The sequence below is a fragment of the Diceros bicornis genome, chromosome 10 (genome assembly GCF_020826845.1).
Source record: "Diceros bicornis minor isolate mBicDic1 chromosome 10, mDicBic1.mat.cur, whole genome shotgun sequence".
Lineage (NCBI taxonomy): Eukaryota > Metazoa > Chordata > Mammalia > Perissodactyla > Rhinocerotidae > Diceros > Diceros bicornis.
In genome coordinates this window covers 39,432,943-39,678,078 of record NC_080749.1, presented here as the reverse complement: position 1 = coordinate 39,678,078, position 245,136 = coordinate 39,432,943, and the positions used below count along the sequence as shown (strand labels likewise).

Sequence of the window (245,136 nt, the reverse complement as noted above, 5' to 3'; positions counted from 1 at the left end):
AGGATGGCAAACGAATCATGGGATAAAATGAAATATTTCTCACTGTCATTTCAATGGATCTAAGATTTACAGCTTCTTAACTTGGATAGGAAAAACTCTGTATGCATAAAAATGAATTGTAAATCAATTAATGATGGGGACGAAAAACAAAGAAAATTGATTTTAAGCAAAGGAGAGAAAAATCTAAGCAACAAATATGAAGGGAGAAGTGGCTATTTACTCGAAGACCTTTGAAGGAAGGAGGTAGTAAAGAGGGAACTGCTTGCTTAAGAGAGGGCATTAAGGTCAGGTTAAAGAAAAGTGATATGTTGATCAAGCTTATTACATACAGATTGCTTAGACAAACAGAGGAAGGTAGCTTTTAAAACAATCAGATATGCCTAAATTGGATTTTTTTAAAAAACCACAAAAAAGTTAGACCTAGTTTTATAGTATAAGGTTAAAACAAATAAAGAAATTCCGTGACTATGAAAAAGCAGCCTCCAATTCAAGATTCCCCTTAACCAAAACTATTTTTTCATAAGAACCAGGGCTAAAAGAAAAAAAAAAATTTTTACACCTCCCAACTCCTTGAGACACCACATTGAAGGAAAGCTAGCAGCAGCCAATGAAGACAGTAACCTGGGCTCTACTGGCGTTATTGTACCTGGAAAATGAGCACAAAGAAACAGTTTAAGACACAAAACAGTGGTCATGAACAGGTCAGAAGCTGGTAAAACCAGTCGTACCACATGCCATGCTCTCAAAAAAAAGGTGGGTACCATGAGACTCAATCCTCCTATCTCTTCCACTGAAACATGATAGATTACCTACGACTGTAGGATACATACCTTAACTTCCATAGATTCAAGCAACTCCAATCTGACCACAGTTAACTAACAGGGAACCGATGGTAGGGGTTGACTAAGAAATGTAATTTGATGCGATGTGTGGAGAAAGAAGATGGCCTTGATAATTTTGCTTAGATCAAAGAAATCTTATTATTCTGGATCAGGTATTTAACAAAAATGCAAAGATATTTATTGAGTTTTGCAAAGGGCCCACAACTTTCTTGGCACAGGATCTGCGGAACTATCTCTGGTGTCATCGTGGCTCACATACATCATGTTATGTGCATGGATTTCACAAGTTTGGTAGCTAATTAGAGACCTAAAATGCAAAGTAGAGGCACAAAACACTCATCAACTCCATCTCCTATACAGAAATTCTCTCATTATGAGGGTACCACATCAATTTAACATTTCTGTTGTTTCCTTCCTTCATAAGTCAAATGTCATCAGGTGAAATTTGACACCAGTGATAATGCAGTGTTGACAAAGACTGTAAAATACTGATGTTAGTATCTATTTCCCTTTTTTTGATTACCATAGATTTTATACATTTCAAAAATTGGGAGCAATGTATTTTGACAAATTTTATGTTGACAAATTTTAAAGTGCTATAAAATTTGATAAGCTAGATCAATGAACAATGTTTTGAGCTGCTATAATATTTTTTTCCAGGCACTGAACAAACAGTTCATTGTTACAAGCCTGTCTGGGAGCCATTACTTTGGGGTATCTGTACAATTTCAAAGAACCTTCAGAAGCTCACTCTTGCCTTTGAGCATGCAAAACCAGGAGAAGTGCATCTAAACCACAAATGGAGAATATGCTCCATATATGTGTGTAAATTAAAACCAATAAAATAACATGGGCATTATAAAATTTGTGTTAAAACTGATAACAGCTTTACTGATTTACTGACAATGAAAATATATAGCATTTTTTCTGTCAGAGCATTTATCAACACTTGGCAACCCTGCACTAACTTGACATGTGAGATGATCAAAATGGATTATGTAATCTTTCCCATTCATTTCTATTGATTTTAGTTATGATAAAATTCATCAGTGTGCCTGGGAACGCTGAGGCTGAAAGGCTCTGGTTGACAAAAAAAAAAGGAAAGGAAAAAAAGAATTCAACAGAGTTGTAATAGGATGGATGTGATTTTAGAATAGGATTGCACAAATACAGAAGTCATGACCTAAAGGCTCCAGCAACAAATTAATATAAATAATTCTGGCAGTCTCATAAAATTACATCTGTCTATGCAGAGATTCACTTTTGAGAGAAAATTACAAAATTTCCAAATAAAAGAATTAATGTGTAAGTGCCATTAAAAATATAGTGTGTGAAAATATTTTCAAACTTTTTGGTAAATTTCAATAGTAATCAAAGTTATTTCTGACTGCAGGTAACATCAAAATGCCAGCAAATGGACCATTTTAATCAGTTTTATTGATTCATGCTTTCAGTTCCTATTCAGTTAAAAACAAGGCACATTAAATACAAGCTCTTATTGCTCTATAAATGCATGCAGCTCATTCTGTATATCAAAAGTAATAAATAATGGCGATAAAACACCAAGACAGTTATAAAAACAACAACCCAGCCTCAAACATAGTATTTAACAGTCCAATCTAGAACAATAACCCAACACAATACATAAAAGTGCCACATATGAAAACATGCAGTGTGTATATTCCCTACAGTACTGGGCTTAAACTTGATGTTCTTTAAAAACACAATAGGGCTTTTTAACTCCCTCAAAAGGGTTGACAAGAAGCAAAACAGTGCAAATTATAGCATCATTGACTTCAATATAATCACATTCGTATGCCAAAAATCTTTACAAATACATAAAAATGAAGGAAATAAGATCAATGATCATTCATACAGTATGGTTAGTAAAAGTTAGAATAAAATTTTTGTTGTACAAAAGAGTAAGCTACATATTTTGAAAAAGACAAAACAAAGCTAGAAACGGAAGCAGAATAGGAAGCATGCATTTAATTGTAGAATCCCTAAAGTTACACTCAGGATCAGTTGATTGAAAGCAAGAATATTACAAACAGCATGATGGATATGAGGCAGATGACCTGGGCTTCACAAATAATCCAGACTCATCACTGTTGTTATGACCAGGGTAGGGACTATTTAAAGGAGCATCCTGGTCTCTACCACAGATGGGGGTTCCTTCACCCGAAACCCCTTACAGGCTCTTGAAAGAAATCACTTGACGATAAAAGACAATCACTGCACACTCCACCCCCACTCCAACAGAATCATCTAATATGATGTTTATATGAAAAGAAAAAAATTCTTTTGTGCTTGGAATAGGTTTTGAAGGGGCTTATTCCTCCATTTCTTTTCTCTTTCTCTGAGATCAGGTAAAGAAGCTGTACAAGTTTAATTAAGAAGTTACAGAAAAATGTGGGGATGCTTTATTCACAGTAAAGTCTTGGAACCAACTCATTTCCAAGACCAGTCTCTGGGATTGGTAAAGGAGCGTATGTTTTAGAATTAGCAGATTTTAAGCAAAAGCAGATATGCTCAAAAGAGGAAAAGTGCACTTTTCTTTGTCCTTAAAAGAACTTCACTCATAGCAAAGCGTGCACAAACAACGCCTATTTTACAAATACAGCTCTGCCCAGGCCAGTCAGGGTATAAGCCCGGTGCCTACTGCAAGGCATTCAGGGAGGATATAAGTCACCGTTCTCTTGCTCTAACTAGAAAAAGGGAGAGAAAGAGAGAGAGAAAGAGAGCACAAATGTACTATACTGTGATACATCATCTATGATGTTTTAAAGGACAGCTCTTCTATCTATTGTGTCACTTGGTTCTAAACAGTGAAATCTATTATCTTGATAGAAAAACATTAAATTACAAAGCCACATGCTTCCATTATTAAAAAATAAAATAAAAGCCAGTGTAAAAATTTCACACCTTGAAAGAAGAAAGTTCACAGTGATACCTGGGAGCATCATTTGCCCTGTTTTAGGTTTTCCTTTAGGAAGTGGCAAGTCTAAACTTCATTTAAAAACAACATGAATTAAGATGCTATCTGAACTGTTTGCCTCAGAGGTGAGAGTAGGGGCTTAGGGGACTGAAATTCCAGTGTTTATATTATGACACACAGGTTCACACTCCACTTGAATGAGGCATAAATACATCTTACAATGTCGACATAAATAGAAATAACGGCACAAAAGTGTTTTATGTACCGGTTTAAAATACTAAGACCCGAAGTCTGCACAATGAAAACCTGACACTAAATAAAGGGTTACATTTCCTATTACATACACAACTTGATCTTAAAAAACAAAAAAGTAGGCAGTTAATTTCACAAGAAGAAGCATAATGAATAAATATTCAGATGACTGGTTAAAATGCCACCAAAATATTGCAAAAGCATACCAAACTGGCCCTTTAAATTCAATACATCATTTGTTAAATTCAACGCAGATTGATTTCTATTTTTGTTGTGTGTCTTTATGTGTGTGTGTTGGGGTGGGGGATGTGTGTGAGTGTGTGTTGTGTGTGGTTTTCTTTTTGGTTGATTGAGAAATTTTCCATTGAGTACAGAAAGAGAAAGGCTTTAAGCAACCACAATGACCTTGAATATTGCAGCATTGTGCCTTTTTACAAATAATTATAACTAAAGTTAACTAAAGGCTATTTCTATCCTCTTTTACTATTTACCAATACTTCCAAAAAATGATGCAATAAACTAAGCAAAATAGGCTATGTTTGACAATCTCACATGCTCCAAGATTTAGGATTTGGGGATTGAAAACTGTGCTATCATATGTGGATATATAAACACAGGTTTTTAATCCTTAAATTTATTACTACTGTAAAGATTTGAGAAATTTAGTCTCATCCCATTACATACAACTTGCCACTTACACGCTGGTTTTAAAGTAAAAAAAGCAAGGATCTTCCTGGCAACTATAATAGTCAAAGAAAAACCAGCAGTGACTGGAGAAAAAAAAATGAATTGCTGAGATGAAACTATCACTGTAGCTCCCAGCAAATGTCAGTGCTATCCTTATCTTATACCTGTGATTCTGGAAGCTTTCAGAGTTTCTCTTTGAGACTCACTCCTGTAACCGGATCTAAACTTTTTCTTCCCACTCCAGTTCTTCCAGTCATGCTCTAGATATAAAATTGCACAACACTGTTTGGATGAGGAAGGAAGACAAGCTGGAGAAAGAAGGGGCTGAGAAGTCTCCAGAAACACTATCATTTCAATAGGTCACTCCCCATTCAATTTCTTTTAAGAACAAACACTATCTACAAGCTTAATGTCCAGAGCTTTGTACATGTCACAAAATTCTTCTAGCTGCTTCTTTCCATTTCTGCCAAAATATTCTGCCTCTAGAACTAATTTAGAATAAATGAAAAAATAAACAAAAAGGAAGCATGTCCAGTCTAACAGGTCACAAAATGGATGCAAAAGATTAAATCATTGTGCCTTCAAAATGAGAAAAAAAGATAAAATATGCTTTTTAGAAGCTAGATTGAATGGCAAATACAAATAAAGGGTATACATCGACATCCTAAAGCTTTGGAATGTGTCCCAGTGTTAAAAAAGGCAGCTATCCAGATCCACTATTTTGGAGTGGTGTGAGTCATCTCTGGTTGTTGTTACATGATGCTTTGCTGTTCCTATGTTTGTTGGCTGTGGATTTACTGCTCAGACTCACAATCCTCCACAACTTCGGTCCACCGGAATGGGAACTCTTCTGTCCAGGTTCTCTTCTGCAGTTTTCATTAGTATAGCAAGCCGGCTTCCAGACACCCTTCCTTTTTGAATAGCACTCATCAGCTTAAAGAGAAAATAGGCAACAGATTCAGAAGGCAGGCCAGCTCACTCTCTTCCTCATGGTATTTTCATGGTTACTTTTGGAGCAGGAAGAGGTAATTAAGTGCTCCATCAAAAACCATAGCAGGTACTACAGCTCGAACAAGAAGAGTAAAATTTTTGAATGTTTCAGAAGGTGGGGAAGGGGCTGGTATTCTACCACTGCTGCAAAAACTACTCCTATCTAGCAAATGAGCCTGCCTTTAAATGTAAATCAAATGTATCACTTTTTGCCCCTTAATGCGTGCAGGGCACAGATTTTTTTAAGCAACTCAAACATTAGATTTTTAATGCCATTTAAAATTCTTAAAAAAGAATCTCAGGGATTGAACAAAGACAAACCATGACCTATATTTAACTACTCTTTTTTAGTGTTACTGTACTTGACAACTTCAAGTCCCCTAAATCCAAATTCCTTAAAGACTTTTTAAAGTAATTTACATTTAAGTCCTTGAAAATGGACCCAGAGATCTACCTTAAGAATTAAAAGCACTCCACAGCCCAGATTTTAGCTAATTCACTTTTATCCAATGGATAAAATCAGAATTAGTTTTGAAATTACATGCAGTCAGCGGGCAAAGGCCTTTAATCTGGAAGGCACTTTGCAATTATGAGCATGGGGATTTTTTTTCCTTTTCAAGTTGATGTGGTTTTAACGATTTGCTTTTCTTGATCTCACTTCCCCAATCTTTTTTATTTATTTATTTTTAAAAGAACTGATTTAGCCATTCATCAGAAATATATATATATAAACTCTCAAAATATTTTTAGAGTTATAGTTTTTAGCCTACAGAAATACATTTCTTAAAAATGAATGAGTCAGAGGCATCTACCAAGGGGCTGGATCAGAATTTCATGACCTTATTAAAAGCTGTTTCACAAGCTATTGCTTATTAGAGATGGACTCCTACATACAGAAGTGTCATTAGAGCCCAAATCTAAAAATAAAGTCATGTAACCATGCAATATCTATAGTGATCCTTCCACGAGGATTATTGAAAAAACATATCTATATTCAAAAAGGTGTTTAATGGGATCAAGTGAGCTCTTAATCTTCAAAAAAGGAAAATATTTTATTTAAAAAAAACCTGAAAATATACTACTTTACATCTGATGAACACTGTAATGTTAAGAATGCTGACATCTAAAGACAGAACAATTGATTGTGTATTGTTTTGTCTCTGATTCCACGAAGGCCTTCAAAGTTTATCAGAGCCAACTAAACTGGTAGAGCTAGAGTTTTTTTTCTTTATCCATAAAAATTATATGATGTACTAACCTTTAAAAATTCAAAGTTTTCTTTAAACATTACTTGTATCTCGAAACCGTATTACAAGAAAAAAATAACATTTGAGTGTGAATATATGTCATAAGAAATACAATCAGCACTTTTTAGTTGAAAATTACACTGTGTATTTGTACTTAAGTAGAAGCATGAACAGTCTCTTCCATTTAGAATTGGACAAGAAATACTCAATTATTAAAAAACTACAAGAAAACCTGCAGACGGTTTAAATTAACTATTTTCTATGTTTAACTCTATTGCACTCAAAAAAATTACTTAAAACCCAAACCACATAGCATGTCTATAAAATTAGATTCTTATTGTTTCTAAAACCCCACATTTTTCAACCCTAAATGCTTATTTACAATACTCACGAAATGAAGCATGAGCTATCTCTTTGAAGAAAAGTTTTTTAAAATCTTGAAACAAACAATATAATATTCTCAAGAAAAAAATTAGATAAAAAATGTATGAAATGATTTCTAATTCCCAAGCATAAATTTTAAACTCAATTTAAAACGTGCACTTAGTTAAACAATAAGCTAAGGAACTAAACATTCTTTTTTGTAATGCTGGACACAACCTGTGAAAATTTTCTGCATTTAGATTCAACAATGCTCTTATCTGCAGCTCATCTCCAGAGAGACAATTACCATTTCCTTTGCCTTGATCTTGTTTGTTTAACTTGACACAGCGAAGAAAAGGCTGACATTGACCAAAATCCCCAGCACTAATTTATTTCATGTTCAGCATTCATCATTGCCATGGTGCAAGCAAGACCTGGCATTCATTTGAAATACCTGCCCAAGAAGCACTATAGAAAAAACCTAGCTGCTTGGAAGCCAATACATTCTTTATATGATCGGAGTCCTATGGACAGCTACAAATAATGTGTGGGTTTGTGGAATTCTTTTTTTTAAGGAACTTTTAAGGAATGATGTGTAACATCCAGTTTGAAGTTAAAGTAACAAAATTTACTTCCTTCATGGTTATGATTAAACAATTGAGCCTTGGTAAGTAGAAAATTGGAAATAGAAATGCTTGAATTATGTGGTCTTGATCCCAGAAAACAGGTTTTCTTTCTTTTGCTTTTCAGGCTCTTTATAATGTAAGAATATAATAATTACATGTCAGGTTCTCAAGTGAATATGATTCTCAAATGAATACAGCTACGACTTTTTTAAACTTTCTCCATAAAAAATTACTTTCCACATTAGGAAGATTGTGTTGCCTCTTTTGAAACAGGTAAAAAATGGTCCGGCAATGGTATTCCATGGCATACTTTTTTAAAAAGCACACTTCTTAATCAGCCTTTTGAGTCATAATTAATTTGGATTTAATCTAAATAGTCCAACATAATAGAATGTGTCTATAAAAAGAAAGAAAAAGAACATGGACCACGTAGAGCCTTATCTTTGAGGGCAGACATATCAGTCTTTGCTGGCTTCAAGCCTTCTTCTTTTTCAGAATGAAGTGACAACCATGTGGACTTAAAAACCCACTCTTGAACATCCATTGACAACCAAAAGATAAAAAGCAAATACACTTGTTTCCTTTCACCCACAACTCACCTGCAAAAATTCATTGAGTTCAACCTGTCCATTTTTGTTCAAATCTACTTCATTCAGAATTTCATGTAGTGTATTTTCATCCATTTGGACATTGATACTCTAAATAAAGGGAAAGCCAAAAAATAATGAGGTTTAATTAAATATTATGCATATCCTTTTATTAATGTCACCAACCTTTCAAAAATTAAAAGAGAAATATTACTCATAGACAGCTCTAAATGAGAAAAAGTTATGTAATATAATCTTTACATTCTTCTGCTATTAAAGATATTGAACCAAAAAAATATTACCTCTAATACACGCTGAACATCAACAATGGTAATAAAGCCCTTTTGGTCTGCATCAAACTTATGAAATCTCTTCTTATACCTGGAACACAACATTGAATAATGGAAAAATATACTTACATGGGTGAAGATAAAAAAGAGGGATACAGAAACTTATTAGAAGTACCTGTCAATGTCTGAAGGCAGTAGGCTAATTTCAGAGCGATCTGTTAACTGTTCTGATCGAGATTTATAGCCCATTTCATAATACAGAAATTTCCTGGCTGTTTCAAGTTCCTCCTAAAACACAGACACACAAGTTCAAAGATTTATGGAAAGAATTATTGATTTGTTTTTCTCCTCTTGGTTTTCTAAAAAGAAGCTCATCCTCACTTTTCTGACCAGCACAATTTTTTATTTCTTCCAGTTTTATCAAAGTAGAATTTATCTTCAATAAAATTCACCTAGTTTAGGTATACAGTTTGATGGACACTCTACCACAGCCAAGATGTAGAACATTTCTATCACCCTAATAAGCTTCCTCCTGTGCATTTGCAGTCGATCCCTTCCCCCGACTTCTAGCTCCAGGCAACCACTGATCTGCTTTTCCTCACCAGAGGTTTGCCTTTTCTAGAACTTCATATAAAAAGGTTCATGTGGTCTTTTGTGTTTGACTGCTTTCACATAGCACAGTGATTCTGAGATTCATTCATGTTGTTGCATGTTTTAATATTTTGTTTCTTTTTACTGCTGAATATTCTTCCACCGTATTGACTAGCAAAATCTACAGGACCAAATCCCTGTGGTTTGGTGACAAAAAAGAAACTAAAAGTGAAGAAGATATCTAGGACTTGAACAACGACTACAATGTGTCATGCAGTACCAAGACAGACATCACGGGATTAGCTATTCTGAAATTTTGTCACTAGAATGCTGATAGTTGGGTGGCAGTTACAGAGTCATGAGAAGAAACAAACTATCCTGAATAGTTACTTTTCCTGTTTTCCAATGTCCTCAGCCTCACTTGATACTAACTGTTGCTGAGAAACTGTCTTTCTTAGTTTTCATGTCAGTCTCCCAATTAAGAACTTCCAAAATGACTCTATTATGTTGTATATTGTTCACAAATATCACCTTCCCCCCTTTTGTGTATATATATATATATATATATATATACACGCTTCTCCCCCCATAAGTGTACTTCTCAACCCATTGATGTGAGCTTAGACATGTGATTTACTTTGGCTAATGGAACATGAATGGATATGATATACGCCATTTTTAAGTAAAAGCTTTAAAATCAACTGCACAGTTTTGCTTGGCCTCTCTTGCTCTTATGCCATGAGAAGGGTATGAATCATAGAGATTTGAAGCCAGTCTGGAATACAGAGAAGAGCCACAGCAGCTAACATGCAGCCTTCAGGTAACATGAGTGAAAAATAAGTGCTTGCTATGGTAAACCAATGAGATTTTGAAGTTATTTGTTATATAGCATAAGCTAGAAAAAGCTCACTAATACAAGTCTTAAATTCCCCAGACTTCCCATCAGAGGATCTTAGTAAGTCAATTTGTAGACCCAAATTCTGGTCTGCAGAATAGTGCCAGTGCAAAGTGAAACAAGGAAAATAAAACTTTGGTACATACACCTGCATGAAATGTGTTTATATGTCTTTGCTTATATCAGTGACAAGCCCCTTTGCTCCTTTTTTTGGGGAAGATAAACTTTTTTCCTGAAATTATTTACTTCCTACTTTCCTTTCTCTTAGGAGAAATACATATATATGATATATATTTAAATATAAATATACAAATAAAATATATATTATATTTATATTTTTTTTTAGCTGAGAGAATTTTTTAGTATTCCTAACTTTTTATTCTTCTTTAATGCTCTTACATAGCAAAATAGAAAGTTAGGAATGCTAAAAAACTCTCTCAGCTAAAAATATAGCTACATACAAAATATATAATATATATTATAAAAATATATTATATATATATATACACACACAATATGCATAAGGTATACATAAAATTCTATGTGAAGTTACCAAGGGCATTCTTCGCTGGTAGATTACTCTCTTCACACAAGAAAATCTATTAGTTATAAATAAAATTATTGTTTCTACTGCACCAATTTTGCCCAGCCATTTTCTACAAAACTAGTTCAAGATTCATTTCCTAGGAAACACCATCTCTGATGTTCCCTCCAAGAATAAGCTCTTCCTCAATTCATGCCCCTTCATTACCTGCATAATTTACCCATACTCCATCAAGCAAGGGATCACAGAATTTCAAAGCTGGAAGGGATTTTTCCCTGGAAGTCACCCAAGGTACCTCCCTAACCCCACATTTCCTTTACAACATTCCAAAAATGGAAGCATGAGGTCTTCGTCTAAAGAATTCTAGCAATGGGGAAGGAACTCAATAGTCCTGAAAGTAGCCCACGAAGAGATGGCTCCAACTGCTGAAAAGTTTTATATTGAGATTAAACCCATCTCTTTGCAATTCCTCCAATTTGTTTGGGATTAGTAAAACTTTCCATGGTAACGGTTTTTAAAGTCTAATTTTTTTTTCTGTATCACAGCACAACAAATATTTAAAGGTAGTATCATGGGCTTTCCTCCTTAGAAATTTTCTTTAAGTCTAGAACTACTCTTCTGATAAGACATTATTTCAAATCCCTACACCCTGCTGGACAATTTCTTCCAAACCACAATTGGTCTGTCATATAACACAATTACCAGAACAAAACACAATACTTCAATTTCTCAAAAATTAAAAATAGAAGTACCATGCGATCCAGCTATCCCACTACTGGGTATTTATCCAAAGAACTTGAAGTCAGCAACTTAAAGAGATTTATGTATCCTTATGTTTACCGCAACACTATTCACAATATCCAAGACATGGAAGCAACCCAAGTGCCCATCAACTGATGAATGGATAAAGAAGATGTGGTATATATACACAATGGAATACTACTCAGCCATAAAAAGACAAAATAGTGCCATTTGCAACAACGTGAATGGACCTTGAGGGTATTATGTTAAGCAAAATAAGTCAGACAGGGAAAGACAAACACCATATGATTTCACTCTACGTTAAGATAAACAAACACATGGATAAGGAGAACAGATTAATGGTTACCAGAGGGGAAGGGGGTGGGGGCAGGGTAAAAGGGGTAAAGGGGCACATATGTATGGTGATGGATAAAAACTAGACCATTGGGTGTGAGCACGATGCAGTCTATACGGAAACTGATACATGACAATGTACACCTGAAATTACACAATGTTATAAACCAATATGACCTCAATAAAATAATAAAATAAAATACAATACAATACTCCAACAGAGATCTGGCAAATACCTAGAAAAGAGGAACTATCAGCTTCATCAGTCTAGAGGTGTGATTTCTATTAAGGCTGCTTAAGATTGCAATTGCTTTTGGGGGCAGCCACTTTTAATTGTTATGCATCCACAGTTAACAAAAACCATATTTCTTTTTCACATGTGCTACTGTTAAGCCCTGTCAAATTTATCGTGAATGGATGGAGTTGTTTTTCTACTTAATGCAAGGTTTGCCATTTATCTCTATTAAATTATACCTAACGAAATTTCACCCGTTGCTTCAATTTGTCATCAAACATTCACTCTCCTTCCAGTTTCTTATTATTGGTACACCAAAAATGCATGCTATCAACATTATAATCTAAGCCCTTGAACCAACATAGGCTGGGTCAAGACCAAAGACAGAGTCCTCCTGACCTGCTACCAGAGACTTCTCCTGAGGCCAACAGTGATCATTTGACTGGTTATAAATCCACCAATTTTAAAAAGATATCGCATGGGCCTTCATAAAATGCTTTATGGAATCCAAATATATTATGTCTATAACATTTCCCTGATCTAACAATCTTGTTGCTCTTTCTGAAAAGAAAATGAGACGGATGAAACGATTTTTTCTAAATGATTCCTTACCAGTTTCCAGTGATTACTACTTCTTGCTAAATGCTGATAAAATAAACTTAAAATGCCATAATCTAGAAAACTACCCAAGATCAATGTCAAAACCACTGGTTTACAGGTTATAAACTATATTTTTCTCTTCTTTCTCTTTTTAGAATTTGGTACTACATTTTGCGCCCCTTCTGTCTTCTGCTTCTGTTCCTATTTTTTAAAGCTCAACAGTAGTTAAATAAATCCCATCTGCAAATTCTCTGAGTACCCTGAGGTATCATTTTTCTGCATTGACAGACAAACTCATTTAGAGCAGGCTCCTATTTGAATATCTGTTTCCTCTAACCAATATTTATTTTGCTCTTTTCACACTGAAAATCATTCTCCTTGACCAAAAAGAAAAGAAAGAAAAACAAATTGGTATTAAACTGTGAGTGGAAAAGTTCTCCCTTTTCTCCAGTATTCAAGAATATGGTGCCAGTCACCTTAAGCAATGATCTAGGTTAGGCCTTACTTGCATTCTTTTCAATTTTTAAGCTATTTTGGTGTTCTTGGCATTTTTTCCAACACTCAGCCCATTCCTGATACTATTTGTGTGTCTCCATGTTATTCCTGGATACCCTTTCATTGTTGAGCACTTATCTTGCATCTATTTTAAATTTGTTGTTTATCAATTTGCTTTGTTCAGAGTGGCTCCATTTCTTCACTAGCTTCCCTTTTTCCCTCTTCATTGGAACTGATTTTGAAAGAATTTCTTTTGGTGAGACTCTTTCAATCTACTTAAGCGGTCTTCTCTTTCAAGTCTCTCAATGAAATGTATGTTTTGTCTGAAGGTTATAAAATCTACCTTATCAAATACTCTGGCAACATTGCCCTAAATACATCCTAAGCAGTACTAGTCTCCCTCCTCTCCAGCCCTTCCAGAAAGTGAGAGTTGGCTCTGTCTCTGAATAAGTTCCCTTTTGGAAACTCACAATTCACATAAGCATTTTGAAGGTGCCAAATTATCTGCACAAAAAGAAAATGGTTTCATTTGTTTAACTCAGAATTTCCCAAACTCTTTTGACCATGTAGTCTTCTTTTGATGTGGCACACAATTTGGCAATGTCCCCTTCTCTAAATGTCTCCACCAACTCCTCTCAACCCCCAACTCCCCTAGACAACGCCTTCTCCCCTAATCTGTTCTTCTAAGTTGATTGGATTTGGTCTTGAGTTCTCTAAATCTTTCTCTAAATTTTGGAAAATACATATACATTTCTAAGGTATATACGAGTTGTAACCACTCAATTAGATTTCAAGATCCTTGAAACTATGAGCCATTTATTATTCCTTGAAAATATTTGGTATAATGCTCAGTATACGAGTCACTCATTAAGTATTGACTGGTAAAAACACACACAATTCATCTACAGAGAGTTATTTATCACCTTGTTCCTCTTTCACTTTTGCAAGTTAAATAATCCCAGTGCTTTTAACCTTTTCTCAGAAGTCCAGCTTTCTAACCTTTAATTCTTTTTCCCCCCTCCTTTGTTCTCTCTAGACTGTCCACAGTGCTCATTAATACTCCTATACCTCAGATACTGAGTAACAACTTTAGGTCTTTTATTTCTGTTGCTTTGTTGAGGGGGATGGAAGAATATTTCTGAGTACATAAATCTGCTCGTAAAATTTGAATGCAAGTTAAATCTAGTTTCCTCGGGAGGGCCGAACACAAGCAGTTTACAAAATTTTCTTTCTCCTTCCTACCTCCTACAGCCTGAATTCCTGGCACAAAATATCTTCCTGCATATTCAAATTATTTCAACCATAATTTTTACAGGAACACATTATCCCCAATCCTTGTATATGGTAAAAATGATTGGCAGTAGCGCAGGAGTAAGCTTCCTTCTTGGGTTGCCTCTGTATATAGCTTTAGTTGATCAAACCAAAACTCAAACCTGGAAGAGCTGTAGACCAGATATGCCAATGCAGAGCACACAGGGCAGGGTGGGGAAAGCATATGCTCTGCGATCAGAATACCTGGTTTCAATTCTAGCTGCACAATTTATTAGCTGGATGAACTCTGACTGGGACTGACTCCCTGAGCCTGTTTCCTCAACTATAAAATGGGGGTAAAGGTTATGCTTGACAGAGTTGTGCTCATGATTAAGGAACTCTTGTCAACCAGTGATATCCACCATCAGTATAGCACATACACTGCATTAAAATTACTAGAGGAGATTTTTTTTTTATATAATTTTATTTATTTTTTCCCCCAAAGCCCCAGTAGATAGTTGTATGTCATAGCTGCACATCCCTCTAGCTGCTGTATGTGGGACGCCGCCTCAGCATGGCCCGAGAAGCAGTGCGTCGGCGCGGGCCCGGGATCCGAACCCAGGTCGCCAGTAGCGGAGCACGTGCACTTAACCGCTAAGCCACGGGGCCAGCCACTAGATGAGAATTTTTTAAATGGAGGGCCATGGTTTCACCCCTGAAGACTCTGACTCTGATAGTCTAAAGTTAAGCCTTGAAATCGGACCTTTTTCTCAACATTTCCCAGGTGACTGTGATATGATATTCCCATCTTTGGGAATATACACCAGAATGAGAATGCTTTAAGGACAGGACCTATGCCCAATCCTTCCATACAGCCTCAGCATATGACATACATGCTCAATAATGTTCATTCACTCATTCAACAGACATTTATTTAGGGCCTACTATATGCCAGGCATTGAGGGAACAGAAATAAAACAGATCACGTCCTCTCCTTTGGGAAGCTTATTTCCTGGAGAAGAGACAGACAAGAAATAACAAACAACTAAATACATGGTACGTCAAATGCGAATAGATGCTAAAGAGAAAAATAAAGTAGAGAAAGGGGTAGAAAATGCCATTCGGATTGGCGGAGGGGGGAAGTTGCTCTTTTATTCAGCCCAGTTAAGGAAGGCCTCTCTAGAGTAGAGACTAGTTGGAAGTAAGGGAGTCAGCCACGAGGATACTTAAGAAAAACGTTCCAAGCAGACAGATCAGCAGGGCTTGAATAAGGAAAAGCGAGTTGATCCACGGTCTGGACGGGAGTGAATGAAAGGTAAGAAAGATGGGGGGATCACAGAAGTGGTGGCCAAACAACCGAGGGCCTTGTAAGCCACTGTAATGACTTCAGCTTTACTCTGAGTAGAAGAGAGGGTGTTTTAGCAAAGGAACTGTTAAGTACTAGTCCTCATCTTACTATACCTATCAGCAGCATTTGATGCGGTAGATTACTTTCCTCTTCTTGAAATACTTTCTTTCTAACCTTCTGAGTCACAACTCTCTCTTAAGTCTTCTCACGCCTTCTCCAATCTCACTATCTATTACTTTCTCTTTCTCATTGATTCTTCCTTATCTCCCCAACTTCTAAACTTTGGTGTGCTCCAGGCTCAGTTTCTGGACCATTTGCCATTGTCTAACTACATGAACTCCCTATATGATCTCATCCAGTCTATGGCTTAAATACCAACTCAAATTTATATATCCACTTCAGACCTCTTCTCTGAATTTCACATTGACATATTCAGTGGTGTGCCTTACTCTTAATAGAATCACTGAAATTGCTAAAGCAGGGACACCAGTTTGGGGGAGGGAAGTTATAATAATAACCCATTTAAGAGATGCTGGTAGACTGAATTAGGGTGACAGTAGTTGAATGTGTTAAGAAAGGGTTGAATTCAAGCCATTATTTGAAGATAAAGATAAGGTCTGCTGATGTATTTAGATCAACTATGATACTATGGTTTAGGTCTAAGCAACCAAAGAGTAGAATAGCTATTTATGACATGGAGAGGTTGGTAGTAGTAGTAGTTTGGGGGAGGTAAGACGAGATCCAAGAGAGATGGTGCTATGGACTGAATTGTGTCCCCCAAAATTCATATGTTGAAGCCCTAACCTCCAATGTTATAGTTTCCGGAGATGGATGCTTTGGGAGGTAACTAGGTTTAGGTGAATCTTGATGGGATTAGTGCCCTCATAGGAAAAGACCAGAGAGCTTTCTCTTTCTCTCTCTTTATCTCTCCTCCAGCAGGCAGCTGTCTGAAACCCAGGAGGAAGGCTTTCACCAGAACCCAACCATGCTGGCACCCTGGTCTCAGATTTCTAGCCTCCGGAATTGTGAAAAATAAATGTCTGTTGTTTAAGCCGCCGGGTCAGTGATATTCTGTTATAGCAGCCCGAGTAGACTAAGACAAGTGGTGTTCCAGAAAGTATTTCAAGAAGGAGGGAGGAATCAACTGTGTCAATGCTGCTACTTGATTGGGTAAAAAGAGGACTGAGAGTTGACAAGTATATTGAACAACATGGAGGTTATTGGTGAGAGCTTGACCAGAGCTACTACAGCAAAGAGGCAGCGAAAGAGCCTAAATGGAATGGGTTCAAGAAAGACTAGGGGGAAAGGAACTGAATCAATGAATACAGAAAGTATTTTTTGAATAAATACATGAAAATGCTTTTGCATATCACAATAGTTTGGTTTAATTAAAAATCATGAAGACCTTGTGTTCATTACAACAAGATGTATATGTGGGCATCTGAGCATCACTGGCTTTCTTTTTTTAATTTGGATATAAATCTAAAATTTCAAATGACACAAATCAATAAGCATTTGGTGGTCAGGCAGTAAACCACTGTTTCCTACCAAAGGCAAATTTGCAGGAGTGTGAATTTCACCGTAGAATACATTCTAAGAGTGTTTTCAATGAAAACCAGAAAAAGTTCTACCACAATCATTATCATCTTGCTTTTTCAGGAATTATGACCACGAATTTGAGAGCATTTTCCTACAAGGGATTTTCCAGAAACAACCAACACATTCTGGTACAAGAATATCTTTCCAGTTTCCTAAATGCTAGCAATATTAAAAACACACACATACAAAAATTGGCAAGAAATCTAAAGTCACTATCAAAAACTATGCCTCTACTAACTAAAACCAGCTTCTACTAACAGATCAGGACATTATATGTTTATAATGGGAACTGTGGTTTTAAAGACTTATATATACCTGTTTCTTATACTCATCCCAATTCAGTTCTCTGCCCATCAGTTCAACAATCCTGGGGAGGGCTTCCTCTGCTGCCTGGACATTCAGAAAGGCCAGGCGAGTGCGACGTGAAATCATATCCACTGCCGTGCAGGCGTACTCCTTAATTCCATATTTCACCTGAGTTTGAATTAAAGTAAAATTATGACTTTAGGTTTTTTTAAAAAAGAGGAAATAGAGTTTCACTTAAAAAAATTCATGATTAGGAAAAGTGACATTTTTCTTTACACATTCTGGTTCTTTAGCACGCATGAGACAAATAGTGACATCGCACAAGTTCCCCACCTGCCTGCAAAAGGAGGTTTGGAAGTTGTGACAAATTGGACAAGAGTTAATGCCTTCTTCCTGAGTAGAAACTGGCACAAACATGCAAATCGCATCACTTCTCATTTACCACCCAAAGTAATCACTTACCTCTTTACTTATACATAATATGGATGTTAATTTACATAGCTGAGTAGGCAAAGAACAAGTATTAAAAGGTTATGGTCTCATCTCTTTAGGCTCCCCAAAGTTTTCTGTCTCAGAGTTACCAGATGACAGAAGTCCTGCATTCAATCAACAAGCAAATGCTTACTGGACGCCCATGATTTAAGGTGAAGTGAATTATAAATAAATATAAAGCATGGCCTCTAGCCACATAAAATATGAAACCTTGTTGGGAAACAAAGCTTAAATCTTTGAGATGTTAAGTGTCAAAGCAAGATGTTATCAGGCAGCACATGAGTGGTACAAACTTGAAGAACTACAAGTTCACAAAAGGGGCAAACAACGTGAATTAACAAGACTCGGGATAGCTCCGTGGAGGAGAAAAAAATCCACATATTCTTTTATTGTTGCTACCACTATCAATATCACTTCAGAATTAAAATTAAAATTTTGTAAATGAGGGCCGGCCCTCATTAACCCACTTAGTGGTTAAGTGCGCGCGCTCGGCTACTGGAGGCCCAGGTTCAGATCCTGGGCGCGCACCGACGCACCGCTTCTCCAGCCCTGCTGAGGCCGCATCCCACATACGGCAACTAGAAGGATGTGCAACTATGACATACAACTATCTACTGGGGCTTTGGGGAGAAAAAAGGAGGAGGATTGGCAATAGATGTTAGCTCAGAGTCGGTCTTCCTCAGCAAAAAGAGGGGGATTAGCATGGATGTTAGCTCAGGACTGATCTTCCCCACAAAAAAAAAAAATAATAAAATTTTGTAAATGAAAGGATTTGTGCTGGGCAGGCATTTTTTCCCAGGTTTTAGCGGACATACTTTCACTAAAACTTAGCTATATGTAATTTTTAAAGATGGAAAATGAACAGATGAATGGAATCCCGTGGCAGACAGGAAATTCCCACGTGGCCATCCACATACCTCTGCTTCAATGTATGGAAATTCTGACACAAGACGCACTCCAACAATGGGCCACCTTTTTCCGGTCACACTTGCCATTTTGGCCACCTCAAAAGCCTTGTCACCATAGGTGGCGGCCAGATGCTGTGCCACCTAGGGATACAAAACTGTATTAGGTGGGTACTTCGAATATCAATAGTTTCTATTAAAAAGCAAAAAAGGTACTTGTTTATCTTGTCAGTTTTTTATAGCCTGTAACCAATAATTCTAGGAGAATATTAGATTTTGATTTTGTGGGAGGAACCCACTTGGGCTCCGAATGCTCAGGCAGCACCAACTCTATTCCACATGGATCCCTGCATCAGTGACTGATGAAGCTCCAACTTCATTCTGCTCCCGATATCACTTCTGAAGAACAGCCTTCTTTATGCTCGAGATAGAAATAATTTGGGAGCTCTGTCTGCTAAGAACAAACCACACAGACCCCAGATTTTAAAATGGAAACTAAAATGTACATTGCTTTTTAGGCAACTAAAGCAAAATATGATCTTTTTTTTTTTTTGGTTAGTTCACTTCCACAGTACGCAGACAGAAACAAACTGAGCAAAAGGAAACTCTAAATCAGGCAGGCCACATGGTTGCCGATTCCGTAACTGGAAACAGTGAGGTTAGGTAAAGAGCAAGATGATGTGGTAATGCACACCGACCTCACTTTCAAGTCCGTAATCCTGGACAAGCCGAATGTAGAGTGTGGGGCTCCAATCTTTGCCCCCTTGAAGGAAAAGCCCAACAGTTCTACTTGGTCCCGCTTTCAAATCATGGGTCTTGACGGCAGCATTTATGGTATCTTCTGCCATAGATCGGTAGGTTGTCCACTTTCCACCTACAAATAAATTGATAAATAATTCATTAGGTTACCATTCATTATTTTTCTTATAATTAACCATTTGTCAACTTATTAATAACAAAATTCACCTGTTGTTTATAACAAAGCAATGGTGTAAGACTTTACTCAGAATCATAAAATAAAATCCCTGTTCATTAGAGTTAAAAGAGATTCCAGTGTGACAATTTAACTCAGGCTCCTATCTAAAGTACACCCAAATAACAAGGTAACATCCCATACCTGCTATCGTGATGAGGCCGCTCTCACTGATGTCCACAACGTGATTTCGGGAGATGGACTGAGTATCTGCAGACTTGGGATCTGTCACAAGGGGACGAATACCGCTCCATGCTGCCAGGACATCCCCTCTTCTCACTATGAGGGATCAATGCCAAGGGTTAAGAGGATTACTCAAAGACATCTCAACAAAACTATGAAATAGTTACTAAGCAGGAAAGAGTTCACTAAAAAGAACACAGGAGTATGCACTTTAAAAGGGGAGAAAAGAATCCTTAAATATAAGCACTAAATGAGTAGATAAGTGCAAGAAAAACTCATGATGAATTATTTTGTGACAAAGATAATCTCCATTAAAAAAAGCAAAAAACTTGAAAATCACTGAAACCAGTACCAAAGAGGAAACAAAAGAAACAAATGTCAGCAACCTGGGACAATCTGGAATCGTTAAAAAGAACAATGACAAAGCAGAACCAAAACAAAAACAAACCAGTAGACTTATGACTTATTACATTTCCTCCTAGAATATATTTTGCTATCTCTTCTCTTATTAAACAAACAAGCTGTAACAGGATATTCTCCCTCCTCATCAACGCCAGCCTCTCAACAGCAGGCCTTGCCTTCCCAAAGCACTTGCCATACATATTTCACTTCATTTAATCTCACAAAGCCCCAGAGCATATTATTATTCTCACCATACAGATGAGATTGGAGAAGTGTAACCAACTCTTCCAAAGCAAACATCTTATAAGTGGTAGAGCAGTATCAGAACCCAGTTCTTTCTGACTTTCAAAGTCCATATTCTTACTCACTAAATTGTATTGTCTCTCAACTGTTGACAATTTCCATATTCTGTTCTTTTTCTTTTCTCATCCCATTATCTTTATGATCACCGTAAAAAAATAGGTACACAACACTTATGTTATAGAGTATGGAAGTTCTTTGAATATTCAAGATACCATGAAATTTTCCTTACTATCACTGACACAATACAATTACCCCCCATACCAAAAATTGAAGAAGTTTATAATAGAATTAGACAGCTGTTGCAGAGCACTCATTACTGACCTAAAAATGGCTAAACAGAGTAGCCTAGTTGTGGTTCCAGTGTACTATTAGCATCAAAGGCAAGACTCATGGGCAGAGCTTTCAGAATCTACTCTTTTTTCATCCAGATCAGCTTCAGGGAAGGCTTAGCTCTTTTCCTCTTCACTCTCCACATCAAGTTGCTGACCATGTGCACTAGTCCAATAGCTACCTAACGATGTAGACTGTGGGGAAGGTGAATGCTTACATAGTCTTGTTGCACTTACTTTGGTAAACCAGTTAATCCATCCATGGATAATAAAGAAGTAAGTGCAATTTGGTGTCAGCCATGACTTGGGTCATGTGTACCCCCTTTCTCCATCCTACTCCCACCATTACCCACATTGATGAAAAACTGACTGTATATAATCTTGAAAATATCAAGACAATGGGATAACTGGACATCTACACGCAAAAGAATGAAGTTAGACACTTACCTTTCACCATATACAAAAATCAACTCAAAATGGATGAAAAATCTATACATAAGACCTAAAACTATAAAACTTTTAGAAGGAAATAAAGAAGAAAAGCTTCAAGACATTGGATTTGGCAAAGATTTCTTGGCTATGACACCAAAAGCACAGGCTATAAAAGATAAAACAGACTTCTTCAAAATTAAAAACTTTTGTACATCAAAGACATTATCAACAGAATGAAAAGACAACCAATGCAATGGGAGAAAATATTTGCAAATCATATATCTGATAAGGGGTTAATATCCAGAATATATAAGAACTCCTAAAACTCAATAACTAAAAAAGACAAACAACCCGACTGAAAAATAGGCAAAGAATTTGAATAGATACTTCTCCAAAGAAGATATACAAATGGCCAATAAGCACATAAAAAGATGCTCAATATCACTGATAATTAGGGAAATGCAAATTAAAACCACAATGAGATACTTTATACCCATTGGGATGGATATTACAAAAAATTTAAAAACAGAAAATACCAATTGTTGACGAGCATGTGGAGATATTGGGATATCTTTGTGCATTGTTGATGAGAAGGTAAAATGGTGCAGCCACTGTGGATAACTATACGGCAGTTCCTCAAAAAATTACACAGAATTGTAATTCTGATCTAGTATGATCAGTAATTCCACTTCTGGGTACATACCCAAAAGAACTAAAAGCAAGGAAAATTTGTACACCCCTATGTTCACAGCATCATCATTCATAATAGCCAAAAGGTGGAAGCAACCCAAGTGTCCACCAAGAGATGAATGGATAAACAAAATGTGGTATATATATAAAACGAAATATTATTCAGTCTTAAAAAGTAAGGAAATTCTGACACACGCTACAACATGGATGAACCTTGAAGACATGTTAAGTGAAATAAGCCAGTCACAGAAGGACAAATATTGCATGATTCCATTTATATGAGATACCTAGAGTAGTCAAATTCATAGAGACAGAAAGCAGAATGGTGGTTGCCAGGGGGGTGTGGGGAGGGGGGAATGGGGAGTTAGTGTTTAACGAATACAGAGTTGGGAAAGATGAAAAAATTCTGAAGATGGTGGTGATAGTTGCACAAAAATGTGAATATATTTAATGTCACAGAACTGTATACTTAAAAATGGTAAAAATGATAAATTTTATATTATTTATAATTAAAAAAACCAAGACAAAAGGAAAAATTGACATAATTCAAGTCTCAGAAGATTAAGGAAATATTTTACATATTTTACAGAAGTATCAGGGCCTCTGCAAGCCCATATCATGCCCACACCTCAAACTAAAATACCTCATTCAGGGGAGCACAGTTTTGTGACGAGAGGGCACTCTGGATTTCAGATCTCACTCAGCCCTTGGTCGTGTGCCCTTGTACAGTGAACCTCCTATATATTTATACACAGCAGCCCCTGGAAAGTACTTAGATATACATCTAGCAGACTCTGTGTAAAGAGTCACAAAGACTTGTTGAAATGGTTGGAACAGTACCAAAGAAAAAAAAGGGCCTGACCAAGTATAGGGAAAAGACCCTGAAAGCAAGTTATATTGGATGACAGATAATCCCTCCATCTTGATCTCAAATTAAAAATAGATTTCTGGTAAGGATAAAGTCAACTAAGGTAAACCTGGCATATTTTAACATAGCTCCTTAAGGGCCACACTCTTAGCATGACTATAGTCTGAAAGAAGAGATTCCCATATACTGCTGCAGGAATGTTTAATCAAACCCATATCCAGACACTGTATCTGAAACAAAGCAGGAAGAACCATAATAAACTGGTGAGGAAAGCCTAAGGCTTATCGTCTTGTCAACCGGAGACCACAAGGGAGTCTCAATGCTGGGACTCCATTCCTAGATCTGCCCCTCTGATGTGTGCATTCTCTCAAATAGGTTTAATCCTGATGGCTTCCATGGGATGGGGGTTAATTCTTGCTTCACATAATTCCAAAAAAGTCTTGCACAACCTCAACACAAATCGTGCAATGTTTTAATCTTCACAAAAAGCCTAACTAGAAAATTACCACTATTTTCCATTAGAGTTCAAATAGCCCTCTGTGTCAAAAATAAAACTAAGCCAACCACTTAGAACGTCACTGTGGTCACCACAAAGCTGCCGAGTGTATCTGTGAAATTCCTTAGGTGGCCACGCTAATCAGGAATTTGGTTTCAACTCTTAAAGCTCTCTGACTAATTTTTTAAATTATTTGATGGAAAATTAGACTTTCTAGAGTAAATTTGAAGCATATGCAAATAATCTTTGTGGCAAATTCTTTACTTTTTCCGGTACAACAGGCAGAAAAATAAATCTGTGAAATTGTATCATCTGAAACAAAAACACCGAACTAAAACTTTCGAGTTTCTCCGTCATAAAGAACAATAAATCAAACTTTATGTATACTGATACCATTTTTAATCCTTACTCTTAAAATTGGGTACTCAAAAAGAGAAAAGAAAACACTACAAGGAAGAGTTCATAATGTGTTAGGAACTTTGTTTTGCTTGATAACTTAGCATTCAGCTTTTTAGCCTGAGAATTATCTCAGATGATTGTTGAGATTAAATTCATTTTAAAAGATACATTTAAGGATAATCAAATTTTAAATCATATTTAAAATATGAGTCAATCTTTACAGCCTGCAGGATTTTTATATTATTGGGTGGTTTGAATCAGGTTACCTATCCATTTTCTTCCAACCTTGAGATTTAATAATTTTTATGGATTATTCAAAATGCTATTTGCTGCTGAAGAATCAAGTGCCTGTACCTCTCCACCACTCAAATTAAGTAACAACCGGTGAGGGCGACAGGTAGAATCTATGTCCATAGGGCACAGCATAGCCAAATACATGAAACAAGAATTCTAACCTCTTGTATAAAAGACGGCAACTAACTGAACTAACAGGTTTGGCTCCTTAGCACCTCTTCACCCACCGTGGAAACCTTGTACACTGTTCAACAAAGCCAATTAAAGTTCTCTGAAGAGAGAGATTCAAAAGCAGTAGACAGCATAGAGAATCTGTTACTAATGCGTGGAACTGCTGCAGCCATACTGTAACCACAGGGGAAACAACGCCAGGATGAAGCATTGTTTCCCGTGTGGTTACAACTTGGAGAGTGGTAGAGCGAAGAGAAATAAGGGCCATGTGCTTTAGACATTGCTGAATCACTAAACTAACCACCTCTTGAGTCTTCCCATATCTAGAGCTCTTCTTTTACAAGAGGATACATTTCTTTATTTTATATAACAAAAAAATACAAATTCAATGACACTAATAAATTGAGTATTCCCTTCTCTAATGATATATATAAATACCCCTAGATTCTGTAGGGCAGCACTGTTCCATAAACTTTTCTGCAGTGATGGAAACGTTCTATGTCTACACTGTCCAATTCTCTGGCCACTAGCTGCATGAGGCCATTAAGCACTGGAAATATGGTTCATGTGACTGAGGAACTGAATTTCAAATTTTATTTAATTTTAACTAATTTAAATAGCCACATGATATGCACATGCATAGGCTGTGATATTGCACAAGGCAGTTCTAGAGTAAAAGCCCCCAAGTAGTAGATCTCGGATTTGTTGTGGTAGATCATCAAGCTGGGTACTTCTACCATGGCCACCTTGCCCACATCTCTAAAGGAGCCTCCTTTCTGTGAGATTTGACTGTACTTCCTCTGCTCATGAGAATACAATCTGCTCTAATAGCATACTTTCTACCACATACTTTACTGCCATAACATGTTCCATATTTATTATTTCAAAGTATCCTCCTCTCCTACTAATCTCATGAATTCAAAGAAATGAAAAATATTTTTCCTAAATTAAGAACGCTTTTCCTAAGAACACTCAAGTTCTTACCCGGAAATCATTTAGGTTGTAGCCAAGAGTAGGTAGTGAACATCACCTACTTTAACTCTCCATAGTATAATGTGTGAAGAAAATAAATCAACCCAAGGCTTTTATGCTTCAGAGCTCAAAGATTCATCTTGATCTTTCTGGTTCTCACACTGCCAGGAGAGCTAAACAAGATTTCATGACTGTTTCATCTTCCTCACCACGGTGAAAGTCTTCAATAATGTCAATTCTAATATTTCTCAACATCCCAAATACTATATCAAGTAGGGAGTCATGTATAGTGATCAATAAATATTAAGTGGCATATTAAAATATTCTCTGAACTTTTTATATCAAACATTCTTGCAGAGCTGACATTATAAAATCAAAAGCAAAAATATTTGGGCCTCTGAGCGAAAATGCTAGCCTTTATATAAGGTTTCTAATGACTATATATTTAAACAATTGGATATTCCCTTTCAAACTAAATGAACACTTTAAATAAAACAAGATGACAGGAATCACGTACTATTAAAGTTGAGAAAAATCCATCATTAAACACCACTTTTTAGAGTGGCTCACCCAGATGGCACCCAGTTGATTTTTTAAGTGTCACTTGCCCAGATGTTAAAAAACCTATGAGTACCTCCAGAGTGTATAAAAGTACTTGGAAATATTTTCAAAAGGATAGTGGAAAAATAAAATAGTCTTCCTACTATCATATTTGAGAATTATTTTCATCAGAACTCCAATAAATAATTCATTCAGGTTTTAGTATATATAATATACAAGGAGTAAAATATAAATAGTAAAGTTGAATAGAGATTTTTCACAGCTGGTTGAAAAGACTAAGTGCTATGTAATTGTTTGCAATTATAATTAATATTTTTACTCTTAAAAACTTGGCAAAACAAGTGTTTGTTATAAAAATTAATAGAAAATGAAGCCCACAGGAAGTGACAATTAAGAGCTAAAGGTGAGGTTTTGCTTCACATCAGTTATTTAGCCATATGTTTTGGGGTGTTCTTTCTCACGTTTGCCACCTTCAAAAAAATCAATAAAAAGCATGTGAAAATATCTAAATGAACACAGAGGAAACAGTGTCAGAAATCAATAGTTCTCCACCAGCATGTTTAACCTGCCGAAATGAAGTGTTAATCACAGAAATAAGATACCATATTACATTTATAAACTAATGAAACTAGAAAAGGCAAAGCGCGTGACACTATAATTAAACAGCTGGAAGACATCCAAGCCTGTGTAAGTTGATAACCCCGGTACAATTTTTGGCAGCAAAAATGCAGGTCTGCCGTGAGTTGATATGGCCAGCTCAGTTGTTAATTGAATAACAGGCAATCTATAAACACTACTAATTGCATATGTGAAAACCTGTGTACAACCAGAGACGCTGTCCAGAGAAGCACTCCAGAAAAACTACATGGAGGAAGCACTGGGCAAATCTTCTGTCTTTCTCAATTCACTTAAGTCATAGCTTAGTTTTGCCATGGCATCCTTCTGATCAACCTCTACACAGCAGACTTAATGATACACTTTTCAAAAGATCATTTTTCTTCCTAACCCAATACATGCCACCCAACTATCAATTACTCACTTCAGAAAAGAACAAACAAGTCATCTAGAAAATTCAGCCTGTGAATGGAAAGCTTTCTAAATCGTGAAAGAAGACATGGTCTTATTCCCAACAGGCAAAATGCTTTTCAGAATTGTTCTGACGCATTTTGCAGAAGTGTGGCAGCTGCTGTGAACAGCATGGAGTGTTAAGATTTGACACTTTTTTTTTTCTTAAGGATATAGCCATTTGGGGAGGCTCAGAAACTGTCGTAAGAATTTTACTTATTCATCCATTTAATAAATCCCTTTAAAATGATTATTTCAGCCCCGGTGAATGCCAAACATTTCAAAACTATTGCTCTAGGATCTAAATCAAATTTCTTATATTTAAATCTGTAGAGAAGAATGGCCCAAGGGACTAGTTAGGAAATATGAAAGATCCTCTAGTTTAACATTCAAATCCAAATAAGGCCAGTGGAGAGCAAAGGTCACTATCATTTTGAAGGTGTCTAGCAGTGTCCATGAAATGAATTGAGAGACTTAATCCTCTCCCTAGTGGATACATATAATATCACATCATGAAACCCAGAACTACCAGAGTACTGTGCAGTACTGTGAAGCACAAGTATTGGAGCCAGACTGACGTGTACTCACATAATGGCTCCAACACAGAAGAGCTATGGGCAAGAAACTTAAAGCTGCTGGGACTCAATTTCTTCATCTGTAAAGTGGGAATTACAAAATATATCTCATAAGGTTGTTATGAGGAATCAAAGAGATAATATGGGCAATATGCTTAGCAGAGTGTCTAGCATAAAAAGCGCTCAATAGCGGTAGAGTGTTTAAAAATAAATCATGTATTTACCCACTACAGACAAATGGAAATATTAAAATATGTATAGCAACACCTTGTAGTCAAATAACTGAATGGTGCCTGAAGCTGAGTTTCTCTCTCACATTTCATCAATATAGAAAAGAATACTCAGGGACAGCCCCAGTTGCCTAGTGGTTAAGTTCAGCGTGCTTCGTTTCGGCGGCCTGGGTTTGGTTCCAGGGCACGGACCTACATGTCTCTGTTAGCAGCAATGCTGTGCTGGCGTCTCACGTACTAAAAAACAGAGGAAGACTGGCACGGATATTAGCTCAGGGTGAATCTTCCCCCCAAAAAAGAAAAGAATATTGGATTTCACCAAAATTCCTTGGAAAAAATACAAATTTGAATGTCTTCACTTTAAGATATAGACACACTTCAGCTGACACTCTACCAAGACTAAGGGTAACTCCTCAAATATGAGGCCTTCAGTCAATTAGAAATAAGAATGAAAAGAAACTATAAAGAATCAACTTAATAAAGAATTAATTGTTTAAAAGGATAACTTTTTAAGTAGAAAAGATGTGATAGATGGCATGCACAGAGAAAGGAATGAAGTATATGAAAGAGCTGTCACCTCTGCTTTTACCCTGGATATTTGCTACCTGGAGAACTCTTAATCTCAAGAGTCCCTAGACCACCAAGAGAAAGGCCTAATTTACAGAATTTAGATATTAACTTCAACCAATTTTACCAAAAATCGGAATTGACAAAAATTCTTTGTTAGTTTCACCAATCCCCTGAGTACCAAAAGGTATTTTAACTGAAATGATGTTTATGGACCAATCAGGTCTCACCAGGTATTGCAAGTCTTCCATCTATTTATAGGAGAATACAAGTGAGGAGTATCCAGTCTCTGTTACAAACCAAAGCGCATTTCACTGGTAGAAATCCCCACCTCTATGGGCATGGTGGCCTTTTGGAGCCTACATCTGTTTCCCGCACATCCAGCCTCTCAGCACATATAAGTAGTTAGATTTCTCATCATTACTGCATTTGAACTTTAAGAATTTGGAAACTTCAACACAGAGCTCTCTGCTCTTGAATTAATTTTATTTCTTGCTCTAACAATCTAAATTTCCTACTCGTAGGGCCCAGATATAAACCCACTTTTAACAAATATTATACCCAGATAAATGTGAAATGAAGCAGAATTCATTAACAATAATCAATATATTAAAATACAATCATACCCAAATGAAGCCCCTCCTAGACGCAAAAATAAAAAAAAATATGGCAAGCTAAAGTTGCAATGCACTTTGAGTATTTAAATATGGATATTAAACAAGGCATGACTATTCCCCAAATCATGGTGTGTGTGTGTGCATGTGTGAGAGTATAAATATTAGCCACATAAATTTCAATTACATGTATTTAATATATTTAAACTATTATTGTAGATGTCCAAAGAGACTTTATTCAAAATGAAATTATGCCTATTACATTAAATTAGAAGAAACTAAAACTATACAATATGGATCAATCAATTAAACTAGGGGAGTTACCTAACCCATTTTTTAAGCAGTTTGTTTATTTTGTTTGTTTGTACATATGTGATCACACAATGGAAAAGAATCCTTCAGGGAAAAAGGATTCACAGATGCTAGTAAGTTGCATCAAGACGAAAATAGTGTCTCTGCACGTCCCCCACTGAAGCCAACATTATAGAAGATTTCTGATTAAATAGATGAAGACTATTTTTCAAAAATCTTAAACTTTCTACTTCAATATAGGAAGATTTTCAAATTGCTGCCAGCATCAAAATCCCTGAAGGCTCCTACAACTAATTCATTTTAATTCAAAACAATCATGAATGGCATGAGGGACGGATAACAAGCTTTGTAGCTGAATAAAGGACCCTTACCCTCAAGGAGCTCCAAGTGAGAATATATCTTAGACTATTACTTATAATATAATGTTGCAATATAATGGACCAACATTCTATGGGAGTACAAAGGATAAGTGGCTTCTGAAGTATAAATATATTTTGCCAAGATGAGAAGTTGGAGGAAGGGCATCCCAGAGCAAGGCTTCAACCTACACAAGGCATGAAGGTTAAAAAGTGCATGACCTGATTTGGAAATGATAAGTAATACAATGTGATTAGGCTACAGAAATGCATAGAGGTAGAGTAGTGGAATATAAACCTGCAAAGACAACTTGTAAAAAGCCTTATATTCCATGTGAGATTGTTTAGAATTTTACCTAAAGTCAATGAGGAGACATCCAAGGGATATCTTTGTGCAGGGAAGTGATGATCAGAATTGTGTTTTAGAAAGAGAGTTCCGACGGAAGGATCAGACTGGGTGGGGACAGAGACTTGACATATGGAAGCCAGTTAGGGGGCCAATGCAGCTGTTTCAGGGAGAAATGACACAGGTGTGAACCTTGGCAATAAAGTGGAAAGGGATTTATATGATACTTCAGAGTGAGCATAGACAGGAATTGGACTGGATATGGAAGGAGAAGAATCACAAAGATAAGCTTGCCATTTCTAGCTTAGATGACTAGATGGATGGAGAGGCTATTAACTGAAATAGGAAATACAGAAGGATAATGTCGGAAAATTTCTGAAATTAGCCTGGATAAAAATATTCACTTATATGTTCATTGGAGAAAATGCTATGATATCCAAGTTAAAAGAAAGTATGCCAGGGGCCGGCTCGGTGGCGCAAGTGGTTAAGTGCACACGCTCCGCTGCAGTGGCTCCGGGGTATGCCAGTTCGGATCCCGGGCGCGCACCGACGCACCACTTGGCAAGCCATGCTGTTGGCGGCCTTCCATGTAAAGTGGAGGAAGACGGACACGGATGTTAGCCCAGGGCCAGTCTTCCTCAGCAAAAAAAGAGGAGGATTGGCAGATGTTGGGCACAGGGCTGATCTTCCTCACAAAAAAAAAAAAAAAGAAAGAAAGTATGCCAAGGTAAGCACAGGAAAGAAGTAAACTTTGGCTTTTTCAACTAAAGCAAGCATACTTATCCTTCTTAGCTAAAGCCACTGTCATCACTCTACTTTCCACACAGTACTAGCTCACTAAGCTTCTTAGAATATATACCTCTATCCTCTCACTTCCTCTGCTTACTTATTTCCTAGGGATATCCTGCATCTGTAAATCAGATCTTCCCAAGCTCTAGAAATTAAATAACAATGCAAACAATTCACACTCTCCCCAAAGAGCGTAAGTGTTTAGAATTCACGTGTGGCACTCTAACCTTGCAATTAGAAATTATCAGAAAAGGACTGCATGAGTTTCCTGCAGATGTAGAAAGTAGAAAAAAGGTAACTTCTTCTCATTGTGTAATAATTTGGTCCTCATAAATCTAGAAGAAATGGTCAGCACATAAGGGTTAGAGCAGGCCAGGTGTGAAGATGAGTCAGATTGGAGACATGACAGTTACTCAGTGAGAGCTGGAATGGTTTGGGAGATATGAAAAAGGGAAGGCAAACTTAAAAGAATGCATACACTACCTTCAACATCACAACTCAGGTAGTTGCGCACTTCATTCAAAATGAAGTTGATGTCTTCTTCCGAAGGAATAGGATGGGGTGTAACATCAGTTGGAGTGTCAGTAGTGCCAGCTATAGTCATCTTTTGCCAGGGTAAGAAGAAAATAACTCGCCCATCACTGGTTGCTGGGTCAAGAAGTCCCATGCTCTCTGGGCTGAAGCAAAAACAAAGGCTATATATTTCTGAAATTAGCAGAAATTTAATCTTAATCTGCATTCTGAAAACTATTTTATTCACCAGTTCTCACATAAACAAACAGGAAAAACATGAGCTATTACTTTTACTGCCACTACCCTAATCTAGAAATTCCTGAAAGAAAAGAAATAATTTTGGTAACAAAAACTAATGGAGCAAGTGTGATAATAACAATATTCCACAGCAGAACGAGCCCTCCCTATCTCAACAATGCCAGGTTAATTAAGAAAGTAGACTTCAACTTCCAGTTGTTTGGGGTTTTATATTCCTTGGACCATTCATATCAGATAATATCAGTGGGCTAAACGTCTACAATTTCTTTTATGATGGTCAATTAAGAATAGCTCTTCAATCTTTTTTCAGGTCTACGAAAAAAGCATTTTCCTGGGACATTTGACATTTGATACATCTTTCAGTAGAAGATCTCAGAAGTACATGAGAAAAGTGAAGGGTCTAACTTTCTAGACACTAAAATGTAATCAAAAAGTTCTTCACTCTTTTGTGCCTAGATGAACTTGTATCATTTCACCAAATATGAGATTTCTTACTTTATTTCAATTTTACAGAAATCTCAAGAAGTGAATCCATGAGAAAAGGGCTCATTTTTCTACCAGTACCTAAACAACAATGTACTAGGATAAGGTCAAAAAGGAGAGGAACATCTTAGCAATGAAAATCTTTAAATAGACGGAAGATGCTAGTGTATTATGCTGCTAAATCAAGGTTCAAGGATGCCGCTTCTGACAGATTATATAAAATTTTCCAAAATACTAATTGATAATTTTCGCTAACACATACTTAATATTCTAAAACCAAATTATAAAATACACTTGAAAGTAGAGGCAACTGTAAATAAATATTAATAAAAGCTGCCCAATTTTGTTGTTAAAGCACGAGAAACCGTTGTTTTAATGTATTCATCAACCATTCAAAGAAATTGGGAGAAGTTGGAAGGAGTGGGAGGAATCTGAAAGTGTCATATTCAAATAGAACACTACAAATCTTCAGAGAGCTGTTTCATTTTGACCAATTCTCACAGCAAGCCAATGTTAAAAGTATTTTCTGTGAATATATTTGCAGCTTCTATTAATGAAATTTCTTAAATAGAAAACACAATTCTGTTTGGTTTAAATACATTTCAAGAAATCCCTCTTGTACCCACAAATTTTAAAGGGCATACAGTCAACTTTTTATGTTTATCATTCCCTTCAAATTTTTTTTTGAAAAACTCAGATTGATTCAAATGTGTAAGGATGAGATACTAACAACTATTTAAAAGCAAACCAAAAATAATTTTTTTATGAAAAAGAAATCTACAGTCAGCTTAGATAACGCATCTTCTTTATTTAAACCACAAGGAGTACTAGTCTTTCTCTACAAAGACCCATCAGCCCCATGAAATGCCTGCCATGTCTACATAGCCTTTGTAGAAAGAAATCACTGTCTACAGCCTACTTGCGAGACACAAGAGAGAGTGGGCCACAGTTCCTTTACTTAGCACATGCAAAAAGCACCACAGAAGTATGTCAACCATTTAAACCTTCACCTAAGATGTGATCTTCACTCAGGGTAACTTAGAGGAAATAATTTTACTTTCATTTTCATATATTGAAAATTGTAAATATTGAGTATTTTCATCTCTGTATGATTATACTTTTTTTCTTTGTATTTGTCATAAGACTCCAAAAATCTTAAAAGAAAGTAGTTAATTATGTGTTTTGTAAGCACCTAACTTGATCCTGGGTTAATATGCCCTTAGATGAGATCACTCACTTTGGAATTAGAAATTAATTCATTCAGAGTTCAAGATTTCAATTTGATAGATAGTACTATATTGAAACAAAAGGACAAATTCCATATTCTAACATTTAAGGAATATATTATATCTTGGTTTTATATATGACCATTTTATGGACCAGATATTATATGATGTGCCTAAATAACTCAATAAACCTGATAAACTTTAGCATAAAACTATAATATTCAGCAACCTACACATGAAATGCTGTTAGAAAAGCACAACTACTGAATGCTTTAAAACCTTTCAATGCAATAAAAGCAGTTTAAAGGGTGAAGGTGATGGTTACCAACACACACATAACTGGAACCTGTAGAGAATCAACTGCTTAAGTGAAGACATATGTGTCAAACATAAAATTAACAAGCACACAGGGAAGACAAAGCTATTAATGAATGGTATAAAAATTTAAGAATCCACTTGGAAATACCATTCATCAGTTCTAAATTACCTAATTCCTACTCTACCTTAGGGAAAAGTTTGTTTTCTTATGAAGGATTAATTCTGCAAGGTCACACAAAAGTTTGAAAATGGATATCAACTATAGTGATGGTATACACAATACAGTGAGGCATGTCTTTTTTCAATATGTATGATTCACTGGATCAGGAGGAAAAGCTTGCTGCTAATTTACGTGAGTGTCTAGGATTAGAGGTAATGAATGTTTTTCTCAGGCAGACCATTGCCTTCCTGAAGCACCCTTATTTAAACTGAAATCAATTTATTGTTAACTACTTAGCAATCAGTGTTAGAGCTAACTACGTACAAACATTATAGGAAAAAAATTGACCTCCTGTCAGTAGTGAAAAGCATCTAGGCTAGAAGGAGGAGATGATTATTTTCATGTATTTCAGCCATTTGGTGTATTGTTGCTGCTTTTCTAAGAGCATCTGGCCACAACTCTGATGAAAATTCCATATTTGTTCTTGATGTAAACTATAGTGTCTTTAAAAATAAATAATTTCTGTGTGTTAGTTTTCTGAAATAGAAACGATCTAAAAAAAGAAATAAAGGAAGCTGCTACCATGGCACAAGATAATTCCACATGTGAAAGGTTAGTTAGGGTCATAACAAGCTTAATAAATGCCATAAAGATACTCTGAAAATGGCCCAACAAAGTACACTGCACACATGGTTCTCGCTCTCCATTTAGCAGCCTACACTCAATAAATCAGTGGTTACTGAACTCACCACATTTCCAAACTGATCAGGTTCTAACTGAAATGTTAGGTCTTAAGTTATCATCAGCCAGTTTGTGGGGCAGCCCCAGAAATTCTGACTCATCCTCAAAGACCTAGTCGAACCCTTGAGTTATAATTGCCGAGTGTGACTGACTGATGTACCCAGAGAGCCTTTTCAGTCTGAGATCTCCTGACCCCACCCAAGAGAATTACTCAATATGGAGAGCAATACGATCCCTCGGGGATGCCAGAGCTATAGCTGCCTCAAGGCCAGTGCTAAAAGAGGGAATAAACCCTTAATCCAGGCGGCAATCCTCAAGCAAGAGGCTCAACGCAGCAGAGCATGAAGAGCAACGGGGCTGCAGACCCCTCCTTTAAGGTTTCTGACAGGATGTATGGTGGGTGTAGTTCAAGGTGCTAAAAATGGGGATATTAATTTCTCCCAAAGTAGAATGAGATCACTTAATGCATCTTAAACTGAGACAGACCCAGCTGTGACTAACACTTTCATGATTTATGGGCAGGGGATCCGAAGCTAATGCTGAATTTTTAGGATTAAGAAAGGCATTCTGTTTTGAAAATATTACATCCAGGTGACGTATATTTATATTCCTTAAAAAACACCTATCTACTCTCTTATTAGCATATTATAAAGCATAGCACAGAACAATACCTATAGCATGACCTCCTTCAGGTAAGATTTTTTAAAGGATTTGTGCAAATATACATTTGTGCAAATATAAACATAAAATTTTATGGAAGGAATCAGAAAGAAGTGTTATCGATTACCAGAGAAGAACTAAAGTGGGGGGGCATAAGGAAGAAGAGGAAGGCTTTCACTTTTCATTGTGTATCTTTCTATTTTTCTATAGTGCTTACTTTTATTTATTTGTTTTTGTCTACAGGGGTTATCTGGGCAGTAAAATAAAGAAGCCTATTTCATTTTCGTATTTTAACTTCTCTATATTTAAAAACTCCCTTATAGGGGTTATATTAAAATTTTAATTTTAAAAAAAGCAACAATCTCAAAAAAAGTTAGGAGGAGTCATACAAAAAGTATTTACTGGTCACTGTTATGTGCCAGACACTGTACTAGGAGCTGGAGATATAGCAGTCAACAAAATAGATAAAAGGTAATCAAAGAATCATTGTCAAAATGTACACAAATTAGGTACTATCATGAGATAAGGAACCAGAAGCCGAAAGAAGTAGCTTGCCAAGGTCACGGTTAGCAAGAGGTAAAGTGATGAACAAACCCAGGAAGTATACAAGGTATCATCTTAACTTATTCTCCATACTGTCTCCTTATCTATGCACCTGAAACAGGAGAATGTCTTGCCATTTTAATGATGGGCAAACTAAGGTTGACAGAATAAAATGGCTTGTCCCAATGATGTCATTATTAAGTGGCATTATAAGGAATAATAAGTGTCCTCTGACATCATGGGACAATAGTGAAGAAAATATGAAATAATACGCAAGAGAATATGTTGAATCTCGTAAGACCTAAAAAATATAAGGATTATGAGGATATATGTGTCTATAGTCTAGGTATTACATCTGTACTCTAAAAGATGTTAAAACACAAACCCCTCCAAAAAACTTACACACTAGCTGGCTTTGCATATTTTTAATCCTAAGCAAACTAAATGTAAACAATTTTGTTTGAAACTATTGTTGAAAACTTCTCTATATATACAAGAAACATTTGCAACATTTACATATATTTACTTCTTTCCTTTTCATTTGAACTAAACTTCTGGTTAGCAGTTTTTAAACCTCTATTAAGTACCACTGCATAAATTTTTATTATTATGACTGGAAGTGTCACCTCAAGAAACTCAAAAGTGGGTTTGAAAGCAATTAATTGTTTTTCCAAGTTGTTTCTTTTCCTTTTGTATGTTAAGGAGATGTAACCACCAGCCATCCTGAAACTGACCAAGCCTCACCACAAGAGCTGGGCCCATGACCTTTGCCTTATTTTTAAGGCATAGTTCTCTCCAGGAGGAGATTAGGCCTCATTATATGGAAGCATGTTCTCCAAGTGAGCCTGTGCAAGAGAATACCCACCTCTCCCTTTTGAATATTCATTCCTCAACCGAAATAAAAGATCCTGTTTTCCTTTGTTCAGTGATGCCATGACTTTGGAAATGATTCCTCATGGCTTCCTATTTGCTGCAAATAACTTTACTTTGTGAGACAACTTCCACTGGTGTAGTCTTATTTAACTCACCAGGAGCCGAGCCCACGTGGTTCCATAACAGAAGCAGCTTGGTTCCTCCAGCTCTAAGTAAAAATACTAATGACTGTCTATCAATTAAATGTAGACGTTTAGAAAATGAGAAAGAAACCTTGCAAGTTGGTGGATATCAAATTCTCTTTAATATTTTTCCTGGTAGAGGTGCAATATTTTTCTCAATAGAAGTGTATTTAGTACAAATTAGGTGTATCTTGGACTTTCTTCAGGAAGATTTTGTTACTGGAAAACTGATAATAAGGCAGCATCATCTACTACTAACAAGATAGCAATTCTAGGGGAACGTAGATATTAAACAAAATATCAGATTCCATATACCTATTTTTATCAAATATTAAAAGATTTATATGACCTTCATAAATTATTAAAATATGGAAGAGAACATTCTCATCCTCACTACATCACCTAGATATTATCACCTTTAACCCATAATCACATTACCTAGAAATAATCGCCATTAGTGTTTAACACGTTTCCTTTTAGTCTTTTTTCTATATACTTACATAATGGTTAGCTCATATTGCAGATATAATCTTGTGTCCTCCATTCTAAACTAACATTGTGGACATTAAAGTTATTTATAATTATAATTTTTAATGACTATATAATATTTCCTCATGCAGATATACCATAACTGACCTATCTATTCTCCTAAGATTAGTAACTGAAATGGTTTCTAATATTTCTCAACTACGAATAACGTCATAATGAAAACCTTGAGCATAAATCATTATTTCATACAGAATTACTAGTTTACCTACTATATTTACCACATATGAAATATAAATGGTGCATATGTTCCATAGTCTTAGCCTGGTCACATGAATTTTTCCACAGATGTCTTGAAATGTACATTAGGGGTAATCATTATTAATTTCTTAGCTAGAAATATATAAATGTTTCTTTTTTAATTTATTAAAAATGTCAAACAGATACAAAAATAGAATAGGTTAATGCATCCGTCATTCAACTTAAACGATTTTCAATAAATAGCAATTCTTATTCATCTCTATCCCTACCCATTTTTCTACTCCTGATTATCTTTGTTAATATGATAGATTAGAAATTATATCTTAATTTTCACTTGCTATAATAATTTTCAAAGCATATTTCCAAAATTATAAACATAAGAATACCTGAGTGGTCCTCATTTTCAGATTCTTCATAAGCAAATTTGAGTATTTTATAAAATTAATTTTTTAAGGTTTTAATTAAAATATCCTTTATGGAACTTTTGGCAAAACTAATTTTTAATTTTTTAATGAAAATTAAAATTCAAAATACTAAGGTTTAGTCTCTGAAGGTGAGCACACTGAAGAAAGTACAAAAATAGATCCCAAATCATTAACTCCAAGAAAGGAATGTTGCTGTAAAAGCTAAGAAATTTCCAAATCTGGTTTGTATTTTGTGTTTTGGGAGAGTTCCTTTGTTTATTTCTCCCCATTTTGATCAGCAAGCTAGACCATCTCTTATTAAGAAAGGTGCGCTAAAAGAATAAATATAGACCATTTCTTGCGGCCCTCTTTCTCTGGCGAGGATCACCGAGTTGGAATACAGTTACCTGTAATAACCCGGCATCACAATGTGGACACCAGCGCTCGGCTGGCAGATAGCTGCTGCGTTCTTATCATCCATTTTGCGCACAGTGTCTGTGAAAGGTCCCGTGGCATTGATAACACATTTGGCTCTCACATCAAATTCCTGCCCTGTGAAAGAAAGCGGCATCAATCACACACCCCATTTGTTTCTCTGCACACTGGTGCTTCAGATTACTAATTCATCTATTAACTTAACCCATGGCGAAGTATATTGTATACCACACTAAGTGATGTGAGCAGCCAGAGTTATTGAAAAGCCACACAAAAGGCCCGCATCTAAGTAAATTTACCAAAAACAAGTCCAAATTGAAGAAAGAAAAGCATGCCACTTTTTCATTTCAGCTCTCAGTCTATTTTGCAAAGTGCCCAGCATCAAAGTGCCAAACATGAAGAAAGTGGGATTAGTAAATAAGCCGCTTTCTCCTTTAAAACGCAAACGTGTAAACAGCGTTGCTGTGTGACAATACATTTCACGATGCTGGTTTTGTTCAAGGAAATGATGTCATTTTGAAACTCTGCCTGCACCGCCATGGAACCAGGACAAGAACAAAAATCCAACCAAACTTAACAGCGATTGACTTGAATGACACGTAAATGCACCGCCTATGTCACCCACATGACACTTTGAAACTTAGCACATTTATTTAACTTTATTAATAACATGTTTTTGTAAAGAAAACGGAATGCATTCATAGCTGTGGGAATTCTGTGGGCATTTATTATTATCATTATCAGTATTATTATTTAACACAAAGGGGAAAAATTGCCAAATCCCGCAAGGGAAAATTTTCATGTTAAACCAGTCATCATTGACAATAAGGAATATAATTAATATGACTCTGAAGTCTGGCTTAAATAAAAGAGAAGTGACAGAAAAATTATAATTCAGTCATTATAAAGGCAAGGCAAGATGCTAAGAAATACCGCCCTGCAGAGGCTTGGCATACCTGTGAGTACATCCTTGCACCGTGCGCCGCTCACACGCTCTTTGCCCGTTTGGGGGTCTGTCTTCTTGAGCAAGCTCACGACCTCCATGTAATTGGCCGTGGCAGCCCCATACCTGGCAGCAGTAAGAGCAATGGCAAGGTTCATCCGTGCGTCGTTGTGTTGTCCTGCAGCAGGGAAAAGCATCAGAGGAGGGACAGGAGTCACCTCGAGCCACAGACTGGTGGTAGAGAAGTGTGTCACAACAGATATGTCACATCTGTCCCTGTCACCCAGAATATACATGATGGCTGGTCAGCTCTATTGGGCATGATTTAAAAATACATGGTCATTCTCAGTCAGGCATTTACCTGCCACTTCAGCAAGTTCACTTTGTGTACTGCAAAAAAGAGCGAAAAATATCCCTTTCCTACAGACCTCACATCAATTATTTGAAAGTTAAGAAATCATTATTCTCTCAGTTTGGGAACATATGTATATGTCAGACTTTCCTAATACAGACAACCCGTATGTATGAAGGCGAAGCAATTCAAAACTTCAGAATATTTGACACCCCAACTGGTGTTGATTAACAATTTTTACAAGTATGTGCTCTATCTAATATTCAAATTCAAGAGCTCAATCTTCCATAGAGAATCTCTCCGTATTCTATAAAAGGATTTTTCTTGGTTTTAATCTTGATCAGAGCTCCTTAAAGTGTAACATTTTTCTTAATCGCACATAAAATGTAAGAAATTAAGCAGGGCAAAATTTAATTACAGAATAATTCCTACCTGTATTGTTAAAGATTTATTGCTGAAAAATCCTAGTTAAAGAAAACTAAGGGGGAGGAGTAGGGGGGAGAGATGATTAATCACTTTAAAATACTGGCATCACTAGAGACTTTTTCTATTTATTATTGCCAGTGGAGTTAACGCTGACCAGGAAGAATTACTCTACATTGCCGGGGCCAGGTTCTCTGTGCCCTGAATAATTAATTACCCACAGGCAGATGTATTGAAGCAGGGTTCAAATTCCCACACATTGGGATCAGTTCTATCAATATAATACTGATAAAGGGATGAATTTGTAATGGATATTGTTGTTGATTTATGTTGCCAGCATACCAAACACTTAGTATAAATGGTTTATGTAAAGTTTCTTCCTTGTGATTCAGTCTGTGCAGCGCCAGAAGCTCCACACAGGTAATCTGTTCCAGCTAAAAGGGCAAAGTTATAAAGAGAGAATCAATGATGGAGATTCTGCCACCCCTCCCCACAAACATCTTATTCTAAAACTGCTGAACTAATACAATCAGTCAAGAACATTTCCCTCCAAATTAAATCCTCTATCAGTGGAGAACATACAATAAACCTCAACATGCAGAATAAGGGGTTATTTTATGCAAAAAAGAATAGAATGAAAGAAGGAGAAGAAAAAAACAACAGCAGCAGCAGCAACTGAACTATAAGTGGGACATAAGAAGGATAGCATTTCTATCAATTTCAACTTGGCGTGACCCTAAAGTTGCTATTAAAATAGTCAGTAGGTATACTTAAAGCTAGGTTTAGGAAACCAACTTGTATTATTAATGTAGGGCTCATTTAAAATGGGAATATGCTCCACAAAGTTAAATGCATGCAAACAGTCCAAAGAAACTAAATAAGAATTCCATTATAGATCTTCTCTTTAAACTGAAGAGATTACACATCTTAACCAAAGAGAGTACCCATCCCACCCAATCTTTCTAGTAGATTTATGTACATAACAATGAAACCCCCTATGGGTAGTACAAGAAATCCAAGTAATGTTATTTGGTGGGGAAACTCATCAGGTGTGCCTTGATTTACACACAGGACACATCTCCAGAAAGCCATGTGTAAATCAACTATTTTAAATCTTATGTGAAGTCACTGTTCAAAGGAATCAGGCAGAAATCCCATTTATTAAATGACAGATTCCTTTGTAAAGTGGTACCTACTATACAATCATCTGGTAATAAAACTCTAAGCCTTCAAAATACAAAATCTTTCTTTTAATAACGTTTTAAACTATAAAATCTCATTGGAGCAGTATTGGTGTAGCTCATCAATCTCTGTTGCTTCTATACTAAGAAATCCCTCCCTAATTAGCTTCCAAACCCCAACATTTTTGAAGGTAAACAAGATCAACTTCAGTTAAAAGTGTGAGGTGGAAACAAGTTCCTTTGTTCCAGGCCCACCCTGACACCCAGCAGCACCTGCCTCAAGTCGAGTCAGGTATGTCACTTATTTATGGAGGCCCTTCATGGTATGATCGTTATCTGTGACAATTCTACTCCCATTATTCTTGCTATCTAGGATTGTCAAATTATTTGCAACTCCCTGAACATCCGTGTCATTTTACACCTTCTTGCCTTTGCTGACACTAATTCTTCTGGCTGGAGTACCATTCTGGAAGCTCTGGACAACACCTATTAGTTTCTTATGATCTGGTTCAAATATCTCCCCATGAAGTCTCCCCTTATCTGCATCCTTCCAAGGCAAATTTGTTCATTCCTTCTTCTAAACCAACGTTATATCTTGTATATACCTTTTTTACACAGTCTTTATGATACCATATTCATCCATGTACACATCGACTTAAAAAAATAATAAGGCTTGGTTATGAGTCAGGCACTGTGACATGTGCAGGGAATAAAATGGTGAGAAAGATATAGTGCTATCTCTGTTCTCAGGGAACTTATGTCCCATTGTAATTACTGTATTATTTCCTAGGTCTCCTCATCCCAGTCATGGGAAGGCAGGAAGACTTACTTCTTCACCACTTTTTTTCCTCATTGGTACCAAGCAAAGTACAGGTATCCAGTAAGTGTTAAGTTCAATGTGTTAAATAAACAGGTTTATTTATAGTCTTATAGATTTATATAAATTCTATATAAACTTCATAAAATTTTATAGTCTTACCTCTAACTATGGAATAGAATGCTTTGTCTCGTGCTAAAGAAATTTCAGACATCAATAAGTTGGTGGCAAGAAATTTGAGGGAAGCAAGGAAACCCCAGAAATGTGTAAAATCTGAGCTTAAACACAGGCTAGCCCTTATATTTAAGTTGAATAAGTGGAATGGAAGGAGAAATGGTTATGAACCATTCCCTCAAGACTTAACCCACAAATTACTCCTTGCTCTGCAGGGCAATGCAAACATAGTTATGATAAGCTCCTAAAAATTGAGGAGTAAGTAATTTGACTTTCCTCTAGGCCAAGAGTTCACATCTCCACCCAGAAGTCCCCTTCTTTGCAGACATTCAGCTTAATTCATTTACCTCCTTGCATCCATGGTAGACCTCCTCCCCTACCTACATTAAATTCACGCTTTACCCTGAGATACCCAGATGCTCGCAGGGTATGCTTCCTGGGATAAGTGATATATTTTCACTATTCTTAACTAAATTTCCCCCTACCCTATTTCCTGACATTTTGAAAGGTATCTATATGCCTCCTGTAATTTTATTTCTGGAGAAAAAAAGTTTTTGACAACACTGCATGTCATTGGAATGCGATACAATAATCTCGGCTCCCCCACCCAACTGATCTGCTTATTAAGCTTGGATTTTCAAATCCATTTCCTCAGAGCCAAGCAACATGATACTGTTCACTGATCAATGAGTAGCTTTACATTGGCACTTACACAAGGACCCAGACGGAGACTGTGAAAATCTGTTTCCTACTCTGTTCTCCTTTTGCACTTGAAATCTTACATATGTGCACATACTGAACTTACAACTCGTATGAGAGGAAGCACATAAGAGGTGGAACTATAACTGTTTTCCCTTGTTTAAAACAACAAAATAGAAAATCTACCCACCAAAAAGAACGAAGGTCAGTGGTGGTAGAGAAGGATATTGCCTTAATCCTCAATGGCCTTGCACACAGGATAGTGAGATATATTTTGTGAAAAATATTTTAGGATTCAGTCATCTAATAGATAGGCCTCATATATAAATATTTTGGAGACACAGCAATATTGCTCTCCTCAGAGGGTTTCAAAGTTTGGCACCTAACTAAACATGCAAAATAGCTGAAAAAAGAGAAATAATCATTGGATGTGTACACGGTGTGAAGAATGAATAAATATGAAACAACTGTAGGTAACAAATTACCTGGCATTTTCCTGGTCCTTGAGATCTAATTCTTTGATGCTCCAATTCTACATACAGTCTTCTTTTAATACAGCATACATTTACCATGGCCATTTACAGTGCACAGACCTATCTATGGACCCAGGAATCTGTATAGAAAGTCTAACTGTCAGAAAAAAATAGTTCTTAGTTAAAATAACACCTGTCCATAACTTCAGCATCAATAAAAATTGCCACTGTTGAAATGTTGAGAGTATTTCCTTCTATCTCCCTGTGCCCTGATGTGGATCTTGTGCAACAACATGACCACTTCTAGCAGGGGGAAAAAGGATGCTTGAAAGAAAGAATACCTCCCTAAAGCTTTAGTCCCATTTCTAACAAATCCACAGGGTATGCTTCCTTATTTCCGACTGACAGTGTCATAGTGACCTCTCAGGCAGCTCCTCTTTAGCAGTCTGGCAAAGATCACTCAAACGCTAACCTACCAAACTCAAGCTGACTTAATATAATCATTATATTTAAAATTTCTCTTTCTGATGGAAAGAGTGCAGGTAGAAGCAGAGTAGAAAATGTATGTGTGTGTACAAGGGGATTACTCAATTCTGGTTTAAGTACATATGACGAATAATCTTATAAAGGAAAACTCAAAATGAGGACATACTTTTCATGGTAAATTGTGACAACAATGCAACTTCCAAAAGTAAATTATTTATAAAAGTGATTATTTGTGTGGGGAGTGGCGGGAATCGTGGAGACAGATGAAGCAGTTTAGGGAGAACGCACTTTACAAGATACAGTAGAGAATGGCTCTGGGCTTAGAATGATTGAGTCACGAGTTTTGGGTACTGCTCTGGGCTTCAGTGTCCAAAAAGGAGAGGAGCTGGGTGGCAACTCTGAAATTATACAATGCAGGTAACGGCTAATCTTCAATTGTTACCTATCCCTCTCAAGATTTCACTTCCCTTTCCCTCATTTCTGGTTTCTCTGACTTTGGCCTACCATGTCTAAAGAGAATGGGCATTAATAAAGACCAAAGGACAGGTGTTTTACAAAGTAAATCAAAAAAAAGTAAAAACAGAAGTCATATTCTTCCATTAGATCTAAAATTAGAATGAAATCTTGATTTGATTAGCTTTTACAGGCTATGAAGTACACTGTAAAAATTGTCCTAATTCTTCACCCCTTCCTGTAGCCATGCCCTTTGCCATAAGTCTTCCCAGTGTCCTCTCCCACTCTGACTCTGGACTCAGCCACATGAAACTGTTTTGGTCAATGGAAGGTTAGTAAACGTGATCAAAGAAAGGAGGCTCTGCCAACGCCATGAAAAGGACACACCCAGGCTAGTCTGCTGGTACCAGGAGGAAGATGACAGGCACGTGGCAAGTTGCCCCCATGATCCCAGCCAAAGCCATCTTACAACAGCAGATAGTCAACACCTCCAAACATGAGCGCAAGCTCAGCAGAGACCAGAAGAATCCTTGAGCCAACCCCAGACAAGATAAGAAGAACTACCTAGATGATCACTCCAATGCATGGGCAATAAATCGCAACTGTTTTTATGCTACTGAGGTTTTATGGTGGTTGTTATGAGGAAGTGTGGCAATGGATAACTTACACAGACAATATAGCCTATTTTCTAATAAAGTTAGTCCCAACTTAAAAACAGGTTCTATCTTCAAAACTGCATCCTAAGGGCCGGCCCCGTGGCTTGGTGGTTGGGTGCGGGCGCTCCGCTGGTGGCGGCATGGGTTAGGATCCCGGGCGCGCACCGACGCACTGCTTCTCCGGCCATGCTGAGGCCACGACCCACATGCAGTGGCTGGAAGGATGTGCAGCTATGACACGCAGCTGCCTGCGGGGGCTTTGGGGGAAAAATAAATAAATAAATAAAATTATTAAAAAAAAAACTGCATCCTAAGATGGCTATTTAGAAGACAATTCATTTTCCTACAGAAATGCTAGACATAAATGGTGGTAAGGTAATTAGTTTGTGCCACAGGAGCGATTTAGTGCATAGGGTACCTGAATAAGGGAATTAATAATGATTCCAATAGCCTCAATGCCCACCACTCCCTCACACTGACTCTAAATCTCTAGGCTGACCCCAGTGCCATCCTCAAATAAAACTCTGCTCTTTCACACCTCTGACTTTTTGCTCATGTCGTCCCTATTCCATGGAACATCTTACCCTACCTGATAAACTATTTAACTTTCCATTTTTCCTTCATGAAACCTTCCCTGACTCCTCTCAGCCTTCTCGCCTCTATGCTTCCATGGCACTTTGTAAGTACAGTTACTATAGCATAAACTATTTTCTAAATATTTGCATTCAACACTCACTCATTTATTGAGCAAATATGTACTAAATGCTTTTCATGTGCCACAGATTGTGCTAGGAAGTGAGTTTACGACGGATACCCAAACAGACATAGTTCCAGGCTAGGGAACCATGATTCTAATAACATTTTCCTAAAAGAACAGAGTGCATCTTATTCAATTTTACTTTCTCAGTACCTACCATAGCATTTGCTACCTAGTAGATATACTAAATATTTGTTGAATGAATGAATGAGTGAATGTACGTGATTGAAGAACATAATCACAGGTCAGAGATTGCTGAAATAAGGGAAATGTGCTCAAGGCTTAGAGATTCTAGGAACAGTCCTCAACTCCTCAACCCTACCGCCACTATAGCTGTGGTCTCCACCAAACCAAGGGATAATTGTGTCTCTACCCAGCTATCCAGCAAACAATGGAAACAGGATGTCTTCCATCACAAAATCTTTGATGAAAACACAAGCAAAAGGAGCAGGCCAGTGAAAAGTTAAAGCAAGCAAGGGTTTGATGTATGATTAGGACAGCAACTGCAGATCCCTTTAACAAATATTAAGTCAGTACATATTCTGAGCCAGGCATGATGCTAGGCACTAGCCATCCACTGAGTAGGGAGAATAAGACTACTCTGGTCTCTGCTCTATGGAACCACATTCCAATGAGGAAGACAGATAAAGTCAACTAAAATAAATTAATGAGACAATTACAAATTGCAATAACAGCAATAGAGGGAAAAATAGGGGGCAGGGAGAACAACTCCCTGGGGCAGGGGCTATACTATATTTCAGACAGGATAGTTAGGGGAAGTGGTCAAGATTAGCAAGAAGTAGAGAAAATGCAGAGAAGGCAATTAAGTCCTAACAGCAAGGCCTATAAACTTTAATCACTGCTAATCTGCAATTATATCCAAAGCTTATATGAAGCATAAACTATCAGAAATATGACTATTGTATTAGCACAACTCCATTTAATTAAATAATGCCTGCAAAGTGATTTTTTTTCATTCACACTTTAAAGTATTCACCTATATTTTATATATCCTTATCAGGAATTAAACTTAAAAATCTCCCTGGGTTGGGCCGGCCCCGTGGCGTAGCGGTTAAGTACACACGATCTGCTGCTGGTGGCCCAGATTCGGATCCCAGGTGCACACTGATGCACCGCTTGTCAGGCCATGCTGTGGCGGCGTCCCATATAAAGTGGAGGAAGAAGGGCACAGATGTTAGCCCAGGGCCAGTCTTCCTCAGCAAAAAGAGGAGGATTGGCAGATGTTAGCTCAGGACTGATCCTCCTCACAGAAAAAAAAAAAATCTTCCTGGGTTGATATAGATTTTTGGAGGAAACGTCTTTTAATATAGACTGGTGAAATTCAAAACAAAAGTACAACATTCAAAGTTTATGAATTGGAGTAATTTGCTGTCACTTATCCATACTACAGTTCTCAGCAAGGGATACCTGTTGGCACTGAGCATGTAATCATTTTTATTATTAAATACAAAGGTACAATTAAATACAGGCACAGGATGTGACCTGCATCATAATTCTGCCCAGCCTTTCTCTTCACAATATCCTTTTCATTATCGTGGGCCTTTTGTTCCTTCATGTTTCTTTTGTCTTGCTCTAAGTTCTCGAATAAGCTATTTACAATCTGAATAATTAGCAATCAGCATGGATCTGTGGTCTTTGGCCCCACGTAAACGAAACATTGTGAAATGCCTTAATATGACATATTTAAGTACTTAAAGTTTCTATACCCTCAGGACTTTTCCTTTCTTGAAAAAGTTTTAAATGAATCTAATGAAGAGTAAGTTTTCTACTTTTCAGATACTTAGGAATCTATCTAGAGTTGAACAAAAATAAAACCACATTTAAACTGCAAACAACAGAATGCTTTGGGTATTCATCAGCCTTATCTATGCAAAAATGTTCTATACATCAATTTACAATGAAGAGCCCTCCCTTCCCATGCCCACCCGGGACAATTAATTCTCTCTCTAGCACAAACCAAAAATAGGTTTCTATACTTTCAGGGAAGAAAAAGAGAAAAGGAGCAATGTGACAAAAATTAATTGAAATGAAGTTGAAAAGTCAGGAAGCAAGACATACTATAGAGACTCTTTTGCAAACCATACAATTAAGTGGCCTAGAGCCACAGGTGATCTTCCTTGGTTGTTGGTGAAATGCACTAAAGTCACCGATAAGCCATCTTAGAATGTCTAGCTTTGAGAGTCAGAGTCTTTGTTTACTGAGAGCTGCAGTCTGGGATGCATGGCATTTTAACCCAAGATAACTGTCCTGAGGATGCTTGAGATTTATTTCTTTTACAAATATTTATTAAATACCTACTATGTGCCAGGCAAGAAGCTAAGTACCACTGTGGGGAGCAGAAACTGAAACCGATTGGCCCAGCTGCCCCAGGACTCTGAGATGACAAGAGCAAGTTTACAGTCTAACTTGGAAAATTCACAAGTTCCAAAAGTTCTCAAGTTCTCTCCATTTCTTCACACATTTCCTTTCTCTTTCCTCTGCAGTTTTCCTAAAATATCACCAAACACAGTGCTCCAGACATATCTTCTTTTCTCTCGTGTTACAGCAAGCTTTGTAAGGCTCCTTTCATAGGAGTGTGTGCTCAAATTCAAGCCCCATCTCTACTGCCTGTGAAACCTCACACGAGGTGCTTCATCGAAGGTTTTTTTCAGTCATCTTTACAGGGGGAATGATAATGGATTGACAGAGGGTTACCGTGAGGAATTAGGGAGACAGGTAACGTATGTTATGACATGATAGTTCTCAATAAATATTAACTATTACTATTAAAAGTTAAAAATAAATTTACTGGAAAGTCAAGACCACTTTATACCTTAATTAAAAGATACAGCTACTGCTTAAAACACTTTAAAAATAAAAACAAAAAAGTCTTGTATATTTTTCCGTTCTAAATGGTTTATTGCTCATCCATCTGGCAAATTTTTCCTGAAATGTGTAACAACTAATCTCTAATCTCTCAACTTCATGAATATGATTTACTCCTTTTGTTTCTCTGTCCTCTCTCTCCTCACTTCTTACCTCTGACAAGCAAGGCATTCTTTTCTGTGTGTCACAAAGGATAGGAAGACAGGAGACTGGTTTTCAAACCAGAGGAAAACAGCATTGACGGGATAACAGTGTTTCAAAATATGACAATCACCAAATCTTAATCCAGAGGACTTCATTTTTTCTTAAAAACAGGGAGCCTCTGAAAGTTTTTACAAAGGAAATCAACACAAGCTATAAATTGGTAAAAGTCAAAAGATTCAAGTTCTAATTCCTCAGCCACTGACTGGGTGTGTCTCTGTAATAGATAACTGTCTGGGTTTTGTATGTTTGTTTTTACTTCCCAGTATCTAACGCCACCACCACCCCGCTCCGCCCACCACCTCCTCCCCATCATATAAGCCTTGAAGAGAGGCAGAGTCTACCCCCTCTCACAAGAGAGAAAGAAGGCCTACTGGGAGATAGGTCTCTAACCTGGCTCCACTAATCAGATGCTCTCGACATAGATGTCAATCTAGAGCTAACAACCCAGAAAACTAGACATGGAGAATCTAACCTGAGGGTCGAGGCCAATGGCAGCAGCGCCATCACTTTCTATGGGCAGCAGTGACAGAGATGTCAGCAGTGCCAGAGCAAGACGGGATTGCAGTATTCAGCCTTAAAGTCTTCAGCGCACTGGTTCTGAGATAGGATTTCATCTGTGGCTCTGGTTGCTGCAAATCATTTTCAGTCCCTTATTTTTCAAGCCATGTCTTCAGCTTTCCCAGCATTTCTGCCTGTTGCCCAATGTCCTCTCAAAAAGTTCTTTTTTCCTTAAGTCAGCCAGATTTATTTTTCTTTTGCCTGAGACTAAAAACCTGGGCAAGTCCTAACCCCTGTGCCTCAGTTTCGTCATTGCTAGAGCCACAGATTGGGACTTCATGATCTCTCAGGTTCCTTCCAGCTCTACCAATTTTATAAGTTGCAATCACAAAACTTCAAATAAACTAACTGAAAACTTAAGAATCTAATTCTATAACAAAGTAAAAGACTCATAAAAGGACTGGCAAAAGTGAGTAAGTGAATCCTTTCACTTACACAGAACAGTCTTTCAGTGCCTCCTCCTCACTTGCGTGTGAGTACATGCACACAACTTTTTACAAACCCGCTGGAATGGCTCAAGCTGCCCCAGGGGCGATTCCGAGAGTGAGCTACATAGTAAATACACCAAGCCATGTGCTAAGGACCAGCTGGGGAATTCTAACTGGAAGCAGCCTTTTGAGAACCTTATCTGTTGCATGACAAGCCCTTATCTTATCAGATTTCTCTCTCTCACCACATGAAGATTCCACACCTTGTCAAATTGTTATCAAATCCGTCTGACCAGAGCCCAATGTCCTGATTGTCTGAAAGGAATGTGTACTATCACATGAACGTGGAAAGCAGGCTAACTCTTGGCTGCCCAGGGAGAGCGCTGGGCCTGAAGACTCAGAACACCTGAGTTCAGAACACAGGGCACCACAGACTGACAGAATTCTGGGCACATCCCTTTACCCATGAGTCTGGTTCTTCCTCTGCAAAGTAGAGTTAACACCAACTTCTTTGCCGATCTTCTAGAGCCACTGAAATGATCAGGTTAGAGCATATGTGGAAGCATTTGTAAACCAGGAAGCATTATAAAAATGAAGTGATTATTGTTAACAAAAATTTCCTTCCACTAAATTTACCTTCCCTCTCTTTTTGTTATCCAAATCATAAACATTGTTCAGTTATCAGAATAATATCTCTTAGCAACCCAGATTCAATGTTTATTGAGAAACTTTATTTGGGGCTTGAAACTCAAAAAGAGGAAAAAAGTAAGAATTTAATTCTCTTTTAACTACAAAAACAAAACCTTCAGACTCGCTGACAAATATATCTTTAAGAGATACTGTTTCAAAGTATAGTAAAAACAACCAATTGTTTCTGCTTGAACTTGATAGTTACTAAGCAAAATCTTGATCTTAATTTGGTTATTCATATAGGTTTGCCCTACTGGGGATTTTTTTTTTTTTTTTTTTAACAACAATCACGAGTCTTCTGATCCGCATGGATGTTTTGTTTTTCACAGAAATTAATAAATTAAGGGCAGGTACTTATTTCTATTCACCCCAGTCCTCACCACGACTGATTTATCTCCGGCAAAGACAATAGTGCCTGGCATGTAGGAAGGGGTTAAACCATTTGGTGTCTAAAGTAATCAATTTATAATTCAGTAGTCTATGAGTTTGGCTAGTGCCCATCAATTTAGCACAGCCCTATCATCCTAAGAGAAATGAAAACACAGATATTCTGAACCTTTACAGCCAAGATCATGTGCTGAGGCAGAGGTCTAAGGTACAAATACTGTGAGAATCAGTTTAACAGGGCCCTTCCTTTAATGTCACTACCTCCGTCCTAACAGCTACTAGATATCTGATATCTCCCAGAAAAGAAGACACGAACAGGAAGTTTATACACAACGTATTTATCAACGAAATTTGTCAATATTGCAAGCACATACATCAAATACTACGCCAGATGTTCTAGCCATATTTTTAAAGACAACAGATTTGTTCTTTTGGAAAGATGAACACAAAGGAGAAAAACAGACTAGCCATAGTAAGAAAAAAGATCTTCTACTTGGAGAAAGTCGCTTGAGTTGTAAGTTGCTGATAACTCAGACTGACTCTCCATACTTTTCAAAAGGCTAGAAAAAAAAATTAGGTAACTGCATTCTATTATCTAATTTGAAAATGCACATTTCTAAATTAAAAAAAAAATCCATTTCCTGATACACACACGAAAAGTTTTGTTTCATTAATCTAACCTTCAATGATACTTCAACTTCTAGCTGGCCAAACTACATCTGATATAAAATTTGAACATGGACAAAGTACTAGATGACATTAAAAACTGTCTATAATTTAGTTGGATGTAATAATGGCATGGTAGTTATATATTGTTTTGAAAAAAATAGTCCTGGGGCTGGCCTGGTGGTGTAGTGGTTAAGTTTGCACGCTCCACTACAGCAGCCTGGGGTTGGCAGGTTCGGATCCTGGGTGCAGACCTACTCACCACTCATTAAGCCATGCTGTGGCAGCATCCCATTACAAAATAGAGGAAGATGGGCACAGATGTTAGCTCAGGGCTAATCTTCCTCAGCAAAAAAGAGGAAGATTGGTAAGGGATGTTAGCTCGGGGCTGATCTTCCTCACTAAAAAAAAAAAAAAAAAATAGTCCTTATCAGTTAGATATTCTTTAAAATGTTCTAAGTGTGGGGATGGCACACTTTTTCTGTTAAGGCCATACGATCTCCACTGACCTATTCAACTCTGCTGTTGACAATACCTAAATGAATGAGCATGGCTGTGTCCCAATGAAACTTTACTTATGGACACTGAAATTTAAATTTTATATAATTTTGTGCCATGAAATACTCCAAGGCTGTGTTCCAATAAAACTCTATTTATGGCCACTGAAGTTTAAATTTTATATAATTTTGTGCCACAAAATTTAACCATTTAAAAATGTAAAAACCGGGGCCGGCCCGGTGGCGCAAGCGGTTAAGTGCGCGCGCTCCGCTGCGGCGGCCCGGGGTTTGCTGGTTCGGATCCCGGGCACGCACCGAAGTACTGCTTGGTAGGCCATGCTGTGGCGGCATCCCATATAAAGTGGAGGAAGATGGGCACCGATGTTAGCCCAGGGCCGTCTTCCTCAGCAAAAAAAGAGGAGGATTGGCGGATGTTAGCTCAGGGCTGATCTCCTCACAAAAAAAAAAAAAAAAAAAAATGTAAAAACCATTCTCAGCATACAAAATAAGAGGCAGGTAGAGATTTGACCTCTGCTCTAGGAGGAAAAAAAATGTGAGAGGAAGAGGGGGAAAGGGAGGGAATAAAATAAATAAGATTACCCATGAGTTGATAATTGTTATAGCTGGAGATGGTACACGGAGATTCAAAATCCTATTCTACTTTTGTATATGTTTGCATATTTTGATAATAAAACGTTAAAATTTTATAACTCGATGAGGGGAATCCTTTCACAATATACACACATATCAAATCATCATGATGTACACTTTAGATATCTTACAATTTTATTTGCCAATTATATCTCAATAAAGCTGGAATAAAAAAGTTAAAATTTTAAAAATAGAAAGAGGAAGGAAGATTATTTTTGCTGTCACCACCACCATTATGCTGCTGGGGGCTCCCAACGACAAAGCTAAACGTAGTTAATTTGGTTCAGGTGAACTTTCGTCCTCTACCGTGATATGTGTTTTCAATGTTTCCACACATATGTAAAACATGATTGTTCAGAACTTCCCCTTTGGGGGGAAAAGAACTGACTACAGATCTAATCAATGCCCCCTGTACGTGAGAATGACATTTCTAATATTCTAGATAGTTTGATTCAAATCTGCACTCAGTAAATATGCAACAGCTTAAAAATGAAATGATTCAATAAATAGGCTATAGACTCATTTCTGACAAACTATTACATAAATTAAAATTACATAGTATCATTAAAGCAGCTTTTTCACCAAAAAGATTTCAAAGAATGTCAAAAAAATTTTCCCTTTGTCTCTGAAATGCTGGAGCAAAGTAATGCAGCAAGACTCAAATGTAAAAAACCAACAAAACCAACAAAATCTAACCACACTCTCACGGTTCTAATCATTTCCTATAACATACAAAAAAGAATAAAAAATTCAGATATTACACAATGCCACACAAAATTGAAAATATATTTAGTAGTTTTACTTTCAATTTTTAAATACAAGCCTGGGACATATCGTGACTATTACTAATGTTTTCACTTTTGTTTTATAATGAAAAGTAAAGAGAATCAAATACCACATTTCAGTGAGTTGGATTTCTTGCCCATATTCCCATCAATTCTCAAAGTCTTCCTGGAAACGCTAGTCAGTGGTTATTGTCAAAGAAAGATTCTATTAGTTTCTATCTGAGACAGTCAAGGTGCCCTCAACCAGTTGTAATTATAGACAACCTTCAACTTGCAGGCTCAGCCCTAAGCAGTCCCTGAGTCAATTCTGAGTCAATCCTGATTGTACTTAGCACATATAAGGAGTCTCATCCCTCTGGAACAGGGAACCCCCAGACAAGGGAATTCCTGGTGTTTCCAGGCTGCAGTCTCTCCCACCATATACACCAAACAGAAGAGTTCCTGATCAATATCCGGTTTGCACTTTACGTTCCTACTTGAACTAGGACTCTGCTCTCATCTCAGCTTGCCTGGCCAGAGCTCTGACATTCTGCCTAGCTCTTCCCTCAAGGACTGGCCTCTACCTCTCTATTTCAAGGAGATGCCTAGTGTCCTCCATAGACACCCCCTTCCCAAAGAATCCCCAAGATGCTATCATGAGCTTGACTCCATGGATCCTCAACTTCACTGAGAAAACTGTTTCCCTGCTCAGACCCACTATCAGATGTCCCCACACTGATGAGGACTGAAAGGAGGAGTACTGAGATTGCCATGTCAGCTGAGACAGGTGCTCTAGACTGCTAGCCCTTGGAAGACTGCTCATCTCCAGGCTAGACCTTGAGCCTGCCTGTTGTTGGTTCACCTCTCTTCTTCTACCCAACCTGCCTTGCGAGAGCCCTGCCCTCTAAAGTTATTAAAGGGTGTCCATATTTTAAGGACAAGAAACATTTTAGCAGACATAGCCAGTTTTAGTGCTGTCACATATAGAGCTATCTATAAAAAGTAGATATTGTGACTTTCTTACTGCCTACAGAGAATAAGAAAAAGAGTCCTTCATCTACCCTTTATCAATATCATAGTTCAGGATACAAATTCGAGGTCAATTTTACCTTCTGAGTTTTTAATTCATCTGGTCACAAATAAAAAATTTATATGCCAAAAATGTTGAATTCTGGGGCCGGCCCAGTGGTGTAGTGGTTAAGTTCGCATGCCCCGCTTCGGCACCCAGGGTTCTCGGGTTCAGATCCCAGGCGTGGACCTACATACCGCTCATCAAGCCATGCTGTGGCGGCGTCCCACATATAAAATAGAGGAAGGCTGGCACAGCTGTTAGCTCAGGTACAATTTTCCTCAAGCAAAAAGAGGAAGATTGGCAATGGATGTCAGCTCAGGGCCAATCTTCCTCACCAAAAAACACAAAAAATGTTGAATTCTAATTAAAAACCTAAGCCTAAGAATCAAAGATCTAAACAAACTATAACAGTCTATTCACCTTAAGGAGAGGGAAAATTATAATATATTACTCCATTAAAATATAACTTTAATTATAGCACATTAGTCTTCAACTTAACACATGCCTCAAAGTTCTGAGGAGCACTGCACAAAGACGCTTTTGTAAAACAACCTCACAGTACTTTGATGTGACCGTATGTTCATTAAAAGGAAGTATTACTACTTGCATACATAAGGTATATAATTAATTCAGTATGTGTCTAGAGTTGGCTAATGCCATTAAAGCACATGCCAAAAGCACAGACTATAAATCAAAACGCAGTTTGTCAGAGTAAGATCTTAATAGGATACAGGTTAGAAATAAATAAGTAAACCCCTAACATTTTGATATGGGATTAGTGAGGAGAGCTAAGCCCACACCGAGACCAGGTTGCAGTTGACATGCCTTTGTTCTGTCAATAGCTTTGGCTACTCCTCTCTCTCTTCCACCTGGATAAGTACAAAATTAGCATGGCACCAGGCATTCTTCACTCCCCCAAGGGTTTATATCTCTAACGCCACTTTCAAGATTGATATTCTTTCCAAAATGTTGACATAAACCAGTTGGGCAATGATAGATTTTTTTTTAGGCCCATATTACTGAAGTTTTAAAAGATCTAGATGATTCTTAAAAAGGATTTGGAAAACACTTGACATTAGGTTGTTAATTCACTGCCAAACTGAGGAAGATTTAAGAAAAGACAAGAAATGGCAGGCATAGAAATAAAAAGGCCAAGCCACAAAGACAACTATCAAAAAATAAGAGAGTCTAGTTAGTGGATACTAGAGCTGTCCAGCAAATGTGAACAAAGAGATGGATACTGCTCTGTGCGTTATGTCTTCACCTCTCTCTCAGTCTGGGTTCCTTCAAATCAGCATAAAATCTCACCCAAGACTCTCCCATTAATCAGCCAAATAGATTCCCTAGATCTTGAATTTGCTGCATCAAATGCTGTTTTCATTCACTGGATGCCCATTGCCTACAGAATTCAAAATAAACTCCTCAGCATGGCATTCCTGACCCTCCATGATCCAGGCCCTGTTTACACTCTATGCCTCTACTCCCCCTATGCTCACACTCCATGTAACTGCTTCCTGCATTCCACGTGTCCTTGTGCCTTTGGCCACAATGTTCCCTTTCACATCCTCCCCACTGACTTTACCTGGCTAAATTACTCATTCTTCACCTTCAGCAAAGTATAACTTACATAAGGAAGCTGTTCTAGATCCTCCCACACCCACCTTAGGGATATGTCTCTCCCAGAACTTCTCAAACAGGACTGCAAATCATTGGTTTGTTTGTCTGAATCCTGCAAGAGTCAAAGAGCTTTCTGAGCAAAGGAAACATTTTGTGTTATTCTATGTATCTCCAGTACCTATCACATTACCTACATACTTGGTGCTAATATATGGTTACTGAATAGACAAATAAATAAAATTGCTAGTCATATTAAAAAAAATTGGTGTAGTGGTTAAGTTCAGCAAGCTCCACTGCGGCAGCCTGGGTTCACAGGTTTGGATCCTGGGAGCGGACCTACACCACTTGTCAGCCATGCTGTGGCAGCGATCCACATACAAAATAGAGGAAGATTGGCACAGATGGGAGCTCAGGGCTAATCTTCCTCAAGCAAAAAAAGAGGAGGATTGGTAACAGATGTTAGCTCAGGGCAAGTCTTCCTCAACAAAAAGACAACAAAAAAACAAAAAACTAAGAACACTATCCTATCTAGAAATATACGAATCTATACATTATTTCAACTTGTTAAGCAAAGTATTGCTTCCTTTATATTCGTGCCAAACATCCCAAGACTAATATGTTAAGGCCAATCTTGAAGAAGAATAGAGTATAGAATTAAAGGAAAGAAAACCTTAGAAAATATTGACATTCATTTTTAGAGTCTACACAGACATGGCAATAATATAATGTAAGCCTAGACTTATAGCAGGCACACCTCAATTCAGAAGTAACACATGTCAACACCCAGTCAGCTTCTTCCCAAGAACCATACATCAGGAAGTTCAGCAATGTTTACATGGAAACTGTTTTTTCACATCTTGGGACTTTTCACCAACTTCTGGAAGGCAGATTTATCAAAACCAACTAGGAGTGATAAAGGCCAAACCGGAAGCCCTGCTGACAGAATCAGATTCCTTAATGGGCTAAAAGGCTGTATGGTGAAAGCAGCCTGGTCAAGAAGCCCTGCAGTTTTGGGAGCAGCAAATTCAGCAGCAGAAACATGAGGCTAAAATTCAAATACTGCTTTTAAGCCATTCTCCAACACTTCTTCAGAAGATCTCAAAAAGAAAAAAAAAAAAGATCCCCCCATGAGCTGATGGGGGAAAATAAGGCTCCTCAGCTTTTCATTATTTCCCTATAATAGATTAATCAAATGTACACACAGAGCCACCAGGGTAGATCCAAGTGCCCCTCCGTGCTACATGGTACAGAATTTTCTGGAGGACTTCTGTTTTATTCTGGACAGAAGGGAAACCAAAAGCAATGAGAGTGGTCACAACCTACTGAACAGGAGAGAAGCACTCGGTGCTTCAGTGGCTGCTGCTCCCTTCAGCCCATGGAAACTTCCCTCCCTGTGGAGATGGAGGACCGATTTGAAGGTTGAGGTAACTTCATCCGCCAGAGGCCGACTTGAGGCCTCAAAGGCTGGCAGTGCTCGTCTAGCGCACACAGACTCCTACCCGATACAAAGCATGAGTTAAGAAGACCTTTATGGCAACTTATTTTAATATGTGACTCTGTCCAGTACTGGAAAATGCATGATTTCTACATCAAATACAGGTGGGAGAGGTGGAAATTAGGGAATTTTTTCCCCCAAGCTCTCGACTACTCAATAGCTTTCTAAGTTCCTGTCACTTTGTTGGTTATACTCGGAATTTCTGTGACGTGGTTTCATCTGGTTTCTGCACAGCATTGCTCTCCTGTAACTGCTATTGCAGCCAACAGAATAATTTCAATAAAAGAGCTGATAGGATCAGGCCATTCTGGTGTCTGTAAAATTTCGAGTTTAGTATCTGAGAAAAATAGTCCTTTCTTAATTTGTAAGCTCAAATTTGTAGCTCAAAAAGTACACATAATGAGGGAAGAAAACCCACTCAAACTCTGATGATGGGGGAGCACTGGGGGAGGGATGGGGGAAGTTCAGTTATAGACAGCCACCCAATACACAGAAGGCCTCAATAACACCCAGGGGCAGTCAAAGGCTTGTTGACCGAAGAAACTTGATAACAAAAAGGGGAGAAGGTAAGTTTTAGACAAGTGTCGTCTAAATTAAAATATATGCGGTGAATTAATTCTACTCACATTTGAGGCGGGGTAGGGAGAGAAGGACCAAGGTTACATTAAGCAGCAAATTCAAATAATTAAACTTTAGTGAATGAGATATTTAATTGCATCAAGATATTTATATACTTTAAATATTACTCTAAATTGCATGTTTCATTATGTTTGTGTTAATAATGTTTATGCTTAGTTTCTTCTAAATAAGGTCCTTTGCTACTTAAAAAAACAGACATAACTGAGTAGGGATATATGTTTTTCTCTCTTTATTCATACATCAGGATCATGAAGACATGAGTTTCACCCAAAAGTGATGAGAAAAACATATACACAAGTAGAAGATAGAAGGAAAAGATAAAAACAATTTTGCTTTACACAATACATATTTCTTATAACTAGCATGTACTATTATTTATTTTTTTAAATGCTTTTTGAAGAGGCAACTATTAGAAAAGATAATTTGGGTTTACTTTGTTCCCTTAAGGGGGTGGGAGTATTGAATTTACCCAATTTGTAAATCCTGACTGTATTCAGATTACTTTTTTAACTATAATGTGTTTACATACCTTCTTTTTTCAAAACCGATTTGAGGTAACTCCTGAGGTACAGTGCTTTGTACACAGAAAACAGTCGCGAGAGAACTCTCTGGAGCCTATTTTCAGCTGTCTCAGTCAGACTTTGTCCTCTTGAGGGAAAGTAAAACTGCATAAATAACCAAGCCTGTTCATGAGTGCATTTCTCAGGTTAAAAATTAGAAGAATTTAAAACTCCTAGGAAATCTGAAGTTTCTGGTTTACTGAGAGGCTTCAGAGTTGCCTATCCCAAGTTAATTCAGTTACATATTTATCATCTTTGACATAAAGACACAAAGTACAAGTTATCTGATTTGTTCTTAATGTGAAAGTTGCTCATCTAATTATTGTGTTCTTTTCTCATTTTTTTCTCTAAGATTTATTCTTCTGAATAGACAGCAAATTACAAATTAGAAATACTTTTCCAGTGAATGCAAGAATACCTCTTTGGTTTCGGATAGTAAAGGAGCAGTAGTTATGTAAGTTGCGTGGGAAGTCAGTTAAGCGTGCGTGTGTTTAATGTACAGAGCTGAGTTTTAAAAAAAGGAAGTGTTGTGTGGTTCATATTTTCTGTGGGCAGATATAATGATCTAAGGAGTGTTTTACTAATATAAAGTGTGATATGAGTAACTATTAATAGTCATAATGAAACCAGTTTGAAATTCACATTCTAAAATAGTATTCTATTTGGCTCCAGAGAATATAATCTACCAAGGTGTTAGTTTCATTTATAAGAACTATGCACCAATGACTCTTTTCACAGTTTTTCTGTATTACATTACCAGGGCTTGGTCGTAGAATTGGCAGTTGAAACTCAAGTGAGGGGCTTTTTTATTGAAGAGATGTTTTTATTACTGTTATTTCTTGTGAAGCTAGATACCGGCCTGGCTTTCCATTACACTAAGAAAGCTGCTGTGTGTCACGTGCAGAACAATTTCAAAATGGATTTGACTACTGTTTTTGCCCTCTTTATTCCTTTTTCTAAACATTTATCTGGGCCAAGACTCTTGATCTCCTTGAAAGAATTCTAGGGGACATGTAAGAGTAGACAGTGGGCACCTAGGGACTCTGCCAACAGACATGTGAGGCATTATATTGTCACACAATAAAGGAGGAAAAAAATCAATTCCTGAAGACCAATCATTATAGCTTTTTATTTTCTATTTATTTCTTCATATTCCAATGGCAATTATTTCCTTCTCCCCTGCTTTCCAAATGTGACCTATAGGATTGTATTTCTGAAAGAGAATTACTTTGAGACAAACGCATCGGGTAGTTACTTTAAGCTTTAAGATGCAGCACATTTAAACATGGCTTATATTTCTCTGGTATGTATTTTCCCAACGTCTCTAAAACAAAAGCAGAAAATCCCTCAAACTTTTAAATCTTAACCATAAGCTACAATTAATTAGTTTCACATCTAAATTTTTTAATGCATCATTAATATAAAGAGTATAAAAATAAAATTTTACTAAGAAGTATATAATTTGATGTATTAGTATAAAACAGACCCATCGATTTAAAAGACTATAATTAACATGAGCATTTAGTCTGACAAAGCAGATTGGCATTCAATACAAGCAGATGATATGAACTAGGTTTTAGCAAATTTAAACAAATCAGAGCATATTTTACATAATGATAATAATAGCATTTGAGACTCACAGCCTAATTTTAAGCTCTCTACACAGATAAAATTAGTGAATGTGCCATTGTTTTGTGGTGTTCAAAGAAAGGAAATAAGATTTCATTTTTACTTATAGAAAGAAAAATAACTTGAAAATGCAGTTTATTGATAGCTAAGGCTGTACCAATGGATATATTTTGATCTAAGCAGCTAACATGGCTATAAAATTTAATTTCATGAAATTTGGTTCTAGATCCTTTTTAAATTCATCTTCTCAAAACTTGGTCATTCCTTATACTACTACGGAATGAAATACCTACTCTATTAGGTAAAAAAAGCAAGGTACTACTATTATCTAAAAAATGGTAGGGGGAGTAAATATAAGCATAATATACACACGTGCATACACATGCACACACACAATGAAAGGATATACCAAAATTCTAAAAAAAAAAAAAAAAAAAATGTTATCATTAAGGAGAAGGAGGGAACAGGGAAAGAAACTAGCCTTATTTGAAGTCTTTTTTTTATTCTGATTTTGAAACCCTGTATTTTACATAATTATTAAGCAAAAGCACAGCTTTAAAAAAAATAAATCCCTAATGATCTAAAGCCAAATTACATTGATTTGTTATACTGAGTTGGTGGCATAACCACACTGATAGGAACTATGTCAAGTAGCTTTAAAAGACAGTGATTTGTCTATATACCCCCATTGGCATATACTTGAAGAATAACAAAATCAAAACTGCAACAACAAAAAAATAATATTTTGGAGCTATAATTGATGAGTTAAACAAAAGCCATGTACTCGTGAATTTAAAGCATAACTATGTCTAAGAATTCATCATGTTTTTATTCTTTAAACAAAAAATTTTTCTTAACTCTTTCTACTGAAAGGCCTAAAATAATGACCAATCAGTAGCAATGAATATCCATAGCAAATAGATTATGGTCTCTAATTACCATTTCCCACAGGAAGGACTCAAGGCTTACTGGAGAAATGGCTGCTTCAAGTCTAGGGCAGGAAAGTTTCCAGATGAGCCTGGAATATCTTGTCATAGCAGACAGCACAGAAGTCATCATAGACCATTGACAGCATATCAAAAGGGCTCAGGAGCCAACATGAGGAGGTGCCCATGGGCCAGAGATAGGGCTGTTTGAATGCCAATAACTCTAATGGATTGACTCACATCAAATATATTTAAAGTCATTAGTTTAGTTGATAACCCAGAAGAAAATCTCATCACATTTGGAGAATGCTAGAAAATCGACTCACTACTTTTGAAAACTACTATACAAATGGAAAAAATCAAGTATTTCTCCAGACATTTTATACAAAATGTCTACCTTGAGGTAGGCAAAGAGTTGATACATGGAAATTCTAAGTAATCCAACTAATAAATGAAGTTGGAAAAACAGGGTTAGAAAATTACCATTTTTAACCCCTTAACCTCTAATGAAATGCTGTAATTGATCTGGGCAATGATTATAATAAATGAATTAAAGGAAAAAAAAGAGGCAAAAAGACTTGTGAGGGAAATTCACACCCACTATCTATAAAGTATTTTTGACAAAATAATTTGATCCAGCCTCCTTGTAGCTAGTCACCAAAGATGTCCCACCTCTCTCCAGTAAACCATGCTTCCTGTTTTTCTTACTTTTGTAACATCCTATCCCTTAAATCTGAGCTGCCCCTGTGATTCGCTTTAATTAACAGAATGTGGTAGAAGTGACACTGTGTATCAGGCTAGGTCAGCAGAAGTCTTGTACTTAAGAATTGGTCTCTTGGTATGCTCACAGGGGTAAGCCAGCCACCACGTAAGAAGTCTGACTATATACAAGTCCAACCCAGCCATGTGGAAAAGCCACAATGAGAGAGAGATGCAGGGCCAGCCCCCAGCTGTTCCAGCCTTCTCAGCCCAGGAGCCATGTCAGACAAGTAAGTAAGAAAGCTTTCAGAAAACCCTGGCCTCAGCTGCAAACTCATTGCAGCCGTATGAGGGATCCCAAGAGAGAAACACCCAGCTGAGCCCATCCATCCTCAGAACTGGGAAAGAGAGTCCACTGGTGTGTGAAGCCACTACGTTTGGGTATTGTTCCTTTTGCAGCAACAGATTAATGGAACAAGCCTAACTACTACTGAAAAGAAAATACAGGGAACTGTTAAACAAAACCATAACGAAACAAAGGAAAAGATGGGAAACCTATTAATTAAGAAGAATGAATTGGCATATATATGAACTTACTAGGATTTTGTTTGTTTTATGGGTTGATTTTTTTAATCAGGAGCCGATTAAGTTTATGAGACTACAGAGGACATGTGACCATGACTGGATATTTGATATTAAGAAATTATTGTTAAACATTTTAAGTGTGGTTGCATTTGAAAGATACAGACTAAAATATTCATGGATGAAATATTTGATATCTGGGGGGCAAGGGAGGAGTAGAAAGGAGTATAAATGAAATTAAGCCATGAGTTTATAAATGTTGAAACTGGAAGCTCATTTTATTATTCTTATTACTTTTGCATATGTCTGAAGTTTCCCTTAATAAAAATGTGTATACTTTGTTGAAATATTTGGCACTTCTTTTTAAAAGTGTGTGACAGACTTAAAACTTACTGGTAGCTAAAAGAAGCCATGGTGTTATAATCTATATTTTGTAAAGTTTATGTTTCTTTTAGCCAAGAAAAAAAGTTACTTTCACTTCCCCACATGTCCAAAATATTGATCCAGATATTTAGCTTTGATTTCCGTTCTCCTGTAAAATAGGGATCATAATATCCTATTCCATGATACACACTGAGCCAGGTCGACTAAGATAATTTATGAGAAAAGAATGTTTTGAAAACCATACACAAATGTAAAGCATCGTTGGTAGTAGGGACCATGTGCTTGGCACAATATGTGGCATATATGCAGTGAACTCTCTCAAAATCTGAAAGCTCAGAAGTCTATCCTTAATACATTTGGTCCTAATACCAGACCCTTTTTAAAAAGAGTCAACTGAGCAACAGAATGTGAGACCTAGACAACTTACTGTAAACCAACCAGAACTATTTGCTTAATGTATATACATACATATCCTACTATTGGTGAATTTTAGCACTTTCTTTAAGCTTTCATATACAGAGTACAATATGGATGACTACCATCTCAGTATACTACCCCTATCGAATCTACTTTTGTGTGCTTTTGATTTTCTTAAAAAAAAACTAATTATAAGAGAATGAAAGCCTGGTATTTAAAAATACCAGCATTAAAAAAATGCTGGTCAAGTGAGCAATAAACAATTGCAAAATTTCCTAGGGGCTATTTTGCTCCGTCTCATCATCACGAACCTAAAGCATATGTTGGATGTTAGCCTGGGTGGACACAAATGTGTCCTATTTATTCAAGGTTTCCTTTGAAGCCACAATTTATAAGTTTTGTATCTTAGGGGTACATGTCAAACTTCATTTAGCGTTAGTTGGTATCCAGACACACTGAATAGCAAAAAGGCAGCATTCGGGGGCAAAATATATGCCTGCTACATGAGCAATAATGTCAGTTTCACTTATGTAACTCACAGAAAACAAGAGGAGAAAGACAATGGAAAAGCTGACAGTAGGAAATCAAGATAAAAATTATTCATTTAATTTATAAGCGTAAAACCGCATATGGACAAGTAGAAATACTAAAACAAATATGTTTTAAGTCAATGTCTATAATTTTAGAGTAAGTTCTTTAAAATGCTGTAGTTTAACCCTTAAATTTCAAAGATTATATACTTAGGTGGAGCATGTTTGTACACACAATATTTTCCTTTTTCTTAAGAATGTTTTGCAAATTTTATGAACAATCTGCAAATTTTAAATACATAAGGGGACATTGGTGGAACTGATGCTTCAGTTTGGAACATTTTCACGAAAAGTAGAAATTTGGTGGACCATAGAATACTCATAAAATTGATCCAAATAAAACAATTAAAATTGAAACATTTTATACTTAAAAAGTTATTTTGCATTTATTAGTTCTTTTAAATCTCAAAACACCCAGCGAGTTAGGTATTATAAGCCCAAATTCATAGACGTGTAGTGCAGGGCTCAAAACTCAACACAAACCTAAGTCGTCTACTTCTCTATTGTTGATTGTTTTCAACTACACTGCAATACTTTGGAAAGCAGTTTTCAACTAGGATTTTGATGCTTGCAATTGTGAGACAAGTTATCATGCCATTTTCAACATTATTTTTCTAAGACTCATCCGTGTTGTTCAGTTTAGCTTAGTTCACTCACTTTCAATGCTGTTTTACTCCATTATGTGAATACACTATAGGTTATTTATTCATTTGTCTCTTGATAGATATTTGAATTATTTCCCTTTTTGAAATTATACCCAGTGCGGCAATGAACTTTTTGTACATATCTCCTGTTGGACACGTGTAAGAGTTTCTCTGGGGCATATATTTAGTAGTAGAAATACTGAATCACAAGGTATATGCATGCTCAACTTTACTAGGAGTGTCTAATTGTTATCTAAAGGATTTATATCAACTTATATAACACTTCATATTATACTTATATAATACATCTTATATAACACATCATATTATACTTTTACAAAGTTTAAAAATAAAACTAAACAATAGATTATTTTAAAATATTTACATAAGATAAAAAAGACAACTTATATATGTGTTCTACGTATTCTTTTTTATATGTACCATTATTTACGCAATTTTAAACCTTGGCCACGTACAATAATTAAAAAAAGAGTTAGGAGCCTTGAGAACTGTTGGCAAGTAGAACTTTACATTTTAAAATGAATTTATTATATTTTTATTTTAAGATGGAAATAAAAATAAAAACAACAAACATGCCAATTATGCCAAAGTTTGAGGATCCCAGATAATATTCCCTCTTAGTCAATAGACTTTTTTTTTCTTTTTGGACCCCCTCAATCAAAGGTAACAGAAATTGGACCTTCGGAAATGAAGGAAAGGATTTGGTAATGTTTACTCTTCTAGAGGAAGAGGAATTTTTCCTCTCGCTTAACACATCCATCTTGAAAACATCCAAATTAGTCAATTATCAAAGACATAAAATGATGACAAATTACTAACCCAGTGGTTCAAAAAAGAAAAATTTAGTTGAGTATTCTGAAAGTAAAGTAAATGTCAGCATATCACCCTAATATGGATATTTGTTTATAAATTTCACACCTATACTATTGTACTTATATATAAGTACCTATACTTATATATTATAGACGTTTGAACCATATGTAAAAACAGACGTTTATAAGGAATTTGATAGAAATAACCTATAGGAGTTCCAACATGTTCTTCCTACACCCAATGGATGGTCTCATTCACCCCATGAGGCTCTCACACTCCGCTTTAGAACTACTGTTCCAGCCTTACAAGATCTGCTCTAAGAAGCACATCGCCAAACTTGCATAATGGCACTGCTATGTTGTTTGTAAATCCATATTGCTCAGTTCTTTATTCAACCTATTTCTATTACTCTGAAGAAATTAATGTGTCTGTCAAATTTAAAGTAGATAACATTCAATTATAGTTCAATAATTGTGCTTGCAAATAATGTAAATGAGGCTTAAAGGCACCATGTTTAGATTTGACTTAGGTTCCAGGAATTCAATGGAAAAAGAAAAATGAAAACATAAGACTAAAAAAATCCCCTTTGTGTTATTGGGTAAATGACTTTTTTTAGCTTCCAAAGTAGATAAAACCAACACCTTAAAAGACTTGTCTTTAACCCAGGCTTTCTTTTATTCAAGTGTACAATTGCGGGTGCACGCCTAGAGGAGTGATAGTTTTTTCCTAACAAAAGAGTCTGGATTCCACAATATGCCTTTTGCCAGCGGCATCGTTCCCCAAAGCACACAGCTAACTGCATCTCCTGCTGTACCTGTAACAATTTAATTGTATAAGTCAGCCTAGTCAAGCATCTCCAACTCATGACTGGGAGACATGAAATTCATTGTCATTATTGTCCCTGTCATTTTGGATCATTATATCCTGCTGCAGAATTTTCCTCACTTCAGTGCATTTTTTACCTCCAGGAGCCAGGGATTATAGCTGAGGTTGGGGTGGGGGCAGGACCGTGAACTACATTTACCTCAGGGGAGCCAGAGATTAAATTGGCTTTGCTCTCTCACGAGCTGAATTCATCTATTTGTATGCTGTGAGTTTTAGGTTGGAATAAAAATGAATATTCTAGTGAAACCTAGGCTTTAATTCCCCCTTTGAAACATGGATATAACCAACTTTTATTTACATTAGGAAAGCCAGTGTAATTTCTTGCAGGTTGCTATTCTCATATGTGCATAAGGAATATTTAAGGGCATCATCGAGTATGAAATAACAGACATCTCTCTCTGTCAATGCCTTGACTCTCAGAAGAAAGAATTTAAAGCTGTAATTTTGTTCTCCAGTTTCATCTTATAGAAGCTTAATGGGGGTATTTAATGGTTTTAAATATTTAATGATTTTTAATTATATCTCATTTTCTGTGCACTGGATTGGATGACTGGAATCCAACTAGAATGGCACCAAAGATCTACTCTGGGAACAGGAAGATTGAAGTCAAGTTGAGAGGAAGACAAAATAAGTTCCTGAGGAAACTGGCTCCCCCCTACAGCTGGTTCACATACTTTCCCAGCCTGCCAAGATACTCATGCCTGTCATGCTTTAAATACTTCTTGCTGACTTGGGAGAGTTGCACTAGTCACCACATTCTCTACCTGGTAACCCCCTTATCGATGGTAACAGCCATGGACAGGGTCCAGCTGGACTCGCTGGTGGGAGATGGCAAGGAGCACATAGGAAACACTAGGATAAGTCTCAGAAAACCAGGGAGTGGACTACATGTTTTCTCTAACAGACTACAAAAAGAAAATATAACCTGGTATGTCACTTTCTATCCCAACTTTCATTTCATGTAGATTTTACTGAGAAATTTGATATTTACTTTGTCTATACTGAAAAAGATGGTAGTTATTCCTCCACATGTGTGAGTTTGTTTTTCAGTGGTTAACAACAAAATCTGGCAAGGGGTCATACCTATGCCAAGCAGAGAGTAGCCACTATAATTACTACATTTAAAAGTATGTGGTCAAAAGATACAAACTTTCAGTTATAAAATAAATAAGTCATGGAGATGTAATGCACAACATGGTGACTATAGTTCATAATACTGTATTGCATATTTGAAAGTTGCTAAGAGATTAAATTTTAAAAGTCCTCATCACGAGAAAAAAAGTTTGCAACTATATGTTGATGGATGTTAACTAGATTTATTATGGTGACCATTTCGCAACATATACAAATATTGAATCATTATATTGTACACTTGAAACTAATGTAATGTTATATGTCAATTATATCTCAATAAAAAAGATAAAAAGAAAAAAGAAGTATGTGAAATTTATTTTATTACGGACTTTGGTAGAGAAATAGATTTTGCCTTAATCATATGCAATGGTCATCACTGTTTATTTAGGATGAACGGTTCTTATGAATAATTAAGAAAATTTATTGACCTTTGTGCATTTTGGACTTCAGAGGGAATAACTTACAGCCCTAACATCTGAGTGTTGAAGGAATCTTAAAGATTGTCTCAGTCACTGGTCCAAGTTGATGGTAATGTTTACTAGTTTGTTCAACTATATTTTCAACCTATTAAATTTCACTTTTCACTGATGCTGAAGTAACTATATAATGTATTACTAGTGAAAGTTTTTAGTTGGCAAAACTTGCAGCATTTAAAAGTTCTTTTAATTGCTTGTGCCACTTTTTCATCATAATCAAGATTCTCCCAAGGTAGGAGTTATAAAAATTGCTGTTTCTGTTCACTTTAATGTGGTTAATTTTATGTTATGTGAATTTTATCTCACTAAATTATTTTTTTAAGTAAAAAAAAATTATTTCAAGCAGCCCAAATGCATTTTTAAATCATTTGGTTGACTGTTATACATTCTCACAATGGTTATTTAAGGAGAAGAGTATTTTTTTTTCTTGTTAAGAAAAGTTTCTTTCATAAATTATAATGTTTACATATTGTTTGCAATGGTAAATGTTCAGGAAGTATTTTTTCCTGTCTGAAATATTTTGGTAGCAGGATGATAATGCTATTTTTCTGGTCAAGGGGTAAGGCATCCCTTTCTTTCTCTGAGCACACATTTACTGCATTTAATTTCTTTACCTATACACGTCTTTCAACCTTATTTCTCTGTTCATATTTAGTCTGCTCATCATACTATTAGGTAAAACAGGAGTTGTCCTATCTATGAATACAGTTGTGAAACCATAGAACTACACTTTGTTTCACATTGTTGCTTTGCCTTACCTTAAGCATGACATGGTTAGGCCAGTATCATTTCAGAACAAGGTTAAAAAAAATTATTTATTTCAAATGACTAGAATATAATTATTTTTACCCCTTCCATTCAAAACTTAAGATTTTACAATCAATTTTCAAATAACAATATGAAATTATTTCAAACAATAATTTTTAAATTTTTCAATAGTCTCTGCTAAACTCATAATTTTGCAACCTGTAACAAGCTATAAAAGCCAATTGTAGATTTAAAAAATTCTTCCTCCTCTTGATTCTAATAGGATAATGCTTCTTCTGCATATGTGACATAGATTTCCCTTGGTTTCTCTATGGAGAATTGATAAGAATCTATAATTCATAACAATATCAACCAATATAAAACAGATATCACAAATTCAGATATGACGTCAACTAATAGTCCTCTTAAGGAGATTCAGATACGCACAAGCAAAAAAATTAATAAAAATAGTTAGTGCTCGATACATCACATGGTCGAGGAAATGACCAAGTATTTGAGAGGGTTTGTGCAGGAGAGATTAGCAACAAGAGGCAAAGGGCAGAAACATTTTCATGTCAGGATGGGCAGGGTGCCATCTGCAGAATGCCTTCTTACTCCCAATCACCCGATAAACTACAGTGGATTAACATTAAGGGTCTGATGCAGAAAAAGCAAATTTACAGTGAAGGTTGTCCTTTAACATGTAGGCTCCATCAGAGGCACCAAAAAAGTAGGTAAGTGCCCCCCCTGTGGTGTTTAGATGCTGGAAGGCACTGTAAACTATGCATTTTCTAGCTTTTAATGTTTGTCTAAGACCCTTAACATTTTTCTAATATTGTCGCTCCTAGGACATTTTCTTGACTTTGTCCCCGTTGCCCTCTATGCACATATACATTTTGCATTCATACGTGAAAGCCTGACAGACAGCTAAATTTATTCAGAATTTAGAATCTGAGAAGAGGAAAAAAAAGGTGGCGGTAGCCTTGAGGATATCCCATAATATGAAGCATAAATATCAAAGTCTCCTGAAAAAAAACAAAACAAAACACATTTCTTCATTCTAAGAGTTTAGATATCTAACATTAAATACAAAAGATCACATAATAGGGGTAAAAAAAATACTCACTGAGCTATAGAATCTAAACCATCCTTTGTGTCACAAAATTTCTAAGACTTTTTGAACATATACAATTATCTGTGTCTAGCTGTTTCCTTAGAAATGGATATGCTCGGACTATTTTTCAATCCCATACACCCTTTAAAACCATTATAAAATTTCACAAACGGCTTTCCTGTTTTGTTTTGTATTGTATTGTGGTCCATCTGGAGATATATTAAGTGGTTAGTTCCTTCATATAAAAGTCTACAAAATTATATTGTTCACACACACAAAAAGAATGAACATTGAACACATGACAAATGAATACTAGATAATGTCACTGTTAGAAAACATCTAACAACAATAAAATAAGCAATAAAAACTGAGAGTTTGGTTTAACAGATGCAACACTCATCTACCTTCATCACATAAATTATTCGTTCAAGACTTGTGTCCTGTGGAAAATACAAACATGTCAATTTCAGCCCAGGGGGCATTTTTCCCCAGGTTTATAACCCCTTGAAAATAGAGGTTTCATCTAGAAAACCTAACAGATCTTCACCTCTTTTCAACATTATAATATATTCATAAGGCAAGTAGTCACTAGCAAACATATAACAAATTAAATGGCATGAGGATGGGGTCCAAATTCATAATGATGGAAAATGGACCAAACCAACCATGAGATACAAAGTAAAATCAAAGAAGAAAAGGAAGATGCAAAAGCAAATGATATTAAAAGCAAAACACTATGGGGAGTTTTTCAGCTAGTATTAGAGAAAATGGTTAGTATATGTGTATACGTGTGCATTTGTGTGCTGTGTAAGATTAGCATTAAAAGTAAGGATGGGAAACGATCTCCTTTAGAATATACTATAAGGGTCATGAGTGAGAGAAAAGTATCTTGTTAAAAAGAAAAAATCACATACCATCATAGTAGACAATTGCTCCCACCAGTTTGTCCTTCTGGAGCATTGGGAAATGCTCAAGGGCTCTGGATTTGCTGAGGACATAACTGCTTTTCAGGCAGTTACTTCCTGCAACCAGATCATATATCTTGATTCCAATCCAGTAGTAAGGTAACTGCCACCACCTACAGCATAAATAGGGGAAAAGGTTTATTTTTTTATTTTATTTTTTACTTTTTTGCTGAGGAAGATTCACCCTGAGCTAACATCCACTGCTAATCTTTCTCTTTTTTTTTTCATATGTGAGCCACCACCACAGCGTGACCACTGACAGACGAATGGTGTAGGTCTGGGCCTGGGAACCGAACCCGGGCCACCGAAGCGGAGCACACGGTACTTAACGACTAGGCCACCGGGGCTGGCCTGGGAATGGTGTCTTTAGAAACAGAATATAACATCATTGAATGTCAGTTTAAGCTGTAAGATAATTTTCACTTAAGAAAAGCAAAGTTTATCTAGAAGTGTCTTGCAAAAGAAACAGAAGAACTGTAAGACTGTTTATGACACCAGCCTAGCTGAATTATATAAGTAAAAGAATCATGAGACTGTAAACGAATCATCTCTAGGACAGTGGTTCTCAACCTGGCTGCATATTAGAATTCTCTGGGGAGCATCAAAAAGAATACAGATGTCTGGGCCTCACGTGTCTAGAGACTGATTTAACTAAACTGGGGCAGAGGTCTGGGTGACTCTAATGTGCACCCAGGGGAGAGAATTGCTGGCTTAAGATGTCCTAAGAAATCTATGATAAAATATGGACAAAAGTTGTAAAATCTGTTTCTAAGTCCCCACAACACTCACGTGACTAACAAAGCTACATAATCCACTTTTTCATACTACCTGTATTCCAACTTAAGGCAACTTCACGGATAGCTCTAACAACATTAGGAAAATCGGGTTTTATAATTTATAATCTGATACTTCCAAACCAAATTTCAGTTTTGATTAACTGGGAAATTTAAAATGACCCAAAATGGTTTAAGTTTGGCGTTGGTACATGTCACATTCAGATTTTGCAGCAGGATACTTTTTAGCTCTGCATTTTAGTCTGCAAATGACCCTCTTCTGCTCCCCAGTGCAAACGCAGTTTCTCCTCTATATACTCTCAGAAAAATGGAGTAAGAAACTACTAATCATAAATACAGAAGACAACCTCCTATGCCTTCAAGGCCCAGCCCTTAGAGGTGGGTCAGTAGAGAGCAGTTTAGGAAAAGCCACACTTTTAAATACAACAGAGAAAAATATTTGAAAAGGATTAAAGATTAGGACCAATTAAAACTACATTAAGAAACATACATTGAGGGACTATTTCCATTAAAACTGTGTTGTTCTATTGACTTCAGATAAGCAAATAGTATACAGATAGTATCTAAAGGCTTACTTGTAAATAGGAAGCATTATAGGCAACGGAGCTGATAAATGGGGAGCAATTTCTAGCAGGTTGGCACGCTCATGAAGGGCTTCTTTTACCATCCTATACTGAAAAGCAAAACAGAGAAAATTAGTTTGGCAGTAACAGATCATAATATTTTCAAATGGCAAATAGACACCCTGCCAACTGATTGATACACAGAAACCTCTCTACCTCTGAGCGAGGATAGCTCCCTCCTAATCAAATTTCTAATAATACATCATGCTGTCAACCTCAAAGATTTTTTAGAAACCCTAACTGTATTTGCATAGGAGAAAAACATGCTGTCAGAGTTCCCAGGTGTAAGATATTTTCCTGACTTGAGTTACAAGATTATTGTAACAATTTATCTTGCATTCTCTGTATTGTCCCTTTTCTCAGTCCCCTATAATATTTTCCCATGTAAGAGATAACAGATTGTTCAAATTCATGCTAAAATTTCCTTCTTGCCTCCACGAACCCAAGCAGAGATGATACTTAGGAGTTGCACAGTATTTTATAGATTATAAAAAAGCTTTTGTCTTAACTCCTTTACTCCTCACCGCGCCTCTCTGAGGAGCCAGTACTACTATTATAATACTAATTGTACAAATGAGAAAACTGAGGCTCACAGAAATTGAATGCATAAGCTGGAACGCCGCACAAGTCATCTGATTCTAAATCCTATGCTCTTTTCCTTTCGTCCATCATCATGCAGAAGAGACACGTAAGAAAAAGGGACAGATTCAAAAGTGACAATGTCAAGTTAGTGCTGCCGTGTTTTTCATGTACAAAAAGCAGATAGGGAGTTCAGCTCATTTTTTTTACCCCTCTGGGAAATGTCATCTTCCACACTGCCTTGGCAGTTTTCAAATGGTGGCAGACTGGACACAATAAAGTGTGACATAAGAAAAGCATGACTCAGATCATCTTTTCCTTAAGAATATGTCAGTAACAATACAAACGTATGATTACAGTTGTAGTTAAGAGGATTAATTTAATACCCCTTCCGTATTACAACCCAGCTCCCCTGAAACTCCTTGGGAAATAGCAATTTGGCGGCCACTGGCAAAAAAAGCCCAATAACAATTGTTAAAAGGCAACACATCCAAAAGTGATTTTGTAAATCTGCTACTTGGACATGCCTGTGTAGAAAAAGCCCCTGATTACCCATAAACATAATGCTACAGGAAAGAACTGGCACACCTCTCCTGAAAGATATTCCAGCAAAATACACTAAATAGGTACTTCCAACAGGAAGAAATGTTAAAAGCCATTAAAAAAAAAAAAACTGATTTAATTGGGTAGAAAAAAGCATAGTTGCAATTTTTGTTTAACAACCAGCATACACAATTACCTGCTCAATATCCAACTTCATGATAGCCTTCTGAAGATATCTCACACCACCATGGATCAATTTAGTGCTTCTGCTGCTGGTCCCCGATGAGAAATCATCTCTTTCTACAAGGGCTGTTTTTAGTCCTGTGTAACCAGAAAACCAAATTAACTTCTTAAATTACACAATTTGTATGTAATTCATTAAAGGCACTTCTCCAGGGTAGAGACGATCACAAGAAAAATTACTCTGAACATGGAGAAATTTGTATTCAAAGTGCAATACACTGTCTCTATTATAATGAAGAGATTTTAGTCTCTTCCTGGGGGAAAACTCAACCCAGAACTAGAAGCATATTAAACTGCGAATGAATCACAACTAGAAAATATTACAGTACAATTTCATGGCAGTAACACACTCTGGTGCATTTAGAGGGTCAAAGGAGAGCCTGGAACCCATCTTTAACCATATAGAGTTAACTCAGTGTGGTAACGAAGCCTTCTTCTACAAAACTTACATTCATCATTCACTCCAAGAGTCCACACATAGGCCAGCCCCTCATCTCTGACCTACTATAATGCATCATCAATAAATCCAGACTAGACCTCCTGTGTGCTGGCTCCTATTTCTGGAGTGGTGTTATAGTGGGTATAAAATGGGGAAAGAGACCACAGATATCAAAACAGAAGAAAAAAGAAGAACCTCTGATATTGAGGAGTTTATAGTCTAATTTAAGACATGCAGGCACAATATTGTAGAATTACAAAGGGAAAAACAAGCCAGGACAAATGAACCCAGTGCAGAGTATCCATGAGCAAAGAAAAGAAAATATTCTTTGTAAAGGTGAGGTTGAGCAAAGATAGGTCAGTTCTAGAAGTCATCCCTCTGCTCCTTTCCTTGAGGGTTGCAATAAATCTCTTAGGGATGAAACTAATTTTGCTTTCTTTTCTTGCAGAGACACTCCTGCCTCTTCAGGATTAGGTAAGAGCAACAAGACCACAAGTCCCATACACTGGTTAAAGATGAAATCCAAAATTTCAAAAGACCCAAAGTACACATCAACACCAAGCCGTGAGGAATTTTCATGGGCCGGCATAGTCTTGGGGAATAAGAGAATGTCATAGAATCCAGTCACAATGAGAATATGTAACTGGAGCAGTCTGGGCTCACAACGCTCATATAAGAGAACTTGTGCATGTATTCAACTCAGAGCCATTTATTACATTTAATACCAAAGGGTCGTTTTTATAACTTTTAACAGTTTAAATATCGTACCCAAATGTCATCATAAAATCAGGGCAATTCCCTTGACTCAAAAGGACAAAATATTTGGAAACCGCGGACAGAAAAGTAGAGAACTTTGATTCAAGGGCAAAAACTGCTAATGCTCTAACTAGCAAGCAAAATAACACAGAAATTACAGGTGTCATAGACCCAAGTCTCTCTTTTTAAGCATTTATGCCAGAGAAAGATCTGTAAAATTCTCAACTATGAAAACGCTAGCAATGCTTGGTAAATTTAGTATTTTGTTGTTGTTAGTGCCGAGTCTATTCTGACTCCTAGTGACCCTGTGTACAGCACAGCAGAACCCTGCCCAGTATTTTTGCACCATCCTCTCACCTTCCAGCACTATATCATCCAAGGCGCCACTGCTATTCACAGGGTTTTCACAGCCAATTTTTCAGAAGTGAGTGGCCAGGTCCTTCTTCCTAGTCTGTCTTAGTCTGGAAGCTCCACTGAAACTTGTCCACCATGGGTGACCCTGCTGGTATTTGAAATACTGGTGGCATAGCTTTCAGCAACACAGCAACACTCAGCTGCCACAGTATGACAACCCACAGACAGGTGGTGTGATTCCCGGACTGGGAAAAGAACCTGGGCCATGGCAGTAAGAACACCTGGGCCACGGCAGTAAGTAACCACTAGACCACAAGGGCTGGCTAAATTTAGTATTATATGTATTAAAAACACAGAAAAACATATCAAGTTAGTACATATTTTTGAGATCCTAAGTGCCAGTCAAAGTGTTGACGTTAGAAATAAATTAGGCACGCATCAAGCTGTCAGGTGGCTCCCGGCCCAAAGAGGAAAGTAAAGAGTGCAGCGGGGTTTTATAGGTGCTACATTTGAAAACACAGAGGAGTCTTATCTTACCCCAGGTTAAAAGTTAAATTTAGACATAAACCCCAAATTGCTTAGTCAAGATTACATTTGCAATCTCTTAAGAATGCACCGTCTTGGTGAGCTCTATCACCTTTTCTTAGTAAGTCCAACACAGAGAGTTCTTCTCCCAGCACTAAAATAGAACATTTTTTCTTCACTTGAAGATCAGATGAGGGAGTTGACTTTCAAATGGTATTTAAGAGCCGGATTATTTAAAATATACCTCTCTTTCAACCTTGGAATCACAGTCACGGCAACAAGATGCTCATACATGAGAGGCAGGGACATAGATGGAGAGAAGACAAGCAGCCTCCCATCCAGCCACGGCTCCCCTGGGCCTACCCAAAGGTACCCTACAGGCTGTGGGAGAAGACATCTTAGGCAGTCTCCAGTTATCCCCACTTCCTAGCATGTAGTCCTCTACCCTGGAGTGTGGGCTGGACTAGTGCCTTGCTTCTAAGGAACAGAATACAGCAACAGCGATGGCATGTCACTTCCATGATTAGGTTACAAAAGACCATGACTTCCACTCTCTCTCGTCAACAGGTCATAAGAAACTGAGGCCTCTGTCCAACAAGCCGTGAGGAACTGAATCCTGCCAACAACCACATGAGTTGCTAGGAAGCACTGCAGCCTGCAAGTGACTGAGAGCCAGAGGACCCAGGCTAAGACACACCCAGATTTCTAACCCACCGAAACTGTGTGAGAATAAAGTTGTCTTAAGCCACAAAATTTAGAAGGTAGTTTATTGATGACACAATCACCTGTGTGAATACTAACGGCAGCCAAGGTAGGAGTTTTTAATTGTACCTGGAGATGGAGTCTTCAAGAGAGGCTGAGTCTACAGAAGAGTAACATTCAAGATGGGTGGAGGGGAGGAGGAAGGGAATTATCACTGGCAAAGATCAGCTTAAGCAAGAGAAAGGCAAATGCCTGAAATGGCCCAGTTTATTCGGGGGCTGCTTGTCACTCTGGGGCTGAAGTGCAGGGTGCAAGGGATGAGGTGAAGGAGATCCAGTGGGAAGAATGGTAAAGGCAGACAACAAAGGGCCTTTCATCCACATCAGGATATTTGGATCCTGTCCTGTGGGCCATTGTTTCTCACAAGTAAGTAATACCTGGGTGTCCTCAAAAGAAAAATGCCTCTGAGAACATGGCTACAAATCAGGGATCAGTTTGAGAAGCAAATGCTTCCTTAGAAAGTACAAGATTAGAAAGTACAAGCATCAATGCTTAGTAAAAAGTACAAAGTACAAAGCAAAGGCTTCATTAGAAAGTACAAGCATCAATGCCACATAAGCATGAACTTGAATACTGTACTCAGTTACAAAGTATCCATTTGGAGGAACAAGGGTGTGCTGGTTGATTTTTTTTCATTATAAAAAAGAAATAAAATTGAAATTTTTCCAGAAGTTCTCAGATGTTGTTTTGAGAAATATGATTGTACTGCCTGTCAGGGGAACAACCGAAGTGTTTTAAGCTGCAAAATCAGATTAATATTTTAAAAAGATTTCTCTCCGTGCAGCAGGGGGCCAGGGGAACTGGAGGCAGGAGACCATTTAGGGACCGGTGCCATACAGCATGAGGGGAGCAACGAAGACTCCAGCCTCACAAGGCAGAAGATGGTATTGCAGAGCGATGTGAACAGAGAATTTTATAGGCTTGTGTTATCAGGATGGATTTTTTTTTTTTCTTTCACAAACTGACACAGTGTGAAGCAGGGAACCACTCTAGGAATTAGCAAGCCATCTCAGGAGGATATTTCAGGATATTTAAGTGAGAGCTAACACTTTAAAGCCTCAAAACTGCTTTTGCAAGAATTGGACATTTTAAAGAGTTATTCACATATACTTATGTGAGAAACCCCAGTGAATACCAACAAAAGTTAAAATGGGCTTCTCTGTCAAACCAGGCTGTTTTTCTTGTCCCATTATTTCCAGTGTCACATCATCAAGCTACCCACCAGAATTTCTGGAAATGATACTGCTCCTTCCAGAGCAAAAATACATAAAAATTTAGTCTCTAAAGATATAGCTAAATTGATATATTAAAGCATCATGTAACCTAATAAGTATTACCAAAAGTTTTTGGAACCACAAAACAAAAAAATAGATACTCTAAAAAAAGAAAATATTTTAAAATTTTTTCAACTGCTATTATATGCTAAATATTCTAGATTTCTCATTTTTCTTGGAATGAGAATGATGGAATGAGGGAAGTGGAAAGTAATGCAAAATCAAGACATTATTAGAAGTTATAACCACTTCTCATAAATATATTCCTGAACTGATTAACCAACTACAGTAAAGAAAATGAAATTTTTAAAAGACTCAGAATGATCTTGCATGGTTCTGTTATCTAAAATGTTCCCTTCTGTTTCACTTCTCAAAAATCCAAACTTTTTTGCTCCCCTCAAAAATTACTGATCTGAAATTAACAGCTTAGTTTTCTGATATTTTAAGTATAAAGTGAGGAAGTGAAAAGAAGGTACTGTTTTATCTTCTCAAAGAGAATGAGCAATATTTTTAAGTGGCATTCAATGCTAACATTTTGTGTTCTTAGCTAAAATAATTGAGTTTGAAGGACATAAAAAATAATGTACCCAGGCGTCAAGAGACTACTCCTGGCTGTGGATCTGAGGCGCTGTGGAAGACCTTTCCTCAGAGCAGAAAGAATGACCTACCCACATGCCTGGCAACAAAGGGCTGGCCTCTCTGCATTTCCGGTAATTTACTAGTTAAACTAGTTGAAGATTTTATGAGGAACAGTTTTTGTTTGTTTTTTCTCTTTTTAGAAGTTACTTTTTAGGGAAAGTAATAAGCTCTATCATTGCTAAGATAAACCAGAATATTTAGGAATGGTATTTTATTTTTTGTCTTTATTATCCATTGCTTTAATAAGTATTCTCAGGATTTTCATGACAGTGGTAAAGTATTAATATTTAGAATGAAATTACTCTGAAATTCTTAGGTGGAATAACAAGACTAGTTATAGTAGAAGAATAAAGACAACTTGAAATCTACCTTTCACTCATCTTCAGCCCATCTCTTAGCAAGTTAAAATTGTATCTTCCAGGTGGGGCGAGGGGTGTGGACTAAATACAGCCCTTTACAGCTTTGTCTTTGCCGACCTGAGTGAGAATGTCTACCTACCAAGCACTTCCAACTAAACCAATTTGTGGATCAGGACAGTTGGGTGAGTAGAGAGGGATAATTACCATCTAAGGGGAGGCATGGTACGACATTTAACTTTCACAACATGAAACAGAAGTATATTTTAATACCTTTTACTGATTATCTTATTATGCATGAAAACATGCTCAATATAATAAATGCGGAGAAGTAAAAAGAACAAAATAAAACTCTCTTGCAATCACACCACTCAGAGATAACCAGAGTTGACATTTGGGTGTTTAAACCTTCACATTATCCATGCATGTATATAGTCACATATGTACATTTTTACAAAAATAGGATCATATGATACATTCCATTTTTTTTAATTTAACATTATTGATTGTAAACATCTCTCCATGTCAATAAATATTTTTCTACCATTTAATTTTTAATGTGTGGATACTATTCCATTAAATATTTACAATGATTTATTTATTCAATTCCCTATTTTTGAATATTTGGGTTACTTCCTATCTCACTATCACAGATAGTACTGCAAGATTATATTTTCATTTATAATGTCTGCATCTTTATTTCATTAGAATAAATTTTCAGATATGGAATTATTTAGATATTTTTAAATAGAAAGGATAATAATCCCTATGAAATAACAGAGGCACCAACCTAATGACACACAAATCAAAAAATTTAGAAATTCTGTACATTAGTACCATAAGCAGAGGTATTAAAGCCACATGCCTCATGAAGGAAAAATGATGTAGTTTAAGGAAAGGGGAGTTTATCTTTCTTTTTCTAGAAAAGTTTTGGGCACTTATTTTTGGATTTCAGAAAGCCATTGCCATTAATAAGTGAAGGGACTAACCCAAAGGCTGAACATTTTGCGTGAGGATCAATTTCTCTAAAAAATAACACTCCTATAAAGCTGCAAAGTAATCCTGGCTTGTTAATCCTCACAACCAGAGCTCTCTGCTTTAGCTAGTATTTTCTAACAGTGAATGTGAGCATTTTATAGAATTGTATAATATTGGATATTATAGAAATATAGAAATAATACCTATTTCTATTTTTATATTAGGAAACAGATAAACCATTAATGGAGATACTATGTTAAGTTAGAACATATCATTAACATACTTTGTGCTCCTTAAGTACACAAGTGATTATGGAGGCACAAAATGTATTAAGCCATAATATTAATTGTAATAATACAGTTTTGGGGGAATAAGGGAGTTGACGTTGTTGTTTAACAGCCAATGTTCAAAGAGAAGAGGAATAGCCAAACAACATAGAAGGATAAAAAGAGAGAATAACACATCACTGGCTTCCTAGTTACAAAATCCAGAGGTAACTAATGTTAACTATGAAAAATGCCCCATGTATCTTACAAGAAACTTTCTATGCTTATGAAAGTATAAAATCTATGTTCCTTTTTAGTTTTAAACACAAATACAATTAACAAACTCATTCTTTGCAACTTGTTTTTCAATTTACAATACACTTTAGCCATTTTCCTGTAAATACTTATAAGTCTCTTTTCAATAACTGAATATACCCAATTTATTAAACCAGATACCAATTTTTTGCTATTATAAATATTGTTATAAACAAAATTTTGATCAATATGGCATTAAAGTTCAGCTTTGAACAAGTCCTCTTCTCCACAGAGAAAATTACATATATATATATGTAAATTATATATAAATATATATATATTTAAAGGACACAGTTGACTCAAAAATAAACACTCCATGGACCAGAAATGTAGGAGAAACTCAGAGTGGAGTATTCAGACCAAAAGCCTCTGTCTTGCTGGGCTCTGGGTCTAGAAACAGGCAAGGCAACCAAGATTTCAGTTCCCGAAGGGTAAGAGGAATACAAGTCTCCCTAGTAAGAAAAGGTAAAGAAGCCAGACTAGCACTTGAACGCTGGGACTTAAGAAGGGCTCCACCTCTGTGACTTAAGAAGGGCTCCACCTCTTGTGAAAGGAGGTTGAAAGGCTTCTCTTGACCACTGTCTAGGGCTGTGGACTATCTTCTGGGTCTTGCCCAGGAGGCTGGAAGACAGACACAGCCTGGAGAGCAGCACCTGAGCCAAGGCACACAGGCTGGCTTGGCAGTTGGTCTACGGGATGCCCAATATCAACACAGGGCAGGAGACTCAATTTGGCTCCGGGAAGTCTCTGATGGGACTGGATGGTGGCAGCAACTATATCTAGAGAGTTAAGGATATGGAAACAGAAAGAGATACAAAACTGATTTAATAGAAAGGGAAAAAAGGAAGAGAAAGAAGCAAAGTAAAAAAGATAAAGGTAAAAAAATACCAAGTAAATGCATATGGAACCAAAATAAGTGGAAATGGATCAAATTCACCTATTAAAAGATAGATTCCATCTATTAAGTGTAAAAAAAAAAAGAGTCCAGCTACATGCTGTTCATCACAGACATACTAAAACAAAAGGATATAGAAAAGTCGAAAACAATATGAAACAAACCCTGTCTGTTTGATATGTTATAAATATTTCCCCAATTTCACATGTTCATTATAATTTTTCCATAAATTTTAATTTTTATGAAATCAAATTTAGCAGGATTTTCTAAAAGGAATTTGGTTTTATTGGTGTCATGATCAAAAACATCTTTCCTACTCCATTTTTTTAATTCACACACACTGTTTTCTAATAATTTTATGGTGTTTTGTTGTTAAATCCCTGACCCACATGAAATACGATAAACAGAATATATACATACACATGTATATATACATAGATATATATTTATACACATATATATATATATATAAAACTTGGGGAAGTGTATACTCCATCATCATTTATTAAATAACCAATAATGACAAATTTGAAATGCTATCTTTACCATATTCTAAATTTTATGTACTTAGATCTATTTCTAGAGTCTTACTTTTGTTCCTCCAATCTCTCTATTTCCTTTAGCAAACTATTTTAATTAAAGTAGCTTTAGCAGACACTTTAAAATCTGATAGATCTCTACCTCATTTATCATTACTCCTTTTCAAAATTAATGTAGTAAATCTCATAGGTTTATTTTTCCAGATGAACTTTAGCACAATGTCTCAAGCCCCGCCTACAATCCTGCCAAAGAAATCACTAAATTAATTAAAATTACCTTAAATTTCCAGATTAATTTTAATAGGACTTTGCAATCTAGTCTAATTAGCAGTGTCCGGCAAACAGCAAACTTTTATCTACTGCAATTCTACTGTCCTGAAATAGGATTTTCTCTTCCTTCATGGCGGGAGAGGGGTGGGGGTGGAAGTGGGTGAGGGGTAGGGACCTATAATTTCCAGAATGCGCTGTCTTTCAACGCTCTCTCTTTTCTGCATTTTGTTCTGCAATGCACACACCTCCTCCCTTTCACAAACCTCTGCTTACACAGAAGAGCATTATTACCATCCTTCATTTATATCTGAGAAACTTGAAGCTCTCTGTAAGGTAACAACACTTGTCGAAGGTCATGGAGCTAGTAAGTGATGAAGCCAAGATTTGATCCCAGTTCATTCTAATTCCATAACCTGTGTCCTTAATCACTATGGTATACTGCCTTAGACTTGAAGAAACTTTAGTAAGAATTCAAGAATTGCTAGCCACATACCATTCATAAACTAAAAGTATATATATATGTATTTTTAAAAAAGAGAACTACAATTAATGTTTTCTTCCAGCAAGAGGCAATCTTCTCTGGAATTTGAGTAGAAGCCGTAAAGGTTAAGTTTATAAATCAGATTTTTAAAATGCACTAAGTACATATAAGCAAATGTGTACTTGTTACATACATGTAAAGTCACATAAAAGAACAAAAATAACTGAAGAAAACACCTTGGAGAACCCTGAGAGAGTGAACATATTTATCAGTTTCTCCTCCTTCCAGCTTTGGTGGCAAAGTGCCTACAGCTATACTCCAAGGTTGGGCTTCTGCCCAGGAACTGGACACAGTGGTGTTAAGCAGTGAAGCAATTGCTAGTGATCCTAGAGACCTACAGGAGAATGTGAGGAGAATTATGCATATTATGTTTATCAAATAATATTCCCAAGTGAAAACTGATTCCCAAGAAAATGCAGATGGTAAGAATGCAAATAAATGTTCATTATGAAAACTTCATGACTTTTTCTCTTCCTTCTACAGTCTTTGTTTATCCATTACCAAAATTGCATTTGGGCAAAGTATTTTATCAAAAAGCTTGTGCAGGGCCGGCCCCGTGGCTTAGCGGTTAAGTGCACACGCTCCGCTACTGGCGGCCGGGGGTTCGGATCCCGGGCGCGCACCAACGCACCGCTTCTCTGGCCATGCTGAGGCCGCATCCCACATACAGCAACTAGAAGGATGTGCAACTATGACATACAATTATCTACTGGGACTTTGGGGAAAAAAGAAAAAAGGAGGAGGATTGGCAATAGATGCTAGCTCAGAGCCGGTCTTCCTCAGCAAAAAGAGGAGGATTAGCATGGATGCTAGCTTAGGGCTGATTTTCCTCACAAAAAAAATAATAATAATTAAAAAAAAAAAAAAAAAAAAGCTTGTGTAGACATTTTTATACAAGCCCTTTGACATCTAGTAGTTCCCCGAAAACTTTGATGTCCTGAAAAATCTAATTATTACTGGTAACTTGAAAAGATCACAGTAATTTATTTTTGTCAAATGTGACTAAAGATTAATGGATGCAATCAGGAATAATTTGGTAAAAACATATCAAATGCACAGAAAGCAAAATTTGCTGTTAAGTGAAGCATCAAATATAATAAAAGAGCAAATTCCATGAATGAACAGCAACAATGCACAATTCATTAACCAAATGCCCACGATTATTTCACACTTCAGAGGGCTACTGATATGATCAGAAATTGTAGTAAAAGGATAAATATAGATTAACTTCAGCATCTCTATACATTTTAATTATAAATGCTACTCCCAGAGGGCTTCCAGAATAATAAAAGAAATACGAACTAAGGTTTATCCATCCCTTTTATAAATCATAATTCCATATACATAAAATAAGACATTCAGTCAATTACTTTAAAAGACAGCAATCAATATGCCAAGAGATATTAGCTGTTACTAACTATAAAAATTAAAAATCTGGTCAACATTCAGGCTCTGGAAATTCTTATCTCCTCAAAATCATTGTCACCATTATCATCACTATCATCACCCACAGTCATCTGCTAACGCACTAGTTAATGTCCTGATCACTACTGAATGTCCTGCACTGCCCAAAGGAAAGATGCATTCAGCAAATACTAATAAACTCTAAGTTCCTTGAGGGTAAGGCCACATCTTGGTAGTCTTTGTATCCTCAGAGCTGGTTCAGTACTTGACTCACAAGCAGTATTGCTTTAAATAGGAAAAAAAAATTGGACATAGCCTAAGGAATCATGAATAAGAACATCCTTGTGATGAATTTTTCAGCCATTAAAAAGAATGCATAATGTTATTATAAACTAGTGTTACTTCAACTTACAAAAAAAGAATGTATACTATATACACATAAAGATTGATTAAATATACTGTTATTTGAAAGAGACACTGCAAAATAGTAACTTCAGTATGATCTTGTCTATGTTTTTAAAAAGATAAATCTAGAAAAGGCACAAAAGTGAGCACAGGTAAGACTTTTAAAAAGGAGAAAAGGAATAAAAGGCACTTGATAGTGGTCGCCTTACTATTATTGCACTCACAGTCCTTCAACCCACTCGAACTCTGCAAGGGAAGCTGCCTTTCCACCTTCCCTTACCGCCCCCCTACCTGTCCTAGTCTCCATTTAAACAATCCCCTCTGCCTTCATAGTCTTTTCTCATTTTCTCCCTCTATCACTGATACCCAGTCAGTTCTCAATTCCAGATTCTACCCTGCTGTGTATTTTCTCTGCCTCCAATCTGAGCAAAATACTGAACATACACGTACACACATCCTGTGTTGATAACAAATTTACATTTATTAATCTCAGTAAAGTAACCCTTATTCCCTAACACATTCTCCATAAGGTAGTTCTAAACCTTTTCTACACTGAAGTCCCCCTACTCCTATCCATCAGTAGAATATCTCACTTTGTTTTTGTGTGTTTAAGAATAGCTCTTCATGGTCACACAAGCTCCCTCTTTCACACCTTAGAAACTTTGCCCTTTGTTTCCATCTCTGAGAAATTTCTCTTACCTTCCTGCTCAAGCTAAGATACATCTTTGATGTCTCATTCCTTGTATTTTCGCAAGACCTTGTCCACATGTGGCCTCATTTACTTGCATATTAAAGTTCTCCTCCTGCATAGGCTTTTCCCTCTGAGTCTACAGAAACAGTCAGATTGCTCTTATCTTTAAAAAAGAAAAAAGAGGGAAGGGGGGAGGGAGGATGGCGAAAGGGATAATTTGGCGCATGTGTGTGGTGATGGGTTGTAACTAGTATTTGGGCAGTGAACACGATGTAATCTATGCAGAAATAGAAGTATAATGATGTACACCTGAAATTTATACAATGTTATAAACCAAAGGTACTGCAATAAACAAAAAATTTAAAAAAAAAGTTAGAATTGTATGAAAAACCTGAAATGACTAGCTAAAGTGAGATATGAAGTGGTAAAGTACATTACTATAGCTTCAATTTAAGCATTTTACTTTACACATGGTATTTCTTTTAATATTTTGAATTGTTATTTTTTCTATTTCAACAATTATTTTTTCTTAAACACATTTAAAAGGCTGATGTGTTATTATTGTCATTTGCCTGTGTGTGCGTGCACATGTGCATGTATGTGTATTGAATGTTATATTCCCCATTAGATCAGTTTGGATGTGAATTTTCTAAGGGAATTTAGTTTAAAAAACAATTATAAGATTTTTACATTAAATTTTAATCTGATGCCTTTATAGTCTCATTTATCAAATTATTACAGATAAAATTATATATTAAATTTTATATATACAATTATTAAATATATAACTGTTAAAATATGAAAAAAAAGAAAAAAGAAAGGAAGGAAGGGAGGGAGGGAGGGGAGGGAGGAAAGAAAGAATGAATGAATGAAGGAAGGAAGGAACAAACAAACAAATGAAGGGAAAAGAAAAGAAAAGAAAAAACAATTCTGGCATATGTAGCTCCCTTCCTTATATCCTACTACACCATCAAATTACCTCCTGTCTATTTCATTTGTCTCTAGACCTCTTAAAAGTTTATGCCCATGCATACTCCTTCCTATTGCCTATCCATTCCTTATCACCAAACCTAATGCTCTTTAGTATCTCAAAGTGGCCTATTCAATAAATACCACAGGCCTTTCCCTGGCACACCAGACCCAGTCCTGCCTTTCCACCTGTCTCTCATAGTCTCCCCTACACAGCCTGGATGTTCTAAATTGAAACACGTGCTGCCTCCCACATGCACTGACTCCATGCTGCTCCCCCTGCATGTTCCCTCAGATTGGAACACTTTCAGCAAGCAATGTTTGCTTATTAAAACTCTACCTATGCTAAATAGCAGCTTTCTGTCTCCTGACCATTCTCTGCAGGTATGAGTACCCTCACCTTTACATGTCCATAATGCCCCCAAACCTTTTGAAAGGCCCATATTCTCTATAACGTAATTTCATCTATACAAACACGCACTACAGAACTGTGAGCACCCTAAAGGCGCCAACTATATCAGTCATCTTTGTCTTCTTCTGTGGTACCCTGCACCCTGCTGCGCATACAATAGGCACTCAGTGAATATTTGCGTAACTGAAATAAAAAGAATTGCTATATATTCCAGTACATAGCATGAACATAACTGGAAGATACCAATAAATATATTTTTCTGAATCCTACTGGGGAAATGATCCTCTTTGACATAGAAAATTGTCACCTGGTAAATTCTAACTCCTGGGATTGGGTAGTCCCAAACAAGGCCTCCTATAATGTTGGGAATGTGTCCTCTCTTTCCACTCTCCTTCCCAAGTCTCCAGGGAAGAGACTTGAGTTCAAATACCTTGAGATACCTATAACTGTTCTTTCCATCTGCTTTAGTATGTCCAAGGATAACCTGGCTCAAATTATAAACCATAGATGGAGACAGGGAATTATATGAAAATTGGGGTCTGTCTGGCAACAGAATAGATTCCAGTGCCCATATTTTGAATTTACCATTATCTAGAAGTGACAAAAAGGACCTAGTTGTGAAGTCTACATGGATCAAAACTTAAGTGTGGGTCCCGTGCAATCATAGTAAATCTAGGGCATTTTTTGTTTGTGTGTGCCTAAATCGCATTCAATTTATTTCATTCCTGTAAGAGTAAATTCTACCAGATATGTAAGGCAACTAAATCTAGGGTGGCTGTGGTAGTAGCTTAATCTGAGGACTATTCCACTTAATAAATTATTATCATTGAGTACGAAACTACAATGAATATTGAACCTTAGATAGTAACTAAAAGAATCCAGAGTCTAAATTCCTTGCAGCAGTACACAGCCCAATGTGATGCATCTAAGGACACCATAAAGGATGATTTCTCTAGGACAACTGGTTCTAAAAGCTTTTTGCCTTCAGGTTAATAATGGCAGCTCTAATACTATCTACAATCTATTGAGCTTCTATTTTGCGTGACAAGCACTGCTTTAAGTCCTCTTCATGCTTGTACATTCTATCCTTACAACAATTGTTTATTGAGAAATGAGGAACCTTAGAGAAATTAAGTAATTTGCCTGAGTATGTGCGTGTGCGTGTGCGTGTGCGTGTGCGCGTGCACACACACACATCTGATAAAGTAGCTAAGCCAGGATATATAACCAGATTTCCTCGACTCCAAACTCTACACTAATGACCACAGGAAAAAGAAACAAATTATTTTATTAAATATACCATATATAAGAGCATTAGTGTTCCATACTAAAATTTCTTTCTTTATGTGTCGTGTGTCTATTTTTCAAGAACTTTTCAGCATGTCTTTCCTAAGGCTGGCTAATAGAATAACTGAGACAGGACTATAGGTTAGAAACAGTCTTTTCCATTACTCATTCACATAAACTACAGTTTCCTAAACTGCAGTCTGTATTTTACTGGAAAAAATAATTTTAAGAGATACAGGAACAAAAAGAATTATTTTAATAGGTTAATTCATTTTAATAAACCTTTTCTACCCTTCACTGACATAAATGTAATTTCAGGTGATATGCAAATATTTTTATTTCATTTAGATGCATTTACTTTACTATGTATTAAAAAAAAATAACCAGAACATCAAATCAATGAATTCACAGGAATATAAAGTTTTCTTTCTAAATAAATTCATTTAAGTGTAAAAAAAGAGTTATATTTAATTTTAAAATTGTGCAAGTATCTACATTAAAAAAATGTGAAGGTGCTTCGCAAAGGATGGAAAATTAGGAAATGCAACAGAAATGTGACTTTACTAGCATAGAGTGCATACTGTGTTTATACTGGGGAGGAAAGAGAAAGCTTTATCCTCATTACATCCATCCACAGCAGGACTCACCTCTGGTGACAGCATCTAGTGCACAGCCACATCCCGTTGCTCCTCCTCCGATGACAAGGATATCGAATTCGGACATGTTTTGCAAAGTCAGTAGCTGAGCTTCTCTGGAAGGAGGCTCCCTGTTAACAGGTTCTGAAATGTTCTCTGCTGCTTTAACATAGGCCAGGTTCACCTGATGGAAAAGCAGACCATTTTCAGTTGTTCATCCAGAATGCCAATTCAATAAATTTTACAATATACTAAAAGAAGAGATTTGCAACGGAGATAAAGAATACCAGGGCTAGACCATAGTCCACAATCCACATGGAGTTATAGGACCAACTGCCTTGGGGGAAAAAAAAAGTCCTTAAAATTCCAGGTGTATTTTTTTTTTTTCCTTGAATCATAACGATTGAGTCATGGAACACTTGATTTCAGATTCAGTATCTCAACTGGTTGTTTTGGCTTCATATACAGCCAAGTTCAATTGTTTCCCACACCGTACAGCAATTCCCAAATACCTTGCCTAAAACAATTTACAGGAGAACATAAGGAAATGTTTTCTCCAGTAGCAGCAATTTGTTCAAACAATATTTAAAAATGAAAGGAGGAGGAAAAGCACTTTATGACTTTCTGCAATTTCTTAAAAGTATATGTTCTTCATTCCTTAATTCCCCTGATAAAAATATATTCTAGAGTTTGGGGATCTAAAATTTAAGTCAGTACAACTAAAAAGAATCTGTTTAACAGAATTTATTATCTAGTTTAAATAATCAGCTAAGGCCAATGGAAATGATATTTTTCAAAGAGTTTAGTCAGAGGCTTACCTGTTAAATGTTTTAATATAAAATTATAGATTTTATATATTTAATATACATGATTTCGATTTTTGAAAGCTTTTACAATAATATAATTAAAGCCAGCCATAGTCCCCCTAAAGAATAATGACCATCCCTATTTCTAGTTCTTTCATTAAAATGTAATTTATCATCCTGAATCAAAAATGATGCTGATCTTTAAAAAAAAAAAAAAGTAGTTGCCAGAAGTTAGAGTCAAAAGCATAGAAAAATAGATAAGTATCTGCTTTTTTCCAAAAGGCTAATTCTAGTTTCCTTCACTATACTGAACAGTGCTGGCCAACGTTGCTCTAATAGTTAGTTATCCACAGATATGTGACTTCTATTTTCTTTTCTTTAAATCACAGCATCAGCACAATGCATAATGGCAGTGTTTTTCCCCTTCTGCTGTAGGAGCCCCATATGAAGCTCTAAACCCCAAGGCCAAAGCTTGTTCAAGAGAAGGTGATCTTAAGCTCTGACCAGGAGATTGTTCTGATAAGTGATTTTTTAATCACTTAAATAAAATAAACCAAATTGCTCTTTACAATTGGATTTAATTATTATGTCAATTGGATTTCCATAAAAATTTATATCTAGAAGCCACAGAGCACATGGAAAGAAACCTGAATTAGCGTCAGAGGGTCCTAGCTTAGGTCTTAGCACTCTTGTTTACCAGTAATGTGACTTTTGAGACATTCTCTCAGGGCCTTGGTTTCTTCATTTGTAGAATGGGATAAAACCCCTGTGATGTCTCTATCTCTACATCTCTGAGTGGTCTTCAGTCTGAATGGAATAGTGACAGGACAGTAGTTGGTAAACTATAAAGTATCACCAAAGAGTTGTTCTTGTTATTAAATAACTTGATTCCTTAAAAACATATAAAAGGGAACTTTCAAAACATATTTTACTAAGTAACATAAAAACAAAAGGCTATAATCAGGTACCATAATTTTTCAGGCTATTAATTCAGATGCCAAGCCACAAAAATCCTATTCTCCTTTATATAACTCCTCCTAATTATCTGCTAATAACCATTTCTCCATGTTCACATTTACATACATTGAAGGTAACAAACTAAATATATGTAACTGCTAGGTTCTGTGGAGAATATAACATCTTAACTCATGGTCTTTGCCTTCCATCATCTAATGAGAGGAAAAAATATATACATATATATACATATATATAGTATATACATACATAACAAGTATGTAGAAAAAACAAATGCCAAAATAGAGAGAAAAAAGACCAGGCTATGACTATCCAGATCAGGGAAGGAGAGTCTTTTTATTTGAAGATTTCAGTTGGGCCATGACAGATGGGTAGGTCTTGGACATGAGACTGACAAGTGACTAAACCGCCAGAGCGTTTTCACACATCAAAAGAATTTTGCTGACATTTTCTGCTTGGTAAGTTTTCTAGAAATACTTGAGAAATAAATTTAAGGACTATATTATGATATAGTTCATTAGAACTTCATAATACTAAAAGCTCCATATTCTACTCTGCTAACAGGAGATAACTATGAATATTAAACTCAACTGAATTTCTTCTTCAGCAAGTATGCTCGATCTGATGGGCATCTCTCATGCCTGTGGGTACCTCATTCCATTGACTACACTGTGTCTCCTGTCTTCATCCCCTGCCTCATCGTTCTCACCAGCGTGCTCTAATGTGTCTCATCTTAACAAAAAAAAGACACCTCTTACATATGTTTATAACCACCGCCCTAAAAATTCTTGAAAAACCTGTATACTCTTGTTTTTCCTACTGCCTCCTCACCTCCTACACACTCCTCAACCCACTCCTCAACTCACTCTAATCTGGATTTTCACATACACATCAGCGCCACCATCACCACCACCAAAACTGACTAATGTCCACTATGTTGCTAAATCCAACGAGCATTTTTCTTCCCTCATATTAGTTGTCACCTCAGCACACAACTGACTGTTCACTCACTTTGGCATCTGAGAGACGATCTTCTGAGTTGATCTCTCTCTCTCTCTCTTTCTCTCTCTCACCTCTTTTCACCACCCTCTCCTCTTTTCCTGTGGATGTCCCTCTACTGCCCAGTGTAAACACAGAGGTTCCTCTTGGGTCTGTCCTATTCACTCTTCTCAGATCACTAAAAACTCTCTCTCTAGAGGATCTCTTCCACCTCTATATCATCAGATATCTTTTATACCACTCTGACTTCCAATTTCGTTCCCCTGTTCCAGAACCCAGATATCAAACTACCTACTCACATATATCTCAAAATTGAACTGATGACTTTATCTCCCTAAACCTCTTTCCCTTCAATGTTCCTCGTCTCAGGAAAGGTACCATCTAGTGGCTGTGCCACTCTCTTAAGTCCCATATCTGATCCATCACCAAGTTCTATCAATTCCACCAGCTACATAATTCTCACATCCAGTCATTTCATCTTCACTGCCACTTTTCAAGTCAAGGTATCTTCCCTTTCCCCTATACTAATATGATATCCTCCTACAGGTCTTCACACATTTACCATGGCTCCTTCCAAGTCATTCTCTACACCACAGCTGGGGTAATCATTTTAAAACCCAATAGAAGTCATTTCCACGTGTAAAACCATTCAAGAGCTTCCAACTTAATTTAGGTTAAAGGTAAGCATCTTTACTGTAGTTTCTAAGATTCTTTACAGTCTTTTAGAGTAGCTTAAACTTAATGAAAAAATGGACAATACCAAGTGCTGGTGAAGATACAACACAACTGGAACTCTCTTATATTGCTGGTGAAAATGCAAAGTGATACAGCCATTTTGTAAAACAGTTTGGGAGTTTCTTACAAAGGTAAACATACATGTACCATACAACCCAGCAACCCCCTCCTAGGTAATGACTCAAGAGAAATTAAAACCATGTTCATACAAAAACCTGTAGGCAAATGTTTACAGCGGCTTTATTTGTAATTGCGAAAAATTAAGAAAAACTCAAACATCCTTCAACTAGTAAATAACTAAACAAACTGTGGTACATCTATGCAATGGAATAATAATTGGCAATAAAAATGACAAACTCCTGATGGATGCAACATGAATAAATTTCAAATGTATTATGCTAAGTCATGGGTTGGCAAATTATGGTTTTCCACCCAAATCTGGCTGCCACCTGTTTTAACAAACAAAGCTTTATGGAAGATGGCCACCCCCAATCATTCATGTATAATCCATGACTGCAGTCACAGAGTGGAACAGTTGCAACAGAGACCGTATGGCCTGCAGGCCTAAAACTTTTACTACCTGGCCCTCAACAGAAAAGTTTGCCCATCCCTGTGCCAAGTGAAGAAAGGTACACTCAGAAATCTACATATGACATGATTCTGTTTATATGACATTCTGTAAAAGCAAAAGTCTAGGGTCGGAAAACAGATCAGTGATTGTCAGGGGTTTGGGGGTGGGGGAGGGGAAGACTGACTACAAACAGTAGAAGAGAACTTTTGAAGATGATGGAAATGTTCTATATCTTGATTGTGGTGGTAGTTACATGATTATATGTACTTATCAAAACCCACAGAAGCATATATTATAAAGGATGAATTTTACTGCATGTAAATTATACCCCAAACAATACCTCAATAAACTTGACTTAAAAAAATACTAAGTAAATACGTATACAGCAATTATGTGCCAGGCGCTATTATAAAGGTTTCACTTTTTTTTACTCTTTTAATCCTCACAATAACCCTAAGTTAGGTACTATTATGATCTCCATTTAACAGAAGAAGTAACTGAGACACAGAGAAGTTAAGTAATCAGGTGATGATTATACAGCTGGTATATGGTAGAGTTGGGAATTGAACCTACATAGCCTGGCAACCAAGTTTTACATTGCTACACCATACTGACTGTACATATAATTGAAAAAAAATTAAAAAACAGACTAAATAGTTATAATAGGATGAGATATCCCCAGCTGTCAAATGCAGAAAGTTTTTGTTTTTTTGGTTCGGTTTTGTTGTGGAGGTTTTGCTGAACAGTCCTTCCAAAAAAAATTTTTTTAAATATATGGCACTATTGAGGGTAATTTATTTAATTTCTGACACTACATTTAAAATAACACTTTATTTTTGTTTATTTTTTCATAAAAGCTGGAAAGTGTTACAACTGAGAAGCGAAGCACCAAGTTTATTTTAGAGGCAGTAAACACAGCCTAAGGCCTTACTTATAATTATGACAAGAGAAAGACTCATTTTGGCTTCATATAGCTTTGAGTCACAAAAACACATCTGCACTCTACCTTCCCCAGAATATGTTGACTGAGGGGAAATAAAGAAGAGAAATGCAGCAGGAATAAAACAGCACTGGTAAGTAACAACAGGCTCTAAGAAAGGAGGCCTTTGTGCTCCAAATCTTCCCAGATCTGCCCTTTCCCCACCTTTCTTTTTCTAAGGCAGTTTGATTAAAGAGCAATCTGGGAGATAAGCTCCATTAAGGGATTGATCCAGAGATTATGGGAGAAGCCTCGGAATGGCAACACGCCCTACACCTCCTGAGAAACAAGAACTCTCATGTGTCCTGAGGAGACCCCTGACCCACCATCACTTACTCATCCAGTCAATACTGGAGGCCATCAAGGATTCTGTAGACTACAGGATAAAACCAAAAGATAAAGAGGCAGTTATAATATTGTTTAACAAGCAGATTTATGATAGAGAAGAGGCTACAAGAGCCACAGGAGGCACCCCTAATCCAGATTGAAAAGGTTTCCTAGAAATTATAGCTAAATCAGGTCAAGAAACACTAATAGGCATTAGCTGGGTGACCATACCAGGAAAGGAAGTAGGAATAGCATATGCTAAAACCAGAAGTCATACTAGCATCTTTTCTTTGGTCAGCACACTACTTCTCTTAAAAACAGGAGTCACACATCCAATATTTAAAAATGGCTATATTTCACATAAAAATTAGGATTTCCATCTGAGATAAATCTGCTGAAACTCAACAGCAGCTGCTGCCCTTAGGCAGGGCTTGTGAGCTCTGGTTAGCCCAGGATTTCCCCTCACTTCACACTCTTATCTCACCAGACTAGCCCCCTTAGGCCTATAAATCTGCCAGCCATGGCCTAAAGACAGGACAAGCTCAGCACCAGGAGAATCAGGATCTATTATCTAATTCAGCCACTGACACCAGAAGAAAGGAGAACCCAAGACACCAAGCAAACTGCCTTCTTAGCTAGCACAATTCAAACCATAGGTCTTGAACAAAAAATTATTATCTTGGTGGAATTAGGAGAATGCCTAATATTTAATATGACTTTGACCTTGTTATTTCTGATTATATTTAATTATTGACAGGCTACAGGAAAGTAGGTGTTTTTTTTAACTTGTAAGCAAATTTTCATCTACATTTTTAAAAAAGATAAAATTCCTCCAGCATTCTGATAGCAAACATAAAGCTTTTGTCAAGAGACCCGCACCTATGAACACCTACATAGAATTGAAAGCCAAGTTCATAATCTTTGAGAGTTTACACCCCAGACAACAGAAGAGGATTTCGAATGAGATCAGTTTTACTATGTTTTACTTGTCTGTGCACCATTAGACTTGCAAATTAAAAGAAAAAAAAATCCTAGACATTTGCAACTTCGGTTGAGACTGAAAACAAGATCTAATAATTAGTGTCTATTTCTGAAAGAAGTGCATATTTAAAGACCACAGGCAATTAACAACCAGGTTGTCCTGTAATCATGTACAGTAATAATTGGAGTATAAAAGCAGGGTTTCATGCAAATCACTTCACGCTGCCACCATCACTCTCGTCCTCTCCCATATCACGTGATTCAATCACATATTGATAATGGAACCGTTAGATTTAAGGGAAATTGCTTCCTGTTTTGTTGTCACTGAAAAAGACTAACTATATTTGTATATTCCTGGAAAGAAAATGCAACAAGCCTCTCCTTACAGTGAATCTTAAGATGTCTTAATGGCCTTCACCTCCTGAATCACTTTGTGATCCTAAACAATGATGTTTTTTCTTGTACTTATATGACAGTAAGCAACATTTGTCAATGTGAACATACCCAGGGAGGGATTCATGATTACTCTGCAGGAAGCGCTGCTAACAGGTAGACTGTCATTTCCATCGGGGACCAGACAAGAGAAAAAAGGATGAGTCCATCCTTCTAGGGTGACTAAGATGGGAGCTTTAGTTCACCTTGAAGGTGCTATCCAGCCTTAAGTGGCTGTGATTCCTTTGAGAAGTCACAGAGAAGCTCTCTTAATAGCAATCATAATACAACCAGACCTGTAAATTGTAAAACTTTTTTTGTAGCTGGAAAATAGGGAAAACGCTTTGGCTCTGTCTGAACTACTTCAAATAAATTCACATCATAATCAACTACATGATCTGTGACGAAACTACGTTTCGTCGGTTTTCAAATAAATATTTTAAAAACATAGACTATGTATTTGGAGGTATCTGACCTTGATGCTGCTCTTCAATTCCGATAGCAAGTGAGAACTGGAGGATCTGGGGAGGAAGCCTGGGATCAGAGAGGGCAGGCAGGGAAGAAGAGGCAGAACTCTCACTTGCCTAGCTGCTGCTAGTACACACACTCGATTACGTTAGCTCCTTTAGGTGCCACAGTTACCACAGAAGGGAGGTATCCTTTGACCAGTGAGGAAACTGAGTGGTTATTCCTGGGGCAAGTAACTGAGAATCAGAATTTGATTCCAGGTTTGACCCCAAATCCCATCTCCTCAGCTCTGCTAGGTTACCTTTGCCTATATGTGTGGGTTACCTGGGCCCCTAGATCTGCCAGCCTCTCTGGCACCAGCAGTGCAGGGAGCTGTTACTGGCAGCGACTGTAGTCAGGAGTCCTAAGGAACATGCCCAGCCTGTAGCCAGCCACACTGGGCAGTCAAGTTGACATCCCAATTTCCATGAAGCAGCATTTTTCCTTAAAAACCTCCCTAACACATACATCTGGAAGTGGATATAGAACAGACAGAGGGCTCACCCCCCCCACCCCTAGTGAATAAAATGCTGACCCAACAAGCCAAATGACCATTCCAGAGCTTTACAATTCAGATGGCCCTCTGCTAAATTTTAACCTTACATGCAAAATAGTTTGACATCAAATTTGTGATGCACATTTTCCATTTCTCTGTGAATTATTTTGACAAACATATACATTTTTATAACTTTTCTCATTTGTACTCACAAGCACATAATTATATCTCAGAACTTCTTTGTTGAAAAATCACAAATTGCAAAATAAAGCAAGCAAGTAAAATTAACATTGCCTAACTTATCTTAAAGCATCTATTTTCTTCTTAATTTGCAAAACTCTATCTAGAGGAAAGCTTCCTAGCATAAACAGAATTTAACTATTAAGCTGGAAGATGAGGAGAGGGAAGCTAAAGGACTCTCCTCAAAGCATTTATAGAAAGTTTCCTCAGTCCTACAAGATCCCTAAAAAGTTTCTTAAAGAGGCCTTAAAATGAATAAATAGTTGAAAATGAAATGCAAAGTCAAATCAAAATGAATGTTAATGTTGCTCAGTTAGCAACAGCCTAGAAGCTCACCAGCTGTCAATGCTAATCATAGCTCAGTCGTTGACTCACTGTGTGACCTATAGCAGTACAGTTAACCTCGCTGATTTTGTATGCCAGCAATAAAATAGCAGCACAAACTCCTCGAAGGCCTGATGTGAGTTATAACTCAAAGATATTGCCATGGCCCCACTTTGGGAGCTAAGTGTTAAATAAAAACCAAAATTATAAGGAAGATGATAGGATGCTCTTCAAAGAACATTTCCAGCTCTGTCCGCATAATTTTAGTGCTTTGATAAAACATGCTTCTGAAGAAACAGTTTACCATATAGAGTAGTTAAGAATAGTTTCAACTGGCCTTATCGAAAATACAGTGTATTCAGAATCCTCATCAAGCTTTAGATATCAAACACAGCCTCAACATATTTAGCTGTATTTCTAGGAGAAAAACAGTTCTTCTAGGAATCTAGGCACAGGGTTCTAAACAAGAGAAGCAAGTGAATGATATAGTCTTTGGCATAAACTCTAACAATAAAACTCTCCTCAAAAGAAATGTAGCTAGGGGACGGCCTGGTGGCGTAGTGGTTGAGTTCGCACACTCCTCTTTGGCGACCCAGAGTTCGCAGGTTCAGATCCCGGACACAGACCTACACACCACTTACCAAGCCATGCTGTTGCAGGCATCCCACATATAAAGTAGAGGAAGATGGGCACGGATGTTAGCCCAGGGCCAATCTTCCTCAACAAATAGAGGAGGATTGGCAGCAGATGTTAGCTCAGGGCTAGTCTTCCTCACCGAAAAAAAAGAAACATAGCTCATTTGTCAACTAGATTAGAAACCAAAGTCAGAACACAGACGTAATGGCTGGATGCTTAACAAACGTTTTGTCTTCTTCGAGAGAACACTGTTGGATTACATTTCCCACCCTCCTTTACAGTTGGCTAAAAATGATCCAGTGGGTCAGGAAAGTCCTATGACATGGCAGAGCCACTAGAATAAAGGGACATAGGTCCCTGAATGATTGCAAGAAACAGGTCCCCCACCTACCCACATGGAACTGAATACAAACAAGAAATAAACCTTCATTGTGATAAGCCGCTGAGCTTTGGGGGTGGTTTATTACACCAATTAGCTTACTCTAATTAACACACAAATATGAAATATGTTTAGCATTACAACCCAAGATTCACAACTTGCCTGCTTTGTATACAGTCCATACACAGTTCAGAATCTTCCTCTGATGGGTGAGGTCCCATTACTTACAGAAAAATAAGTCTATACAGATAAAGCTCCAAAAGCACAGATCACCAAATGCAAGCCCCACCACACCACGGTGCAGAGACATTTCTACCTTCATATTTGACATAATGCTGATGCTGATGGCTCTCTAAGCAGGCAGATGGGATGGAGAAGCCTATTATGTAACCACTAGTCCTTTCTGCACCTGCATATACATTCTTCATATGGTATCTAACACTACATTTCCCCTCCAAACATTAAAATTAACAAAAATGAAGACTGCTTAAGAACAGTTGCTGTTACAGCACTTCATAAGATGTTTTTACAAGAAAGGCTGTTTATGAACCTAAGAAAAATGCCTCTGGAGATGGAAGATCATTTACTCAGAGAGAACAAACAAGTCTGGTAGCCTGAATTGACTCACGAAGTTAAAAGCAATCTGGTAAACATAAGCAAACATGTCATGTGGTAATTTCAGCTACATCAATGCTCAGGAAGATTTATACTAATTTCAAATGCACAGATATTCCTTAGCTTAGGAACTAGGAGAATATTGTTTTAAAATTTTTAATTTTTTTAAATATTAAGAAATAATTTAAAAAATAAATTGTTATATTCAATCAAAGATACTACTGAGAAGTGATGCTTCAGTGGAATTTTTGTAATTCAAATTTTTTTAATTGACATCATGTCCTAGATGCTATGCTTATGACTTTTAAGTAGAATTTTTTGATTGATTTTTTAAAGACTTTATTTTTTAGAACTGTTTTAGGATTACAACAAATTTGAGAGGAAGATCCAGAGACTTCCCATATATTTCCTGCTTCCACACATGCATAGCCTCCCCCATTATCAATAGCACTCACCAGAATGGCACAGTTTTTACCAAGGATGAACCTACATTGACACATGATAATCGTTCAAAGTCCACAGTTTACTTAAGCGTTCACTCTTGGTGTTGTACATTCTACAGGTTTAGACAAATGTATAATGACACGTATCCATCATTGTAGTATCACACAGAGTACATTCACTGCCCTAAAACTCCTCCATTCTCTGCCTATTCATTCTCTTCCACCCCACAACCACTGATCTCTTTACTGTCACCATAGTTTTGCCTTTTTCAGAATGTCACATAGTTGGAATCATACAGGATACAGCCTTTCCAGATTGGCTTCCTTCAGTTAGTAATAGGCATTTAAGGTTCCTCCATGTCTCTTCATGGCTTGATAGCTCATTTCTTTGTAGTGCTGAATAATATTCCATTGTCTGGATGTACCATGGTTTATTTAATCATTCACCTATTGAAGGACATTTTGGTTGCTTCCAAGTTTTGGCAATTATGAACAAAGCTGCTATAAACATTCATGTGCAGGATTTTGTGTGGACATAAGTTTTCAACTCCGTTGGGTAAATATCAACAAGCACAATTGCTGTATTGTAGGGTAAGAATATGTTCAGTTTTGTAAAAAACCACCAAACTGCCTTCCAAATTGGCTGTACTGTTTTTCACTCCCAACAGCAGTGAATGAGACTTCCTGTTGCTCCACACCCTCACCAGCATTTGGTGTTGTGCTTATGATTTTGATTTCTCTTCATAGATACTCATCTGAACTTCAAATTTCTCTAACCTCTACCAGTTTCTCTGTCCAGCAGTTAACATAAGCAACATTATGCCAACTAAAACCTCAGCTATTTAAAGAAATCTGGTGTTATACCTTTCTTATTATGCCTAACAAGGCTAGGTCTATCTTAAATTTTCATATCCTATAACAGGGGAGGAAAAGAAGTACAATAGATACTAAAGATCCATGGTGTGTCAGGTACTGTGATCATTAACTTTTATAAACTGACTTAATTAGTGCTTCACGAGGGAAAAAAGCCTGGAAGTCAAATCACATTATCCTTGTCTTATGGAGAAACCAGATTTCTGAAAACTTTCACAACCTGTGCACAATAATACCCTCACCAAACCCAGCCATATTTGTGTAACACTTTCAGGAAGGTAAATATCTTTTCATTTGGGAATCCATTAAAATAAATCCCAAAATCTATTCTTCTATTACTAGTAATATCTATTAATTATAATAATTAATATTGAATATTTATACTAAATAATTTATATTATATAATGAATATTAAATAATAATTAACAATCTATTAATTATCATTCTATTTTTTGCTGCTTCTCCAATGTTATCTTTTGTATTTTGAGTCATTGGTATTATCAATCAAAAGGCTCTGCTTTATTAGAATTTCTTACAAATAATGTATTGAGAGACTGAAATCACAAGTTAAAATAATGTTCTCAAAATTCCTATGGATTTTAATTATTCATGCATCACTTTGCCTCTCATTACCATAAGTCTTTTTCCTCCTCAGTTTTGATGCCACTAACAACAATGGTACTATAGTTTACCTATAATTCAACTCACCTAACACATTGCCACTATCATTTTTTTTCATGTTCCCTTAACTAACATGCATAACAAAGTGAACTATAGTATTTGGTAAGCCACTCAAAGCATAGTGAATCGCTGTCTCTTACAAAGTGAGAGGCTATTTTGCAAAGTGCGAAGATCCTGTCGCTAACAATTATTACTATATTACTGACATCAGGAAAGAATAGATTTAAGCGCATTCCACTTAAAGCTAAAATGATATACGAAAATTTTGATTTACCAAAGGTAGAGTTTTTTAAAATAGTGTTTGTTTTTTAAAATGTTTCACCATAGAATTCCAATCAATAGCATTGTACTATATATTAATTATCGAAAAGACTATATTCTCATAACTTTTAGAAACACATCAGCTATAAAAATCAAGTCTGCCACAATTCACATAAGACTAAATAGAAAAAGAAAAGAAACAGTGGGAAGTTCAAGGAATTTATCACAAGAGGAAAAGAGTTTAAGTCAATAATCGGGGTTGTCCATCTTATTATGGCTCATCTTCAGATCAGGAAGCAAGGCGAAGAGAAAAGAGAAGGGTGCTTGTATGACTGTTTTCTAGCCATTCTCCTACAACCTCAGATGAAGAACATATCATTTGCTACTAACCTCAAAGTCTTAACAAAGTATCCCTGAATGCAAGGGTCTCCAGAGACAAGAGTAAGTTTGTTGCAAACTACAACCACACTCTATATTCATCTCCTCTGGGAATCTAATAATAGCTACACTTTTTGAAAGCTTACTATGCTCCAGGAACTCTTCCAGGCTTTTCTGCTCTTCAACAATCCTTCGAAGGAAGGACCACCATTCTCCCCATTTTATAGATGGGGGAATACAAAGCCCAGAGAATTTAAGAAAATTGCCCATAGTCACTTAGCTCTTAAGCAGCAGAGCCAGGTGTTGGAAGCTGGCAGCCTGCTCCAAAGATCACGCTCTTGTCCTTTCTCCTTATCTTGCTCATGAATGGAACATCAATCAATAAGAATCTCTCAATTCCCTGATTTTAATAAGATCACTCCTCACACTGAAAAGAGACCTTGATTTCCATCCTCTGAAGCCCACTCTCTGCATATGTATGGTGCCGGAAAAAAAAAAAAAAAAAAAAAAAACACCTTTCACATCCTGGCTTTGAGAAAGCTCTCGGTGGTTCTCAGGCTTCACCTCAGATTGTCTCACAAAGCCCACTACACCTTCAGAGTGGGTAATGGAAGGAACAAACTTGCAGTGTGTTATGTGAGAGGGGCCACCCTCAGACGTAAATAGATCTTTGTTACATCAACTACACCACTGAGGTTAAAAGGAAGCCCACATTGTCACACCAATGTTTCCAGTCAGGACCTAGAAGGTATAAAATAAATATTGAGTTTATAATAAAAAAAAGTTTAAAAAAATGCCCTTGGTCTCCAATGAAAAGACAAAAGCCTGAGGCAGCCCTCAGTTAAATCTTTGCACCCCAACCCTACTTTTGTCCCCACTCTCCGCGGCCACCCCCATTCTTCCCATCCACGTGGGGAACCCTCATGCAGCCCTGACGTTAACGCTCTCCACTTCTGCTCCTCACTGAGGCTTACCAGCTCTGAAAGTACCCAAGGCCCTCTCTCCTAATTTAAACTCCCCCCTTCACCTAGTCCATCCTGCCACCTGCTTGGAATCGGAAAAGGAAGCTCTTCTATGAAGTGACGCTTTTCTTTCACTAGATATTAAGGAATCACTAGAAGAACATCCTGTCCTGAGAGAAAGATTGGATAAGATGTCTTCTAAGTCCCTTCCAATTAAAAGTTTATTATTAAACAGACCCATACTAAATAGTGAGTGACAAATACCTTGCTCCTGAAAATCTGCACTCCACTGCAAAGGTGTTTGCTTGCTACATCCCTAGTGGGATTTAAGATAGTAGTAGGATGCTTACATTCCACTACTCAGCCTCCTGTTCCTCGGTATATGACTGGGCTGAGGAGAGGAAAAATCAAGAAGCCTTTGTGGAAACTTAGCCACCTACTTGTGGGTGAGGAAATAAAAGGAAGGGAAAATGAAATGAATAGGAAACCACTCCAAGACCACTCAAAAAACACTGACATGCATAACTCAAGGGCCCCTGGAATGTGGATGACACCTGTGACCACAAGCCTCCTTCCCTGCAGGTGGACACAGTCAAAAGAAGTCAGCCAACATTCATCTCCTTTTCCCCATCAGCTTTCTCACCAGAACCGAAGATTTAGATTGCCTCAGCTCCAAAAGAAATAATAATAATAATAATAGCTCTCTCCTTAGGCCATAATCCCCATCCCTTCCAAATCTGACCTATTTATCTCAAAAGAAAAAAATCTCTAGGCTTCACTTGGGTGGACAGTGGACACTATTCATCATTGATAAACATAATATAAATGTTAATAATATGCTTGTATGAAGAATAGCCATTCTACTAAATAAAGTCAGACAAAAAATCACTGCTATCACCTCTAATCCCCATTCTGCCCCCAGAAATGCCAGTCTCCATAAAGGTCTCTACTTCCTCACCTACAGTAGCTTTTATTCAAGCAACTGGGTAAAAGGTAAGTGAACCACATCATATTCGATTTAATTGTGTTTTCTGTTTAATTAACTAAAAAATGTATATATAATAGTTTTCCTTCTATTCTTTTCCTTGCAAACACAAGCTAATTTAACTGGAGAATTGATTTAAAAGGTTTTTGTGAGCTGACCTGACACCTAAACACTTAGAACACTATCTCATTACCAATCCTGCTTCAACAACTGACCAACTTTTAGCATCAAGCTGTTAGTATTTGGAATACAACCCCTGCCTGTATTTTAGGAAGGAAACTTTGTACTGGGAATATCAAATGAGCACAAGCTAGGAGCCAGGGGAGACACAGCTGAGAGTGTGGGAATGCCACCAAAATGTGCCTGAACCTAAAGTCAACAGACGGCTTGCTCATCCATCAGCATCTTGGGCTTTCGGTACCAATTTATTCTTAAAGAAGGATAGTTTATCAGTTGGAATCATCTTAGAAAATTGGAAAAATTAAAACACAAGCCAATACTTCAAGCATTGCTCTGTAAAAAAATGTTGCATGCCTAGTCACATGTAAGGCCACAGCTTTTACAAAATGTAGCCAAATAATGGGAATCAAGGGGCAGATTTTTCTTGACTATTGAAGTCAGGAAAATTCTCCCCCCTAGAATCGCTCTGATTGGCAGATATTTTCTGAGAAAAGACAGCTAAGGCCTGTGGTCATTTCATGTCAATGGCTCAAATGAGTTGGTCTCTTCTCCTCCTTTACCCCCCCTCCTCTCTTTTTTGCCAATCCCTATGGCTATATCACAATCTGCTACCCAAAACACGCTCATGGCAGTGGCTTAAAGGGACAAGAATCACCACAAAAGAACGCATACGCTTGAATGCATGTCTTCTGCAACTCATTGATTAAATATGCCTATGGTGATTTTTCTCAAAAGAATTTGTCAGATTAAAATTATAAATGACTTGAAACTGCTGGTATCTGTTTCATTTGGCTATCAAGGTGGTCAGGATGTCTAACTTAGGAAGGAGAAAATGACAAAACGTCCCAGGAATCAATAGACCCTTGTTTCGCCTTAATTTTACTAAAATTCACCCCTAATTTGATTGATTGGAGGCAGCATCAACTGTTAATTCTATTCCATGGGATTAAAGAGAAATCAAACAAAAAAAAAATTGAAATAGTATTACCTAGGTACAAAGTTAAGCTATAAACTCTGAAATAGAACACGCTTACTGTGGTTAACAGACATAAACTGTGTACAAATTTAGCAACAACTCATCATATTAGATATAGTGACCTTTGGCATTGGCATTTTCCACTATCATTTCAGATGGCACTGGTAAAGATGGCAGAAGTAATCTAATCCATTAAAGCCCATGTCCCAACAGAACTGCGCTTCCGAAATAGCCTCAGCAGAAGCAACATCTTTTCACACTTACTTTTAAGGAAACAAGGCACTATTTTAAAAGAAATAGTGCATTAAGCATGATCAATGGGTGAGAATGAGTTTCAATAGCAAGTCAATTAATAATATCTGCAACATAAACACCTGGGGAATCTGTGAGGGTAATGCGCTCACAGTGAAGAATGAAAAAGACTAACAAAACATATTCAGTACTGTCCATCTTTAGGAGAAAGCATTAAAAATGAGCTGCTTTTTATTTTTTTTTTTACCTATAAGCCATCAAATTGATTCTTCCTAATAAGGGTTTTTAAAATGGTATTTCCCACTCAGAACATGGGACTCTAAGAAACGTGACTGATTCTACTGCCTTGTAGCACAAACAAACAGAAACAAGTGCAAGATAACCTATGGCTTAAAAGTACTCACAAAAATGTAGAAAATGAGTAGTTCACACATAGCCCAGCTACAAATAGCTTCCCAAATTCCTTCATTTACATCTTTGAACTGGGAATGTGATACCACCCAGCTGGTATCACAAGATGTCCTAATGTCATAGGGGACAGGGAACGGGAGACTAATAGAAATTACTGGTGGCTACCAGCACTTCAAGCCTGCAAAGAACAAAACTATTCACCAAAATTACTTCCTAGCATCAGTTTGAACGATGGGAAGGCATAGTTCTAGTGCAAAGGGAAAAAGTAAAATGAAAATAAACTGACCAATTTCAATTATTTGGAAACTTCATACCAATCTCATGTCCATGGCTTTCCCCAATTAAAAATTTTACCCAATATAAAGTAATACTACATAAGTAACTAAACCTTTAAAAAATAAAGCCAGGATTCCAAGTTGGGCCTTTTGCATAGGCTCTTTCTTTTCCATTTCCTTTCTCAGCTGCCTGGTTTCTAATAAGACAAATTTTTGGCAGGAACATAGGAGGTATCTAGACATTTGGATGACTTAGACAAGAAAAGTCTAAATGAACAAACCCTGGCATGCAGAAATGAAGCAGTCTTTTAAAACCCAAGAGCCAAAACAGAGGCTAAATAATATAACGCTTTCTCATAAGGAAATTTACTTTTTAAAAAATGAGATATACATGGTTCTCAAGGATAATTCAGGCAGTATTCTAAATTAGTGTCTTTCAGATCAAGCTGAGACAGTAATTTCTAAACGAAACTATTAGCATACACACGCTCCATATTCAGTTCTTTAACAGAGTTAAGATTCATATTATAATCAATACATGTACGATTACTTACTTGCTTCCTTCTGTAATGAGCAAACTGAGACAGGCCTAGAACAGTTGCAAGAGCACCTCCTCCAACAAGAACAGTCCCTTTTACTGCCTTTTGAAATGCCATTTCTTAGCCTACAAAGGGAAAAAAAAAAAGGAAACAAAAAAGTTAATTGAGATTTTTATTGCATGATAGTCCCAATAATAAAAAGAGACTGTGTAGATTACAAAACTAAGTTAAACTAGAAAAGAAAACATAAAATCAGGAAGTTACTAACATGCCAATTTGTATACCACAATTCAAAAACAATACACAAAAAAAAAAACCTAGACAAGGGAATTGACTATATAAAAGTTACCTTCCAACAGCCATTAAAGAAAGAAAATCAAAGAGACAACTGAAGATATTTAAACAGTATAAAGTCAAGAGAGTTGTGAAAAGAAATGTCATTGTGTATCTGACAAAACTGCATGCTGTACTTGCAAATTTGTTCCATCGTTAATCCCCTCCACAAGGAGAATGGGTGGAAGTCTTCTGTCACTCAACATGACAATGAACCTCATGCCTGCTTCAGGTTCACTGGCAAGTGTTTAATTCAAATTGTGGTGCAACACCCTGCCTGAGTTTTCTCCTTCCTAATAAAGTTCTTTCTAGAACTGAAAGCCAACACACATTTCTATCCCTAAAAGAGTCTACAATTTATAGACAAAAAGTCAAAGGAAACCATGCCTTGATCCTTTCACAAAGTGACAGATTTAACACTACTGTAATTCTTTTCATTAAGGCAACTTAAAAAAAGTTTCCTTCTAGCCAGAGTTGCATGACACCACAATTTCAAGTGGAAATCCTCCAGATCAAGCACTCTTTCATGCTCACTGAATATTTCTAAATAAAGTCTTGCATTGTGCTAGCTTTTGAATTTCTTTCTTCTGATTTGTTTTAAAAAATATTTCTGCTATTGGACTGATGAAATTAAGTTTTTTTGAGAACTTAAGCAATCTTTAAGTTTTTCAGAAACCACAAAAAAAAAAAGCATAATAATGAAAATTCCACCAAAAAAACCTCTTGCCAGCTTTTATTTGGCTAAATAAAAAAAGATAACACTGTGTAATCAATTAAAAAACAATTCTAACTCAGAGCTGATATTGAGCAATTTGACCTGCCTAAGCCTTTCATTCACATGAAAGGCACACCCACTGGGAAGCCACTACCCTATTTTCCCGAATGGGTGGAGGTCAGACCTGTCTGGACAACACACCTTATACTCGACAGATATCTCATGACTCAAGAAAGTATTTAGTATGAAGTCAGTTTTAACCTAGGATAGTAATGAACATATAGTATCTCAACGTAAATTATAATATGGTTAAAATGTTTGGGTCCATATTGGATAGATAGAATCTACTAGCATGACTATCCTAAACCAAAGAATTTCAGTGCAGTTGGTAACTAGGATTCTACAGAAAATTCATTTTGGAATACTATAAATTATACACTAAAATAAAAGTTGGCATTTCTTATAATTTTATTTTTCCTCTGATTTCATTCCTTCTGACAAACTCCTAAATTCTAAGACTCATCTTTATTATTAAGATTCTCATCAGAAAAATATTTCACATGCATATCTGCTGCTTGAGATCTCTTCTTTACTGTCCCTTCTCTACATCAACTATCCCCTCTCTCCCAAGTTATGCAAAATAGTTGGTATATGCTGGCTAGGGGCCTCCATTCATCATTAAGTCAACCCTAAGCAAAACCTAATGTTCAAGGTTGCTCTGATAGTAAAAACTTCAACTTAGCCAAGTTGGAAGGCACCCATTTGTCATAGCTCACCATCACCATTCCTGATATTGCTGTAAATGCTCACGTGGGTGCCTATTGCACAACAATAGAAACTCCAGCAGCCCAGAGATAGAACGCTATCTCCAACCTAACTGGGTTCCCCTGACAATTAGGGACAGAGAACAGAGACCTAGTTCTATTTAGCCAAACAATGCATGTGCCCGCTCCATATAGATGGCCTAGTGGTCACTTGGATGTGAATTTTGTAGCTGATTAATGTTAGCTCAGTACCATTGCTTCTGTCTTATTGATAATGTCACTGATAACCTCACAAAGCATACCACATATCAACATAGCAAATTGAGGGATGTTATATCACATGTCTTAGCAGAGGTGTTCATTCTGCCAGTTAAGTTTGGAGCTAGCTTTTCCCATTGTGTGGGTCCCTGCATTCCCTGCTTACCTTATTATCTTGTTCAATTTGATTTGTCTGAAAGCAAAACTTGCTCAGAGGGATATTTTCATGGGTTTTCTCAATGACCCACTTATATTAATGAAAAAGTACATTAATATATTATTTTGTGGAGTTAGCAATAATATTGACTATAATCAATAAAGTTTCTTTTTTCAGTAATTTCATAAAATAACCTAGGCTTAATGGATCACTATTTCTATTGTGATTAAATCCATCCTTAAGATCATCTACCTACTTGTAATGAATAAATCACTCTTACAGGTAATTCAAAAACAAAAGCACAAAATCAGTCAATTTCACCTGGCTCTCTTAAGATTATTATTATTTTTATTGCTATAATGACAATAGTATCCATTTATTGAGTATTTGCTAGGTAATAGGTACCGAGCTTTTAATTCTTCACATACATCAGTTCATATCACCCTCACAACATCCTAATTTCATAAAAGAGGCAGTTGCGGTTCAGAGGGAGTAGGGGATTTTGCCCAAAGTCACTCCTTAGTAAGTGACAAAACCACAACTTAGTCTATGCTCTTAACCACTGGGTGGTTCTGCCCTGCCTTTGCTCTCAAAAGGCAACTTCTCCCCAAGAGTCACGCCATATTTTGCTGTTCCTCCCCACAGAGGGGCCTATTCTCAAACACTCACCCAAAGTGTACAGTCCCTTGGCATTCAGGTTTCTCCAAGGCAATGAAGAATCCTCTGACAAAACGTCTACTAGTAACCTTCTACCAGATATTGTAAGAACTTTGTTTTAATGTTGAAAGAAAGAAATTGAAAACCAGATAAATATAAATTATCTGCTGTGGACTACTTGTACCCATTTACATTCCATTATAAGCAGAAAATTTTCACAATGATTACAGAGAAGAAAAGATTGTTTCCTTCTAAGTAAAAGCTACAATCAGGAAGTTAGCAAAGAAGAGGAACAAAAATATCGGTAAATCTTTACCTTTTACAACGAAGACTGTGAAAAAAACAGAGGTAGAAAACTGGAGGTAGAAAAATCATCCAAAAATAAAATTAGCGTAGTTATCACAGCCTGATGTCCATGTTTAATAATGTCCATGTGATGAATTCAATCACATGTACGTTGATTCAGGACTGGCTCCTGCATTTGTACAGACCAGTCCCAGCCGTCTAATTCTTGCAAGGAGAACACCAACCCAACTAAAGAAAACCCTAAATGAAAAGCTACTCAACTAAATATATCTGTGAGTTTATCAACTGCCCTCAAGGGGCTTACAATCAATTTGGAGGATTAAATATCAAAGTCTGTCTTTTGTAACTGTCTTAAAACTAGTTGTGCTACATTAAGTGTTATTAATACTCTGATAGACAAAAGACTCCCGAATAGCCAAAGAAATCTTGAGAAAGTACAAAGCTGGAGGAATCAGAATTTCTGATTTCAAACTATACTACAAAGCTATAGTAATCAAAACAGTATGGTTTTGGCATAAAAATAAACACATAGATCAATGGAATAGAATAGAGAGCCCAGAAATAAACCCATGCATTTATGGTTAATTAATTTTCAACAAAAGAGCCAAGAATATAAAATAGGGAAAGGATAATCTCTTCAATAAATGGTGATGGGAAAAGTGGACAGCCACATGCAAAAGAATGAAACTGGACCACTATCTTACACCACACACAAAAATCAACTCAAAATGGATTAACGACTTAAACATAAGACTAGAAACCATAAAACTCCTAAAAATAGAGGGTAAGCACTTTGACATTGGTCTTAGCGATGATTTTTTGGATTTGACACCAAAAGCAGAGACAACTAAAGCAAAAATAAACAAGTGAGACTACACCAAACTAAAAAGCTTCTACACAACAAAGGAAACTAGCAACAAAATAAAAAGGCAACGTACTGAACGGGAGAAAATATTTGCAAATCATATATCTGATAAGCGGTTAATATCCCAAATATATAAAGAACTCAACTCAATAGCAAAAAAACAAACATTTCAATTTAAAAATGGGCAGAGGAACTAAATAGACATTTTTCCAAAGAAGATATACAAATGGCCAACGGATACATGAAAAGGTGCTCAAAATCACTAATCATCAGGGAAACGCAAATCAAAACTGCAATGAGATATCACCTCACACAAAAAAAGGAGATAACTGTTGATGAGGATGTGAAGAAAGGGATGTGCACTGTTGGTAGGAATGTAAATTGGTGCGGCCACTATGGAAAACAGTATGGAGGTTCTTCAAACATTAAAAATAGAACTACCATATGATCCAGCAAGTCTACTTCTGGGTATTTATCTGAAGGAAATGAAATCACTATCTTGAAGAGCTATCTGCACCTCCACATTCATTGCAGCATTATTTACAAAGCCAAGATATTGAAACAACCTAAGTTTCTACTGATGGATGGATGAATGGATAAAGAAAATATGGTATACACACACACACACACACACACACACAATGGAACATTTTCAAGCCATTAAAAAGAAGGAAACCCTGCCATTTGTGACAACATGGATGGACTTTGAAGGCATTATGCTAAGTGAAATAAGTCAGACAGGGAGACAAATATTGTACGATCTCATTTACATATAGAATCTAAAAAATCCTAACTCACAGAAACAGAGAACAGATTGGTGGTGGCCAGAGGCAGGGAGTAGGGAGTGAGGGAGATGGGTGAAAGGGATCAAAAAGTACAAACTTCCGGTTATAAAATAAATACTAAGTTCCAGGGATGTAATGTACAGCCTGGTGACTATACAATAGTTAACAATACTGAATTGTACATTTGAAAGTTGCTAAGAGAGGAAATCTTAAAAGTTCTCATCACAAGAAAAAAAATTATAACTATGTGAGGTGATAGATGTTAATTTAACTTATTGTAACAATCATTTCATAACATATATAAATATCAAATCATTACATTGTATGCCTTAAACTAATATAACATTATATGTCAATTATATCTCAATAAAACTGGAGGAAATAAATTTAAATTATAGCCAAAAGAAAGGAGAGTAGCTAGAAGTGGAGGTGGGGATGATGGTAAAGCACTATCTGATAACCTTTTTGTCAACCAAAAGATGTACAATAGAGTAAAGCTAGGATGCTATTTCTCCTCTGTTCTGTTCTATCTTAAACATTGAGTTACTAGGCTCTCAGAGAAAGAATGGAACCACTATACGGACAGTGACTATATTTCACCTGAATTTCTGTGATTTGGGGTCCCTCAAAACGATTGAAAGGGCTGGGAGGGTTTCTAAATAAAGTAAGCTGTTAAGTTACATTATTTCCTAAACAAAGACAGTAACAAATTGAAAAAGAACCAGTAGAATATCAAGTCAAAATGGCACAGTGTATTCATGCTTCAACTCAGCCTAAACACACAGTAATAACAGATAAAATAGAAAAAGAGAAAAAATACATACATATATACATACATACACACACTCTGATAGAAAAGAAACAAGGTGCTGCATCATTGCAGTGAAATGAGAGACTGATTCTAACTAAAAGAATTAAAGAAGACTTCAAAGAAGACAGGATACTTGGGAAGGGTCTTGAAGAAAGAAAAGGATTTGGAGGGGAGTGAGCAGGGACAGGTCTGGATAGAGAAAGAAGAGGAACGTTACGATAACATTCAGGAGGCATACAAGTACGTAGTTATCCGGTTTGGCTGGAGATGATGTTCAATTGGAAATGAGGTTTAAAAAGAAGTCCAGGACAAGAGATAAAAAGACTCTGCATATGTGAAATAAGATATTTCTATGATATTCTGTTGGCAGTGGCAAGTTGAGGCTGCAGATGAAGGAAGCAAGATGTTTGATCCATGATTTACAAAGAGCGTTCAAGGAGGGGCCAGCCTGGTGGCGCAGCGGTTAAGTGCGCGCTCTCAGTTTCGGTGGCCTGGGGTTCGCAGGTTTGGAGGCCTGGGGTTGGCAGGTTCGGATCCCCGGCACACACCAACGCACCGCTTGTCGAGCCATGCTGTGGCGGCCTCCCATATAAAGTGGAGGAAAATGGGCACAGATGTTAGCCCAGGGTCGGTCTTCCTCAGCAAAAAGGAGGAGGATTAGCATCAGATGTTAGCTCAGGGCTGATTTGCCTCACAAAAAAAAAAAAGAGTGTTCAAGGAGATTTTTGAGTTGAAGCTTATGATGAAGACAGAGAGGTTAACTGGAAGAAAATGAAATAGTCCCCATGTGAGAGCATAAGAGCCTTGTTTAGGACCACACTGAAAGTCCAAATGCTTTGCAGAAATCTCTAGCGATAGCACTTAATTAGAGACCAGGACAGGACCTGACCACTGATTACTGAGATTGAACATCATAAGGGGTTTTAGCCTGGGTAGCTGGGGACTGGCCCCAACATTACAACATTAAGATTTAGAAAGAGAAGCAGGTTTAAGGGAGAAAAGGAGCTCAGTTTGGAATTAAGGAAATTTGAGATCTTGACAGAACACGTTCTTGAAGAAAACAGCAAACAGATGGATAGGTGGGTCTCAAACTCACAAGAGTAATTAGAGCTAAGGTATGGTTTGAGGAATTTTCTGCCTAGAACTGACAGATATAACTGCTACACAATAAAACATACTTACTGCTATCACACAAAAACTGGGTTTGCCACTTCTCAAAGTTTGCTGACCCATACTTCTAGCTAACCCTGCAGTTTATCTGGCTCAACTGAATTCTTAGCTGTCCCTTTAGGCCTCCCGTTATAGACAGGGTGACTTCAACAATGAGCACAACTGCTCAGATCCTATTTCTAACAGTCCCTGAGTGCTTACCACTTCTGCCTCCTCCCTTTCATAGGCAAGGCTACCCTCCCAGCTAAATCAGGCATTTGAATGACATAACCACACACTTGAGACTTAATAAGAAATAACCAACCATTGAAAAAGGTTGAATGTCCCCTTAGCAACTACCCACAAGCAAATTTATTCCAGAACAAGAGCACACTTTCTGGCCCCTGAATTCTTGAAATAGAGTCCTTAAACTCTTCTCCCTGTTTTACAGTCCTAGCTTCAAGCTCTCTCTCTTTTTATTTATTTATTTTTTTTGGTGAGGAAGACTAGCCCTGAGCTAACATCTATTGCTCATCGTCCTCTTTTTGCTGAGGAAGATTGGCCCTGGGCTAACATCCATGCTCATCTTCCTCTATTTTATATGGGGCGCCACCACAGTATGGCTTGATAAGCAGTACATTGGTCCGCGCCCAGGATCTGAACCCACGATCCCCAGGCCGCCAAAGCAGAGCACGTTAACTTAACTGCTATGCCACTGGGCAGATGTCCTAGCTTCTCTCTTAATTCAGCATAAATAAAAATGCATCCGAATGGATTTATCACTCCTCTGTGGAAGGAGCCCTGTGTCCCTTCACTTTTAAAAAAATTCTCCTATCCTCTGGCTTCTTGCGTAGAAATAGCAATTTTCTTTCTTATCTCCACTAATTTAAGAAAAATTGGGACTCCTCAGGCTTTTGAGTCTTTTGTCAGCACAGATGTAAGCACGTTTCTCCCCATCCTTTACAAGAGTGATTAGTGTGTGTTGGGGGGGAGTATGGCTCAAAGATCATTTTCAGAAGAGTAATTTCAATTGTTATCACACAAAATTGGGGTTCTCTGCCCGATGCACATAAACAAGCCAATTAATTACGGCATCAGCCTTTGGGAAAAGAGACCAGCTTTGTTCTGTGAGGTTGACCTGCTGGGAGACAGGCAGTGTGTGCTCTCAGATCTGTCTCCCTGATTCAGGATTTAAGAGCTTAGGGAGAACAAGTTGGCACACGGAAACACTGGTGGGACAGGTTTTGAATGGTGGGCTTCAAGCATTTATGGTAAGGTTCTAAATATTTACGATGAGCTTCTAAATATTTATGATAAGGTTCTAAACATTTATGATGAGGTTTTAAACACTTATGGTAAGGTGGGAAAGGAATTTTAACACTGGATCTTCCCGAATGGTGGACCCCTCACTTCTGATAAGAGTCCGACTTTTAAATTCTGGTCCTGTCCCAGTCCTTTGGTTCCATGAGGAGGAGAATCTTTGATTCCGCAGTCATTTCAGGTCAAGATTTTTTCTTCTGCGCATCTTCTGGCTACATGACTTTGTTAATTATCTGAAAGACAATTCTTAATCACTTTGTTGATAAGAAATGGGGTCTGTTTGAACTGGCTCTAAATAGACCTGCGGTTACACAATCACAAGCCTTGCGGTCCTTGGGACATGTGTTCTCTAGCAAGATAAAGGCATTCCATGCCCCTCTGATCACCTACACTGAGAAACCCGGATGAACAAGGCATTTAAAACATAAAATAAAACCCCCAGGATGTAACTTAGATGTAGCATGTGCTACTTCACTAAGGCCTTTTCCTAAGCATATGCAGGCCCAAAGGTAGCAATAAGCTCCTTACACTTCAATTGCACAGTCACCCACCTTGTAGCTGTGCATGGAAAACCGCCCCCTCATCTACTTTGAGTCATGACACTCTGTCAAACCCACAGAAGGCACAACCCAGAGGGCGAGGCCTCAAGGTCCACCTGCATACAAGTTCAGTGACTTATGGCAGAAAGGTGCATGAATCTTACAAAATAAGGGTGCAGGACCTCATCAGAGGAAGTCCTACCCAACAAGTCTATAATCACGGAACTTGGCAGGAAGTCCACAACAAAACGGAAGAAGAGGGAGTGAGCTCAAAAGCACCTTCCCACCCAGCAACCCAGTTTTAACTATGATAAAGTCAAGATTTCCGGGTGCTTTGAACTAGATATGTTTCAACAAAGCAAACCGTTTATTATTCCAATTGATGTGAGAGCAAATGTTTTATATACTTCCCTATGAGAAAGTACATCATGATTCGGGCACACCAAACACATGCTGATCAAGCGCTTACACAGACAAGTAACAATCAAAGCACATCACGTACCACCTTCTCTTTCCCCAAGATTGACTTTACGGTGGGGATAATGATTAGCACTCTGTCGGCAAACGCATCCTCCCTGGCCAAGCAGAGCAGCACTTCTACACACATACGTCTTTCACAGAAGCGTGTGATCCCTACAGAAACACACAGCAAGCCCTCAAGCATGCTTTTTGAAAGTTGTCAGACATAAATGAACAAAACAGTCAACATCAGAGGCCAATCAGCCTGTTCTCGGGAAACAGAGAGGAGTCCTAGTCCACAAATTTAAAATGAATCATCTTTTTTTGGGTTGCTTTAAACATTTTTTAAAAGGATTTAGGCCAACACTGGTTAGGAAGTGGACCCAAGGGTTATCCACTAAACATTATCCCAGTAGAAATAAGAGAATGTGTCAAGTCCTGAGAAAACAGCAGACACTTTTATCCTTCAATCACCTTCTTCCCTAGCCCTTCTTCTGTTACATATATATATATATATATTTTTAAAGCCCCAAACACAACAATAACAATAACAACTCACAGTTACAAAAAATACATACACTATGTCAACCTACGAAAACAGAAACCAGTTTAAGAGACAAAGTGTTTATTTGGGATCAAAGAATTGCAATTCGGGGAGCACAGATTCAGGTAGAAACCCAAATAGTGCCCTGCTAGGGAGCAAAAATCAGGGGCTTTTAAAGGCAACGAAGAAAGGTTGTATTACAAAGAATTTTAATTGGAACAATTGCTTGAAAAACAATCATCGTTTTGGCCTAGTCCAAAGGTTTGGCCCAGTCCAAGGTTCCAGACAGCAAGGTAGTGTCTCTGGAAAGGCAGCTCTGACTCCATTTTAAAATGGCTCCACTAAAGTCAGTTTTGAAACTGAAGAGGATATCGAAGGACAAAAAAAAAGGTTGTTCTGAAGTCATTGAGAAAAGTATTCTCCTGATAAAACAAGAAAAAATGAAAGAACCAATTAAAAGTCAGCAGAAAAGTTAGAAATTCAATGAATCCTCTGATTCTGGATGTCCAAAATTTTGGACTGTGGCTGAGGAGGAAGCCAGAGCAACATAATCACACGTTGCTGACACAGCATCCAAACCCTAGCTTTGTCCCTGCATGTCAGACCCTATCAGAGAGCCAGACCGCTTAGGGAAGGGCATGTTCTATTTCCAATCAATTTCCCCAGGAAAATTCCATGCCAGAAGGGCCCAACCCAAAAGACAGAAAAAAATCTTAACAACGGGAGAGTATTTTAATAAAGACAAAAGAGAAACAAAATCAGGAAACAAAGAGCAAATGAAAGAAGAGAAACACTATATTTGTATCGATTCACATAGCTTCAAGCCAGAAAGTACTTTGGAAAAGCTTCAAACTATTCTCTCCGGGGCACCTTTAGGTCAGTTATATCATTTTAGGAGCAAACACACAGCTACAGATGACTGAGACAGAAGTTAGCCCAGGACCATTCCTCAGGCTCAGAGGAGGGCAGGAGCCTGGAAGCTTAACAGAAGGAACAGTTGGCACAGGGAAGGGTTGAGCTGGTTCCAGAGGTTGGAATCAGAGTTTAAGAAATGTAAGCAAAAGGCATGAAAAAAAAAAAAGAGGAGAAAATAAGGTCAATAACCATTTAAAGTAAGCCAGTGAAAAGTCTCTAGTTGTTTATTAAAAATTTCTCTCAAACATTATTATGTTAATTCTTTTGGTGTGCAATTTTTGCTTTTTTAAAATTTAATATGCAACGTCACAACCAATTAAAGCTTTTATTTCACTAAGTTCTCTAAAATGAAAACATACAGAAAAGGAAGAGGGCCCTAGAGGAATGTGAGGGTACCTGCTCCCACTCTCGTCCTCAATTATTAGGTAAGACTCAATTTTTAACAAAATAAATAGTGTTTCCAAGGCAACTTCTATATTATGTATTTACGTTTTCTGCCGTTTCTAAAATGCACACTAGTACTAAAGAGTCAAAAATTTGACCCTTTTCCCTTATTTTCATGAGGTTCACTATAGAATTACAAGAAATCAATGAAACCTATCTCAGCTAATAATAGATTTATATTCATTAAATGCAAATGATCATAGTTGAATTCATAATGGAATGATTTCTATTGTATTTGTTTTCCATAGAACTGCCATTAAAAATCATAAAGAACTATAGTTAGCTCATGCAAGTGAACTTGCTTTCCATTTTAAATTTATTTTAAAACTAAAATTAATATACTATATTCTCTATCATCCTAGATATGGTAATGGATTTTTGTTTAAAGTTGTAAAATTCTATCTTTAATTTTGCATAAAAACATATTTCTGCCTTCTTTGTTTACCATATATGTAATTTAAGGTAATCCTAAAAGGCACAAAATAAAATGCCCCTCAAAAGTCAAAAACTGGAGACTTTCTTCCCAAAAATGCCCACCCCTTATAAAGACACGTCAGGTTAAGGAACTGAGAGGATAACATGCCAGGAATGAAATTAAACAAATTTGCATTTATGTATCAACTAATAAGAAAGGCCTCACTTAAAAAGAGGACAGCAGATACTGAAAAAAACTTTAATTCTGCCTTCAGGAACAAGGAATGTTACCAACGAATCACACAACAAAAGTTATTTATGCAAACAGAGCACACTAGACCCGTGCTTCTTGCAGGCTCTCTGCCCCTTGACTAACTCTATTGTTGGGTTAGGAAAACGGTTCCCATTCCTTTGGCAGCACAAACACTTTTTTTAGATTTTACGTGCTGTTGTTATAGAATCCACTATAGTAATTAAGACAAGAAAAAAACCCTTTACTTTGTTATAGAATAAAGTGCATACAAAACAATAAAATATACACAATGGAATACTACTCAGCCATAAGAAACGATGAAATCCAGCCATTTGTGACAACATGGATGGACATTGAGGGTATAATGCAAAGTGAAATAAGTCAGAGGGAGAAGGTCAAATACCGTATGATTTCCTTCATTAAGTAGTAGATAACAACAACAATAAACAAACACATAGGGACAGAGATTGGATTGGTGGTTACCAGAGGGGAAGGGGGGAGGGAGGAGGGTGAAAGGGATAATTCGGTACATGTGTGTGGTGATGGGTTGTAATTAGTATTTGGTGGTGAACATGATGTAATCTATGCAGAAATAGAAGTACAATGATGTACACCTGAAACTTTTACAATGTTATAAACCAATGTTACTGCAATAAACAAAAAATTTAAAAAAAAATGCCTTTTGGAAAAAAAAACAATAGAGTTCAAAATATCTGTCTTTTGGGCCCAGCCCCGTGGCCTAGTGGCTAAGTTCCGCAGGCTCTCCTTCGGTGGCCCAGGTTCAGTTCCCGGGCGCCGACATATACCACTTGTCAGTGGCCGTGCTGTGGCATCAACCCACATACAAAATAGAGGAAGATGGGCACAGATGTTAGCTCAGGGAGAATCTTCCTCAACAAAAAAAAAACCTGTCTTTACATTAAAATATATCAATCCTCTCATCCAGATTTATTATAACTATAACAAAGCCTTATAAAGTAATCACAATCATGGCTGTTGAATACACACCCCAAAATGTTTCATAAGAAAACATTTACTTCACTATATAACTAAATGTACTTTAAAAGGGCTTAGGTGCTATAAAATAGTACACAGGCACTGTGAATCAAAAGGTTGTTAACATACATGACTGATAATGAACTTGAACTCTACAGTCAAAAGAAATACACCCTAAGAAAATTCCAATTAAATTACATGTTCAGAGAAAGAAGTGCTTCAGATAATTAAGTTTCTATTTGCCTGTATCTTAATCAGAGATCTCTCTTGTTGTTTTCCAATATCTTCCAACTTTATGAAATACAGCATTATGAATTAGGAAAAACTATCCATGCATGCAGCCATTTTTCTTTGAAGGCTCAAAAAAATTTAAAGAGACTCAAGATCATTATTCTGAAATCTTTTTTTTTGATTAGCACAGATGTAGAAAGTTTGAGAATCTACCTTCAAATGTAATAAGCACAAACAAAACTTTGAAAGGCTGGCTTTTCTCTTAACTTCAAAATGCTGATGCCAATTGATTTACTTAGCTTTTTTCATTGTTTTTATCACTGAATGAGAGGAAAATGTACCAATTCTTCAAAAGTCCCAGTTGCAACTGCATTATTTATGTCATTAGAAATGCATTTTAGGAAATACCTGTTGAAGATAGTTTATGAAATCCTGAGATCATAAAAAAAGCCATGACAATTTTTATGTTAGTAATAGCACCATAATTTCAGTTAATTTACTTACATTATAAAAAAGACAGTTCTAAATTTGATTATGGCTCTATTAAAGCACAAGCCATGGCTGACAGTTATAAAAAAGACCAAGCAGTATGTTGGGGTGGGGAGACCAGTTATTCCACTTCCTTGAGCTCAAGAAGATCCCCAGGAAATAAAGATAACCGCTTTTTACATCCTGTAGCCTTTTGTCCCTATAGCCTGTGTAAATCTGCATTTAAAATTTACTCCCTTGCACATCTAATAATCCACTGCATGTATAAATGTAACTATCAACAAAGGGTAAAATTACACAGACAAAGCCTAGATGCAAAGGAAATCTGAGGTGCACTATAGTAATCGTGTATTGTATTATTTGGCTTAGTGATCACACTCCCTAAAAATGTCTGACCCTTAAGGAAACAAGAATTGGACAACAGGAGAGACAGATTGCAGTAATTCATATTTCTAACAAAAATTTCTTCCAAAAGTATGGAATATAAATCATACCACATTTTGTAAATGCTCCATCCCCTCACCCCCAAAAAAGGAAAAAAAATATGGTAGGTCTTCTTCACCTATGCAAAATCATAACCAAAGCTATATTTCCACCTCTGTCATCTTGGCTAAAACAGTCTTGGTCATAAGGCCTTATTCTCCCACTTGAATTAGGCACCGTCTCCAAGTCTCCTCTTTTGAAATTTCTCTTTTCTTCTTTAAAAGGACTGGCACACACCCTAAGTGGAAAGCATTCAAGTACTAGACTATAAACAAGCCTAGTCACTGTGCATGAGATACTCTGTACCAACATTACACAGCTAACACCCTGGCATTTGACAGTCTAAAATTTAAATAGCGTGTACATGAGAAGATAAAGGGTTCTAATCAATATTCTCTCTAAAGCTGTTATTGCTAAAAAATAAAATAAAATGAAAAAATAAAAACCTCTATATTCTTTTGATTCTCAAAACACCAGATTAAAAAAGAAAAGCAGCAGGGAGTATTCTAGAAGAAGAGATCAAGGAGATTTGCCCTGTAATTCCATCTCTACCACTAACTTGCTTTGTGATTTCAGGCAAATCATTTGAATTTGCTGATCCTCACTCCACGTATAAATGAAGTATCTCTGAAAATGTCCAGAGCTGTTTTAACCTCAAATTTGTATTATTTTATGGTTTTTCTTCATTCAGTAGGTGCAGGGGAAAAAACACCCTTATGCATTAGAGGTGGTACTATCTTAATGTCTATTTTCTTAGCATGGTTGAATGATGAAGACTTGCATTCATTCTTTCATTCAATAATTATTTACCGATCATCTAACAAGTGCATTGAACATACAACTGAGAACAAACATACAAAAAGCCTTGAAGCCCTGCCTTCCAAGAGCTTACATTTGAGTGGAGTTTACAGTTCAAAAAAATTTTCTAAACTATTTTGGATTAAAATATTTCAAAAATGCAAGTCACACTTGTTTTCATAAATAAAGAAAACTGACTGGGAATTCAATTATTGATGATGTAGAGCCATCCATAGGTACATTTGACTATGCTGATAGGGCGATGCCCTCAGGAACAGTAGAAGGAACAACGCTATTAACCCCCTTACTAAGTGGCCCCAAATCACAGACTGTTCCCATTTGAATTCTTCCTCTATCTGCTTTATAAAGTTTTCCTGTTTCTTCCAAACTATCCGGCTGATGGTAATTTTCCCTTTTGATTTTTGAGCTCTCCAGCTCACTTCTAACTTGTTACCACTGTGGTCAGAAAACTGAGAGTCAAGTTAGTTAAAGTTGTGTTTAGAATACAAATAAATAGGGCCGGCCCCGTGGCTTAGCAGTTAAGTGCGCGCAATCCACTACTGGCGGCCTGGGCCCAGATCCCGGGCGCGCACAGACGCACCGCTTCCCCGGCCATGCTGAGGCCACGTCCCACATACAGCAACTAGAAGGATGTGCAACTATGACATACAACTATCTACTGGGGCTTTGGGGGGAAAAAAAAGGGAATACAAATAAATAGCTCTGAGCAAAGCAAAAGTAGAACCTCATTAGCATTTTAGCATTTGGATTTTCAACATTCTGGTTCTATCCATTCAAGGGCCTTTTTCTCCCTTCCTTCCTGTGTTCCAGGTCAGTGGAGCTTAATTAGATAACTTCTGGAGTTTGCTCTACACAGGATGGATGAAACAAACTACACAAGTCTCTTATGAAGATTAAGCATTTCAAACCAGATACAAGCATACAGTCCAAGACTTAGAAAAAGAAAATTCTTATTTCAATTCTGCCTCATCTGAACAGACCCACATTATTTTGGAAAAAAAATGTGGCAAAGCTGTTTGCTTCTTCTCTAGAAACAATTTAGAACATTTTTCTGTGCTCTCTTGGATTCAAAGAAAAGTTTACAGATAAATGTGCCAAAAAAGAATCTATCTGCCACTCCTAAAAAACTTCAAAATTCCTTGTTGGAAACTGGCTTATGAAAAACATGCTTACCATTGATAAGAGAAAGATAAAAATTGTACATTCTAAGAAAATAACCAAAGCAAGAGTTCAATCAAAAACTCAGGAAAGTATCACTGAAGGACCTACCCAAGTAAAGAGGATGAAAGGAGGAACATTCAACTGGGATTTACTGAATGCCTGCCATCTCCTTGGCACTACTCTAGGGGCTGGCAATTTCTCTGCTCACATGGATTGGGGGAAACAAACAAACAAAAACCTTGCAAAAAAATTTAAAAATTGAGTATTTTGAAACTGCAAGTGCTACAAAAAAACATAAAATGGAATATTAACGTTAGACAGTGACTGGGAGTAGGAGGGATCCACTTTAGATAGAATGTTCAAGGAGGTGACTTGGCAAAAACGTAATTGAGGAGGAAGAGCCCAGCCACACAGGGGTCTGAAAGAAGGGCCTTCCACACAGAGGGAACAGGCATGCAAAGACACATAGCATGTGTAAGCTTGGCCTCTACGGGAAATTGAAAGACTACTATAACTGCAGCATAACGTGAATGATGTGGGCAGTGGGTTCCAGATGAGGTCAGAGAGCCAGACAGGTGCTGAGTCATATATGACTTCCTCCTAGCAAGGTGTTTATTCTGACAAAATAGAGATAGAAAATCAACGGAGGGCCTTAATTGGTACAATGATACAACGGAATTTATAGGAAGGGAGGGAAGGTGGGAGGAAAGCAAACGGACCCCAGCTACAGTGTAGAGGATGCCTTTTAGGGTAATAAGAGTAAAAGCAGTCCGTTTTCTTAAGGACACCATTAGCCACGTTCATAATGAGTAGAAAAAGTGTCTTAAAAGGACGTAACGAAAAGAGAGAGAAAGAGTTAACAAATTGCATGAGAAAATAGTCAAAATGTAAACCACAATCAAAAACAGGATTCTACAACAGAAAAACAAATACTTCAGGCATAATCTTGAATGTAAATACCTATTGAACTTACACACTTGAAAGAATGCTCCATCCTATTCGGGTAGACAGTGTCAACCGAGCGCCTCTCAAATGCTAACAGCAGAAGTCTTTTTCATATTTCATTTCCCCTTGGGCTGGGGTCATTTGCAGGTGACATTTTCCCCCACAACTCATTATATCTTGAACTGATTTTGGACCCATTTTGAAAAAGAACCCTGGGTCACATCTCAACAAGCCAAAGCACCGGGAACATTCCTCATCAACCACAGGCAGGAAGCTGAAGAGCTGCAGGAAACCTACTGACCCAGCTGACTACAGATTTAACAGACAAGAGAGACTGCATATGATTAATTATGGTTATTTATATTTATGGGTTTGAATCTTGAGGATGCCTGGCCTCTCCCCATTTTATTTTATAATTTTCCCCCTGTTGGAGACTGAAGAGCAAAAGTCAATTGCCTGAGTGTTGGTATCCCATAGAAACTAAAGGGTCTTGCATTTCAATTCCTGCTCTAGAAACACTCTGGCTGAGCAGATGTAATTCACCAGACCCCAGTGGGCTAGGCTGGCACTGTTGTCAGTCAAATCACATGGTTGATGGAAATCAGCAGAGCACATTAGCAATTTATACTCAACAGCCTCTCCTCAACCACAAATTTTGAGATAATGTTAAGTGAAACCCAAAGTTAATCCAAAAAATTTAGCCCATAGGTTAAGCCTCTGTTCTTACCATGAGGCAGTCAGGAGGCAAGTGACTCACAAAATGGCATTTCTAATAGGACTCCTGTCAAAACTCCCGTATCAATGCAGTGCACTTCCAGCCTACCCTCACCCAGTGCACTTGTGTCTACTCCCTTGCAGTCATTAGTTTGGCAGCTGCCAGCAACATGGTTTGTTTTTCAGACTGTATCCTGAGGGAGCCGAGTGCTCTGCAGTGGTCACAGAATGGGCAGTAAGCAATCTGAGTCATACCCCTACCCTATGATAATCTCAGCCTGAACAAAGCCACCTGACTTCTCTGGACTTTGGTTTCCTCACACAGAAGATTGAGATTGTCTGTACATTTCCTTTTTCATGGCACTGTTAGCTCCTATAAACCTGGCCTTTGCTCTCCGGGGCCTCCTGCCATTTTTCCCATCCAAACTGGACAATGGAGGTAGGTGACTCACGATGCCAAAGTGACTGCCATCAACATCCTCTTACCCCACTCTGACTTGAAAAAACAACATTTTTATGCTGGTAATAATTATAATAAAGTAGAGGAAGGTCTAGAAATAAGCGGATAGCCCCAAATAAGGTAGACATTCTAGAATTTCTTTATTGCTTAGGAATTCTTTCTGGGTTAATTACACTCTGGATGGAGATGGGGTAATGGGCAAGTAGAAAATTAATTATGAAGAGAACAAAAGGAAATAAAACAGTATCTGTGTGTTTGTGTATTTCTGTTTTAAAGTATACATGCATACACAGATGTGCGCACACACACGAAGGCTAGAAGGATATACCCAAAAATGTTTAAAATCTCATCTTTGAATGGTAGGGTTGTAAGTCATTTTTATTTTCTTCCTGTGTGCATAATTTTTTAAATTTCCAAAATGGGCATATATTATTCCTGTAATAAGAAAAAAAAAAAACAAAACCCAGTCTTTGTGTATGTGTGTGTGAGAGAGAGAGAGAAGCAAAAAAAAAAAGACCTCTAAAGAGCACCAGGCAGATAGATGGCTGACATTTGACTAAATCCCACATCATCTGACCATTACTTGAGTGATTTTCTTGTTACACAACTTTTCTCATCTTTAATGAACTAGAGTAAAAGACCCACACAGAGAAAGCAAAAAAGATAGTTTGCCTTTACAATTTATTAGGAATCTTAGAGCAAGAACTGGAAAATGTCACAGATAAAAATTATCTACCTTATTCTGAAGAGTGGTCTCCACCCTAACTAGAATGAATCTGCCTTGAGCATCTGGCACAATAACTATTTAAGCCTGAGTTAAACTACACCTAAACTAGTCTTGAATTTTTAGTTATTTCACATTATATCCTCTCAGGGATTTAAAGTTTAACACAACATCAGAAACCTCAACAACTAATCAAACCAGTGACTGCAAATCTGATCAAACTTACTGGAACTGGGTGTTCCTCAGGGTTCAAGTCCATAAGCACAGAATCTCTTCAGCCAACAACACACTGAGGGGGCCCCTCCACTGTGCCAGGCCCTGAAGGAAGCCCACAGATACACAGAGAAAGGACAGACCATCCCAGATGGGGGCTAATAATCCCTCTTTCTCCCCACCCCATGACAATTCAGTCCTCCCATGCAGGAACACAGCTACTCCTCTAGGCACGGCTGGGATCCTTCTAGTCATAGGGTGCTGTTCTTGGCATATTCAAAGAACACCTCTGAGCAGTCAATAGGACATTGTCTGTAGGAGGCAAGCCGTGTAAGGTTCATCAGAGATAGGCAGCCCTGGATTGAATTCCAATTTAGCCACTTACTAGCTGTGTGACTGACTGAGCTTTAGTCTTCTCATCCAAAAAATCTCATCTATTTCTCAGGTTACATTGAGAATTTAATAACATTAATAAAGTGTAAAAATACATCTGCTATCAACAACTCCCATTGCTAATGCATAACATCATTACTGAACACCTACACCGGGCTCCTACATTTGCAACGCCGACTTGGAGGGATATAGAAGACTGTGGTTAGAGGAGAGAACAAAAGCAGCCAATCTACCCAGGGCCAGAACCCTACCTAGCAGGGTTAGCCTAAGCAGCACTTGGCTCTGACCAAGCAAGTGCACTTAAGACTCACAGGCTGGGGAAATGAATCCCATCACTTCCCCCAAAAAACAGCAGGCAGGCCTCTTCCGGCATTTCTCTAGCATCTCTCCCCAAAACAAACATTCTCTCAAGCAGATCGGATACTGTTATTTGTGGAGTGTTCTAACAAAAATAAAAACCCTATAAAGCCCAGCATCTAACGCAGATCTAACTCCAGGCCACAGGTTACTGTTACAGAGGTCACAGGGAGGCGGCAGTCTCTCTCTCAGTCTAGGTTCTCTCAGGCTCTAATGACATGGAGTGCAATGTTTGTACGTCTGTCTATCTCTAGTAGTTCAGCTGACGGATTTAAAACATTCCCCGCAAGAGGCTTGATCAAAGGTTTGTGGCCTGAGTTAACCCAAGTCACTGGGACAACTTTGACCCACAAGAGTGGTTTTTTTTCCTCTGTTGAGAATACTTCTTGGTATTTATTTTTAGTTCAGAGAAGGTGAGGAGTTGCTCTATTACAAACCTGAACAGCATCTACCTTGGAAAAAGTACTAATATAAAACCAAAATGCCATCAAGAGTCAACTGTATGAGTCAATACTTTTTTAAAGAAATCAAGATATTTCTCAAGAATGTGTCCCTTCTAGGATGATGCCCTGATCTCAGGATATAAAAACCATGACTTTCATTAACCTTACAGCAAGAACTTGGGAACAAGGATCAGTGACCCCACCTTAAGTGCCAAAATGGTCTTGTTTGGTCATTCGTTCAGTGTATGCCTCTCACTGCCCAAGAGTCTCCTGTGTCCCCCAAACCACCTTAACCCATACCCACACAATCCCCTCCACTCCCCCATAGTCTCCTCCACCACCCCTCTATCCCCCCTTGCCCTCCCCTTTCCACCACTCCCTACACATCTACCGAGGAGTGACTCACTCCTGCCACCTCGTTGCACATTTGCCCTTCCCACTCTTCTCTTACTAGGTTCTTAACACTGACGTCTGATTTACAATATCTCAATTCTTTGTAATATATAATTAGTCAGTTAGTTCATGTAAGAGCAAGGAAACTCAAGTTTGAAGAGACCTAAAAGGAATTGGACATTTTAACCAAGGTTCCAGAAGGTTCTACATGCCAATCCTGCAATTGTAAGCCGGCACTGGAAACTGCCTGTTCCATCATACTTAAACACTACCAGAAAACCACATTTGTTTGATGTTTGTATTTCTTTGAGTGCGTAACTGAAAAAGTTAATGCTACAATTCAGCATAAAACAATGACAATGGTGAGCAAGATCACTGGATAACTCAAGTAAATGGAAATACTCGGTAAAAGAAAAAGAACACAAATTAGTCTGCTTCCTATCCTAACTAACTCCATGGTCACCAATTTTCTTCTGTATCCATCCTCTACTTCATCAGAAAAGTTGGCCCCACTGTTAAAAAAAGAAGAAAATGAAGACATACAAAACATAATTTAGATTTCACAACAGAAAGGCAATATGTAAACTTAAATATGTATTGAATTTTCATTTATTCAACATTCATTGGCCACCTACTGTGTTAGACCATGAGTAAACAAAGATGAATAACTTATGGTTTCTGCCTTTAAGGAACTCAAAGCTTAGAGAAGATTCTAAAACAAATACAAGTGATACAAATAAGGTTTGGAAAAGGGGTTAAGGGAGTAATTACCCCTGAGGGAAAGGGGAGGTAGAAACATTATCAGGACAGGTTTGTAGAAAAAGCAATAATTAACTCAAATGTTGAAGGTTCACCAGGTCCAGGGTGAACAGGAACAAAGACATGATGCTATGAATGAGTATCACATTTTCAGAACAAGAACAATGGGGTGTGATATGCCTAGAGCACAGGATGGTATGCAGTAGTCATAAGTGAATTGGTGAGGAGACTGAACGGGCAAGCAGGGGTCTGTCAATCTCTGGAGATCTTATATACCATTCAGAGGAATTCATCCTTTGTCCGGTAGGCAAGAGATTGCCAATGAAGGCTTTTAAACATATTTGTTGGCTACATACTGTGTTATAAGAACTGTGCTAGTCAGTTTCTACATGTTATATTAGTCCTTACAACATTCCTAATAGGATCAGAGAGAATCACATTTGAATTTAAAAGACCATTCCACTATTTCCGCTTCCCCGAAGCAGTGCTGGGAGATAAACTAAAAGAACAAGAGGCTGGGAGCAGGGAACTTAGGAGACTGGATGTAAACATCCACACAGAAACTCCTGAGGGTCCATACTAAGCCAATGACAACGACAATGGAAGGGAGAGCACCAAGTCCAAATACATTTTGGAGGGAGGATTGCTTAAATGACTGCCCTCAGCTTCTGTCAAATAGGAGAAGGCCCCTCCTCCAGGGGTTACACCACCATCTCAGGTGAGAAGAGGCCCTCAGAACACCTGGTGCTCCAGGCCACCTGAGAGCAGTCCCTAAGGAGGCCTTGTTACTCCAACTGGCCACCACGCCAGCAGGAGGTTCCCTAGGAATACAGATACTCTAGGGAGGCTTTTGCTCACCCTTAGCTATCATCCAACTTCCCCCAAGACATCACTGGGAACTAATCCCAGCATACTCTACAATCCCCTTTACCTCAGTCATCACCAGAAACCCAATCTTCCCATTTCTCACCTTCCCAGCCCTCCCTCCTTCCCATTCTGCTCTCCGGAACTCAAAATCTATCCTCAGCAAATTCCGTTATGCTCTCTTCTCTGAATGTTCTTTTCACCAGGCAAACCCCTGAAAATGTGGAGAAACCAAGATGTAATCTGAATTTTGAACAGGCCTAATCATACTGTTTTCCCAGCATCCCATCAAGGAGAGGTTGTTTATACTCTCACATTTAAGTTTAATGTTTAGCCAGTATAAATAGGGATAGCTGTACCAGTCACTAAAATATCAAAATATCTCTGAACCAGTTGATAACTAGCCCCTATCCTGGGGCCTTCCTGTGATGAAGCGATTAGAGAGTTAACGCCCAGCTTCACAAAAGGCCCCCAGGAGCCAGTTCCAGACCAAAGGCCCGCATCTGTGGTTCCCATTCCATTTGAGTTGTAAATACTTTGAGTAACACCGCCGATCATATCATATCTGCAAAATTTCCTAGCCTAGAAATGAATTGTCTCTCCATTTCTCCTCTATCCTCTTTCAAAAATCTTACCTGTTTTGAACTTCATGTCATTAGACTTTACCACCATTATCCTTTCTTGCTGTCATCTATCCATCTACTGCTGTTTCTCCTCATTCACTGATGACCTGAGCACCTGGCTGTTTCCGTTTCCAAACTCATACCTGTCTTCATTCTTGCTGTCTTCTGCATCTACATGGAGGGCCCAGTTCCTCCACCACCCCACCTCTAATGATCTTTTCTTTGACCCTGCCTCACCCACCCACTCTCATTGTTATAACCTCTGAATTTGGCATTATGATTACTTGCACTAGCAAGTGTAAATTGAAGTCAAGCGCCCCATGCTATGAACACCACCTTCTCTTTTTCCAGCTCATCTACTCTAGCATTTCCCTTCCAACATCCTCTTGGCATTATTTGGCTTTCTAATCCATTGACCCTACAATTTTTTCCATTATTCGTTACACCCTCACTTCCCTCTCTGCCCAGCTTAGGCTAAAGGTCCAACGATGTAATCTCTCCCTTGCAAGTATCTTTAACTTCCTTGCTCCTCTCTTCCCGCTTTTCACTTACTTGGCAAATCCTCAAGTTGGTAAAGCCCAACCATCTGCCTGCTCCACATCTCCACCTAAACAGCTAAGAAATTGCCTGGAAAAAAACAACCAACCACAACTAGCCTCAATATAAATTCACGGCCGCAGATCTCTAATGGGCAATCCACATTGACCAGCCATCCTATTACATTTCCCCAGGATGTTTCAAAATAGCCATTTCAGATCTCCTCTTTTCCCCAACCTGTTTCACTCCTCCCCACTCCAACATCATCAAACTTCACTGGGAAAATAGTAGCAATCAGATAAGAAGTCCATCTTCCCACCACCCAAACATGACCTATCAGCCTCTGGAACCATTCTCTCTTCAGTCCCTCCTCTTACTATGAATGAGACGTCCCTGTTCCTAGTACAGACCAACCCTGTCATTTGTGCCCTAGATCTCCTCCCTTCCTGGTTCTTCAGGAACTGTATTCCGACAATTATCCATCCCTCTCTCCTGCCTTCATCAGTTTTTCCTCTCTCTTTAATCACTCTATCATTTCCTCTCTACTTAATCATTTTCCCCTCCACTTAAACTCATTCTATTATTCTCTGCTTCTAACAAACTCTCCCCTAACCAATATCTCCTTCCAAGAACTTTTCCATTTCTCTGCTTTTCTTCACAACAAAATTTCTTAAAAGAGTTGTCTGCAAGCACTGTCTTCCTTCCACAACTCAGTCCAATAAGCTTTTGTCTCCATTTCTCTGCTTAAACTATATGTCAGATTGTCAAAATCACAAATGCAATCTCTATAATTGACATAGTAGAACCATTTCCTTTTTTTGTGTGTGTGAGGAAGATCAGCCCTGTGCTAACATCTGCCAATCCTCCTCTTTCTTTTTTGCTGAGGAAGACTGGCCCTGGGCTAACATCCATGCCCATCTTCCTCCACTTTATATGGGACGCCACCACAGCATGGCTTGCCAAGCAGTATGTCGTGCATGCCCGGGATCCAAACCTGCAAACTCCGGGCCGCCGCAGCGGAGCGTGCGCACCCAAACGCCTGCACCACCAGGCCGGCCCCAAGAACCATCTCCTCTTAAAAACATTGTGAACCCTTAAGTTTAGGGATACCACATTATCCCGGTTTCCTTCCTATCCCACCAGCAAATTCTTCTTTTCTAAATAGTACAGTGCTCCAACGGCCCCCTTCTCTATCTATACATTCTCTATAGGTAATTCCATCCAGTATCAAATACAAGCTATATGCAAATAACTCCTAACTCTGTATCTTCAGCCAAAATCCCTCCCAGAATCTCCGAACTCCATTTGTCCAATTGTCTAACTGACATCTCCAATGGAATGTCTAATAAGGGCCTCAAACTTAACACAGCCAAAACAGAACATTTTCTATCTTCCGTCAAGCCTGCTTCTCTCCCAATTCTCCCCTTCTCAGTTTACGGTCCAGTTACTCAAGTGAAAAATGTAAGCCTTTGCCCTGATTCTTGTTTCCTCTCTCCAGATAATTAATCTATCAGCAAGTTCCATCAACTATCTATCTCAAAAACATATCCTAAATCCATCCACTTCTTTCCATCTTTAATACAATGCTTATCCACACAACTATAATTTCTCAGTTGGGTAACTAAAATAGACTCCAGTTTTAACTGGAGTCCTGCTTCCAAATCTTCCCTCCCGCACCTACCATAATCTAGTCTACTTTTAGCAGCCAGAGAAGTCTTTGATAGCACGCATTTTCAATAGAAGCAATAACACCTACAAGAGTACAAAATTGATTCTTGGGGGAGGGTAAAAAAATCTTGTATATTATAATGATTTGTGGTCCTCCAAACCTCAACTCTACCCAACACAATCTTAATCCTTAATATTTAAGGAATATTCTCTTGCTAGGGAGAAATTTAATTTAAAGTTTCAATTAATTAATTTCAATTTAATTTTTCTTCTTGGAGAGACATAATGAAAAAAAAAGTTGAGAGACACTGTTTTATAGCAAAACCACATCATTTGATTTACTGACACATAATCCTCCAATGGCTTATATCACCGTAGAATGAAATCTAAATGCCTTATCCTGGCTTATAAAGCCCTATGGGATCTGGCCCTTGCCTACTTTTTAAAGATACTCTTGGACATTGTGGTAGGTTGAATAGTGGTGTCCATAAGATATTCACATTCTAAACTCTGGAACCTGTGAGTATTAGCTTATATAACCAAAAAACAAAAAAAAAAGACTTTGCAAATGTGATTAAATAAAGGATTGTTAAGACGGAGAGATTACCTTGAATTATTATGGTGGGCCCTATATGCAATCACATATATCTTTATAAGAGGGAAACAGTGAGATTTGACACACACAGAAGAGGAGAAGGCAATGTAACCAGAGAGGCAGACATTGGAGTGATGTAGCCGCAAGCTAATGAATGTCTGAAGCCATTAGCAGCTGGAAGATGCGAAGAACAGATTCTCCCCTACAGCCTCAGAAAGGAGCATGGCCTGCCAACACCTCGATTTCAGCCCAGTGATATTGATTTTGGACTTTTGGTCTCTTGTCCTAAGAGAGAATAAATTTCTGTTGTTTCAAGCCATCAAGTTTATGGTAATTTGTTACAGCAACCACAGGAAACTAACAGACACTTCTCATTCTCATCCTCTAAGTTCCAGGGTTTTTTTTTTACTGTCTTCTGCCCATCAAATTCACCAGGAATACAATTATGATTTGGGCACTAGCTGTTTCCTCTGCCTGGCATGCTCCGCTCCTCATCTTTGCACAGTCAGCTCCTTCTAGTCTTTCAGGACCCAGCTCAAATGTCAGCTCCTCAAAGAGGTATTCCCAAAGCATCCAAATGCAGAATAATCACATAGCTCTCATCATCTCATATGTCTCTCCTTTATTTAATCATTATTATTTCTTCCCTCAACCCCCCAGAATGTAAACTCTACAAGAGCAGAGACTATACCTGTTTTGTACACCATCGTAATCTTAATTTGTAGAAAAATGATGTTCTGGCACATATTAGGTGATCGATAAACTTAACAAATGAACGGATGATGCAAATGGGAGAACAGATGGTGGTGCCCTTCAGTGGGAGGAGCAACAGCACTGGCGGGGGAGGGGAGATGATGAATCCTATCTTGACTGTGGGACATCCAAGTGGAAATGTCTGCTGAGTCTGAACTCAGAGAAGGGGTCTGGTTGGCGATGTTGATTTGGGAATCACTGAAATCAGGGATATGGATGAACTCGGTGGTGCAGACAGCATCTACAATGAGAATACAGTGAACTAAGGATAGTCCCTGGGAACTCCAACATCAAGGGGAAGAACTTGCAAAGAGATCCATAAGGAGTAGTCCAAAAGGAGAACAAAGTATCACAGTAGCCTAATGAAAGTTCAATTTCACAAAGGAGGGAATGAGCAAAATCACAGAAATTTCAAGTAATAAGGTCCCATTGATTTGCCAGCCAGGAGCACACCAATAATCATAACAGGAACAGATTCATCTAAGGTAAAAGCCAAATTTCCAGCAGTTGTGGAGTGAACGGAAGGTGAAGAAGTAGAAAAACAATGTATAAAATATACTTTTAGGAAGCATGGCTTGAAAGAATGGAGCAAGTGAGCTAGTATCTAGAGGGGAGTGCAGGGTAAAGGAATAGTTTTGGTTTTTAGTCTTGTTTGCTTTTGTGATGGGAGAATCTTGAGCATTCTTGCAAAGATTTAAAATGCAGGTGAACAAGGAGAAATTTCATAGAGTAAGGTATATGAAGGGATCAGGGATCCAGAGCATTGGGGAAAGCATCTCTTTGGACAACTTACCTCTAAGTTGGTAGTTATTGATGGAATTGATGGATTCACATCGCATTGATGGAATATGTGAAGAGGTGAGCAAAATATTAAGAGTTGACATATATTTGTGTTTTCTCAGTATAATAGGATGCAAGAACACTGTGAAGAGGATAGCTAATTATTCACTAAAAACCCATATTCTCTTCTTCCTGGGCTCCCAGCTAGACTGCATTTGCTCATCTCCCTTTGCTGGTGTGACTGTGTACCTGATACCTGGCCAATGGCACGTGTGTGGAACTGACACATTCATTTCAAGACTAAGCGTTTAGAAAGTGGATGTGCTTCTTCTCTTTCACCTTCCACTAGCTGGATTCAGTTGAAAACAGTTGAAAGCCCTAAGGGATGACAGAGTCACAAATGAGAAGTTCCACGGTACCTGCATCATCACGTGGAGGAAAGCCATCCATCAACCAAGACTATGACATGATCAAGAAATAAGCATCTGTTGTGTTTGTGCTTTTATCCATTTCTAGATCTTTCTGTTATAACAGTTTAGTCTGCTTTAACACTAACAGTCATCTTCTGATAAAATAATGCACAAGTGGGGTTTGGAAAAACTATGGTGAGAAATGGGAAAAGGTGCTGTCAAGAAACAGGTAAAAGAACTGCCTCGTGGCTAACGCTGGAGAACATAAATTTATATGTACCTCCAATTTGCATGATTGTGTTCATTATCCCAATAGCATTCACAAACCCAGGCGTAGGAGTGGAAAAGCAGATTGATACCAAGTTGCAGGTTGTTTCCACATCCATTAAGACTAAAGAGGATTTTAACAATGTCATGTGTTCCTAGAAGTCAAATCAAAAGGAATATTGTCGTAGGCAGGCAGACCGTGCTATGCATTCAATGTTTGAACAAGTTCAGCAACATTGGTGGAACTTTGAGCCACAAGGTCAAGTATTAGGAAAAGCAAAGTTCAATGAGTCGAGCAGTGGAATCCAAAGTAGCAAAAAGCAGGAAATACATTACAGAAATGCGAATACGATTATCTCCTGATTCTATTTATTTACACAGTTTTTAAGGGAGTTTCTGTCATACCAGAAAATAACGATGTGGCTTTGAATGAGTCACTTAGTTCTCTGGAACTCTGTTTCCTCAAAGATATCACAGGGTTCACTGCTGACACATGAAATAATGTGCTTAAGACAGTGCCTAGAAAATGGTGACTGCTCAATAAATGATACTTATCATTACTACTTATTATTAATAATAAAAAGACAGCATTGGATTAGATCTCTAACCCATTTCCTATTTTAAAATTCTGTGAATCTATATTTTTTTAGACAAACATCCCAGCTACTTAACAGTGGGCTGGGATGGGGGAAAGGTGTTAATACTAGCAAACATAACAAAAGAAAGAAGTGAAAATACACTTGTTATGACAGATCTTAGGAGCATAAGCCAGGAGGGAGATGCAAGGAATGCAGCGTCCTCCAGATGTGAATGCTACATGTGGAGAGGCTGAGAGAAAGGAAACCCCAGACGAAAAGCTAGGCCAGGGTCCAGCAGTGAACAGAACCCACTGGCCAAGATGGGCTTCCCCTTAGACAGGGCAAGAGTAATAAAACACCTCATGCTTTTTACGGGCTTTAAATTCACGCAGTCCAGCCCCTTCATTTTACAGAGGAAGAAACTGAAAGGTGCAGAGACTGACCAAAGCCACACTTAAGTGGCTATGTGACCTTAGGGATGCGCACAAGTAAACACTGCTCCCCAAAAGCTCCTTCTACCTAGCCCACATAAATGGTCCCCGAGGTTTTATCCCCACCGAATCCAGAGACCTTTGAGAAGGTGACAGGTTAATTTTATCAGTCATCTTGTTATGATTTAATTTTATGGGTTCTTTCTTAAAAGATTGGATTAGGTGCACAGGTGGAAGAGAAGGGAGAAATTACTGAAGAGAAGGGAGCCCCAAGAGCCCTGACAAAGGTGGCTGAGCCCTCCATGGATATTAAATGATCCCCTCATTTGTAGATTTCTCCACTGATTTTCTTCAGAGATTGCTTTTATAACTTTGGTTCAACTGCAGTAATTTCCTTTCCTCCCCCTAAATATCCTTTAAATGTAAAAACTGCCACATGTGTAGGGAGAAAGGGGAGGCCTGAACAAGATCAAGTATCCAGTTTAACTAAGTATCTCAAATGATCTGCCTGTGTGTTATCTGCTGTCTTATCACACCCAACCCATTCCTATCACTTATTTCTTGAGTAATTAAGGGATGAGTGAATTATGAGGCAATCACTTATTCAACAGCTATTTACTAGGTGTCCCCCACATGCAAGGCACTTGGGTGGGCACGTGAGATCTATAAAATTGTGTAAGATCCACCCCTTGCTCTGCATGAGCTTCTGCAGGAAAGGAAGTGATGCATGTTTTCAAACAATTATCGTAAACAGAGTAAATGAGAGACTTATGAGTGACAGAAAAAGAGTAGTTGAAGGGTTTAGGAAATGTACAAAACACTTCTGAGCAAGGCAGTAAGCAAAAGCGCCATGAAACTGGTAGCCAGTGGTCAGGACATTCAAGGGCTGGTAGGATTTCAAAAAGGCGAAATAGAAAGAAGAGGGTTAGCATAGGGGGAGCAGTAGGAATAACAGAGTTTTAGGGAATTCCAAGTAGTCCAATTTGGCTGGATCACAGGGAAGATAAGGGTAGAAGCTTAATACTGGAGCAAGACTGGAGAAGTCCACGGATTCCAAGACAGATATCTGGAATTTGATCCAATAGGGCAAGGTGCCCACAGAAGGGTGGAGCAGACAGTAATACAATCAAAGCAGTTTGACATTACTACAGTGAAGCAAAACATCCTTTCCTTATTCAGCTTAAATAAAAGGAAAACGATTTTTGAAAACCTAGTACTCAGAGCTGTATTATTTTCATCACTTCTCAAATATATTTAGAAGTTTATTGTGTTTTGTTGAAATAATAATGGCATAAAATGTTAACAAAAATTTTCCTAAAATGTTTACCTGGAAATAAACTTTTGTTCCTCTTGTATATAACCAACTGGACTTAGTAGTCACTGATGAACGTAAGGTATGTAACAAAGCTTTCTAAGCATATGTCACCAAGTCATACCCGGAGGCCATCTCACTTGACAGTAGCAACTTCTAGAAACCTCATTTTCTGAAAACAGCCTCTCTGTTACAATTTGTGGGGCTTGTTTTCCCTTCTATACTAAAACCTTTTATAGTAGGATATTGGTGGGTAATCAAACACGAGATTCCACAGAGGTCATATTACTTTTAAAGAATATGAGGCTTGAAAAATCTAAATAAAACAGTCATTGTTCAAAACGTACCCACATTTTAACAGTATCTTACTATTAATCAAATATTAAAGTACATCAGTAATAATTTCATTTTGCCAGAAAAAATAAAAGATGTATTCAAATAAGGTTTTAAAGTTTCGTTAATACATATGTCACAATAAATTTTTAATTAGAAAGGAAATATTTTCTATTAACTCATTTTTTCCCACTAATTTTAGTGAACTAATAGAACCAAAGTTTAACCTAATTAAAATCAGAAACCATGTTTTCTCTGCCACATAAATCAGAAATCTGATTTTGAAAGAACCAACACAAAATTTTCTACAGAAAAATGGGAAACAAGAGCACAGATATGATATAGAAAGAAATATTTAAGCCAAAGAACCAGTAAGAATCTCCAACAAAAGATGAAAATCCTAGAAAACAAGAAAAAGAAAAAACAAAAACCCTGGTCACATTCATGTCAGGACACGAAATTAGAGTTTTGGACAAACTCTGACCACAATCATTAACTATAAACATCCTCAGGTATTCAAACCATCAGCTTCTCGTGCTTTCTTTTCCCTAAATGTTCCTGCGATCAATCCCTGGTCAGATGATACAGGAAGAGGTCTTGTCTGAACTCGTTTGAGGTTGCCCGGCTGGCAGCCACCTTAGCCCTTGTCTTTCTCACTTGGAGCTGAATCTGCTCATCTTTCCCGCCTATATTTCTTCCCCCCATCATGTCAACAATTCTTAAACATGGAAATGTACCACATGCCCTTTATTAGTTTCTTCTTCCTCTACGACACAACGTCCAAGTTTTCTTCTTATTTCAAAGGAGACAAGTCCTGATGGAATTATCTAAGTATTTTGATGAGCATCTAAAACCACTTTCACAATACCTTCTTAGTTCTGTTCCATTCAGTCCTTCCCTATTTCCCAAAATAACAATCCCGAAATTAGCCAGTTGTGTGGTTCCCAAACCTACTAACTAGTGATTTTCCCCTGAAATTTCAGATGAAAAATATATCCCATTGTACACAATTGGATAGAGTAACAGGCAGGCCATCCTACACATTTTTACACAAGTGTGTTAAAAGTCGCAAGAATAGGGCCGGCCCGGTGGCTTAGCGGTTAAGTGGGCACGCTCCGCTGCTGGCGGCCTGGCTTGGGATCCTGGGCGCACACAAACGTGCCCTTTCTCCAGCCATGCTGAGGCTGTGTCCCACATACAGCAACTAGAAGGATGTGCAACTATGATGTACAACTATCTACCGGGGCTTTGGGGGAAAAAAATAAATAAATAAAATTAAAAGTCGCAAGAATAAAGAGTTATAATTTTTAACTCTAATTCTGGGGTTTAAAACTTCAGAAACATAGTGAACAGTGTTATTTAGTGCACATACAGAATTTTACTGTAGGCTTCTAATATACTTTTCCACAGAAAGTTCATTTTTTAAAGTATATGATTGTGCTGGCTTTTTAATACACTGAAGTACAAAATAGCAAACATTTTTGAAACAAAGATGATCTTCTTTTGCTGTAATCTTCAGGAAACTTTAAGTCTCTCACTTACTGAAGCGACAGTCTCTTCACCACAAAACTGTCCCAACTACTTGAGCCCACGTTAACATCTCTCTTCCATAACCACAACAGTTAAAGCTGACATTCTACCACAGGGTATATGATCATACAAGATCTTATGTTGGCCCCTAATTGTTTTATATCTATAGGTTTTACCTTGTTAAACAAACTCTATACCTTCTCAAAAGCAGGATAACGACACTTTTTTTACCTAGCACTAGTTACTATATAATGCTGCATAAGCCTACAGAAAGCTTCATTTAAAAAGACAAGTGTTACATGTATTTGATTTCTTTCTGAAGTGTTGTTTCTACGCTTAGGACAGTGTAGTGATTCCGATGTTGACAAGTAGAAAGAATCAAGTTTTGGAAAATCTAAGCATAAAGATCATTACATGAAAAAATATATAGAAGAGAAGTTAGATAATGATCTGGAAATTGCTTCCCTTCTCTAATAACCATAGCTGCCACCAACCACCTTCCCCCTCAGTCACACACACCAACTTAAAGGGGAGAAAGCCTGGATAATTCATGCAGAATATGCAAGAGCTAAATTATCTAGCTAAGTGTATTCTTTGCCCAAATCTTCCCTTTTTGAATATAAGAAGAAAAAAATATAAGAAGAAAGCTAATATTTTGAAGTCTACACCTGGCAAATCCATCACTAGCGATTTTACATGTATTATATCATATATTATTATCCACATTTTGAGGCTCAGCGAATTTGAATAGGCTACCTAAGGCCAAAGTCTTTGGTTTTCTTCCCCCCACTACCCTCAGTTAGAGTTTGTCCCACAATTCAGTCATTCACTGAGAAAACATTTATTGAGTGCTTATACAAGCTAGTCACCACTCTGGGCATTAGAAACACGAAAATGTGTGAGGCTGACCAAGGCCTCTCACGGAACTTATATTCTAGTGATGAAAGAAAATAAACAACCAAATGGATAATTTCAGAGTTATAATAGTTTACCAATATGATTTATGTACCATGATAGTCAAATCTTTTGAAATATCTATAATGAGATTAAATAGTTACAAAAGCTAAACTGGGGGGAGGGAGTAAAACCCACTGACAATTGGTAACACTGTGGGCCTCTTGTCAATTACTGAGCCACTGCCTTTACATCTTTTAACAAATCAGAGGGAAGGAAAAGGAAGCAGAGCTTTAATGATGCTCAGAATTTCTTTATAAAATAAAGTGACTATGTGAGAGATAGTCCAACAATGTTGGTTCTCAAACCCAAAATGGACAGCTCCAACAATGTTGGTTCTCAAACCCAAAATTTCATCTTTTACCTGTTATTCACTAAGGCACTGCTGCATTATTTGAAGAGTTGATTTGCAAAAGTCAAGGAAGTGTTGTAACTTGACATATGCCCTATGAGAAACACAGAGGGGTTTCAACATCCACATCACAAGGTCGCTAGGCTGCATTTGCTTTCCACTGGGCAACGGCATCCAGCTCTCAGTGGATGGCCAGCAAGAACTATGGGATTCAGAGACCAGAGTAGTCAGTAGCTACCAGGAAGTGCCTGGCCCCAGGGTGGCAGCTGCCATTACCCTCCACACTCAAAAAAGAAACTTCACATCTCTTAAACTTGGAACATATGCAAAATTCTAAGTTTTGTTTTAAGCAATAAACACTCCATGTTAAGTTACCCTTCCTTCCCTCACCTATTTATGCAAGTATAAGTTGACTAAATTAGCTGCTAGCTATTTCTATAGCTGCCTCTCATGATATTTATAATGTGTTGTATAATTTGAGTTGGCCCATGTCACTAAGACTTTGCCAGCATTTGTGTTTGTAAATTACTTCAGAACTCCTAGGAAGGCTGTTGGGGAGTGAATGCTCCTCTGCACAAGGCAGTCTAGAGACCAACTGCTAAGAGTAGCGTTTCATTCACAGGGCTACACCTTCCTGCTACAGCACTCTTTGCAAATCTAGTTTTGCTGGTATAAATTACTATGTAGGGAGAGGAGGCTGTTTTAAGTTAATCAGTGTACACCTTCCATTTCCTCCTAGAACTGTCACACTCCAGCAGCTAAAGAAGCTTCAGCCCCCTTCTAGAATCTTTCCCTCCTTCGCTTCAGAGGCAGCAACAATCCTTATTGTTGGGAGCGACATCCGCAAGCCAAAAGTTTACAGGAAAACTTTCAATTGGATACCAACCCTCGCCCAAAAGTCCTGCCACTTAACTAAGGAGGCAAATGTTTTACACCCCACCGCCCTCCAAAATGTAAACAGCTAAACCCTAGATAAGAATGAATCCACGTTCTGTTGTTGGGGAGGAATTCTTTGCCCAGATTCCCGCCACCACCCACCTCAACACCGGAGTCCTAGAAGACTCGCCCGAGTCGGAAAGGGACCACTGCGCCCTACAACCCTGGGGGCGGAGGAAGGGGGTATCCCAGGAAGCACACACCTGAGATTGATCCTCTCGCGCGAGGAGATAGAGCAGGAGCACCCAGTTCCTGCGGCCAGGGCGGAGTCTCTGCCTCCCCCTGAATCAGAGCGTCGGCCCTGGTCCTCGCGGCAGGGCGCGCGTGGATGTCACTCCGGGGCAGGCTGAGCCAGTGTAACCCGACCCGCCCGGAGCCGCCGCGCCCCCGCCTCCCTGGCGGCTTCCTCCTCCGGGCCCTGCTCCTCCTCCCTCCCCGAAGGCTGGCCTGGGCGGCGCGGCCGCCACATCCAGCCCGGATACCTCCGGGCCCAGGCTCCTCCGGCCCAGCAGGGGAACGCGGAAGTGCAGGCGGGAGACCGGCCGGGAAGCAGGGGGGGAAGGGTTAAGAACCAGCGGGCGGCGACCGAGGTCGCCGCCGCCCAATGATCGTGACCAGACGGGGACACGGGGACACAAGTCCCGCCGGGTGGGGCCGCGGAGCAGCGGATGCGATGGCCCTCGCCCCAGGCTGCGGTTCCTGCCCTGCGCCCTCGCCATACCGCACTCCTGACCCTCCGCCCCGCCCTGCCAGCCGGCTGGCAGGGAGGCAGGGAGGCATCGGAGGGGCTAGGCGGGGGGAAGACGGGGGAGGTGTCCGATTTCCTCTGCCCTCCCCCATGCGGGGGCCCTCGCCACCTGCCCGGGAGAGAGGAGACACTAGCCCGCCTGCACGCCGGCGGGGCTGGCTTACCTGATTTCTCGTCACCCGCCCCCGAATCTGGCTTTCCCTACTCGGCAGGCAGGCTTCCCTAGGCCTAGAAACACGTCCAGGAGGGGGGCGGACCCCTGGGACCCCGCCGTCAGAGCCCAGAGCCCTTGCCCAGGCTCCCCCCGCGCGCGCTGGAGGCGCGCCCGGCCTCCTGACCCCCCCCCCCCCGCCTGAGTGTCAGCGCGGGGACCCGCAGGGAATACCAAGCCCAGGCACCGGGGGTGGGATGCTGAGCACAGGCTCCTAAGGCCCAGCCTCGTACAGGTTGGGGGAGGCGGAGAGCCCCGGCAGCAGAGCAGCAGGCTTCCCAGTCGCATCCCCCAAAACCGACCCAGCCCACGGAGCATGCCCAGCTCACTTGTTGGAACTACAAGTGCTAGGCGAGCCCAAGTGGACCCAAGGAGGGAGCAGGTGGGATTCAAATGGACCCCATTTCTTTAAGACCTTTCCTCCGAAGACCTCTGGAAGCTTTACAAATAACGTTTCTACCGTGGTGTTGGAAAATACCCAGGGAAGGGTTAGAAAGGCCTTCCAAAGGAAGGCAGCCAAATTAGTTTGAACCAACGCGCAGTGGTGGGTTTTTTCAGCCAATTGTTTATTGTCACTTACTAATTTCTTTAAACACCACAGAATTATTATAATTGACTCAGAGGAATGTGTAGATTCATTGGGTCCCCAACTCACAGTAACTTCAGGAAACCAGCCTATCCATTGCGTAGTCTGTTCAATGGAACAGTGGTTATGAGCCTTGAATACACATTAGAATGGGGTGTGTGTGTGTGTGTGTGTGTGTGTGTGTAAAATGATCAGTGCCAGGTTCCCATCCCAATCCCATCCGATTGAATCAATCTGTGAATGGAACCTGGAAATCCTTATATTTTAAAACTGTGGCTCTCAAAGAGTAGCCAGCAGTCATCAGCATCACCTGAGAACTTAATAGAAATGCAAATTCTCTGGTTTCACTCCTCACTACCTGATTCCTCATCTCTGAGGCTGGGCCTAGCTATCTGATTTAACAAGCCCTTGACAGCACACTAAATGTTGAGAATCACTCCCCCAGCTGATTCCAATGATCAGCCAGGGTTGAGAACCCTCATAATAGACCAATACTTTCACATTTTTTCAAATCCCGAACATTTATCTAGAAGAGCAACATGTTACACGGAAAAGGAATAATCTGATGGAATCAAGGTGTCAGTCCTGGATTTCCTTCCCACTAATTCTCCCAGAACAGTTCAGTGCTTGGAAAATGGACACCATCTGTTACTCACTTTTGTCCCCTGGGGCCTAGCACAGTGCCTGTAACATAATAGATATTTGATAAGTGTTTATTGATTTGAAATGAATGCTTAGGTGAACAATTTGTTCCAGGCCCTATTATGTCTACTGTTTATTTTCCCACAAGTCCTGGTCACCTTGCTAGCTAACAAGCCAGCGGGGATTCAGTCTCATCAATAACTTATTACCATCTGTGATGGTCTAACCCAAGTCAGCCCCTGATGGAATAGGACATGGGAAAGGGTAGCAAATTTTGAGGAGGTGAGAAAAGTCAGAAGCATTGGACATGATTTCACTTGCCCAAAGTAACCAAAGAAAAGCACAGGGAAGCTAGGCATCAGTGGAATTCACAAAAGGCACCAAAGGAAAAAGGTGTGTATGGAACATGTTAAGGGAAAAGAGACAAGGAAGCTTAACATGATCAGCCTCCAGCTTACTCTGGGTCTTCTTTTCCTAAACAACCCACCTCCACCCTCCACTTCCCCACCCTCCATTGCTGTTGTTAGGTGCCCCCTTAAGTCCACTGCTGGCGACCCTATGAATGAGTGATGTCCACAGTGTCCTGTCCTCAACAGTCCTACTCACCTCCTGTGGATTCATGCCTATGGCTTCCTTGATGGAGTCAATCCATCTCATATTTGGTCTTTCTGTTCTCCTACTGCCTTCTACTTTTCCCAGCACTATTATCTTTTCCAAAGAATCCTGCCTTCTCACGGTGTGCCCAGATTGGGACAGCCACTCTCCATACACACATCTAATCTCATCTACAGCCTTTTTTTTTAAATAAATAAATAAAATAAATAAATAAAACAGCCTTATTTTAAAAATAGGAAATTGTTGTAAAATAGTTACTGCCATTTACTGGATAAAAACGTTGCTGACATAATTATTCTGCATAAAGTAGGCATCTACTTTTGTTCAAGGCAAAAGTGGTAAAAGTTATTAATTTTTAAAGATAAACACTAGATAATTTCAGAACGCAGAGGTTTATGATACTTCTGCTTTAAGACCCCCAGAAACTTACAAAATCAAAAATTATCCCCTATTTACACTATCAATATCTTCCAGAAGGAATAAAATATAAAAATATTTTTTTCCTGGGGCAGCCCCATTGCATAGTGGTTAAGTGTGCTCGCTCTGCTGCTGGCGGCCCGGGTTCAGATCCTGGGCATGTACCGACACACTGCTTGGCAAGCCATGCTGTGGCAGCATCTCACATAAAGTGGAGGAAGACTGGCACAGATGTTAGCTCAGGGCCAGTCTTCCTCAGCAAAAAGAGGAGGATTGGCACAGATGTTAGCTCAGGGCTGATCTTCCTCACAAAAAAATAATAATAATAATTTTTTACTTTTAGCCTTATTCATAATGTTTTCAAACTTAGGATACTATTTGTGAGTACTTAAAGGAGCTTTCTGCCTCTGTCTCTGCCCTGTGTCTTGCTTATTATGACAAGAATTTCATTGAAAGAGTTTGGTCGCTAATGGTGGTATCTAACAGAGCATAATTTCCCATATGTCTGAGCAATTTCTTTTCATTATTAAGATAATTTTGTGGAGAGGAGAGGAATAATCATTAATTTAGGAACTATTCTTCAGAACTAAGTATTACACTAGATCCACAAACAATATAAAAACCTTCTGTACACACACATACATTTGCTACAGCTTCTTTTTGCTCAGGGAATTAAAACAAAACCAAATAAACAAGAGGAGGGCTAACAAGGGGGGAAAATGAGTGAGGGTGGAGGAAGGGAAGCAATTACCATAACCAAATTTAGAAACGTGAAGTAATTATTTCAGCAGAAGGTAATCTACTGAAGACCAATACCTCAGAGAAGTTAGAGTCTTAAGTGCTTCTCCTTGTCCTCATAAGCATGACTCAGCATTTGGAATGAAACTATGTTTACTGTCTTTCAGATTGAGGGTGTCAAATAACTTTGGTGCCGCCTAACTCTCTTCTTATGTGCCTAAGAAAACTTCAGGACAGTTGTGGGTTTTCAGCCTCACATGGCTACCAAAGCCTTTTCCTTTGTTCCTGTCTTACTAAAGCCTAGGTTTGCCCACCATTAATTTATCTTGCTTTTATAGTGTTGTCAGGTGAATTTAGGTTATTTTGTATATTCTAGTGTAACAAAACGAGAGAGAAATTCTTCCCTTCCCAAGCCTGAAGAGTAGGCTACCTGCTGCTAAGACATTTTAAACCCAACTGCTGGGGGTGAACTTTCCCCAACATGGGGGAACCTTCCATTGATGATTCTACCACACGCCTTTTATGATCACCCACCACATGCCTAGGGCCAATTGTTTTAGTCCCTGCCCATTTCCAGAGAAAAACAAATTTTCTCCAAGTGTTCATTATGAGTTACCAAAGCTCATAAAAAAATTTATGGAATATAAGGATTGAAAGGGGTCATAAATATTATTAACTCCCACACTTTGTTTTACAAATGATGAAACCAAGGCCTGGAGGTATTAAGTAATCTAAGGTTTCAGAGTTAGCTAAACATAGAGCCAAGAAAGACTAAAATGAGAAACTGTATGGTATAGAGAACAGTATGTGGGCTTCAAATCCATCCTCTTTAACCTGTTCCTTAACCTTGACCTGGTTCTCTAGCCTCCCAGAACCTCACTTTCCTCATCAGTGAGGATGTTAATAGTGAACATTCACTCAGTGTTTATTCTGCACCAGGCACTAGGCTTAACAAGGTACATGTAATCTTTAAGCTTCAGAATAACTCTACGTGTTTTTTGGGTTTTTAGTTTTGTTTTGCTTTTACAAATGGGAAACCTGACATTCAAAATTGTTAAGTAACATGCCCAAGACAGCACAGCTAGCAAACTGGGATTGAATGGATAATGTACGTAAAAAAAAATGCCTGGCATATAAAAGTTGTCAATAAAAGTATCACCATTGTCAGTTCTCTTCCCTAAACTCCAGGCCTTCTGACTCTTGGTCGAATATTGGGCCAAGACACCTTTGTTCTGAGCTCTGATTGCTGTATATGCTTACATATTTCTTCCATTATATTATTTTAGTAGTTTATATAATGGAGGAAGTACTGTATGCACCTATAATCTTATCCATTGTTAACAATAGTTACAAACACTAAGAAGATAACCGAAAGTTAAACAAAGACTACAAGTTTACTGCTTACAAAGAAAAAAACTAATATAGAGTTCCTAAAAGATTAACAGTGCTGTCCAGGAAAACCTTAAATCCCTGAGCAGAAGTAGACCAGTGTCTTTGGGGCTTTGAGATTAGAACAGAACAGCTCATTTAGTAGACCACTGCCAACTTGTTCCTTGAATTCTTGAAAGTGGAATTGTAGATGCCTAAAAATATCCAACAGAAAATCTTCCCACATCAGTGATTCTCTAAGAGTTAGGATCAAGAATGAGGTGAAAATATATGATCCTTGAAAAGATGAAATAAAAATACTAAATATATTTTTAAATGGGTACTTTAAGTTTTATTTCTGCTTTATAAGAATCTGGGAAAGGATTTTTAAAATAAATTTTTAAAGCATCAATATAAAGTGGCACCAGGAAACTTGCTTAGATTTAAAGGTCTTGAGGGTAAAGGAAATGTGAACTCCTTCCTTGAGCAACATCCACTCTGTTCCTAGGACAGGGTAGCACTGAAAACAAGCTTTTGCAAATGTTGGTGATGTAAATTGAATAATGTCTCTGGAACATAGCCTCCTATTTAATAGCAGTGGGAAGCTTATGAGTAAGAAGAAATGTCCCAAGAATCTCATGCAGAGAACATGAAGAAGTATTAGGTTATGATGTGGAAGCTGAAACCAACTGGAGAACTGGGTTCTTCAGAATAAATCTGGTTATGATTCAGTGAAAGGCGCCTGAGCTGAAGGTAAACAGCCCAAGAAACTAGAGATTTGTTCACTTCCACGTCTGAATAGCTATTCTATAGTCTGGAGATGGCTTAAATTTCAGCAGTAAATGCTTACAATAAACTTGACCACTGTTTGTAATGTTATAATGTGATTTTTTTTTTAATGAACAAATCTGAACAGCAAAAATAGAACAACGATAGCAATGGGCAGGGTTTATGTCTGTGCATGATTAGCTTTAAAATTAGAATGTTGTGTCTTAATTCAGCAGCCTCAAAACACGTAGGCATTGACCTAGTTTCTGCCAAGCCAAGAGGAAGACACTTGACACACAGTGCATATAGGCCGGAGAGTAACAGGTGCTGCTCACTTAGCAAATACTTTGGCCTCAAAAGTGAATCTCCTTCATTCCTCCTCCATCAGCAAAAGCATCGTGCAAAGCCAAAAAAGGAGCGATAGAAAAGTAGAGAATCTTTATTCTGTTATCTTTGGATTATGTACTGAAGTTTATTTTGAAATAGCTCTTGAAGGGGCTAAAAAACAGAAGGAGAGAATGGTTCAGTATAACCTCCATCAAGGAGAAACTGGACAAGTTAATAGAGAGTCTATTATTTTAAAATTCTCTGGACTACAGTGTAAATAGATAATCCCTTCCCTTCCTACTGAACTCTTAACCCTGGCCAACTTTCTGAGAGCTGAGACGACTTGACATGTGATAAGAAGCTAGCAACTGGTGTCAGGCATCTAAAAATATTTTTTTTCTAATAAGTGTAGAGTAATGTGTGTTCTAAAAGTCTCTCTCAATAGTCAAATGTGGAAGAAGACAATTTTTCCTGAGCATGTGCTCTTCACTATCAAGCTGGTCCTCTCGTGGTTTTGAAATAGAGCAAAAGTCCTGTCCTCACAAAGATGGCCTTCCTAAAAAGGGTCTTAAAGTGCAGCAGATGAAATTCTAGCTTTTCCATCATGGTGCTCACCTTAGACAAAATTTATGTTCCTGCTCTTGGGTTAGGTGAAAAGCAAACTGACCCCAGGCTTATGGAGCTAAAGCAGAGACTTAAAACCTATCCTGCAGTAGGTCGAATAGTGGCCTCCCTGGAACCTGCGAATGTTACCTTATGGAGTCGGGGGCGGGGGGAGGGGGCACTATTTGCAGATATGATTTCATTTAGGATCTTGAGATGGACAGGTTATCCTGGATTATCATAGTGAACTCCATCACATGTATCCTAAGAGAGAAGTAATAGGGAGATTTCGCAGAGACAGAAGTGTAGAAGACAATGTGACCATGGATGCAGACATTGGAATAATGTAGATACAAGCCAAGAAATGCCAGCAGCCACCAGAAATTGGAAGAAGCAAGGAATGGATTCTCCCCTGGATCCTCTGGGGGAAGTGAGGCCCTGCAAACCCCTGATTTTGGTCCAGTGATACTGATTTTGGACTTCTGGCCTCCAGAACTGTGGAAGACTATATTTCTGTTGTATTAACCACAATGTCTGTGGTAATCTGTTACAGCAGCAATAGGAAACTGATGCAGCTTCCTCCACTGATTTCCCTTTAGCACTAATGCCAGTCTATCTTTGTAGAGCTAGCTCTTCAGTACACCATTGACATTTGTAGGGTATTTTTCATTCAAGATGTCAAAGCTATTAACAACCATGTAAATGGGCCCAATTTTCTACCCTGTGGGATATTCAAGCAATACTAAAGCCTTGTAAAATTTTGATAGATGTCTGGACCATTTTATTTTATATTTCTTGAGCTTTCGAATAAGTAAAGAAATGCCAAAACAAGGTTGAAAAAATTATGGTATAATTCGAATGTTACAATTAGCCAACTAATACTTAGCAGAAGGAATACTTAGTAACTGTCCATAAAGCTTCATTTAGAAGTAAGAGAAAAATTTTAAATTTGGGGTCTGTGGTAGACAGATTGCTGCACCACCCAGAGCCTCCTTCAAGCAGAACTTATTTTGCCAGCTCCTGGAAGCATCTTGAGCAAGTGGCATCCAGCTGCCATCTCCGTCAGAATTTGCCTCTACTGCACAGAGAGCTACCTCATTCAAGGTCATTCCTTTCCTGAACTAGTCCTTACCCTGCGACTGACTAAAGCAGGGGTATAAAGGCTCAGCTGGATAACTGGGAGAGAACTCTGACGGGTTGTGTATGCTCCAGAACTCCCTCAGGGAGTGACAGGTTTTCTTGGGCCTGCATCACATTCTACTTCTCCCTCTGCCCAATCCTGCTCTTATTTTCACAAGAATTCCTAATAATAACCTGAATGACATACTCTGTCTCAGTGTCTGCTTCCAGAAAACCCAACCTGCGTCAGGACCCTTCATAAATGTGAGGCCCAGGTAATCAACACCCTTGAGTTCCACGGAATTTTAAATTCCTTCTTTCTCCTTGCTCTGATTTCTCCTCTGGGATTGTACATTTCTGACCAGTTCAAACAAAGAACCATTCCCTAGGGCCAGGAATCTCTGCAATCTGCTCTACCTATCTAAGTGTTTAAGACTTCTCTGAACGACTTATAGTTCAGGAATATGAGTTGCTGAACTTTTCCTCAAACCCTACTTCTTTGCAGGTTTTTCTAACTTAGATGTTTCTAACTTGAGTTGATCAATGGATAGTTGCTGGACACCACCTCTGCACCAGGCACTGTTCTATTGTTCCAGGCATACAGCATATATGCTCTTATCACGCAGCTCAGATTGTAGCTTGTGATGTATTTAGGTTGACATTTACATATGCCTCCCAGGCAAGATAAAATGAGCTAATTCGGCTAGATGTAAGACAAATAAGGAGTAGTGGGGTCTGTAGCAAATTGAAGTGAGCATCCCATGTCCAAAGAGATTAGCTCACTATCTTAACCCACTGATCAAACTTTGTATTACCAACTAGGACAAGAGATATTATGTGCCTCTTTATGTGATGTAATCTGAAGTCGACATCATCACCTCTGAAATAGTTTTGCCCCAAATGTTTAACCTGAATTAATCAATCCTATCTGAATTCTAGCCCACAAGACAACTGACCCCTTCAACAAGACAATGTCAGAGAAGAAAAGAAAAGGGAGATGGTTGGGGGAGAGCCTGATCTAGTGTAGAAGTGACTTATGTGACATAACCAAATGCAATGCATGTGTTTTAATTGGACCTTGGCTTGAAAAGAAAATGAATGTAAGTCATTTTGGGGACAATCTGGAAATTTGAATATGGACTGAATAAAGATGAGATTAGGGAGTTATAATCGATTTTTTTGTTCTGGGTGCTAATAATATTGCAGTTATGTGGGAAAGTATCCTTATTTTTAGAACTGCATGCTGAAGTATTTAAGGATGAAGTAATATATCCACTTTAAGATGGGTCAGCAAAAATATAAATGTATAGATATAGGTATTCAGTTTTATACTAAATGTGGCAAAATATTAACAGTTGTGGAATGTAGAGGTAGGTGAATAGATATTTATTTTTCTTTCTACTTTTCAGTAAGCTTTAAGATTTACATAATCAAAATCTTTAGAAAAAATAAAAAGGGCAGCCTTTACACAGCTCTTATCCATTATTGTCATGCGGGAATTAGGCCTAGCATCAATGGATACCCTGAATTTAAAAAAAAAAAACCAAAGTCTGGAATTTTTATATAAAATGGTTTTTCTACTTAAGAAAATATTAGCAACCAAATCTAAAAGCAAATAAAAAACAATAACAAAGCCTCCGTGCTGGTCTGATACAGCGCATCTGGATGCTGACGCTGCCCTCTAGAACTCTAACTTACCGTCTCTGATTCAGATCCTCTGCACCCTAACCCTTTTCCTTACACCTCAGCTCTCTGACTCTCCATCCCTGATTTTCTTTTTTCTCCAAGTGATATCTGGCTAACTTAGTCCTTCTCTCATTCTTGCTCTTCTTTTTTCCCAACTGGCCTCTGTCACGTTGCAATTGCATTGAGTGGTTGGTGGATAATGTGAGAATTAATCAGGCTATGGATTTCTCTGGAGTATCAGATGATTTAGCAAACTGAGAATTGTTTAATAATTATCCGAGGGCACTAAAAATTATCCTGATAATCTAAAATAGTTATTAAACCTTCCCACTTAAGATTATTAAATTGCAACATCTGTTTTCAGGAAGCATTTCTGCTGCATGTAATATTTGCAAAACATTTACAACTGCTTTTAGTTATATCTCAGACTCTATGATAGGTTTATAGTTTTTTCCTTACTTAATGGCTGAAAACACTAGGCATGGAGACCTGAAGGTAACTTGAGTCCTCTGTATGAGGAGGTATTGGACCTGGGCGAGCTTCCTGGATGACAGGCTGCTGCTTATCCAACTGCGCCACGTTCTCTCCAGCCCTTGTTTGCTTTATTAGCTAATTACCAGGCTGCATATTCAACCCAGGTTCCAACTATATTAAGGGCTATTTACTAGCTAAAATCAATACCCTTTTGATTAGACACCTGGCGAGGCTTTTGGTAACTAAGCATTATTTGGGCTTCACTGCTTCTACTCCATCAGGGAGATGGGAAAGTGCTTTGTTTTGATTTTTTACACTTAGTGGCTACTGCTCGTAGCAGTAGGAGATAAAGGGCAGTGGAGACTCACTTTGCCAGGGCAGAGCCTAGGAACAAACACGTAATATTTACTGCTCAAGGAAAGGGGCAAAGAAAAATATAATGATGAACAGGGATTTTACTATTTTAAGGTTCTTTTTCAATAAGATAAAGCTCTTTGGATATATGTCTGGTGCCCCGGGCACCGTATTAGCCCTAAAAATACAAAGATGAATGAAATAACATTCTCTAACTTGGTCAGGTCTGAAAGAACAACATTGAAATAATAATCACTATAAAAGAGTGAAAGCAAAAAGTAGATGTGGAACTGGATTTTGACACAGCATGGGAAAAGGAATGCTTCATTCTTTCCAGAAAGAAAAATGCCAAAAAGGCCTTTTTGCTGGTGATAATGGTGAAACCAACCAAAAAGGCTCTTTTTAATGTATTTTGTTACAGAAATAATCCAGGTTCATTTTGGAAACATGAAAATATACAGACAAAAAAGAGAAAAAAATCCTTCAAATCACACCACTGCGATCACAATTAACTACTGTTAATAGCATGCTATAAATATTTTTTAAAAGTTTTCTATGATATATACGCACAACTTTTTAAAATAATAAAAACCAAAAAATATATGAAGACATGGGCTTTGAATCAGATCATTCAAAACGAGGTCTTGCCATTTATTACCTTCGTGACTCCGGGCAATCTGCTCACTCTCTCTGAGCGTCAGTTTTCTCATCTATAATATACGAGTAATGATACCCACCTTAGTGGACTGTGTAAAGATAAATGATTTGATAGAAGTATAATTCTTAGAACAATCCCTGGGGCATATAAAGCACTCAACATGTTCATTTATCCAACAAATATTTATTAAGAGCTCTCTGTTCTAAGTACTTAGAACATATCAGTGAGCTAAATACGGTATTTATTTTAAATATTATCATTATTATGAATATAATGTTCTGTAAATCCTCTTTCACTTAACAGAATATCCAGAACATCTTTCTATGAGAATAAACATGAATCTATATCATCATTTTTACTGGCTGCATCACATTTCAATAAGATATAGCATAATTTATTCAGCCAATCGCCTATTCAAAGGACCTACAAAGACAGCTTCCAATCTGTATTATAGATAACATTGCTTTGAACATCTTTGTATCCTTGTCCAGTTGATTCTTAAGAACATATCCTTTAAGTGGAATTATTGAGTCAAAGATAATGAACATTTTAAAAACTTTTTAACACCTGTTACTAGCTTACCCAAGGAAAGCTTTCGGGTAGAAGGGATACCAGAGCTGGGTATTGAAGGATAAGCAGAAGAGAGGTTAGAAGAAAAGCAAAGAAAGACATCAACCAGGAGTTCATTATCTTCAAGTTGTTCCAAGGTCATGCTCTAAAGCAAGGCATCTTTTGGACTAAATAGATTATGAGGACCAGTAGTTTTACAAGAGAACTTTGTGGGTAATCTAAGTTAAAGGACATCAAAGACAAGTGTCGTGGTTTTTTTCTTTTAACTCTCAAGCATACTCTAAAGAGTTGGAGCACCTTCTGAAATGCTAACATGCACATTTTCATGATCCACAACATCAGACAGAATTTTCAAGGAAGGCAAACCAGTGTTACCTCTTAGCCCACTCTTCCAATGCCTCCTCAACCCTCTCTTGACTCCCAGGAAAAGTACAGAACTACAGGCTCCTTGATGCAAAGTTGTTGGGTTATGTTTTTTTGTTTTTTTGTTTTTAATTTAATGTATGTAAAAGTAACCTGGAGCACCTGTTTAAAAATGCATGTTCCTAGGAGTAAAGGCTACCTACATAGATTTTGTCTCTGTAAAAATAGGTTGGGGACTAAAGATCTGCATTCTAATAAGCGCTCCCAGCTAATTTCTTTGTAGTTAGTCCTCAGACTACACTATGTTGAATAACTCTGCTGTTGTCTACTCAAAGGGCAATTCCTGCATAAGCAGCAAAAGCATCATCTGGGTGCTCATTAGAAATGTAGAATCTAGATCTCACCCCATACCTACTATACAGAATCTACACTGCGGCAGTTTCCTGGATGACTGTATGCACGTTAAATTTTGATAAACCCTGTTCTGTAGGTTAACTGGCAATAAGTAAACTGTGAGTAGATCCAACACACACAAAAATTTCCCATGAAAAGTAGAAGTGCCATCCATTTGGTTTTTTGGGGGACCTAGAATCCAGAGACTACTGGATACTGAGAATATGCAGCAAGAAGCCTTGTATCTCGAATTCTTTACAGCATCACTTGAGTAATCTGGGGGAAAAAAATTCCCAGAAGGATAAACCTGTGGCATATAAGACTCCTTCACTAACATTCTACGAAATGTAATGAGGAAAAATGAGATATAAATCATCTATTAATAGTTATCTAGTTATCCCCTTTTGCTTATATATCAATTTCTAACTCTTTTCCAAGTAAAAATGACTTTATGGGAGGTTGCAGCAAGAAAGATTTAAACAGCTGGAAGTATGGTCAATAGATGCTAAATGAAACAAAATTGGTTTTGGTTTTATTTTTCTTGTCAGTTTCTATTGACCAACGTTTTAAATTGTAAAATTATGCAGCTGAAACTAAAAGCAAATAGGGGAAATGATGGAACTTTTATTTAGCATTACTAGTTGATATTTTAAGAGGTGCAAAATTGGTAGAAATACACCTTATTGAGTTACAAATTTCATTGTGTTGGTCTCTTATAGAAATCTAGGTGGAAATAACCATTTTGTAATCAAATCTGAACATTTATTAGGATGTCAAATGTTTTATTAAATAGTTAAATAATTATTTCAGATAGGTATGGTGAGATTTGTAATAAACCCAACGGGAAAAATATATGCTGGATCAAGTAACAATTTTGTATCCTACAATTTCTTGTGTTTCAAATATACTTACAGAAAAGTTTCAAAGTTTGTTAGACCTTAAAAATGCAATGTAACTTTAGTTGTCCTCATCCTCAAAGTTTAAGTTTTATTTTAAATAAGGCAATGGTTGGTTTTATCAACCAAAAAAAAAAAAAACAAAAACAAAAGGCACAGAATTAACTATAGAGCACTTCTGAGTTTTTGAGTAGTCCAAAATTATGCCTCAATGGTTATTTCACTATAAACATACTCATGTAAAATTTAAGGAGATAGTAGACCAATCTCCCTTCCTTATAATGCAAATTTAACCACATTCTATCTCTTCAAACTTGTTCTTGTTGATGATAAGGAGGATAATGATGATTTAAAAGGACAAAAGAGGTCGAGAAAAAAAGAAAAGCAGAAGGGAATATATGGGGAGTGGAAGAGATCCAGGTGAGAGTGATCAGTAAGGAGGCCTTATGTCACTCACATGTATAAATTTAAAACCAACCGGAACAAAAAGAAAAAGAGCTGGAATGCTGATCCTTTTCTCCCCCAAACTGGAAAGAAATGCTATTTCTTCTTGAAACTCAGCTTCATTATCAGCTAAAATACGTCATGGTCCATTTGGCTGGTCAGAGGGAATGGGTCTCTGTGGAAATCTTGTGGTTGCCACTTTTTGATTCATGGTATAATATTTCTCAAACTTAATATTTTTATGTGTCCCTCACTATTTTTGCTTCCTTTGATAACTCATCATTTTTCTTCAAATCGACTCATTTTTTTAAAAAATTGAACTTCTTTCTAAGAAATAATTTCTATGATTTACACATTAATATAAACAAATTAAAATAAATTAAAAATTAAAAATGTCCGTATGCACCTAAAAACATCTCATGAACCAATAGCATTCGGAAAATCCTAACATGATAGATGCTCAATAAATATTTGGTAAATTAAGGAATAAATCTTCTTAACTTATTTTTAGTAGCTTCTTTAGAAACTTGAATACACAAGATACAATTCGAAAATCATTGCCTATTCATTAAGACTTTGCCCCAAATCATCAAATCAACCATAATTTTCATCTTCCGGCATATGTTTAATTTTATACAGCAAAAGTCTCAGAGTTTAGCTAATTATTGGTATTAATCAAACAATACTTTGTAACTTTTCAGTGATCCTTTTTATTGATCATTCACCTTGCAAAGAATGAAATCAAAGAAGAAACAGGAAGTGGTCCAAAACCAGATTTTTCAGAGTAAAATTAATTCACCCTTCAATGAACTACTACGTGTGAAGCATTGTGCTAGTTTCTGAAAATGCAAAAATAAATAAGACTTAATCCTGAACTCAAACTGCTTGAAATTTCATGAGGAAAGCAGGCAGTTAAGCAGATAAATGTAATTCAGAGGGATAAACATTACGAGAGAGAGAGATGTCTCAGGGCCACTGGAGTACAAAGGAGTGTGACCAACAGCCGAGGTGAAGTTTCAGTGGAGTCCAGTAGTAGCTGAGCTCCAGGACCTGGCACCTTGGTAGACACTCAAGAATCACTTATAAAACACATGAATAAGTGAAGGAATAGAGTCAGATGTTAACCACTTGGATAAACAAGAAAAAATCAGGCCAGATCTAAAGTGTCCAGTATGCCAGCCAAATGAGTGTGAACTTTAGGATAAAGTGAATATACAACATGTGGAGACTTTGAAATATTCTCGTTTAGTTTTAAACCATGAATCTTGACACATTTGTTTAAGTAATATTTTTCATTTTCCAATGTGATTTCAAAGGATGAGTTATTTCAATTCTTATAAAAATGACATTATTAGGAAAAGTATAACATGGTGTGAAAGAAGACCTGTGATCCGATGCCAGCTCTACCAGTGACAGGCCACCTGTTCTTGGTCAAACCACAGTGTCTAAGGGCCTGAACTTTTCTCAGCTTTGGAAGCATCTAACTTTGGGTTCTAGTTGCAAAACACATTCGGGGTCTAACTACTTCTTACCCTGGTCACTGCCTCCATCATCTTTTGCATGGATTATTGAAATAATCTCTTAACTTGACTCACTGCTTCCGTTCTTGCCCCCACTTACTCTGTTCTCGACTCGAAGCCAGACAGCTGCTGTTAAGTAAAATCAGGCCATTCCTCTGCTTAAATTCTTCCAGCGGCCTCCCATATCATTTAGAGCAAAAGCCAAATTCCTTGCCATGGCCACCACCTACCCACCTAGCTCTCAAATCTCATCTCCCATCACTTTCACTCTCCTTCGTTCCATTCCAACCACAGGATCTCCTTGCTGTTTTGTTTAAAAAAGCTCCTTCCACCTCAGGGCCTTTGGACTTGGACTTTGCACTTGACATTCTCTCTGTAAGACTGTTCTTCCCCATCAGAGGTCTTCACTCAATGTCACTTCCTCAGCAAAGCCTTCCCTCACCACCCTATTTCCAACTTCAGTCCCTTACCAACACTTGCCAACCCCTTTCTCTTGTTTTATTTTTCTCCACAGCACTTATCACCATATAGAGAATTATGCTTTTGTCTTATTTATTGCGTCTTTTGTTGATCTCCCCCTATCAGAATGTTAGTGCCACGAGGGCAGGGATTTTTGTCTGTCTTATTCACAGATGTATCTTCAGTGATCTGAAGAGCATCTGGCACATAAAAGCCTCAAATATTATTTAATGACTGACTATAATAATTAACGAAAAGTAAAGACTTTGGATTAGACTTCTTGTTTTACTCTTCCTCAGTTGAATAATAGCACGTGGTCATTACATTGTCTAAAAGATGGAGGAAATAGGAGCACATCAACTCATCATCATAATAAAATAATTTCTGAATCTAGAAAAATATTATATATACTTTTGTGTTCTTATTTAACAACAAAAATTAAAGATTATTGATTCCTTCTGGGACTGTCATCGTTATTTAGAATATATACAGAATAATTGATGACATTCCCCATTTTTTAAAAATATAAATGGCATTGAAATCATAATCATTTAAAAAGTAAGTACTTGGGGCTGGCCGGGTGGCATAGCGGTTAAGTGCGCACGCTTCGCTGCTGGCGGCCCGGGTTCGGATCCCCGGCACGCACCGACGCACCGCTTGTCAGCCCATGCTGTGGCTGCGTCCCACATAAAGTGGAGGAAGCTGGGCATGGATGTTAGCTCAGGGCCAGTCTACCTCAGCAAAAAGTGGAGGATTGGCATGGATGTTAGCTCAGGGCTGATCTTCCTCACAAAAAAAAAAGAAAAATAGTAAGTACTCATTAAAGCAATACTGGTGCTAAATAACCTTTGAGAAAGTTTTTAGATCTCATCTACTTTGAATGTAAAAAGTTGATTTTTTTCTTTCTTTCTTCCTTTTTTTTTTTTTTTGGTGAGGAAGATTAGCCCTGAGCTAACATCTGTTGCCAATCCTCCTCTTTTTGCTGAGGAAGATTGGCCCTGGGCTAACATCCATGCCCATCTTCCTCTACTTTATATGTGGGAGGCCGCCACAGCATGGCTTGATAAGTAGTGTGTCGGTCTGCGCCTGGGATCCAAACCTGTGAGCCCCAGGCCGCCAAAGCAGAGTGCGAGAATTTAACTACTAAGCCACCGGGCCAGCCCCTGATTTCTTTTTTAATAAAGTTCACCAACAATAAGATGCTGCTAAAGCCATTGAAATGTCGCAAAGCTACAGAGCTAGAACATAACTTGAGATCATTTGATTCACACCTTTTCTGTAAAGCATGTGAATGTCTAAGCTGTTCAAGACCCATGTATCTCTTAGGGTAGAAACACATTCAGATATACCTACAGGAAGCGTTAAGAATACTTTCAGATGATAAACCTATTCTTTAAATTTTAATGTGAATGTTTGACCTCACATTGATTCTCTCTTCTTGTGCTTTAGCATCAATTATTACAGAACTATTGGGTTTAAATTTCAGTTTTATAAAATTTGAAGAAGGAGAAACAAAGGTCAGTAGTAAATTGTATGCCATTTATGTTCAACCACTATTAGTCTTCTTTAAAACATCAATTCTGAAAGCAGTTTTACTCAGAACGCTAAAATAATAGATTAATGACATACATTCTCTGTATTTGTATTACGATTTTTGAATTTAAGTAACAGCAAGAAAGACATCAAGACACTATCCTTCAGGTATAAGGAAAATCAAGTTTTGTCTCCAAATGATTTGTGCATTTGCCTCAAAACTTTTAAATTTAACATGGCAAATTATTTAAGCAGAGGTAACTGAATTTTTGAGGCAAACTAAATCCAATTGAATACTTTTTGCTGATTCACTAATTGTAAGTATACAAATCGCTTTATCTACCTTCTCCACACTCCTATGGAAGATAATTCAGAAATTTAGAATGAAGAAAACTCTGTATTTGAGTCCCAGTTCTGCCTCTCTAAAATAGTAATGTTATTTTTCTAACCCTCAGTTTCTGCACTAGTAAAACAAGGAACTGTGACCTATCATACAGAGCTGTTGCAAAGCAAAATGCCTGTGAAAGTATTTCGTGACCATAAGTACACTACAAATATAAACGGCCATTATGATTATTAATTTAGACATCACCCCTACCAAAATAGCCCCAAAAAGTATGAGCATAGATTATGAACTATTCCATTTTTGCTAACTCAGCAAAAATATATTTTGGCTACTATGTAGTTTCTTATATTTATGTGTCCTTATAACCACGTTGCTCATCTTTATACTGCTTATAAGCTGGGTTTGCAATAGTGGTTCTCATTTACTAGTATTAATAGCTAACGTTTATTGATCTAAGCTTATTATGTGCCAGACACTGTGGAAGAACTTTACATGCATTAGCCCATTTACTTCTCACAACAACCCTGTGAGGTAAGTACAGTTGTATGCCCATTATACCAAGGAAGACACTGAGAAGGAAATGCCTTGCCCAAGTTCACAGAGCTAAAGATGGAGATGGGATTTAAACCTGGTAGCCTCACCAGATCTTGTACTATGCCATTATACTATGCCACAAGTGTTTCACACAGTGGTCTGCGGGTACTTTCTAAGGCTGACTGATAAAGCCTACCTCTTTATTTCTTGACGCTGCTACTAGAAGCTTTGGATGGTTACCAGTATTCTCAACTGACTTGGGCAAGCACTTTCCTTCAGGATGGTAAACTGAGGCAAGGAAGCTACTTCTGGCCAGGCATAACATTCCTTTAGCCCATGAAGGATTCTATAGGAAGAGTTCTTATCAATGATTCAAACATTTTAATTTTATTTATTTATTTATTTTTCCCCCCAAAGCCCCAGTAGATAGTTGTATGTCATAGCTGCACATCCTTCTAGTTGCTGTATGTGGGACGCGGCCTCAGCATGGCCAGAGAAGAGGTGCGTCGGTGCGCGCCCGGGATCCAAACCCGGGCTGCCAGCAGTGGAGTGCGCGCACTTAACCACTAAGCCGTGGCGCCAGCCCGATTCAAATATTTTAAATGCTATTTTTATAATATGTACTGATTCTACAATATAGGATTATGGAGTCAGAATATGACAATTATATTTGGAATTCCTTATCCTTCTGAGGAACAACTTTTAGTGACCCTTAAGGTCATAGTAGAAGACATCTTATTAGTTTGATGTCTTCCACCTACTTGGTGCTAAAGGAAAAACTGCTAGAAATGTCCATTGCTGCATTGTTTAATGTATAACAATATATAATAATGTATAACATCAACGTAGTATGAGTTGAAAGTCGTACAACTCAAATACAGAGTAAATCTTTTATGGGTCTGTTATAGACCAGTTGTCAAGAGTATAAGCTTTGGAGTCAGAATCCCAATTCTCCACTTACCTTTTGAAGGATCTTAAGCAAGTTAACACAAGCCCTAGTTTTCTCATCTGTTAACCAGAAGTGTTCTCGTTTTTGGTAATTGTTTTCCTGTTAGTTCTAGCTAAACAAGGACCAGTTTCTTAAAAATACTATATGTAGTTTTACTTATCTTCACCAACTCTATTATTTCTCTTCCACTATATAGAATTAGTCTTAGAAATGGAAAAAAAAATCACATTAACTTAGAAATAATTTATCTATGTTAGACATTCAGTTAATTGACCAAATGGAATATTCCTTTCACAAGTGCAATATCCTTTGTGGGTAAATATTGCATATATAACAGAGGAAAGGGCAAGAGTGAGGAGGTCTCCAAGTAACTAATAACAGTGTTAACCTTTTAAGCATAAACTCAAGATAAGATGGTCACAAATGCTAAGAAGCAAAATGAAGTCAAATGGTATATGATTTTGCAATATAGCCCCTTGCAGTAAATGAGTGTAAATAAAAAATAAAGACAAATGTGTTAATGTTCTTAGGGCTCAACCAAAGTTCAATCAGTAAGTTTCTATTGATATCTTATTTCCACATTTTCACTGCTAGAATGACTCACTCCTGGATGGAATAAGCTCAAGGCATTTACAAACAACACAGAAACTGGATTTGTCCATTATAGTAGCACATACTTTACAGAAAACTAATCCATGCAAAATGCTGAGGGGGACCAAAGTTGTTTAAAACATTGCCTTGGCTGTATTCTCTAGGTCAATGGCATCTTATCTGGGTTCAAAGGAACCGAGCCAAACTGAGCCTAGGGAGCACTGGGTTACAGGAGATAAATGCCCAAAAGAGGAGTACCAGGAAGCAAGGAAGTTGAGAATCCTTTCCAAGAGCAAATCTTGGGACACAGGGAAGAGGAAACAACAGAATGCACACCAGAAAAAGCCAGAACTTGGGAGCAGAGACTCTGTGGAGTGCCAGCACTAGCAGGGTTGGCACTGGGTGCCCTGGTTTGCAGAAAGAGAAATTAGATCTTTCTATGACCTACTATACTATAATTTATCATGAATACTCTCTAGTTGTGAATAAACAGATGTTTGGAAGTGAATTCAGCCCTGGTCAGAGAGGCTTTTTCTTGCGCCTTTGTATATTCTAAATGTAACCTAGAAACAACAGTCTGGGCCTCCAATGGATTTTAATAATAAGGAAGATGTGTTATAGGCAGCAAAAACAATCTCCTAAGCAAGGAGCAGAATAGCTAGAACCAGCTGTAACTTTATCAATGCTATTAATATATCAAAAGAAAAAAATGTGATTCTGGGGAAGGGTTGGGGATATTTTGCTCGGAATAGAGAGGCACACTTTAGCTATGGGCAACTCATCCAAGGATGAGAAGGGCTCAAGGACCCTATTCAATTTCTGTGACAGGGTTATATACCCATTGTGAAGATGGAAACATTAAGTATTTCACGAACTGATGCATCAAACATTGGAATTTACAACGAATTCCCCATGCTCGAGCTCCATGTTTACCAACATCCATAAAATTACAGCCTGACTCCTCTTGAACTTTGACCATAAGACGAAAAATGTTCTGGCCATGTATAGATAACAATGCTGATCAAGGAGAACAGGATAGTTTGAATTAGAAACCAAATTTTTGTCTGCCTTATTTAATGTGCATCTAACTCAAAGAGATGATTTTATTCTGATATATCAGCAAGTGAAGTTTTTGAGCTTGCTAAATTGAGGATTAGATCCTGAGCTGTGAAAATGTAACCAAGGAAAATGCCACATGGTATACACTCTTGGAAAGCATCTTTGACCTTGACTTTGACCTTGAGACCTGCCTCCATCAAACTTCAATCTAATGACTGATAATTTCCATTATCAATCTGACTGGTAATTCAGATTACCCACTGGATTAAAGATATTCAGATAATTGTTTTTAAAAAATAATTTGAATTGTTTCTATTTATTACAAAAGTTAATATGCATAGAATTTTTTAAAAACGTGGATAAGGAAAAACTCAAAATTAAAAATTACCCTTAGTAATAATTAACAATTACTGGATCCTTCCTCTATTCCAAGAACTGTTAGAACCGTTCTTAAGTGCTTAAATGTGTTGACTCATTTATTCTCAAAACAGCCCAGTGAGGTGGGAACTACTGCTATCCCTATTTAATAGATTTTAAAACTAAGGCAGAAAGGTGAAGTAGACTTCTAAAGCCCACACAGCTGGTAAATTGCAGAGTGTGCATTTACTCCCACACTGTATGGTCCCATAATCCCTTCTTTCGTACAGTCCTCTCTCTACAATTAGATACATTATTTTCCTTACAAAAATGTGATTATACCGTCATACTTTTTCATAGTGAGCCTTTCTCCCCACCCCCACAATACTACAATTCATCATGAAGGTCTTGAGAGACCAAACTATGAGGTGTGCTCATTGGATACTAGGGTACCATTCACCTTCATGCTCTTTCAGTTGACAAAACTACGGAAAAACATTTCTGTTAATGATGATTTTTTAGGGATCATCTCCAGATCAAATTTGGTAACACAGAGTTCTTCCTTATATTTCCCCAATCTATATTTTTATCTCCCTCTCCAAAGTGAGAAACAGTACCACAAAACATCTTTACATTTCTCCTTTGCACTATCCTACAGTACACATAAAATAGTTTCAGAATCAATACACTAATGCCACTATTAATGACACATCTACCATGTAAAGTTCAAGATTTCTCTGCAATTTTTTTCCTTAGAATATATGTCACTAAGTATATATAGTCAAAGTACCTTGTTCAAATGTTACTTGAGTTAATTCTTTTGTATATGTGTGGTTATGTTTTATATATAGTTAGTCTCCTTGGTTTCTGTTTACATTCAAATTTTAGAGTTTGCTTTCTCCATCATTTTTTATTAAACATTATTATTTAAATATGTTTAAATAGTTCAAAACTCAAAGCTACATAAAATGTGTACTCAAAGATGTCTTACTTTCATCTGCCTTATTCTCACACATCCCCTATAGGTTTCTCCTACCTATGTTTCCTTTTGGGAAAAAAAAGTAAGTGCATGTGTACGTGTGAGTGTGTGTGTGTGTGCGTGTGTGCGCGTGCGTGTGCATAGCTGATGAGGTATGTGGAAACTTGGGTTATAGTTATAAATGAACATAGTACATTTAAGAGCAAATCAGAAAATTCACAAAGCTAGGATTATTAATAAACAAAGCATTTGAAAAAACAAATTTATAGATTTTGCAATGATATTTACATGATTGAAAGTGAAAATACAATATTTTATTCCCTCTCTAAAGTTTTGTGTCCTCCTTACTTTGTGTTATGCCTATATTTGCCACCCTTCATGACCATTAATTATATTTAATGCTTCTAACTCCTAAAATAATCATGGAAATAGAATTATAAATATTTAGATCAGGAATTATTCTAAAAACTTGTCCAAAGCAAAAAGCTATTTTTAAAAAAGTAGTTGTCAATCATTTTATCATCTGTGAGCCTTCCTAAAGAACCTAAACTATGATTTATTTAGGGCTTTAGTACATTCCTAAATTATTTACATAATTTTACTAAGCTTCTTTAAATTAAATCTCTGGTAATCAGGATGTTACTTTTGGAGAAGAGTTTATTTGTGGAATTCAATCCTCTTTCCTAACTATTCATGTTGAATGGTTTCTTGACTTTCTGGTATCAGATTACTATTTGGTCTAGCTTTGTGTTACTTAAATTGCAGGAACTCATTAAGTCAAGAATTCATATTAAGAATGAAGTTAATGTTATTAGTAAACAAATATACTGGTTTCTGCCAAGTCAAAAATTTAAGACGGCTGTATTCTAACTGCTGAGTTTCTTCTTCCTGATCACCTGATGTTTTAGTTTGCTGGAGCTGCAGCAACAAAGTACCACAAACTGTCTGGCTTGAACAACAGATACTTATTGTCTCACAGTTCTGGAGGTTAGAAGTCCAAGGTCAAGGTGTTGGCAGGGTGGTTCTCTTGATGGTGTGAGGGACAGTCTGTTCCATGCCCCTCTCCTAGCTCCTGGTGGTTTGCTGGCAATCTTTGGTGTTCCCTGGTTTGCAGAAACATCGGTCCAATCTCTGCCTTCATCATCATATGGCGTTCTCCCAGTGTGTGTGTCTGTTTCTGTGTCCAAATTTCCCGTTTTTATAAAGACACAGTCATATTGGATTAGGTCCCACCCTATAACTTTATCTTAATCATTTCCAAAGACTGTATTTCAAAAAAAAAAAGGTCACTTTCACTGGTGGTAGCGGTTAGGACTTCAACATATGAATTTGGGGGGACACAGTTCAACTCATAACACCTGATAAATAAATTAAACCAAAATTTAGATATTTTCTGTTACAATTTTGGGGTAATTTTGCAATATTTGAATATGGTATGCTTAGTGCTATCATTCCAGAGTATGAGAAACAAAGAAAGGGGGGGGGAGAGAGAGAGGGAGATTGTTTTTAAATATTTCCAGACCTCAGTTGGAATTTTTCTTCCGAAAAACATTGATTATTATTAATGTATATATAGATGAGTATTGATAGGTTACTTTGCATATACAATTCCCAATGTCAAACAGAATATCTGAACACTGACTTCACATCCATATTGTGTTAGAGACTGCCGAAAAAGCAATCACACAAACAAACAAAACAATTATATAAAAGTTTCTCTGACCACAGGTACAATGTATTAGGGAGATATGAGTAACAGTAAAAAACACAAATAGTAAATATTTCAGAGCTAAATTTTGACAGGGACTAGAAATATTGCAGGGGCTCAGAAAAGAAAAGTACAAATGAGGTTTGTTAATATACAAATACTCTGAAAAATCAATAAGAAAATGAGAAACATTCTAGTAAACAGAGTCCATCAATAGGAGATTGATTAAATTATGCTACGTCTCTACCGTGGCAGACTCTGTCATCTTTACAGCAAGGGCAGATCTGCCTGTGCTGACATGGATATAGAGAGAGAGAGGCTAAACAAGAAGTTGTTAATGGCTAAAAACTTTAAGAACCGGGTCCAGGAAGTGTAGATGAGAAGGATACTTGAATGGAGGAAGAATTTTACTTTTGATTTTATTCCTTTCTGTGCTGTCTGCATTTTTATAATATACATGCTTTACTTTTTATTTTTCATCATTTTTTGAGTTCGGGGGGCTCATTTGTCTAGAGTTGAGTTAATTATACATCTCTGTTCACACACATTATTATCACTGGGTCACACCTCTTGGTTGTTTTGTTCATATATTTAATCACTTTTATCCCCATATCTCTATTCCATTTCCTTTGCCTCCCAACGAGCCATCACTTACGCATATCTTTTTGTTTATATGTGACCTTACAAAACGTATTATTTTGAGTGCATAATTTTAAACTTTCATAAATTATACTGTCATATCTCATTTTGTAGATTACATTATTCACTGAGTACCGTGTTTTTGCGACCATTCGTGTTGCTCTATGATACATCTAACCCACTTCTTCTACGTGCTGCATACAAGTCATGGTGTGCACCATAGTCATTCGCCTGCCCGCTCTCCCAGAGGACACTTGAGTTGCTTCCACAAATAACACTGCAATGAACATCATGGTACAAGTTCTTCTACTGATCTACATAAGAATTTATTTGCAATAAACACCCAAATGAAAATACTACCTTATGGTTTACATGTAAACCTAATTTGCCCAAGTGGTGCCAGTTGCTCTCCCAAATGTGCACCCATCCACACGCCCACAGCGGTGCACCAGGGTCACGTGTCCCCATGTCCCTGCCCACACTCAGCATTGCGCAGCTTTATCAAATTGTCTAGTCTAGCAACATCTCCATTTTCAACTTGAATTTCTTTGATAAATTTTAAAAAATGAAATGAGAAAATTTCTTCTCCATGCAAATCTATTACTCTATAATCTCTTACCTTTTCACCCTGCTATGACCTCCCTTAGAGTCCAACTGTGTGTTTTCACTTAGTCAAACTTGTATATTTTCTCGACAACCTCAAACTCATCATCTTTCAAAGCAACGCAAAAAGTTCACAGACTATTAATGCTGAGAAGAATCTTGGTGATCTAGAACAATATCCTCATTTTACACCCAGGGGAACTGAGGCCTAGAGAAAATAAATGACTCACCTACTATTAAAGGGATTTGAGGGGCAGAACCAGAACCAAGAAGCAGCAAGGTACGGGGTGGAGGAGGCAGAACTTTGGAGTCAGACAGAAAAAGGAAAATACAAGATGGTTGGAATAACTGAATGAGGCTTCCCAGGGGGAGAGAAAGCTGAAACTACCCTTTGAAAGATGCACAGGGAAGAAGAAGAAATATTCCAGATGGAGAAAGCAACCTGAACAAAGCCATCATCATGAGGGATGAGCATGCTGTGTTTTGTGCACGACAGAGAGCAGCAAGAATGTGTGACAGCAACAGGTAAATGAGCCTGGGACTTGGGGAGTCTGAAGAATCTAGCCAGGACTGGTTACATAATTTTTAGGGCCCAGTGCCAGATGAAAACACAGGGCCCCTTGTGCAAAAATTAAGAATTACAACATGGCTACAGCACAGCATTAAACCAAATGCGAGGCTCTGTGCAACCGCACGGGTTGCACATCCATGAAGCTCACCCTGATTCTAGCAAGGTTTAGAAAATGTGGTTGGAATTAGGATCCACTGAGATTTGTGAGCAAAAGAGTAATGTAATGAAAACAATGTTTAAAAAAATAAAGACCTCTCTGGGGAGTAATTCCATAATAGGTATCAAAATTTAAAATGCACTCACCAACTCACTTAGCAGTTGCACTTCTAGGAATTTATCCTGCAGATATTTTCATACATGAGCAAAATGGCATTTGTTCCAGGATATTCACTGCAGTGTTGTTCCTACCAGCAAAGATCAGAAGCAGCCTAAATGTCTTCTGCTAAGGAACTGGTTAAGGTAATCATGGTACCTTCATGCAACAGACATTCTCGTGCATCTTAGCATTACAGCTGGGTTCTTCATTTCCATGCCTTGATTCTAAATCCTTAGGAAACTTGGCCTTGGGGCACTATTTGGGACTGTGAGATAGAATAAATAATGTTTTAATTCCCAGCCAGTAAAGGACAGTTAAAAATGAACATAGAACCACTAAAAAGAAAGTGGCAGCTTCACTTAGAAGAAAAATTTTCTGAGATCTATTTTTCTGAAAAAAAAGAAAGAAGAGAGAAAGAGAAGGCAATGAGCACAGCAGTGTGCATGGTATGTAGCATTTGTGCATAAAAGTGAAATGCAATATTTGCATCTACATGGAATATCTGTGGAGGAAAACACATAGAACTGCTAAGAGTGGTTGCCTCTAGGAAAGGAAAGCCAGGAACTGGGGTGAGTGTGATGCAGACATACTTTTTAACATGTACTCTCTTATATCTTTTTAATTTTGTACATATGCGTGGGTTTCTTATAAAAAATATACGTGTGTGTGTGTGTGTGTGTGTGTGTGTGAGAGGAAGATTAGCCCTGAGCTAACGTCCATTGCCAATCCTCCTCTTTTTGCTGAGGGAGATTGGCCCTGGGCTAATGTTTGTGCCCATCTTCCTCTACTTTATATGTGGGACGCCTGCCACAGCATGGCTTGATAAGTGGTGTGTAGGTCCGCACCTGGGATCCAAAGCCTCGAACCCCGGGCCACGGAAGTGGAGTGCGTGAACTTAACCACTATACCACCAGCCTGCCCTCTTATAAAAAATATACATTTTAAAAGACGAAATGCCTTGGGAGGAAGATGGAGAGAGCCCTTGGGAAGGGAGGGGAAGGCCATTCCTGCCATTAGATGGTGGATGGGCAAGAGGTGCGGCTTAAGAGTATTTGAATAAATGCCACACCCAGAGATGGGCATCAAGAGAAGGATAAAGAAGTCACAACCTCATTTCCTCCACCAGGAGGACTCTGTATGGATTTGAAATTAATTCAGTTTTTAAACAAGCAATAAAGGAATGATGGAGTTTTCAAAACTTAAGGAAATAAGACACAGAGGGAGGAAGAGAGGGAGGGAAGGAGTAGGAGAGGGAGGGAGAAAATTCAACTGCTAGCAGCACACAGGATGGCAAAGGAAATGAGGAGTTTCCCAGATAACCCAGGGGGTGAGCTGATTAGGGTCTGCACTAGGTAGGAGGGATGGGCATGAGGAGGTAAAACAAGATTCAATGCCATTGTAAAAGGGGAAAATCAGACTTGTTGCCTAATTGGACATGCTGGAGGACTAGGAATGAGCATATCATGAGCAGCATGATCTTGCAGTGACAGCTTTCCAGAAAAAATTGCTGCATTCTCAACATCTGCATGCATCTGAGAATTACACCTGGATTCTTAATTTCCATGCTTTGATTTTAATCCTTAGGAAAGTAGGCCTTGGGGTACTACTTGTGATTCTAAAATGGAATAAGTAATGATTTAATTCCCAGCCAGTAAAGGGCAATCCAAACGACTGGCTCCACCATTTCCCCAGGGCTAGTTTGTAACCTGGGACAGAAATAAGCTATGTGTATTAAATCAATACAATCACTCACAAGTTAAAAAAAAAAAAGTCATCACTTTGGTGGCTATGTATTATATGAACTATTTCTGTTTCTTAATGGTTTGTTTTCCTCAGACAATATAAGGCTGGCCACATTTCCACGAAGAGCCAACACCACCCGGGAACTAGGTGCCTTGAGCAAGTGTTCAAAGGTGCTTTGATGCAAATTGCAAACCCCTGCCTGCTGCCTTGGGCTGTCACAATGACCCGGTATCCCAAGGGAGATCATTGCGTAACATTTCATGGCACTGGCTGCTTTCTTCCTCTCTCCCAACCTCAGTGGTGGCTACTCATCAAAGTATGGGAGCACACCAGACGAGGGAAAGTGTTAGTGTGTGCCACCTCAAAGGACCGTTGGCCATCTTATGGTCTTTCCATGCTTGACCACACCAATAACAAAATCACTGCTTGCCACAGCATCTCTGACATGAGACAGGATTAAATCAGAGTATATCTATGAAACGCAATACGTAATACATGTATTTGTCATGATGCGTTACTCAGAAATAGCAAAAGGGGGGGTCCTGCCTGCCTGAAGAAGACATGTCTCCACAGATTCCATGACACCCCACTCCTCTGCTTCTCTGCCTTTGGCTCCCCAACTCCTGCATTCCCTGAAATAGACCTTCCCAAGGCTCTGCTCTCAGCTCTCTTCTATCTCTGTGATTCCTCCTCTTCTACATTCTTACCTTTCACTGCTGTGTAGTCAACTCCCAACTCCACTTTGCAGCCTTGACTCCTCCAGATCTAGATGTCAGCTGCCCAGTAGGCGTCTCCCCCTACTTACTTAAATCAGCATTTCCAAAAGTGAACACTTCACTCCCCTCTTTTCCTTCCAGGCCTTTTTCCTCCTGACTTCCGGACATTATACCATTATTCTCCCGGTCACTTAAGCTAGATTCCTAGATTCATTTTTCTTTCTCCTTCTGCCTTGCCATGAACCTCATGCTAGAGTCTTCACCCTGACTCAGGACCTCATTGCCTCTCCAGTCCCATTATAACCACCTGCTGGGTGAATTTCCCTACTTTTGGTTTCTCTTACTTTCACTTCTCTTACACATTGTTGCCAGATCTTCAAATGCTCTGATCCTTCCATCCCCTCATCCCCTGCTCAAAAAATCTTCGGTGGGTTGCTACAGAATTAACATTATTCCAACAAACTAGGGACGTACCCTTCAAACTTTTGTCATGGTTTTTATTGTCTCTTTTTCATTTTACAATGGATGAATTTCTTTACACTTTCATATTTTCGGCGTATATCATATGCTGGGTAAGGAGTTCTCTAAATTTACTATGTTTTGGGTAAAATAGTTTCCCAATTTATGTCATTCAGATGCGAGCAGTATAAATACTACTCAAAGTAACAAAAAAAAAAAAGACAACTTATTGTCAGAGAACAACTTACTGACTCACATAAAGACAAAATCTAGAATTTGTTCTAGTCAGGCATGGCTGTTTCTAGGGGCTCAATGTCATATTACAGATGTATTGGTCTCTCTCTCTTTTGGACAAGCTATGCATTCAACCTGTTTGCTCACCCCAGCCAAAAGATAGGCTTCACTTATAGCTCTGGCAAGAAAGTTCTGGTCAGGACTCTGATTGTCTCTGCTATGGTCACATATCCATCCCTAAGTTAAACACAGTGGTGAGGGAAAATATTTGGCTGGACTTGGTTCACATACCTACCCCTGTGACAGAGAAATAGAGACAAGGGGGCAAGTTACCTTCATCCAAATCTCAAGGTATCGATTCTCTACAGAACAGAAGACTTGCTCCAGACTTGTATCAGAAAGTGTTTGAATTACTGGACACACACACATACACACACACACATACACTGCATGCTTTTGGCTGCATGTAACAAAATGTCTAACTCAATAGGGCTTAAACAATAAAAATTTTTAAAATCTTACCAACCAAAAGTCTGCATGAAGAAAATCCCAGGATGGTGCAGTATCTCTTTCTTTCTTTCTGCTGGGTCATCCTGTCTTCCTTCACAAGATGGAACTCACAAGACGGCTGAGGCAGCTCCAAGAATTATACCTCATATAGCAGCGTTACAGGCAGGAAAGAAAGAGCAAAAGAGATCTTTCATACCATCTTTCCCAGAAGCCCCTAGCTGACTATACCTCCCTCTCATTGGCAGGAACTGTCAAAAAACCCATCCCAGATCAATCTTTGGAAAAGAAAATGGAATAACTGACTTAGCACACCACATTTGTCCCCGGGGCTAAGTAGACTCATCCTGACTTTTGGTAAGAAAGAAAGTAAATGTCCTTTGGTAGGCCACTAATAATGTTTGCCATTAGACCAGATTTCTTATTTGATTCCTTTCACCTGTTTTAAACTTTTGGTAGTGTTTCTCATGCCAAGGGTTTTTTTAGATTGTTTTTTATTTTGAATCACAACATTTTGGAGCTCAGAGGAACTTAGGTCATTTACTAATGACTAAGTTCAGGGCTTTTCAAAATTTTTTATTTCAGACTTGTAACTCATCAAACAAATGCAAATAAATAGGAGAGTTTAAAAATGAGCTGGTGTTGGGGGCCGGCCCAGTGGCGTAGTGGTTAAGTTTGAGTACTCCGCTTCGGCGGCCCTGGGTTCGTGGTCCAGATCCTGGGCACAGACCTACACAGCTCTTCAAGCCATGCTGTGGCAGCGACACATATACAAAGTAGAGGAAGACTGGTCCAAAGTAGAGAAAGATTGACACAAATGTTAGCTCAGGGACAATCTGCCTTAAGCAGAAAAAAAAAAAAAAAATGAGCTGGTGGAGGTGAGGGGGCTGGACAAAGAAAATGAGGCCCTACTAGCCAATGGCCTTGGGGGCCTTCTGGAAAGCTAGAGCCCTTCAGAATGTCCCTCCTACACTGCTGGTGGGAATGTAAACTGGTGCAGCCACTAACAATATGGAGATTCCTCAAAAGATTAAGACTAGAACTTCCATGTGATTCAGCTATTCCACTCTTGGGTATTTATCCAAAGAACACAAAAACACTAAGTCAAAAAAATATTTGCACTGCTATGTTCATTGCAGTATTATTTACAATAGCCAAGACTTGGAAACAACCTAAGTGCCCATGAATGAATGAATGAATAAAGAAGATGTCGTATATATACACGATGGAATACTACTCAGACATAAAAAAGATGAAATCTTGCCATTTGCAACAACATGGATGGAACCTGAGTGTATTATGCTAAGCGAAATAAATCAGACGGAGAAAGTCAAATACTGTATGATCTCACTCATAAATAGAAGATAAAAACAACAACAACAAACACACAGATACAGAGACTAGATTGGCGTTTACCAGAGGGGAAGGGAGAGAGGCGTAATGGGGCACACGTGTAAAGTGATGGATGGTAATTAGTCTCTGGGAGGTGAACATGATGTAGTCTACACAGAAATCGAAATATAATGGTATACAGCTGAAATTTATATAATGTTATAAACCAATGTTATCTCAATAATCAAATAAACAAACAACAACAATAACAAAACCCACATCTCTTCTCCAGTTCTCTCATTTTAAAGAACTGAGGTTTGGAAAGGTAAAATGATTTGACCTTGTTCTGCCACAGGTTACTTAGGATTATAGTCCAGATTTCCTGATTCCCTAATCTCTTCATATCTTTTATGTCTTTATAATTCTGTAATGTATTTGTCTTCAAATTTTGTTCCACATCCACACACTAAAGAGTCCTTAAAAATAAAGCTTAATGTAGAATTCCTTACATTGCCACAATAGTCTTTATCAGCTTTCTCTAACTCCACTCTACAATTCTTGATATATAATGTCCTGAGCTATACACAGTATTTCTGGTGCAAGTACACATAGATTTATTCTGTTGTAGGCAGAACAGGGCAGTGGCTAAGCATCCAAGACGTTAAAAGTGATACTGCACGTTTTCCAATCTTGCCTCTAAGAGTCTCAGTTTCCTTATTTGTTGAGTTAGGGAAATCATAATACCTCCCTCACTGGGTTGAAGTCCTTGTGTAACGTACTTACATAGCCCAGCACATAGTAACTGCTATGTGTTTACTGTTATTTTCTCATATTTTTCTCCAAAATCCTCCTTGGCCATCCAAGATCCTGCAAATTGTTGGGAATTTCCCTCTCAGAGATAAAGGGCCAATGATGCCTAAATCCAGAGCCTTCTATCTTATATTTAGATTCATTTCCATAAATGCATTTCCTTCACTTTACTTTCTCCCCATCATGTATCTTTGTTGTATGGTTTGCAGTTTTACTTTCTATGGAAACTAAGGGAAAGAGATCAAACTCATACTGAGTTGAAAGGGGTCCCAGGATCAAGTCATTCACTATGAAGGAAGGGGCAGTTTAGAGAATTTAGGTCACCTGGCTAGAATCACCAAGGCTTCAAAGTTCCCTATACAGATCACGTAGTTCCAATTTACTTCTATAATTTGGATCAGGGTCCCAGTTCCCCTTCGCTACCCCCTCTTCCCTACTCCCAATCCCTGACAAATATCATCATGTATTTGTCTGAATAGCTAAGATAATAAAGGAAAAAAGGAGGAGGTGGTTATAAATTATCTAAATATCTGAAGATACAGCTAGGTACAGACAACAAAATTTTCATTTGCCTCCGTCACCAAAGACAGCTTCAGAAGAATCTCCTCTTAAAGTTCAACTGAAGTTAATATAATGAGATTTTTTTGTAAATGTTAATGTTTTCCCAATATTTTATGATAAATATTTAGTTAAAAATTCCACTAATTTCTCTAATATTGAATGCATAAATATATAATTACAAGCAGAAAAGAATTACTATGCACATAGAAATATATGTTCTGGAAAGGTGTGGAAGGAACACAGCACTGTAAGCATTGGTGGTTCAGTGGTAGAATTCTCGCCTGCCACGCGGGAGGCCCGGGTTCGATTCCCGGCCAATGCAGAGCTTCACGTTTTTTCTCTCCCAGTCTCAGGTCCCCCAAAACAAGTTTAATAACAACATCCAGTCGTCGGCCTTCCCCAAATGAAGAAGGATGAATCAAGGCTAGTTTCCCGTTTCACTTTTAAGCAATGGAAAAGGCTGTTTCCCTGTGCTTCGCTGTTATCTTCGGCCTCTCTTTTAGATTACTTTTGGGCGCCCTAGAGTATGTGAGCAAAACGTATGCACAAGTAATGGGATATACAGTTTCTAGGATGTGAGCGGAAAACGAAAATGTGTAAGCGGCTGGTTGGAGATGCCGGGGATTGAACCCGGGACCTCACACATGCGAAGCGCGCGCTCTACCACTGAGCTACATCCCCCAGCCGCGGATCCTATTTCTGGTATAGGCATTCATTCAGTTTAGTTAGCGATAGTCAAATTACTATAGGAGACTCTGAAGAGTTTATTTTAGTTAGTGTTTCTGTAGCGTGTTTCTGCCCTTCCCACCCCCGTCTTAAGCTGCTTCCATTGTGCACTGCGACACCGTGCAGCCAGCAGTCTCGGACGCAGGGAGGACCGGCTCCCGAGCACTCCTGCCGCGCGCCTGGAGCTCGGCGAGGGAGGGATCGGGAGCCCACCCCGCCCCCAGGCGCTAGGAATGCCCGGCGGAGCCGGACTCATCCGCGTGTTTACTGCGCAGGCGCCGGAGGGCCGGGAGGGCGCAGTGCCTCCAGCGCGCCACTTTGTCTGGGGATCGAACCCCGACTCCGAACCTGACCGAGGCCCAGCATGGGGAACGCGCCGCGAGCGTCGCCCACGGAGACCTGCTCCTGAAGCAGAGCTCTTTCTGTGCGCGCCCGAAAACCTTCTGGATGTAACTGTACAACACCCCCCACCCCCGAAATAAACCCACATCTCAAGAAAATGACGTGTTCACGCCAAATCCCCATAAACTGGGTTGTGTAGGGGTTACAGCCACCTCTTGGAGACGAAAACGATTTTGCAACATGCTCTTCTTTTGGGGGGCCCAAAGTGAAAGAAAGAAGATGACACCATTACCCTATTTGTAGCTAAATCGTATAAATTATGATAAAGTCGGGGCAACAGACTTGCTCAAGATGGATTTTTCTCTCTGTTTGGTATTTACACCTAGAACCCATCTGATTGATTGATGTTTTGATAGTAATGTAAGTCACTGAACACCTCCTTTAATGTCCTCTGAATCCTCCTTAACCACTAATCGCACTCCCAGCCCCAAATGAAGAAATGTACCCCGAGTCCTGTTTCCTGGGAAATCGCCTCTCTCCAGGTGTTGGAGTGCTAGGTAAAACGGTGAATTAACTTGCATTATAGGAAATGATGTGTGTGTGACCCTTCCCGGTGCAGTTTAAACTGATAACCCAGGCAAGGGAAGACGGGGTGGTAGAAGCCTCAGACACCCTGAAGGGAGGGAGCAGGGGAGAGATTTGGTGCCAGGGGAGCTGAGTTACCGTCACTTCCAGCCGACCTGTATGGCTGACCCCAACAGGTACCGTCGACGGTGAGGACCTAGAATTTCCACTGCCTTCTGTTGCAGCAGAGCACCCCTCGTAAATGAAATAGTCACTGGGCCAAAAAACAGAGCAGAGCGCAGAAGTTTCAAAATAACTCTGGGTAAACCACAAGCTTCATAATCAACTGCTGGATTAAAAATATAAATAAATTACTGTGTTTGCTTACGGCAGTTTAAACAAATAATGGCTCATAATCAGATGTTTTTAACTAGAACAAGCCACATACTGATTTAATACAACTACAATACAGAATGTCCAAAAAAACGCAGCCACGTCAGTGGACAGTCATTGAGGGGCCCTGCTCCAAGCCAGAACATTTCCAAACCAACCCCTGTATTCCATCCAGAGGCGCTAGAATGTGAACATCTCCGCTTGACTCTGAATTGGGAAACAGGGACATAGCCTTTCCTCCAGTCCAAGGTTTTCACCAATGCAAATTACATCTGTAGTATTTAGTTAATGAGAAGGAAGCACATTTGTCTCTGGTGACCTCACCTTGACCTCCTCTTTAGGATCCCTTCTCATGTTATGGTTTATTTCTCCATCACCTGAGGCACTCCCTTTCTGGGGCTTCTTTCTCAAACAATTAAATTTCAGAGCTAAGCCCAGAGAAGGCTCCTTTTAAGTGCTCACTCCTCCTGTCCACCAGTCCAAGGCCTCACTTCACGAATTTGATAAAGAAAATGAAGCCAAGCTCTAAAGCCAACAAAGGATGAGAAGCTGATTTCTTGGCCTGGCTTAACCCAAAATAAAGGCTCTAATGCAGTGGGCTTTTTCAGGAAAACCAGGAGGCACAATTTTAGATTAGGGGGTCTTTTCAGGAAAACTTCTTGGGTCGCATCTATTCTGTATGCAAATGAACTGCCCCAGCTCTGCTTGCAGATGAAGAGAGGTTGACCAAATGTCCAAAATTATGGAGGATAAAAAAATTCAGTTCTATCTTCCACATTTCCCACATCTCTTGTGGTTGGGGACAAATTTCCCCCATTCTCAGTCTCTCTCTTTCTCTGTCACACACATCAAACACACCCACACACCATTCATAAGGATGGACCGTAGGCCCCCACTTTTAGGCAGGTGATGTTTATCTCTGGCACTGTTTCCACCTTCTTGCTTCAGCTCTCAGCGCTCTGTCCAGTAAGTACAGAGCATTTTTCCCTCAAAGCTGGCAATGGGCTAAGATATTTATTCCCAGTTGAAGCAGAAGTTCTTACTCCTGACTGCACGTTAGAATTACTGGCAGAGTCTCTGAAAAATACTGATGCTTGCTTGAGCCCAACCCCAAACCAATTCAATCAGAATCTGTAGGAGTGGGTCCAAGTATCAGCTTTTTACCCTCTCAGGTAATTCCAGTGTGCAGCTAACCCTGAGGGCCACTACTGGAGGGCTATTTGCAAGTCAATAAGAGATGTCTAGTAAACTTATTGTGTTAATCATTTTGCAATATATACATGTATCAAATTGTTATATTGAACACCCTAAATTAATACAATGTTATACGTCAATTGTATCTCAATAAAACTGGGGAAAAACCCCGACAAAAGATGTCTATTACTAGCCCAGTGTTCTCAAACTTGGCTGCATATTGGAAGTACCTGAGAAGCTTTAAAAAAAAAATTCTAGGGGCTGGCCTGATGGCCTAGTGGTTAAGTTTATGCGCTCCGCTTCGGTAGCCTGGGGTTTGCAGGTTTGAATCCTGGGCATGGAGAGAGACACTGCCCATCAAGCCACGTTGTGGTGGCATCTCACATACAAAATAGCGGAAGGAAGATTGGCAATAGATGTTAGCTCAGGGCCAATCTTTCTCACCAAAAAAAAAAAAAACCAATTCTGATGCTTGAATCCCATCCCCACATATACTGATTTAATCAGTCTGAGGATGGCCTGGGCATGGGACTTTTAAAAGGCTACATAGGTGACTCTAATATGCAGCCAAGGTAGAGAACCATAGTATTCTAGTGCATACTTTCTCAAGTTCTTCACCCAGTTGTATGAGCAGCCGAACCTGCCATAATTCTGAGTGGAAGACTCATTGCCCAGAACCCCCACACTCAGGAATTGGCATTGCCAGAGGATGAAACAAGCTGACTCATTCCAACTTCTCTTCCCTATTTTCCTTCACATAAAATAAAACTGGTGGAGGCAGGTATTCAAGTGCTAAAAACAAGCATTTCTTAACCTCATATATTCTGTCTCGTCTACCCCAGCCCCATGTTATGTGAATGGGTGACTCAAGTGAGGTGGCCCTGTTGATTTGCTGGCCATTAGGAAGGCTCAAGGAGAGACTAGGAAAGGCGTGGGAGGAGAGTGGTCTGCACTTGGCACCTGGGAATGCCCAATGATGTTGCTTCCTGCATGAAAAAAGACTGGATTGCTTTACTCAACACCTAAAGGAACAGGCAGCTCTTTAAAATACAATATTTTGCTCCTCAGGGTCGTAACTATTAGTAATTCATCATCACCACAGTTAATTATGATTAATAACACCCTGAGGGCCAAAAAAGCTACTAGTTACTTTTAATTCAAAGAAAGTTAATAAACATTACTCTTTTTTTTTTTTTTTGTGAGGAAGATCAGCCCTGAGCTAACATCCATGCTAATCCTCCTCTTTTTTGCTGAGGAAGACTGGCTCTCAGCTAACATCTATTGCCAATCCTCCTCCTTCCCCACCCCCCCAAAACCCCAGTGGATGGTTGTATGTCATAGTTGCACATCCTTCTAGTTGCTGTATGTGGGACGCAGCCTCAGCATGGCTGGAGAAGCGGTGCATCAGTGCGTGCCTGGGGTCCGAACCCAGGCCGCCAGTAGCGGAGCACACGCACTTAACCGCTAAGCCACAGGGCCAGCCCCAACATTACTCTTTTCAATAAGAACCCCAAAGTGAAAAATTATAGTGATCATAATTTGCATTTAGAATTAGAAGTATTTATTGAACAGTGAGTTAGATCCTACTTGGAAAGATGTAAATTCTATAATTTAGATTCTGGTTACAAATAGATGGAAACAGAAGGAGGTACATATTTAAGATGACATTTAAGAGAGAAGAGATGTTACAGAAAGCCTATACTTCTGGAAACTAGCAATGGTCAGTCAGTTTAAGCAAGGGATTTTTAAGATTGGAAGGAGAAAAAAATATCTGTCTATATGGGATATGAAACATTTTTCCAAATTTAGATGATCTACTCAAGGATAGGAGCTTCTGTAGTCTTACAGTACTGCCCATTCACAAAAGCTGGAAATAGGATACATATTTTCTTATGGTGGTCTCTGACTGAGGTCTTATTTTGCCAACTAACTAGCCCCTTGAAATTAGGTATTGTATTTTATTCTTTATAAATTCTCCATATCACCAAGCACTTAATGAGTTCTCAATAGGCTTATAATACATGTTGGCTTACAATTTTAAGTGATAAGTTGGTTAAAGAAAAAAAAAGAAAGGGTGTGTAAGGGTAAATAGGCATAAAGGATTCTATTGGGGTGATGAAGATGTACTAAAAGATATTCTAAAACTGGATTATGGCAATGGTTGCACAGCTCAGTCAAATTACCCAAAATTACTTAATTGTATGGGTAAAATGGGTGAATTTTATGATGTAAATCATACCTCAACAAAGTTTTAAAAAGTGAGGGTATGGGGACGGCCTGGTGGCATAGCAGTTAAGTTCGCACATTCCGCTTTGGCAGTACAGGGTACGCAGGTTCAGACCCTGGGCACAGACCTACTCACTGCTCATCAAGCCATGCTGAGGTGGAGTCCCACATAGAGAAACTAACAGGACCTACAACTAGGATATACAACTATGTACTGGGGCTTTGGGGAGAAAAAAAGAAAAAAAGAGGAAGATTGGCAGCAGATGTTAGCTCAGGGCCAATCTTCCTCCAAAATAAGAAAAAGAAAGAAAGAAAAAAATGGTGCATCCTATTTAAAAAAAAAGTGATAGTATGTAAGGGAATTAAATGTGTTAACAATGGAATGGGATTAACATGACAGTGACAAGTTACACATACAGGAGGATAAAAGACAAAGATTTCCTGTGAATGTAGAAGGAAAGAAGGAGCTAATTGTTACATAGATAGGGAAACTACTGTTTCTTGTTTTTGGTGAGGAAGATTGGCCCTGAGCTAACATCTATGCCTATCTTCCTCTACTTTGTATGTGGGACGCTGCCATAGCATGGCTTGATGAGCAGTGCATAGGTCCGCGCCTGGGATCCAAACCCACGAACCCTGGGCCACGGAAGCGAAGCACTCACACTTAACCACTATGCCACCAGGCAGGCTCCAAGACTACTGTTTCTAATAACTGTTACAAGGACAGGGAGTACAAACTATGTGTTGAGTGCTAAACTAAGCACAGGGGACACAAAGGTAAAGTGCAATATTACCTAATGAATTCTACAGTGGAGTTGTGCATTGAGTATTAAAGGAAGAAACAAACAAGAACATTTTAACTTGCCCAAGTTTGCATAGGCAGAAATGTTGAAAGCAGAAGTCAAACCAAGTTTATCTCACCCTTAAATCTGTACCCTTAGGCTGTATGATTAGTGTAAGTCTAAAGAAATGGTTTCTAAGCCTGTGTCAGACTGCTGCTTTTCCCCAACAATATCTGTTCTCCCTTCTATGATAATAGTTCCTCTGACTTTTAGTTGGATGTATGGCCACCAGAAACAATGACATTTCCTGCCCTCCCTAGCAGTAGTGTGGAGGAAGAGGCACATCTTCTTCCTTTAAGGACACATGCCAGAAATTGGAAACATCATTTCCCCTCACATCACATCAGCAAGAACTTACTCTCATGGCTAAATTTAGCTACCAAGTAAGTGCTGGAGAAAAGTGGATGTTGAAACAGAAAGAAGTCTATCTATGGGTAGATGGGAGAAGCTTGGGTCCCAACCAGCTGTGGAGCTACCATGTCAGCCCTGAGCTGTCTGCATCTGGACCTTTATGGGAGAGAAATAAATTTGCTTCATGTTTAAGCCACTTTATTTAGAATCTCTCACAATAGAACCTAAATTCTAATTAATAAAAAGAATTATTCATATGGGCAACATGTGACCTAACTAGACATACTTTGATGAGAAGCAATATTGTCAATTTTATAACACTAGGCTAGGGATCTCTCAACACTGCCAATGAGGTTGGGCTCAAATAATCTGAATGGCAGCTAGCGATTTTTCTTTTTCACTAATTCTAGGTAAAGAAAGGATATAGAACTTTCATGCTTATTTATCACCAAAATGGAAAGGGAGGTAAAGACAATTGTCCCCTAAGGAAATACTCTTTCTTAATTGTTCCTCTGTAGTTTAACTATCCTTAACTGATTAGAGGCAAATTAAGATGAAAAAAACAGCCATAGCTTTTCCCTTGGATTCAGAGGTTTAGCTCCCAAAGATTGAATTTCACGCTGCTCCCCTCTAATTCCCAGCTTTTGTTATTATGTTATAAACTCCTTAAAAAGTGAGAAATAGGATATAAATGTTCACTGGTATTCAAAATGCTCATATTTCTTGTCCCTCTTCACTAACAAGGAAGATGCCAACTGTGACATTGCCCTTATCCTGACTCAGGACACTAAGAGTTTTCCACTGATGTACAAAAAGGCAGAAAGGATAATAAAAATGCCTCCAGACTTAATAGCATTTAGATAAATGTTGTATGGAAGACAAGAAAAAATTCTATAGCTCTGCAAATATGTGTATATATTTGTATATATATATAATGATAACATACAATACATATATGCTTGAAGAACTGTACATATTTCTTAATGTAAAATATTTCTAATAGTAATTCACAAAATATTGATTGACATAGGGATATATTGGAAATAGCGATTATGAGAGAAGAAGGGGTCTAAAATGATTCCCAGTATTCTGGCTTGAACAATTACATGCATGGTAGTGCCATTCAGTGAAACAGAAAACATTGGAGGGAGAGTGAGCTTTATAGGTGGTTATTAATTCTATTTTTATTTTGTTCAATTTGGAGTACATTCATCTCTCCAAAGGGAGATCATAAGTATATACTTAGATGATGGATTTGGAGACAAGAAGAGAGGTTTTGCATTGAAATATGTGTTTGAGAAACATTGGTATAGAGAAAATAAAGTCATGGACTAGATGGGATTATTTAGGGAGGCAGCAGAGAACGAGACAAAAAGGGACTTCTCAAAGCTCTAGCTTTGAGAAACGCTAACATTTAAAGGCTGAGAAACAGCCAGGAACAGCCAGGGAGACAACAGGAAAACCTTAATCTTAAAAGATTAAGATTTCAGGGATCCCAATGGGAAAAGAATGTTTCAAAGAGGAGGTAAGTTTTAAAGTACTGGCACCTGAGAAATCAGATAAGCTATCCAAGATTTAAAATGTCCATTAGATTTAGTGACATGGAGGTCATTGGTTAACTATAATAACAGTTATTTCACTGCAAAATCAAATGTTAATTTTCTAATGTATGCTATGCAATTCACAGTTATTCTCTCTGGGAATTTTTGTTATCTTTCTTCTAAGGAAAGAGCTATTTCATGCTCTTTACCTTTTAATACCTACCTTAAAGAAACTATTTCTTTGGAAGTAAATTCATCTGGAAATTAGCGTGATCCAAGGAATCACAAAAGGATAAGAGACATACATACTTTTAAACCGCAGGAGAATTTGCAAATAGGGAAGATTCTCTTTTTTTCTTTTCTGGTACTAAAAAAGATTACATTTATTCATTTACTTATTCATTTACTCAGTGAGCATCTATTGATCACCTACCATGTGCTAGGCGCTATGCTTGGGGCTGGGGATGACAAAGTTAGTGCTGTCTGTGCTCTGACTGTGCTTAGGGTCAAGGGTGGAGGCAACCAAATATAAAGAAAGTATCAACAGTGTGATAAAGGATACGGTAGAAGAAGCTAAGAGTTCCATGTGAGCACTCAAGAAGAAGACATAATCCACCCTTAGGGGCTCAGGGAAGGTTTCTGTGGAGACTTGAAGTATGAGCAGCGGTTAGCCTACTGAGAATGAATGGGGATAAGGAGGATGAAGAAGAGCATTCCAAGCAGAAGGAGCAGAATATGCAATCACCTAGAAGCCAAGAAGATCATAATGGCTTTAAGGAACAAAAATAAATTTAGTAAGGTGTGTGTGCTGTATTGTGAAATAGTGAAAAGGAAGAGATAAAGCCGGAAAGTAGGCAAGGTCCAGTTTATGCAGGGCCTTGTAAATATCATAAGCGCTTATATAGATCTGTGAGAAACCATGCAGCGCTCTACGGAGGAAAACATGAGATTTTATTTTTAGAAAAATCATTCTGGCTGTAGTATATAGAACATATGAGAGGAGACCCCAACAGGAAGCAAGGAGATCACTGAAAGCTTCCTCCTGGCATCCAGCAAAGAAAAGATGGACTTAGGCAAGAGAAGATGATCTCGAGCTGCACTGTCCAATACGGTAGCCATTAGCAACATATGTCTATTGAAATGTGGCTAATCAAAGTTGAGAAGGTAAAATGTCTCATTAATAAATTTATACCATGACTACTTCTTGAAACGATAGCATTTTTTGATATATGGGATTAAATAAAATATATTATTAAAATTAATTTCATTGTTTCTTTTTGCTTTTTTGTGGTTACTAGAAAATTAAAAATTTTATGCATGTGGCTCACATTATATTTCTATTGGACAACACTGATTTAGAACCTTTACATTGGAAAGGGAGAAAATTGAATGAATGAAAAGATATCGAGGAAATGGGTTTGGCAGAACTTGCATATCAATTGGATATAGGGGATAAGGAAAAGGAAGAAATAAATGATGATTCCAAAGCTTGACTTGAGCAACTAAATGAAAGAATAGTAGACTGAAGAGAGCCTAGGAGAGAAAAAGTCTCTTGTGTTTTGTATTTATTTTAAGACAGAAGAAGATTCACTATGTTTGAAAGAAAATATGAAAGAGTCAGAAGAGAAGGGGGCAACAAAGATACGTGAAAAGTACTTTAAGTGTCTCACTTAAGTCCAAGGGAGACACACCTACCTTTTTGTAGCAAAAGAAAAACAGAAACAGATGGGTTCTGTGATACAGTTAATTTTATAGATTTGGAGATAGTAAATTGAAGACATTCCCGTGAAAAAAGCTTCTATTTTCTGTGCAAAGAAGAGAGTTCATCTACTTGGCCTCATGGCCAAGTTACTGTGTTTAAAGATTTGATGAAAATGGAAAAACTCTAAAGGAGCTAGGAGAATTTCCATGCAGCACTGAGACCCAGATGTGATTGGTGAGAGGTATGTAGAGAGCTGCTGGTCCAGCAGTAGGCACAGAGAAAGGGGAATGCCAGATTGCCTGGGTACAGATTCTGTTAGATGCCTACAGCAAAAGGACAATGGGAAATTGACAAGGTATGACTGAATCTAATTTTCCTGAAGGGAAGTAAGGAGAGGAACGGGTTGACCAGATGCTTGAAGAATTCCTTGAGGTCAGATGAGAGAGCGGGGGTCAGTGTGATCTTTGGAATAAATATTTCAAAGATGAGGAAGCTCAGGGTGATGACATCACTCTGGGATGTGGGATATCTAAAGAAGAGTGGAGGTGAAGGTTAATAAGGATGAGATGCTAAAGGAATTGAAAGGCTTGAGGTATTCACAGGGACATTAATTCACCTCAGGAAGATGGTGGCGTCTGGGTGGAGCAGGCAGTGAACCAGATGCATGTGTTTAAGGAATGGGGGGGGGGAGCTGGCGGTTGGTGACAAGAGGGAAGTAGATTTATAGCATGGTAATTATCCAATAAATGTTAGTTTCTTTTAACATTCACATACAAATTAATAAATGATTTATTTTGTAATTTCACATTAGAATAATGTTCCATCCTTCTCTCTCTCTCCCTCTTTCTCAGAGCACACACACACACACCCACGCACACACTCACATATGCTCCCCACTGCTGATATACATTAATCCTGTTTTTTAGACAAAAACTGTTAGAGAGAATTGGGGGGAAATGTGTTAAATTGTGCATTTTCTTTTTGTGGTGCAGATAGAAAAATAGAGTACAGTTTCTTAGCATCATTAACAATAGAAACTTCATAAACGTGCTCAAACAATAGCTTCTAAAGGTTACGGGCAGGCCATGCTGGCACATGCTGAAGAAGCATTTTTAAAGACCAATTTTTATAGTGAAAAGAGTGCTGAACTAGGAGTCAGAAGACCTGGTATCCAAGCAGATTGGTCAGTTAGCAGTTAGGTGTTTGGGGCAGGACATTTAACCTTGCTGACTCTCCACCTTCCCACCTGTAGAAGACAGATGACTTTTACAGCTCCTACAACTCAACGGGGTCTTTGTGAGGGTTCAGTAAGAAAATGTACGGGAAATTCCTTTACTGCCTGTTAATTGCTGGTATAAGTTATCTGAGGGGACCCCTGACCTAGCTCCAATAAAAATTTATCACTGTTCCTACAATACTGATAATATTCACATTCATAATGGAGAATTAAGAATTGGTTCAAATTTATGATATCTGAAGGAGGGCTACTTGTTTATTGATTATTCTGAAATTTTGTGAGATATCTTTTCCTGTAAGGGAAGTACCAAAATACATCATTGCTTTCAGATTTCCTTAAAAGTGTGGACCTTGTGTCATCTCATTGGAGTTACCTGAGATGTTTGTATGAAACACAGTTGCCTGGACTTAGCATCTAGAGATTCTGCCCTTTGGCTGAGACACAAGTACCTGTATCCTAGTTGATTCTACACACACTAAACAAAATTTTTTAACAACGCTGTTGAGATATAATTCACATACCATATAATTCAGGAATTTAAAGTGTACAGTTCATTGGTTTTTAGTATGTTCACAAAGTTGTTGTGCAACCATCACCATAAAGTTAGAGATCTATGGGTTAGGCAAAAGTTTTATGAGGTTGAGGCTGCTTTATGGTTAATGTATAAAGAATCCCTCCCCCAACACCAAGTATAAAGATGGAAAAAGACAAAATCATTGTCTGCCACCAGACTAGTCTGCTTTCTGAGCACTGATGGCCTTCTGCTAAACAAGTTTCCTCCCGTTTACAAAAGTGTTAGGAGATACTATGGAGAGAATACAATTGCTGCTTGACCAAAGGAATGAGGGATCTTTCTCCTCCTTGAAAATCTGGGAAGCCTTGGCCTTCTCTCTCCACACCATGGATCAGAAAGATTTGTAAGGGGAAAGCATCATGATTAGGCTAAGGTTCCTCAGCTCCTCTTAAGACCTGCTTTCTTATCTAAAGTCTTTTTTTTCTTCTTTAGAATTCAGGATCAATGCAACTTCCTAATATCTTTAGACAGAGCATGTCTTTAACAGCATACTGACATTTTCAGTTTGTCAGCTTCCAGAACTCCATTGTTGACTCAATTCCATCCCTGTTTAATTAGAAGGGAAAGGCTTTTAAACAAAAACACTTCATTGTTCCCATAAATGGTAACATAAACGGGAAGGTGTGAGCCAGAAACACCCCAGGTTCTAGAAGGAGTCACAATTCTATTTAGGTTGATGTTTTAGATATTTTGCAAAGTGCTTTTCTTACTCCGTGGGGAGAAAAATGTTCTGGAGAAGCATATTGGGGAATCTAGGTAAGTTTCTTTCCTAGTTTTCACAGAGAAGTTTTCTTATTTAGTTTACAATGTGGTAAATTTCTTGAGCATCATATTCACTTATGAGTATTATATATATTATGTATGTATTATATATACATATATGTGTATGTATGTGTGGGTGTATCTGATACACACACACCCCTGGGCCTCTCTTCTCTTTTCTTGGAACCAATAGTCACTCTAGGGAGGTCATATCAACAACATCTGAATTTGATTATGAGGATAAAAACAACAACAAAACCCCCTCAAACTGTTATAGAGGGTTTAGACCAATCCCGTTTTATAGATGATAGAACCAAGGCTCAGAGAGGTTTGGTAACTTGGAACTAGAACACAATTTCCTGCTTTCCTTAGAGTAGGTGTTCACACCTTTAGAGGAAGTTATCTTGAATTAAAGTTAAGAATTCAATTCTGTATGATTTTCAGGGCAAAATACTAAAAGCTGTAACAAAGTCCTCGTCTCTGTTAATAACAAGTATTATATTTTCAAGATCATGACATTAAAATGAAAGCAGAGTGCAAGTTATGTTTTAAAATTGGTTATTTTCCACGATGTCAAAATAAAAGCAGAGAGCAAGTTATATTTTAAAGTAGGTTATTTTCCTCTGCTGTATACAAAGATTATCAATTTGGTATAAAGCTCAGCTCAAACTATCTATGAATTATTTCCAAATTCCAGAAACCTCTGTCTGGGAACATTGTTCAAACCACTGCTAATATTGCCACATATAGATCCCATCTTGGCTTAAAGCACAAGCCCCCACAACATTATTCTTGTTTATACGTCTTGGAGCAGCCCCTAGTTCCAGGAAATACTTTGTCATCATGCACTTGACAATTTTTGGTTGCCATCAACCGCGTCACAAACAACACTCAGCTTTCCCAGTCAGTCTTTCCAGGGACCCAACTCACCTCTTTCTGTTTGGGTTTCCATGCTGACATTTAGAAAAACAACAGCCACTCGACTCATAAAGCCCTTTCTCTATGTTCGTACTAATTTTAATATTGACTTTCTCCTAAAAGCTCCAAAATATTTTAAGCAGATTTTTTTTCCTCTTTTTGCAAGATTGAGCTTCCAACTTGTATTTTTTAAGTGCTTCCAAATTTTTTCTTAACATATGTTGCACGAAGTCTGTCCTATTAACAGAACCCACTCCTCTTCCAAATAGTATAAAAATCCAAAGATTTAGCCTTTCAGAGCATTTCTAGGTTGCACCATCAATCTGAGCTTTGTGTTTAGCTCAAATCAATTTGTTTAGATTAGGTTCTCCCATAGCTCTTATCTATAATCATCAAAGATTCTGAGTTCAAATCCATTTCTGGAACACCCAGTTTGGTTTTGTATCTGGATGGAAACACATTTCTTTGTACTCATGAGAGCAGCGAAAGATTCTTTATTTAAATGAGCAATATAACATTTGATTCTAATATTTATAACATTCATTTTTAAACAGCTCTCCTTTGCTTCCTCTTTCCATGCAGGAAACTCTATTTAAAATCACAGGATTTGATAAACATGTGTAGCAAATTAAGACTTTTAGAGAGACATTATTGTGTGTGATTAAGCACTTGGATTCTGGAATTAGATTGCCTGGGATTGGATCTTAGTTCTGCTACTTCTGACCTGTGCAAACTTGAGAAAGTTCCTATCTTTTCTGCGCCTCAGTTTCCGGATAAGAGTAACAAAATCTAAGCGGAGATTCAGTGGTAAATATATGCAAAGCACTTAGAACTGTGCCTGCCACATAAAAGAAATAAATGTTAGCTATTTCTGTATAACTGCATTAAACAGAATAAAATATATAGATCAGTTACGAGGAACATAGATACCATAGAGTTTGGAAGCTATACACATGAGATTCCTGGGATACGTATATAAGATAATTCTGGGAGGAATTTGAGAGAGGTTCCTTATTTTTTACTTATTGCTTTAAGTTTTTACTTATTTTACTGTTTTATTTACTTTATTTACTTATTACCTTGAAGAATTTTACTTACTGCCTTGAATTTTAACTTGCATCATAAAGAAATAATCCTTTAGGGCGAGCCCGTGGCTTAGCGGTTAGGTGCACGTGCTCTGCTACTGGCGGCAGGGGTTCGGATCCCAGGTGTGCACCGACGCACTGCTTCTCCGGTCATGCTGAGGCCACGTCCCACATACAGCAACTAGAAGGATGTGCAGCTATGACATACAACTATCTACTGGGGCTTTGGGGAAAAAAAGGAGGAGGATTGGCAATAGATGTTAGCTCAGAGCCAGTCTTCCTCAGCAAAAAGAGGAGGATTAGCATGGATGTTAGCTCAGGGCTGATTTTCCTCACAAAATAAATAAACAAATAAATAGTCCTTTAGGGCTGGCCCCATGGCATAGTGGTTAAGTTCCACATACTCCACTTAGGCAGCCCAGGTTGGGTTCATGGGTTCACATCCTGGGCGTGGACCTACACCACTCATCAGCCATGCTGTGGCAGCGACCCAGATAAAAAATGGAGGAAGACTGGCACAGATGTTAGTTCAGGGCTAATCTTCCTCAGCAAAAAACCAAAATGACAAACAAACAAAAACCCAAATAAAAAAAATAATCCTTTAGTAGGAGGTATTTAAGGATTCTTCTGTGGCTGTTATTTGTGATTATATTCAGTTTTGATATCCATTTCATGATGGGGTTAGGATCTGAATGAAATCTTTTCCCAATTATTTTGTGTAATCTGAGCTGTCATGATCCTGCAATTCTTCCATGACAAAGGTATCAGGAAAGACTGGAGAAGTCTGCAGGGGAGCAATTTGAGAGGGGGTAGGAGGGTTGTTTGCTCACACTCATCATGAAGGCCATCATAAACACTAATCCAATCTCTCACAGACTTGTGGTGAGACCAGAAGCTGAAACAAACATTTATAGTGTAATTTAGGGTGATTAATTCTTGATTTACCTTGTTGTGGCTAGGTAAAGGCAATGGTCCAGCCATTACATAGAAGTTTCTGATTACAAGTTTACTTGATGGTTGTTTAAATACTCAAGCTATTCACAGGACTTCACTTGTTCATTAAAGCAAGGGACAGAGACCATGATTAAAAAAATTCTCCAATGGAGAATGGAGATTAAGTACATTTAACTTTTCAATGGGCATAAAATATAGTGTAATTTGCTATACAGGTATATATATCCTGTGGATACAAAGAGAATAGTAATGTCCTTATATTCAGTCCCTAAATAATAAGGGAGACTCTCTTGGGATGTATAAATGCAAATTCCTTATGTTCTACGCCAGAAATTTAGCAATTCATTGTTTGCTGTTCCATGTTGTTCTCTAGCCCTGCCCTCTAGGTAAAGCTCGCCATCTTGGGTAGGTTTCAGGACGTGCAGTTCTTTCTCATCTCCTTCAGCAACTATACTATATCGGGCTATTGATTCTACTGTACCATAGCTTCATAACAGGTATCCTAGCCCTTACCTCAAACTCTCGAGATGTTGTCAAATATACCGATGTCAGTACCATGGGTGGCATGGGCAATGGACTTCCCAAAGGCAAATATCCTGTGTATGTTCAATTACAACCCATGCCTTCAGATGGGAAGTTCACCATTAAAGCCTGAGGTCAGACTGTCTGCTCTGGGATGCCCAGAGGAGTATGCAGTGATAGGAGGAAGGCCATTGTGACTCCTAGCTTAAATGTATGCTCTGGTATAAGTGCACACAACTCATAGTTCACCCACACTCAGCATCTTTCAAGGTAATGGTTGGGCTTGGCCCTGCAAATATAGAAATGGAGACACCTGACCCTGCCTTTAAGGACTGTATATCTCATAAAAATGACACTCTGAGGCAACAGGGTTTGAAAGAAACAAAACAACAGGGCCGGCCCAGTTGCATAGTGGTTTAAGTTCCTGCGCCCCGCTTCACTGGCACAGGGATTGCGGGTTCGAATCCAGGGCACAGACTGACGCACTGCTCATCAAGCCACGCTGAGGCGGCAACCCACATGCAAAAAGAGGAAGGTTGGCAACAGATGTTAGCTCAGGGCCAATCTTCCTCACCAAAAAAAAAAAAGGAAGGAAGGAAGGAAGGAGGAAGGAAGGAAGGAAGGAAGGAAAGAAAGAAAGAAAGAACGAAGGAAGGAAGGAAGGAAGGAAAGAAGGAAGGAAGGAAGGAAGGAAGGAAGGAAGGAAGGAAAGAAAGAAAGAAAGAAGGAAGGAAAGAAAGAAAGAAAACAGCATTTATAATTTGAATGGAGAACTTCTCCAAAGTGGAAAAAAAGGTGAAAAATTGAAACGATAATTAAACCATCTGAAATAGTTTTTTTTTTGCCTATAAAATGACCAAGTAGAATTGTAACAATGGCCACTCTCTGTAATGAAGGCTAAAGCGCCACATATATGTCAGCTCCTCCAAAAAGGGTAAACACTAGCCTTTATGGCTTTGACATTCTGAAATAAAGAGGGTGAAAGTAGTTATATAGATTTATACAGATTTTAATGTAAGAAATTTCCAGATAATTAAGTGATTCAGCTTTTTACAGGCTTTTAATTTATAATCCCACTTGTGAATCCATAGAAAATCTGATTTAAAAATTAAGACAGATTTTAATTAGGACAGATCATTAAGCAGGACCATCTGTATTTAATTCAAAGAACCCTTGATTATAACATTGTTCCATATTTTACCCTAATCTCAGAGATGTATCAATAGGTACATTAAAATAACTTTTACTGTTTATTATTTTTAGACTATCAATAACATATAATACAAATTTGTCTACATTTAAGGATTTCAAGAACTGAAAAAAAGAGTCTCAAAAGCATCGAGGCAGGCTGTATGGAAAGGAACAAAAAGCCATCCTCACACATCTGCACAGCGATACATCTTCAACACAATGAAGAAACATCTAAAGAGATTTAAAGAAAAAAATCACTAAAAATATTTATACTTGGACAAGCTGTCTTTCAGGCACGAAGGCAAAGGAAGAGATTCTTAGGCGTGCATTGTCTCAGAAAATATCCTGTGCCCTGGAGTTATAATCTGGATAACTCAGAGATGATTCAAAATCAAGAATTCAAAAATGCAGAAGTTATTTGAAAGAACTTGTAGAGTTTTTCTTACTTAGGCTAGACTCTTCTCATGTTGTTGTTAGCGTTGTAGAGTGGATTCTGACTCTTAGTGACCCTGGGTGCAGCAGAGCGGAACCCTGCCCGGTCTTTTTGCCCCATCCTCTCATCTTCTGTGCTATATCAAACAATGCTCCACTGCTATTCATAGGGTTTTCACGGCCAATTTTTCAAAGTGGGTGACCAGGTCCTTCTTCCTAGTCTTAGTCTGGAAGCTCTGCTGAAACCTGTCTACCGTGGGTGATCCTGCTGGTATTTGAAATATTGGTGGCATAGCTTTCAGCATCACAGCAACACGCAGCCACCACAGTATGACAACTGACAGATCGGTGGTGTGGTTCCCTGACCAGGAAATGAATCTGGGCCGTGGTGGTGAGAGCACTGAATCTTAAACACTAGACCATCAGGGCTGGCTTCTCCTCTCGTTAATCCAGTTGAAAAGGTGATATCAGATGAATTCTGCTTTTGGAACAGTCTTTTTTTTTTTTTTTTTTTTTTTTTTATTTATTTTTTAAAGATTTTATTTATTTATTTATTTTTCCCCCCAAAGCCCCAGCAGATTGTTGTATGTCATAGCTGCACATCCTTCTAGTTGCTGTATGTGGGACGCGGCCTCAGCATGGCTGGAGAAGCGGTGCGTCCGTGTGCGCCCGGGATCCGAAACCAGGCCGCCAGCAGCGGAGCACGCGCACTTAACCGCTGAGCCACGGGGCCAGCCCTGGAACAGTCTTAATCTGCAGTGCTCCCCTAATCTATTCTTTCCTCTTTTTCTTTTTTACGTAGCTGAAGACAAATGTTTATTTGCGAATCTGTACCTCTCAATTTATACAGAACCTCTCTCCATGTTTAGAGACAACCTAAAATAATATCTGTTGTTCTCTAGTTTTATCACTTGTTTAAAAAGATAAACAATTTCTGATTAATGATTATATTTGTTTATCTTTGATCCTTCCAAAAATCTCACTAAAATAAAAATAAAGGAATAAAATAAAGTATAAACCCACAGGAGGAAAAATAATGTGAGAAGATATTATTGAAGAGGGGAGATCAACAAATTTGGAAAGAAGTAAAGCAGATAAATGAATCCTGGGAAGCCTCAGGAATACACCAAGATCTAAAAAGGTGGGAGTAGTGGCTGGAATTGAAAATGGAAAGATTATTCAAAAGTCCGAAAAAACAGCCTTTAGCCTCCCACATCCCCTCATCCTCCACTACCCAGCCACACAACTACCCACACAGCACGCCCACCACCTGCCTCTTCCCATCTAGGGATCTATCACCCTCCCAAGCAGGCTTCAGGCTCCTGGATGGATTTCTTTCTATCTTTGGCAAGAGCCAGATGTTCATTTTCTGGACAAATTAAACCATAGAGAATCCACACTGGGGGAAACAATGCATATCAGGGAATGGGAAGTGAGCCTCTGCAGAAAACAGGGAGAATGTGTGAAATTCCTATAAATATCAAGATATCTCAGCCCTATTCTCTGCTCCCAGAAGAGATCATCTTACAGGAAATTGAAATGTGTTACCAATGTTACCAATGTGTCTACTTCCCTTTAGGGGAGCAGAATAGTGACCCCCTAAAGATGTCCCTGATCCCCCAAATCTGTGAATATGTTATATTACGTGGCAAGGGGGAATTAAGGTGGCAGATGGAATTAAGTTTACTTTTCTGCTGACTTTAAAGTAAGAAGATTATTCTGGATTGTCTGAGGGGCCCAATGTAGTCATAGGGTCTTTTAAATGTGGAAGAGAGAAGCAGAAAAGTCAGGGTCACAGTGATGAGATGTGAGAAAGACTCAACCAGCTACTGCTGGATTTGAAAAAGGAAGGAGACCAGGAGCAAAGGATTGTGGTGAGTCTCTGGAAAGAGAACAGGCAAGAAAATGATTCTTCTGCAGCGCCTGTAGAAAGAAATGCAGTCCAACCTACACCTTGATTTTAGCCCCATGAGACCCATTTTAGACTTTTGAACTAGAGAAATATAAGATAATTTTGTGTTGGTTTAAGTCACTAAGTTTGTGGCAATTTGTTACAGCAGTCATAGAAAACTGATACAAAGGGTCTGGCCAAAATAAAAGGCCAAAAAATACTAAGACTGGGACAGCTGGGTCCCTTGCCTTTCGCCCTGCAGTAGCAAAGCCTGAAGTCAACAACCATCCCTGGTGGCGTAGTGGTTAAGTCTGGGCACTCTGCTTCTGCTGCCTAGGCCAGGGTTTGCAGGTTCAGATCCTGGGCATTCACCTACTCATCGCTCATCAAGCCATGCTGTGGCAGTGTCCCGCTACAAAAAATAGAGGAAGAGGGTAACAAGTGTTAGCTCAGGGCTAATCTTTCTCAGCAAAAGGAGGAAGATTGGCAATGGATGTTAGCTCAAGGCCAAACTTCCGCACCAAAAAACAAACAAACAAACCATTCCTCTCATTTGAAACCATCCCCCTCACATACTCAGGCGCAGTCTCCAATTAGCATCAAGAGCTGTTGTCTTGAGTCTGAACAGACAACTGACTATCTTCAGCAACCTCCAACAAACAAAATAGAAATAAATATTTTTTACAAAGATAAAATCAAATGCAGAAGAAACAGAAATGTGGAAGACAGAAAAAAATGTGTTTAAAATCTATAATTAATATAATCAGAAAGCTAAGCGAGATATTGTATCTGTAAATCAAGAAGAGTATGTTATTGAAGAAAAAGAAGAAGTGGAGAGGAAGAAGGAAAAGAATAAAAATTCATGGAAGTTAAAAACATGTCAGCAGAAATTTTTTAAATTAATAGAATGTTTAGAACATAAAGTTGGGGAAATCACTCAGAAAAAACTGTATGAAAGGCAAAAAGACGAGCTACAGGAGAGGAAAAATAAGAAAATCAAGCATGCCAACATAGGAGGTCCAAAATCAGAACAACAAGAATTCCAGAGAGAGAGAGAGAGAGAGAGCAAACTGATAAGAGAAAATGATCAAAGAAATAACATAAGAAAATATCCTGTTACTGAAGAACATGTTCCTGTTGAGTTCTTGGTACAATGAAAAAAAAGAGACAGACATCAAAGCACATAACGATAAGACCTCAGAACACCCTTGGTAGAGGTTAGGCCTTCCAGAGAGAAAGCAGAGATCTCACTCAAAGAAAGCTTAACTGCAAGTTCAGGATGCCAGAAGAGTGGAGAAACACCTTCAATACTCCAAGAGTAAATGTTTAGCCTTGAATTATTTACCCGCTCAAAACTATCAATTGAATGTGAGTGAATAAAAATGTATTAGGCAAGCAAGTTCTCAAAGAATGGCCCTCCAGTGTATGATTTCCTCTACAAAAATGAGAGAGTACACCAAAGGAGGCGAAGTCTTTGGTTCAAAAAATAGTCAACACAAGGCAGAGGCGAGGGGAATTCCTAGGAAGACAGCTATGCAGAGGACCTAGAAAGCAGACTGTGTCATTGGAACACGAGGACAGATGGGGTGAGGGGATGGCGCAAAAAATGGAAGCAAACAAGCAAGAAAGAGGAACTTGTTATGTTTGACTCTATTGATATGTTTTTCACTTCAGTGGGATAGTTTAATTAAAAGATTAATAATTAAGATTTTGGAGGGTAAATAACATGTGTACAGAAGGTAAAGCAAACTTATAACAACAACAACAACAGCAAAATAAGACAATAATTAACTCAGGAAGGGAAAGTTATAGAAGAAAGGAAATGTAATCATAATACATTACATATTCATCCATAAACAGCATTTATAGGAACACCACAATGTAAACAATTTATGTTGATTTAACCAAAAATTGTGATATAATAGTATTTAGAGGGTGGGAGGGGGAGTGGAAGAGTGCTAAATCCTTATCGTCTAGAGTTGGGAGGTAATAAATAATGTTTAAAATCAATAACTATATATGGCACTAAAAGCATTAAGAAACATGATGGTAGAGTCTAGAAAACATAGCTAAAAGAATTAAAGTGGTTATTGCTGGGGAGACCAACTAGGAGGAGCAGGAAAAGACTAGGACTCTCCACTAGGAGAGGTGGAGTAGAGGACTTCCATGTTTGCATTTATCTTTTAAAATTATATGCATATACTACTTTGATAAAAAAATTAAAATAAAAAATGGCTAAAGTATTTACTAAGTTGTGAGCCACATTGAGAGAATTATTATACATAAGCCTCTTTCCTCCTTCCATGAAATAGAGCTACACATAGCAATAGTGGTCATTTTTATTGCTAGCAGGCTTGAGTTATGAGTTTCCACATCTTTAAAACTCATATTGATTACCTGAGTCATTTTTTTTTAATTGGGAAAGACTAATAAACCATCCAGTGGTAAATATTATCTGTCATCTAAGACAAATGAGCATTTCTTTGTTAATTATGCTTAAAACACAGTATAAATAGCTTTACCTCAACTACAAAAAACAAATATTTGATGCATACCGAAAAGTAGAGATGTTACCTCAATGAGATTTTCTTATCCCCTTCTTTCCTTCCTTTTCTTTTTCTTTTTACACTTCTTCATTTTCCCATTTTAAAAACTTGACTAGATACTTCTCTTATAATCAAGAAATACATATATTACTTTAAAACTCAATGTAAAATAAAATACAAACATTCAAAATTTTGTATACAACATATAATATATACACACGTAAGAGAAAGACAATGATAATACACCAAATTTTAATGATGATTATTTTTTCTGGTAGGATAAGAGCCTTTTTTCTCTCTTCTAATTTTCTCTATTTTTCAAACTTCAGTAACATTTTAGTACTTCTAAGTATTAAGTAAAGTCAATAATATTTTCCTTAAGGATAATGCTGGCAACTTCTTTAACTTTAACCCAAACTACTTTAAGGCAGGCAGTAACCGTATGTGACGGGAGCTGCTGTATGCAGGTAGCCAATTGCAAGCACATTTGGAATAAGGCTATAAGGGGTATTGTGGTAATTTCTCCAACTTTAATTCTCCTCTTGCCCATTGTGTGGCAGCCTTTTGGGTGTGATGGGATTTATAGCATCTCCTGCTTCAGGGACTGGTCCTGCTGTGTTAAATTGATTAGGGTAAGCCCATTTCCCTTGGCACCAGCATTGGTTCAGGAACAGACTAACTCAGGGCTAAGCCAGTCAATGCATGGCATTCCCTGGTCATAGTCATTGGCTCAGGCTGGTCTAATCTCCTTAGGACTGGAATTTTGTTCCTGCTTTCTGGAACAGCAGTCTCTTTCCCTATCTGTATCCTGGCAGCCACCTTGAGAAGTTAGTGCAGAGGCAAAACCAAAACACAGAGGAGAATAGAATAGAAACAATCATAGAAAAATAGAGCCAGAGTCCTGCTTAAACCATACCTGTGCGGTGAGGCCCACCACAAGATCCAGCCTTTTTATTTACTTGAAACAATAAATCATCTTTACTGTTTAAGCAGGAGGAGTCAAACTTTGCAAACCAAGTATCTTACCTGATAACAAAGGAAGAGAAAATTCTGAGTATTTCTTATGTGCCAGGTATATTATACATGTTATCTCATTGAATCTGCACAAAACCATGCTGTTACATTTTATTACTCTCATTTCCAAGTCAGGAAATTAGTGATAGTGATGTTGGTAAATTATCCAAGCTCAAAACCTAGTAATAATTTTGCTAATTTTTATTTTGCTAGAACATTTTTAAAAAGTACCATGTTTTATCACAACAATTGTATAAAAGAAAGAACATTCTAGTGAAAAATTAAGATGGCCATGGTCTGAGAACAAAAGACAGTCCTTCTCAAGAAAAGACTGTTGCCATCATTACCAGGATATTTTCACTGTAGACGAGTGCAAGTTCCATCATGGGTGCCAGGCCAGCTGCATAAAAAGTCATATTCTGACTCAGCAGGACTTGAGTAAGTTCTGGAAATGGGGTTTATCAAAAGTACTCCAGGTAATTCTGATGAGCAGTCATGATGGAGAAGTACTATTCTGGGAGACACAAGGTATGCTTCAACTGGAACAGGTCCCTGTTTCCTGCTTTCCCCAGAAGTTTTTTTCCTGTTCTCCAGTCCATTAACCACAAGCTCGCAGAAAACCAACAGTGGCATGACTATTCCTAAAGACCTCACACCTCAGATACTTACCCTGGAAGGTGGGCAGTAATTCAACCTGATCCAAAATAATTTATGATTGCCTACTCTTCATCAGTAATCTTATCTGAATATATTATATTCTTCAGGGGAATAGGATTAGATTGCATTTTGAAAATAGATTCAATGATTCCTATGGTCTGATGATAAGGATGATGATAATACAATTCAGGTCACTAAAAAATTGTTCAATAGTTGACACTTTCTATGTTCTTTTTTTTCCCCAGTTTCCAAGATCAAAGACTTATTGTGTTAATTGCTAGAGCTCAGCTATCATGTGCTGCTTTCTCACTTTCTCTTATTCTCTCTCTAGCTCTTTCTCTCTCTCTTCTCTCCTCCCTCCACTGCATCTTGCCTCTGCTACTGACGTTTCTGCCTCTGTCCTTCACTCTGCTAACCTTCCCAGTGTGAAAAGATCTGATTATGTTGGTTTGTCATGACCCAATAAGGTGCACTCCTGTTGGGCAGTTTTTGGCTCGGGTACTGATCCCTTGTTCTGATAAATAAGTATCAAGGAAGCAGGACTGGCTTCACTCCAAGCACTCAGCTTCTTTTCTCCAAAAGATTTAGTAGAGGACTGTAGCTGGCAGGTCTTCCGAGGCTCCATAACCCCTTGAATACAATCTGGTTTAGCAAACAGCTGAAAGATCCCCAAGCAAGATTTATCTAGGAAGAGGGACAGAGCAACGAGATATAGATATTGTAAACAATGACTACTCTCATCTTTCTCCTTTAAAATAGAGAGATGACAGTGTTGTCCTTGAAATGTCTAGATTTTCTCAACCACGTAGGGAGGGGAAAGCCCAGTCAGGTGTTTATTGGCAACTTTAGCAACCTTAGAATGAATGCTTGAAGGTGTGATAACTTGATCCCCTGCGTCCACACTGCCTTCATGACATGACTCCTGCCAACCTCTGCAGTCTCTTCTCTCACTATTCTACACATACAGAATGCCTAGTGATATCTAATTATTTGCAGTTCTCTGATTGTTCCATACACTTGCAGAAGAGCTCTCTCTGCCTTTACAAACTTTATTCATCTGGCTGACTTCTACTTGAATTCAAGATTCAACATAAGCACGATCTCCTCCTTGAAACCTCATGAGTGTTCTTGGCAGCCATCTGTGGGAGACACTGTTCCTTGCCAACACAAAAGCTATTCACCTTTTATTCTTTCAAATGGAGCCCCAAATTTGTTCAGAAATCAGGCAACAATCCCTAGTTCTCAGGCAAGGTTGCTCCAGTAACTGGTCTAAGCACTGTCACGGGACTAATTTGTAACCAATAAGATGTAAAGAGAAGTCTGTTGAGGGTTTCAAGGAAGGGTTTTCTCTCTTTAATGATAGGACAACATACAAGAAGAAACTCACTTGCCCATATCACCTCCTTCCTGCTGCATTTTAACACTTTTTTGCTAGGACAACTGCACCAGAACATTTTTGTGGTGCAGCCATTATTTGAGTTTGAGGGGAAGGTCAGTAGAATTGCAAAGAAGGCAGCCTTAATGTCATTGAGCCACTGAACCTGAATTTGTTGAAACCACTGCTAGTTGATTCTTTTATTGCTTGCAGCTGAAAACATTCCTGTTACCTCCTCTGAGTTCATAAATGCAATCACTGAAGTGTCCCTGTCATCTCTTCAGAATCAGCTCTGCCCGAGAGTGAAAACATCTTCACTCTTAAGCAGTGCTGTATTATTGACAACAGGAAAGCCTCTGTAACTGAGTATATTTGGACACATACTGACTATGCCAATAAAAATAAGGCAGCTATACTGGCAAAATGATCACATGCTATGGTTGAGTGGTAGAGTTTAGTATAAACCCATATTGACCAGGCAAATTGTCTTTGCAGTATGCCTGCATACAGAAATACAAGAAGGAAGATTTTCAGCTGAGTAGAAACAAAAATAATTTCTGGTCTAATGATTTTCAAAGTCTCCCTGAAAGAAGATCAAACCTCACATTATGGGAGCCAAAAATCACCCATCAGCAGCTATATATGTTTCTTGGTCTATATTATTTCTGTCCCAGACACTGGAAGTCTGGACTTCTCCCAGAGAAGAGAACTGTCATCCTGTCACATGATTGCAATTGGCAAATCTTACCAAGAAAGTTTGGCAGATTCTTAGAACAGGACTAACATATGTTTTATATATGTGTGGGTAGGTGTATATATAGCCATCTATCTACATACATATATGTATACTTATTTATTTATAAGCCTTGGTTAAAGTTAGAAAAATTAATTTAGATGCATATGGATAGGCACACAAATTAGCACTAGTTTAAAAGGAATTAGTATAATCCTTAAAGAAAGCATTCTGATTTTTTTAAAGTAAAAATGCCAATGCAAATTTTAAAAGTAGAACATCATGTTAATAACTTTTTATCTTTAGGTTATTGCTCATTTATATCAATGATTCATTCACTCATTCAACAAGTGTTTATGAAGCTCACTACAAAGACAGATAAGACACAAAGACAAAGTCCTTGCCCATGAGAATCCTGTGGTCTAATAGTAAAGAGAAAAAAAGGAAACAGCTCATTCATTTAATCATTCAAACAAGCATTATTGAGGACCCTCTATGTCTGTCATATGTGCTAACACAGAGGTGAAAAGACAGTGAAGATATCTGCCTTCACAGAGCTTATGTAATATTGAGGGAGAAAAACAATAAACAAACAGCATCAACATATATACATAGAAGGGAGTGATCCAGGCAATGTGGAGACTTCCAATAGAATGACATGACAGAGCATACCTGTATGACTACTTTTAACAACTTTTTTATTTTTTATTTTTTTTGTGAGGGAGATCAGCCCTGAGCTAACATCTGTGCTAATCCTCCTCTTTTTTTGCTGAGGAAGACCGGCTCTGAGCTAACATCTATTGCCAATCCTCCTCCTTTTTTTCCCCAAAGCCCCCCAGTAGATAGTTGTATGTCATAGCTGCACATCCTTCTAGTTGCTGTATGTGGGACGCGGCCTCAGCATGGCCGGAGAAGCGGTGCGTCGGTGCGTGCCCGGGATCCGAACCCAGGCTGCCAGTATTGGAGCGCGCGCACTTAACCGCTAAGCCACCGGGCTGGCCCAGTATGACTACTTTTAAATAGGTGGACAGGGAAGACTCCTCTGAGAAAACATTTTAGTGGAGTTCCAAGAGACCACCGTAGGAGGCTATCAGGTGACGCCAGGGCCTTTTTGCTGCTGCTGTTGCCGCTATTATTGTTGTTGTAGTTTTCTGTATGTGGGTTTGAGAAAGGAGTTACTAGAGGTGGTTTATGACATTGGGAGTAATTGAGTCAAGAAGCGACAATTCAGGAGATGATGAGATAATTGAGAAACCAAGCCCCTGAGAAGGAGAGGGAGAATGGGAGCCAGAGCAAAACTAGAGGGGTGTTTCAGTGATACCAGCAGAGACACTTGCTCTATAATAAAACACAAACAAGTATAGAGTGAAGTGGGTAGATAGTTTTAGGTTGGAAAGGTGAGGGAATGCTTATCAGACTACTTCCATTTTCTCAATGATTTATGAAGCAATATTATGAGCTGAGAGTACAGAGACTAAAAGGGGTTAGGAGATTTAAGGAGTAAAGACAAGATGTGAAATTACCGTTTTGGAAAATGAGAATGCCAAAGTCCTATGGAAGTAATAAGGTTGCCCGTGACTATGGCAATGGTTAATTTTATATGTCAACCTGACTGAGCCACAAGGTGCCTAGATATCTGGTTAAACATTATTCTGAGTAGGTCTGTGAGGATGTTTCTGGATGAGATTAACATTTGAATCAGTAGACTGAGTAAAGCAGATTGTTCTCCCCAGTGTAGGTGGGCTTCATCCAAACCATTGAAGGCCTGAATAGAACAAAAAGGCTGAGGAAGGGAGAATTTGCTCTCTTTGCCTGACTGTCTTGGAGCTGGGACATTGGTCTCTACCTTCGGACTCGGACACTGGAACTTACACCATCAGCTTTCCCGGTTCTCAGGCCTCTAGATATGCACTGCAACTACACCATTCATTCTCCTGGGTCTCCAGCTTGCTGATTACAGGTCTTGGGACTTCTCAGATTCCATAATCGCATGAGCCAATTCTTTATAATCTATTGATCTATCGATCTATCTCCTATTGATCTGTTTCTCTGGAAAATCCTGACTAATACAGCTATCCATTTGAGATTTATAGCCAAAATTTAAAGTGATACTGGCCAGCATAGCTATTGTGTCACCATCAATGTTCAGTTGTTTTGGTGCATGGGTGACTGTTGGGTGTAACCAGGCCTGCAGCTCAGCCAAGTAAGAGAGGGAGGCAGAAAGACGGGATTGAAGAGTGTGGTCAAAAAGTGGCTTAATAATGCATCGTAGAATCTAAGCTGGTATAGAGAGAAGGGAGGACCTGAGGAGGGCAGATTGATAGTGACACAACCGCAAACTCAACAGATTAGAAAGTCTTAATGAAGTCAAAAAGTTGCTTGTGTACATGCCCTTGATTTAATGAGCTGTTAGTTTAGGAGGTAGTAGTCAGAGTGGTGTGCTTGAACTTGAGATTTCGGATATGATGGATTCATTCATGATCAAAAGGATAAAAGTATGGCCATAGAAGAAAGTAGCTGAGGGTGGGTAAAGAATAATATTCTACTGTGAGGTGGGGAGGTCCAGAAACTGAGAGTCCAAGGTATTGGCTATATCATCCATGGGGGTATTGAAGTCAGTAAGAAGGAAGTCTATGAAAATAATGGCAGAATAATAAAAAGACCATGAGACAGGTGCTAAAGTTATCAAATAAGAAGGCAACTGAGTTCTCTAGACGACGACAACAAGGAGGGGTAGTGAGTGACAAAGTCTGATAACACAAACTTCAAAGAGCTGGGGGTTTGGAAGGATGAGGGAAGAGAACAGATTTGGAGGTGGCACTGGAGAGCAAGGAAAACATGCACTCCAGCGTCAGGCCTGTAGTTGGAGAGGATGTAAAAGAAAAACAACCTATACTGACTCCAATGCATCAGAAGTCATTTCAAGAGGGCACCTCCAGGTTTTACTCAGAGGAAGAAAGCAAAGGGAACATTCAGAGATGATGTTAAGGATGCAGACACTTTGCTGATGATGAACTGTTAGCTCCAGGTGGCAGAGTGGAAGGGTTTGGGATGGCAGCAGAAGTGAAAAAGCAGGTCAGATTAGTGAACGTACAGAGTAGTATGAGGATGAACGTCTAGGCTGGAGTCAGCAAACTTTTCCTATAAAGGACCATATAGTAAATATTTTAAGCTTTGAAAGCCAGATGGCTTCTGTCACAACTACTCAGCTCTGCCTTTTTAGTGTGAAAGCAGCCGTTGACAATATGAAAAGACATGGGTGTGGTTGTGTTCCAATAAAACTTTATTACAAAAACAGGCAGAGGCCTGGATTAGGTCTGTGAGCAATACAAAGAGCAGGTAACAAAGTGAGCTTGGGCTTCTGATGATGAGCAAGGTAAGAAGTAGAAATGGGGGGCAAAATGGGTGTTTGATACTTTCCTGGAGAAGGAGGATAGCCAGTTTAAGACAGAAGATGTGAAGCTACCAAGTATCTTTTCGCTTCTGCAGCTCCCAAATGTGGCAGCCAGGGATGAGAGAAGATCTTGACGTGGAATTGCCGTGATCAAACAAAGAGCATTAGTTGTGGCGAGGATATCTGCTTTTGAGTGGTCCCAGTTCAATACAGGAAGGTAAATGGCTCTCACCTGGAGCTAGAGGCTTGGGACTACTTCTTCTGAGTTGAGTTCACAGGATGCTCAGTGTTCTTAACTCTGGTGAGCTGACTCCAATTCAAGGGGAAAGGGCAAGGCAAGGATTCACATGAGTGGAAACACATTGACTGAGTTTCTAAAGAAAGAAGATGCAAGTGCTAGTAGTATGGGAATGGGCATGGTTTTCTTACTCCACTCGTGTCTATATCCAAAAACTCAGTCACTAAGAAGGGTAATTCAAGTTTCTCCAATGTTTAGACATGAGTCAACAGCTTCCAATCAAGCAGTCTTTTAGATTTTGTCAGACATCAAATTGTCTATTTGAGGGCCTGATATTTTGCATAAGAATCATTTAGAGTCACTTACCAGTCATTCATTATGACAGCATCTTGAACTCAATCATAGAAACAATTTAAAAGATCCCTGAGTTGGAGCCTGGCCCCAAGCTGAATGGTTCAAGTTCCACACGCTCCACTTTGGCAGCCCAGGTTTGTGGGTCTGGATCCTGGGTGCAGACCTACACCATTCATCAGCCATGCTGTGGCGGCAACCCACATACAAAATAGAGGAAGATTGTCACAGATGTTAGCTCTGGGCTAATCTTCCTCAAGCATAAAAAAGAGGAAGATTGGCAATGGATGTTAGCTCAGAGCTAATCTTCCTCAAAAAAAAAAAAGATCTCTGAGTTGAGTTCACTACAAATACTAAATAAACTACCTGGAGATAGTCTCTTGGATGCTCATTTTTTTGTTTTGTTTTGTTTTCAGCAAGAGGAAGAGAAGTCACTTTATTTCATTATCAACAGCAAATGCATACACATCTGAAATTGTTCATCCCATCCTGGATGCTCATTTTTAATGACTCTTGAACAACAGGTTTTCACCACATTTCTAAAAGATTTTTAACTTCCAGCCCTAATCATACCGTACAGAATTGGCCAAACATTGTTGATGCTGTTGTTGTTTTGTTGATATTATTAAAACAGATTCTCCAAATGTTTAAATTATTCCTTGATAACAAACCAGGTAGCACTTTATAGGGAGATACTAACTCTTTAAGACCCCTGGAGTATAATTTAGTGTACTTTGCTAGTAATCTGAGGGTATCTAATGTGCTTCTTGATAGTAAATTAGACCCTGGGATACTGGTTTATTGCTTATAACTTATCAGGTTTCTGTTGTACTGATGACAAAAGAGATGGGCCTGTCTTTTAAGAGAATGCTTCCTTTGATATTACTGAAGAAAAACACAAAAAATGGTTTGATTCCGTTAAAGTAGATTAGTGTGAAAACCTATCTTTTTTCTTTATTCAAGCTATTTTTGCCTTACAGGAAATATATACTGTAATCAAAGACATTTTACAGTACATTGAATAAAATTTGACATTCATTTAGCAATTATTATACGCAGAGTCTTGGGGAAACAAAGTTGAACAAGGCTTGATGCCTTATAGATCTTTGGTTTATTAGGTTTATATGTCCTTTTTATAGGATACAAACATATATATATATATGTATATATATTAATTCACATACAAATGTGTATATATATATATATATATATATAACCAAGAAAATCCAACAATTGAGAAAGAATATTTGAATTATATAATATCAATTACATAAATAATAATAACAGTTCACAATTATTGAACCCCTATTATTGCTCAGCATTATAGTAATCATTTTACACGCATTAATTCATTTTCTTCTCACAACAATCCTGTGAGATGGGTACTGGTATCTCATGTTAAAGATAAGTAAATTGTGACTAACAGCTAGTAAGTGGCAGAGTAGAGTTTTGAAACTAGATCCATTTGACTGCAAAGCCTTGATCTTAACCTCTATCTCATTACACTTCAGAAACACACATTTTAAGCGGGGTAGAATCAATAAGTAAAAGCTGGTTATTGTAGGATATGGATTTTTGCCACTCTTGACAGATAGAAAGATGTAATATTTCAATTGCTGGCAATAGGTCTTTAAGAGTTCCTCTTAAAAATGCAAATCCGTAGTCCTAACATATTTAAAAAATAAACATTTTCAAGCTTTTAACATGTGTGTCCTTGCAAAATCTTAAAGGAATAGGACAAAGGACAGAAAAGTTTTGATAAGGTTAAGGAGTGATAGGAATGAAATAAGGAAGCGGCATGCCAGAGCAGGGGGTAGGGAGTCCGACCTCTGGGAAACAGGCAGCATGAAAGAAGTGGTTATGTGTGGTGGGGGCTCCTAAATTGGGACAAGATGAAAGAAGATCTAAGACAAGATTTTAAAGCTACATAATTTTGCACAAGGCCATTATTGCTGCTTCTGAAAAAAATTCAGTGGTACACTGTTAGCAAGTATGATAAAATTGATCTGTATGAATTCAAAAACATAATAGCTGCTCTAAGCAATGACTGAGATATAATTCCTGTTGTCAAAGAGCTTATAATCAAGGAAGCATTTTTTCCCTCTTCCACATCTACTTTCTCCAGCATTCTTTACATAATTCAGAAGATTTTACCCATGATCACTTGCAACATATGATTCTGAATTAGCCTTATCCCCAGAACAGGGGTGCTAATAGAATTGATTGCTAATTAATTCTGTTGCTCCTTTTCATTGCAGTCACATTCTTAAGTTAGTATAAGACTCGTCGATATATGATTCATTCACGAAACTTAACTGCAATTCTAGTTAAATACTTAGTTACCATCATCATAATGCTAATAATTATAAGGATGATGATGATTATAATAATAATAAATTGAAGTGGTTTTAGGGTTAGAAATGTGAGTCTAAAAGTGATATCTTCATGATCTGCGTTTATCCTACATCAATAATTTTGCATCAAATTTGCTCAGTTTACAAATCAAAAATAGATTTTTCTGTCAGCAAAGATCAGTCTTGTATCTGAAAATCAAGCACAGCTTGTACATCATCATTAACCATAAAGGCTCTGAAATCAGAACTTAGCTGCCAATTTTGTTGATGATGCATAAGATGAAATCGAGTACAGCTGGCTCTTCTGTCCTATGCTTGCTCTGCAGTACTGACATTAGTGAAAAATCTGTTTGTTTTTTGTTTCAGGAAATTAAATAGCTATGACTAAAATGAAGCAGAGGGAACAGATCTATCTGGGTAATAAACAGGTGCCATTTTTATTTTTAAGTTTATTTTTTTCTTGCAGATTCACTTCAATTACTGCAACACTAATTTGACCGATTGCAATGACCTCGAAGAAAATATGTGAAACTTCTTCAAAAAGACCATCTAGAGGAGCCTTTTTTTTTTTGATAAACAGGGACCAAATAACACAAACCATTTATAGTTTAAAAATCCATCATAAGTAAATAAAATTTTTCCAATGATTATTCCTTCTAATAGTGTCTACAGGCAAATTGCACCTCTAAAAAAAAATAGATTTATTTGCTTACATGTCTACTGCTTTTTCAGAATGGGCACTTCATATGATTTAGGCCCAACTTTAATGCCTTAGTTGTGAAGAATTAATCAATTTCTAAATGTTACCTTAAAATGAGGGAATGAGAGAATTTTTGATAAGGCAACATTAAGTAATGGCATAAAACTAAATTCTAAATCCCTAAGTCTATTGGAAGTTTAGTGAATCAAGGAGATTCTTATCCTCTTTTCCAGGGAAGCATTAAATATGTTGCGCCAGTACAGGGTTAAAGTAAGGATTGAACACACACATTAACTGTCACCACTTCAGGAAATCCTGTGAAAGCAATCTTAAAAACATTTTTTTAAAGAGACGAAAAGATGGGAAGGAAGAGAGAAGATAACAGCAATCTACTTTTGAACACTGGAAAGTGGATGAAACCTGACTGACTTAGCAGACCCCAGAGAGTGGAAACTAAGCTGGTGATGGGGAAAGCTGAGAAACATCCCCATTAATACAATAGAACCCTCAAAATGTTCAAGAAATGGTAGCCGTAGGTAACTCTGGAACTGAAAGTGAAGGAGGGAAGGTAAGTGAAAAGGAGCGTTGCTTGAAAGCTGACTGAGAAGCAGTTAGCTCCTTAGATCTTCTTCCCAACTCCACGCCAGTGGGAGACTGACTGTCCCCACCTTAGAATAAGTCTGTGGTTTTATTTCCGACTGAGAGAGGCCAAGCACAGTAGAAGATCTCAATGTTCTATAGAAAACATCCCCTCAAACCCCTTCTCACATTTGTTCCAGGACACATGCAGCCAGATCGCAACCCTCTAGGAAGGAGATAGGTGAAGTCTTCTTTGGTAACCTGACCATCTCAACTGGAAAGACCTAAAAATACTCCTAAAAAGGATGCTCAACAAACAGCCTTCCCAGATCACCTTGCAGTAAAGCTCAAGGTCAGTGAGCCCCATATGCGTATATGCATTCGGAGCTCTCAATCAACTTTTAGTCTTTCATTTTTCATCAAGAGCAGAAAATCAAGGGTTACAAGACATCTGAGAAAACCTCTAACATGGAAAAGACAGACCAAAATAAACAAGCAATCAAATGTGACTTGGAGGAAATGGATATCATGCAAGGAAAAATAAATTTATATATACACATACATATACATATATTCATACACATACATATATACATCTATGTACATATATACTACCATTCATTTTCACAGAGAATTAAGGTAAGATTTTATAGCCTTGAAAAAAGAACAAAATACTAGACAAATGCAACATTCAGAGAATTCTTGAAAAATAAAAATATATATAATAGTATAAACAAAAAATACGATATACCAATGTTTACAGCAGCATTATTCACAATATCAAAAATATGGAACACACCAAACATCCACAGACAGATGAATGGGTAAACAAAATGTGGTATACACATACAATGGAATACTATTCGGCCTTATAAAGGAATAAAATTCTGACACATTCATAACATGAACCTTGAAGACATTATACTATGTGAAATAAGCCAGACACCAAAGGACAGATATTGCATGATTCCATTTATATGAGGCACATGTATTCTATCAGAGTCATAGAGAAAGAAAACAGAATGACGGTTTCTGGGGGCTTGGTGAAGGGAGGAATGGGGAGCTATTGTTTAATGGGTAGGGAGTTTCAGTTTAGGAAGATGAAAAAGATTTGGAGATGGGTGGTGGTGATGGTTGCACAACAACGTGAATGTACTTAATGCCACTGAACTGTATACCTAAAATTAGTTAAAATGGTAAATTTTATGTTATATATATTTTACCACCATAAGATAAATAAAACAAAAATTAAAAATATATACGAATGTCAGCCAGAAAAGAAATTTGAGGAATTTTCTTAAAAAATACAACAAAACCAAAATGAAATGAAAAAGAGTAGACAAGGAATAGGAAAATTGGAGGACCCATCCAGGAGGTATTTATATATACACAATTTTCAGAAAGAGAGAAAAAAGAAAGCATATAAGAAAAAAATCGTTAGTGAAATAATTGAAGAAAATTCCCCACAACTATAAAACATTAATTTCCACATTGAAAGGTCTATCTAGTGCTCAATTAAATGGATAAAAATAAAATCACATCAAGGGATCATCGGAAAATTTTAGAACATTAAGGCCAAAGAGAAATAAGTTTCCAGAGAGGAAAAAATTGGGTCAGAACACAATGGCATTGTATCTCTTAACAGTAAGACTAGAGCAATGCCTATAAATTTCTGAAAAAAAGTATTTCCCACCTAAAACTGTATTATCAGCCAAATTATTTATCAAATAAGAAGGAAGAATAAAGGGAGTTCCAGAAATGCAAGATCTCAAAAAATTTACCTCCTAGATACTCTTGCCCTGGGGTTACTGGAAGATATATTCTGAGAGAGAGAGAAGTTCTGTGTATGTGGACTAGGGGTGGGGTAGGGGGCAGTGGTTTGTGGGTGGGGAGAAGAACACTAAGAAAATAACGATTACTTGGGCCAGAGGAAATCCAGCACAAGAGATGGATCCAACACAAGAGCAAGGGGAAGAGAGGCCCCAGATAAGGACAGGGTTTCAGGATAACTGCTGTTCACCAGGACTTACAGAGCCAACTCCAGACTGGATTTCCTTAGACGATGTTTGGCTGAGGACAGTGCAGGGCTCTTCACCTATAGCCTCCCTTACCTCCACACAGAATAGACGTGCGTGGAGGAAATTGGTGGAATTACCACTTTACATTATGATGGTGTATGATGCAATGAAAGAATATGTTCCTAACTTAAATGGTTACACTGAATCCTTTCAGCCATTTTCATAAGAGCCATCTGATCCTTGTAGACTACAATGAAGAAGGAAATACAAATCTGCCTAAATAAATTAAATTCTCCTCTATGCACATTCTTGTGCATACGGGTGTGTGTGTGTGTGTGTGCCTGTGTGTGTAAAATCACTGAAAGGATATACAAGAAGCTAGAGACATTTGTTTCTGGGGAAAGGAAGCATGTGGCTGGGCAAAGGAGGTGTGAGGAAGTCTTACTTTTCAAAATATATCCTTTTGTTCCTTTTGAATTTTTTATCACAATTGAAAAAGGAATAAACTACATTCCTTATAAATTTATAACACATAGTTTTAACCAAGAAATTCAACTTCTAGGAGTTTATACCAAAGAAATACCTGTCCATAGCAAAATGATGTAAGTGCAGGAATATCTTTGTGTTATCAAAAGATTGGAAACAATTTAAATGTCCATTCACTTGGTACTGGTGAAATAAATTATGCATGTCCCTGCAGTGGAATAGTACGCAACCATAAAAAATAATTTAAAAGACTTTTATGTACTGATACAAAACTATCTCCAAAATAAGTTCAGGAAAATAGGCAAGATATATTTGCTTGTATATATATATAGACTATCTCTGGGAGAAAATGCAAACATTTTATAATAATGAATTAGCCTTGAAAGAACTAGACGGCAGAGGAAAGGGATATGGCAGAAATTATTCTCTGCATACAATATGGTACCTTTTGAATTTTGAGCCATTTGAATATGTTACCTTCAAAACCCAAACTGAATTACAACTTTGAAAATGTGGGGCATTTTAAAATAGCTTAGATTATTTTCATCTCGATTCTTTCTTTTTTCTCTATCACAAAGCCAGTATGAGATCTTTCATCTAATAATAACACTCTGGTTGTAGTTCTGCAATGCTTAAGAAATAAAATCTGTTACTCCTGCTGGGATCAGAACAGTTGTCAGCATATGTGGGCAGCAGTGGGTGAAGAGCTTTTGAATTTAAGGCATATAAACTAAATACCAAAGTTGAATGTATTATAATGTCATTGTTGATATAGGAGAAATCTTATATCAACGATATTTGTGAAGACATCAGTGATGTACTTCTCTATGATACACATGAGGACAAGACTCTATATATCAGCTTTATGCTATCCATTCAATGAAGATAGACCAGAGATATGAAAAGAGAGGAATAATGGGAACTCCAGACTGAATTTCAAAGCTGTGTCTGGATCACTTTTCAACGGCATTACTTACTGGGATGGATGGAGGGGCATATTTTCTGGTTTTTCCTTTCTCTTCTGTGTGTTTATAAACCATTATGCATATTAGAAATTTGGGAATGAACTTAACTTCATAGAAAACTTTTGAAAATGTTATATATAACTTACTTTCAGAAAATTAAGTGGGCTTTGTGTATCATAAAGCACCTGATGTAACACGATAAAGATGAGGTGCAGAGGTGAAGAAACTTGCCCAAGAATTAGTCATTTTGTATCCAAAATCTGTGTTCACAGACCCCACCATGCTCTGTATCATATCCCATATTATCATCTCTCCCCACTCAGATTCATCTAACCCAGAAATATTTGATGGAATTATAGAATTATTAAAGAAGCATATTCCACAAGCCTTTTGATCACTATATGAACATTTACTTTTCCAAACAAATTAGATTTTCAAGGACATCACTGCTTCCACTGTGGTGCCATCTGTCTCAATACTAAAAACTTGGGTAATATTTAAATGGGTAAATCTTTAAATGGGATCCTTTTAGCATGACAAATGACTTTAATGGCACCTCTTAACTGAACAAAGATCTACAAGCTTTGAATACCTGAGTCTCCAAATGAAAGGTGCCAATTTCAACAGAAATCCTGAGGACAATAAACAGGCAGAAAGAAGGCTTTCACCAGAGGTATTGGCAGAAGGGGAAGGTCATGGGGCCAGCACTCTTTAAAAAGACAACCATGGCGATGATGTGGAGTAGAACCAGACCAGAGCAAGGAAGCCACAGGTGGCAGGAAACAACACAGGCGGCTGTTGCCAAAATCCAGGTAAAAAATGATGAAAGTTGAAGAGGGAGGAAATAGCCAGCTTTTTGCGGGGAGGAGATGAGGATGCAAGGATGCAGTGTTTAAAGGTAGAGTGGAGGGGAAGTTGATACCTTTGGCAAAGAAGTTACCCACCCTTGCCCTCATGTCTGCTCCTAAGTTATCTGTTTACTCATAGCCCTTTCAGGGCTCTTGTTCTCTGCCATGCTCCTTCGCAGGTCATCACTCATTTCTCTGCTATTTACCAGAAGTGGGGACCACACACTGGCCTTGGGAGGTGCGATATGCAGAAGGTTATACTTTATGTTCTTTTCCTTCATTGTCCCATACTCCTGATACCGGCTTAAGACAAGGTTGACATGAGAGAAGCCATGTTGTAGAAAAGAAACCCTACTGTAACTTTGAATGACCTCTGACTAACTAACCCAGCCAGATATGCACCCTCCAGGAGATCTAACTGCTCTGTAGATTTTATGACCCCTGCTTGTGCATGTACCTCCCAGCTGCGATAAGATGATAACTTTGTTCTTTTGAGTTCCTTAGGAATGTGATGACCCCCGAACAGAGAATCTATGCTAGTAGCCATCATCAACGAAACCCAAAAGATCTGGTGTGGCGACTCCCAGTCTATAACACTAGAATGTCAACAGTCCTAATCCCCTCCCCTATAATCCACCAGGCTATATAACTGCTGTAAGATTTTGTGCCCTTTTAAGATGGTTCTTTTGGATGTTAGTCGGCCATCTTCTCTCTTGTTAGGAGGTGTATTAAAAAGGTCCTTTTTCTCCTACGACCTTGCCTCTTGACTATTGGCATGTCTTGCAGTGGGCAGATGAACCCCCTTTTTGGGTGGTATTACTCCCGCCACACAAGTCTGTGCAGGTGTTAATAACAACTGAAAGTTAGAAACAAATGAAGGGAGTTACAACACAGAGGAAAGATGAAAAACTGTTCACTAAATAAAACTTTCCCAATAGCTCATAGGAAAAGGACAACAAAAAAACTTAATGTTTACACAGAGATTCCCTTAAGAGAAGACCGCAATTCCTAGCTTTGCTTCTCTGTCTCAAGTCCCCTGTCTCAAGGTTCACCATTATTTACTTTCCTCTTAGAATGTGTCGTTCTTCATATCTCTGCAGTACATATCTGTAACACCTTACCTCCAACTCCACGGTAGTTTAATCTCATACAGGGTCCAGTCCCCCATCCCAACCAGTGCTGACCCATAGGATAATGTTTGTAGTAATCCCTTTCTCAAAGCCTGAGATAGGCAGTCTAAAATAATACTACAGGAGGTCTCTAACAGCACAGTCCCAGTAGGGTTTGCATTTCAATTTTTGCCTATCTGTAGCAGTAAAGATTTACCACTTTATTCTTTTTTATCATCCATCGGTTCTACACATACATATCTCCCAAGGGCAAATAATAATTATCAAAGGCAATTCACATTAAGGAAGAGAAACATTTCCTCAAATATAACATAATCTGCACTGAGTCTACCTTAAATGGAGATAACTGGCTACATTTTTATGCAGAACTATGTCGATTCCCACTTCGTTCGTTCTCCTGCTTCTAACCATGCCCAGATTCGTATAGGTCTAGAAAAAACAGGATGCATTACAGTAACCTTTTCAAGTGACAGCAACTCCCTTCCTACACAAAGATCTTGAAATCATGGAATTATTAAAGAGTATGGATATGAATGTCTGTGTGTGTGTGTTTGTATAAAGTGGGTGGAGGATCGTTTTTCCAGTGATAACTAGCTTGTCTCTTTTAAGTATCTGAATTCATTTGCTATTTGAACTAATGTTTTGGTTCTTGGCTATAATAAAATGCCATACATACATAGTATACATAATGTTTTGTATCTATATAGGTCTGGGGAGCTAACAGACATGCATGGGAAATAAAGTACTTACAGGGAATGGAAACAAGATCTTAAATTTTTTTTTTCAGGAAGGGTGTCCCTGAGCTAACATTTGTTGCCAATCTTCCTCTTTTTCTTCCCAAAGCCCCAGTACACAGTTGCATGTCCTAGTTGCAGGTCCTTCTAGTTCCTTTATGTGGGACGCCGCCTTAGCATGGCTTGATGAGGGTGAGTAGATCCCCACCCAGGGTCTGAACCCGTGATCCCTGGGCCTCCAAAGCACAATGTGCAAACTTAACCACTATGCCTCCAGGCCGGCCTAGGGAATGAGAAATCTTAAATTTTGTAATATATTCTATATTTGTGCAAGAATAAAATGCTGTCATATGATGAGTGCTGATGAAATTCAACATTCCACTTTCTCAGAACTTATAACCTTGCTATTCCTGTTATTGGGGTAAATATTTGATTCACAAGGATTAGGTGAACTCTAAGGTTCCCAGCTATAAAAATGTGTGCCTTTTTCTGCTTCCACATTCATTCATTTTATGTGTTCAATTATTTCCACTATTCATAGGTAATTGTAGATAACCTAATGGTCATGTTCTTAAAAATTCCAAGATGAACTGGAGAGAATTCGTGCCTTTATGAAGCTCAGTCTTGTAGGGGAGAGAGAGAAATAAACAAAAAAAATGCATATAGCTCACAATAGAAGGATGTACTGAGTGTGCCAAGTAAGTGATCAATTTTAGAGTACGTGGGTAGGAGTATGAGGAGCAGGGCAGTGTTGGTGTCAGGTTGTGAATTTCACAAAAGCTGGGGCACCAGAGCTGAGTATTGAAGGGTAGACAGTATGGGAAGTTTATTCCAGCTCGAGGAAGGAGCTAATGCAAAGGTACTAACACATGAAGCAGCCTGGGCAATATGAGGAACCATTATTAGCTGACTAGGACTGGAAGCTGGAGGCAGGGTGCAGCAACAAATAAAGAGACGGGAGATATACAGGGACCAAAGGCTATTATGTTTCACATTCCCAGCTTTGCCCACTGAATTCTCTGTTGTGGTGCTAGAATGGTTTAACGTCTCTTCGGAAGACGAGTCTCATCCTCCCTAGAAGTGTAACCAAAAATGGGCATTCCCATTTGATTTTGACATGCCACTTCCTATGTGATAATATTAAATCCCCCCTCCCCCTGCCCAGTAGCAGTAGCATAATAAATTGATATCTTATGTATGTGCATTGATATGAGTCAGCAGGTAAGTTCTGTACTTACTATGCCCCAGTATTATTGGGGACAGTGTATCAGTTAGGATTCTTTCTATGCAAATGACAGAAAATTCAATCCCAATTGACTTTAGCTAAAACAGAACTGACTTATTCACATAACTAGTGTTATGGAACTAGGGCTAGTTCCAGGAACAGCTTGATCCAGGCTCTAATGTCTTCAACACCCAATTTCTCCTTCTCTATCTCTTGAATCCACTTTCTCTGTGTTGGCTGTATGCTCTAGCAGACTCCTCTCTGTGGTGGCAGTTTACATCTTTCCATGCTCAAGTACAGAGAACAGAAAAAGGGAGAGACCCTTCCTGGTGGCTTCCACACAAGTCCTGACCAGTCACTGTGGCTACCTGGGGTGTTGACTGTTCAATGGAAGGAAGGACTAGTGTAACCCTGGTACAGATGAGTGAGGTCTAGGGAGTATTTGTGTGATGATTCATCCCCTGTGACACACCAGGCTGCTAGAGTCATGACCTCACGGGACTCCTTTGCCAAGTCTACCCTGAGTCTCTTCTTTTTTGGGCAACTCCTCCAGTATCAGCTCCCAGTTGCTTGGTTCTCCTTCAGGAAACACTGACCATTCTCTGTTTTTCTCCGCCCTTATATGTGCCCATGGGCATCCTCTTTCCAGTTTCAGGGAAATTCTTTTCCCTTTGAAGTTTCTTCAAGATACTTAGGCTGTGTCTTGGAACCCTTTCCCCTGAGGATTTAGGATGTTATAATACAAAGCCAGAAATACTCATAGACCACTTCTATTTCCACTTCTTTTTTGCCTCTTTCTGGGACAATGAATACCTAGCAGGTGACCTGTTTACAGGGGTGGGAAGGGAGGAGAGAAGCAATAGCAGAAAATACACGGAGATAAAAAGTGTAGACAATTTACACTAACAACGAAGTAGCAGAAAAAGAAATTAAGAATACAATCACATTTACAACTGCAGCAAAAAGAATAAAATACCTAGTAGTAAACAATGAAAGAGGTGAAAGATCTGTACACTGAAAACTATAAAACACTGTTGAAAGAAATAGAAGCAGACACAAAGAAATAGAAAGATAGTCCATGCTCTTGGATTGGAATTAACATAGTTAAAACGTCCATGATTCCTAAAGCAATCTACTGATTCAATGCAATCTCTATCAAAGTTCCAACAACATTTTTCACAGAAATAGAACAAAGAACCCTAAAATTTATATGGAACAACAAAAGACCCCGAATAGCCAAAGGAATTCTGAGAAAAAAGAACAAAGCTGGAGGTATCACACCCTCTGATTTGAAAACATTTACTACAAAGCTACAGTAACCAAAACACCATGGTATGTCACAAAAACAGACACACAGATCAATGGAACAGAATTGAGAGCCCAGAAATAAACACACACATCTAAGGATGGCTAATTTTCGACAAGGGAGCCAAGAACGTACAATGGAGAAAGGAAATTCTCTTCAATAAATGGTGTTGGGAAAACTGGACAGCCACATGCAAAAGAATGAAAGCAGACCATTATCTTAAACCACACACAAAAATTAACTCAAAATGGACTAAAGACTTGAATGTAAGACCTGAAACCATGAAACTTCTGGAAGAAAACATAGGTAGTACGATCTTTGACGTTGGTCTTAGCTGCATATTTTCAAGTACCATGTCTAACCGGGCAAGGGAAACAATAGAAAAAATAAACAAATGGGACTACATCAAACTAAAAAGCTTCTGCACAGCAAAGGAAACCATCAACAAAACGAAAAGACAACCTAACAATTGGGAGAAGATATTTGCAAACCATGTATCTGATAAGGGGTTAATATCTAAATACATAAAGAACTCATACATCTCAACAACAACAAAGAAACAACAACAATTAAATAATGGGTAAAGGATATGAACAGACATTTCTCCAGAGAAGATATACAGATGGCCAACAGGCACATGAAAAGATGTTCAGCATCATGAACTATCAGGGAAATGCAAATCAAAACTGCAATGAGATATCACCTCACGCCCGTCAGAATGGCTATAATTAACAACACAGGAAACAAGTGTTAGAGAGGATGTGGAGAGAAGGGAACTCTCACACACTGCTGGTGGGAGTGCAAACTGGTGCAGCCACTATGGAAAACAGTACAGAGATTGTTCAAAAAATTAAGAATAGAACTACCATACAGTCCAGCTATTCCACTGCTGGGTATTTATCCAAAGAACGTGAAAACACAAATGCATCAAGACACATGCACTCCTGTGTTCATTGCAGCATTATTCACAGTAGCCAAGACTTGGAAGCAACATAGGTGTCCATCAAGGCATGAATAGATAAAGAAGATGTGGTATATATACACAATGGAATACTACTCAGCCATAAAAAGTCATGAAATCCGGCCATTTGTGACAACATGGATGGACCTTGAGGGTATCATGCTAAGCAAAAAAAGTCAGAGGGAGAAAGTTAAACAACATATGATCTCACTCATAAGTAGAAGATAAAAATAACAACAAACAATCATATAGAGACAGAGACTGGATTGGTAGTTACCAGAGGGGAAGGGGGGAGGGAGGAGGGCAAAAGGGTTGATTAGGCACATGTGTGTGGTGATGGATTGTAATTAGTCTTTGGGTGGTGAACATGATGTAATTTACACAGAAATTGAAATATAATGATGTACACCTGAAAAAGAAAAGTGTAGACAATTTGTATTTCAAAATATTATCCCAAAGATTCACGTACATGATATTTCAAATTAGTAATACAGAAAGTTTTTCTTTCTTTTTTTCTTTTCTCTTCTTTTTTCTCTCTCCTTTGCTCTCCCTCTCTTTCTTGAAGATATGAGGAGACAGAGAGACAACTTGCAAATAAGCAGGTGAATGAGTGGGCCATACAGAAGATGTGTGATGTAAATTAAGCCTGGACAGGTATGATATGCCACCCTTCTTTTTAGCACATAATTTACATATCAGTCTCAGCTAGTATTAGCTCTGTTCTAACTAATGAACAATAGAGTTTATAATATTTTGATATGTCCATGGAATATTGATTTTTAAAAATTTTTTGGGTTTCTTTCTGCTCTTCTGAGGACTGAACCCTTTATTAGTACTTCTAAATAGCACATTTAAAAAAATTTCTAGCAAAAGAAAATCAAGGAATAACAGAGTTTTCCGTGTATATCATCCAATGATGCCTTTCAATATAATGTATGGAGTCAGGCTCCAACCAGGAAAACAGAAACTGCTCAAAATATTCAACACAGGCAGAATTTAATTCAAGTAATTTATAAAGCAGGTGACAAGAAGAGCTGAGACATCAAAGGGAAGACAGTGATTTTCAACAGGATAAAGCTACTACAACTTTTAAGGTGGAGGAATAAAAGAAAAATGCAATGCTACTGGAACACAGGGTCAGGGGTCACGGGTCACAGGTCCTCTGGCAGGAGCTAGAGTGTGAGGGCAGGTGGGGAATACTCTGGCTGTTCCCATCCTCCTGCTGTCCACTTTCCTGCTCTCTTTCCCAGTAGCCACACCCAGCTGGCGGCTGGCTCCTTAGGAAGGCAGAGAAATGCTGCTTGCAGGATCAGCTCCCCCATGATATAGGCCAGAGAGGAAGAAAGAGGACCCAGGAATGGTTCAGAGGGCAAGCAAGCCTAGGACCCCGAACCCTCACGTAGAATTTAAAAAAAATCACTCTTAAGAAATCCCGGTTTGATGTTATAACTTATACCAGAAGGACAAAGTTGTTCGCATCCTATCAATGACTTACCAGTCCGTGCAGTTTGGGGATGAACCATGAAAATCAGGACAACCTTATCAGAAGGGCTGGTTGTGTATGTTCATATTTTGAACTGATGCTGGCAGCCCTGTTTATTTTGCTGAATTTAGTTAACCTTATTTTTAAGAACACCACTTGCCTTAATTTCTTGGCCTTTTAAACACAGAAAGCTCCTAGCTTTATAACGTAGGTTGCTCCTTTCTTTCATTTGGAATACTAAGAATTCCTCATTCCTTTTCTTGCTAACCTTCTATTTATCCACTTGAAGGTTGCTGAGATTTGCTTATACTATAACTTCAATGATATTTTCCGAAATGAATTTTCTATCACCAAAACTATGGTGCACAGGACATGGCAAATATTTGTGCTCATTCCTTTGAAGCCTCAACCTGGCTTGGCACCACTCTCTAAATATAGATCAGGATTAACTGAGTAATAAGGCAAGAGTGCACAGTAGTTTCTTTAATAAATTCTCCAATACTGTTACTGTAGAGAAGTCTTTTCAAAGGATTTAACCTCAAGTAGACAGAAACTTTGGAAATATTGAGAAATGTCCACATTCTAAAACATTCACTATGTTTGAAAAATTGTAATAAGCTTATGTTATCAAGGAGATCCAAATAAAAGATTTTCCATATCTTCAGTTTGCTGCTTCACAAATTTCAGCTGGATTGTTTTGTTTTTTCCTTTTGTTTTGAGGAAACTAGTTGTTTTACTGTATTTCTAGTGGTCTCAGAGCTAAGCTTTCCCCCCCTTCAAAAATTGGGCATGTTTAAATTAATTCAATGAATTCAATTAATGTTTAATTCTCATTGTGTTATACTTTGAAGGGTAAGGATAATGGAGAATGGAATTGACCACATTAAAAAGGGATAAGTAGTAAGCAAAAGAGTTTTAATTTAAAACTATGTGAGAAGTTGGAAATTTCAGGAAGTAGCAGTGAAAGAAAAATACCTCTTTATAAATTGCAGAAGAAAGGACTTGAAGACGAAATTAAACTAGAGATACCAAACATTATATGGGAAAGGGAGACAGATGTGCTTTTGGAACCGGGAAAATACTGGTTAACTTTTAAGTTGTAATCACACTTTGATGGTGTCTATGTGAAGCAAATGTTTGGCTCTAAACTTGTTTCTGCTGCTTTTATGTTTTCTGCCTTCGCCAACCTGGAGACAGGAGAAAAAGGCAGATTCTGACTCTCTGATGAGGGTCAATCTAAAGAAGACTTTTGCCTGTCTCACAAATACCACTTATTGATAAATAATTTAGCGTCCTTCAACTGAAAACTTCCTCCTAAAGACCACACAAGCCAGATTTGGGGGCAAAATTGGAGAAAGCAGTCCTAGTACATTTTGCTTCCCATAATTCATTCACCCATATGAAAGAAATCGGTATTGGAAAGGGCCTAAGACATCATCAGACTGTAATTATGCCTGCTGTTATGAAAATGAAGCATCTCTGAGTAACAACAATTTTTTCTTCTTAAAATAGTTTTAATGGTATAGTTGAATTCATTCTTTTCTGAAGTGTCCCTAATATATTTTCTTTTTGAAAAATACACAAAATAGTAAATTGTCAGAAGACTGAATTAGTTTACATTTGGTTATCCTTTTCCCATGAGACTGGGTGCTCACATTAGTAACTTTATATCTGAACACAATCATGTCCTTTAGCATTCTAGAATGTTAGTGTTGAAAGGGGCTTAGGAACAACCAGTCCTTTATTTTGAAGAAGAAACTGAGGCAGAGAGAGGCTGTGATTTCTGCAAGATGGCACAAAGAGGCACAATGAAAACGTAATTAAAACCCAAATTTCCTAGTCTTCCAACTCCCAGCTCAGTGAACCCTTCACTACACCATCTTGTCTTGATTGTGAGCCAAGAACCATTTCCTTAGCCCTTTTAACTCACCCTATCCATGACAGGTCACTTCAAAACTTTGCTTTCATCTGCAAATTATATATTAGCATCCCAGAAAACTTAGAGTTCCTATCTCTGAGACATTTTGGTCAGGAGGAGATATTAGTTGTCTTACTAGTCTATGAATTGATGGTTCCCCAAAAACAGACACCTCAAGTCATATATGGGCACCTTAAGGGGCAGGAGGAGTGTGGGGTGTGGGAGAGAATTGCCCAAGTATGGAAGTTAGACCAGGAAGTCCCCAGACAAAATTTACCTATAGAGAAAGCCCCTTTTAAGTGGCAGCCTTGATCTAAGTCCAGAAAGTTGAAAAATTATAGACTTCTGGATAATTCAAATGTGCTATGTTCAAGGCCTATGCTATGTTTGATGCCAAAAAGACAGGCAAAATGCTCTGGGACTGAGAGCATGAGTCCTGGAACCCAGGCTCGCGCTGCTTCTACTGGGCACCCTTTACACAACTCCCCAAATTAAAACAGTAACGTGGGCACCGCCCCCACAAAAACCTGGGTAAATAATTCTGGTGGAGTTTGAGAAAATGAAGGATATGGTCTAGATATAGAGCGGGATGTAGGCGGAACCCCAAAGATGTAAACACACGCTTACACTTTAAAATATGCTAGGTGAGGACATTTAAGATGGAAGTGTTTTGTTTTGTTTTGAATTGAGGATTTACTACCACAAATACATCTGACCTGTACCAGAGGTTGTGGGAGGGCGGAGAAAGCATCAAGAGGCTTAACTCAACCGGGAGTAGGTAACAGCGACCCCTTCCCTGAACTCGTCGCCAAGTTCCCGCCCCCTCCCGCTCCCGGGTGTGTGTGTAACCCCTCTCCCGCCCCGCCCGGGGGAGAGTGTTCGGTCCCCACCCTGGGGTGTCCCAGCTGGGTGGCAGGACGCTGGCTCGGCTGGGTCTTTCCCCCCACTCCGCGAGGGGCGCTCGGTACAGAGCGGGCGTGCGCGGGGACCGGGGAGCGTGGCGGGAAAGCCGAAGGCAGCCAGCGGAGGGCGGAAGGAGGCTCGGGAGGCGGGCGGGAGGTTTTATTGTTTCCTCTAGCCCTCCTCCTCCCGCGCCCTGCCCCGGCGTCACTGGAAAGCCGCCCGAGCCGCCCGGCGGCGGGTTATTTATAGCGCGGGCTGGGCGCGCGTCACGGAGCCCGGCCTGGCTGACGGGGCCGCTGACGCGCTTGGCCGCGGGGCCGAGTCCGCGGGGCTGCGCGCCGGGCGCCGGCGACAATGGGCTCCTGTGTGTGCAGCTGCTGCCGCCGCTGGGGGCCGGGGGAGGGGGGCGGGCGGCCGCTCCCCGACCCCCCGCCCTCCCGCCCGGGACCCCCGGAAAGGTGATGGGCCTCTTCTGCCCCTAGCCAGGACCCGGGCCCCGCCAGCTGCTTTTTTTTTTTTTTTTTTTTAATTTCATCAGTAAGTTCCCCTTGCCCCAGCTTCCACTTCCACCTCCCCTGGTTCCCCTCTCTTCCCCCCTAACATGACGAGAGAGGGGGATGTAGCCGGCCGGGGGCCACCACTTTGTGCGTCCCGGGGAGCGGGAGCCGCACAAGGCGCGCCCAGCGGGGGATGCGGTGACCGAGGGGCCGGGAGCGCCGGGCAGGTAACGTATCCGGACCCGGAGCGGGGCTTTGTGTGGGGTGGGGGAGGGGGAGCGGGGTGCGTGTGAACGCCGGGCAGCCCCGCCGGGACTCCTGTTTCCCCCGCTCCTTCGCCCCCCTGGCCTGCGCGCAGGAAGCCCATCTGGGTGTGTAGCGCGAAGAGCGAAAGAGAAACTTCTGCGTAACTGACTAGACGAGGCTCCTCCCGAGAGGCCGAGATAATAGAGGACCCCCCCCCGCCCTCCCCGCGGGTTCTGTCCTTGCACGCCCCCCGCCCTGCGGAAGGAGGGGCTGGCGAGGATTTTAGGGACTTCCTGGGCTGCGGAGACCAGCTCTGAAGCATCCCCTTTCAGCTGCCGGGAGCTGGGAAAGCTTGCCCTGGAGCCTCTCGCACGTGGCAGGCAGGCAGAGAACTTGCTGTGCCTTCTAGGAAATTGCAATCGATTTGTAATGCAGTTTCGCTAATTGGGAGTTCAAAATTAAACTTTAATAAAGCATTTGTGTCGTCTCGTCTAATTGTGAAAGCTTCCATCCGTCCTGGTAGATAGACTCTAAGTCTCAAGTTAATGGCGCTAAGCTAGATTTCCCCCCCAAATACAATTCCGTCAGCAGTCGTCGGCGCAGCTGGATTTCCGTAAGGTACAGATGTTGCTAATGGCAGCTTAAGCACGGATGGGCAGATAGCATACGGAATGCAACATGTTGCCATATGGTTCCTTTAGCCTTTCACCTCCAGGGATATCAATCACATATATTCTGGGAAGAACTTAATGACTCTCTGAACGGCAAAATGAATTACCTGTTACAATTTATATCCCTTGACCTGATACGTTATAACAACAAGGAGATAGCATCTCACAGTTTCTGTGGTATAAATTGAGCTACAGAGCTACATTTCCAATTCTGTAATATCTATTTGTAGTTTGAGGGGCCCTGTCAAGTCATTCTGGCTGTCAAATCTGTTTCTGTATTGCCTTCCCCCTCCCCTCTGCCACCTCTGGATGATACAAAGTTTATAAAGTTTAGCAAAACTGTTGTCTTGGAAATTGCCAATCAGCCGACCAAATACTAATGGATGAAAGTGTGGCGATATGGAAAATATGATTTCCAGAGCTAGTCACTTAAGAGTTAGCAATTTTTAGAAACACCTACTTTTTGGAATCCAAAAAATTAAAGGACTCCTAAGGAAAAATGTGTTCTGTGAGTCGTTTCAATACAACCCCCAAATCCATTAACTATTTGAAATTTTGGGGTTTTTTAAACGTCAGTCATTCTTAAGCTTAGGAAAGTAACTCACAGAAAACAGTGCTCAGAAATATGAAATATAAGAAATATAAGGAGGACCTCAGCAAACCAATTTCTATACATTCCCCCCGCCCCCCAGGCACTCACTGTGTATGTACTTTAACTTGGATCACATATATGGTGGTACTGGTCTTGTTTCCCCCCACTCCCTCAACATGTCAGTGATAGCATACTCAGGTCACTGTTTAGATCTTAGTAGAATGATTCTGTAATATTTCACTGGTCTTATTTCAAATATCCTGGTGACTAATAAAATGTTTGATTGCCTCTAATCTTAGATTATAAACATGGTTGTCTTTTACTGTATCCCTCCTTTTTCCTTCACTAATGCGGAAAGGCAACACTGGAAAACCAGAAATAAGGTAAAAAAGTAAAATAACTTACGACAACATTTTTTCACTTTTACCTATTAAGGGATATCTGAAAGCTATGGATATACTATCTTTTAAAAGGTTTTGCTTCCAACAATATGTAAACCATATTAATTCATGTGAACTGATGGACTAGCAAAATAAAATAGACATAAACAGTCTAAGAAAGTACATATTTTCAGTCATTTCAAATTTTGGGAAGTTAAAATTTTGAAAGTTTGTCTAAACATCATGTCCTTTCAGAATCATTTTGAAATTACAGGATAATGTTTCTCCTTTTTTTCCCCTTTTGTAATGGCTGATGATGTTACCTCGTGCTTGAGTTAGTACAATAATTTTGATAATTATTATCCAATAATATAAGATCTTTTGTGTATGTATATAGCAGAAAATCTTATACAGAGCACATTAAGATATATCTGAGTTATGGCAACCTTTTCTGGGGGCTGTTTTGGGTAATCTTTTAATGGCTGAGGTTTTATTTCTGTAGCATCAGGACTCAATGAGTGTTAACCTTGATCAGTAGTGAGCTTGTCAATAATGACTCCATCTCCATGACTTCTGAATAGGCAGTGAGTGTGTCCTTTAATCAGTGACACTGAACCCGCCTTATAAAGCTGTTATTGTCATGAGCAGATATTGCAGCCTTTTGTTAGGCCCTGTGATTATTAACGTGTTCCTCCTTCAAAAGCCAGGCCGAAAGTCCTGCTGTGCTTCATTTCAGAATTCAAGCCCATTAGTAAATAAAATCCTAAGCAGCACCATTTGCTTTTTCTCAGGTTATAACATTATACATAGTTCGTGAATAATTTTGGGCCCTTTTGTAGACATAAGCTATGTTTAGTTTTGGAATACATATACAGTAATAAAAACAAGATATGTATCTTACATCATGACTTTTATTTTAAATGAAGATTTGATGGATGTCCATTGTTACTCTAAATGAGGTGGCTGGCTGCCAAGGCGATCCCTATAGCTAGAAAGTACTAGCGTCGTTATTGTCTACCAGGGAATCGCTTGCTATTTTTTGAGCTCTCAACTTCACCTCCCCCTTTCAATATTGCCCTTCCATATTGCTAATATGAGAATTGGTTTGGATATGAAAACTTTTGGAAATGGGTTTGTATTGGCCAAGAAGATTTGCACCAGTGTTGCTGGTTGCCTGCTGGTTTACAGCCTTTATCTTGAGCTGGCCTGTTTATTTTAACTGAAAACGAAGAAATACTATTACGACACGGTATATTCCTCATGCTCTAAGAATTTTAATTGTGATGTAATCCTAGCTGCTTTCTTATTTTACACTCATGAATGTATTTTAAAATATTTAAGGTAGGGCCGCTTTATGCCTTTCTCAAGGTAACATGGGACAAGTTATGGATAGGCATTAGGCCTCTAATAGAACTCTTCAGTGGAGTGAGTGGGGGTGGGGAGGAGAACCGTCAGGAAAGAGTTTATAGTCCCACTGCACTGGCTGTGTTTGCTTTTCAAATTCAAAACCCACATTGCTGCACTGGAAACTTGTTTCCTCTTTTACAGCATTTCATTTTTAAAGAATTTTTTAAAAACTGTCAATCTGTAAATATTTAACCAGCCAGGCAGGAAACAGTCTTTTATTCTCGGCTCTATGCAGCTTTGTTTTTATCTGGGTTAGTGTGAGTGCCATGTAAATTATACATAAAAATTTGACTTGGTTTTCCTTACTTTGACTGAAGATTGACAGGGACTTCTTTAGTTAATCTTGTTCTGTTTCATGTTCTGTATTCAGATGTTGAAATACAGTATTTTTATACATTTATAAGATTGTGTTTGCATTTATTTAATTTATGTTTCTTTTTTTAAAGCATGTAGGCTTGAATGTTTGTTCTACTTTTTTTTTTTTCTTCACATCATTACTCGGGTACTGCTTGATGTAACTTGATTAGCTCCCTCCCCAGTCATGATTGGTAATTAAAATAGGCATTAAAATTAGTCACTTAGCAATTTTGCTGTTCAATTGGCAATTAAATTACTTAATTGCAATTAAAGTCCTAATTTTAATTGGCAAAATGATAGATGTAGATTTAAGATAATATGTATAAATACTTTAATAAGTGTCTATATAAGGATTACTTAATTACTCAACTTCAAGTTTATGCTGTTAACTTTAGAACTTTTAAGTGAGCAATGAAATTTATATTACATCTATTCGAAGGATATGGTAATTAGATTTATTACTTATCACTACAAGGGTCCTTACTATAAGTTACTTTTGTAGTGTTAAAATTGTAGACTTGATAATTGCAGAATTACGATGAGGAAAAGGGCATATATGTCTTTGTCGTAATTTATCAATACCGTATCTTCATTTTTTATTAAATTGAGAGGTTCCAATCCACCAGTTAGTCTGAAGAAAAAAATCAAAAGTGGTTATTTTCTCACAAAAGGTAGAACAAAAACTAGCCAGCTATGAAATACATATAAAAACGGTTACAAAGTATATGTATTTTATCTACTTAAAGAAAAGGCTGTATAATACTGTGATGGTTACTAATGTTTTTAGCTACTTTTAGAATTTCAAGTGTCCTTGATATTTTAGCATATAGCAACTTATTTTCAGAATCTTTAAAATGTAGTTTAGAACTTTGTACACTTTAATGACTCCCATGTTTACTGAAATTAGCAATGAAATCTAAAACCAAAGTTACTCTTCCTTGCTTAATCAAAAAGAATTCTTACATGAGAAAATATTGGTGATTGCCAGGGGCTGAGAGGAGTGGAGAACGGAGAGTTATGTTTAATGGGTATAGAGTTTCAGTTTTATAAGATGAAGAGTTATGGGGACGGATGGTGGTGATGGGTGCACAACAATGTGAATGTATTTAACATCACTGAACTGTACACTTAAAAATGGTTAAGATGGTGAATTTTATGTTATGTGTATTTTTCCACAAGAAAAAAAGAGAAAATATTAAGTGGCTAATTTAAAAGGAAGTATTTAGGAGATGGTTACTGAGAGTCAAGCATTAGAAAAAAGATGAAGGATTTTTATTATGCAAAATACTTTTTGAGTGGCATGAGGTTTTACCATATGTTCAGTTTTATAATTTTAATTTACAAGTAGATGCTTCTAGAAAAAAAGTGCTGTTTTCTTCTGCACATCTTTACACATTTCTAGAACTGAGTTCTGAATTGAAGTAAGAAATAATTTTTAAGTTCTTTGCATTAAGTGGTTTTTGGTGAAAAATGGGCTGAGTAAAACTGAGTAAAAGCCACAACTACCCAAAATGTGAATATCAGCTAAGCAATTGACTTGTTTCCAAGCATCCTATAGGAAAGGAACAAATGACTGGTTGACTAATATTCTATTAATGCAAATGAAATGGCGAAAGCAAAAAAACCAAACCACTCAATATTAAAAAATTATTTTGTATTTTCAGAAACTGAAATTTTTTTCAAAGTGAAAATTTCTTTTTTCTATCACTAATGTAAAACTTTCTGCCAAATGGCAACAAATGCCATGAATGTAAGTTTGTTCAAATATAACTTAAAATATATAGCTCATGTTTATGCTTAAAATAGGTTCCATTAAGTAATTGTATTATGAAATATCTTAAAGTTACCTCAACTCTTACAGCATAACAGTTATGTCTATTCACTATATCTGATTTGTAAGGGCTACTCTGAGTTCATTTTGGGAGAATAGTGAAATAAATCCCCAAAGGCCCCTTTCCCATGCATTAAGATGGAAAATCCTATGGGATTACATCCATGTTTGCTTTCTAAATTATACCAAAAGCTCAATTTTATTAAGTATAATCTGCCTAGCCATGCATAAAATAAAATACTTTGGTTTAGATGTGATTGTATGTATTATTTATATTGACTTTGTTATAAAAATATTTTTTCTATACATGTACCAATATGTTGTGCTTAACATTGGTTACTATAATAAAAGATAGTATAGTAACATTCCTAAATGCTTTTCTGAGGCCATCTAATAGTGTATATTGATACTAATAATAATTTTGTAATTTATTTTAGTTGGTTCTAAAGAAGGAGCTACTTATGGATAGGACCAATCTTTACTCCTATTTATTTTAAATTGTTAAGAAAATAGACCTTCATGTTGGGGTAACATTACACATTTTTACATGGCAATAATTTAAAGTTATATCAGATTCTGGGCTTAAAAAAACCATTATTGTCATTTTAATTGAGTTATAAAATGGTTTATATTCAAGACTCTATGTTCAAGAATCTTGAAGGGTTGCAGTCATATTAATGCAGAATTTCAGTTTCTTTTAGCCTAAAGCATCATTTTAACATTTTCTGAAATGTTGTTCAGTTCTACATTTTGATTCCATTATATGTGTAATTAAACCTCTATGCACAAAAGCATTCTCCTATGTACTAGCAAATACACCCACAGGAATCCTCCTCTAAACTATAATTTATTTAAAGATGTAATCACAGGATTTTAAAACATGCTTTCATTTTTCCAAACTATATGGCAATTTGAACTGCTTGGTGATAAAATGAGAGACTTTATTACCATTTCGATTTCTTTTCCCCCCTGTGATCTAACAGTGAGTTAAACATGGGCAGGAGGAAATAAAGAAAATCTATTGTGAACCTAATTCCATGTGTTAAACTGTTTCCCTTTTCTAGAAAATAGAAGAGAATCAAAGGTGTGAAGTTATTTATAAATTCCAGCACAATATGAATATTGGGGCCTGCAGCATGCTTTCCTTGAGCTTGGCCTAAGTAGTATATAGCTAGAATAGCTAGTTGTGTGTGTGTGTGTGTGTGTGTGTGTGTGCGCGAGCGCGCTTGTGTTATCCTCCTGAACGTTGTGGAGTCAGGCCCCCTACTGACAGGATCAGTCAATTACAGACATTGACAGTTCTACTGAGACTTCGTTCCAACAAGAATCTGGTTGGCCCACAGGACTCGGGAGTTTTGAGCGTGGTCTTTCTATTCACTTTCTGAACGCCTATGCTGGATCCTTTCCACCCCGAGAGCACATCCGAACCCTACCCAAAACGCCAACCCAAGAAGTAGCTTATCCAATAATTGGTTTAAGTGAGTGTATTAGTCTTGCATCCAGTGTGTCTGCCTAAGAAGAACCGCTTCCCAGGAACTGGAATAGGAATTTGAAGAGGGGAGAGAGAACTCATACGGATTGCAGAATAGAAGGAAAAAAGTCCACCTTTTCTCTCATTTTAACGTTATATTTAATCACTCCATTCCCAGTTACTAATAATTACTATAATAAGCTGCTTTGAAAACTGCCTCTCAGTCCTGGGTGCATTAACACTTGGGCAAAGGCTCTGTTATGAAGAAGCCAGACTCGACAGGTTGCTGCTATAGAATAATGCATCACATTACAGTTTGTCTTCCTGGGAGCTCACTTTAAGAACTGCAGAACACTTTTCCACTCTCTGGGAGAGAATTCTCAAGTTGTCCCCCGACTCAACCCAGGCTAAATGCAAGTGTTTTTTTAATAGCAATAAGGGAGGAGGAGCGTGTGGAGGGAATGTATCTACTTAGATGTGCGTATTTGTGTATAGAGGGTGATGGTTACAGCCTTAAAGTTCTCCCAGCCCCCGCTTTCCTAGGAATGTATTAAAAAATGATAACTGCCACCCCAGCGTGGCTGCGCTTGAGTTTCTGGCTGCCTGAAAATAGCTGCCTGAAGCCTGGCCCACCGCTGGGATCAAGGAAAGCTCCCCCTGGCCGCGCCCTGCTCCCTCGCGGAAGGGGAAGGGAACCCGGGAGGGCGCCGCCGAGCTAGAGCGGCTGCTATTTTGGTCCCAGCCCGGCGGGTGCGTCAATGCCTGCGCCCCTGCGTCACCGCCACCCCCACCCCTTTCCTTCTCCCCTGCTCTCCAAACTCTCACTTTTTCCCTTTCGTTCGCGGGGAATCGCTTCTGCCCACGGGGCTCTGACGCTACAGCACTCATGCTAATAAGCTATTCTTCGCCAACCCCTCCTCCCCCTACTCACACACCCTCACCCGCCGCCACAACCCCCTCCCCCCACAAAGAGATTCACACACACACACACACACACACACACACACAAACACACACACACACACTTCCTGGTTTTATTTTTTTCTCGCACCCGCTAGGGCACCGCTGAACCGCAGCGGCGCGGCAGCGGCAGCGGCAGTCCCAACATCTGGGGGAAACTTAAGGTGGTCACGTAGGTTTTCCTGAGGCTGCGGCGCAGAAGAGCCTGCGGCTTCCCGGGGCAGCCGCAGGGCACCTGATGGCAACGCCTCTCCAGCCGCTGGGGAGCTGAGCTGGAGGCGGCGGGGAGCGGGCAAAGGCGGGGGTGCAGATTAGAGCTGAGCGGCTCCGGAACGCGCATAGTTCCACGGCGCTTTCGGCCCATACTGGGAACGCCAGGATTGGGGGAGCTGCAAACCGGCCCCCCGCAGCCTGGAAGAGAGCCACGCCGAGGGAGGAGGGGCGGCTGGAACTCTTCGCGGGCAGAGAAGCGGGACGCCTCCGAACCCTCCCTCCCCTCGTCCCAGCCTCTTTCAGCCCCCCCTTGCCAGAAGCCCTCAGAGGCCGGCCCGGCTCGGGTAGAGGGACCGGGAAGGGGGCTCGCTCTCGGGAGAAGTGGCGTTTCCTTTGCTAGAAAGCGCCTTGCGCCCTCAATGTGGCGGGTGGATTGACTTGCAAAGCGGAGTCGGCAGCGACTCGGACGGCCGCGGGGATGCGGCATGCTCCCCCAGCCCACCGGGGACCCTCTCCTGGGAGGGCTGGACGCACACACTTCACGCTTCGCATAGATATCCGCTCCCCCCCAACCCCTCGTCCTCTCCCCATGTTTTGTCTTTCACTCTTAGCTCTCAGATTGAGGCTGCGAGAGCCCTTGTGTTTCAGAGGAGGGTGGATTTATTTCCCTACAACTCGTGGAAGGGTACGAGTTGGTGGGCACCGAGAAGTGCCGAAAGTATTAAGAGTTGGCAAAACATGAGATTAGAGCACCTTTCTGCAGAAGGCGCACCTGTTGCCCGCTGCTCGGCTGTATTGTCTGCGAAAGGAAAGAGGGCAACGCCTCACTCTTTGACTTTTAGGGTCCCTGAAAGGCTGGGTCACTGTCTATCTCCTCCCTTCTCCTCCCCTCCGCTCTTTACGCATCACGTCCTACCTCGCACGTGGGCACTGCAAGGAAAGAAGGGAACAGAGAAAATAGGCCCTACCCACTCCCTTCCACCTTGGACTCATGTTGGGGGGGCGGGGGGGGGGAGAGAGAGAATGCTAGAGGAGGAGGAGGCCAGGGACCAGACAGGAAAAGGGGGATGCACTGGGCTAGGGAAATCCCACCTCAGTCGCCTGAGCCCTCTGAGCGTCTCGTGTCATGGGACATCTGTACGCGCTTCCGCTAATGGAGGTGACAATTGTGGGCGGGTGAGGTCAGGGCGCTGCCAGGCACACCCCATCCCGTGCGATTCCAGGTGCTAGCTACCTGGCCCACGCTAGCGTTCTCTTCTGCCCGGGTTTTTGTTGCACCCTCCCCCACGTGTGAGCTGCCGGGCGACGGCGGTGGCGCGGGGGTTTGGGGGGGGGTGAGGTGAGATGTCGCGGCGCTGTGGGCTGCGCGGACCTGAGTGGAGAGGTCACACCTCTTTCGGAAAAAAATAAAAAATAAAAACCCCAAGCTGGCTAGCAAGGTGAACCCAGAACGGTTCCCACCTTAAAATCGGCCCTGCTCGTGACGTCAGGTCGGAAATATACCAAAGCGAGCGCCGGCCAGGAGTCCGGGGAGCGCGGCGGCGCGGCGATTGGGCGGCGGGCCGCTGACGCGCGCTGACGCGCGGAGACTTTAGGTGCATGTTGGCAGCGGCAGCGCGAGCCACATAAACAAAGGCACATTGGCGGCCAGGGCCAGTCCGCCGGCGGCTCGCGCAAAGCTCCGCGGTCCCGCTCGCCAGCCCAGCCGGCCGCCTTCCCCTGCTCCCTCCCTGCTCTCTGCGTCTCGACTCCCTTCGCCCCTCTCACCCACCCTCCCCGACCCTGCCACTCGGACTCCCACAGGGAACTACACTTCGGCCGAGTTGAATGAATGAAGAGAGACGCGGAGAACTCCTCAGTGAGTAGCTACAGCCCGTGCAGCTCGCGTTCTTTTATCCTTCTTTCTTCTTTTGCACGTCTCTTCTTTCCACATGTGTGGTACAGGTCCTCTGAAAGTGGGCGCCAGAGGCGCGGAGCGCGAGTGGGGCCGGAGGATGGGGAGTAGGTTCGCGCAGCTACAGAGGGCATTTGTCCGAACTCCAGCTTTGGCACTAGGGGGGAGTTGGCACCCAACAGAGGCTTCCAGGCTCCTCATTGGTCGACGTGGAAGGGAGAGTTGCATAGTTTGGGGAGCTGAGGGCTTGCCCGCGGAAATATGCACAAAGTTTGCTCTTAGCGCGGAATTGATTGTGGCCTTTGGACACGGAGACTCCAAGTCTTGTGTATACGAGGGGCCTGGACCCTGCCCACAAAGTGACAGGAAGAGAGAAAGTTCCTCAGTTTATGTGTTGCTTGGGAACTGTGTCACCGCGGCTGGCCAGCGTGCCAGTGTTTCCTGGGTATTGTTGAGTAAGGGAGGGGGTGTTGGTAGAGTGTCCTGTTACTAAGTTGCCTGAAATTTCTGGTTTTGACATATGCCGCTCGTGTGTGTGTGTGTGTGTGTGTGTGTGTGTGTCAGAGAAAGACAGAGACAGAGAGAATATGTAAAGAGTACAGTTATGAAGCTACCAAGTTATCAGGGGGTTAATATCCAGCACAGGCATATCTCTCAAGGGCTGTGGAGGTCAAGCTTCTCCTTTCTTTCTACTTTTTCTGGTTAACCTCCCTCTCCTATGAAGCAAGATTATGGAGGGGGGGAGGACAACAGAAGGAATGGATGTTTGGCTTTCTTTTTCATTAGTAATAAGATTGTCTATGCTCTAGAATGCCTTCCAAGTGGGAACATCTGAAAATTACTAGGACACAAGAATGCCTTCTTCCAGAAAGGAGGCAGATTGTGGAAGGCTCTATAGGGAAGGTGTTCAGCTTGCTGTGTTGGGAAGCGCTTCTAACGTTGGTGCCAATACCAGATAAACAGTATTTCCCTCCCTCTGCAATTGACCTGAGATGTTCCTGGAAAAGCAGGGTCTCCTCTTCCCACCCTTTGACCATTAAAGATGTTGAAAGGCAAGTTTCCTGGAAAAGTGAATACCAGTTCACCTGTATCCCCAATCCCAGTGCTCTGTCAAAAGCACTTAGGAAATCCAGATGCTTCCATTCAGATTGCCTTCAGGGCTGCCCAGGCCTTGCTAACATTTTGTAACCCGTGGGGGTGGAGGGAGAGATTGTTTTCTCATTTTATATTCTTGACTTCTACTTTCTTTCCCCTCCCAAAAGAAAAGCCAATTTCACCACAGAAAAAAAAATTCAAGAGAAGGTTCCAGTGTTGTATTTTATTAGACTCTAGTTGTTTCTTATTCAAGTCTGAATTAAACTAAAATGGAAATGACACTCCCCTAGCATCCCTATACTCACATCCTAGCAAAGGGGCCAATTTATTACATAAGTATTAAATAAGTACATGGAATACCTTTCCTCCCAGAACCCTCTCTCTGCAAGGATTTACACAGTGCAGTGAACGGCATTTTCTGTTGTTTCCAGGCATCTCTTTTACACAGTCATCTTAACTGCTAAGTTTGGTAAAGGCTACACACTCAATTCCCAATGAAACAGTCAAGGAGGGCATAGAAGGGCCTGCCTGGTGAATCTACAGATGTCCAGCTGAATCAGTCTGGAAAGTCACCCTGAAGCTTCCTGTGTCTGTATTGCAGGGAAGAGATCTGACAGGCTGGACTCAACATTGCTTTTGTAAAAATCTTGGAAACTTTATCCTTCATTGAATTACGACACTGTCCACCTTTAATTTCCTCCAAAACGCCTGTAACTCGGCTGAAGGTTAGTGTAACTTTCTTTCTTGCTTTCCCTCCCCCCAGTTCCCTAAACATCAAGAAACAGGGCAATGCGATCTTCCTCAGCAAACCCTGTAACTTAAGATTTTCCCAACCCATCGCCTTCGGGAACAACTTTCTCATTGTGCAATTCAACTTCATTTCTAGAATGAGCTGGTTGAACCCGAGCTTCAGAGAAAAGGCTCATTTGAGCGGGATTGTCCGTGAAAGGGGATGAAGGGGGAGGTGTTCGGAAATATCCGGGAATGGAGACCCTCAGTGGCTTTCTAGCTCGGGGTCTTTATGTGATCAGCTTGTCCATGCCCTGCACTGTTTTGTTCCGCAGTATTCGCTCTCTCCGCCCTTCCTCTCGCGCCCGTTTGACCGCCGCGGGCTGCCGGTGTAGCTCCGGGTGTACCCGAGCCCGGGAAAAGTGTTCAGTTGACCAGGCTGAGTGTATATTACCCTGTTTCATTTCCAGCCATGCCTTGTGTTCAGGCGCAGTATGGGTCCTCGCCTCAAGGAGCCAGCCCCGCTTCTCAGAGCTACAGTTACCACTCTTCGGGAGAATACAGCTCCGATTTCTTAACTCCAGAGTTTGTCAAGTTTAGCATGGACCTCACCAACACTGAAATCACTGCCACCACTTCTCTCCCCAGCTTCAGTACCTTTATGGACAACTACAGCACAGGCTACGACGTCAAGCCACCTTGCTTGTACCAAATGCCCCTGTCCGGACAGCAGTCCTCCATTAAGGTAGAAGACATTCAGATGCACAACTACCAGCAACACAGCCACCTGCCCCCCCAGTCCGAGGAGATGATGCCGCACTCCGGGTCGGTTTACTACAAGCCCTCGTCGCCCCCGACGCCCACCACCCCGGGCTTCCAGGTGCAGCACAGCCCCATGTGGGACGACCCAGGCTCCCTCCACAACTTCCACCAGAACTACGTGGCCACCACGCACATGATCGAGCAGAGGAAAACGCCCGTCTCCCGCCTCTCCCTCTTCTCCTTTAAGCAGTCGCCCCCAGGCACCCCCGTGTCTAGTTGCCAGATGCGCTTCGACGGGCCCCTGCACGTCCCCATGAACCCGGAGCCGTCGGGCAGCCACCACGTGGTGGACGGGCAGACCTTTGCTGTGCCCAATCCCATCCGAAAGCCCGCGTCCATGGGCTTCCCAGGCCTGCAGATCGGCCACGCGTCGCAGCTGCTCGACACGCAGGTGCCCTCGCCGCCGTCGCGGGGCTCCCCCTCCAACGAGGGGCTGTGCGCCGTGTGCGGCGACAATGCAGCCTGCCAGCACTACGGCGTGCGCACATGTGAAGGTTGCAAAGGTTTCTTTAAGGTGAGCAAGAACGGGGGCAGAGGAGGCAGGTAGGGGCCCCCTAGTGCCCGGAGCCTTGGAGTGTGCGCTCCGCCTTAGTGCAAGCGTCACAGCCCCAGCTCATCCCGGACGGTCCAACTCCCGGGGTGCGCCGAGGCTGCCCTGTAGCCGCCCACGGGCTGCGGCGGGGCTTCTGGGTGCCTGAGGAAGGGAAGTAGGAAGACCGGGAGACCCGGAGTCGCATCCCCCCTCGCGCAGCAGACCCGGCAGGCCCCCGCCCGAAGTTGCTGGAGCCGGAGTTGGAAGAGGGTCATTTGCATGTGCTAGGAGCTGTCTTCTCTGTTCAGATTGAAATTGGTTAGGACAGAGAACCGTGTCTGAGCTAACCAAGTGGAACAGAATTCCCTATGGTCAAATTAAGTGATCTCTTTATTTCGCCATCCTGATTGAATAATCTTATCATTTTAAATAGAGAAGGTCTCCAAGGAATGTAAATAATATGAATGCCCACGGTTTTGTATTTACTGAGCGTCTCCTTCTCCTTCTCTTGGCATATAAAACACAGCAAGGAGCGGCAAGGTTAGCTCAAATGTTAACGCTATCAATTTTCTTCTGTTAAATGCCCTGGGGGAGGAAAAAGAAAAGAAAGAGAAAGAAAAGGAAAAGGAAAAAAATAAAAAAGAGTTGTGTGTATGTATTTGTTTGTGGGGAGGGAGTGTAGATCCAGCCGTTCAGAACTTGTCTCTGGATTCCCTGGGTTGCTGGACTTTCAAGAGAAAAACATAATAATTTTCGGCCTATATTGTCTCCTTTTGCAGCGCACGGTGCAAAAAAACGCAAAATACGTGTGTTTAGCAAATAAAAACTGCCCAGTGGACAAGCGGCGCCGGAATCGCTGTCAGTACTGCCGGTTTCAGAAGTGCCTGGCTGTTGGGATGGTGAAAGAAGGTAGGTCGGGGCAGCAGCCCACTCCCCGGTCTGCGGCCTTGGGAAACCGCTGCTCCTACCCCAGCCCACTTTCCACTTCCCAGGGCCGGGGTCTCCCGGACCCCCCCACCCGCGTCTGGCCTCCACGATCCGGCAGCTGCCTGCTTGCCCATCCTACCCTGGAGAAAGCCGCCAGGCCCTACTTTCCTTTAACTATACGGCCTATTTGGAAGAAGACAGACAACAACCCTGCATTTTTTATGTTTCTCATCAGTAAAGGCTTTACAAGCAGGGGGGCCCTGGGCCGCCCGGCCGGGCGCCCCGCGGCTGCGACCTTCCCCAGGGAGGGGCCGAGGCGGCAGCTGGGTCCTGCTTGGGAGAGCGGCGCTAACCCGGCTGTTCCTTTGCAGTGGTTCGCACCGACAGTTTAAAAGGCCGGAGAGGTCGTTTACCCTCGAAACCGAAGAGCCCACAGGAGCCCTCTCCCCCCTCGCCCCCGGTGAGTCTGATCAGTGCCCTCGTCAGGGCCCATGTCGACTCCAACCCGGCTATGACCAGCCTGGACTATTCCAGGGTAAGAAGCTGGCGGCGGTATCATGTGGACAAACCAGCAGATGGGCAGGACCCCTCCCCACATCCATCACTAACCCCCAGACTCAAGGGATAAAGGAGGCAAGACAGGCTGTGGCTTCACAGCTCTGGGCAGAGCCACAGGAGATGGACAGACAAACCATGTTGCTGGGGGTGTAGACAGGAGGACAGGGCAGAGGAAAGAAGAGAAGACCATCCCAGTGGTCAAATCTCTGGGAGCCTCCCATTCCCACTACCACCATACATACACATACTCACACGCGAATGCCTCTAATGCCGAAACCAGAGGGGGTGCAAAATGCCCCCACTTGGATTTTATCCCCGATCTTCCAGAGATGTTTTAATCCTCATCCTCTCTGGCTCTGTCAGGGTTGGGGATGTCTGCTTAGGGGTCGGGGAAGGGAAAGAGAGAGGGTATAAGGAATGGCAGTGGGGTGGGGGATCAAGTGGTCAGATTCCTTTCTTACCCCAGCTGTGAGGAATCTGTGGGCTTTAATTGGAGGGAGTATGTCAGGCAAACCTAGAAGCCACTGCAATTTTATTAAGATTTGCAAAGGGCGTCTCTGCTCGAGACCCACTCTGGGACTGGCATGAATACTAACGTGTCAATTGTTTTGTGGAGATAAGAGTGAACGTTTCCCAGGGCTGGATGGCACTGTATTTAGTCTGTATGGAAATGGTAATTTACATATTTAAAGCATCGACCTCATAGCACCATCCCTAATTGAATTAATTGCCCCGGAACATCTAATTTCCTTACTGGTCAGAGAAAGGTTTAATTGTTATAAAAACCTGGCTCCCCTACTAGAAACGGGGTTAGCAATTTCACGGGTTATATATTTTAGAGAACCTCATTAAGTGCCTTTTAAAATGAAATTCCAGTTCCAGGCGAACCCTGACTATCAGATGAGTGGAGATGACACCCAGCATATCCAGCAATTCTATGATCTCCTGACTGGCTCCATGGAGATCATCAGGGGCTGGGCGGAGAAGATCCCGGGCTTCGCTGACCTGCCCAAAGCCGACCAGGATCTGCTTTTCGAGTCGGCTTTCTTAGAACTGTTTGTGCTGCGATTAGCGTACAGGTAATGAAGGAGGCAGTCGAGGGAGGCTGGGAAAGGAAGAAGAGAGGAATCAAGAAAGGAAAAGAAAGAGGAAAAAGGAAATGAAAGGGGGGAAAGAGGAAAGGACAGAATAGGAAATGACAGAGGGAAAAAGGAAGGAAAGGCTAGTAGACAAAAGGAAGAGAAGGGAAGGAGTGAGCCCAGAAGCCTTGGAGGAATGGAATGGAGGTGGGATAGGGGGCGTTCTTGATTGTTATGAAATTAAACCCTTTCAAGGTCTGCTGGTCTACATTTTATTAACTCTTCGGTAATTAGATGCCTCTTAAATCCCTCATTTATTGCTCTTCAAGTAATTAGTTGTTTAGCTTTTCTCTCTTTCTTTTTCTCCCCTCTCTCTCTTTGGTATTAATTGCAGGTCCAACCCAGTGGAGGGTAAACTCATCTTTTGCAATGGGGTGGTCTTGCACAGGTTGCAATGCGTTCGTGGCTTTGGGGAATGGATTGATTCCATTGTTGAATTCTCCTCCAACTTGCAGAATATGAACATCGACATTTCTGCCTTCTCCTGCATTGCTGCCCTGGCTATGGTCACAGGTCAGTACCGCAGCCACAGGGCACTTCTCCTCCAGAACTGCCCAGGGAGATTTCTCCCAGTTTTCCCTTATCACCAATCCTCCCTGGTCCTGCCAGCTAGCTAACTGCTTTGTGCATTCCTCTTTTATTTTTGATTATGTTTTCTGCAGAGAGACACGGGCTCAAGGAACCCAAGAGAGTGGAAGAACTGCAAAACAAGATTGTAAATTGTCTCAAAGACCACGTGACTTTCAATAATGGGGGGTTGAACCGCCCCAACTATTTGTCCAAACTGTTGGGGAAGCTCCCAGAACTCCGTACCCTTTGCACACAGGGGCTACAGCGCATTTTCTACCTGAAACTGGAAGACTTGGTACCACCGCCAGCAATAATTGACAAACTTTTCCTGGACACTCTACCTTTCTAAGACCTCCTCCCATGCACTTCAAAGGAACTGGAAAGAAACCTAAAACTGTCCAGAGGGGGCAAGTCACAAGGGCAGAGATATTCCCCTGAGCTGCCTCAGCTCTAGCCAGCCCCCACCCCTTCCATAAAACCCCCAGCTCCTTGATCCCTAATGAAAAAAACAAAAACTGTTGCTATTTCCTAACCTGCAGGCAGAACCTGAAAGGGCATTTTGGCTCCTGGGCATCCTGGATTTAGAACACGGACTACACACAATACAGTGGTATAAACTTTTTATTATGAGTTTCAAAATCAGTTTATTGTTCAGAAGAAAGATTTCTAATGTATGATGGGAAATGTTTGGCCATGTTTGATTGTTGCAGTTAAAACAAATGTAATACACATACAGAGACACACACACACATTGTAAGGGGACCCACAAATATTGCCCTTTAAAAGACTTCAAAGTTTTCTGCTGTAAAGAAAGCTGTAATATATAGTAAAACTAAATGTTGCGTGGGTGGCATGAGTTGAAGAAGGCAAAGGCTTGTAAATTTACCCAATGCAGTTTGGCTTTTTAAATTATTTTGTGCCTATTTATGAATAAAATTCTAAAAGATAAGTGTGTTTGCAAAAAAAAAAATAAACTACACAAAAAAGGGACAAGCATGTTGATTCTAGGTTGAAAATGTTATAGGCACTTGCTACTTCAGTAATGTCTATATTATATAAATAGTATTTCAGACACTATGTAGTCTGTTAGATTTTATAAAGATTGGTAGTTATCTGAGCTTAAACATTTTCTCAATTGTAAAATAGATGGGCACAAGTATTACACATCAGAAAATCCTGACAAAAGGGACACATAGTGTTTGTAACACCGTCCAACATTCCTTGTTTGTAAGTGTTGTATGTACTGTTGATGTTGATAAAAGAAAGTTTATATCTTGATTATTTTGTTGTCTAAAGCTAAACAAAACTTGCATGCAGCAGCTTTTGACTGTTTCCAGAGTGCTTATAATATACATAACTCCCTGGAAATTACTGAGCACTTTGAATTTTTTTGTTTTTTTTAATGTCTAAAATTGTCAGTTAATATATTATTTTATGTTCGAGTAAGAATTTTAATATTGCCATCTTCTGTAGTATTTTTCTTTGTATATTTCCAGTATGGCACATGATATGAGTCACTGCCTTTTTTTCTATGGTGTATGACAGAGACGCTGATTTTTTTTTTCTGATAAATTCTTTCTTTGAGAAAGACAATTTTAATGTTTACAACAATAAACTATGTAAATGAACAGAATTTTGTCTTCTTTCTGGGTTAGGAAAAAATGATGACTAAACAGCAATATACAACAGAGTTGAAGATTGATTTGGGATAGGTCACTTATTCAACTTCTGAGTTTCAAACTGACAGCCTAGATCTATTCTGGCAAAAGGAACTGGAGAATTGAACTAATTATCCAGAGAATTCAGTACAATATTTTTCTTTAGGATTTTCCAGTGGAGGAACCTACATTGATCAGAATCAATTGAGAACATCTTAACTCTTTTGTTAACTTTGCTAGTAAGTGCAGCTTTCAGAAGAGAAGTTCAGGAGACCAAATAGATTTTGAACTTTTGCAAGATCCAAAGTTCTGTCAACTTTCTATTTTGCACAATGTTTAGAAAGAATCTTTTTAAGACTCAGGAAGTCAACATGGATTTGAGATGTATTGTACCTAATCTCTGATTTTTTCCAATTCCTCTACTTACTACTGTTGTCAAGGGTCTTGGTGGAAGGGCCAAGCATTTCCGGCCCTTTGGGCCTTGGGTCAGAGGTCTTTGGCATTGAACAGAACTCCGTAGGGGCATTTCTTACAACTTTCTGTTTCCTTCCTTCAGTGGATAGTGATGAAGTTCAATTTGTAGTTTTAGAATAATATTTCTGCCTTAAGTTTCTCAGATAAATGATAAAATATCCATTTGTCAGGTCCTGCTTCTGGCATGAGTTATACCACAGCCTCTAGGATTCCACCCAGCACCAACTTTTAGCAAAAGAATGTAACTAATGCTATAGAAACCGGTTACGGTTTGAGCTTCCGCTCAGTGACCGGGTCTTTGGGCGGTCAAGGTCCCTCGAGTTTCGCCTCAGGCCAGCTGTGAATTCATTGGGAGCACAAGATGGGGACGATCTTTCTGGATAACCCTGGTGAATTACAGGTGGCCTCTGAGTCACTGAAATTTACAGAGAATGTTATTGTTTTTAAAATTAAGAGTTAGAACAGTACATTGCCACAAGAGTTCTCAGGTTACTATTTTTACTTTGCCTTTTCCTCCTCTGTTTTTCAAGACATGTTTCGTGGGTTGGGAAAAAGAGAGAAGGCAGGTCTCCGTGGTAATTTAAGATTATTTTTACAAGATGCGTTTTTCTGCAGGTAACTCTGAAGGGCAAAAGTGGGTGGCTACATAAGAGATTAAATAAGAAGCGAAATGTCCAATTTCCTGGCTTTCTTGAAAAGATGAGGCTTGCCATTTCCTTTTATTTTCACAACTTCTGCCCAACCAAAGCCGCACACTAACAAGTGGAGAAAAAGAAAGCTCTTTAGAAATGCTGGGAGTCTGCAGAGCCGTCAGCGCTCATCTCCCAGGTGTCTGCAGCCCCGAGACAATTACATTCCGACTCAGAATCCCCGAGAGTTGAACCCAGAAACGAACTCTGTTGCCGGTTCTCCCTTAAGAAGAGGCTGTGCATCACCCGAGGCCAATGGAGTGTCAGGTAGTGTGCCTCCCGAGAATTTGGGGTGAAAGGAGGGAGAGATGACTCTCTCCCACGCCCGCGTGCCGATTCCACCGGCTCTGCGTACATTCACTTGTAATTCTTTAAGTTGCAAAGTGGCTAGTGCTTTTTTTCTGCTTCACAGTTACCGAGTTAATTTCCAACTCCCGACTGCGCACCGGGTGGTGCGGGGAAAGAGCCTCGCACGCATCTCTGCGCCGTCTCCCGAGATCCGCGCAGCTGAGGACTTTTCCTGTCCTAGTCTTTCTAGAAGTAAAGCCCAGAGAAAGCAACAGACATGCTGCATTGCAAAAGCCAGACGTTGCCTGGAACTTCTTTAGAAAGAGATTAAAACTTTACAGTGGAGACTTCATATCGCCCTCCTCTCCCAAAGTCCCCTCAAGAATTTCAGTTATTGTGTATCGTTCCAGCTATGGAAAATACATAATCGTTGTTCTGAAGACACGACCATACGCTTCTCAGCTCTGACAGAAGGTCACATTTTAGTCTCCAAGGTGTCTAAACCCACTTTGAGTGGTTGCTTAGAACGCCCTGACTTTATGGAGAGATGCCCTTAATTCAAAACACCGGTAGCAGCGCTACTGCCTGCTACTTGGTGTGTTCCGCTTCGCCGTCCACGGGACCGCCGCAGTCTCCAGTGCCCAGGCGGCCCTCGCCTCGACCCGCAGCTTTCGGAGAGAGAGAGCGAGCGAGCGAGCGAGCGAGAGAGAGTTCAAATTTCTGGTCTTGATTCTAACAAGAGAGATACGCCTGGCCCAGGGAGCTGATAACATCCCTCATTGACAGCGGCACGCAAAGACCTTATCTTGAGTATTTCTTTTTGTTGCTTGACTCCATCTCTGGAGAGTTTGGGTGCCCCTTCCACTAAAAATACTGATCATAAGTCTTACGGGACACTGGTTCTAGCGTGCAAGGAGCCCGACAAAGAGAAACAGATATTCTTGCCAACTTAGAATGTCACTTGAAGGTTCAATTTTACTTTGCCTTGAGAATCTCTTGACTTTGTCGGTGTCAGTGTGTCAACACGAATATCCAATTATCTAAATTATATTCTAAATCTAGGCGTCGGCAGTGAATACTTCCAAGATATAAACAGGTCTGTGAGGGAAAAGTTTTATTTCATTGTAATATTTTGATCACAGAGTTTCCCAGTACAGGATACACGTCTATCCCTCCAGGCCCTATACAGAGTGGCGACACCAGAGCACTTCTAGGCATTGCGCGTGTTGCGCGTCTTCGCGCCACCAGCTCGCTGCCTAGCTCCGCTCACACGTCCGTTTCCTTTTTTATCCGCGGCGCGGCAGCGCGGAGGTGGCTGCGGAGAGTAAGGGCTGGGGGTCTCCCGGGCCCGCCTCGCCTCTCTGGGTGAAAGAGGGGCGGGTCTCGGGGCCGCGAGTGCCCGCGGCCACCTCAAAATGAAGACAAGTTCTATGGAGGCGGGAGGGCAAAAGAGAGTAGCTAGTTCTGCGGATTCAGAAACTTTTCTTCAGTATTATTTTTACGCTTGAACAGAGGTCTGAGAGTGAGTATCTCGAAGACATCCTCTTTTCCCCACCTGTCTCCACTACCCGGGAACAAGAACTGTCGCTTCGTGGGCGTCGCTGGGAATTTCTCAGCCATCCAAGCTGCACAGGCACCCCGCGAGAGGGGACTTGACTCATTTTTAAAGTCCCAAGGAGGAGGGATGGGGTTGGGGTGCCAGCCGACGCCCAGTCATCCCTCCTTCTCCACGGGTCACAGCTACGACTAAAAAGAGCGCACCCGGCTGCAACAATCTCCGGGAAAGGTTCCGCTTAGATCGGTGAATCTGACAGAACTCGAACCAGAGCAATCACGTTTCGCATAGATGTATCTTTTGGGTTCAGTTTATACTGGTTGACTTCACTGGTAAAGCAAGACACGAATTCCAATCAAGGCCATCATTTTTCAGTAATTCGTTCTTAATAATAAAAGAAACACACAAAAATCCGATTTTCATTTTTTACTAATCTTACTAGAAACCCCAAAGTGGATAATACACGTAACTGTTTAGGATGGCGAGGCTGTCATTTGAAGCCATTTTCCCTTGGTATGTTTGCTGAGCACGACTGGAAACGACCGCTGGGGTCCGCAAGGTCTTTCCTCCGACTTTGATTTTGTGTTTCCTTAGGGAAAGTCCTGCTTCCATCGGAGGGCGCCTCCTGGAGCGGCCCTGGAGCGGGAATGCAGGGCTCCACCCCTCGCCCGGGGCGTGAGGCGGAGAGCCGCACCCCCGGTCCCTAGCTGCGACGTACGCTTCGGGCCCGACAGACAGCGGCGGACGCGAACGCCGGAGAGCGGGGCTCTAGCCGCTCACTCCCCGCCCCACGTCTGCTCTCTAGGCCCCCCTCCCAGCGTAGTCTGATTTTGAGGCCCCAGGATTACTGAAGAGGCCATGTGTCTGTTTGTGGTTCCGCCGGGGCGACTGTGGAGACGCAAGCGCTCCTGCTCTGCCCACTGCGTTTTGCAGACTTAAGAGTTTGACTCTGCAGGTTGCTCCAGGAGACTTTGCAGAGTGAGCCCGGGAGCAATTAGGACGAACTCGCCCGAGTTAACTCTCTGTTTCCTCCGTTTCCTGCCCTGCCCTTCCCAGCTGCTCCCTACTTCTTTCCCAGCTGTCTCATGTCCCCCAGAGCGGGAGGCCGCAACAGGCTCCAGTCGCCGCGTGGCGAGGTCCGGTGCGTCAGGGCGCGAGCATTTGCGGCCGAGCGCGCCCCGGGCTTATCCCTGCACCCACCGATCAGTGCTCAGTCTTGGGTCTTCCCGGAGCTATGAGCGGGGCCGGTGCGTCCACCCGCACCACACTGGGGAAAACCCTTTTTTCTAGTTGTGGGGGCGCACAAAGGGGCGGAGCAGAAGCGCCAGGGCGCCAGTCGCAAGTGGGTCCACACCGCGGGGAAGACCGGGAGAGGAGCCCACACACCCATGCCACAGGCCTGCCCAGCACGTGTGCGCTCGACTCCGAAGCTCCGAGGAGAGATCGCGCGCATCCTGGCCCTGCTTTCAAGTCTCCTCGCAATCCATGTTACAGCCCTAGGCCCGCGCGCCAGAGGCAGCGCCCGTCAGGTGGCCAGATGAGTGCTGCGCCGGGTTGGGCCGAGGTATCCGCCTGTCCTCCTGCCGCCGCGCGCGCCCCTTCCTCTCTGGAAGACGCCGACTGCAGGCGTCTGGCTGTTCTCTTCTCGGCTTAGCCGGGCTCTGTTTTCAGTGCTTAGCTGGAATGGGCATCCTCGGAGACATTGGCTCCCAACGCTTTGCTCCGCGTTTCTTCTTCCCCCTCTTGATGTCTCTTACTCCTATTTCTTTGTATTTCTATCGACACTTGTGTTTAGAGAAACTAGGATTTCCGGGATATGCGCCACCTGTCGTAACAGATACAGTGCCCGAGTTTCTGTTAGAGACTTCCCCGGGGCAGTAGATAGTGGTCGAGGGGCTGCTGCACGTGTACTCCATCGGGTACTAGAGGGACTTCCAGAGGGACTGAGCCCGCTAAGATTTTCTGCCTCTGGAAGCTGGCACGAGAGGATTGTGTTGATTATCTCAAGTTAAATTGGATTTTTGGAAAGGGTACCAGGTAGAGAGAGGGAAGGCTCTCTCCATCAGTAAGCTACAAGTAGGCCAGTGTTTTTCAAACTGAGGGTCCCGACCCATTAGTGGCTTGTGAAATCAATATAATGGGTTGCAATCAGAATTTTCTTTCAAAGAAATGAAAGAATAACAGAATAGAAATCATGAGTGCTTTGTACAGAGTAGCAGAAGTATAAAAAGTCTAAGCGTTGTTTGCTGAAACTTTTCTTGGACCACGATATAAAATATATTTGTGAGTGTGGATCTCAGTTGAAAACTTTGAGCCATTGCGGATGGACCAGACTGTGCTGGAAGTGAAGGAGAGGGTCTGCCTGTACTGAGAGATGCTGCTAAGGCGATTTCAGCAACGTGATTTTCTGATCAGTCCTCTCTCTTCTGTCTGTTTTTTCCCCCTATCTCCTCCCTCCTCCTCCCCAACTCCAGTAGGCTTCCACATTTCTTTATCTTCTGGCCTGTTGTGTTCTTGGAGCATCCTGAGTAAGGGCCAGGGGACAAGCATATAAAGCCACTCCCTTTTCCTTTCCCTCAGTGGCCTAGTACCTGGGAAGAAAGAGAACAATGAAGAAAGTCACTGGGGAAGCTAGAGAGAAGGGAGGGTAGTGGATGTCACATTGTCCCACTCACCGTGTGCCAGACCTTCTCATTTATTTGCTTTTGCCCAACACAAAGAAAGAAGCAAAAGCTTTTGAGGGAAATAGGTAGAAAGAGGGATGGATAAAGATAACGAACCATACTGTGAATGATCAGATGAGCTGGGACAAAGGAGATGGAAGAGGAGGGGAAACTGAGGACTTATTTAAGCAGAGTGCTAGAATCAAAGGCACACAGAGTCAGGAAGGAGAGGACTAAAATTCCTAGAAATACCGGATGCCAGGGCACCAACAATATCATGGATGAGTTTAAAGAAAAAAGAAGAGATAAATGAGAGCAAAGAAAAATGACATGTAAAGGACGCTGCGGGGTGGATAGGCAGGTATGAGACGAAAGTTGGATTGGAGGCCATAGTAGAAAGATTCTGTAAGGGGAGGGTGGCTTTAGGTGTGGGAAGCCTTGTGCTCATGGGAACCATGCAGAAATTTCCAGTTATGTCATAAAGGAATAAAAAGGAACAAAAGCATTGGCTTGGAAAGGTGCCTCCCCTGTCATTCCATTCTAGCTAAAGGGCTTTGAAAGCAACCATGTTTCCTGAGGGGTGCTGCAGTCTCCAGGCAGGGATGATGTAGACTCTGAAAATTTGGGCCAATGTGAAAGGCAGAGCGGAGTGGCATATGAGGCCACCTTCCGTGGTTTCTGAGGTTCCTCCATCACAATAACTCCACCTACTACATGCTGCAAGGCTAGATCTCATCTCATGTAATCCTCTCAACTCCAATCTGTGAGGTTTACATTATAACTTCCATTTTACAAATGAGGAGATGAGGCTCAAAGGTCTTGTTAAATATTTCGGCTTATAAGTAGATGGGATAGCTGGAATTTGAACTCAGAACCAGGACGTGCAATTCCAACTGTCTTGCTTTTGCTCTACTTGGTCCAGAAGGATTGTACCTTTCTCCA

The 245,136-nt window shown here is 39.0% G+C and overlaps 2 protein-coding genes and 2 non-coding genes across 7 annotated transcripts; 2 read left to right on the top strand and 2 right to left on the bottom strand.

The window, feature by feature from the left end:
• Positions 1–2,259: 2,259 nt before the first annotated feature.
• Positions 2,260–141,066, bottom strand: GPD2 (glycerol-3-phosphate dehydrogenase 2). 3 transcript variants are annotated; one of them, XM_058549003.1, is made up of 17 exons: positions 141,018–141,066; positions 105,930–106,039; positions 88,709–88,880; positions 73,938–74,062; positions 72,572–72,669; positions 71,152–71,315; positions 39,605–39,769; positions 38,621–38,765; positions 31,589–31,782; positions 20,296–20,430; positions 19,877–20,052; positions 19,191–19,322; positions 17,791–17,949; positions 8,998–9,110; positions 8,835–8,913; positions 8,545–8,643; positions 2,260–5,652 (listed from the first exon to the last, which is right to left on the bottom strand). In XM_058549003.1, exons 2-17 carry the CDS (start codon positions 106,029–106,031, stop codon positions 5,527–5,529), a joined length of 2,184 nt encoding a protein of 727 aa, XP_058404986.1. In that variant the 5' UTR covers positions 106,032–106,039; positions 141,018–141,066; the 3' UTR covers positions 2,260–5,526. The 3 variants fall into 3 exon arrangements, with proteins under 3 accessions (XP_058404986.1, XP_058404985.1, XP_058404987.1); XM_058549002.1 differs by lacking the exon at positions 141,018–141,066 and adding an exon at positions 140,309–140,437; XM_058549004.1 differs by lacking the exon at positions 141,018–141,066 and adding an exon at positions 109,115–109,149.
• A 31,796-nt stretch (positions 141,067–172,862) lies between these two features.
• On the top strand, positions 172,863–172,933 carry TRNAG-GCC (transfer RNA glycine (anticodon GCC)). The gene has a single exon. It is a non-coding gene; the product is annotated as a tRNA-Gly (tRNA).
• A 287-nt stretch (positions 172,934–173,220) lies between these two features.
• On the bottom strand, positions 173,221–173,292 carry TRNAA-CGC (transfer RNA alanine (anticodon CGC)). The gene has a single exon. It is a non-coding gene; the product is annotated as a tRNA-Ala (tRNA).
• Positions 173,293–230,275: 56,983 nt separating this feature from the next.
• On the top strand, positions 230,276–238,494 carry NR4A2 (nuclear receptor subfamily 4 group A member 2). 2 transcript variants are annotated; one of them, XM_058549000.1, is made up of 8 exons: positions 230,276–230,459; positions 232,192–232,315; positions 232,790–233,655; positions 234,453–234,582; positions 234,972–235,135; positions 236,035–236,237; positions 236,632–236,810; positions 236,960–238,494. In XM_058549000.1, exons 3-8 carry the CDS (start codon positions 232,792–232,794, stop codon positions 237,214–237,216), a joined length of 1,797 nt encoding a protein of 598 aa, XP_058404983.1. In that variant the 5' UTR covers positions 230,276–230,459; positions 232,192–232,315; positions 232,790–232,791; the 3' UTR covers positions 237,217–238,494. The 2 variants fall into 2 exon arrangements, with proteins under 2 accessions (XP_058404983.1, XP_058404984.1); XM_058549001.1 differs by lacking the exon at positions 236,960–238,494 and having other exon boundaries at positions 236,753–236,799.
• Positions 238,495–245,136: the final 6,642 nt, after the last annotated feature.

What these genes read in the sequence shown, in the direction of transcription:
- NR4A2 (XM_058549000.1), top strand. Translation starts at nt 232,792, where the DNA reads ATGCCTTGTGTTCAGGCGCAGTATGGGTCCTCGCCTCAAGGAGCCAGC. An exon ending in CCAGCCTGGACTATTCCAGG is followed by an intron (nt 235,136 to 236,034) that starts GTAAGAAGCTGG and finishes ATGAAATTCCAG; the next exon opens with TTCCAGGCGAACCCTGACTA. An exon ending in TGCCCTGGCTATGGTCACAG is followed by an intron (nt 236,811 to 236,959) that starts GTCAGTACCGCA and finishes TGTTTTCTGCAG; the next exon opens with AGAGACACGGGCTCAAGGAA.
- GPD2 (XM_058549003.1), bottom strand. Translation starts at nt 106,031, where the DNA reads ATGGCATTTCAAAAGGCAGTAAAAGGGACTGTTCTTGTTGGAGGAGGT. An exon ending in GTGATGCCGGGTTATTACAG is followed by an intron (nt 31,783 to 38,620) that starts GTAACTGTATTC and finishes TTTTTGCTTCAG; the next exon opens with CCCAGAGAGCATGGGACTTC. An exon ending in TTCCATACATTGAAGCAGAG is followed by an intron (nt 17,950 to 19,190) that starts GTATGTGGATGG and finishes ATTCAAACTCAG; the next exon opens with GTGAAATATGGAATTAAGGA.